This window comes from Leucopleurus acutus, assembly GCF_964270905.1.
Source record: "Leucopleurus acutus genome assembly, chromosome: 7".
Lineage (NCBI taxonomy): Eukaryota > Metazoa > Chordata > Mammalia > Artiodactyla > Delphinidae > Leucopleurus > Leucopleurus acutus.
Genome location: NC_139150.1, coordinates 47,225,473 through 47,513,332, shown reverse-complemented (window position 1 = coordinate 47,513,332; position 287,860 = coordinate 47,225,473). Strand labels below are relative to the sequence as shown.

Below are 287,860 nucleotides of genomic sequence, written 5' to 3'. Positions count from 1 at the left end.
TGAAATTGATCCGTGTTGTTGCAAGAGCTCTAATTTGTTAAGATTACATTTTTATTCTACATTTTTTATTCTGTTTTGTTCTATTGTATTTACATACCAAAATTTATTTTTCCTCTCTAATACTGAGGGACATTTGAGTTATTTCAGAATTTTCCTATAACAAACAATACTAAGTGTTTCTTGGTATAAGTGTCTTATTTCTTGGTACATTTTCTGTTAGGTATGTAATAGAAGAAGATTGAAATGTTTCCTGGTGTACTTGTCTTGTTTCTTGCTACAGTTTCTGTTAGGTGTGTCTAGCAGTGGTAGAGGGCATCAGGTATATATGCATCTTCACTATTACTATGCACTATGTAATGCTGTCTTTCCAGAAGGATTGTTATCTCCCTTCCCCATAGCAATGTATTAGAGCTCCTGTGCTCTGCATCCTTTCCAACACTTGGTATCATACTTTTAAATTTCTGTCAGATATGTGTGCAACATATGTCTTTGTCTTATTAATTTGTATTTCTCTAATTACTAATGAGCCTGAGCCCCCTTTAATGTTTATTGACCATTGGTTTTTGGGTAATAGATGATATTAAGGAATCATTTTGCTTAGGTGTAATAATGTTATTTGAGAGATACATATTGAAATATTAAAGGGTGTATAGTCAATTTACTTTAAAATATTTTAAGCATAAAAAAGTAGAGGTACAGGGCTTCCCTGGTGGCGCAGTGGTTGAGAGTCCACCTGCCGATGCAGGGGACGTGGGTTCGTGCCCCGGTCCGGGAAGATCCCACATGCCGCGGAGCAGCTAGGCCCGTGAGCCATGGCCCCTGAGCCTGTGCGTCCGGAGCCTGTGCTCCGCAACGGGAGAGGCCACAACAGTGAGAGGCCCGCATACCGCAATAAATAAATAAATAAATATAAATAAATAAATAGAGAGAAATATCATGTTTATTATATAGAAACCTCTAAGTTTACAGTCTACAGAAAGCTTTTCTACCATAAATTCGTGTGGCTTACCTTTTTGTTTGTAAATTTGTTTTCTGAACTATGTAACTTTTGTGGTTAATGAGCCAGCTTAATTATTATTAGGCCTAGCATAAATTCTTCCCCATCTGAGTGAGTTATAATTCCTCAGATTACCTTACTAGGAGAGAAGTTTAATGAAGAGCATCACCTAGTGACATGTACTAATATCTGCATTTCATTCTTTAGTGCTAAGAGAGATTTTGTTTTGTTTTTTCAACAGACTGAAATTTAATTGTTACATTTAGCTCATTTACATATCTTTAGGTCTTATCCTTTCTAATCTAAAAATTATTTTTATTGGAATTCAGCATGGATCTAAGTCCTGGCTCTGCCAGTTACTAGCTGTGTGACTTGGTACAAATTAATATTTCTGTGCCAACTATGAGTGCACTAAATAACTGATATTATTATTGCTACTGTGATTTTGTGTGTATATATATATTAGTAATGAGTTAGTAATTATTAACTGGAAATGAAATAATTAGTAATTATTAGTAATGAAGATGTCAATTTGGTTGTTTGCCTATGTTCTTCAGAAGAACATATATATGTGTTTATATATGGAATGCAGAATGTTAGAAGGTGAAAAGTTCTGTGGGAAAAAAAATAAGGCATGGTAGGGTGATTGGGAGTCTAAGGGTGTGGATGGGGTGGGAATGAGTGTGCAAGGGGATGGGAAGTGGTCTTTTTAAATAAGGTGCCTAGAGAGACATGTTGGGGAAGAATGTTCCAGGCAGAGGAAACAGCCACTACAAGGCCTCTAAAGCAAGATTGTGCCAGGTGTGTTCAAGGGACAGCAAGGAAGGGAGTGATTAAGTTGGAGAGTTGAAAGAGATAAGATCAGGAAGGTAATGGAAGGTCAGATGATGTGAAACCTGCTTTTAAGATGTTTTTTTTTCTCTTTGGTTTTCAGCCATTTGACTGATTTCTAAGGTATGAATTTCTTATTTATGCTCCTTAAGGTTTTCTGAGTTTCTCATATCTGTTGGTCAATGTCCTTGAACAGACTTGGAAAGTCGTTAGCCATTATTTCTTCAAATATGCTTTTTCCTATTCTTTCCTCTCCTAGCACTCCCATTCTGTATGCATAGGAATGTGTCCCACGTCTTTCTCATGCTCTGCTTTCTTTTTTCTATTTGTTTTTGTGTTTGTTTGTTTGTATGTTTTCTTTTGGCCTTTCTTTGCATTCATAATTCTGTCTTCTATATAAACAGGAGTAATGTGTTCAGTATGCTTTTATTTTTTAAATTTTATTGAAGTGTAGTTGATTTACACTGTTAATTTATGCTGTACAGCAAAGTGACTCAGTTATACATATATATATTATTTTTCATATTCTTCTCCATTATAGCTTACTACAGGATATTGAGTATAATTCCCTGTGAAAAGGGCGTGTATTTATTTATGTATTTATATTTATTTGTTTATTTTGGCCATGAGGCTCACGGGATCCCAGTTCCCCAACCAGTGATCAAACCTGTGCCCCCTGCTGTGGAAGCACGGAGTCTCAACCACTGGACCACCAGCCAGGCAATTCCTACTAGTATGCTTTTAAACCCGTCTAATACATTCTTAATTTCAGATACTGAATTTTGCAGTTCTAAAATGTTCATTGATTCTTTTTTTTAAATAGATTTATCTCTGTTGAAATATTCTGTGCTACCTATCTTGTACATTTTTTCTCTACGTTTTTAATGTATTAATTACAGTTATTTTGAAGTTCTTGTTCACTTTTGTTTGCTTTTACTAATTATTTTATCTCTTGATTGTTGGTCACTACCCCCGGCTTTGCATATCTAATAACTTTTATTGTATGCTAGAAATTGTGGATGATACATTATAGAGACTTCCTCTGAAAAATAAATTACTGCAGATCACCTTGATCCTGTCAAAACTTGGGTTTAGGCTTGGGGTGGTCTATTTCAGTTTCACACTTATTCCTGGCTCTTACTCCTTGAGTATTGTTTTTATTCCTAAGCATGTATTTTCTGAGGTCTTAATGCCACTGGTGTTCACCAAGGAATCTCCCCTCTGGGTAAGCCCAGACTGCAACACTGGGTGACCTCTGAAGTCTCTGCCTACCTCTCAGCCTCACAGCAGCTGTTCTCTGCTAGGACTCCTGGAGTTGTGCCCTGCACGTGTGCAGTTTAGGAGACTAAGGAGTGACCAGAGAAGTAGGAGAACCAAGAAAGGGTGTCCTGAAAGGCAACAGGCACACATATTGAGTGCTTACTGTATTCTGACAGTGCTCTAAACTAAGCCCTTTACATGATAAACTCCTTGAATGTATATCATGGTCCTGCATAGTGATAACTATTGTTATCCACATTTACAGATGAGAAACTGAGATTAAATAAATTGACATACATCCACAAAGTGTTTAGGTCCAGGTTTTGAACCTACATGATCATCTGATCCCAAACCCCATTCTGCCTATTAGGGTTAGTATGCTTAAGAAAAATACGTGAGTTGCTGACTGGATAACTCCACTATTTTTCATACTACTATTCCAGGGCTCTGTTGACAGTCATTTCCACTGCTACACTTTCATATTCCTTTATTTGAGAAAATTTAGAGCTTTTCTCTCTTTTTTTCTGAAGAACTGTCCCAGGCATCACTGTAGAGAGCTTAAGTTTTTAGCCACTGCTGATATACCTGAATTCAAGTCACGTTTTTTGTACTCTCCTCCATGATTATTGATTTCCATATATGAATCATAATACCTGTGATCTTCCTAATTAGTGATGTCCTGTTATTGTGAGACCTACTTGCATAATGGAAGGAATATAGGTGTTTGCAAACAATTCTGGATATATCTAGTAGCTGTATTGGGAAGGTAAGTTGTGATTATCTCCTAATATGGTAATAATTATTAGGAGAGTAAAAAGTTGTTATATGTACTTGGTGCTTATATATATTTTTTCATTGTAAAAGATAAACAGCAATATTCTTAGTGTTCTCCATTCTTCAGGTGACTTACCTAAGGCTCGAGGTTAAGTAACTTGCCAAAGTCAAAAAGATAATAAGTAATAAACCTGAGGTTCAAACCAAGTCTATGTGGCTCCAAAGCCTATATTATTTCAACCACATTTGTGCAAAATTACAAATATTCCATGTTCCTAAACGCTTTTCTTCTTAAGTGAAATGTGTAACAACATTAACCTGAACACACCTCTGTCCTTTCCTTCTAGGTCTTCTCCCTCTCTCGTAACATTAGTCCTGTACTGAATGATTGCCCTGTTTAAAAGCTACATTTTTTAAAAAATAAAAAGATTATAGATATCCTCCATATAACTTGTGGCATAGAATTTTTGTCACTCATTATTTTCAAATTTGTCAGTAATGTTAAATGTTGCAAGATCGTTTTGCACAATTTTTACTGGCAAACTTATGGAGTCAGGGGAGTACGTTGGGATTACTTAGCTCTATGCTAATGAGCTGCACAATTTCATCAACAACTGTGGAAAAAATTGTGCATCCCCAAATCTCTTAAATAAGACTAATTTTTAAGGAATTAAAATATCAGGCTTTCAAAAGATATCATTACATAAAACTACACATAAGTTTACATCAGTTACTTCTATATAATCTTAAAAGTAAAAAAAAATTTATAATCTTAAAAATGTTTCCTTTCAAATCAAATAGTTTGCATTATAAAATGTATAGTTGGTACTTGATGCTAATATGGAGGGTTTTAAAAAATATATTGGATATAAAATTACAAACAGTACCTTAGTGTTCAAAAGTTGACTAAGTGATACAATATTCCATCAAAATTTGGTTTAGAAGTTTTTGTAACCTCCAGAAATATTAATTTGTAGTATATAAATTAAATACAAATATTCAATATTTAAATTATATTATTTAAATAATATTTAAAAATAACTTTTTTCTATTTTCTAAGGCAAATCAAATGTCTTTGAATTGAACATAAACATTAATTTGTAATTAACATTTTAAAATTATACATTATCCGTGGATGGACCTCACAGATAATGATGAACAAAAGAATCCAAACACGAGATTATATATTTTATGATTCCATTTGTATGAAGTTCAGAAATAATCAAAACTGGGAATTCCCTGGTGGTCCGGCAGTTAGGACTCAGAGCTTTCACTGCCAGGGTGCAGGTTCAATCCCTGGTTGGCGAATTAAGATGACACAGGCCATCCGGCGTGGCCAAAAATAAAAAAAACCCAAATAACAAACAAAACCAAACAGAACAAAAATAGTCAAAACTAATGATGATAGACATCAGAATAGTGGCTACCTTTGAGAGTGTGGTATTGACTAGGAAGGGACACAATGGAAACTTCTGGGGTGCTGGAATTGCCCTTATCCTGATCTAAGGATAGTTACAGAAGTATCTAAAAATATAAAGTTTTAACAGTTAGGATTTGTTCACTTTATTGTATCTAAATTTTATCTGAATTCAAAAGTAATTATAGTACTTAATTTAAAAAAATTAATAGATACCATTAGCAAATCCATTCCTTGAAATAAAGCAATGTGGATTTTGGTGTCAGGAAGAGTAGCAGGCAGAGAGACCTGGAGGCAGAAAGATCTGTTTGAACCCTAACCCTGCTCCTTCACTAGCTTTGTGACCCTTGGCCAATTTCCTTGTGAAGTTACCTTCTGTGCACTTTACCTAGTTGTAAAATGAAGACTGATTTCTACAGTATAAGATTGCTATTAGTTTAAATACAGTATCTAGAAAGCTCCTGGCCCATAGGTGCTCTATTCATAGAGCTTATAAATATTATTTTTTAAATTTTGGCTTAGACATTTTCTTTCAAATTATCCCAAGATGCTTTGTGTGGGTGAGACATAGGTAAACTGAAAATTCTTTGGTGGGGGAGAGAAAAGAAACCTTGATACAGAATTCCTGCATGCTGAAAGTAAGAGGCAAACCCTTCCATTTGTAATAAGACATGTCAGGCTTGCTATCGGCTATTTTTAGTATTTGTGAGGGATAGGCCCTTCAATAACAACATCCAGGGACTTCACTGGTGGCACAGTGGTTAAGAGGCCACCTGCCAATGCAGGAGACACGGGTTCAAGCCCTGGTCTGGGAAGATCCCACATGCCTCGGAGCAACTAAGCCCGCGAGCCACAACTACTGAGCCCGCGTGCCTGGAGCCCGAGCTCCGCAACAAGAGAAGCCACCGCAATGAGAAGCCCGTGCACTGCAACGAAACGTAACCCCTGCTCGCTGCAACTAGACAAAGCCCGCTTGCAGCTACAAAGACCCAACGCAGCCGTAAATAAATAAATAAATTTATTTAAAAACAAATAACATCCATAAATTTGTGAGTACAATACTGAGCTTTAGAAAAAATATTTCTGACAGTAACAACTTTATAAACTGCCCTTCATTTCTTTGTTAAAACTAAGTAATACCATATTGCCAACCGTAATTAATATCACACAGACACTGGAACTGAGAAACTTTAGTAAATCAAATGATCAAAAAATTTATATTTTTAAAATTAGCTAATGAATTAAAAATACAAAATAAATTAGAAAAGCATATTCCGTTACACTGAACTTTTATTTAAATTATAAGCTTGCATATTTAAATTACAAACAACATTATTTGTGTAGTTGTTTGTAATTGTTATTGTTTATTCTACTTTTTATTTTCACTTATTTAATCTAGTCACAATTTATTTGTGGGGTATATTTTCTTTAATCTGTAAAAGTTATTTTTTTCTCTTAGTGTTATGAAGAAAAATCACAGTAACGTGGAGAACAATGACCTAAATGGCTGATACAGGAAATGAATTGGCCCTGGGGAAATTGCCAGGACCAGCTGAGGTTAGGAAAGATGATCTTCTACGGGACAAAACTGACGTCCCTTAGAAGAGGATATTACAGCATGTCCACGAAATTTGGAAACATAAACTGACTTAAATTATGTTATTTACACTTTCAAATAGTATACTCAGTACGTTTCCTGATGAAGTGCTCTGAATTTAAAGCAATAGGTCCAATTGTTATTCTAGAAAAATATATGATCGATACACTACAGAGTGTCCAGAACATCTGGAAACACAGGGAGAATAGTGTATTTATTATACTTCATCCAAGAGCATACTGAACATACTATTTGGAAGTACAACTGAATAGTTACACACTGTTTTAAAAAATAAGTTTCTCCGATGTTTCTCGCCTTTGCAACATTTGTGACTACCAGCTGAACAAGGCAGGTGCAGCAAGAGCGGCTGCTAGTGGACAGTGACAAAAACAAGACTTGCTGAAACAAACAAGTGTTTCTTATAAATAATTTGGAAACAATTTTGGAATCCATTTCTTGGCAATGAAAATAGTACATTTCAGATCCTATTAAGTGATTGATTTATATGTGGGAAGCCCTCAACTGGTAGTTCTGGAAATATTTAATGACGTTATGCCACTGTCTGTAAAGTTGAGAGGATATCCTACAGAAAATGAAAATCCCAGAGGAAGGAAGACATGTGGGAGTATGCTGTCTCTGCATGGTCATGATCACCTAATACAAGGTTTGTGCTGGAGAACTGTAGTGACACGACTGGTTACAACTGAACTGGGCCCTGGGGATGGACTGGAGACAAAACAGGAATCCACAAAACAGTTCCATTGCAAGTTTGAACAAGCATCCAACCAGCCAAACTTTCTGTATTTTTCCAGTCATACGACTTCTCTTTTTCCATGATCCACTTAAGTACATTTTGCCCCCATGTGGGACTACAGAGATGACTAAAACACCATGGAACTGAACTTAAAGTAGTAAATTTGCTTTTTTTTGGTTCAGTGCTGCATTAGGAGATGAAAAAATTTCGAAGAAGTTTCAAGTCAGGGGCTACTGACCCCACCAGTATTCAAGAAGCCTATGAACCCACATGTGCACTCAGCATTGACAGTAGACTGAATAAATAATACATCTTACATATGTATCTACTATTTTTATGTGTAGATGTGATTAGTTAAATGCAAATTCAATTAAAATTATTACTGAGTTCACAGTATTCTTGAAATTATGTTTCCTCAATTTATACCAGATGTTCAATTCATATATATATAAATATGCAGGGCTGTCACTATTTTTGCTGTTAAAAAAGGATTCTAGTCCTGGAAATGGTTGAGAATCACTGCTAAAAGTATCAGTCTTCACTGTGCTATAAATTCTGTAAAATTCTATAAAAGCTTTTCATACAACATAGTGATAATTCCATCTCTATACTTTTTAAATACTTTATTGAGGTATAATTTATATGCCATAAAATTTACTTAAGTGTTTAATTTTATGATTTGGTAAGTTTACAGTGTTGTACAATTATCACCACAATCTAGTTTTAGTCCATTCCCATCACCTCAGAAGGGTCCATCATGCCCAGTGTTTAGTCACTCCCCATTCCTATTCCCAGCCCCAGGCAACTAATCTCCTTTCTGTGTCTATAAAATTGCTTTTTATGAACCTTTCAGATAAGTGAAATCACAAAATATGTAGTCGGTAAGTCTGGGTTTTTTCATCGAACATAACATTTTCGAGATAGATTCATGTTGTAACATGTATCAGTAGTTCATCATTCTCTTTTTCCTTTTTGCTAAATAATTTCCCATTGTATGGCCATACTAATTTTGTTTACCCATTCCAATCTTTATTGGTTCCACTTTATGGCTATTATGAGTAATGCTATTGTGAACATCTGCATTGTGTTTGTGTGGACATATGTTTTCATTTTTCTTGAGTGTATGTATACCTAGGAGTGAGATTGATGGATCCTATGGTAAATTTACATTTAATTTTTAAGAAGCTACCAAGTTTTTTCTGTTTTTCAGGGTGGCTGCACCATTTATAATCCTGCCATCGGTGTTGAGGGGTTCTCATTGAGGAGGTTCCACATCCTCACCAATACTTGTAATTGTTGATCCATTTTGATGATCACCATTCTAGTGGGTGTGAAGTTTATTATGGTTTTAATTTGTATATTCCTAATGAATAATGATGTTGACTTAGCATCTCTTCATGTGCTTATCAGCCAATGGTATATCTTCTTAGGTAATATGTCTATTCAGATATTTTGCCTACTTTTATTTATTTATTTATTTATTTTTGCGGTACGTGGGCCTCTCACTGCTGTGGCCTCTCCTGTTGCGGAGCACAGGCTCCGGACGCGCAGGCTCAGTGGCCATGGCTCATGGGCCCAGCCGCTCCGCAGCATGTGGGATCTTTCCGGACCGGGGCATGAACCCGTGTCCCCTGCATGGGCAGGCGGACTCTCAACCACTGCGCCACCAAGGAAGCCCCTGCCTATTTTTAAAATGGGGTTGTTTTCTTACAAATCCTTTATCTGATATAACTTGGAAATATTTTTCTGCCAGTCTGTGGCAGATATATAAATGTAACTCAATTTAAAAATAGTATCCTTCACATTAAGAAATTACCAGTGTAGAGATATAATAACCCCTCTGGTAGCTATGGATGTTTGCGGTCCTGAAGACTGGCTAACTGTCCACTGCCCCTCCCAGCTACATGCTACATCATTTATGAAAATTTTAGAGTAACCATTGCACATGCAGTCTTGTTTGTTTGGGTAGATTTCTAGAATTGGAAGACAGAGAGCATGTAGTCCAGCACATTGCCCCAGTAAGTTAGTATGAAATTTCCTGTTAGGAATTTTTGTTCTCTTCTGTGGTGGGTATACTGTGGGCATGTCCAGTATGACTAGGGAGTGGGGGCGGGGGGGAGCGGCATCTCTTGAGAATGTGAAGAAATGGCTTTCATTATCTTTAAGTCAAAGTAGTATTTCTGTATTTCAGTATGTGTATAAAGGTATGTGTGTGTGTATGTCTCTGTGTGTAAATAAACAAACATGGTTGGAGGAGGTGGTTCAATCAGGTACTGCAGGAAGGACACAAAAGAATAACTGGATCTACCTTCAATAATGAAAACTGTGTATACAACAAACCATAAAAGCCAAATGTAAATTCTCATATTAGCCTCTGGTTCTTCCTAAGAAAATGGTGTATAACCATTGTAGTAGCAGGAATCATTTTGGTCCATCTAGAGCCTCTTTTTTATTTTGTAGTTTTATTTTCAAGGTTGCTCTTGTCCACCACTGGACCGGCAGCCTTTTGCTCCACATCAGAGAGTCATTAAGTCTTTACTTATGTTCTCATTCAAAAATGAGTCTGGGGCTTCCCTAGTGCTGCAGTGGTTAAGAATCCACCTGCCAATGCAGGGGACACAGGTTTGAGCCCTGGTCCGGGAAGATCCCACATGCTGAGGAGCAACTAAGTCCATGGACCACAGCTGCTGAGCCTGCGCTCTAGAGCCCGTGTGCCACAACTAGTGAAGCCCGTGTACCTAGAGCCCGTGCTCCGCAACAAGAGAAGCCACCACCATGAGAAGCCCGTGCACTGCAAGGAAGAGTAGCCCCCGCTCGCCGCAACTAGAGAAAGCCCGTGCGCAGCAACGAAGACCCAATGCGGCCAAAAATAAATAAATTAAAAAATAAAATGAGTCTGCATCAGTTTTCTATAAGAAAACATTTTAAAATATCTTATATAAAAATGCCCTGTGGGACTTCCCTGGCAGTCCGGTGGTTAAGACTCCGAGCATCCACTGCATGTGGCTTGGGTTTGATCCCTGGTCAGGGAACTAAGATCCTGCACGCCGCGCAGCATGGCCAAATTAAAAAAAAAAAAAAAAGCCCCTCACTTGCAGTCTCTGCCTGAGGCAGTTTCTTTTCTCTTCTCTCTTCCCATTTGGTGGAACGAGTTTGTTCCTGTTTGAAACTGAAAATATTTTCTCCACTGCCCAAAAGGGTGGACACTAAGATCACTGTACAGTGCCATTAACCCCCTCAAAAAACGCCCAGCAACTGAGATATCATATTGGGCAGTGGTCCCCAGACCTGGGTGTACATCAAAATCACCTGTGATGTGCATTTAAACTACTGATCCTCCGGCCCTTTAGGCAAAGCTCTTCTGCAAAGTTGATACCAGCTAGTATGGGGAGCCAGTAGGGAAAGCTGAAATGGCTCAGCAGGCCAAGGTCCAAGCTGTCGATGCATTGTGTCATTACAGTATATTTAGCACAGCTAGAAGGATGGACTCACTCTGCTGGACAGCCTGGTACTACAGACCCTCAGGCACAGGGCTGTCTAAACCTTAGGTGTGGGCCATAACTGATGGGGACAAGCTGGCCATATTTGGAAAAATTCTATTGTAAGGGGCAAATGTGGGTGAGATTTAGGAGCCATCGGGAAATAGAGCAGGACAGATTAAATCTTGTGCTATGCGAGAGATGTGGGAGAAACTAACTATTGGCAGAGGAAATATAATCCCTGGTATAAGGCAGCATTGTGATTATTCAGATTATCACTGTGTGGGCATGAGATGAAGTACAGGAAGAGGATAAGGCATTGGGAAATCAAGTAGCTGTGGCATTCAGTCATTATGCTGATAATAAATGATTATATAGATCATGGAGCCACCTGGCTTCTTTTGACAGCCTTAGAGGGTGTATGAAAGATAAAGGAGAAATGAAACAGTGAGTTTCCAACTGTAAGTGGATAATCCGAAAGCCTTTTGAAGCTTCTGAAGGTTGTCAGATTTTGAAAGATGAGAGCATCTCCTGTAGTTATGGAGCAGATGTCATTGTGGTTACTATTATAGAAAGGGTAAAGTGAAAACGCTGGAGCTACACAGCTCTCCCCATCAAGATAGTAAGCCAAAAGCGATGCTCTGTTTCCAGAGAAATGGCAGAGGTTGGTGCCACCATCAAACACTTGAGAGATGCAGTGGTGTGGTTCTATCATATCCCCTTTCGAGTTGCTTGTTTGGCTAGTATAAAAGTCAGATGGTTTATGGAGATGTTACTGAGAACTTAAACAGATGGTAATGACAGTCATAACCATGGCCTGACTGGAGTACCATTACTAGAACAAATCAGCATAGTCCTACATATCTGTTTACCTGACAATTTACCTACATAGCTGTTGACCTGACAAATGCTTTTTTCCATTCTCATCATTAATAAAAATCAGAAGCATCTTGAAGTAGTTTGCTTTTCAAGGCAGGGCAATGTATACCTTTCCTGATTTGTCTCTAGGCCGTGTGAACCCTCTTGCTCTGTTATAAAACAGTCCAAAGGGAATTTGATCATCTTGATAGTCTACATAGCATCAGGGTAATCCACTACAATAATGACACAATGCTAATAGGAACTGGGGGACAGGAAGTAGCATGTATCCTAGATGCCTTAGTAAGTCGCATTCATCCTAGAAGGTGGGACAAAAGTCTATGAAACTTCAAGGGCCTTCCACATGTGTGATGTTTTGATGTGTGTAACAGGCTGAGGCATGTCTCTCTAAAGTGGGAGGCAAGTTGCTGCACCTTGCATTGACTACCACAAAGAAGCACAAAGTATGTTGGGTTTCTTTGGATTTTGGAGGCAGCATATGCCACATTTGAGCATAATGTTCCAACCCACTTACCTAGTAAGCTGTGAAGCTGACAGTTTTTTTTTTTTTTTTTTTTTTGCGGTACGCGGGCCTCTCACTGTTGTGGCCTCTCCCGTTGCGGAGCACAGGCTCCGGACGCGCAAGCTCAGCGGCCATGGCTCACGGGCCTAGCCACTCCGCGGCATGTGGGATCTTCCCGGACCGGGGCACGAACCCGTGTCCCCTGCAACGGCAGGCGGACTCTCAACCACTGCGCCACCACGGAAGCCCAAGCTGACAGTTTTGAGTGAGCTCCAGCGCAAGAAAGCATTCTGAAACAGGTGCAGGCTGAGGTGCAAGCTGCCCTGCCACTTGAGCCTTACGACCCAGTAGACCCAATCATACCCCAAATATCTGTGACCGACAGAATGTCTTATGAAACCTCTGGCAATCCCCAGTAGGAGATTGTTCATGGCAACTTTAGAGCCCAAAGCTGGGAGAAAAAATCTAAATGTTCATCAACTGGTGAATGGATAAATAAATTGTGATATTTCAATAGAATACTACTCAGCCAAAAAAGGAACAAATTATTGATATGTGCAACGATAAAGATGAATCTCAAATAATTATGCTAAATGAAAGAAGTGATATAAAAAAGCATAGTTGCTGTGTGATTTCATTTATATACAGTTTTAGAAGAGGCCAACTAATCTATAGTGACAGAAAGTAGATCAGTGATTGCCTAGGGCAGGAGGGGAATTGGGAGGGTTGACAGGAGGGACCACAAACTTTTGGTGATGACAAGTATGTCTATTATCTCAATTGAGGTGATGGCTTCATGGGTTTAGAGATGTATATTTAAACCCAAGAAATTGTACATTTTAAAAAATGCAAGTTATGGTATGTCTATTATACCTAGTAAAGCTGTTTCTTTATATTTCTTTATATTTATAACCCAATCCCGGAAGAAATTGCCTGGGTTTAATTAAATATGTAGTATAGGAGTTTCAACAGAGAAATAGATCATGGAAATCCCACACAGTTAGGAAGATGAGAGGAAAAGGGAAAGGAAGAAAGGATGCTTGTGTGGTCAGTACCTTACTAGGGTTTTTGGGTTTTAGTTTGTACTTCATCTCATGTAATCTTCATGACAATCCTAAGAGAGGGTAATATATTGATTGTAGAAATAAGGAAACTCTTAACTCAGAGAGGAAAAGAAACCTAAATCCATCTAAATCTACTTCATATTCTTCTGCTTATACCGTGCTGTCTTTCTTTCTCACACCAGAAATTGAAATGGGCCTCCTATAACAGATATAAGTGAAAGTAAAGATTTGGGGAAATAGATTCCAAAAGGTTAGAGGCAACTCTACCAATGGCAGCAGGAACAACTGTGTTTGAAAAACAGTGGGCAGGCTAGTTTGAGAGAGGAAAAGTATCCTTTGGGGAAAGCAAAGGCAGAAACACTTATAATGGTGAGCAATAGTCAGATTTTTGAAGGCTCTGAATTTCTGTATAGAAAGTTGGAACTTTGTCCCACAGCCTGTGGAACTTAGTGAACAACAGGATTCACTTACCCCTTAAGCAGTAGGCACAGTGCCTAGGACTCATGATATTTTCAGGAACCCACAACAGTGTTTGAATTTTAATTTATCTCAAAATGAGAAAAAAAAGAATATATAAAATGAATCCAGTCTGGATTGCATCCATCTTTATAACCATACAGTTATAAAATTTTATTATATATATACATATATATGTAGGAGGATGATTCAGGAACATCTTTTTAAAAAAATTTGTTGAAGTATAGTTGATTTACAATGTTGTGTTAATTTCTGCTGTACAGCAAAGTGATTCAGCTATACATTGTATATATATTCTTTTTCATATTCTTTTCCATTATGGTTTATCAGAGGATATTGAATATATTTCCCTGTGCTATACAGTAGGACCTTGTTGTTTATCCATCCTATATATAATAGTTTGTATCTGCTAACCCCAAACTCCCAATACTCCCCTCCCCACTCCCTTGGCAACCACAAGTCTGTTCTCTATGTCTGTGAGTCTGTTTCTGGCTCATAGATATGTTCATTTGTGTAGTATTTTAGATTCCGCATATAAGTGATTTCATATCGTATTTGTCCTTTTGTTTCTGACTTACTTCACTTAGTAAGATAATCTCTAGGTCCATCCATGTTGCTACAAATGGCATTGTTTCATTCTTTTTTTTTTTTTAACATCTTTATTGGGTATAATTTGTTTCATTCTTTTTAATGGCTCTAATATTCCACTGTATGTGTACATATATGTACCACATCTTCTTTATCCATTCATCTGTTGATGGACATTTAGGTTGTTTCCGTGTCTTGGCTATTGTAAATAGTGCTGCAATGGACATAGGGATGCATGTATCTTTTTGAATTATATTTTTTTCTGGGTATATGCCCAGGAGTGAGATTGCTGGATTATATGACAACTCTATTTTTATTTTTTTGAGGAACCTCCATACTGTTTTCCATAGTGGCTGCACCAATTTACAAGGAATGACTTTAAAGTTTAGAAACTGAAAAGGTTAAACAGAAAGGCTAAATGTGTCATGGCCTGAGATGGCAAAATCAGGAAAAGCTGGTTTTTGGGAAATACTGATGCTCTGCTGAGTTGGAGGCTGATGCTGAAATTCTGGTATGAAGTGATAAGGGTTTTGATCCGGTGGTGGCTTTGAGAAGAGGACAGTGTCTTTGAATTGGTGTCTAATTGGATTGGGAAGAGAGGGTTCAGTATGGGAAACCACCCCTGGAATTTCCCACCTCTCTATCTGCTAGATGACCCCAGGCTTTCCTCTTACTGACATAACAGGAAGACAGAGGTTGAGAGATTCCTCTCACCAAAGGCTGTACTGGGTCACAGCCTCCCATGCCATTAACTCTAACCTCTTTCATGTCTCCTGCACCCCACCTTGTTCTCTGTGGTCTTATATACTTATGTAGATTATTGTATCATTTACATTTGAAATTAACTATAATGTGAAGAGCACAACGTCATTGTAATATCAGCAATCACAATTTTTATTTGTAGAATACCTTACAGGTGCAAAAGTGTTTTCTAGGAAGTGCCTTATAGCATACGACACCCCCAAGAGAGAGAAAGGGCAGATTTCCTAGTCCTACAAATAAAAGCTTGTCTGGGGTCTCAGTCTTCGACAGAGCTGGGATTAAAAATCATATCCTTTGACTCTAATTCTCTTTCAACTTCACCATCAACAATCAGCCTAGATTTAGTTGAAAAAGTCAAAGTCTCACCACTTTGCAGGTTTCAATTCGATTTTAAAATACCAAAAACATCTTTATGGAAAACCTCAGTCTCCTTGTCCACTCGTCTTGGAGGTGCCTTCTAGTCCCCAATAAAAGCCCTTAGTCCTAGGGTATACTTAGCCTTGATTTATTTCATCTTTCTCCTTGGAGCCATTATTCTCTTGCTATTCTCCCTTCTTTATTCTTTCTGTTCTAACCCTCCCTGTCTTTGCCCCTGTACTCTCTATTCCCTCTCTTCTCTCTCCCTCTCTTCCTCTATCCACTTTCCCTCACTCCCCCTCCTTTTTCCTCTTTATTTTTCCTTTTTATGTTCATATCTTGGTACTATCTCCCCAATATTTGTCTTAGTGACATCATCATTCTGTCTCCTGAAACTAATTTAATTATCCATATCATCATATAGCCTTGTTATATTTCCTTCATGCTTACAAAATAAACTTGCATTTATAAAGTAAATCCATAAACTTTTTACAAGTGTGTGTTCAAACAATATAATTAGAAAATGAGCAAAGGGCATGAAGAGACATTTCACTGAAGAGGATATATGCATGGCAAATAAAGACATGAAAAGACATTCAACGTCATTAGCCATTAGGGGGATGCAAATGAAAACCACACTGAGCTATCACTACACACCTATTATAACAGCTAAAATTAAAAATAGTGGCAATACCAAATGCTGGCAAGGATAAGGATCTCTCATACATTGCTGGTGGGAAGGTCAAATGATACAGCCACTCTGGAAAATACTTTGGCAGTTTCTTAAAGTACTAAACACACACTTAGCATATGACTTATAATCACACTCCTGGGCATTTATCCCATAGAAATGAAAATTCATGTTCACACAATCTGTACATGAATGAAAATTCAAATGAAAATGAAATGAAATGAAAATGAAAATGAAAATGAAAATTCAAATGAAAATTCATGTTCACAAAATCTGTACATGAATGTTCATAGAAATTTTACTTGTAATAGCCTCAAACTGAAAACAATCAAAATGCCCCTTTATAGAGGAATGATGAAACAAACTTTTCTCTTTTATATACACAAGGTTATGTGTTATCTGTTCTGCAACATGATTCTCTCCTCCCCCAATCATAATTTATCTAACCAGTCCCCTATCATTGATGGTCCAATCTTTTGCTGTCATAATAATATTGTACAATGAATAACTTTATATATATGTCACTTTAAAGGTATGAACTTATGGATACAGGTTAAATTCCCAGAAATGGAATTGCTGGATTAAAAGAATCTGCAATAGTATCTTTAATAACTTTAACAAGTGACTGGGGTTGTCCATTTAAATTCCTACTAGCAATCAGAGTGAAGTGTCGGTCTTCCTTGCTAAAAGAATGTGCTTTTACTTTCTCGAATTTTAGCCAATCTAGTAGAGGAGGAAAATGATATCTCAGGATAGTCTTCATTTGCATTCTTTCATTATGAGTGAGGTTAAGCAACTCTTCATGTATCTACAGTCATTTGTACTTCTTTTTCTGCGAATGGTCTTTGCCCATTTTTCTACTGGTTTTTTGGTTTTTCTCTTTTTGATTTCTAGGAGCTCTTTAAGTATTAGGGAGAGTGGCTCTTTTTCTGTGATATTATTTGTAAAGATTTTCCACTATGAATCTAACTTCAAAGGCACCATTTTCTTATGTTATTGCCTTTGAACATAACGCAAATGCTTTTTATTTTATGTTTTTAGTATTATGAAGTATATGTTTCTCAACAAGTAAGGCATTCTCTTGCAGCTTAACACAATGTCCTTTCTCTTTTGTTGCCGAATATTCCGTAAGTATTGCAGTGTTGTCGTCTGTGTACTGTTCCTTGAAAAATGAGGTCTTTCTGGACTTCCCTGGTGGAGCAGTGGTTAAGAATCCACCTGCCAATGCAGGGGATACGGGTTCGAGCACTAGGCCGGGAAGATCCCACATGCCACGGAGCAACAAAGCCCGTGAGCCACAACTACTGAGCCCACGTGCCACATCTACTGAAGCCCCGGCACTCTAGAGCCCATGCTCCATAACAAGAGAAGCCACCACAATGAGAAGCCTGCACACCGCCATGAAGAGTAGCCCCCCATTCACCGCAACTAGATAAAGTCCGTGCGCAGCAATGAAGACCCAATGCAGTCAAAAAAAAAAAAAAAAAAATTAGGGCTTCCCTGGTGGCGCAGTGGTTGAGCGTCCGCCTGCCGATGCAGGGGACACGGGTTCGTGCCCCAGTCCGAGAAGATCCCGCATGCCGTGGAGTGGCTGGGCCTGTAAGCCATGGCCGCTGAGCCTGTGCGTCCGGAGCCCGTGCTCCGCAATGGGAGACGCCACAACAGTGAGAGGCCCGCGTACCGCAAAAAAAAAAATTAAAAAAAAAAAAAAAAGAGATCTTCCCAACCCTGAAATTTGCTTTCTTGCTTTGTTTTGATCAGAAGTGGTACCTGAAAAACCACAATGCCTAGAGAGCAACACTTGCTTTCAGAGCCCTCCTGAGCTCACGGCCAGCATCAGCATCACTGCTCATGCTGCATTTCTAGGGTTTGAAGACTCAGAATGGATAGAGAGAAAGTAATAATCACTTTAGGGGTGTGGCAGTGGCTCTAACTGCCTCAGAAGAGGTCCTACAGTTTTGGAGTGACCTCTTGGTTTGTCCGTGGTGGATAGGAGAGTGGGAATAGAGGAAGTGGGTCTGACGTTCACCTCCTTCCTGCTCAAACACTGTACACGTAGCTTCAGGGGTTCACAGCTGGCCTCTCTGCTGACTGATCCATGACCATGTGCTACCTGTTGTTAAGTATTTTCACTATCCATCCTCCACCCTCCACCCTCCATCCCCAGTGGAAGCTTTGTTCTCCTTTCTTTCTTTTGGCTACGAAGTTTACAAAGTTTAGTTTCAGGGGTCATGATTTGAACCAGTCGGTGATGGTTTCTCAATCACATTATATTTACTGAACATTAGGATCTGCGTTCCTGATGATGGATATTTTCATTTTGAAGTCCTGTTGGGACTTTCTATTCTTTTGTACAGTGTCTCTTTTTATTTTTTTCGTAAATCCCATTAAGCCAGGGGGATGATTCAGCCAAGTGTTCTATAGCTGCCCTCTTAACCAGGAAGGACTGAAAAACAGCTTTCCGAACCAAACCCTGAAAGTTGTATCCATTTTTTTGTTTGACTTTTCTAGATTTTGGTGTGCTAATAACACTCACTACTTTTCCATATTGTAAGTAATGTAACAATTTATTGGATTGTTTATATTTTGAGTTAACACTGACCCCAGGTGAACCAAATACTGGAATGTCTCCCTGAGCGTGTGATCTAGAGTGATGGGTTGTAACTGGGGATGCATCAGGATCACCTATGATGCTTGTTAAAGGCCCTGATGCCTCGCTTTTATAGGTCCAAGCCTGGCCCTCCTGGTAGGTGTGTACTTGAAAAAATGGGGATTGATGTTTGACAAGGGACACGGGAAGACCCGTCTGCTTAGCACACTTACTTGGGTTTTCATTATTCTTAGAGTAGGATCCAGATTCATTTCCAAGGCATTCAGACCTGTGTGATCTGTGGCCTGCCCACCCTGAACCTCATCTGATAGAGTTCTTCTCTTTTCTTGTGTTTCAGTCACACCGGCTTTTGCTGTCTCCCAAGAACACTAAGCTCATTCCCACTTTAGGAACTTTGTATTAACTGCTCCCGTGTCAGACTGCTGTTCCCCAGCTCTCTTCTACCCAGCCCCCTCTTATTCTTCAGGTTTCAGGTCAAATATCCCTTCTTCAGAGAGGTCTTCCCTGACCTCCTTATCCAAAGTATCCTTCCCCAGAAACTCTACATTTCAACATCCTGTTTTTTTTCTTTTCCTAGCATTTTTCAAAATCTGTAATTTTTTCAGTTACTGACATTCTCATTGACCAACCTCTCCCACTAGACACTAGGCTTCATGTGGGAGCCTAAGTCTGTATATGGTGGGCCCCAAGTCTGTATATGGTGGGCCCTCAATAAATATAAACTGAAAAGAATGGATGAACTCAAAAACATACCACAATCCTTTTGGAAATTAAATGGCAAGAATTATGAGGAAGATACGGCATACAATTCATGTTTTAACATACAACATCTTTAGAGAGATTACTGTGGTAATCCCAGGGTCTGTGGCAGGAAACAATTTCCCTCAGGCCATTAGGGGAAATGGATACCTAAACCACTGAGTCTTATTAAACTGTGGACAAGAATAACTCATCATGAACTTTTACCTATCAGTGTCTTGTCTCACCAGGGCTCCGTTTTTATATGTGCTACTGTTGCTTTGCTTTTCATTACCTCGAAATAGATTTAACTGAATTGCTAATACTTTCCTGCCTTAAAAAAGCAAAAAGAGATAATCCAATTTATTCACTTATTTATGGTTAGAAGTGGAAGGTTCTGGAGCTTGCAGGCCCTAGGCAGAGGTACTAGTGAAACATTTTCAAGAATCTTAGAGTTTGAAAAAAACTAAAAATATTTTTTAAAATTAATAAAGAGTTTTTGAACTGGATGCATTCTTAGAGATCATTTGGTTTAAAGCTATTTTCCTGGAAGACTAAACAGTAAAGTGGAAAGAGATGCTTGGTGTGTAGACTGACACTTAAGAGCCTGTATGACCTTCGGCAGATCATTTAATCTCATGGAGCTCCACTTGCCTCAGCTTTAAAGAGGAGGGGGAGAAAGAGAAGGGGCAGTCTGGCCCAGTTATTCGTGATGATTGCTGCAGGTGGACTTAATTAAGTCAGCCTGTCAGCAATTGCTTTTGGAGAGTTTTCCAGGTGTTAGCAACTGAGATGTGCTTTCAAGTCATGACTGTGAGCTTCCAGTCTCTCCCAGAGGACTGCTCTTTTCTTTGTCCTGCTGTGGGTTTGGGGATATGATTTCCCTGCTCTTACTACTCTATGTAAGAACCTGCACTGTTTTAGTCTGATGGTTTGTGTCCCCTTTTTGCTGTTGCTTCTGAAGCTATTAGGAATTCATTCTTTTAAAAATATTTTTTTCTGCCATTACAATGGGATTTGAACAAATGGTGAGTAAGTACATGTTCTCATTACATCATCTTTGAAAAAATATTATGAAATATAGAAGACTAATGTAATAAACACCAGAGCCATTTAATACATAAAATGTTTCCAGGACACTTGTTATTCCCGTGTTTCTCTCCCCTGAGAAGGATCCACTATTCTGAATTCATGTTCTGTAATTCCCATGTACTTCTTTATAATTTTCCCATGTCTATGTATCCCTAAACTATACACATGTGCACACACATGTATTTGCATATTATATATACACACACACACGCACACACGCACATGTGTGTGCATATATTTTCTGCCTGGTTTTATACTTTATAGAAATGGTATAATATTGCACACATCTTTCTATAACTTACTGTTTTTACTCTGGTTCATTCCTTTTCACTGCTCTTAAGAGTATTCCATTTTACAAGAATACTACAATTTAGTACCTGAAACTTTTACCAACCTAGGGAACTTCTTTAACCTAATAATATCTTTTGCCTTAAATTCTATTTTGTATTAGTACTATAGCTACAAAAGCTTTTATTTTGGTTAGTACTATCTATATTTCCGTTGTTTTATTATCAGTTTTTCTATGTTCTTATGTTTTAGGTCTTTCTCTTGTATATAGGATATGACTAGAGTTTTTATTTTCCAGTCTGACAATCTCAGTCATTTAACAGGTAAATTGAGTTCATTTTTTTTTTGTGATTCCTGATGTGCCCAAATTTATTTCTAAGTTATCTTTTGCTTTCTCATCCTGCTGTTTCCTATATTCCCTCTTTTTTTCTACCACTGCTTTTGTTACTGACCCTTTCGGGTTGGTACCCTAAAAGGGTCTTCCTGCCCAGTGTCGTTGTAGCCAAGAGAATGAGATCAAGTTTGGTTCAGAAGCAAAGGAAAGTTCTATTCTTCGATCCAAGAATGGAGAGGTGCGAGCTAGCACTCTGGAGTACTTGTTCTCTCCACCGGCTGTGGGCAGGTGTGTTTCATAGGGATCTTGTCAGTGGGGAGGGGAGGGAGCAGAGCTCTTGCATGTTGGACGCAGCTGCGCTGCTTAGGCTCCAGATCCCAGCGCCAGGCCCAGCGTCTCTGCACACAGCCCGCCGCTGCCATCTTGAACGGAGGCGTCCTGCGCAGCGCTTCTGCGCAGCGCTTCTGCGCACGCGTCCTCCGAGTGCAAGTGTCAGCACAGCCATTTCTCACTAGGAGCTCCGTCTGAGGTGCTGCGTGCAGTGCTTCCGAGTGCGGCGTCCTACAAGCAAGTGAAAGACTAAGCACAAAGGGAAAGGAAAAAAAAGGTTAGACTTTATTTTATTACCCAGAATGGGCTTTGCTGGTGACACTTTCTTCTGAATTTATTTTCAGTTTGACTTTGGTTTCTTCTGTTTTGGATTTTATGCACTCATTTCTTTTTCTTTAGTGAATAGCCTTAATTAACAATCCGAAATGCATAGAAAATATTATAATATCTTGCTACTGAAAATGTGGTTCATGAAGCAATAACATCGGTACCACTTGAGCGCCTCTCACAAATGTAGAATCCGAGGCCCCGCAGAACTGCTAAGTCTGAATCTGCATTTGAACAAGGTCCCAGTTGATTCATGTGCACTTTAAAGTGTGAGAAGCACTAGTTTAATGAAAAAAAAATCTCCTATATTTAACAAATATTAGCATTTTGCCATAATTACTTCATATATTTATTTTTTCTTTACGTATTTAAAAGTAAATTGCAGAAAGGAAAAACTTGTATTTTAAATAGTTTAATACAGGTCTCTTAAAAATAAGAATATTTCTACATATTTGCAATATCGTCATCAAACTTAACAACATCAACTATAATTCCCTAATATCACTGAGTACTCAGTATTCAGATTTCTCCAACTATTTCCAAAATAGCTTTTGCAGTTACTTAGTGTGTACTAGGATCCAATCTTGGTCTGTATATATCTTTTGGTCATAATGTTTTATGTCTCTTAAGCTTCCTTGAATCTAGAATACTCCTCTCCTCCCTCACACACACGCCCTTTTCATGACATTGTCGAGTTAACTGTAGAATGACCTCAGTTCTGGTTTTGTTTGACTGCTTCCTTGTAGTCCTGTTTAACTTGTTCTTCTAGTCCCTGTATTTCCTGTAAACTACAAATGAGAGCTAAAGGCTTGATTAGGTTCAGGCTAAGCATTTTTGGCAAGAATACATCATAGGCAATGTTGTTTACTTCCCATTGCATCACATCAAGTTGCACATAATGTCTCATTCCATTTAATAGTGATGAAAATATCCATCACTGGGTTCAGATGCGGTAAGCCTAATGCCTTCAACATGATGTTTGGTTTTTCCCCTTGTGACTCACAAGTAACCTGTGAAATATTTGCTTTGCAAATATTTCATTCTCCATCAAATTTTTACCTTTGGTTTTACTGTTCATTTGTAATCCTTGCTGGACCGATTTTTTTTTTTTGTTTTTTTTGTTAGGGGCTACAAAATGGTGACTTCCTAATTTTTAATTTCTTTTACATGTATTAGCTGAAATTCTATGGTAAGGAAGAGCTTTCTTTCTAGCTAGGGCTGTTGGGTTACTCTTAATTGCAGTTCTTACTTCAAAGATGGTATAAAGGTTTAATTATTTCCTGTTACCCCTTACAATCTTAATGTGTGTTCTTAACAAAATCTAAGTTAATCCGTTTCCCCCCGAATTCAAGAACCTTGGCATTTGTCTTACACATTATTTTTGTCAAGGTTTTAATTCTATCTTCTTTTGTTTCCCCCCTAATTAGACTTCATTATTACTGACTTATATAGTCAATCTCTATGTGTTTATATTTACCAGGATCTTAGCCTATTTCTTTATCCCCTCCTTCCTATTTCCTTCAGTCACCTGTGATCATTTTCCATCTTCAGGTATGTTTTTTTTTAACATTTCTCTAGTGAGAGTCTTTTGGTGGTAAGCAATTTTAGTTTTTGTTTTTCTAAAAAGGAAAAGAGTTTTACTGAGAATGTGGTTCTAGGTTGACCATTGTTGTCCTTGGTCCCCTTGGTCCATTCTGAATTGCTGGTCACCGCTCTGCCTCTCAATTCTGTGACTTCCTTTTGTAGGGTCCCTGTTTTCTGTATGCCATGCTGTCTCCTTTGTTGTTGTTAAAACTCCTTTACCTTGCTGAAGCACATTCTACAGTGGCTTCTTAAGAAAGGACACATGAGCTAAATTTTTGGAGCCCTTGCATGTATGTAAGTGTCTTTATCTTCACACTTAATTTGTAATTTGATACAGAATTTGGCAGGCACTGTTGCTTAAACATTTTGAAGTAATTGTCTTCACACCTTTTGGTGTTGGTGTTGCTCTTCAGAATCAAATATCCTTTTTTTTTTTTTTTTGCAAAATTTCCTTTAATAATGACTGAGTCTGATGCAAATGAATAACAAGAAAGGTTTCTAAGACAGCCAAGCCATATCTAGTTTTCAAAACATATTTGTTGTGAATTAAGGGTGCACTTCACTTAATGAAGTTATTTTTTCTTTTTTCTCTTGGCAATATGTATATATATATTTTTAGTCCTTTAATATTTAATCAAATATCCTTTTGATTCCCCATCCTTTGTGACTTGTTTTTCCTGTCTGAAAGTGGTATGAATCTTTAGTTTTTTCCTCCAAAAATTTTTTTGTGATATGCTGAGGTGTGAGTCTTTTTTTGTTTGTTTAAATCAGGCAGTTGGTGAGCTCTTTCCAACTGGAGACTTATGTTCCTCTATTCCGGATGGTTTTGTTTTGGGTATTAGTTCTTTGATAATATTCCTTCCATTTTATCTATTTCCTTTTTCTCTTACTGCTGTTTGTCACTTGGTAGATATCTTTGATTTCCTCTTTAAGTTTCTTGTCTTTTTTCTCTTATTTCCATTTCTTTGTCTTTTATGTAAGACATTTTGGGAGATTTACTTAATTTTTATCATCTAACTCCTCTATTGAATTTGTAAGTTGTTTGGTCATACTCTGAGTTTTCAAAGAACTTTTTTTATTCTTGATTCTTTTTCCATAGCACACTGTTTAGTTTCTATGGATGAAATATCTCCTCTTGTCTCAATGAAAATAATGATGGTTTTTAAAAAATATTTTATGCTACTTCCTACATTATACCTGTTTCCTCTGGGTTCCCTTTTTTGTGTTTGGTTTGGGCCTCTATTTTTCCTGTTGAAGCTTTCAACAATGTCTGACTATCCTTGATTCATAGCAAACAATATATTCTTTGAGAGACTGAGAGGAAATTAAAGGATAAAGAGGATTTGCTTTGGCTGCCATTGTTTTTGAACTAGACATCTAGTTCTTGATTATTGTCCTTTCAACTTCATACATTATTGTCTTGGGAGGAAAAAAATTCAAGCAATCTTGACTTTTTTTTTTGGTACGCGGGCCTCTCACTGTTGTGGCCTCTCCCATTGCGGAGCACAGGCTCCGGACGCGCAGGCTCAGCGGCCATGGCTCACGGGCCCAGCCGCTCCACGGCATGCAGGATCTTCCCGGACTGGGGCATGAACCCGTGTCCCCTGCATCGGCAGGCAGACTCTCAACCACTGCGCCACCAGGGAAGCCCCAATCTTGACTTTTTAATAAGACGATTATGCTTTCTATGGACGAATGTAAGTATAAGCATACTTTTGTGGGAGGTTTTTAATAGTACTGACTGTAAGGAGATACATTTCTTTGTCTTAAGTTTGGGGAGGGCCAACATTTTGCCTGTACATACTTTCACAAGCATTAGACTATGAGTTAGGAGGCCTGGGTTTTAGTTCTTGGTCCCTGCTGTGTGATCATAGGTGTATCACTTACCTTCTCTGAACTTCAGTTGCCTTATGTATAAAATGAAATTCTTTTTTCTCACTGGGCCATTATGGGGATCAAATGTGATATACCAATTGTCTTCACCCATAAATCATCAGTCAGAAATTTCTTAACTCCCTCCATTCCCCAGAGATCTGCAAGCATGACACTTGCTCTTCAAGACATCCTTTCATAAAAGATTACCTTTTGGCTGAGGGTTGGCAAACAGCTGCCACATTTTAACTTCTTGTGATTTCTTTGTTTACGTTTCTCTAACCTGGTCTAGGAATGAAGGAATTGTTTCAATTGTTTGAATCTGGATGAGAATCCCGAGGCCACATTCTATTTTATTGAGGCTTTGAATGGTCTTAAAAGAAAAAAAAAAAACAACCTGGCTGCATGAAGTTGATGTCAGAAAAATGACTTTAGTCCATTAATCACCTTGGGTGGACAAAACAGGCGGCCACTGCAGGTATAAAGGAAATACTAATCTAAGAGTGACTAAGGCTGAGATTAATCCTGTTCAGAACTAAGTTAAGCAGTTTATTTAGGGCTTGGGTGGTGAATCAGTCTGTGGAAGCTTGGACTTCCAGGTTGAGGGACTTGCAGGGTGTTTTGGAGGAGTGTGTGTGTGTAGCTAGGTCGGAAGAGTGATTCATCCTTCTAGAAGAGTCTCTGCATCTCTATCTCCTCCTCTCTCCATCTTGTCACTCATTTTCTCTACTTTCACACTCTAAGATTCTCTTTTGCTCCTTGTCTTAGACCTGCTTTGACTCCAGTTTCTTTCTGGCATGTCCTTTTAAGGTCTAGAGCAAAGGTTTTGCCTGAGACTTAGGGCTAGGGAGTGAAGAGGACTGGTACACCCATGACTGCCACAGGTGGAGCTTGATCTGCACCCCTTCTAGTACTCTTCTGTCCATTACTTGTTCTTTATTTGGAACTCAGTGATATCCACAGAGAAACGTTACTGTGCCTCTAGATGCTATGGTCATCTCTTGTCAGTCCTCATGTCCTCCTACTCCTGCTTTAGTCTATGTTTTGAAGACCAATAGGCTTTTGGAAATACTTGTGTGCAAGAAAACAGGGTCCTCTATATGTAAGGGGCACACAACCACACACACACAAAAAAAGGATAAGAAGGGAAACATAGTGGGAAGTTTAATTTTCATTCTCAAGAGGATCATAGATGGCATTAAAGAGTAATTACTTATTGTTGAGCTTTAAGGGAGAAATTTTTATGCATATTTTTGTTCAAAAACAGCCCACAGTCATGGCAAGCCATGACAACTGAAATAAATACAAGGCTAGTAATTAAGCACAGGTTTCCAAGATAATGATCCAGAAAGACAGTACAGAGAGAAGGAAGGATAAAGGTGTGGTTTATTGAACCTGTGTGCTATCTAGAAAGCTACAGCAACTTTAAAAATAATAGATGATCCCAGGCACTATGGATAAATACAGTTGGATAAGAACAAATGGGTAACATCAGTAAAGTATATTGTGCTTCTGTGGGTGAAGAGATGTTGTAAGCCATAACTCAGTTCACTTCTGATATTTATTAGGCACACTCCAGGGACAAAGCCCTGCCCTAGGAACTGGAGGGAGCTGCAAAATACATAAGACACTGTTAAGGAAATAAAGACTTCCTGCTATATTATATGTATCACATTTGCTCAGATTATGCAATTCTTGTGTTGTATTATGTTCTCATTGGTTTTGTTCCTGCTAAGGCTGTGGGGTGAAACATCTTACTATCTCTATGTGGCATGTGCATATGCTCTGAAGAAAGGGGCTGGGGAAGAGAGGCTGGATCTGTCAGGAAGCTGGGACTCAGAGGGCTCTCGGAACTCAAAGCCATAAAATATAAACCATATTATCTGGTTGGGTCTAGCTCTGGGTGTTTGTGGGTTTTTTGGTTTGGTGTTGGGTTGTTTTCCTCCTGAGCCTTTTAGTATGGTCTCTTTTCAAATGTCTGGCCTTGTTTCCCCTCTGCTTCTGAAGACACAAAGGAGGATCTTAGATCCTTGGAAGCAGTGGTTTTCAAAGTGTGGTCTGTGGACCAGTAGTATCAGCATCTATCTGGGAACTTATTAGTAATGCACATTCATGGGTCCCACTCAGACCAATTGGATCAGGAACGCTGGGGGTTCCTGATGCGATGTGTCTTAAGCCTTCCAGGGGATTCTGAGGCTGGCTCCCTGAGAACAGCTGCTCTCTTGGCTGTGGCTCTAGCAGTGAGTGGCCACAGCCAGTGCAATACATCCTCTAGGACACCAGCATTCGTACCCCTTTGTGGAGCATGTCCGCATCCATTTATACACAAATATTTAAGGAGCATCTCCCATAGGCCAGGTGCTGTCTAGACACTGTGGGGAGAGCTGTCAACCAAACAGACATGGCCCTTGTCTTCAGAGAAAATTGTTAAATAAGTGAACAGGGGCTTCCCTGGCGGTCCAGTGGTTAAGACTTTGCCTTCCAATGCAGAGCGTGCGAGTTCGATCCCTGGTTGGGGAACTAAGATCCCAAATGCCTTGCAGCCAAAAAACCAAAACATAAAACAGAAGCAATATTAAATAAGTGAACAAAATAATTTCAGACGTTGATAAGTGCAATGAGGGAAATGAAAGAGGATGATGTGATAGGGAGCAGCTGGGACAGCACCACTTAGACTCGGCAGGTGGGGAAAGCCTCCCACGGGAGGACACTTGGCGAGAAATCTGAAGAAGGCCCCAAACAAACAGATAGACCCCCCAAACCCTTGTGAACAGATCTGGAGAAGGACATTACAGACGGGGGAAAACACGAGGGCAAAGCTGCTGAGCTATGAGTAAACTTGGTGTGTTTGATGTATTTATAGTGGAGAGAGGGGAAGCGAAGTAGTGGGGTGCGTCTGACAGGCAAAGGCCATGGTGAGGAGTTTAAATGTTCTGAGGACAAAGGAGAGCCATTGAGCAGGTGAGTGACCCAATATTATTTACATATATATAAATTATATTACTTATTTAATCCTTTCAACAGATAATGAGGAAATTAGTGCTTAAGACAAAGAAAGATACTGAAAAGTTATGTGATAGATCCAGAGGTCACCCAGCAAAGGCTGAGCGGAGTCTGAAACCTGGCTCTTCAAACTCCAAGTCCAGTGTTGTCCTCTGGGCACCAGCTGAGTGCCAAGTAAGATGAATGGCAAGGACAAGAGTGTGGATGTGGTATTTTATTTGCACACATACTAAGTACATGATAAAGGGATTGGGGAATGGAGGTGTCCTGGAGAGATATATTTCTTAGTGAACTTACATGCAGCAGTTCAGCTAGCTTTTGAAGATTTCTAGAAGACAGAGGAACTGGTTCTGGAAGAGCCTGACCTCAGGATTTTCAGTTCTATAGGGTTACGGGATAATAGTGATACTGTAATAGCTCAATTTTTTTTTTTCCTCCTTATTATCAATAGTTCATTCATATGGAACACTAGCTGTGTGCCAGGCACTGTTCTAAATGTTTTATAAACACACACACACACACACACACACACACACACACACACACACACAAACCAGTCTTTGAATGAACATTACAGTCAGGGAAAAAGGCACAAAGTTTTTGAGATACTAATAAGCTTATGTTGGATGAATAGAAAGAGGTCAGTGTACAAAGAGCAGAAATACTTTTTCTCTTCACATCAAGCCAGTGAGGAAGGTATTGTCATTATTCCAATGTTGCAGACATGGGAACTGAGGCATGGAGAGGTTAATAATTTGCCCAAGATCAAACAGTGACTACGTGGCAAGAGCCCTAGAGCCCACACTTTTCAACCCCATATCACACTGCTATTTACTGAGTGGAAAATAGGACAGGAGCTCTATACAAATTATTCTTGACCCAGCCCTGAAATATGGCCATCATTAGTTTCCTCATGTAGTAGATAATAGAAATTCAGAGAATATAAATAATTTCTCCAAGTCATCCAGTGAGCTCAGATTCAAATCCAGGTGTGCCCAATGCCTAAATTCATACCCTTCACTTTACATTCCGCTGCCTCTTAGGCTCCCCAAGGAGGACCACTCTCTTAAACTGGACCGAATAGCAGGCCTCCATCAATCAGAAGCACGATACTCAAACCTGGGGTCAACAGTATTTCAGGTGTTCTTGACATTAGTCCACTGAGATGCTTGGATTGAAAAAAAGTAGCTCTGGAGTCTTGCTGAGAGGAAGGTGTAGGATTTAAAGAGGCAGGACCCTCCCAGAAGTCATGACCAAGAATGTGGCTTAAAGCCTAAAGCCACAACTTCTCCCACAAGGAAGAGCTGGATAAAGTGACAGCCACTAGGAAACTAGGACGGTGTGTGGAAGAACCCCAGCCTATATATACCCCATTGCAACAGACCCACTGACCAGTCATTTTTTTCATGTTTTCTCAATGACTGTCTGACCCATTCAATACTTATTACCTTTCATATCTCCCAAGAGGCAGACATATGGCGACTTTGTTTTTTGGCTAAGAGAATTCCATAGTCATGTATGTATATAAATTCTTCAGCTCTTATTTCTCTATTTTTTCATATTCCTCATTAGTCTTAAATATTTCTTATGATTGTTTTCTAACAGTCAAGTCTTTATAAATATGAAATGTAATTGTGTATGTATGTGTTTGATGTTGAAGGGACTATTTATAGTGACTGTTGTGTGCTCATGTTGGATTTTTTACCACATTTAATAACCATGAAATTTGTACAGGAACAACTTTATGAAATCTGAAGTTTAGTGCCAAGATAATTAACATTTTAGACAATGAGGTTAAGATATAATAGACCTATGGAAATCTTAGTTAAATTGGTATCTATATTTGATCTTGCTAAAAATTCACCTCAAGTTACCACTGCCTACTTTTCTATGGCTTTCTAGTCTTATGTAAAGAACGGACATGGAGCTTTAAAATGGTCGGTTTCATTGAATCTATATAGTCAACAGGTAATGTTTCCATGAGTAAATTGTATCAAAACCCCCAAACTTGATGAATATTATCTATAAGCCTATGATTATGAGGGTCTTTTGGGTTAAAGAAAGAACTTATGTCCATAAGACTCAGAATTCATGAGGTTATACTTTTCTGTAAATTATTACTTTAATTAATATTCAAAGATGAGGCCCCCCCCCCGAGCAACCTGGAAGTGAGGGGAGTTAATGGCCCCAGGAGCAGTCCTCAGCCAATGGCGGATGAGAGCCAGTGAATAAATGCTACAGCTTTCCATCCTTAAGATGGAAAATTCTACTTTTCAGAAGGTACCAGAAGAATCAAGATAGGACCAACCTTGACAATGCACACTAATACTGACTTTTCTTTCTTTCTTGATTCACTTTCCCCTCTTCTTCACTCTTGTTTCCTGGGCTCATCTTACGAATAAACAACCTGCACTCAAGTCCTAGTCTCAAGTTCTGCTTTAGGGTGAATCTGAACTAAGATATTTGGACCAGAACTAGCCCTAGAAAACAAGCTATTAAAATGGTCTCTGGAAATGTCTTACTGGTGGTTGGCTAGTGGTAAGTGGGTGATGTTATCCTTTGCCTGCGGTAGCATCACAGTTGCTAAGGCTCTCAGTGTGGTGGGTTGTGTGAGGTATAAGTGAAAGGGGAAGCCCTGAGTTGTTCAGAAGCTCAGCACATGAGTGGTATGGGCAGTGGCTATTATAAAGATGATGGAGTTGGCTGGATGTCTACCTCGGAATCTTTGAAGGAAAAGAGCACATCCTGGTCAGCCAACTATTAACTCAAGGGAAGCTGTAAGAGCCAGAAGGCTTGCTTGGCAGCATATAAAAAGAGTCTTATCTCTTGTAGCTATAGGACAGTCTGCGCTCAAAATCAGGCCCAAGATGTAAATAGGGTGGCTGGGCTGCAAAGAACACTATTCAAGTGCACAGCCTCCACCAGTCTCCCGTGCTAAAGTCAGGGCCTCAGGATGAAGACATTTTCAAGGATGTGTCTAAGAACCTTGAACCCCTCCCTGTATTCCTGTGAACCCACGGGGCTGGCAGAAGCAACAGTCTCCTCTTGCTTGGAGAACATTCAAAGACCACCCATGAGGTGGCTGTGTTACAAGATGATGTTTGTTCTCAAGATCTGACACTCCCATCCCCAGCCTCCAGCTCATTGCCTGGAGGCAATAACCAGGGTTAGGTCTCAGGATAACCCAGGAGGGGAGGTTTAAAACTTACTGTGGTAGGGCTTCCCTGGTGGCGCAGTGGTTGAGAGTCCGCCTGCCGATGCAGGAGACGTGGGTTCGTGCCCCGGTCCGGAAAGATCCCATGTGCCGCGGAGCCTGTGCATCCGGAGCTTGTGCTCCACAACGGGAGAGGCCACAACAGTGAGAGGCCCGCGTACCGCAAAAAAAAAAAAAAAAACTTACTGTGGGAGAAATAGGTATTCACCCAAATAATTGCAGGACGTGGCTAGTATGTATTGTGTAGAACCAGGGGAGCATGTGCAGGAATGGATTTTGAGACTATTGGGATGGGCAGGGTGGTGGAGGAGCAGAATATAAAGCCGGATGGGGGAGAGTGAAATGACGCTGGATCATCTCCCGTAACCTGGGATTAAACATGCAGCTGGTCCCCATATGCCACTGGGATGGGAAGCTTGAACATGATGATGACCTTCAGCAAATGACGTGGAGATGCCAGAACTGATGTGGAGGCATATGGAGGAAGGAGTCGGTATGATCAAAGAGGTGGGCGTGAAGAATGGATTTATTAATAAGACCAGCGAAGCCACCTGCTGGCTGGATTCTCAAAGAAGACCCAGCACATACTGCTTGTATAAAAGTGACAACGAATGTACTCGTGAGGGGCACCAAAATCACTGAAAGCTCAGTGGTGGCTGTCCTTATAGGCGGGGATTATCAATCATAGGTGCTTTTGCAAAATTAATCTTCCTAGTGTCAATGGGAAGAGTAACAGAGCCCAGTGACAGCACGTAAACATCAGATGCAAAGTATGCATAATTATCATAATTAACAGCGAGGGTGGAATATCAGGCAGAGCACCTTGACCTGCAGGGATCAATAGTGATGGCTAATAGACTGTGGTGTTTTTGGGGATGAGAAAAATGGGTTGCCAACTGGGGAGATGCTTGACTTGTATCACCAGAAAAAAAATAAGAATTGGTGAGCAAAAGACTGATGTCACTTTTCCACTATAAATAATCTTTCTCCCAGTTTTCATATTTGAGTGGTTCTAAGACCCAAAGCCCATCACTTGAAGGGGAGGAAGGGTCCCTGGAGCTAGGCTTCTGCAACTCTCCAGCAAGCATATACAATATATATTCCTTCAGTTCTTCCCCAAATAGACGTATATACTGAGACAGTTTCTATCTGAGCACTGTCCACACAGATATAGGGACTGAGCTCAAAATCTTAAAGGCTCTCCATTGTATTCCTGTTCAATTCAGCTGCATGACCCCTGCAAAAACCAGGTGGATTGTTGTAGTAAAGATGGACTATATAGACTTAAACAAAGGTACCCCCAATTATAGCTGCTGTACTGTATGTGGCATCTTTATTGTTGCAGATTGGACATTTGATATATGGCTGTTGGTCTGGGGAATGCATTTTCTTTCAGTTCTTTCAGTGAAGATGATCAAAAGAGTTCACAATGTGGAAGAGACAGTGAGGCGCATTCACTGATTTTGACCAAAGTTATATCAACTGTCCTGATCTCTGGCACAAAATAATCTTCATAAACCTTGATCATCTTGATACTCTGCAGCATAACACACTGGTCCACTATATCACTGATACAATGTTAATTGGAGCTGGTGAACAGAAAGTAGCAAATATTATGGATGATTTAGTTAGACATATGTGGCCCAAAGGATGAAAGACAAATTGAAAAAATTCCGGGTCCTGCCGTGTTGGTGAAGTTATTAGGGGTTCAGTTGTCTGGAGTATGCTGGGACATCCCTTTAAGGAGAAAACCAACTTATAGCACCTTATACCTTCAATCACTAAGAAAGAGGCTCAGTGCTTGTTGGGCCTCTTTATATTTTGGACACAGCCAGTTTTGAGTGGAGACCAGAGCAAGAAAGGACTTTATCACAGGTTAGGGTTGCATTACAGTCTGCCCGGATGGTTGTGCTTAAACGATTCAACAGACCAAATGGTGCTAGATGTACCCATGGTGGAAAGGATACTGTTTAGTGTCTGACAAGCTCTGATAGGAGAACCACAGCACAGACCTGAAGGGTTCTGGACATCACCATGCCTTCTGTAGCAGAGAACAACTCACCATAGTGAGAAAAAAAAAAGCTCCATGAGGGCTACTGCGACATTGTAGAGATGGATATCAAGTGACTATGATATCACCATGGGCTAGGCGACATCGTAACCACTGAATCATAACGAGCTGCCACAATCCACTGCATGATGAAAAATGGTTCATGCAGATCACGCCCAAGCAGGTTTAGAGGGTGTGTCACCTTGGTGGCATAGCACCTCTTCCTCAACTTATGCACTTGATCTCACAGCAGCTTCCAGATGATCCAATGGTCGAAGAGGAAACTTCTTGTGTCTGGTTCATAGGTGGGTTGGGTCAGTATATTGGGAGAAGGAAATGAACAGTTGTCACATAATAGTCATTCAATATTGATCTTCAAGGACAGAGTGAGGGGAATCCTCCCAGTGGACAGAGCTGTGGCTGGGATACTTGGTTGTTTGATTTGTATGGGAGGAGAGATGGCCAGCGATATGGATATATATATATAGGCTTCTGGGTAGGGAGCAAATAGTTTGGTTAGTTGGTCAGGGGCATGAAACTAGCAAGATTGGAAGATTGGAGATATGTAGGTGGACCGATAAGAGTGGATACAAGGGCATCCACCCTAGCGGAGATGCTCAATAACCAGGTGGACAGGATGACTCAGCCAATATCTCTCCCTGGCCACCAAATGCTTGAGCAATGGGCCCGTAAATAGAGTGACTGTACTAATATGAATTGAGGCTCTGTATTTTTCTAACAGAATGGAGCTGCCTCTCACCAAGGCTGACCTACTGGTTACTGGCTACCGCCAAGGCTGAATTTCCAGGATGTTAGTACCAAGGAATGACTCTGAACCCTCAGGGGGGTACAATACCTGGAGGAGATCAGCCAGCTGCCCAGTGGCAGGTTGATAACACTAGACCTCTTCCACCTTGGCGGTGGCAATTCAGACCATATTATGCCAATCCATATCTGGGACTTCATTCTGTTTAAGGGGAGATACAATTTATTTTGAGATTAAAAGCATAAAGAGGATCCATAAATGTCTTTGAGTTATTTCTGGTTTAAGCATAATTGCTAACAAGCCATTTGGCCTCATTTCCTCTGGTTCTTCCTTAAGTGCAGCAGTCCCCAACCTTTTGGGCACCAGGGACCGGTTTTGCGGAAGACAGTTTTTCCACGGACGGGGCGTGGGAATGTTCAGGCGGTAATGTGAGTGATGGCGAGCCATGGGGAGCAATGCAGAGTGGCAGGTGAAGCTTTGCTTGCTGGCCGCTTACCTCCTGCTGTGCGGCCCAGTTCCTAACAGGCTGCGGGTGGGGATTGGGGACCCCCGCTTTAGTGGACATGAGGTGGGACAGTGAACTGTTACCATTTTCCATGGGAAAGCCTTTTTAGAAAAAGATTTTAAATGGCTTCTTCGTAAATAAGAAATCCCGGTCCCAGATTCTCCCTCAGGTTCTCCTGCATATCTAAACCCCCTCTAAATTTTTAGCATCTACCCCCCTTCTAAATTTATAGCACTTATTACATGGGTGTAATAAGAGTTTGTCTAGTCTTAACAGAAAGGATTCTAACATTTTGAACCATCTCTGTAAAAGCAGCCAATGACTGGGCACTTCCTGCTTGCTAGCCACTTGACTAGGTGTTTTTCTTAAAGTATTCTATTGTCTTTCATCTACTGGAGAACGGACTTGAGGATATGGGGAGGGGGAAGGGTGAGCTGTGACAGGGCGAGAGAGAGGCATGGACATATATACACTAACAAACGTAAGGTAGATAGCTAGTGGGAAGCAGCCGCATAGCACAGGGAGATCAGCTGGGTGCTTTGTGACCGCCTGGAGGGGTGGGATAGGGAGGGTGGGAGGGAGGGAGACGCAAGAGGGAAGAGATATGGGAACATATGTATATGTATAACTGATTCACTTTGTTATAAAGCAGAAACTAACATACCATTGTAAAGCAATTATACCCCAATAAAGATGTTAAAAAATATTCTATTGTCTTTGAGAACAATTATACAGAGCAAATATTATAATCATGACGTTGTTGATGATGACACCACAGATCAGAGAAATCAAGTAACTTGCCCACAGCTGGTCAGTTATACAGCTAGGACAGAATCCAGTTGTCGTCCTCAATGATGCAATATAGGATTCCCACCTGATTTTATTTTTTTAAAACATTTATTTTGTTTTTGGCTGCATTGGGTCTTCATTGCTGTGCATGGGCTTTCTCTAGTTGTGGCAAGCAGGGGCTACTCTTCGATGCAGTGCATGGGCTTCTCATTGTGGTGCCTGGGCTTCTCATTGCAGTGGCTTCTCTTGTCGTGGAGCATGGGCTCTAGGCGTGCAGGCTTCAGTAGTTGCGGCGCGTGGGTACAGTAGTTGTGGCCCGTGGGCTTAGTTGCCCCGCGGCATGTGGGATCTTCCTGGACCAGGGATCAAGCCCATGTCCCCTGCATTGGCAGGTGGATTATTAACCACTGTGCCATCAGGGAAGTCCCTCCCACTTGATTTTTGAACTTCAGAGCTATATAATCCAGTGGGTCAGTTGAACTCACTACACCCCAAGAATTACCTTCCCTCCTTTCTTTTTCCTATATTTTTTACCTTTTCCCCCTCTGTCAGACTTCAAACCACATCCACAGGCACTGTTACAGGTTGTGATTAGTTAACTTGCCACAAATACCACTTAGCATATGTTTTGATAACTCAAGGATTTTGCCTTGCATAACTTGGTGCAGTATACTGGGACCTAAAACATATAATAAGTAGAGCATCCTGGCTTGATGGATAAAGGAAAGAGCAGTGCAGGGAGTCACTATGATGGACCGCAGGGTGCAGTTACCACTGTTGGCCACCAGATGGCAGAGACACTCAGGGAAACGTGGCACGGAGGCTACAGGTGCGCTGAGGGCCTGGCTGAGGTGAGGCTCCCCACAGGCCTGAGAGCCAAAAGCAGAAGGGTTTGTTGACAGCGTTCTAAGCAGGAAGGGCCAGTTGTTTAGGCAAATATAATTCAGAAAGGTTGAAAATAGAGTTCACTGGTGAGTTTCAAACAGGCTCACTTTGGTTCTGACAGGATTTATGCCAGAAAAATGAAATGCAGAAGAGTGCATGCCTGTGTGTGTGTGTGTGTGTGTGTGTGTGTGTGTGTGTGTGTTTTGGAGATGTGGTTCATTGAAAGGCATAGTTTCAAAGAAACCACATCAAAACACAAGATGAACAGTTGAACTAGAGAACAGGCTGGATATGATCACCAGGCAGGATTCAGTCCAGGTGATTAGCATTTTAGGGTGAGTTATGTAATGTGGACTTCTGTTGCAATGAGGTTCTAGAAGGGGGGGGGGTTCTTAATTTTTTTTTTTTTAATGCCATGGGCTCATTTGACAGGCTGGTGAAATTTATAAATCCTGTGGTAGATAATATTTTTAAAAAATGGCCTCAACCATATTTCAGATCTCATCTTTTTCCAGCAGCTTAGTTCTTCTCCATCAAGAGGCGGAGTCTGTATGCTCCCCATAAACCTGGATGGGCCTTCATGACTGCCTCACTAATAGGGTACAGTAGAAGTGACGTGTGACTTTTAAAGTTAAGTAATAAAGGGTGGTACAGCTTCCCTCTGGCTGTCTCTGTCTTGGGTTACTGAGTTGCCCTGTGAGGAATCAGGCTACCTTGAAGCTGCCGCGTTACAGAGACCACATGGAAAGACACAGTGTTTTGTCTTGGGAATGGCAAATTATGCTGAGACTGATATTCTCTTTGCCAGTAGTTTATTTAACACATGTTCACTGCAGGAATTTCACAAGCCACTGGTATACAGGGTCATGTCTCTTAATAAGACAATAAAGAAATAATATACTCTAAACCAATGATAGGTTAATCACACTCTTGTTCTGGGCAAGGGGAGATGACAGAAGTAAAGTCCAAATTAAGTCAAGGTGTACCTTTATGCAAGTTCGGTCTAGGGAAAGAAGGCTTAAGCAAATGGGAGCTGACTTTCAGCTGCCAGTACAAAAGAAAAGTCCCTTGCTGCTGGAGCTCGTTGCTAGGGAACCACAGCACCTGTGGGGCAGGGTAGGCTCCTCCCAGGGTTATCCTTCCAGGGACCGTTGCCCACCTTACACCACTGCGAACGAGGAGTGCTCAAGACAGGAAAAAGATGTCCCTTCTCTTCTTTAGACTGCTGTACAGTTGAACACCACTGCCGACCAAGAGCAGCCTGGCCACGGCAGGAGCAAGTGGAGAGCTAGATCATCAACTCAAAGTCCGTAGCTTTTGCCCAGACCGAAACTCTCGGATATTCCTCACAGACTCTAGGTGCTCACAGTCTAAATGTCCCCTTGCCTTTAGTCCCCTTGCTTCTCCACGTGCTCTTATCGATAGGCCCCCAGCGGGGCCCCTCAGCAGCCGTGCATGTCAAGGACAACTGATGTGACGATGACACAGCTTTACTTCTAAAAACAACATCTTTTTTGGTCTTTGTCATAAATAAGTGTGTTTGAAATCATATCAAACCAATACACAACACAGGTAGAGAGATGCTGAGTGAGCCCACCCGTTCTTGTCCCCAGTGGTTTAGGTCTTCCCAGCCTAGGAGCTAGACTCGTAAATGGATGGTTCCAGCTCCAGACACTGCCCGACTGTAATTCCATGAGAAACCCTAAGGGAGACTGGCCTCGTGGAGGTCGGTCAGCCCCAGAACCATGAGAGAGAAAAATAAAATGATTGTTGTTTTAAGCCACAAAGTTTTGTGATGAATTGTTATACAGCAATAGATAACACAAACAGACCCCATTTTAGAATAATGTTTCCAAGTGCTAAAAGAGCATATATAGGATTACAAAGGCACACTGAGAGATTAAAAACCCAGTATATGACAATACGTGTGCTTTTCATCAGTGTATTAAATAAGATCTAGTGTTGTGTATAATGACTACTATAATTTCAAAGTGTTGATTGTTTGGAGCTGTACACACAGCAGACATTTTTTGTCTGTGATATAAATAACATGATATAAAGATATTTGCTACTTTTTGATAAAGTCACAGGTAGTTCTAATACTACGGCCACATGCTGCTTTTATTCATTATGGAAGGAAAAGCTAAATTACAGTTACCAGTGAGTGAAAAGAAAGGAATAAATGTGTAATTTTTTTCCCATCCAAGTTCATGGACTGCTTTCCTCCACACCCCACACCCAACTGAGAACCACAGGAAGTTGCTGCTCGCAAGAATCTCAGGAATTATAAACCAATCCTGTCTTTTCCATATGTGGGAAGCGAAGGGTGTGACATTAAGTCTGACGATAAATTGCGATGATAATGGAGTCATCATAGCTCAGGCATACAAAAATGGAGTCAGGTGGCCATTGAGTATCTGGTCTCAGGCATGTCCCTGCACCACTGAGAACCAGAGCTTCCTGTGAACTATGCCTACGCCAAGGACTCCAGCCATTTTAAAACAACATCTGGTAATTGCAACCTTGAGTCTCAGGGTTGTTTCCCCTTGTAACTAATTATGCAACCATTTTGGACCCCAACCAATCCTTACTTCATAAGCACCCTTACTTCTTGCTGGCTCCAATTATGATTCTTGATAAACCACTCATGTAACTAACCGGAACCTTGCAGTTTTTGCCTTTACAGACCTCCCCCATTTTGTAGTTTGGTGGAACACAGTTCAAGTGCTTCTTGAATCTGCGGTCCCCTGGGCTTCTTGAATCTGTGTCTCCTGGGCTGCAGTCCTAACAAACCCCAAATAAACACCTTTTTATTTCAATCAGGTCTCCATTTCTCAAATTTTGGTTAACAAGTCTTTGCTCAACGTGAGTGGCTCTTTGGCAGCAGTGTATTTTCCCAAGCCACTCCTCTGTTCCCCTTCTCTAGAGTTATCTGTCTTGTACTCTCCCTTTCATGGATTTGTCTGCATCTCTTTTTCCATGGCCTTTTCTTCTTCTGTGACTCCTTCTAGTCATGAAATTAAATGCAGAGCTTTAAAATCAGAGCTGTGTGTATACTCACTTCTTTCTCAATCTTGCCCACGATTCAAGAATTCATTTACCGGATACTCAGTTTTCTTCTTTACATGCTGCAATTTGTCACGTGAACCCTCTACTTAGAAGAAACAGTTCATGAAACCAGGTACATCCCTGTGCCCCACCCCCAGAATGCTCTGTCCACTCCTCCACTTACCTAAATTAGTGTCTCCTTAGTATGTGGTCTGCGCTCTGCTTGTAGCAGAATCACTTGACTCCCCCTCTAACCTAAAGTCCGCCAGGGGGCAGGTCTTAAGAACCTGATTTTTAACAAGCTGCCCGGGGTGGTTTAATGGCCCTGATAGTTTGAGAACCCCCCACCCTGGTGGACAAATGTCCATACAATTTCCACCTCTTCTGCCCACCAGGGCCTCACCCGCCTCTGACATTCCCATTTTCAGAATTGCTATTTATCTTATCCTGCCCTGCCTTCTTGATGGAAACTTTAGAGCAGTGAGGAAGAAAGGAGAGGATCAGGTGGTGAGCACTTGTCATGTGCCAGACATTCTATGAGATCCAGTGAAGTAAATGTTATTGACCTTGTTTTACAAAGAAGAAAATTAAAGTTCAAAAAGTTGAATGACTGGTTCTGGGACACACAGTTACTAAATGGTGGAAATAAACTTACATCTTTAATCCTTTTTTTTTAAGCTCCAAAGCCTCTGTTCTTCTCCTGACACAGACCTTATTCAGCTGAGCGTCAGGGTTGAAGCCTAGCCACTTTCCATATGCTAAGTCCCAGTGTACGTTCCTTTTTCCCAATAACCTGAACTTAATAACCTGAGCTTTCCCTTGAGCCTTTACAGATTTTTCTCATTTTATGCCCTGCCCTCCCCATTCAACATATGTCTTTCTAAAAGTTCTTCTCTGGTCTCTTCTCTTTTCTCACTCTTCATACTGACCTCAGTTTTTGACCTATATGCTGGATGCTCAAATCTGTCTCCAGCCCAGACTTCTTTCTTGAGCTTCAAACCCAGATGCCGGATGCCATAGGTACTAAAGTTCAACAAGCTGGACTCTATTTCTTGACCCTATTCCCATCTACAAACCATCTCAGTCATTGTGGCAGATTCTGAGGAAGTGCTCTTTTAATGTCTCTTCCAGCCTCTACCTAGTGGATATCCCCAGTGCAGAAGCCAGAACGTGCCTTCTCTTCAGCTCTACCTCTAAATTTTCCAGAGCCCAGAGCTCAGTCCTACACTTATACCTTAGGTGTTCTTTCAGTTCAAAGGCATTCAATAGCATATTTTTGCTGATGAATCCTGAATTTCTCTACTAGACCTCTCCCTTGAGGTTCAGACTTATATATTTGACCTCATAAGGGCAGTCTCCATGTGGGCATCTAATCAGCATCTCAATATGTCCAGAGGAGAACACTGAGATCTCTGCTGCCTGCAATGCTCACCTTCCACACTGTAGATGACTTACTCTCCTTCAGATCTCTGCTTGGAGATGCCTTGCTCTACTCATCCTATCTGAAATAGAGCATGCACTGTCTCTTTAGCCCACCTAATTTTATTCCCATTGTATTTGCTTAAGAGGAATTAGGTTATTGTTGTCTCATTCCTCCACTGTAATGTAAGATTTCTAAGAGCAAGAACTTGTTCACTGCTATATCTACGGTACCTAGAAGGGTTCCTGCACATAGAAGTGCAAGAAGTATTTCTTATTCTTAGATGCCCACTGCCACTTTCCCAATATAGGACACCATTACCTCTCACCTGGCTTGCTGCAAAAGTCTAAGTGTTCTGTTTGTCTCCAATTCCAATGATTTTCCAAACAGAAGCCACTGTGACCTTCCTAAAATGCAAAGCTGTTCATCCGCTGCCCTTCTCAGACTTTTTGGGAGGATCTGTGTTAGTCTGGACCCTGGATCTCGAGCATCAGAAACCCAGCTTGCTCAGGCAAAAAGAAATTTTAGGGTACAAGAATCTAAGAAACTGTTGAGTCACGAAAGTGTGGGATGAGCTGGGATGCAGTGGGATTTCAAGAACAAAGGGGATGGGGGATTCAAATGCTCCCTCTTCCCCATCTCTCAGTGATGTTTCTGTTATCAACTTTATCCTCTCTCCTTGCACACTGGCATTTTTCACAAACAGAAAACACAGTTGCTCACAAGTTACAGGTTTTCCATCCCATTGTACAGACAGTGACTCTCCCTTTCTTTAGTTCAAGTTTAGCTGAAAAATTCCAAGTCAGAACTCCACTTGGCCTGTTTTGGGTCATATACCTAGTCAAGAAACAGTAACAGTGTTCAGGGGGTAGAGTAAGACACAGGCATTTTCTGTGGAAGCCCTTTGGCTGGAGTGTGGGGATGAGGTCCAGTTCCCAGAAAAGGGTGGAGAGGTGCTAGATGGACAACACACAGTAGGCTGTCACAGTCCCTCATTGCTAGAGGAAAGGCAATCTCCTGGCGTGCTCCAAGACCCTGCCACATCTAACTCCACCTACTTTTCCAGCTCAGCATGGGTCTTTCCCCTCCCCAGCTTTACCGAGATACTATTGACTTAGAATATATGTAAGTTTAAGGTGGACAGTGTGATGATTAGATACATGTATATAATGCAAATGTTTACCACAATAAGGTTTGTTAACATCTCCCTCCCTTCACGTAATTACAAGTTTTTGTGTGTGTATGTGGTGATAAGCGTTTAAGATCTACTCTCTTAAAAACATTCAAGTATGTAATACAGTATTTAAAAAAATTAATTAATTTATGGCTGCTTTGGGTCTTAGTTGTGGCACGTGGGCTCTTCGTTGCCACACACGGGCTTCTCGCTAGCTGTGGTGCGTGGGCTCAGTAGTTGCAGCGCGCGGGCTTAGTTGCCCTGTGGCATGTGCGATCTTAGTTCCCCGACCAGGGATCGAACCTGCGTCCTCTGCACTGGGAGACGGATTCTTAACCACTGGACCGCCAGAGAAGTCCCTATGATACAGTATTGATAATTACAGTCATCATCCTGTGCATTTGATCCCCTGATCTTATTTATCTCGTAGCTGGGAATCAGCACGGGTCTTGATCTCTTAGTCTGGGCACCAGGCATCCTGAGCTCTACTTGTGCCTCAAAGCAGAATGTTGACCCCTCTATTTGGAATCTGTATCAGTGAGATTCTCCAGGAAAAGAGAACCAATAGGATGTATATGTGTATATAGAGAGATTTATTTTAAGGAGTTGGTTCATGCAATTATGGGGATGGGCAAGTACAAACTCTAGCAGTTTGGAGACCCAAGGGAGAGTTACAATTCAAGTTCAAGGCCGTCTTCTGGCAGAATTCCTTCTTCCTTGGGGGAGGTCCATCTTTTTTTCTATTAAGGCCTTCAGCTATTTAGATGACGCCCTCCCGCATTATGGAATCTAATCTGTTTTATGCAAAGCCTACTGGTTTAAATATTAGTTCCACCTGAAAAATACCTTCACAGAAACACCTAGAATAATACTTGACCAGATCTGGATACTGTGGACTAGACAAGATGACACATAAAATTAAGCATCAGAGAATGTTTTCCCTCCAACCTCCCAGCTCTTCTGGCTTATTCCTATCTTTCAGACTTTAGCTTAGTCATATCTCCTTTGAGAGCCTTTTGTGACCAACATTGGAGTAGGTACCTCTGTTTTGAAACCCATATATCAGCCTGTATTTATTAATATGACAGACTTATTACATTATATTACAAATGCCAATTTTTGTGGTTTCTTCCCTTGGACAAGAAGTAACTGCGTGAACATCAAAATTATTCACTATTGGATCTTTATGACTTTCATTGTAGCTGACATGTAGGAATTGCTCAATAAATATTTATTGAAGTAATGAATTCTACGTGCTTCAGATTTCTACACTTACTGACTACATCTTCTTTCTCTCTCTTCCTTCTCCATAACCAGCGCTGTAGCTTGACCTGCCACTACATTTTTGCCCCAGGGTTCTGAATTTTACCTACGGTGCCATATTTTAAATAATTGTGAAATTAATTCAACAACACATGCATGTAGTATCACTAAGTTTAACACCTAGTTAGAAAGAATCATTAGTTAAGACAGGAAACTACCAGATGGTAAGTATTAGCAATAACACCCCTATGTGAGCCAAGACATGAATTGCAAAGTTAATTTGAGGGAATGTTTTATGCTTGCCCTGGCACCAAAATTGATAGTTACAGTGATGCTGGAAGTTCCGTTCTACACAATAATTTCCGATGGCGGGTCTATTAACTTTATTCAGTATGTGTGGGGATGAGAAGGCATAAAATATACTCACACCAGGAAGTGATGGGAAGGATAGATTATGGACCTGCCTTTCTGTATTCGTCCTGTTATTTGGAGCATTAGGATTTGAGGTTCGGCCAAAAAAGACTACAGGATTACTTACTGGTGGTAATCTGTGAAGATCAAGGAAATATGCAGATAGGAGATACGTATCCACCAGCAGGTAGAGCCACCTCTAGTGCCTTCACTTGTAGGATTTGCAGCCACATGGGTCGGCCACTGGGAGAGAGAGTGTGAACTACTCTGGACAGTCGGTGCTGTAATGACCCCAGGTCTACCCAAAGATGTGGGTGTTTTACCATGTCTCCGACATTGAACATCAGCCTGGAGTTTTAGCCATAAAGGTATTAGCACATGAAGTTCTTCACTGCAGAAAATCAAAATTTAAAAGAGGGCTCCCTGTTTATGTAGCTTGTAATATTCAGCGCTTCAGACTTTTCTCCATCATTATATAACTGAGTATTTTTTGTCTGTCCAAAGTCCTAGTCAGACTCAGAGTTGCTTATGAAGCTCAGAGTTCAATCATCAACCATTCCATTGACTTCTATTTCTTTGCTCCTGTGCTTCCTTCAAAGACCCTAAGTTGCATTTCTCAGAGACTTTACGCATATGCTAAGGAGTCAGGGTCGTACCATCCCAGCGGCTCAATTTCTTGCTCACCCATGTGCTTCTCCCAGGGGCTGGCATTTGTGGAGGAGTGAAGGTCATATGGACATCACTGGAAGATCCCTCTCTGCCACCTGTCAGCTCTGGGAGTCTGAGACTCCTCACCAGTATGGCAATGGCCATATTGATGATAAAAGTTGTGCTTTCAATAATAAGTAATGCTTTCTATAATAAGTAAGTAAATAAACTAGAATAAAATAAAATAATAAAATGTGTGCTCTCTGGAACTTCAGAAAACCTTGTAACTGAGTGCCAGCACGTAAAATGTTAACATCCCTCCTTTGCTAGTATAATCATTTTCACTCTCTTCTCTGCCACATCTTCCAGATGCCCCCAATTTATCTACTGCAAAGAGTTTTCCTTTAAATGAATTCAGAGGCATTAACCACTGAGGTTTCTATTTCAGTTGCAGAAAGAAAATGTAATCAACAAGGAAGCCAACCTGGTATTCAGAGGATCAAGGGAGGTCCTTAGATTTATTAGCACTTCAGTCTGATGTCTTATAAATAGATTAAAATCAGGCTAATCTGGTATCATTTTGTCTTTATGTGTGAGGGCTAGGAAAAAAGTAAATTTGTTAGCTGAAGAGATCTTGAATGGGGCCTGAGTGGAGGTGTAAAATGAAAAGATGCAATTGCATGTCTCTAGACCATCTGTGTGTTTTGAGGGAAATTATGACTGAGAAATCATTAGGATGAAAGGAAGACAATATGACAGATGCCACTCTTGAAATAAGATCCCATGTAAACCAAGTAATGGGTGTGTCAACCTTGGGGGAAGGGAAATGCCACACCACCCCTTGCATGATCAAGTGTGGTTGTTTCCCATAGCTGCTGTAACAAGAATGCAAATTAATTATCTTACCATTTTGGAGGTTACAGTCTAAAATGTGTCCACAGGACTGCATTTCTTCTGGAGGCTCTAGAGAAGATAGTGTGTCCTTGACTTTTCCAGCTTCTAGAGGTTGCCCACATCCCTTGGCTTGTAACCCCTCTCCTCCATCTTCAAAGCCAGCAGCAGGGCATCTTCAAATCTCTCTCTGAACTCTGCTTCCACTGTTACATCTTCTCTGACTCTGACCTTCCTGCTTCCTTCTTAAATAAAGACCCTTGTGATTACTACATTGGACCCACCTGGGTAATCCAAGATAATCTCCTAATCTCAAAATCTTTAATTTAAGCACATCTGCAAAATCATTTTTGTCCCGTAAAGTAACATATTCATATTTTCCAGGGATTAGAACATGGACTTCTTTGGGAGGTCATTACTCAGTGTACCAATTAAAGGATGTGAAAGTTATTTTTGTTTCCATGGTGAGTTTGGGGTCAAATTGACATTCAGCTAAACTGCTTCAGCAGTGGCCACTGCTGTCATGGTTTGCATTTCTCCTACAATTTCAGGGATAATACAGATCTAAGTGAGCATTGATCATGTAACCAGAGCCTATCTCATGAGCTGTATTTAGCATGTGTTATTTTATTTTATTTTTTTTTAAATTTATTTATCTTTTTTTTTTTGGCTGTGTTGGGTCTTCGTTGCGCACAGACTTCCTCTAGTTGTGGTGAGCAGGGGCTACTCTTCCTTGCAGTGCGCGGGCTTCTCATTGTGGTGGCTTCTCTTGTTGCGGAGCACGGGCTCTAGGCACACAGGCGTCAGTTGTTGTGACGGGCTCAGTAGTTGTGGTTCGCAGGCTCTAGAGCACAGGCTCAGTAGTTGTGGCACATGGGCTTAGTTGCTCCGTGGCATGTGGTATCTTCCCGGACCAGGGTTCGAACCCGTGTCTCCTGCATTGGCAGGCAGATTCTTAACCACTGTGCCACCAGGGAAGTCCAGCATGTGTTATTTTTAATGTAAGAAAGCAATAGCAGAGAGGTGTTAATGTTTAGTCATGTATAAGCATACCTTGTTTTATTGTGCTTTGCTTTATTTTGCTTCACAGCTTTGTGTTTTGTACAAGTTGAAGGTTTGTGACAACCCTGTGTTGAGCGTCTGTCAGTGCCATTTATCCAACAGCATTTGCTCACTTCGTGTCTCTGTGCCATATTTTGGTAATTCTTGCAATATTTCAAACTTTTGCATTATTATTATATTTGTTATGGTGATCTGTGATCAGTAATCTTTGATGTTACTATTATAATTGTTCTGGATGCCACAAACCGCATCCATTTAAGACGGGTGAACTTAACTGACAGGTGTTGTGTGTATTCCGACTGCTCCACTGACCAGCTATTCCCTCATCTCTCTCCCACTCCTTGGGCCTCCCTATTCCCTGAGACACAAAAATCTTGAAATTAGGCCAATTAGTAACCCTACACTGGCCTCTAAGTGTTCAAGTGAAAGGAGAAGTTGCATGTCTCTCACTTTAAATCAAAAACTAGAAATGATTAGCTTAGTGAGGAAGGCATGTCAAAAGTCGAGAGGCTGAAAGCTAGGTCTCTTGCATCAAACAGACAAGTTGTGAAGGCAAAGGAAAAGTTCTTGAAGCAAATTAAAAGTGCTCCTCCAGTGAACACACGAATGATAAGAAAGTGAAACAGCCTTACTGCTGATACGGAGAAAGTTTTAGTGTCCTGAATAGAAGAGGAAACCAGCCATAACATTCCCTTAAGCCAAAGTCTAATCCAGAGCAAGCCCCTAACTCTCTTCAGTTCTATGAAGGCTGAGAGAGGTGAGGAAGCTTCAGAACAGTTTGGAGCTGGCAGAGGCTTGTTCATGAGGTTTAAGGAAAGAAGCTACCTCCATAACATAAAAGTGCAAGATGAAGCAGCAAGAGCATGTAGAAGCTGCAGCAAGTTATCCAGAAGATCTAACTAAGATAATTAATGAAGGTGGCTACACAAAACAACAGATTTTCAATGTAGATGATACAGCCTTCTATTGGAAGAAGATGCCATCTAGGACTTTCATAGCTAGAGAGGAGAAGTCAATGCCTGGCTTCAAAGCTTCAAAGGACAGGCTGACTCTCTTGTTAGGGGATAATGCAGCTGGTGATTTGAGGCTGAAGCCAATGCTTATTTACCATTTTGAAAATCCTAGGGCCCTTAAGAATTATGCTCAATCTAGTATGCCTGTGCCCTGTGACTGGAACAACAAAGCCTGACAGCACATCTGTTTACAACATGGGTAACTTAATATTTTAAGCCCACTGTGGACCTACTGCTCAATAAAAGATTCCTTTCAAAATAGTATATTACTGTTCACTGTTCATTGACAATGTACCTTGTCACCCAAGAATTCTGATAGAGAGGTACAGTGAGATTAATGTTGTTTTCATGCCTGTTAACACAACATCAATTCTGTAGCCCATGGGTCAAGGAGTAATTTCAAGTTTCAAGTATTATTATTTAAGAAATATATAATGTTTCATAAGGCTATAGCTGCCATAGATAGTGATTCCTTTAATCGATCTGGGAAAAGTCAATTGAAAATCTTCTGGAAAGGATTCACCATTCTAGATGCCATTAAGAACATTTATGATTCATGGAAAGAGGTCAAAATATTGACATCAGTAGAAGTTTGGAAGAAGTTGATCCCAACCTCATGGATGACTTGGAGGGGCTCAAGACTTAAGTAGAGGAAGTAACGGCAGATGTAGTGAAAGTAGCAAGAGAATTAGATTTAGAAGTGGAGCCTGAAGATGACTGAATTGCTGCAATCTCATGATAAAACTTTAATGAATGAGGAGTTGCTTCTTGGATGGGCAAAGAAAGTGGTTTCTTGGGATGGAAACTACTCCTGGTGAAGATTGTTGAAATGACAACAAAGTATTTAGAATATTACATAAACTTAATTGATAAAGCAGTGGCAGAGTTTGAGAGGATTGACTCCAATTTTGAAAGAAGTTCCACTGTGGGTAAAATGCTATCAAACAGCATTGCATGCTGCAGAGAAATCATTTGTGAAAGGAAGAGTCAATTCATGCAAAAACTTCATTGTTGTCTTATTTTAGAAATTGCCTCAGCCCACCCCAGCCTTCAGCAGCCACCACCGCGATCAGTCAGCAGCCGTCAGCATGGAGGCAAGTTCCTCTACCAGCAAAAAGATTATGACTTGCTGAAGGCTCAGATGATGGTTAGCATTTTTTGGCAATAAAGTATTTTTTAATTAAGGTGCGTACATTTTTTTTAGACATAATGTTATTGTACACTTAATAGACCACAGTATAGTGTAAACATAACTTTTATACGCACTGGGAAACCAAAAAATTTATGTGACTCTCTAAATTGCAATATTTGCATTAGTGGCAGTCTGGAACCGAATCCACAATATCTCTGAGGTATGCCTTTCATGTTAGAACTTGAAGGGATCTGAGAGATCATGTGATCCAATCTTCTTCATCTTACCCATGAGGAGAATGAGGTGCAGGGAGACCAAATTGACTTGCCAAGGTTACCAGCTAATTAGTGACACAAAATACCAGCACCCCGCTTCCTAGTTCTTTTTTTAGGCAGAATACTCTTTGACATAAATTGCAGCAATATCTTTTTGGATCTACCTCCTAGAGTAATGAAAATAAAAACAAAAATAAACAAATGGGACCTAATTAAACTTAAAAGCTTTTGCACAGCAAAGGAAACCATAAACAAAATGAAAAGACAAACCACAGAATGGGAGAAAATATTTGTAAACGACGCGACTGATAGAGATTAATCTCCAAAATATACAAACAGCTCATGCAGCTCAATATCAAAAAAGCAAACAACGTAGTTCTCTTCTCACTACATCACTTGGATTGTGAGTTAAGCTTGCAAAGCTCCCTGGAGTTAGTCACTGATGATCTGATCTTGTCATTTGTTTCCTCCAATATATTGGGTAATAACATTAGTTACATTTAAAAAACAAGAAAAATAGAAGTAAAATCTCAATGAAGTTCACTGATTTAGGATAACCACTGTTTACCAATGTAGCTGATGCATAGAGTGATAGAATAGTAGCAAATGTATTTAAATCTCAGGATGAAGAAACTTTTTTTTTTGTAGTTTCGGAAATGTGGTCTAAGGAACATGGGTAAAATGAGTGTGGAGGAAAATGTCTAGTCTCCTTGGGCTTTTTTAAAATGCTTGTTTTACTTCAAAGTTTATAGAAAAGCATTTGCTGAAAGTCCACTGTGTGTAGGATGTTGTCCTAGGTTCTGTGAAAAAAATAATAAAAAAGTTTTTATTGAGATTTATTACTTACCATTTGAATTTCTCAAACTCCTAGAAATACAGAGAAAAACAACTTTAAATTTTAAAACACAACAATCTTGAAGTTGCAAAAGTAAGGCATTGAATGAGAATAATTGAATATGTGGCACATTAAAAAATGTGAAATGTAGTTCAGAGTATATTCATAACTCTTTAAAATTCCTTGTGGATGGAAATCCATTTCCCTGCTTCCGTTGAAATGCTTGATCTGCCAAAACTAGATTAGCCAAAGCACGAAGGCGTGGTTAAAGTATGGAAATCCAGTATTTTGCCAAATCCTAACACAGATGGGAAAAATAAGTACCAACCCTCACACCTTCTCGAGCCCTTTGCCGTTTGGGTTCGTAGTTCTTACAGGCCTGGTTTGCTAATTCCTGGCTTATTTTTCCTGCAGTGTTTGTTAAATCAGTTTCTCCAGTACAATAAATTGCCCTGAAAGAGCAAGGCAGTTTGCTTTGGAAACCAAATGAACCCTTTCAGGTCACTTGGTATCTTGTGATACAATTAATTTGAAACTGTATTTTGCAATATGGAAATATTTAGGAAAATTAGTGAACTAGAGATGATATGTATAATTTGACTCAGAGAGTCACTCACGTTTTTACTTCTTTGTAGCTCTGAAATCATTGAAAGGGGAAATAAAAAAGAGAAGAGAAAGATTGTGCTGGAAAGGATGTTTCTGAGATGAGTTAGGACTGGTGGCTGAGAAACTGGGCATCTTGAAAGCCCAAACTGGTTTCAGACAATAACTCCTACAACCTGCAGGTCTGAGACTTTTGCAGAAAGCTGACTGATGGTAGCTGCTGTCTTGGGATGACGAGTTCAGGCTCTGAGATTGACTGATCAGTCAAGCAATTTGGATATGGGCCCCTGGATCAGAAATTGCACAAAGGACGATGACAGCAGTGAGTAGAGTGAATTTCATAAGTTGTCACGATTCTCTTGAAGCACTCGTCTTGGCTCTCTGTGCAGCCTTGAACTGAATACCATTGAATTCCATCTGGGGGAAACAAGAGGTCATGGTAGATGAATCCCTTGGCAGGTACAACCTACCCGGCCTCAGTTGCTTCAGGTAATTAACAGGTTAAAAAAACAAAGACAAAGGAAAACAAAGCAAAAACTCTAGGTCTACCAGGATACAATCATCTTGCCTTTTAAGAACTCCCACCTAAAGTTATTCTAGTTGTGTGCATTGCAATACAAAAGCTTTGAAATTGTAAAGCAAAATAGCTTTCAAACTCAGTTCATAAAGCTATGCAATTGCCAGTTTCTGTGTAGAAATTTTTGAAATGTTAGCTTTTTAGAAACTCCCTAATAATCATCCCCCAGTTTTACCAGGTCATGAGGTATTCAAAGGGCTGAATCCACAGAAGGGTCATTTAGATGTGTAAGTGCTTTTTAGGAATGGAGGTGTGTTGTAGATCTCATTTAATTTTCCCCCAATTACAAGTAGTAATGCATGTTCACTGTGGAAAATGTGGATAATACGCAAAAGTGCAAAATAAGTGACAACAATGTCCTGTAATCTTAGCATTCCCAGTTTCAATTGTATGGGGGAGAACACAAATGAGCAATTCTCGAAAGGCAGCAAAACATAGTTGGAAACTTGAGAAAACAGTAGCCTTTCAACTGTGGGCGATTTTGCTCCCCAACCCCAGGACATTAGATAATGCCCATAAACATTTTTGTTGCTGCAACTTGGAAGATATTACTGGGATGTAGTGGGTATAGGCCAGCAGTGTGCTAAATATCCTACAATACACAAAATATCCCTGTATAACAAAGAATTATCCTGCCAAAATGTCAATAGTGTTGACAAACTATTGGTAAAACCATCAAGCCTAAGTTCCAGTGATATTTGTTTTGCATCAACATGCAGTGGCAGACTTGTCATGTTAGGAAACTGCTCTTCCCACAACATTGTAGTTATTCCAGGTCCTTGAGCCAACCAAGAGCTATTGTCAAGATTTTGCTGTATAAGCTTCCAAGCTCTTTCTTATGTGCAGAGTTTTTATGGTAAGTTGACTAGTTGGCTATCTGTCCACCTTCAGGAAGAGAAATCACTGAGAGCTAACATTTCATGGCTCCAGGGGGGCTTAGCCCCTTGCCTCTTCAATAAGGAAAGGGTTCTTGACTGGTATGGGTGAGAGTCAGAGGGAACTTGGGGCTCAGAGAGCGGACATAGGTTGAACAAAGCTCAAGTAACCCTCTTAAAACCAAAACCCCAGCAGACATGACCCCAAATTTTCTTCCTCTCTCCCAACTGACTTTGATTTCCTCTAATTTTTTTTCTCTGCTTCCATTTCCATAGAGAAATTTAGAGTTTTGCTTTGTGGATTTTTATACATAAGTGGCATACTATACGTACTGTTTTGCAACTGACTTTTTTTCTGCTCAACAACGTTTTAAAGATTTTTTTCATGTTAACAAAAGGATCTGGTTCATTCTAAGTATTACATAGCAATCCATGGTCTGAATATATCATAGTTTAACACCTATAGACAAACATTTAGATCATTTCCATTACTTTACTATTAAACATAATGCTGCAGTGATAACCTTGATACATGCCTTTTTGTGTTACATGTAAGTATTTCTCTGAAGTAGATGCCAGGAAATAAATTGCTTTGTAGACAACTGTGCTCATTTAAAATTTTAACTGAAATTCACAAATTGTCTTTAAAAAAGTCAAACCAATCTAAACTGTCATTAGAAAATGTATGAGAGTTCCCATTTTCCCATATTGTCACAACCCTTGATATTATAAAACTCATAATTTTTAGCAATCTGATGGGTTAAAAATATTATTTCTGTAGTTTGCATTTCTTTGATATTTACTGATGGGTTGAGCTGCTTTTTATGTTTTTAGGTTAAGTCATTTATATCTCCTCTTCTGAAAATTGCCTTTCTATGTCTTTAACAAGTGTGTTTGTTTGTTTTTGGTTGTTGGCCTTTTAAAAAATGAGTTTTTTAGAAGTTCTTTATTCTGGGTAGATATTAATATTTTCTTGTTATTTCCCAATTATTTTTGCCCAGTTTTTTCCTTATCTTTTATAGTTTTGGGGTTATCATTCATTTCATAAATTTTAAAATACTGATATATTCAAATTTATCATTTCCTTTATGATTTTTGTCTTTTGGATGTTAAGGAGGCCTCCTCTCTTTCAAGCTTAAAATATGTTCTTCAATATTTTCTTCTAATGTTTTCTTCATTTGGATTTTTATGTTTCTCTCTTTAATCCATGTGGACAAGGCCAGCTTCCTGGGCATTAAACCTGTGTGATTACACAGAGCCCTGCACTTCGAGGGAAATTATGTATTAGTTTTTTGTGAGGATGTGAATGGTGTGAATGAGGCAGTATATAGATTTCTTTAGAAATGTGTGCTCTGAAGTACTCACATTTGAATTAGACTACAACACTCCTTAACTGTGTAACATCATGCAAATTTCTTAATCTTTCTATGCCTCAGATTTCTTATCTTTGGGAATAGCGACAAGATCCAGCTCATATCATTGATTTATTGGTGTGATGTAATCTAGGTAAAGCCCTTAGTATAGCATGTAGTAAATGCTCAGTGAATGTTTGCTCTTACATAAGGAGTTTTCCTGTGCTTATTTTAGTTAAATGTTTTTAAAGTGTTATGACTTACCTTTAATATGGACCTCTTTTATACAATACTGTCCAGGTTTTGTTCTGCAGGTTCCAAAGTCCAAAAGACATCCATGGAAGGGGATTGAGAGGTTGCATGATCTACAAATCACACCTCCAACACCTCCAAATACAGGACAGAAAAAATAAGGGAAAACTAGAGATGGACACCAGAGCCAGAAAAAAAGACAGAGAGAAAAGAGAAATCCAAAAATAAAGCAATGATTTTCAACTTTAAAAAGTATGCAATATTTTATAAATTGATTCTAAAAAGTCACATAAATTTAAAATATTTTTATTTGGAGAATTTAATAGGGGAAATTTCATAACATATGCTACATTAAAGAACTGGAAGCACTCTGAACTGATACTAATAAAAAAATGAAGCCAGGTGGGCTAAACAAGTTAGTTGGTTAAAATGTATTCAGTTTCTCAGAGCCTAATTAAATCAAACCAAAGTTATTTAGCCAGAATATTTAATTTCAGCCATATATCCACTGTTAGGTCTTCATTTCCATGTCTAAGGAAGAACATTATATATAGTAGGTTCTCTGTATTTATGGTTTTTTGATTAATATTTACGTATTGGTAATCTTCAATACGCAAACTCAGTGGCTTAAAAGTGTTATTTATTTTGGTTATGTAGAAATAGCCCAGAGATTTTTGACCTTGGTCAACGTAGATAAGATTGGAAGACATTAACTGGAAGATCACTTTCCAAATCTGACTATGCATCAGATTCACTTAAGCAGTTAAAATGAACACAGATTTCCACAGCCTCCACAGAACCTGAGTTAGAATCAATAAGAGGTGGGGCCCAGGAATCCGTACTTTAGATATCCAGAAACAGTGGAGGGCGTGTGATCTGAATGTAGATGTCTGGACCAGTTTTTGAGAACCACTGGTTCTGGTGAATCTCCTTTATAGTCTCCTTTATAATAACCCCTGTAGGCAGCCTTGGCTAGTGATGGAGAGCTCATCATGATTAAACCAGTGCAGACTGTTAAAGAATTCTTCTGAAATTGAGCTGAAATTTGTCTTAAAGTTCATAGTTCCAATCTTCTAATATATGAAAACCATTGCTGTTCCACTCCTATTCACTAGTTAACTCTAAAGAAGAGTTTACTAAACATTTTGTGCAATGTATTTTATATCTCTGACATATTGGGGATTAGAAGAGATCACTTTTAATAGAAAATAGTCTGGCTGATGAGGCTAATTAACCTCTGTTGACTATTCTCCCCAGCTTCAAACTCATCTAAAGATATTTTGGAAATATCACATTGGTTTTCTCATTGAGCATGACAGAATTTCAATCCATAATCAATGATCAACCAGCAAATATTTTTTAAAGAACTAAGCTTATGCCAAGGATTCTGCTAAACAATTTACATTTCCCACAATAAATCTTTCAGGCAGGTATCATAGTTGCCCACATTTCACGTAAAAGAAAACTGAGGCCTTAAGATTTTAAGTAGCTCACTCCAGTGATGGAGACAGGAGTTGAAAGAGGTCTGTTGAAATCCAAACCCCTTGCTTTTAGCAAGCACACCATGTCACTGAAGTTGCCTACCTCTGTGTATCCCAAACCCTCTGATGTCACTTTCTTGTTGCTGGGGATTTTGACTCTTCCAAGATTCAGGGTCAGTCTCCTGCCCAGAATGCTAGGGCTGCTTGCTTCTTCAAGTCATGCCTCAGGGAGTTTTCCTCCTGGACTCGTGATTTCTCAATTCATAACTTGTCCTTAGTGATCCACTACATAGCTCAGACCTTGGTGCCAGTGCCCCCCCCACCCCAGTGGAAAGCTTATGTGATGCCAGATCTTTCTCTGCCATGCCTAAGGCCCCTGGACTGTGTTCCTAGATGAGATCTGCTCTAGTTTCTTTCTCTCCCTCTCAGATGGTCCTTCTTCCTTCTGATTCCACACCCAATATCCACAGCCTTCTTCCTAAAATCTTGGCCCTGACATTCTTTACTACAGCTGAAAGCGATGCCTTAACTTTTAGGTTTTTCCGCTGACTGTATTTGTCCCATTGCATGAATACTTATAAATACATTCACAGATCCATTTCCTTTCTTCCAGTCTCTTTTTGTCTGAAAATTTATTGTTGGTTTTATTACTATAACTAACATATGGTACATTCCAATTTGACAACGAAATTTAAAGTTTCAGGTTTTATGTTAAATTAATAGTTTCCTCACATGATTAATTCTGAAGTATCCTATTCTACTTCATGATCTTATTGTGGGGAAAATCTAACAGACTGTATTTAATTACTCAAATGCATATTATAAATATATATGTAATTATTTAAACATTATAAATCATGATGATGGTGATCTTTTTAAAATGACCATCCCTTACTTCATGGACACTCCTTACTTCAAAATTTCTCTTTATGCTGAATTTTCTTCTTTTACCCTCACATCTTCCCTGTGTATTCAACAAAATTAACGCAATCTCCTGCCTGAGTCATTTTTTTCATGATATCCAAGACAGGGAAGATGTTCTCTTGAAATTTTGCATCTATTCCTATGTTCCCTTCCACATTTTTTACAGAAGAGAAGTGTAAAGACTTAAAATGCAGCAGAGACCCAAGCAGTTTGAGTTTGCTCCTGCCCTTTCTGCAAGGGGTAATGAAAACTCTATTGCGCATTGTATATAGTATTGAGGGTAGTGTGGGAAGCAGAGACTACAAACAAGTGGTCCAGGGGCTACACCTGGTCGGTTTAACTTGCATACTGCTTTCAAAATGTTAACATTTAAAAGTTGGGAGAGTTTTCCTGCAAACCTGAATATCTGGCTTCTCCTGAAGAATCAGATTTGGCGTTGTTCGGCTCTCCTTTCTCCATGTCAGCTGGGTACTGGCTGACCTCCTCTGGTTTTGTTACTGGGTGATCCGCGCCCCCCCCCCCGCCCCATTTATATTATCTGACCAAACACTTGAGGCATTTGAGATGGTGATCCCAGTATTAGGTACCAAAAGTCTCTAAGTCTCAGTATTAGAATTTTATTTACCTCTGGGATACCTTTTGGATTTTTCCTACTGACATGTGGTCTCCAGACCAACAGCATCGGCATCACTTGGAAGCTTGTTGGAAATGCAGACTCTCAGGCCCTACACCTGACCTGCTGAATCAGATTGTACATTTTAACAAGATCCCCAGGTGACTCATATGTACATTAAATCTTCTGACTCTAAGAAACCCTGCCCTGTTAACCCCTGGGTTCAGCATAGAGCAGCCATCTTCATTAACCATATTACCATTTCATTGGGAAGGAGAATTCCCATGTGCTTAAACATGCCTGTTTGGAGATATTACCTTCATGAACATCTACCTAATTTGAAGGGCCTTAGGAATTCTGTAAAAGGGATTGAAAGCTCTCTGTTATGTGGTTCTTTTATAAATGAAGGAATATTATAGTTGGTGGTGATGAGCACATAGAAAAAGTGTTGGGAGAGCCTTGTCTATGCTTATTTGGTCTAATTTATTTTTTGGGTCATATTTATAAGGGCTTCCTGCCTAGATTGATTAGTTCCAGCTTAATGATAATAATAGCAACATGTGGGCCACCATCTACCAGCTCAGTTTACTCATGTATCAAATGGGAAATAATAGCACTTAACTCATAGGATTGTCATGTGGATTCAGTGCATTAATACAAATAAAATATTTAGACCAGTACCTGGCATATAGTAAATGCTGAATAAATGTTAGCTCATTGTTATTTAAGGGTTTACTCAGGCTTTGTTTTAAGGACCTTTGGTACTTTATTTAAGGCCACCCTCCACTTATATTGTAATTCTGCAATTTCTTGAGTAATTTTTCCTCTTTTTTGATTTATGTTTTCTTAATGACTTACCACCTAAGAGGCAGAATAAGATAAAAGCACCACCGAAGACAATCCTTCTCATTCTAAGATTTCTAGCCAAAAAAGATGGATGGAAAGACATGTACCACCATTAAATCTTTCCTAGGGAAGTAATGAAGTTGTACATTTGTTAGCTGTTATAAAAAGGGAAATCACTAAATAAGTTTATTTCTTTCATTAAGAAACTATAAAGAAATTCATTTTGTGAAGGAGGAAAAACAATGTACCTGTCTATGTCAAAAATTCACGATAAAACTTTTCTTAGTTCCAGAACATTTTAAGTTTAGCTGTCTTCTTATTATCAAATACCATTCCCTCCCTTAATAATTTCCCTGAATTGAAAAATAGGAAATAATATAGATAACGTTTCTAGAATAATATCGTGTTAAAAATACTTTTAACTATTAGCCAAAAAATTTTTATTTATGCTTCCTCATAAACTACTGCTTTCATTGCAAATGATCATATTTGTAAGGAAAGTATTTATATCATAGTTAACAATAGTTAACACTTATTAAAATGAAGAGAAAGAAATTGTCAGATTGGCTAAACTATGACATTTCAGTTATTCATAACTTACCTGCCTTCTTCATAAATGTATTGTGGGAATTTTCTAGGTCTGAACTTCTTTAAAAGATAACAAGTAAAATTTCTGATGTAATAAAGTTCGTTATAACTGAAACCAAGTCTCTGATCCTCTAGATTCCAAACAGTTTTAACAGTAAAATTTGCCCAAGTAAACAGGAAAAATTTTCACCAGAACACTCTGATCTATATGGAACTTAATTGCTTTATTTATGAAATTAACATAATAAGACTAAGTCAGGCAGTTGTTAAACTAATTAACTGTAAATATGGCTAAAGATTTCTGTGTTCACTATGCTACAGATTAATTAGTTCACATACACATAGCCATGTGGGCATTCTATCGGTTCATTATATAAAGTACTTGATCTTAATATTTTTAAAAATGCCATGTAATCTTTATAATAGAACTTGGTGCATTCAGAAAGCAATTTGATTTTTTTTTTTACATCTTTACTGGAGTATTATTACTTTACAATGGTGTGTTAGTTTCTGATTTATAACAAAGGGAATCAGCTATGCATATACATATATCCCCATATCTTGTCCCTCTTGTGTCTCCCTCCTCCCCTCCCGATCCCACCTCTCTAGGTGGTCACAAAGCACCGAGCTGATCTCCCTGTGCTATGCAGCTGCTTCCCACTAGCTATCTATTTTACATTTGGTAGTGTATATATGTCCATGCCACTCTCTTAGTTCATCGCAGCTTACCCATCCCCCTCCCCGTGTCCTCAAGTCCATTCTCTACATCTGTGTCTTTATTCCTGTTCAACCCCTAGGTTCTTCAGAACGATTTTCTTTTTTTTTTTTTAGATTCCATATATATGTGTTAGCATACGGTATTTGTTTTCTTAATTGTTTTAATATCCTTACTGCAGTATAATTTCTTTACAATCATGTGTTAGTTTCTGCTTTATAACAAAGTGAATCAGCTATACATATATCCCCATATCTCCTCCCTCTTGCGTCTCCCTCTCACCCTCCCTGTCCTACCCCTCCAGGTGGTAACAAAGCACGGAGCTTATCTCCCTGTGCTATGTGGCTACTTCGCACTAGCTATCTATTTTACATTTGGTAGTGTATATATGTCCATGCCGCTCTCTCACTTCGTTCCAGCTTACCCTTCCCACTCCCAGTGTCCTCAAGTCCATTCTCTACATCTGCGTCTTTATTCCTGTCCTGCCCCTAGGTTCTTCAGAACCATTTTTTTTAAATTCCATATATGTGTTTTAGCATATGGTATTTGTTTTTCTCTTTCTGACTTACTTCACTCTGTATGACAGACTCTAGGTCCATCCACCTCACTAAAAATAACTCAATTTCGTTTCTTTCTATGGCTGAGTAATGTTCCATTGTATATATGTGCCACCTCTTCTTTATCCATCCATCTGTTGATGGACACTTAGGTCGCTTCCATGTCCTGACTATTGTAAATATAGCTGCAGTGAACATTGTGGTACATGACTCTTTGAATTATGGTTTTCTCAGGGTATATGCCCAGTAGTGGGATTGCTGGGTCATATGGTAGTTCTATTTTTAGTTTTTTAAGGAACCTCCATACTGTTCTCCATAGTGGCTGTATCAATTTACATTCCCACCAGTAGTGCAAGAGGGTTCCCTTTTCTCCACACCCTCTCCAGCATTTACTGTTTGTAGATTTTTTGATGATGGCCATTCTGACTGGTGTGAGGTGATACCTCATTGTAGTTTTGATTTGCATTTCTCTAATGATTAGTGATGTGGAGCATCCTTTCATGTGTTTGTTGGAAATCGGTATATCTTCTTTGGAGAAATGTCTGTTTAGGTCTTCTGCCCATTTTTGGATTGGGTTGTTTGTTTTTTGATATTGAGCTGCATGAGCTGCTTGTATATTTTAGAGATTAATCCCTTGTCCGTTGCTTTGTTTGTAAATATTATCTCCCATTCTGAGGGTTGTCTTTTCGTCTTGTTTATGTTTTCCTTTGCTGTGCAAAGGCTTTTAAATTTCATTAGGTCCCATTTGTTTATTTTTGTTTTTATTTACATTTCTCTAGGAGTTGGGTCAAAAAGGATCTTGCTGTGATTTATGTCATAGAGTGTTCTGCCTACATTTTCCTCTAAGAGTATTATAGTGTCTGGCCTTACATTTAGGTCTTATATCCGTTTTGAGTTTATTTTTGTGTATGGTGTTAGGGAGTGTTCTAATTTCCTTCTTTTACATGTAGCTGTCCAGTTTTCCCAGCACCACTTATTGAAGAGGCTGTCTTTTCTCCATTGTATATTCTTGCCTCCTTTATCAAAAATAAGGTGGCCATATGTGTGTGGGTTTATCTCTGAGCTTTCCATCCTGTTCCATTGATCTATATTTCTGTTTTTGTGCCAGTACCATATTGTCTTGATTACTGTAGCTTTGTAGTGTAGTCTGAAGTCTGGAAGCCTGATTCCTCCAGCTCTGTTTTTCTTTCTCAAGATTGCTTGGGCTATTTGGAGTCTTTTATGTTTCCATACAAATAGTGAAATTTTTTGTTCTAGTTCTGTGAAAAATGCCATTCATAGTTCGATAGGGATTGCACTGAATCTGTAGATTGCTTTGGGTAGTATAGTCATTTTCACAATAATGATTCTTCCAATCCAAGAACATGGTATATCTCTCCATCTATTTGTATCATCTTTAATTTCTTTCATCAGTGTCTTATAATTTTCTGCATACAGGTCTTTTGTCTCCTTAGGTAGGCTTATTCCTAGGTATTTTATTATTTTTGTTGCAGTGGTAAATGGAGTGTTTCCTTAATTTCTCTTTCCGATTTTTCATCATTAGTGTATAGGAATGCAAGAGATTTCTGTGCATTAATTTTGTATCCTGTTACTTTACCAAATTCATTGATTAGCTCTAGTAGTTTTCTGGTAGCATCTTTAGGATTCTCTGTGTATAATATGTCATCTGCAAACAGTGACAGCTTTACTTCTTCTTTTCTGATTTGGATTCCTTTTATTTCTTTTTCTTCTCTGGTTGCTGTGGCTAAAACTTCTAAAACTATGTTGAATAATAGTGGTGAGATTGGACAGCCTTGTCTTGTTCCTGATCTTAGAGGAAGTAGTTGCAGTTTTTCACCATTGAGAATGATGTTGGCTGTGGGTTTGTCATATATGGTCTTTATTATGTTGAGGTAAGTTCCCTCTATGCCTCCTTTCTGGAGGGTTTTTATCATAAATTGGTGTTGAATTTTTTTGAAAGCTTTCTCTGCATCTATTGAGATGATCATATGGTTTTTTTCCTTCAATTTGTTAATATGGTTTATCACATTGATTGATTTGCATATATTGAAGAATCCTTGCATTCCTGGGGTAAACCCCACTTGATGATGGTGTATGATCCTTTTAATGTGTTGTTGGTTTCTGTTTGCTAGATTTTCATTGAGAATTTTTGCATCTATGTTCATCAGTGATATTGGTCTGTAGTTTTCTTTCTTTGTGACATCTTTGTCTGGTTTTGGTATCAGGGTGATGGTAGCCTCGTAGAATGAGTTTGGGAGAGTTCCTCCCTCTGCTGTATTTTGGAAGAGTTTGAGAAGGATAGGTGTTAGCTCTTCTCTAAATGTTTGATAGAATTTGCCTGTGAAGGAAGCCATCTGGTCCTGGGCTTTTGTTTGTTGGAAGATTTAAAATCACAGTCTCAATTTCAGTGCTTGTGATTGGTCTGTTTATATTTTGTATTTCTTCTTGGTTCAGTCTTAGAAGGTTGTGGTATTCTAAGAATTTGTCCATTTCTTCCACGTTGTCCATTTTATTGGCATATAGTTGCTTGTAGTGATCTCTCATGATCATTTGTATTTCTGCAGTGTCAGTTGTTACCTCTCCTTTTTCATTTGTAATTGGATTGATTTGAGTCTTCTCTCTTTTTTACTTGATGAGTCTGGCTAGTGGTTTATCGATTTTCTTTATCTTCTCAAAGAACAAGCTTTTAGTTTTATTGAGCTTTGCTATTGTTTGCTTCTTTTCTTTTTCATTTATATCTGATCTGATCTTTATGATCTCTTTCCTTCTGCTAACTTTGGGGTTTTTTTGTTCTTCTTTCTCTAATTGCTTTAGGTGTAAGGTGAGGTTGTTTATTTGAGATGCTTCTTGTTTCTTGGTAGGATTGTATTGCTGTAAACTTCCTACTTAGAACTGCTTTTGCTGCATCCCATAGGTTTTGGGTCGTCGTGTTTTCATTGTCATTTGTTTCTAGGTGTTTTTTGATTTCCTCTTTGATTTCCTCAGTGATCTCTTGGTTATTTAGTAGTGTATTGTTTAGCCCCCATGTGTTTGTATTTTTTACAGATTTTTTCCTGTAATTGGTATCTAATCTCATAACGTTATGAGGTTGGAAAAGATACCTGTTACTATTTCAATTTTCTTAAACTTACCAAGGTTTGATTTGTGACCCAAGATATGATCTCTCCTGGAGAATGTTCCATAAGCACTTGAGAAGAAAGTGTATTCTGTTGTTTTTGGATGGAATGTCCTATAAATATCAATTAAGTCCATCTTGTTTAATGTATCATTTAAAGCTTATGTTTCCTTATTTATTTTCATTTTGGATGATCTGTCCATTGGTGAAAGTGGGGTGTTAAAGTCCCCTACTATGATTGTGTTACTGTCCATTTCCCCTTTTATGGCTCTTAGCATTTGCCTTATATATTTAGGTGCCCCTGTATTGGGTGCATAAATATTTACAATTGTTATATCTTCTTCTTGGAATGGTCCCTTGATCATTATATAGTGTCCTTCTTTGTCTCTTGTAATAGTCTTTATTTTAAAGTCTATTTTCTCTGATATGAGAATTGCTACTTCAGCTTTCTTTTGATTTCCATCTACATGGAATATCTTTTTCTATCCCCTCACTTTCAGTGTGTATGTGTCGTAGGTCTGAATTGGGTCTCTGTAGACAGCATATTTGCGTGTCTTGTTTTTGTATCCATTCAGCCAGTCTGTGTCTTCTGGTGGGAGCATTTAATCCATTTACATTTAAAGTAATTATTGATATGTATGTTCCTATTACCATTTTCTTAATTGTTTTGGGTTTGTTATTGTAGGTCTTTTCCTTCTCTTGTGTTTTCTGCCTAGAGAAGTTCCTTTAGCATTTGTTGTAAAGCTGGTTTGGTGGTATTGAATTCTCTTAGCTTTTGCTTGTCTGTAAAGGTTTTAATTTTTCTGTTGAATCTGAATGAGATCCTTGCTGTGTAGAGTAAAATTGGTTGTAGGTTTTTCCCTTTCATCGCTTTAAATATGTCCTGCCACTCTCTGCTGGCTTGCAGAGTTTTGTTGAAAGGTCAGCTGTTAACTTTATGGGGATTCCCTTGTGTGTTATTTGTTGTTTTTCCCTTGCTGCTTTTAATATTTGTTCTTTGTATTTAATTTTTGATAGTTTGATTAATATGTGTCTTGGCGTGTTTCTCCTCGGATTTATCCTGTATGGGACTCTCTGTGCTTCCTGGACTTGGTTGACTATTTCCCTTCCCATATTAGGGAAGTTTTCAACTATAATCTCTTCAAATATTTTCTCAATCCCTTTCTTTTTCTCTTCTTCTTCTGGGACCCGTATGATTCGAATTTTGTTGCATTTATTGTTGTCCCAGAGGTCTCTGATACTGTCCTCAATTCTTTTCATTCTTTTCTCTTTGTTCTGCTCTGTGGTAGTTATTCCCACTATTTTATCTTCCAGGTTACCTATCTGTTCTCCTGCTTGTTATTCTGCCATTGATTCCTTCTAGAGCATTTTTAATTTCATTTATTGTGTTGTTCATCATTGTTTGTTGCTCTTTAGTTCTTCTAGGTCTTTTAAAAATGTTTCTTGTATTTTCTCCATTTTATTTCCAAGATTTTGGATCATCTTTACTATCATTACTCTGAATTCTTTTTTAGGTGGACTGCCTATTTCCTCTTCATTTGTTTGGTCTGGTGGGTTTTTACCTTGCTCCTTCATCTGCTGTGTGTTTCTCTGACTTCTCATTTTGCTTAACTTACTGTGTTTGGGGTCTCCTTTTTGTAGGCTGCAGGTTTTTAGTCCCATTGTTTTTGGTGTCTGCCTGCAGTGGCTAAGGTTGGTTCAGTGGGTTGTGTAGGCTTCCTGGTGGAGGGGACTGGTGCTTGTGTTCTGGTGGATGAGGCTGGATCTTGTCTTTCTGTTGGGCAGGACCACGTCCCGTGGTGTGTTTTGGGGTGTCTGTGACCTTATATATATATATATATAATTTTTTAGACATCCTCTCTGCTAATAGATGGGGTTCTGTTTCTGTCTTGCTAATTGTTTGGGATAGGGTGTCCAGCACTGTAGCTTGCTGGTCGTTGAGTGGAGCTGGGTCTTAGCATTGAGATTGAGATCTCTGGGAGAGCTTTCACCATTTGATATTACATGGAGCCATGAGGTCTCAGGTGGACCAGTGTCCTGAACTCGGCTCTCCCACCTCAGAGGCACAGGCCTCACATCCGGCCGGAGCACCAAGACCCTGCTCTGTTTTCTTCCATTGGCCGCTGATGCCACTGCCGTGCTTGCCGCGCTGGAAGTTCTCAGGCTGTTGTGGATCATGTGCTGTGCGTTCAGACGCGGTGATTTTGGGAACAGTGAGAAGCTTCTTTGTTTGCACTCTACCTGCTGTGGACCTCATATCTTCCAGGAGGGCTTTGAGCAGTAGCTCTGACAGAGAGATCCAGAAACCTGCTTACATTTCTCTCCCTCCTGAATCACTTCTTCTGTGGGAAACCAAATGCCATGAAACAAGGCTGTTCAAGCAGGCTGTGGAGGAGTCTGTGTGTCAAGGAATGCAGGTCTCTGACCAATAGCCAGTGAAGAATGGAGGCGTATGCACAATGTGCGGCTCCGTAGGCGCGAGAAGCTGGGCCCACTGAAGGTAGCACCTATCGCTCTCTATGGGGTGGCTGGAGCTGTGCAATTTGATTTTTAAAAATGTTTATTTCTAAATTAATATGTAATTACAAATTAATATATTCTTTCTGAAACAGATTAAAATATGAAGACTGTCGAAATCTCTCTTGACCGTGTTCCCACCAAACTGAGTGTCTGTCCGAAATGTAATCGTATTAAATATGTTGGGTGTCCTTTTTATTCTGTGCATTTTCATAGTACACTTGTAATTTGGGAATATGTGTAATATTGCTTTTTGTTTCATTTTTGTAAACATAGTATCATATGCTACATATTATTTTTCCCTTTGTATTTCACTCAAAAATATGTTTAAAATTTTTCTAGGTCAGTCTTTAAAACTACTTCATTGTTTTTCATTGCTATATAATATTTTTGGTATGGATATACCATGTTCATTTAGCCTTTCCCTGGTTGATGAGCACATAGGCTCTTCTTGTTTTGTTTTGTTTTAATGACAAACAATGTTACAATGTGTATATATGTCCTTGGGCACATATGCAAGTAGTTTTTAGAAGACAGATTCTGAAAAGTGGAATTGCTTGTCACAGGGTATATTTGTGTTATATTTTAATAGATCCTATATAATTGCCCTTGAAAGTAGCTATCAATCTTCCTACCACCAGCAGAGTATGAGTACTTTTTCCCCTCATACCCTCATTAATACTGAATCAAAGATTTGCAATATAATGTTTATTATTATCTAAAAATCTAAATTAAAAAAACATTATATTTTAGCCTATCAAATTGACAAAGGTGAAAAAGTTATTCTTGACAAAAGGTATTCTGAAATATGTACTTTAGTCACAGTGTCAGGAAATGTAAATTAATGTGTGTATGTACAGGTACGTAGGTGTTTTAGTACATACATACTATTAGTACATTTACTCATATATACATTAGTGTATTAGTACGTGTGTGTATTAGTACATATGCACTATTATTACATTTACTCATACATACATACATACACACACAAGAAATACTTTGTATTACACCATATATATAAATACTTCATATTACACCGTATATATTACAGATTTGTAGCTTGTTTTAAAAAAAAACTTGATGTTTTGAGTATTTATTACATTATTAAATATTCCTTAAGAATATATTTTAAAGATTCTGTAATATCCAGCATAGTAAGTCAATGGACTTACTGTAGCTTATTTAATAATTCCCACATGTTTGTGTATCTCTCATATTTTAGTTGTATCTGAATATATTTTTAGGATAAATTTGTAGAAATGGAATTACAGGAACAAAGATATAAACCTTTTATAAGGGTTTTGATACACATTAGTAAATTGTTTTCTGGAAAAGTAACACCAATATAGAGCTATAGTGTGGCATATTCATTAAAATTTTTTTTTAATTGAAATATAGTTGATTTAAAATGTTGCGTTAATTTCTGCTGTACAGCAAAGTGATTCAGTTATACATATATATATACAGTCTTTTAAAAATTCTTTTCCAATATGGTTCCATTCTATATGTAATAATTTGCACCTGCTAACCCCAAACTCCCAATCCATCTCTCCTCTACCCTTTCTCCCCCTTGGCAACCACAAGTCTGTTCTCTATGTCTGAGAGTCTGTTTCTGTTTGTAGATAGGTTCATTTGTGTCATATTTTAGATTCCACATATAAGTGATATCATATGGTATTTGTCTTTCTCTTTCTGACTTACTTCATTTAGTATGGTAATCTCTAAGTCCATCCATGTTGCCGCAAGTGGCATTAGTTCATTCTTTTTTATGGCTGAGTAGTATTCCATTGTATATATGTACCACATCTTCTTTATCCATTCATATGTCGATGGACATTTAGGTTGTTTCCATGTCTTGGCTACAGTGCTGCTATGAACATAGGGGTGCATGTATCTTTTTGAATTATAGTTTTGTCTGGGTATGTGCCCAGGTGTCGGATTGCAGGATCATATGGCAACTGGGAACTCGCCATACTGTTTTCCATAATGGCTACAGCAACTTACATTCCCACCTTGGCATATTCATTTTTCAATTCCCAGTGCTTAGCTTGCACTGTGCCTAGGCTATAATAAGCTCTCAGTTAATGCCAATTTTCTTCAGTCCCCTCTGGACGTTTTCCTTTTGCTCACATACCTTCCTTGTAAGTTTGTATTTGGCCCTGATGAGTACCACTAGTGAGTCACATTTAAGGTGCTCTCCTCTGTTTTATGGTAGATTTTGTGATGAAGAGAAATGTGAAGGTGCATAATTTTACATTATGCCCAGGAGGGTAAAATCAGGGTTAAAAAGTGCTCTAATACTTGTGAAGATGATTTACGTGTGGAGCCATTGTCATCCTAATCTCTGCTAAGGCCTAATGCTGAATTATATTACTTTGAAGCTAGAAAACATTACCAACAACCTGCTTAGGGACAGAAACATTTTTATTCCCATTTGGGGAAATTCAGAGAGATTACAAGATTTCCTTAACATGACACATTGAGTAAATGAAGATCTGGGACAAAAAAACAACCAAGCGTCCTCATGCTTCATGAGGTTGCTTCCTAAAATACAAATAGAGTCTGAACTTCCTGTATGGGTGACAGAGATGTTACAGTAGTAAATGAATGTTATAATTTATATGCAATAATAAGTAGAATTTATAGCAGTTTAAGATTCTAAACCAAACTTTAGATATTGCCATTTATTCCTTTATTCAGTAATTACTTATTGATCTCCTACTGTGCATCAGATACTGAATAGTTAAAGCAAAAGAAAAAAAAGATAAACAGTAGCTTGCCCTCATGCAGCTTGTATTCTGTTGAGAGAGAGAGAAAATCAGAAAGTAAATGTACATACATATAAACAAATTAAATAATATCAAATAATGATAAATACTATAAGAAAATAAAATAGGGAAATGTGATAGAGAATGATGACAGATAAGAAATATCTATCAGAGTCCCATCAAGTGTTATGGGTTGAATTGTTTTCTTCCAAAATTTCTATGAAATCCTACCCCTGTACCTCAGAATGTGACCTTATTTGGAAATAGGGTCATTGTAGATGTAATTAGTTAAATCACATCATTAGAGTAATTCCTAATTCAATACGACATGAAGGAGAAATTTGGACACAGAGACACACAGGGAGAACATCATGTGAAGATGAAGGCAAGATTGGGATGATGATTTTATAAGCCAAGGAATGCCAACGATTGCCAGCAAACCATCATTAGCTAGGGGAGAGGCATAGGACAGATTCTCCCTCACAGCTCTCAGAAGGAGCCAACCCCGTCCAAACCTTGGTCTTGGACATCTAGCTTCCAGAACTGTGATATAACAGTTTATGAATAATAACTTTCTGTTGTGTAAGCCACCCAGTTTGTGGTACTTTGTTATGGCAACCCTATCTGACTATTACATCAGGAAATGGATGGCACACTCAAGGTAAAAGGGATTTTAATGAAGGAAAACCAGCAATGGATGATGAAACACCCCAGACCCCCAAATAGGAAGTGACTATAACTCCTGAGCCTGAAGGGATGAAGGGAAGGAGCCATTAGTGGAAACTCATGGGAGGTGATAGCTATAGAACTTTGCTAAAAAAAATGGCCACCACCAACCAACAACTCAGCATTGGGAGAATCAGGGAAATACCCAGATCTTTCTTTCCTTCTGCCCTTCTGTTTCCCGCCATTGCTTCCCATTGCAAAACCCAATAGAAAGAGAGAGCAAAGAGGCCTGGTTGATGTATTCTATGAAGGTCAGCTTTCTGAGGGACAGGTGAGAATGGAGAAGAGTAGACAGGATATCTGGAGAAACAAATGAGGACTATTTAGGAGGGGTTAGAGAAGGTCTTTTTTGAGGATATGGCATTTGAGCTGAAAACTCAATGAAGCAGTGATCATAGGGAAGTATGTTTCTGCAGAGTGAACAGTAGGTGTAAAGACCCTGAGGTGGGAATGAACTAAGTAATTTGAGAAACAAAGAGGAGATCCAGAGTGCTCTTAGTGTGGTGAATGCAGGGGAGCATGTACTTGGTGAGCTGAGAGCTGGGCAATTGTTGGAACTTTTAGGACCTCATAAGGTGTCAAGAAGAAGGTTAGACCTGTATTATAATTGTAATGGGAAATAAACAGAGAATTTTAAATTATTGAGATGTGATGTGATTTGCATTTTGAAAGGATCACTTTAACTGTTTTGTGGAGCCTGGTTTTAGGAGGGTGAGTGTAGAAGCAGGGTGCTTGCTTAGGAGGTGATAGCAGTACCCAAATGAGACATCATGGTGGCTTGGACAGAGGTGGTAGAAAAGAAGGTGGAGCAAAGGAGACAGATTGAGGGTCTATGTTGAAAATAGGGAAGGCAGGGCTTGTACTTCAATTTATGTGGGAAGAAAGGAAAAATGAGGAATTAAAGTTGATGTCTCGGTATTTTGGCTTGAGCAATTCAGTGTTTCATATTTACCGAGATAAGGAAATAAGGGGAAGAGCAGATTTGAGAGGAAAACTATGAGTTCTGATTGGGATACATTAAGTTTTAAATATCCTATAAACTTCCAAGTAAAGATTTAAAGTAGCAGCTGGCAATGAATCTCAAGCTCAGGAGAGAAGTTAGGGCTGGAAATATAAATTAGATGTGTTATTTGAAGCATATATATGAAATTGGCTAGAACTGCCTACTGCAAGATTATACATAGAGAAGAGAGGTCTTTTTCTGGCAATGTGGAAAGCTAGAGATTCTGAAACTCATGCCTGCTGCGTGACATCTAAAAATACTCAACAACAATAAAAAAAAAACTCTTTTGAAATAATCAAATGAGCCCTTTAAGAAACTAATGAAAATTCTCCAAGGTTAGGAATAAAGAAGAACAGGAGAACCTGGAGGTAAATGTTGTGGACTGAATATTTGTGTCCTCCCAAAATTCATATTGAATTTGAAGGCTTAGCTCCCAATGTGGGTATATTTGGAGGTGAGGCCTTTGAGGAAGTAATTAAGGTTAAATGAGGTCATAAGCATGCTACCCTGATCTGAGAGGATTAGTGTCTTTGTAAAAAGTCACTGGAGACCTCCAGCTTCCACCCCCTTCCTCAGTGTGAAGACACAGGGAGAAGGTGGCCGTCTGCAATCCAGGAAGAGGGTCCTCAGCAGAAATCAAATCTGCTAGAACATTGATCTTGGACTTTTAGCCTCTAGAACTGTGAGAAAATAAATTGTTGTTTAAGCCACTCAATCTATAATGTTTTGTTATGGCAGCCTGTGCAGACTAAGACAATAAATGAACCTTGAATCCTTTGCATATATTGAAGCCATTGGATATGGGTGGCCTAGAGCCTTGGAACACAAGGGATATTGGAGACAAAGCCTTGGGTCAGTGCAGGACATAGATTTGATTGGAAACCACCTTACATAAATCCAGGACATAGAAAGAGCTATGCCCTTAGGTAAAGGGTGAACTAGAAAAGGAAAGCTCCTGTCTCAGAAGCAGACAGCAATATTGGGCATGGTACTGAATGGAGATTAAAGAAAAGAACTGTCTCCTCCTAACAATCTCTTTCATATTTGGCTGAATTTATATTATTTTCATGGTCCTAAGAACTACAGGCTAAAGATTGTAGTTTAAAGTAGATACTGGTGTCCTCAGGCACAGAGCAAAATCAGCACAAATTCTTAGAGGACTTTTTCTTTGTTTTAGGCCTCAGAGAATTCCCACAAAGTTCAAGCAAATTTAAAACACATGAGAAAACAAGCTACTTTGAACAAAGGTAGCAGAAACAATAAGCAGAATTAGAATTGTAAGATATTCAAATCTGGAATTACTGGATGCAGAATACCGAAAAGTATGTTATTGCTTAACAAAATAAAAGGAAATAAAATCTGACAAAGAAATAAAAGACTACCAAATTGAGCAAATAGATTGGAAAAAAAAGCAAATTGAATTTCCAGGAATAAAACATACACTCTTTAATTAAATATTTAGTGCCATGTAAGAGACACTAGTGGTAGGGTTTACTGACATGAACAAAATAAACAAAAATATTTGACCTCATACAGCTTACCCTCTAGGTGAGGAAATATATAAAATTTAAAACATAGTGGAAGGGTTCAAGAGCAGACAATTCAAGCTTAAGAAAGAATTAGTGAAATGGAAAATAAATCTAAAGAAGTAACATAGAATTCTGCCTAGAAATACAAAGGTATGAAAAATGTGACAGAGAGATTAAGTGATAGAGAGAGTAAGTAAGAAGCCATAAAAGACAGTAAAGTTACAAAAGGAGATAACAGAATATGTGAAAACCAATTTTCAAAAGTTAATGGTTGATAATTTGTTAAAGGTCATGATTTTTCAGGTTCATATTACAAAAGTAAGATGTTAAAAGTGGCCTGAGACAAGAATATACAGTGGAGAAAAGACAGCCTCTTCAATAAGTGGTGCTGGGAAAACTGGACAGCTACATGTAACAGAATGAAATTAGAACACTCCCTAACACCATACACAAAAATAAACTCAAAATGGATTAAAGACTTAAATGTAAGGCCAGACACTATAAAACTCTTAGAGCAAAACATAGGCAGAACACTCTATGACATAAATCACAGCAAGATCCTTTTTGACCCACCTCCTAGAGAAATGGAAATAAAAACAAAAATAAACAAATGGGACCTAATAAAACTTAAAAGCTTTTGCACAGCAAAGGAAAACATAAACAAGACAAATAGACAACCCTCAGAATGGGAGAAAATATTTGCAAATGAAGCAACTGACAAAGGATTAATCTCCAAAATTTACAAGCAGCTCAGTATCAAGAAAACAAACAACCTAATTCAAAATTGGGCAGAAGACCTAAATAGACATATCTCAAAGAAGATATAGAGATTGCCAACAAACACATGAAAGGATGCTCCACATCACTAATCATTAGAGAAATGCAAATCAAAACTACAGTGAGGTATCACCTCACACCAGTCAGAATGGCCATCATCAAAAAATCTACAAACAATAAATGCTGGAGAGGGTGTGGATAAAAGGGAACCCTCTTGCATTGTTGGTGGGAATGTAAGCTGATACAGCCACTATGGAGAACAGTATGGAGGTTCCTTAAAAAACTAAAAATAGAACTACCATACGACCCAGCAATCCCACTACTGGTCATATACCCTGAGAAAGACATAATTCAAAAAAAGTCATGTACCACAATGTTCATTGCAGCTCTATTTACAATAGTCAGGACATAGAAGCAACCTAAGTGTCCATCGACAGATGAATGGATAAAGATGTGGCACATATATACAGTGGAATATTACTCAGCCATAAAATGAAATGAAATTGAGTTATTTGTAGTGAGGTGGATGGACCTAGAGTCTGTCATACAGAGTGAAGTAGTCCAGCCACATCAGTCAGAATGGCCATCATCAAAAAGTCTACAAATAACAAATGCTGGAGAGGGTGTGGAGAAAAGGAAACCCTCCTACACTGTTGGTGGGAATGTAAATTGGTGCAGCCAGTATGGAGAACAGTACAGTATGGAGGTTCCTTAAAAAACTAAAAATGGAGTTTTTTAGTTTAGTTGTATGATCCTGCAATCCCACTCCTGGGCATATATCTGGAGAAAACTCTAATTCAAAAAGATACACGCCTCCTAATGTTCATAGCAGCATTATTTACAATAGCCAAGACATGGAAGCAATCTAAATGTCCATCAACAGATGAATGGGTAAAGAAGATGTGGTATACTGTACATATACAATGGAATATTATTCAGCCATAAAATATAATGAAATAATGCCATTTCCAGCAACATGGATGGACCTAGAGGTTATCATACTAAGTGAAGTAAGTCAGACAAAGACAAATATCATATGATATCACTTATGTGTGGAATCTAAAATATGACACAAATGAACCTATCTACAAACAGAAACAGACTCACATAGAGAACAAACTTATGGTTGCCAAAGGAGAAATGGAGGAGCGATAAATTAGGAAGTTGGGATTAATAGATACACACTACTATATATCAAATAGGTACAATATATCAAATAGGACCTATATGTAAAATAAATAAACAACAAGCATCTCTATGGCACAGGGAACTATATTCAATATTTTGTAATAACCTGTAATGGAAAAGAATCTGAAAGAATACACCTGAAACATAGTAAATCAACTATACTTCAATTTAAAAAGCTCTTGAACAACTAAAAGTACTAATAAAACTGACAAACTCCTAATAAAATTATTCAAGAAAAAATAGAATGCAAAAATTAAACAAACAATAGAATGCAAAAATTAAACAATTATTCGACTGACTGTGGATTTCTTATCAGAAAAACACAAAAGGCCAGAAGATAGTGGAACAATATAATTAAAGTACTAAGAAAAGAATTGTCAACCCTGAATTCTACATCCAGCAAAAGGAAATGTCTTTTAGGAATGTAGGCAAAATGAAGATGTTCTCAGGTGAAGAAAAAGCAAGAGAATTGTCACCAGGATACTTATTCTAGAAGAAATTCTGAAATTCTGAGTTCTTCAGACTGGAGGGAAATGATACCTGGGAGAAACTTAGAACATCAAGATTAAAGGAAGAACAACAGAAAGAGCGAATATCTGGGTAAACAGTATAGACTATTTTTCTTTCCTTAAGTTCTTTTTAAAAGTTTTTTTATTTTTTATACAGCAGGTTCTTACTAGTTATCTATTTTGTACATATTGTTGTATATATGTCAATCCCAATCTCCCAGTTCATCCCACTACCACCCCTTTCCCCACTTTCCCCCCTTAAGTTCTTTTTTTTTTTTTTTTTGCGGTACGCGGGCCTCTCACTGTTGTGGCCTCTCCCGTCGTGGAGCACAGGCTCCAGATGCGCAGGCTCAGCGGCCATGGCTCACGGGCGCAGCCGCTCCGTGGCATGTGGGATCTTCCTGGACCGGGGAACGAACCCGTGTCCCCTGCATCGGCAGGCGGACTCTCAACCACTGTGCCACCAGGGAAGCCCCCCCCCGCTTAAGTTCTTTAAATACATGCGACGGTTGAGCAAAAAGTATTTAACGTTGTCTGGTAGAGTTTTCAACATAGTACAAATGGTGACTATAATACAAAGGAGGAAGAGTGAAGGGTTCCATAAGGTTGGAAGGCTTTTACATTTTATTTGAGGTGGTGAAATATTAGCTCTAAGTAGATCAAGAAAGGTTTGTATATTATAATCATGACAGCAACTACTAAAACAATAACACCAAGAGGTATAGCCTCCTGGTAATCCTAGAACAAATAGAAAATCAGCAAGGATATAGACCTGGATTTCTTTCAGTGCACATGGAACATTGCTTTTTTTTAAGAGGTGAAATCATTTGCTGGTTGTTTATTTTTTGGTACAACCAGAAAATAGTGGGATATTGAATATGGGAGGCTTTGATTGTCTTGGGTGTTAGCTTAACATTCCACAGATGGAGGGTAGCTTTTATATCCTATAATACAAAGCACACTAAATGGCAGTTTGGAGTCAGTTGTGCATTTAATGTCTTAAACACTTTAAATTACTTCTCTTCCCATGTTGTTTTTGGTAGAATAGTTTCCTATAGCAAACCACGCACCCCTTGATCTTAGCTCTCCTGGGCAGAATTTTGTGCACTCTGTAACATCTTTGGTTGTGGTAGTCCAGTTCTTCTAGTAACTGTTAATGTGCTGTGAACGATTGACAATTTGAGTATGTAGTGTATGTGATATTAAATTGTGAATTAGTGGGACTTACGATGTAACAGCATATCAATATTTGAAGATATTGGTACTTGATATCCTGTGAAGGAAAATTTGCCCCCACATTTTAAGCTGGAAAGTCACTGGAATAACTGTTCAGAAAAGAATCACACCTACATGATTTTTTAGGTTTTTGGTACGTATGTGGAGAATTGTGTATAAATTGAAATGTCTGTGTACTGATCCTCAAAACAACCAATAAAATCTCAGTTATGAAAGAAAAAAATCATAATTAGATACCAGTATATACTATAGAATGGCTAAAATAAAAAGAAACCCAACAATGCCAAGTAATGGCTAGGATACAGATCACCTGGAATTCTCATTCTTTGTGGGAATACAAATTGGCAGTGTCTTGGAAAAACAGTTTGGCAGTTTTTTATAATAATAAACATACACTTAGCATATGACCTAGCAATCTCACTCCTACATATTTACCCAAGAGAATGAAAATGTATGTTCACACAAAAACCTGTACATGAATGTTTATGACAGTTTTACTCATAGTTCCCTCACAATGAAGCAATCCAGGTGTCCTTCAATTGGTGAATGGGTAAACAAACTGCAGTACCTCCATGCAATGGAATACTACTCAACAATAAAAAGTAATGAACTACTGATATACAAACAACATAAATAGATCTCGGTTGCATTATTCTGAATGAAAGAAATCATACCTATAAGGCTGCATATTCTTTGATACCATTTAAGTGGCATCTGGAAAAGGCAAGACTATAGTGGTTGCCAGGGATTGAGTTGGAGGGGAGGGACTGACTACAGAAAGATAGCAAGAAGAAATTTTGGGGGGTGATCAAACTGTTCTGTACTTGTTTGTGGTTGTAGTTACAAGACTATGCATTTTTGAATTTTAGTGGATATAAATTTTAAAATTAATGGGAAAAAAATCCCTGAGTGTTGGCAGGGAGAGATACTGGGAGTTACAAGAAACAATAAAGGGGGGGTATTCTAATTTATTATTTATACTGGGGGATCAGGGAAGACTCTGAGGAAGTGGTTTAAGCTGAGCTGTGAAGGATGTGGAGAGGAGTTGGCTAGGAGAGAGGTAAGGGAAGAGAAGGTTACAGGCAGAGGAAATAGCTTATAGAAATGCTTGGCAAGGCAAGAGAGGACTCTGGTTCTTAAAAGCTGAGAGAAAGCCAGTGTGGTTGTAGCCCAGAGCACTAGGGCAAGAGTGATGAGAGGTGGGATTTAAGAGAGAAGGCCTTATGGGCCATTTAAGGATTTTGGCTTCTATCTGAAAACAATGGGATTTTGCTAGCAATTAGGAATAGCTTGATTAGATTAAGAATTGTGCTTTAAAAATAGGGCTGCATGTTGGAGAACAAATTGGAGAGGAGAGAAAGTAGCAGTTGGAAGATCTGCTTGGTGAAGTGACAGTTCTAGCATAGAAGAAAAAATGGTCTGGGACATAATCCTTTCATAGACTGTATGTAATTCACACCCTCCTTCTGGGAAAAATTAGCACATCTAATAAATAGTTATGACAGTTTCTAATGAATTTTGATGAAATGAAGAGTTGTTCTGGTTAACTATTGACCCATACAGTTGACTATCAGCTGACTCTCAGTCAGGGATCTACTGACTTACAACCAGACTTATTCTTCCTTTCTGTATCTAATCCATTCTCTTTTGCTAGAAAATTTCCCTGCTAGAAATAGATATTTTAATTGACCTAAAAAGAGCATTTTTTTCTTGCATGCATGCAAGATTTTAATAAAATGTTGACACATGTTTATTTTAAAAAAAGATTTTAGCAGAGCTTCTGGGTATAAGATCAATGTTCCAATATTAACTTCTTTACTGAATATCATCAATAAACCACTAACAAACATAAATTCTAAATAAAAGATGCCATTTCCAATAGCAGTTGGAGGAATTTGGGAATAAATACAACAAAAGTACATGTATACAATGGAATATTACTCAGCCATAAAAAAGAACAAAATAATGCCATTTGTAGCAACATGGATGGACCTAGAGGTTGTCATATTGAGTGAAGTAAGTCAGACAGAAAGACAAATGTCTGATATCGTTTATATGTGGAATCTAAATAAAAGGGTACAAATAAACTTATTTACAAAACAGAAGTAGAGTCAAGGATGTAGGAAACAAACTTAGGGTTACCAGGGGATAATGTGGGGGAAGGGATAAGCTGGGAGATTAGAACTGACATGTACTCATTACTATATATAAAATAGATAACTAATAAGGACCTGCTGTAAAGTATAGGGAACTCTACTCAATACTCTGTAATGGCCTATATGGGAAAAGAATCTAAAAAAAACCAGAGTGGATATATGTATAGGTATAACTGATTCACTTTGCTGTACACCTGAAACTAACACAGCATTGTAAATCAACCATACTCCAATAAAAATTAAAAAAGAAAAAAGAGAACAAACTACTATACATAAAATAAATAAGCTACAAGAATATATTATATAGCACAGGGAAATATAGCCATTATTTTATAATAACTTTAAATGAAGTATAATCTATAAAAATATTGAATCACTATGTTATATATCTGAAACTAATATATTATAAACTATAATTCAATTAAAAAAAGATGCAAGGTCATTCTGAAGAAATTATAAAACTTTATTGAAAGTATGTGGCTGTACTAGGACAACCGTATCAAATTACCACAAATTGGTAGATTAAAACAACAGAAATTTATTCTCTCACAGTTCTTTATGACAAAAATCCAAAATCAAGATGTTGGCAGGGCTGCAGTCCTTTTGAAAGCTTTAGGGGAGAATCCTTCCTTGCCTTTTCCAGCTTTTGGTAGCTCCAGGTGTTCCTTGGCTTGTGGCTGCATAAATCTTATTTCTGCCTCTACCTTCACAAGGCCTGTCTTCTGTGTCTTGTCTTCTCTTCTGTATCTTATGACACTTGCTATTAGAGTTAAGGTCCACTTGGATGGTAGCATCTTGAGATCTTTATATCTGCAAAGACCCTTTTTTTTTTTTTTTCAAATAAGGTCACATTCACAGGTTCAAGGGGTTAATACATGGACATATCTTTGGGGGACCATCATTCAAAAATAAAGAACCAAATAAATGGAGGGACGTACCATGTTCAAAATAATGAGGACGACTATTATAATGATGTCAGTTTTTGCCAAATTGATCTTGCCAAGTTGATTCAATGTTACTGTATCTCCAAAGGTTTTTTCAATGGAACTTAACTAATTGATTCTAAAAAGGACAAATAGCCAGGATACTTTTTAAAAAAACTGGGCTAAGAGATGTGATCAACTAGAGATAAAGATTTATTTGAAAACTGTACTAAAAAAGATCACATAGCATTGACACAAAGATAAACAAACTGACCAATGAAACAAATTAACCTATATATATATAACCTACAAATATATTGAAACCTGATAGATGTGGCAGTGCGATCTGTGGGGAAGGAATGATTTTTTAGGAGATGTTCCTGGAGCAATAGGTTATCCACACTGAAAAAACTGAAATCAGATCCCTACCTCACACGATATCCAAACATGAATTCCAGATGTATTAAAGCCCTACATGTAAAAGCCAAAACTTTAACAGTATTTGAAGAAAATACAGAAAATTATGACAGTCGAGCAGGAAATGACTTATTAAGCAAGAAACAAAAGTACTAACAATAAAAGATAAAAATGATAAATTTTACTACATTAAAATTAAGATTTTTTTGTAACTGAAAAGATATCATAAAGAGAGTAAAAAGATATGCTGATTGTCCTTTATATGCCCCCATAACTTGCTGTATATTACACTACTATATACCCCCATCCTCACCTCCTTTACCTTCCACTTTCAGGGGGCTTCTTGTCAATATCTCCTGTCCAAGGAGAGTTCCATCTCCTCAAAAAATGTCCTGCTGGTCATTCTTAATCACTTCCTTTTGGAGTTCTTAGATTGTTTCCATACCTTTTGCTATTTGTAAAAATGCTGTGAAGAAAAAAAGTAAAAAAGATATGCTGAAAACTTAGAGAAGACATTGGATACATACAACAAAAGATAGATATCCAGAATATGTAAAGAATTTCTGAAAAATCTAGAAGACCAACAAAATATTCATATATATTCTATCTACATGTATTACTATATCTATTAAATTATATTCTAATATAAAATTGGGCAAAATGCATAAGCAGGCATTCTAAAGAGGAAATGTGAACGAAAAAACTTGCTCAATCTCATTATTAATTATGGAAATACAAATGAAAACATTAATGAAGTACCACATTACACCCACTAGATTAGCAAAAATTTATAAGTTTTAAAACATTGTATTCTGCTAGGCCTGAGAAGCAACAGAAACTGTTGTTGGTGGTAGTGGATATTGGTACAAGCATTTTGGATCGCAATATGGCATTACCTAGTAAATTCCAACTTGTGCACACCATATGACTCAGAGATTCTCTTCCCAGGAGTAGATTCTGGGGCTTAGAGAACCTCTCAGCCTGTAGACAGCAGGCATGTATAAGAATGTTCACAGAAGCAAGGTTTGTAATGACAAGTAACTGGAATCAACCCACACATCCATCAGTAGGAAAATGGATGAATAAAGATGTAGTCATAGGGTAGAACACCAGAGAACCACGAGGAAGGGTGAACTACAGCTGCTCATCTAAGCACGAAGGACTGTATGAGACTTAATATTAAATGAAGAAAAAAGAATGACTTAGAGGAATATATTAATGTTTTATTTAAAAAACTGTGGTCAGTATTTTCTTCTGTTTTTCACCTGTCGTAATTGGCCTCAGCACTGTGTGAGGAAAGAAGTTTTTGAGGCCTGCTTTGGACAGCAGAAAGGGCCAAACTAGAAGAAAGGAAAATAGACATAGGATCTTGGATGATTTAAGACAATGGGTGAGAAAATACTGATTACAAGATCTACACAATGAAGACACAGAAGCAGAAGGGGAGAAGGTATTCAGCATCTGGAGGTTGGTTCCTCACGGGCATGGCTGTGGACCATGTTACTTCTGGTTGGTCTTCTGCTGGGATGGGCCTGGAATGACCATTGAAGTGTGTGTCTCTGGCACCTTGGTTGCCAGGCTGAGTAGCCAATATCTCGTAATAACTATAAATGGAGTATAACCTTTAAAAATTGTGAATCACTATGTCATACACCTGAAACTTATGTTGCACATCACCTATACCTTAATAAAATACTTTTTTTAATATTTTAAAATAAATAAATATCAAATTTATGGTAAATTTTGTATGTGAATTTTGCAAATCTGGTAATTTTGTGTATTTTGCCTTTTAAAAATATTTTCTTGTTCAGTCTTTCTAGTAGTTTGTCTATATATATATGATTGGTCTTTTTACAATCTAGCCTCTAGGTTAATTTATCAAATATTTTCAAATTCTCCAGTATATGAATGTTTCATATTTATCTCTTTTAAATTCATTCTTTTGGTTTGATTATATATATATTGGATCTCTTGGATTTATACTCCACAGCTCTTATCTTTTGTTTATCTCTTTTCTTGCTTTTTCATTTTTTCCCCAAGTTCTGGGAGGATCGCTTGGGGCTTAGATTCCAATTCACTGATTTGCTTGAAACTTGACAAACCAGGTTTTCTATTTTCTCAGTCTTTTCTGATTTCATATTTTTTCCTTTTTAATTACTGCTTATTCTGATGTTCAATATGCAAAATCCCCTTCAACCAATCAGAGAATTTCCAAATTTTCATACAGAAATATTTAATCTCATTATTCAGATTTCACCCAGATTAATACATTTTTTGACTTGTGCTACCTTTTCCTCTTTTCAGTTATTTACTGAATTAAAGAGGGAGGTCAGAGTTTGTCCAGTATTGTTGGTCTAAGTGCTTTTAGAGCTTATGTGGGTTTGAAGTTCCAGACCAACTAAGCCTAAGATTAGCTGGGGCAGCAACCCCATTCTTTCTCTGGCAGAATTGCCTTTATTTGGAGAGATTATAGCAGCCTTTTAATTTTTTTCCGAGCATGGCAGTCCATTTGCAGTGTAAGATATTTGAAAGGACCCCAAGATCTCTGCTCCTTGTGGCTATGGCATGTAGTACACTCCCCAGAGCTACAGGCTGATTCACATTTGCCCCTTACAAGGTCACTGATGACTATTGTTGACTACAGCCCTTGCTACTACAATGAAGGACATAGTCAGATTTTGTCAGAATTAATTTTCATTTAATTTCCAGACTTCAAAGAAACCTGGGGTGATAGGTCTTGTCTTTGTGGTATTTAGCAAAGATTCCTTCATTTCTTAATTACCAGCATTGCTGTGTTTCCTATTTATGATAGCTATAGGTTATTTCAGTAGAAAACTTGGATGGAATATAAGGCAGTTAAATGTATCCTCAAGTCACCATTTTTAGCTGAAAGCCATCTCTGCCTTTCTGAAATCTGGGACAGCTACCAAATCAACACCCCCACGTACTAGTAATGGCTGGCAGAGTAGGGAATTGGGGGCAGAAGATTTATGCCCTATATTTATTACATTTCTCAGTCATCACCTACAAGCAGATGTCTTCTACAAGAACATCAATTCGGTGGCCAAGAGTATCTTGGAAAGAGGAAGCCAAGATATTTTCCATAATGCTTCATCTTCCAGTGTTTTTGATATCTCAAAGTCACCAGATCAATTAAATGTTCAGTAATGGCCATCTGCTTTCTGCATTCTGCAGTCCCATCTGTTGCTGCTGTCAGGGTCCTTCAGGATCACAGGTGGATATCTTTCTAACATCTCTGTTTTACCCCTTACAAACCATTTCTTGTTAATAAGATTTACCTTAAGGTGGATGGAAATTTAAATAATTCGTTCCACATGTAAATTTTCTTCTTTTAAATTTAGATTGTCAGCATCCCATTGCACACGCCCACCAACTAGACAGGAATTTTGACAAACATGCCCAGGTTTTAATAGTGACATCAAGTTTCCTTTTAAAATTCTAGACACACATACTTGGCTTATCATTTTATATTTAGGTTTTATTTCCCATATAATTTTGTTCCTCAGGTACCGGCCAGATTTCCTCTTATTTTCAACTAATTACTGTGTAGTAGGCAGTGCTCAAATTCAGTGAGTTAGGAGCAAAACTTTTGGAAGCTTAGCATTTGGCCAAAGCCTTGAAACTTCAGCAAGAAGAATGCCAAGACTTCAGTTATTTCTGGGAAGTACATGTGAGATAGGACACTTGAGCAGAGAAGCCTGTTAAGGGCTGAGGTTTGATACAAGCGCTACTTTGGGGACTTAGCAGGAAAGCCTAGATGGAGTGACACTTAATGTGAGTGAACCCAGTCTTATTCATAAGAAGATTGCCAGGGGCTATTTTTTTTTAACATGTTTATTGGAGTATAATTGCTTTACAATGGTGTGTTAGTTTCTGCTTTATAACAAGGTGAATCAGTTATATATATACATATGTTCCCATATCTCTTCCCTCTTGCATCTCCCTCCCTCCCACCCTCCCTATCCCACCCATCTAGGTGGTCACAAAGCACCGAGCTGATCTCCCTGTGCTCTGTGGCTACTTCCCACTAGCTATCTATTTTATGTTTGGTAGTGTATATATGTCCATGCCACTCTCTCGCTTTGTCACAGCTTACCCTTCCCGCCAGGGGCTATTTTACTGCTAACAATTATGAACAAAATCGGAAGCCTTCTAAATCTGTAGGTGACTAAACAAATTTGACAAGAGTAATAGAGTGCTACTGGCTACAGTACAAGTTGTTATTACCATTCAATAAACATTTATTGAGTGACTACTGTATTCCAGTCACTGTGCCAAAAGCAAAGTCTACCAAGATGCTTAAGACCTACCCATCAAAAACCTGATCATTTGGGGATAAGATTATATTAAAAAGAGGAGCCTATAGAATTCTGTGATTCAACCAGTTGTGTTTCATCTAACTCCTTATTGATGTTTTCAAATGTTTGATTTTAGAAAATTTGAAACATATACAAAAGGAGAGAAAACAGTGTAATGAACCTGGTGTATTCATTGCTCAGCTTCAAAAATTATTAATACACAGTCAAGCTTTTTTTATCTAGATTCCCTCAACTCTTTCCTCATTGAGATTATTTTGAAATATATCCTGAACATCATATAATTTACTCTGTAAATATTTCAGTCTGTATCTCTAGAAAATAAGGACTCTTTTAACATACCCACAATACCATTATCATCACATGTAAACAAATTTATAATAATTTATTAATATCATCACATAAAAAGTTCCCATTGAACTGATTGCTTGCCCTATTTTAAAAAACTTTTTTTTTGTTTTTTTTATAATAACTTGCTTTTTAATTGGGGTATAGTTGCTTTACAGTGTTGCATTAGTTTCTGCTGTACAATGAAGTGAATCAGCTGTATGTATACATATATCCCCTCCCTCTTGGACCTCCCTCCCTCCCCCCCTCCATCCCACCCATCTAGGTCACCACATAGCAGCGAGCTGAGCTCCTTGTGCTACACAGCAGGTTCCCACTAGCTATCTCTTTTACACATGGTAGTGTATATATGTCAATCCCAATCTCTCAATTCATTCCACCCCTCCCCCCTCCCCCCATTTCCACCTGTCTGTTCTCTACATCTGTATCTCTATTCCGGCCCTGCAAATAGGTTCATCTCTATCATTTTTCTAGGTTCCACGTGTATGCGTTAATATACGACATTTGTTTTTCTCTTTCTGACTTATTTCACTCTATATGACAGACTCTAGGTCCATCCATGTCTCTACAAATGACCCGACTTTGTTCTTTTTTATGGCTGAGTAATATTCCATTATATATATATATATATATATACCACATCTTCTTAATCCATTCATCTGTCGATGGACATTTAGGTTGCTTCCATGTCCTGGCTATTGTAAAAGTGCTGCAATGAACATTGGGGTCCATGTATCTTTTTGAATTATGGTTTTCTCAGGGTATATGACCAGTAGTGGGATTGCTGGGTCATATGGTAGTTCTATTTTTAGTTTTTTAAGGAACCTCTATACTGTTCTCCATAGTTGCTGTATCAGTTTACCTTCCCACCAACAGTGCAAGAGGGTTCCCTTTTCTCCACACCCTCTCCAGCATTTATTGTTTGTAGATTTTCTGATGATGCCCATTCTAACTGGTGTGAGGTGATACCTCATTGTAGTTTTGATTTGCATTTCTCTAATAATTAGTGATGTTGAGCAGCTTTTCATACGCTTCTTGGCCATCTGTATGTCTTCTTTGGAGAAATGTCTATTTAGGTCTTCCACCCATTTTTTGATTGGGTTGTTTATTTTTTTGATATTGAGCTGCATGTGCTGTTTGTATATTTTTGAGATTAATCCCTTGTCAGTTGTTTTGTTTGCAAATATTTTCGCCCATTCTGAGGGTTGTCTTTTCGTCTTATCATTTTCTTTGTTGTGCAAAAGCTTTTGAGTTTCATTAGGTCCCATTTGTTTGTTTTTGTTTTTATTTCCATTACTCTAGGAGGTGGGTCAAAAAAGATCTTGCTGTGATTTATGTCAAAGAGTGTTCTTCCTATGCTTTCCTCTAAGAGTTTTGGAGTGTCCAGTCTTACATTTAGGTCCCTAATCCATTTTGAGTTTATTTTTGTGTATGGAGGTAGGGAGTGTTCTAATTTCATTCTGTTACATGTAGCTGTCCAGTTTTCCCAGCACCACTTATTGAAGAGACTATCTTTTCTCCACTGTATGTTCTTGCCTCCTTTGTCATAGATTAGGTGACCATAGGTGCATGGATCTATCTCTGGGCTTTGTATCCTGCTCCATTGATCTGTATTTCTGTTTTTGTGCCAGGACCATACTCTCTTGATTACTGTGGCTTTGTAGTATAGTCTGAAGTTAAGGAGCCTGATTCCTCCAGCTCTGTTTTTCTTTCTCAAGATTGCTTTGGCTATATGGGGTCTTTTATGTTTCCATATAAACTGTAAATTTTTTTGTTCTAATTCTGTGAAAAATGCCATTGGTAATTTGATAGGGATTGCATTGAATCTGTAGGTTGCTTTAGGTAGTATAGTCATTTTCACAATATTGATTCTTCTAGTCTAAGAAAATGATATATTTCTCCATCTGTATCATTTTTGATTTCTTTCATCAGTGTTTTATAGTTTTCTGCATACAGGTCTTTTGTCTTCTTAGGTAGGTTTGTTCCTAGGTATTTTATTCTTTTTGTTGCAGTGATAAATGGGATTGCTTCCTTAATTTCTCTTTCTGATCTTTCGTTGTTAGTGTATAGGAATGCAAGAGATTTCTGTGCATTAATTTTGTATCCTGCTACTTTACCAAATTCATTGATTAGCTGTAATAGTTTTCTGGTGGCATCTTTAGGATTCTCTATGTATAGTATCATGTCATCTGCACATAGTGACAGTTTTACTTCATTTTTTCCAGTTTGGATTCCTTTTATTTCTTTTTCTTGTCTCATTGCCATGTCTAGGACTTCTAAAACTGTGTTGAATTACAGTGGTGAGAGTGGACATCCTTGTCTTGTTCCTGATCTTAGAGGAAATGCTCTCAGTTTTTCACCTTTGAGAATGATGTTTGCTGTGGGTTTGTCATATGTGGCCTTTATTATGTTGAGGTACATTCCCTCTATGCCCACTTTCTGGAGAGTTTTTATCATAAGTGAGTGTTGAATTTTGCCAAAAGCTTTTTCTGCATCTATTGAGATGATCATATGGTAAAAAACTTTTTTTTTTTTTGAATCACAATCCAAATAAGGTCCATAGTTCGCCAATGATTGATTGTATTGAAGTTTCTTTTAATCTGTGGTGTCTTCCTACATCTCTCTTTTTTTCTTGATTTTTTTTTTATCTTACAGTTTCCCACAGTCTGCATTTTATTAATTGCATTCCCATGGTATTTTAAAGTATTTCTTTATATGCTGCATTTTATATAAATTGGCAGTTAGATTAAGAAGAGGCTTGATATATTTCAGGTTAGAGTTCTTTATTTTTTTTTTTTAACTTTTTTTTTTTTTAAGAAGATGTTGGGGGTAGGAGTTTATTAATTAATTAATTTATTTTTGCTGTGTTGGGTCTTCGTTTCTGTGCGAGGGCTTTCTCTAGTTGCGGCGAGCGGGGGCCACTCTTCATCGCAGTGTGCGGGCCTCTCACTATCGCGGCCTCTCTTGTTGCAGAGCACAGGCTCCAGACGCGCAGGCTCAGTAGTTGTGGCACACGGGCCTAGTTGCTCTGCAGCATGTGGGATCTTCCCAGACCAGGGCTCGAACCCATGTCCCCTGCATTGGCAGGCAGATTCTCAACCACTGCGCCACCAGGGAAGCCCTAGAGTTCTTTTTTTTTTTTTTTTTTTGACACTACTTCATTCATGGTGTGTTTTCCTTCATGAGGAAAACAATGTCCTAGTGTCTTTCTTTTTGTGACTTTCATTAGAGGTTACAGAATGGTGATACAACAATTCTATCATTCCTTTTTCATTTACTTTTTGAAATACTTCTATAAACAGAAACTTCCCCTCATCAACTATTTGGTTATCCTGTAATACAGACTTGATAGGAAGGGCAGGAAAGGCTTGATTCTGTCCCTTTATTTATCAGATTTCAAAACAATGAGACATTCCCCTGGCATCTTCCAAAGGATACCAAGTAGTTTGGGTTTAGTATAATTATAAACTCACAGTTTTAAACATATATAAAGTATTTCAATCCATTGAAGTTATTATGCTTATTGACGCTCAAATAACCTATTTTAGCCCAGCAGACTTGAGTCCTGAGTCCTTTTGACACCACCCTGGTGGTCTTCAGTAGCTTCCTTGCTTGTTAGAAGAACAAGATTTCCTAGCATATATTTTACACTTCCTGTCCTAGACCCAAAGAGCCCTGGTTGTTTAAGAGGGAAATGATATTTAGAGATTATAATCTGGACACTAGGGGTGCTCATTGCTACTGAGTTGGTCATTGGTTCTTTGCCTTTACAGTGATTAGAGTTAGGGAATATGTTTGTTTGTTTGTTTTGTTTAGGTAAAAGACATCATGAATTCATACTTATCCTTTCAAGGCCAAGTTATGACTTGGTTTTTACTTAACCTTATCAATTATACATCTGTATCTCCTGGCAGTTCTCTATGATACTAGCCTAATTAGATGTTTTATTTTTCCCATACAGTACACACAGCAATCTCAGAGAGCAATTCTAACACTACCACCTCCAATATGATTACTGAAAATGGTTGAAAAAAATTTTTTGCAGCTGTTTTTGTCCTTAAAATACATCACTAATGTATCCCTTAGGAATATACATTTCTTGTGTTTTAAAATCCTTTGTTATAATTTCTCTCTTTGAGATTATTCTCCCAACTACGAATTGTTAAAGAGGAAACCACAGGCTCAAGATGACATCACTTGTACTAAAAAGCCTGTTATACCAGACCTAGATTTAATACCTCACATATTGCTGTTTGGACCTTCACCAGAAATGTAATCTTAATCAGCCAGTCTGGAATTTTCTGGTCAGCACCAGTGAGGTAATCTGTCATATGGGCCCTCTCCATCCCTTAAAAGAAGAAGTAATTTGCATGGTAGACTTCCTCCTTCCCCCGCAAAATGTAACTTGGCCTGAAACAATATTTTCTTTTCTTTTGCTAACAGCTTCCTTGCCCCATCCTCCTCCTGCCTACAAAATCTTCTATTTTGTACAACCCCTTGGGGTGCCTTTTTATTTATTAGGTGGGATGCTACCCAATTCATGAATCCTTGAATAAAGCCAATTAGATGTTCAAATTTACTCAGTTGTTTTTAAACTATATATAGCCAGATGCATTTTTTCATATTACTTTCAAATTCAGAGCTTGTTTTTATTATTTAATTTTGTTTGCATTTTAAGTAAAATATCTACATGGTTCTAAAGCCAAACCTACAAAACAAGGCATATTTAGAGAAGTCTTCTATTCTTGTCCCCTCTACCATGTTCCCTTCCTCCTCCTATAAAAAGCCATTTAAAAAAATGGTTTATCTTTTCATTATTTTAAAATATATAATTAAATAAATACATCTATAATAATTATTCATTTGGACCTTTGAACCCAGCCCAGCTACAAATGAATACCGTTGACTCAAAAACCCACATGAAGCAAAAGAACTGCCTGTGGGGCCCTACCCAAATCTCTGTCCCAAAGAATTATGAGAAATGATAAATTATTGTTTTAAGTAAATATGTTTTGGATGGTTTGTTATACGGCAATAAATAGATGATACTACAGTATATCCTATAGTTCATGCTATAATAGTGTATAGAATATTAATATTTATCTTTTAATGTGTATCAGAAAATAGGTTTTTTTTTCCTTTGAGAGTGTGAAAGGAAAATCAAAATGGAGTTAGTACTGCTAAGAGAGCTCTTTAAAATGGAGGCAGGAGGCCATTGTGATTTATGCACATCTCAGCCCAGCTGGGATCTAAATCTTGACCACTTATTGTCTTAATGCAGACATCCAGAACATCTGCACAATATTCCAAAAACTGAAGATACTTATTGGACCCATATCGTAAAATAACTAGTGACAGCCTATCCCCGCAGGACAAATATTTCTTTCAATTTTACCGAAGTGGCAATTCTTAAAACCCCACATAAAACTTTTTGTTTTTTGCACCCTAAATACTGATTATTGTTTGACAGGAGTAACAGGTAGGCTGAAAAATCATCGTTAATTAGGGCTTCCCTAGTGGCGCAGTGGTTGAGAGTCCACCTGCCGATGCAGGGGATGCGGGTTCCTGCCCCGGTCCGGGAAGATCCCACATGCCGCGGAGTGGCTGGGCCCGTGAGCCATGGCCGCTGAGCCTGCGCGTCCGGAGCCCGTGCTCCGCAACGGGAGAGGCCACAACAGTGAGAGGCCCGCGTACCGCAAAAAAAAAAAAAAAAAAAAAAAAATCGTTAATTAATATTAATACCATCATTAGGCTGACATTGGAGGCATTTGCCCGACAATCAACTTGATTACAAAGATACTCTCAATGGAGAAATGGCATGAAAATACACCATTTCGTGGTGTTAGGGAGGAAAATAAATTTCCCTCTACCGTTCTGAGTCTTTGGCTGAGACCCCCTGTAATAAAAGACAGATTAAAAAGAGAAAAACAAGCAGAAGTTTAATAACACGTGTACTTCCTGTATACACGGGAGAAACCCAGGAAAACTGATTAACTCCTCGAAATGGCCCAAGCCTCCACCTTAAATACCATCTTCAGCTAGTGACAAAAGAAAGAGTTTTGGAGTGAAGGGGAACCAGTAATCGGAGGATACCAGAAAAAGCAGGGTAAATAAGGGTAAGGTTTGTTATGCAGACTTAAATCTTATGATTTAGGGATCCTTCCATTCTTGGTACAGAGAGGGAGACACACAAATGGAGGTTCCCTTTATAAATTGTAAATTTTCCTTACAGAAGGGTAAATTCTACTCTGTTTTCAGAGCTTCTCTTGGATCTGCTGTGTCTCAAAGTAATCAGCTCAAAACAATCATTATGCCAAAGAGATTTTGGGGTGGTACCTTCTACTACCCCTTACTGAATTTGTTTGATGGACTAATAGAGATGCTGCAAGAGTCTTTGGTTTATGGGTGAATTTGTATATATGGCCTGAGGAGCAAGATTAGACTGCCTTCAAGGTGCCATAACGCATTAATGTTCTCACCATTCATTCATTCAGACTGTTTTGTATATCCCTTTAGGAAGAGCTAGGAGTCCTGTGACTCTGTTTTATTGCTGAACTATTGTTTAAGCTATCATTACTTTTCTTGCTTGACTGCTTTTCCTTTCTTTCTGCATTCCCTCACTTCTCTAATTAGTAACTGTTTGAGTCTGCTCTTTGGAACTTGGGGAAGACCTGGAAGACTAAAGCCTTTTTCTATAAACAAGGAACGGAGGACACAGAGGCGCTCTTGTACTTGGGAAGCCCTGCAGTGTCCTGCTCAGTTTCAGTCCCCCTTTTTCTTTGATATTCCTCAATCTTGATAGGAACAGGAGCAAGACAAGAAAGGGAGTAAATTTTTGGATAGAGAGGTTAATCATAGACTTGGCAGGGGAACTCTGTTTTAGGGGGACTTGGTTTCAACCCCATGTGACTAGGAAGCCATGACACTATTTGAATTGATGGAGATTCCTCTTTTTCTGTTGTCTGCATTCCACCACCTCTCTTTAGTTTGAATAAGCATTCTTAGACAATATGGGTAGAGGAAGGCCCAATGGGCATACTGGACTGACAATAATGCAGTGATTAATTGAAAAAGAAAAAGAAGCAAAATAAGGAAATGATGTGAGGACAGTGTTCCTGAGTTTGTGGAAAAGGCAGTACTAGTGATTTCTAGAGTGTACTAGCCTATAGCCACCGAGACCAGTAGTGCACCTCCACGTGCCTGACAGGCATTTAGCACTGTTGGATTTGCTTTGATGCTGGTGATTCTGTAGTTCTACCCATCATAAACTTCTCTCTGATTTCCAGTGCTTTGGTTTCTTTGGAACAAGCTTGCTGGTTAAGCGCTTCTGGGAAAGTGGAGACATGGTTACACAAAATACATAAATAGGTGTAGGGGAAGAAAAATAATTTTTCCCCTACCCCTCTAGGTTCTTGGCTGAGAAACCCCTGTAATAAAAGATTAACAGGAGAAAAACAAACAGAAGTTTAATAACTTTTTAACCTCCTGTACACATGGGAGATACCCAAGAAACTATAAATCCCAGAAATGGCACAAGCCACCACCTTAAATAACATTTCCAGCTAAAGACAAAATAAGATTTTAGGAGAGTGGGGTGGGCAGTTATGGGAAGTTATCAAGCAAAGCTTGGAAAACAAGGGTCTGGTTGTTATATAGATTTAAATGCCTTTCCCATTGATGAGTTTCTTACAATTTAGTTATCCTTCCCTTCCTGGTACAGAGAGGGAGACACTCTTAAAAATGGAGATTTCCCTTATAAATGTAAATTTCCCTTACAAAAGGGTAACCTACTCATTTTTGGAGCTTTTCCTGTGTCTGCTGTTTCTTAAAAATGACCATCTCAAGATAATCCTATGACAAAGAGACATATTTTGGAGTGGCCTATTCTGCTCCCCTTCATAGGCCAACTGGCTTACAGAAGTATCTGCCTCTTCAGGATCATTTCTTGATTTATTTAATTCTAACTGGTTTGGTTCATGGGGACCATGCCTCAGAAAACTCAGGAATACTTTTAATAATAATAATTATCTCCCTGGTACAGTTGCATTCTCTCAAGGGTTTTAAATGCTTGTACACAGCCAGGGGCCAGCCAACATATGGTCTCCTTCAGACTGGAATGACAAAAGAGACCCAAGGAACAAAGACAACGTCAGGATTATGAACGTGACATCATTTCCTGCAAAATATATACCACAGAGGCAATTATAACTTAGAATAACTTGCAACATTGTCTTTGATCACATCTCTTGCTTGGCCAGAGGTTGATCAAAAGGTAGAATTGTCAAACGGATCTCACATTAACCTTCCTTGGTAGATCAAGTGCCACTTATCTTGGGAAACCACATCAGCAAAATGAAACTTAACTTTTAGGTTTCATATTCTTGTTTATGTTCTATCAGCCCAGAACTCAGACCATCTGGCTAACCAGTTCATGATCGCCAAGTAACACAGGTGATCTCCTGCTCCTATGTAACCCCAGCCAATCAGATATTTTTATTCCTTATTTTCCTTGTCCCCTATTTTTCATCCAATAAAAGCTTCCTTCCTTCTGCCCCACCTTGCAGTTCTCCAAACTCTTTGAGAGTGGAGATGTCCCACTCCATGAAGTGTTAAAAATTTGTTTCTATTGCCTAAATTGTCTTTTAAAATCATCTTAACAGCACATATCGGGCGTTTAAAAATATTGAATTGATTTATGCTAGGTCTTTCTAAATGCAGAACAAGGATTGAGCTCTCATAATCACCAGAGCAATTTTCAAAAAATATATAGCTTTATGTTTAAACAGATCTACTGAATCAGAATTGTTGGGATATGGAATCTGAGAATTTGTATTAAATAAAAGTCCCTCAGGATGATGTTAATGTTCAGCTAGGATTGGGGACCAGAAGTATATAACAAGAAATATGAAAAGAATTTATTTTAGCCCACAGATACGTCAAAGGCATCCTGTTCCTCGCATTTACTTTCTTTCCTTTGACTCTCCTAAAACGATATCCATAAATAAATATTGAAAGCAAAGAGATTATTGACATCGTTGCTATGTGTCATGCCTTCCGTTTGAGAATGTTTCTGAGTTCTCGTTGATGTTTGGCAGTCTTGCCAGCACATCCTAAATTAAATCAGATAGCTGCTTCTCCCAGCAGGGCATTGGAATGACTCCAGCTAAGAATCGATCCAGTAACAAACAACTTAATTTATGATGGTATAAAAAGCCCAGCCTCAGAATATCTGTAATTAGGAAGAGTCCAACTGAGATTGAGCTGTGCTAAAATGAATATTCTCGTCTCCTTCCTTTGCACACTGTGTACACACACACACACACACACACACACACACACACACACACACACAAACACGCACACTTCTTATTTTCATAGATTCTCATAGCCAGAATACTGTGAAAAATCATTTGTTCTATCATGTGGGCTTTTAGGCTTTTTGGATGAATAGAATATCCTGAAACTGTGATAATCCTAAGGGATGAACTTGCCCTAACAGCCTTTGGAAGGTTAGAGGAGCTCAAGATAAAAGAAAATAGAGTCCTTTATAAAGATGTTCATGGTACTGTCAATACTCTGGCATGTTCTTAAACTGAAATGGACTCATTAATAGAGGTCTACCCCCCACCCCTGCTTCCTGAGTCACCTAGCATCCCCTCCTGAATCAGCTAGGGTTAGCTTTAGGTATGAATGATACAAACCCCCATGTATTAATGATCTAAGATAGAAATTTATTTCTTTCCCATGAAAACAGAGTTCTGAGGTAAGCATTCCAAGGCTGGTGTGATGAGAGCACCATTAACAGGGACACTGACTCTTTCCTGTTGCTTTGCTATTGTCAAAAAGGGGCTTTTCTCTCATGCTCCAAGTATAGGAAGGCTGAGTTCCAGGAAGCAGGTCCATGATCTTGCCGGCAGGAAGAAGTGGGAGAGAAGAGAGCACAACTCCTTTTTAAAGGACACAGCGTTGGCCAGCCAGAGCCACACCTGTTTGCAAAGAGAGCTGGGATATGTCATCTTTATTCAAGTCAGCCATGAGGTTAGCTAAAAGCTGGTGTTCTATTACTAAGGAATAACTGGAGAATAGATAGTGGGGGACAAATCAGTGATTTGATCCCATCTCTTTATAGGCAACCTTTGTTATCAATTTTTTGTGTAGCCTCAAAAGATAGTCTATATAAATAGTTAAGCATACATGTGTACATATCCACACCCCTGCTTCCTTTCTTAAAACAACTAGAAGCCTACAAATTACACTTCACTGTTTCTTGTTTGTTTTCTGTGTAAAGTATATTCAGGAGGTCAATTCCTATCTGTCAATATATAGATTTATCCTTTTTAAATGGGTGTGGAATTCCCCATTAAGGTGATGCACCATAACTAAAATACCACTAATGGCATTTAACTGTGTTTTGGTCTTTTTCTACTAGTATAAATAGTCAACAATGGCTATAATTCTAAGTTTGCTCACATGTATAAACAAATCTACAGGATATATATATATATAGGAGAGGAAACACTGGGTCTAAATTTTGATAGCCGTTATCAAATTGCCTCCAAAGAGTTTGCTCCAGTAGTTTTTTGGGAAAGCGTTCCTAAGAGAGAAAATATTCTGAGATCTCACAATATTCTACCTGTACACTTGATGTACATTTATATTTTGCCTGGATATGGATTTCTAGGTGGAAAATAATTTTCTTTCAGAAGTTTGAATGCTTTGTTCCATTGCCCTAGTTCAGTGTCATTCTGATTCCTAGACCGTTTTATTTGATACATAATATGTTTCTTTCTGAAAGTGTCAAAGACATGTTCATTCCTGGCATTGTGAAATTTCACAATGATGTGCTGTAGTTCTCATTTTCACTATTGGACCACCCACTTGCTGGGTCTTCCAACCTGGATACATAAGACTTCTAGTTGTAGGAAATGTTCTAGTACCCTTTCTTTTACGCTTTGCTCTATTTTCTCTGTTCTCTCTTTATGAAACTCCTATTAATCAGATGTTGAAGCTCCTAAAATGATCATCTAATTTTCATATACTTCATATCCTATTGTCACCTCTCTGACTTTTTAAATTCTACATTTTGGTGTGATTCAATAGCTTTGTCTTCCAAAGGGAGACATATTGAAGTCTGAAAGACTTGAGTATATGCAGGATATAAGTCAACAAAAGAGGAGAGATTCAAGATACGGGAAAGACAGAAGGAAACTGATAGAATAGATTCCTGAAGGAGTTAAGAAGGAATGGGATCCTCAAATGGGTTCACTAGTTTTGCTTAAGATGAGGCGAAAAACACCATTGTCAGATATGCTAAGATTCTGCACCCAAGTTTCAACATGTGGTTTCTTTCTTTCCCCCCAAAACACCAAGCAATTCTTGGACACGAGCTGGGTGTCTTGCAGTTCAACTCAATTCTGACACTATATCCAAGAGATAGTGTCAGATCCCACAGATTAACGTTTCAGCCCTACAAGACTACCAACTCCCAATCACACTTCAAATGCCAGTCGCAAGTCCAGGTTATCACCTGTGCCTCTGACCAACTGACTATAAATGAGAGGTTCCAAAGATTCCCTCCCTGGGTTCAGTTGATGTGTTAGAGTGCCTCACAGAACTCAGAGAAACATTTTACTTACTAGATTACTGGTTCATTATAAAAGGATGTAACTCAGGAACAGTCAGATGGAAGAGATGCATAGGGCAGAGTATGGGGAAAGGATGAGGAGCTTCCATGCCATCTCAGAGAACATTACTCTCCCCAAATCCCCATATGTTCACCAACCCAGAAGGTCTCTGAACCCTGTCCTTTTGGGTTTGTATGGAGGTGTTGACCTAAAACAAATAGACTGCCAGCTATTTCTCCAGCAAAAATGGGTTTATTCAGGATCAGCAGAGAATTGCAATTTGGGGTCTGCAACCGTGGTGAGCCATGTGCAAGTCCCCCACAGCAAGGGAAAGAGAACTCTTTTTTAGAGGGGAAAAGGAAGTTGGGAGGGCATTAGTAAACAGAGTCCATGGTTATTTATTAGTTAAGTCCTTGCCAGGAAAGGAGAGGAGTCTTTCTTCTTCCTGTTGGGCTCTGCTATCATCACAGGGAGAGAGCACTCCCCTTTCTGGTCTCCTGATTCTATTTAGTTGAGGTTTCTGTTTATTAATTTTTTGCAGAGGCATGAATGATTCATCATATAAGTATGATTAAAATTATTGGCTGTCGCTGTTTGATTCAACCTCCAGCCCTTCTCTCCTCCCCAAAGGTCAGGGGGTAGGACTAAAAATTCCAACCCTTTAATCACATGGTTGGTTCTTCTGGCAACCAGCCATCATCCTTAGGTGAATCCAAAAGTCACCCATTAACATAACAAAAGGCATCTTTATTGCTCTCATCACTTAGGAAATTCGAAGAGCTTTAGGAGCTCTATGCTAGGAAAAATGGAGGAAGACCAAATACATATTTCTTATTATAAATCCCAATATCATAGATGCAGTAAGCAAAGCTATGCATAAGCACTAAAAATGGCATTGTGTAGTTTTAAATGTGGGCTCAGAGTCAGAGATCTGTGTTTAAGTTCTGACTCTCCTAGTTACTAGCTCTGTAACCATGACCTTGATGGTGGACCTCTCTAAGGTATGTGTGTATAGATGTAGATATAGATATAGATATGTATGTGTGTATATATATATATATATATATATATCCATAAGGAGAAAGCAATAATAATATAATACTAGTTCATAGGGTTGTTGATATTATAAGGATTATAGGACAAAACGTATATAGAAAGGATTTAAGGGAGGAAGTAGAGATTGAGTGTATGGGCTCTTACACTTGGACTAATCCCTTTACTTTCTGTCACCATAACTACAAACATCTGTACTTGGGTTCATCATTCTATAGCCAACATTTATTGAGTGCTTAGTAGATTAGAGTTACTATGATACATAATCGTAATAAATGCTCATATGTTAGCAATCATATTATGTAGCACAGTACCTGGCATCTAGTAAGCATGTTGTGAATTTTAGCTCTCCAAAGATATGGTCAGATATAGATTATTTTAAATAAGGAAAAAGAAAATGATTTAACACCTAATAATCTCCATCTTCTTTGTGAAATATAGATCAAAGAAATCTATAAAAGTGTGGGTGTGAGTGTTTGGGAGAGTGATTGGGAGTGAGAAATAAGCTTGGATAAATGCAGTATAGCATTGTTAAATAGCGGTGAGGGTCTGTTGAGATTAGACCCCACAATTAGCTGCTGAGATTAGCAGTTCCATTGTCATATCATTAAGAAAACTAAGTCATTTTCTCCAGCAGTTCTCATCAGCATGGAGGCAAATATTTGGACTAATCCAGGTTAGAAATTAGAGGATGACTGCCATGTTGAGATAAGGGGATAAAAAATGATGCCGCAGTAATTGTTGAAGCAAAGTCCCAGGGAGTCTAGACTAAATGGGGAAAGAAGTGAAGCCAGGGGGCTTCTCATATGTTTGGAGAGAAAGTGTCATCAAGATGGACAAGAGGAAAGAGTGTAGACTTGGTGGAAGTATGGAAGTGAGGACACGGATACCTCAGATTTAATGTGAGTTTGGGCAGAGTCCTCAGGGATCCAGTCTTGAGGACAAAGTCATCTCAGATCCAGATCTCAGATAAAGATTTAAGAAATTAATCTTTAAAACTCTACTACTTGCTGTAGAGGTACAAAGCTGTAAGAATGATCAATCTGTGGTTCATTTAGTTTTGGAGGAGTCATTTATATATGTTCCACAAGAATAGAATAATTCTGTGACTCTGTGACTTCTTATTTATAACCTTAAACACTCAAAAAGACAAAAGTGATGCAGGCACAAAAGTTTAAAAGGTAAATCTCTCCCCTTCTCCAATCCAGTTTCCAGAGGTAATCACCCTTAGAGATGAGTGTTGTCCTAGTTTGGGATCCCGCAGAAACAGAGCCTGAGACAAGGGCTTGCAGGACTATGGTGCAGGTACTCCATGTGGAAGGTCACGGGGAGCAGGAGAAAGAGGCAAGAAAGAAGGGGCGGCCAATATATGGCACATTATCAGGATCCTGAGTGTAAATTCCACCAGAATCTAGAAATATACAGTTTGACAGGTCCTCAAAAATTTAAACTTGTAGTTATCTTATGACTAGCATTTTCACTCATGGGTATATATATCCAAAAGAATTGAAACAAGGACTCAGATACTTGTATACCCATGTTCATAGCAGCATTATTCACAATAGCCAAAAGGTGGAAACAGCAGAAATGTCTCTCAACAGATGAATGGATAAATGAAATGCAGTTTATACATGTAATAGAATATTATACTTCAAAGTTGGTAAGAGACAAGATCTTAAATGTTCTCACTACAGAAAAGAAATGACAATTATGTGAAGTGATGGAGATGTTAGCTAACACTTTGGTGGTAATCATATTGCAACATATAAATGTATGAAATCAACACACCATATGCCTTAAACTTACACAATGTTATATGTCAATTATATCTCAATTTTTTTTAAAATAAAAATTATTCAGATTTAAATTAAAAAAAATGCAATTCTGTTAGATGCTACGATATGGATGAGCCTTGAAAACATTATGCTAAGTGATATAAGCCAGACACAAAAGGATAAATATTAAATGATTCTACTGATACAAGGTACCTACAGTAGACCAATTCACAGACAGAAAAAATAGAGGTTCCCACGGTCTGTGAGGAGGGGAGAATGGGGAGTTATTGGATTTTGAGTACAGAGTTTATGTTGGGGATGATGAAATGGAAATGAATAGTGGTGATGGTTGCACAACAATTTGAATGTACTTCATGCCACTGAATTGTGTACTTGAAAATTGTCAAAATGGCCAATTTATGTTATATATATTTTACCACAATAAAAAAAATAGAAGTATGCAGAATGACTCCCAGACCTGTCCATTCAAAGTTGCAGTTGATGGTCTGGGGCATTTATCCATTAGCTTTTATTCCCCATTAGTTGAGTGTTTCTCATGGAGGTGTTCACTCACTTGTCCTTCTGGGTGGCTCTTTTTGCAAGTCTCAGTGGGCTCCCTTGAGAATCCCCAAGGCAGAGTTTGGAAAGGCCACAGGCATTCTCTTTTGGTGGGACATCATCAGCTTGAGTCTGAGCTTGTGTGGAATCATCTGCCACAACTGTGGCTGATATCAGAGATGGACAAAGGAAATGTGACACGGGGCCTCAAAAACTCTCCGGCACAAGTATGTGTTCTTTCAGACAATTCTCTCATGCATTTAAAAATACACAAATAAGGCTGTCTATCTATATCTATACCTACACACATTTCTACACACTGATTTTTTTTCCATTGCAAATATGAAATCATGCTATTCGTGTTATTTGCCGACTTGCTCTTCTTATAGACGTAGAAACTTAGAGCTATAGATGCACCTCAATCTTTTAAACCACTGCAGAGCAGTCCATTGTACGGAGGTGCTATACTTTTTTAACCCACTGCATTTGTGCTCCTACATTTATCAATAACAAAATGACTCTTGCCAAGGTCACTAATAACCTTCATATCTTTAAATCCAATGAGTCCATTTTTAGTTCTTCTCTTATGTGGCCCTCCCTTGCTGTCATCATCTTTGTTGTGTTTTTCTTTGATGTTTGTATTATGGCGGGTATATTCTTTGCTTCAAGTCACACCTATTTCAGACATGATTTTAAAAGAAGTAGCAAATGTGATGATACATTCAAAGTCAAATCGTGATAAAATATAGAATAGGGTTTGTTTTTCTTGCCCTTTTTTTTTTAAAGAAAGTATGTTTTTCCAAGCTATTTGCTCCTGAATTTTCTGTAAGCAAGAAAAAATTCTCAAAAATGTTTGACTTGATGTTTGAAGAAGATATCTGCTAATTATAGTTTTCGGGCATGTGCAACAAAATAACACACATGTGGATTACAGCATTCCATATTCTTTGCTGACACTGAGTGAAATAGGCTATTATTAGTTGAGAATTATGTGGGCAGAATACAGATGGGGGGAATTTTAACAATTAAGTGAAAAGACATCTTTTTCTCCTTTCAGTGTCAGTACATTTTATTGTATTTCAAGAGCCAGTCTTATTTAATTGAAATCATTTCAGGAGACTTAGGAGTATTAATTTTGAGCTTCCATTAACTTTCAGAATTTGGGTTTGGCGCTTGGGACTAAGAGTACAAAGTATAACATTTATATTAGTTGGAATGCAAAGAGCATAGGGGTGAAAAGCACAGGCTCAGCCATCCTGGGTGTTTTAATCAGCTTGGGCTGCTATAACAAAATACCATAGACTGTGTGGCTTACACAACAGACTTTTATTTCTCACAGTTCTGGAGGCTGGAAAGTCTGAGATCAGCATGTTCTGGGTTTGGTACGGGCCATCTTCCTGGCTTGCAGTCATCAACCTTGTTGTATTCTCACATAGCAGAGAGAGGAAGCTCTGGTGTCTCTTCCCTTTCTTATAAGGGCACTAATCCCATCATGGGGGCTCTACCTTCATGACTTTATCTAAGCTTAACCACCTCTCACAGGTCCTATCTCCTAATACTAACACACTGGGAGTTAGAACTTCAATATATGAATTTGGGGGTGGGGGAACACAAACATTCAGTCCATAATACTGGGATGTGTGTTCTGGCACCTATTACCTGTATGACTTTGGTTATGTCACCTAACCTTAGTTTTCTCATCTGTGAAGTGATAGTCACATGTCATAATCTCATACAGCTCCTGTGAGGATGAAATGGGATGACGTTTTGGAAGTTCTTGATGAAGTACCTTTTGTTTATGTAGCTATTATTAGGACTCTTCTATGACTACAAAGTGTCAATGACTCTTCAGAACCATTCAGTATGGTGGTGATCAGTTGTGTTGAAAGAGGAGGCTCTCAGACACAATGGAACCTGAAACTATTAACTGTGCCAACAAGGACACCTACTTGGAGAGGTGACCATCTACACTTGCTGCATTCTGACAAGGTTTTAGGATGCACTGAGGATTCACAGAATGCTAACTGACAGGCAGGTAGGCCAAATTCATCACGCTCTAACCCCCACAGGGAACTACAGAAGTGCAAGAAGCCAGAGACCTGATGCAAGTGCTTTTAACTTAGGATCCCACCAGGATTGGAGGGAATGGACAAGCTTCAGATGTACCCATGCAAATGGGTTTTATCTGCAGAGAAGCCCAGAGTGTCCTCAGATTCTCAAACGGGTCTCCAGTTCAACAAACTTTAAGAGTCTCTGACCATAAAGAAACTTACAGTGTTTTCCAGAGCATCCCCCTTAACTAAATTTCCTACACCCCATACTTCTGAAAGAAAAACTCGTGTTTTTCTTCCCTAGGAAAAGATTAAATTCTATTTTGATTCTCAAGATCTAAAATTTGATAATACGTTTTTTGGAGGGAGTTTTTAATTAAGTAACAGAAAAGAACTATCTGTAAATTAGAAAATAATGAAGGAAAAAGAAGCTGCAGTCATTTTCTTTAATTTTAATATTGCAATGTAAACTGAATGTCCCCAGCTCACCAACCAGTGGGTATAAATGAGATCACTGGAACATTAATAAGGCCTGCATTTAGCTTCCTCACAGACCATATGTCAGGACCTCTGTTCATCTCCAATTTTTTGGCAATTTCATGGGTATCTCACTTGAGCTCAGGAATAAGTCTGCACATGTTCTAATTTTGTGTCACTACTGATGTCCATTGCTATTAGCCATTGTATTGTAGTTCTGTGGCTAGAATCCTCAGTGGGAATGCTGCTTCCTGGCATTCCTGCTCCACAGCTGCCTTGAGATTCCTGCCAAATGTCACCCTGTGCTGTGCAGAGATTGCAGACATGCTCTTCTCTCTAAGTAGCAGTTTGGCACATAGTGCTATTGTGTATGCAGTATGTCTTATAGGTTTCTCATCAAAATGCTTTATCTTTCAGTTACAACTTCTCCATTCTTGCCTACAGGGAGTCCCTGACAGGTGGGGTGGATAGCAGACACTCTTTAATCTTTCTTTTCCACATCACTCTTTTCTCTGTTCCAGATGACCATGAAAAAGGTCCCTGCCTTCTTTTGTGTGTGTGTGTGTGTGTGTGTGTGTGTGTGTGTGTGTGTGTGTGTTTGGGGGTGGGGGAGGGGACAAGTCTTACATACATACTGAGTGACACAGGCAAATAAATCTCGAGTTAAGGATTTGAGGATGTTACCAACATCTGCTTATGCTCAGCTTAGATACCTATTTAACTTTTTAATAAAAGTAATAATAAACCTTTTATATCAATTAGAATGCTTTGGGCTGCAAGTAACAAAATATTAAATTTACAGTGTCTTAAACAATAATGACACTAATATCTTCTACAATGTGCTCTGGATAAATGTCTAATGTAAGATTGTCTATTTTATTTACCAGTGTATCCCTAAAGCCTAGGACACCTGGCAAGAGTAAGTGCCCAGTAAATATTTTTTGAATGAACAAATGAATGTCCACACAGTTCTTCTGGCTTTCTTTCACAAGCTAAATATCATGTTGTAACCAAAACAAAAATAAAACATGCTGGAGGATAAAAGACTCTATCCATATGTACCTATTCTAGCAGGTCTTTCCAAGAAGACCTCAGCTGACTTCCTATTCTTCAATGTCTATAAATAGATTACAAGCCGACTGCAGACCAATCACAGTAAGAGCAATATGGGATTGTCATAATTGACTTAAGTCAGTCTTGATTCGTCTGATGAGGCTGAGCACTTTGTAACCTAAACAAAATTGGTAGCTTGAACGGAGAGAATGTCTGTTGGGTTGCTAATCAACAGTGTCTGCCATACCCTTTCCAGTATTTCTAAACCCAGTTTTAGTATTTGTTCCATTTCCTCACTTGCAAACATATGTTGGTGATTGGAATAAAATAATCGACCATGTCCTCATTTTTAAAAGTCTTCCATTGGATAGAAATGGGCAGAGTATCTGGTCTGTGTATTTTCTAAATGAAGAAAAAAAGCCCAGCGGTCCAGATCTTCATTATCCTTGGAAACTAGACTATAGCAAGGGCCTCCAAGTTGGCCTACCTGCCTCCAGCCTCTTTCTGCTCTAATCCATCTGCCTCACAGCCAACAGAGTAATTTTTCAAATTCCAGACATGATAGGTTAATTTTTCTGCTTAAAAATTTCTGATAGCTCTCATCACCTCTCATTCATTAGTATCACAAACAATGCCCTTCACAATCTTGACTCATTCTCTCTCTTCAGTGTCATCTTCAACTCCCTTTCTTACCCTCTTCAGCTTCATTTTGCCATGAAAGGCATTCTCACATATCTGTGCCTACTACAGTGGCATTCCCTCTTTCTGGAACGTCTTTCTCATTTTGTCTGCCTGGTCATCTTCATTTTATGAGCTTTCCTTGACAGCTCTGAGAGTCACAGATGCAAATATCTGTAGTTATCAGGTGGATGAGTGAGGAGAGGTAGGTATAAGGAAAAAACATGCTTCTGATCATTGAACTTAGTGTCTTAGAGACAATAGGGAGTTGTGGAGACTGTGACCAACTGGAGAACATATGCTAAAGGGGGCGTTCATTACTCAGCTTCAGCAGGTTGTTGCCATGATGGAACGTGGACCTTCACTTCCAAATATTCTGACTACTCCAGAGAAGCCAGAAATGAATATTTTATGTGAAATCTCCTAATTTTATACATGTAGAATTTTAATTTTTCAAAATATTGTAGACCAAAACCAAGCCAGATAGAGTGGGCCATCTGTTTTTCATCACAGCCTTGGTTACACCCTCCTCTGAGCACCCATAGTATAGGAAATTGCTGAGTGGCAGTTATGTAAGTTTCAACTTGATACTTTGATCCTGCTATCAGTGTAGCATATAATACAGTGGAGAATGGTTATTTGAGAATGGCTTGAGCTCTTCCATAAACCTTGGGTACAGGATGTCAGACTTCTTAATTCCTTCCCAGAGTCTGCCCCAACTGGCATTGGTATGACATGCAATTATTTATTGTTTAGGGCCTTCATCCTCATCTCTTCCCTGTGGAGAATACCCCTAACTTGAAAAAACTACAGTGTGGGACAAGGCCATGGTGGGGTTTCCTGTCATGCTTCTAGTTCCATTCAGAGGCCGGCAGTTCCTTTGCTCTAGGCGCATACTCTGTCTGTCCCACTCAGACCTTGGGACTCGGCTGTGGCTTCCAAGGACACGGTACTCAGTAAGAAGGCATCCATCTTTGGGGTGCTGTGTGAGAGCAGAAAGCAGGTCCTCACCACTTGTGGAACCACACCTCTCTCCTTATAGTCTGGGGGAATCCAGTTCTTCCCAGAGTTGGGCTGTTCCTCTCCTTCAAACTTGGAGCATTTTCCTTTTCAGACAGTCTAGATTTTTGCATCCCTGGGCTTGGATTTTGAAAAGCAGAGACCTCTTAAGAAGGAAGAGAAGGCTTAGCCCTTAAAATTAGAAACTCGGGTCCAACTTTTGAGCCTTTAAAGAAAACATTGCACAGGTTAAATGTGCCTATTAACTTATAACACTAGAATATCAATAAATCATGATGCTACATTTGTTCACACAAAAACCTCCCTTACATTGTGTAGCTCACACACTTAGCAAGGCACCTGGTACTTAGTAGGTTCCCAACAGTTGATCAATGAATTGACCTCAGTATACCAGGTTTATACTGAGAAAGAAAGGGTTGGAAAATGAGAGGGAAAGAGAAAGAGAGTGAAGAGGGGGCTGGAGGAAGAGGACAGGCAGGAGGGAGAGGAATGAACAATTATTGAGTACTGATCATATTTTGGTTCTTTATAGTTATTGCATTTAATCCCAAGAGAAATAATCATATAGGCATTTTCATTCATATTTTACGGGAGAGGATACGAAGGCTGAGTGAAAGGTTAAGTAATGTACCAAGATCACTGAGCTTCTTAGCTGAGCTGGGATTTAGACTGATATGCCTTTCACTCCAAAGTCCTGCTAATTATTACACCTGCCTGTCCAAATAATCCCAACTAATCTGGAGATACTTGAGAATCTGGTGGAAGCTGCCTGCATGTGTTGAATTGAAGATAATAGAAAACTCGCCTATTATTTGGCCTGGGGTCACCATGCAGTGAAATGCAAGAAGCTGAATGGATGAATTGGGATATTGGGATTGACATGTATACACTAATATGTATAAAATAGATAACTAATAAGCACCTGCTATATAAAAAAACTAATTTAATTTAATTTAAAAAAAGAGAAAAAGCTGGAACCTGAGAGATGGTTTCCGTAGAGGCCAAATGTGACTGTAGCATAGCATGGCTTCTACCGTGCCTCTGCAAGGAGAAGTCCAAATGCCCTCAGTTAACCAGTTCTGTGCATTCTAATGGCTCTGAACTCAGTTTTCTATTTTTTTGACTTTATTTTTATACTTTTTTAACATCTTTATTGGAGTATAATTGCTTTACAATGGTGTGTTCTGCTTTACAACAAAGTGAATCAGTTATACATATACATATGTTCCCATATCTCTTCCCTCTTGCATCTCCCTCCTTCCCACCCTCCCTATCCCACCCCTCTAGGTGGTCACAAACCACCGAGCTGATCTCCCTGTGCTATGTGGCTGCTTCCCACTAGCTATCTATTTTATGTTTGGTAGTGTATATATGTCCAGGCCACTCTCTCACTTTGTCCCAGCTTACCCTTCCCCCTCCCCATATTCTCAAGTCCATTCTCTAGTAGGTCTGTGTCTTTATTCCTGTCTTACCCCTGGGTTCTTCATGACATGTTTTTTTTCTTAGATTCCATATATATGTGTTAGCATACGGTATTTGTCTTTCTCTTTCTGACTTACTTCACTCTGTATGACAGACTCTAGGTCCATCCACCTCACTACAAATACCTCAGTTTCGTTTCTTTTTATGGCTGAGTAATATTCCATTGTATATATGTGCCACATCTTCTTTATCCATTCATCTGTTGATGGACACTTAGGTTGCTTCCATCTCCTGGCTATTGTAAATAGAGCTGCAATGAACATTTTGGTACATGACTCTTTTTGAATTATGGTTTTCTCAGGGTATATGCCCAGCAGTGGGATTGATGGGTCATATGGTAGTTCTATTTGTAGTTTTTTTTTTTTTGCGGTACGCGGGCCTGTTACTGTTGTGGCCTCTCCTGTTGCAGAGCACAGGCTCCAGACGCACAGGCACAGAGGCCATGGCTCACGGGCCCAGCCACTCCGCGGCATGTGGGATCTTCCTGGACCGGGGCACGAACCCGTGTCCCCTGCATTGGCAGGCGGACTCTCAAGAACTGCGCCACCAGGGAAGCCCTATTTGTAGTTTTTTAAGGAACCTCCATACTGTTCTTCATGGTGGCTGTACCAATTCACATTCCCACCAGCAGTGCAAAAGGGTTCCCTTTTCTCCACACCCTCTCCAGCATTTATTGTTTGTAGATTTTTTGATGATGGCCTTTCTGACCTGTGTAAATGATATCTCATTGTAGTTTTGATTTGCATTTCTCTAATGATTAATGATGTTGAGCATTCTTTCATGTGTTTGTTGGCAATCTGTATATCTTCTCTGCAGAAATGTCTGTTTAGGTCTTCTGCCCATTTTTGGATTGGGTTGTTTGTTTTTTTGATATTGAGCTTCATGAGCTGCTTGTAAATTTTGGAGATTAATCCTTTGTCAGTGGCTTCATTTGCAAATATTTTCTCCCATTCTGAGGGTTGTCTTTTGGTCTTGTTTATGGTTTCCTTTGCTGTGCAAAAGCTTTTTAAGTTTCATTAGGTCCCATTTGTTTATTTTTTTTTATTTCCATTTCTCTAGGAGGTGGGTCAAAAAGGATCTTGCTGTGATTTATGTCATAGAGTGTTCTGCCTATGTTTTCCTCTAAGAGTTTGATAGTTTCTGGCCTTACATTTAGGTCTTTAATCCATTTTGAGCTTATTTTTGTGTATGGTGTTAGGGAGTGTTCTAATCTTATACTTTTAAATGTACCTGTCCAGTTTTCCCAGCACCACTTACTGAAGAGGCTGTCCTTTCTCCACTGTACATTCCTGCCTCCTTTATCAAAGATAAGGTGACCATATGTGCATGGGTTTATCTCTGGGCTTTCTATCCTGTTCCATTGATCTATATTTCTGTTTTTGTGCCAGTACCATACTGTCTTGATTACTGTAGCTTTGTAGTATAGTCTGAAGTCAGGGAACCTGATTCCTCCAGCTCTGTTTTTCGTTCTCAAGATTGCTTTGACTATTCAGGGCCTTTTGTGTTTCCATACAACTTGTGAAATTTTTTGTTCTAGTTCTGTGAAAAATGCCATTGGTAGTTTGATAGGGATTGCATTGAATCTGTAGATTGCTTTGGGTAGTAGATTCATTTTCACAATGTTGATTCTTCCAATCCAAGAACATAGTATATCTCTCTGTCTATTTGTATCATCTTTAATTTCTTTCATCAGTGTCTTATAATTTTCTGCATATAGGTCTTTTGTCTCCTTAGGTAGGTTTATTCCTAGATATTTTATTCTTTTTGTTGCAGTGGTAAATGGGAGTGTTTTCTTAATTTCACTTTCAGATTTTTCATTATTAGTGTATAGGAATGCCAGAGATTTCTGTGCATTAATTTTGTATCTTGCTACTTTACTAAATTCTTTGATTAGCTCTAGTAGTTTTCTGGTAGCATCTTTAGGATTCTCTACGTATAGTATCATGTCATCTGCAAACAGTGACAGCTTTACTTCTTCTTTTCCATTTTGGATTCCTTTTATTTCCTTTTCTTCTCTGATTGCTATGGCTAAAAGTTCCAAAACTATGTTGAGTAAGAGTGGGCAGCCTTGTCTTGTTTTTGATCTTAGTGGAAATGGTTTCAGTTTTTCACCATTGAGGACGATGTTGGCTATGGGTTTGTCATATATGGCCTTTATTATGTTGAGGAAAGTTCCCTCTATGCCTACTTTCTGGAGGGTTTTTATCATTAAAAAAAAAACGATCAGCTTGCTGGTCGTTGAGTGGAGCTGGGTGTTGGTGTTGAGATGGAGATCTCTGGGAGATTTTTGCCGTTTGATATTTCATGGAGCTGGGAGGTCTCTTGTGGACCAGTGTCCTGAAGTTGGCTCTCCCACGTCAGAGGCACAGCATTGACTCCTGGCTGTAGCACTAAGAGCCTTTCATCCACACGGCCGCCCCGCCGTCTCCACAACTATTGCTGCTTCGGCCGCTGGGGCCCCTCCAGACCTGGCAGCCTCAGTGAGGCCGCCCTCCCCTTGGGCTCCGGGGCAGTTCCGTGACGGCGGAGGGAAGAGACTCCGAGCCGAGAGTTCCAGCTTTGCGCAAACATGGGCTCCGTTCTGGGCGCAGGGGGTGGGACCGCTCTCTGAACTCAGTTTTCTAAAGGAAAGTGCTCCCCTGCTGTACTCTGTGCTCTACACTGTGAGCTCTTAAGAGGACTAAGCATTGGGGCTCTCACGTTGTCCCTACAAAATTGTACAGGATTATTCCTCTAGTTGAGAAAGAGTACCTTCTGTCCCCAGAATGTTCCAGACAGACAAGATCTTCTGGGGTCCTCACCACTGTAGGGGACAGCTTATTATTTTCTTTTACACCTTCTTTCTTTTCTATGCCTCCTTGATGTCTCTGTGTCTACAGAAACTCCTTTAAATTATTGCCTGTTGTAGCCAAGACAGCTCTGTGTCTAAAAGTCTGGTTAGTTTCACTCCAGTGTCACTTGGATTTCTTTTCTGTGGTGCACAGTTTACAATGTGAACCCAGATTAAGAGGGAATGAGTTGATCCATTACTGGTATATTAGTAGAATGTCAATTTAACAGAACCTACTCAAGCATCCCACAAAACAAAGGATTTTTTGAACGAAGCCTTCTGAATTTGCATGATTTATAAACTTGGGCTAGTTATGAGGGAGGTCAGCCAGAATTAAGAAAAACTCTGAATTATAGTTTAATATACTAGAAAGAACATTTGTTATTCTTATTATTTTCCTCTAAGAAATAGAATTAATTCAGTCTAAAGTATTTCCAAATCAAGGTTACCTAAGCCTGCTTTTACATGTAGAAGCTTTGCATTTTTGGTTGTTAGGATCACTAATTTATAATTAAATTAATACTACAAAGTTGTAAAATACAGGCAATTCTCTTAAGTAAGTCATTGACCTTCAACATGTTATGAATTATTAAAAAATCAGAAACATATACAAATGTAAATCACAACTGAACTGCTTGAAAATGAGGGAGAAGGTACACAAGCAGATCTTCAGATGACAGTAATAGCTACTATTTATTGTGTTCCAGTACTGTACCAAAAGGATAATCCTAAGAGGTGATAATTAGTATCCTAACTTTTCAGTTAAGTTACATCTTTTGAGGAGGCTAAACAGCCGGCCCAAAGCCACACAGCTAGTCAATAACAGAACCCCGGCTCAAGCTGAGTGAGCTTGTCACAGACCTTTGTTGCTAATGCCCACTTTACACTGTTTTCATTTTAGTGCTAAAGGAGATTTTAGAGTTGATCTAGTCCAGTGTTTCTCAAACTGAATGATGAACATATCCCTTATATATATATATATATATATATATATAAAAAAGGGGCTTCCCTGGTGGCGCAGTGGTTGAGAGTCTGCCTACCAGTGCAGGGGACACGGGTTCGTGCCCTGGTCTGGGAAGATCCCACATGCCGCGGAGCGGCTGGGTCCGTGAGCCATGGCCGCTCAGCCTGCACATCCGGAGCCTGTGCTCCGCAGCGGGAGAGGCCACAATGGTGAGAGGCCCGCGTACCGCAAAAAACAAACAAACAAACAAAAAACACTCATGTGGATTCACAGTGTTGCCATAAATTATTTTTATTATAAGAAGCTTAAATGTGTATAAACTATGTTCCTTTTATGCCCATATTTCTTATATAAGCCTAAAGTCAAACCACATTACAAATTAAATATCAAGAAAATTATAAAACCAGTAAAATTGAATAGCATTAACATGACAGAAAATGCTTTTCTGCTGAAACTAAATTGCCTAGATTAGCTTTAAAAATATCAAAAGATATCTACTAATCACTAGGGTAGAAAATCGGAGTCTGTAGCAATGGGGTGTTCATATAAATGTAATGTTCAGAATGTTATTAATAATTTCAAGGCAGTGAGAGATGTTCAGATGCCAATTTTAATGGAGTCTTTTATAACTCTGTAAATTATCTTATTTACTTGAAGGTAAGGTTAGCATTCTGCCTTTTGGGAAATCTACATTAAAGAATATCTGATTGAATTATCACTGGACTGTGAAACTAAAATGTACTCACTATGTGTTAACTGCCTTACAAAACTGTTCTTGAACTATTGCAAACTGGTACGGAGGGTACCAGAAAGTGGATTCTCTTAGGTTCAGCAACTCTAAACTACTGCTATGCTGCATGATGGTTCAATGCTCTGTCTACTTGTCTCTTTTCAAAGTTTTGTGTACTAATTTAGGATAGTGTTAGCAGTTACAATAGGTAACTGAATTTTCAGTAATTGAACCCAGTAAAATTTTGCTTCTCACTCCACAGTCTGGTCAGGCAGCCTTCCATGTTACCCTCTCAGGGACTGGTTTCCTTCCATTTTGTGGCTCCACTTGCCTTTGGTCCTCAGTGGCCTTTCTGTTCAGCTGACAGATGGGGAAAGAGAGCAAAGGCTCTGTGTGCTGTGGGGAGGAGAGTGGGTGCTTATTTGGGCCCAACGTGGAAACGGCACACATAACTTTTGCCAGTCACACAGCCACGCCCAAATACAAGAGAGGCTAGTAAATGTAGTCCAGCTGTGTGCTGAAAAAGGAAACAGTAAATATACAGCAGAATATTTTCTCATTATAAAAAAAAAAGTTTTTTTTAGTGAACCAGAATTTCTTAGATGAGCCAGATTATAAACACAAGTATGAAAATGGGTCCCGTAATGATGTAGTAGTGACTAGATTAAGTGGCTATCCTGACCTACATATGCTTACACTAATATTTTAGATTATCCCTGAAGTGAAAACATTAAGTGTAAAAATTGTCTCTGAAAACTCAAAGGCCTCTAAGAACATACATAGAATCCTCAAGGTCCATACATCCTAATTTTAGGGACGATCACCCTAAATGAAATCTCCATTCTACTCTGGCTAGAGGGTTCCTTGACACCTGTTCATTCACCATAATTATTCCTAGCCTTAGGCTTTTGTTTATGCAGTTTACCTGCCTAGAATGCTCTACCCATTTCTTTTCAGAAATTTACCGAATTCCTACTGACCACTTGGCTAATGGTCCCACACCTCTAGGAAGGTTACCCAGCCTTCCTGTCATCCAGGATCTCTGATTTTGCAGAACTCTTACCTTACACAGAACTAAAAAGTTATTCATATCATTATTTAGTTTATGCATATATGTCTTGTTTCATGACTTGTTTCATCAAGTGATTTCCCAACCAGAGCCTGGAGGAGTTTTTCACTCCACAAAGAAATGAAGAAAGTAAGGATAGAATGCTGGGTTTTTGAAAAGGTTTAATTAATTCAACCTCCAAAATTTTTTTCTTGAGAGTACATATTTTCTATTTTTTAAATGTTAAAATGACTTTGCTTTTATAAAATGATGATTTGAAATACAGAGAGCAATCTCTGTCTTTCTCTCTGTTTCTCTGTCTCTCTCTCTCCCAGTGAAGAGACTGAACTCAGAGAGGTGAAGGTTACATTGCAAGGTCAAACCGAAGTGTTTCAGTCAGGATATTGTGGACAATGAATGACAGGAAAATCAAACGAAACCCAAGTGTCTTAAGCAGTAAAGAAACATATGAAGAAGTCCTGAGGAAAGGCTTCTATGCGGGGTTGATTTATTCAGTGGCTCCATGATGTCATCAAAGGTCCAGATTCTTTCTGTATTTTTTTTAATTTAATTAATTTATTTGTATACAGCAGGTTCTTATTAGTTATCTATTTTATACATATTAGTGTATAGATGTCAATCCCAATCTCCTAGTTCATCCCCCCCCCACCCCCCCCACCCCCGACTTTCCCCCCTTGGTGTCCATCCTTTTGTTCTCTACATCTGTGTCTCTGTTTCTGCCCTGCAAGCCAGTTCATCTGTAACATTTTTCTAGATTCCACATATATGCGTTAATATACAATATTTGTTTTTCTCTTTCTGACTTACTTCACTCTGTATGACAGTCTCTAGGTCCATCCACGTCTCTAGAGACAACCCAGTTTCCTTCCTTTTTATGGCTGAATAATATTCCATTGTACATAGGTACCACTTCTTCTTTATCCATTTGTCTGTTAATGGGCATTTAGGGTGCTTCCATGACCTGGATATTGTAAATAGTGCTGCAATGTATATTGGGGTGCATGTGTGTTTTTGAATTATGGTTTTCTCAGGGTATATGCCCAGTAGTGGGATTGCTGGGTCATATGGTAATTCTATTTTTAGTTTTTTAAGGAACCTCCGTACTGTTCTCCATAGTGGCTGTATCAATTTACATTGTCACCAACAGTGCAAGACGGTTCCCTTTTCTCCACACCCTCTCCAGCATTTATTGTTTGTAGATTTTCTGATGATGCCCATTCTAACTGGTGTGAGGTGATACCTTATTGTAGTTTTGATTTGTATGTCTCTAATAATTAGTGATGTTGAGCAGCTTTTGATGTGCCTCTTGGCCATCTGTATGTCTTCTTTGGAGAAATGTCTATTTAGGTCTTCTACCCATTTTTTGACTGGGTTGTTTGTTTTTTTAGTATTGAGTGACATGAGCTGTTTATATATTTTGAAGATTAATCCTTTGTCCGTTGATTTGTTTGCAAATATTTTCTCCCATTCTGAGGGTTGTCTTTTCATCTTGTTTATGTTTTCCTTTGCTGTGCAAAAGATTTTAAGTTTCACTAAGTCCCATTTTTGTTTTTATTTCCATTACTCTAGGAGGTGGGTCAAAAAAGATCTTCCTGTGATTTATGTCATAGAGTGTTCTGCCTATGTTTTTCTCTAACAGTTTTATAGTGTCCGGTCTTACATTTAGGTCTTTAATCCATTTTGAGTTTATTTTTCTGTATGGTGTTAGGGAGTGTTCTAATTTAATTCTTTTACATGTAGCTGTCCAATTTTTCCAACACCACTTATTGAAGAGGCTGTCTTTTCTCCATTGTATACCCTTGCCTCCTTTATCAAATATAAGGTGACCATAGGTGCATGGGTTTATCTCTGGGCTTTGTATCCTGCTCCATTGATCTGTATTTCGGTTTCTGTTCCAGTACCATATTGTCTTGATTACTGTAGCTTTGTAGTATAGTCTGAAGTCAGGGAGTCTGATTCCTCCAGCTCTGTTTTTTCCCCTCAAGATTGCTTTGGCTATTCAGGGTCTTTTATGTCTCCATACAAATTTTAAGATTTTTGTTCTAGTTCTGTAAAATATGCCATTGGTAATTTGATAGGGATTGCATTGAATCTGTAGATTGCTTTGGGTAGTATAGTCATTTTCACAATATTGATTCTTCCAATCCAAGAACATGGTGTATCTCTCTATCTGTGTCATTTTTGATTTCTATCATCAGTGTCTTATAGCTTTCTGCACACAGGTCTTTGGTCTCCTTGGGTAGGTTTATTCCTAGTTATTTTATTCTTTTTGTTGCAGTGGTAAATGGGAGTGTTTCTTTATTTTCTCTTTCTGGTCTTTCGTTGTTAGTGTATAGGAATGCAAGAGATTTCTGTGCATTAATTTTGTATCCTGCTACTTTACCAAATTCATTGATTAGCTCTAGTAGTTTTCTGGTGGCATCTTTAGAATTCTCTATGTATAGTATCATGTCATCTGCAAATAGTGACAGTTTTACTTCATTTTTTTCCCATTTGGATTCCTTTTATTTCTTTTTCTTGTCTCATTGCCATGTCTAGGACTTCCAAAACTATGTTGAATGAGAGTGGCGAGAGTGGATATCCTTGTCTTGTTCCTGATCTTAGAGGAAATGCTTTCAGTTTTTCACCTTTGAGAATGATGTTTGCTGTGGGTTTGTCGTATGTGGCCTTTATTATGTTGAGGTACATTCCCTCTATGCCCACTTTCTGGAGAGTTTTTGTCATAAGTGGGTGTTGAATTTTGTTGAAAGCTTTTTCTGCATCTATTGAGATGGTCATATGGTTTTTCTCCTTCAATTTGTTAATATGGTTTTTCACATTGATTGATTTGCATATATTGAAGAATCCCTGCAATCCTGGGATAAACCCCACTTGATCATGGTGTATGATCCTTTTAATGTGCTGCTGGATTCTGTTTGCTAGTATTTTGTTGAGGATTTTTGCATCTCTGTTCATCAGTGATACTGGCCTGTAGTTTTCTTTCTTTGTGACATCTTTGACTGGTTTTGGTATCAGGGTGATGGTGGCCTTGTAGAATGTGTTTGGGAGTGTTGTTTCCTCTGCAATTTTTTGGAAGAGTTTGAGAAGGATGGGTGCTAGCTCTTCTCTAAATGTTTGATAGAATTCACCTGTGAAGCCGTCTGATCCTGGACTTTTGTTTGTTGGAAGACTTTAAATCACAGTTTCAATTTCATTACTTTTGATTGGTCTGTTTATATTTTCTATTTCTTCCTGTTTCAGTCTTGGAAGGTTATACCTTTCTACGAATTTGCCCATTTCTTCCAGGTTGTCCATTTTATTGGCATAGAGTTGCTTGTAGTAGTCTCTTATGATGTTTTCTATGTCTGCGGTGTCCATTGTAACTTCTCCTTTTTCATTTCTAATTTCATTGAGTTGAGTCTTCTCCCTCTTGATGAATCTGGCTAAAGGTTTATCAGTTTTGTTTATCTTCTCAAAGAACCAGCTTTTAGGTTTTTTGATCTTTGCTATTGTTTTCTTTGTTTCTATTTCATTTTTTTCTCCTCTGATCTTTGATTTCTCTCCCTCTCCTAACTTTGGGGTTTTTTTTGTTCTTCTTTCTCTAGTTCCTTTAGGTGTAAGGTTAGGTTGTTTATTTGAGATTTTTCTTGTTTTCTTGATGTTGGCTTGTATAGCTATAATCTTCCCTCTTAGAACTTTTTGCTGCATCCCATATGTTTTGGATTGTTGGGTTTTCATTGTCATTTATCTCTAGGTATTTTTTGATGCCTTCTTTGATTTCTTCAGTGATCTCTTGGTTATTGAGTAATGTATTGTTTAGCCTCCATGTGTTTCTGTTTTTTATGTTTTTTTCCCTGTAATTGATTTCTAATCTCATAGTGTTGTGGTCAGAAAAGGTGCTTGATATGATTTCAATTTTCTTAAATTTACGGAGGCTTGATTTGTGACCCAAGTTGTGATCTATCCTGGAGAATGTTCCGTGCGCACTTGAGAAGAAAGTGTAATCTGCTGGTTTTGGATGGAATGTCCTATAAATATCAATTAAATCTATCTGGTCTATTGTGTCATTTAAAGCTTCTGTTTCCTTATTTATTTTCATTTTGGATGATCCGTCCATTGGTGTAAGTGAGGTGTTAAAGTCCCCCACTATTATTGTGTTATTGTTGATTTCCTCTTTTAGAGCTGTTAGCAGTTGCCTTATGTATTGAGGTGCTCCTATGTTGGGTGCATATATATTTATAATTGTTATATATTCTTCTTGGATTGATCCCTTGATCATTATGTAGTGTCCTTCCTTGTCTCTTGTAGCATTCTTTATTTTAAAGTCTATTTTATCTGATATGAGTATTGCTACTCCAGCTTTCTTTTGATTTCCATTTGCATGGAATATCTTTTTCCATCCCCTCACTTTCAGTCTGTATGTGTCCCTAGGTCTGAAGTGGATCTCTTGAGATAGCATATATATGGGTCTTGTTTTTGTATCCATCAGCGAGCCTATCTCTTTTGGCTGGAGCATTTAATCCATTCACATTTAAGGTACTTATCGATATGTATGTTCCTATTACCATTTTCCTAATTGTTTTAGGGTTTTTTTTTTTAGGTCATTTTCTTCTCTTGTGTTTCCCACTTAGAAAATTTCCTTTAGCATTTGTTGTAGAGCTGGTTTGGTAGTGCTGAATTCTCTTAGCTTTTGCTTGTCTGTAAAGCTATTGATTTCTCCATTGAATCTGAATGAGATCCTTGCCAGGTAGAGTAGTTGGTTGTAGTTCCTTCCGTTTCATCACTTTAAATATATCGTGCCACTCCCTTCTGACTTGTAGAGTTTCTGGTGAGAAATCAGCTCTTAACCTTATGGAAGTTCCCTTGTTGCTTTTAATAATTTTTCTTTGTCTTTAATTCTTGTCAGTTTGATTACTATGTGTCTTGGTGTGTTTCTCCTTGGGTTTATCCTGCCTGGGAATCTCTGTGCTTCCTGGACTTGGGTGGATATTTCCTTTCCCACGTTAGGGAAGTTTTTGACTATAATCTCTTCTAATATTTTCTCGGGTCCTTTCTCTCTCTCTTCTCCTTCTGGTACCCCTGTAATGCAAATGTTGTTGCATTTAATGTTGTCTCAGAGGTCTCTTAGGCTGTCTTCATTTCTTTACATTCTTTTTCCTTTATTCTGTTCCGCGGCAGTGAATTCCACCATTCTGTCTTCCAGGTCACTTATCTGTTTTCTGCCTCAGTTATTCTGCTATTGATTCCTTCAGTGTATTTGTCACTTCAGTTATTGTATTGTTCATCTCTGTTCATTTGTTCTTTAATTCTTCTAGATGTTTGTTCTTTAATTCTTCTAGTTCTTTGTTCAACATTTTTGGCCTCTTCTCTGTCTTTGCCTCCATTCTTTTACTGAGGTCCTGGATCATCTTCACTATCATTCTGAATTCTTTTTCTGGAAGGTTGCATATCTTCACTTCATTTAGTTGTTTTTCTGGGAATTTATCTTTTTCCTTCATCTGGTACATAGTCCTCTGCCTTTTTATTTTGTCTATTTTTCTGTGAATGTGGTTTTCCTTCCACAGGCTCTAGAATTGTAGTTCTTCTTGCTTCTGCTGCCTGTCCTCTGGTGGATGAGGCTATTTAAGAGGCTTGTGCAAGCTTCCTGATGTGAGGGACTGGTGGTGGGTAGAGGTGGGTGTTGCTGTGGTGGGCAGAGCTCAGTAAAACTTTAATCTGCTTGTCTGCTGATGAGTGGGGCTGGGTTCCCTCCCTTTTGGTTGTTTGGCCTGAGGCGACCCAGCACTGGAGCCTACCTGGCTCTTTGGTGGGGCTAATGGCAGACTCTGGGAGGGCTCATGCCAAGAAGTACTTCCCAGAACTTCTTCTGTCAGTGTCCTTGTCCTCACGGTGAGCCACAGCCACCCTCTGCCTCTGCAGTACACCCTCCAACACCAGCAGGTAAGTCTGGTTCTCCTATGGGGTCACTCCTTCTTCCCCTTGGGTTCTGATGTGTGCACTACTTTGTGTGTGCCCTCCAAGAGTGGAGTCTCTGTTTCTCCCAGACCTGTTGAAGTCCTGCAATCAAATCCCTCTAGACTTCAAAGTCTTATTCTCTGGGAATTTCTCCTCCTGTTGCCGGACCCCCAGGTTGGGAAGCCTGATGTGGGGCTTAGAACCTTCACTCCAGTGGGTGGACTTTTATGGTATAATTGTTTTCCAGTTTGTGAGTCACCCAACCAGTGGTTATGTGATTTGATTTTATTGTGATTGTGCCTCTCCTACTGTCTCATTGCGGCTTCTCCTTTGTCTTTGGAGGTGGGGTATCTTTTTTGGTGAGTTCCAGTGTTTTCCTGTCAATGATTGTTCAGTAGTTAGTTGTGATTCTGGTGCTCTCACAAGAGAGGGTGAGCACACGTCCTTCTACTCCGCCATCTTGAACCAATCTCTCCCTTTCTGTATTTCCTTCTCAGCCATCTGGAACTGGGTGGCTTTGGTTTCAAGGTGGTACTCACGGTTCTAGATGTCATAAGCAGACATGCTGCCAGTGTTTGGCAACGTGAAAAGAGGTGGTTTTTCTTTCTGTGTTTTTCTTTTGTAAAAGTGAGGAAACCTTTGACAAAGGTTACCAGACTTCTCCCTGAACTCACTGGCTGAAATGTGTCACATGCTGAGACCCAAACCAATGACTGTGGAAAAAGGAATGGGGTGAACATGATTGGTCAGGATGTACCACTGAGTTGGTTTAGGGTCACCTTCCCTGAGGAGTAGAAAAAAAACAAAATTGGGTTTTGTGAACACAAAAGAAGGGGGAGAAATGGCTGTCAATAAACAATCATTAAGGCTCACTATGCCAGACTGATTCTAGGGGTCTTCCTACCTCACAAAATACTGGTTGAATGAATAGAGTGAAGTCAAAATATACATGTAGGAGAAAGATATTTAGAATATCAATTAAGACATTGAGAGAAGGAAAACTGATTTCTCATTCTTTTCTTTAGAACCATCAAATACTTTTATAATTTATGATAATGCACATTTGTATGAACCATATAGAAGTTCCTCCTTCAGGCTTTCTTATGTTGCTATAAAGATAAATGAGCTCTATGAAGTCATACACCATAAATATAAGTTTTTATCACAATACTGATTATTACAACTCTATTTCTAAAGAGCTGTAGAAATTTCATGAAAAGAAAAATGAAACTCTAGGAGATGCATATAAAAGCCAAACAATTGCACAGATTTTTAAAGCAGCATTTTCCAAAAATATGTCAGTGCAATATAAATAAATATATAAATATTTAAATATAAATAAATAAATATATAAATGTTCAGCTTCACTAGTAATCAAAGGAATGCAAATTAGCATGAGAAACATTTTCACTCATCAAACTGGCAATTTTTTTCCTAAGCTTGGTGTTAAAGGTTGGTGAGTGTGTAAGAAAATAGGCATTCTTATATACTGATGGTGGGATTGTAACTTGCTGCATCATTTCTGGTTGTCATTTTAACAATGTGTGACAAAGGATTGTTTATTTTCCATCTTCACTAGACCTTAGGGTCACTGATTGCAGGGACTATATTTGTTCTGTTGAATATTCCTGGTGTCTAGACCATTGCCTAATAATTAAATAAATACATATCTAATAGTTATTGAGTGGCCACTAAATATTTGCTGAATTAATAAACAGATATTTTAAAAAGTAAGCATAGCCTTTAACCTGGCATTAAAGTTTCTAGGAATATATATGAGAAAAATAAGGATTATAAACCAAGAATCATTTATAAAGATATTTATCCCATTGCAATTTACAGTTTCAACAAGATAAAAATGTCAGTAGGAGAATAATGTTTAGCATAAGGGATTAGTATTCTAAATGTTAGCACATCCAGATGATAAGAGCTAATAAAAAACATTGCGGAAGGTTATTTAATAACATTGAAGATGTTCATAAATGTGTATTATCAAATCAAGAAAGTTTTAACAATAGCATGACCTCTTTTGTTAAATACATGGATATGTGAAAATGCTTAGAAAAAGTGCTGTATATATATACAACAAAATGTGCACAATGATTATTTAACTATGATGGGAATATAGCTGATTCTTTTTCATTTTTTTAAATACTTAACATGTATTGTTTTGTAATAAGGAAAAGAAGAATAAATGTTCTTTTGTTCGAGTGATTTGGAAAAAAAAACCCTCTCCATTTGATTACTCCTAATCAAATGTCATTTTATTTTGGTAATGATGGCTTGATAAAGATATATACTATATCAACCAAACTAAGCATAAAGAATCAATCTGTGGTACTTTTGTGGCAGATTGTAGGATGTTTTCCCACTGTGACTCCTGCAGCAGGTTTTAAAATGATATTTTAAAGATTACCGAAAAGAGTCACAAATTTCTGTGTAAACTGTGGAAAAAAATCTATTGTATTTGAAGTTAAGCTTCAACCTTGTATATCTTATACTCGAGAGCAGCAACTTAATGTTTTAAAAAGCTGCTTGCCTACTTCTCTCTCTTTGACAGTGCTATTTAAAGTGCGGTTAAGCACACTTATCAATAGGATGTATGAGTCATATCAATAATTATGAGCAACAGCAATAGTTTTCTCAAAGATGTGCAGCGTTTTTTTAAAACATTAAGCAAAATGGCATCTTTATGCAGTTGAATGGTGTTAGGGGCTGTTTAGAAGCAATGGAGTCTTTTGTTGTTTCCAGTCAATCTGTATCGTTGTAGATGAGAAACAAATCAAGTCATCCATTAACATAAAACATTTTTTACCATGACGTAGTTGATGCACATATTATTGGGCGTAAATAAACTCATTGTCCCTAAGACATGATTCACGTTCCCTAACATGTTTTATATGGTCTAACTTTGTTTATCAGCAGCCTCCAGGTAGCTCCCGGGTTTCTCCATGGTAGATATTTGAATTTTTTCCTGCTCTTATCAAGCCTATGCTTTCACCAACCTGTCCCTTAATACATGACTTCAACACTTGCATCATTCAGAAAATAGAAGGCACCAGAAGGAAAATGACTATACTTTGCTTCACTGAAACTACAGATTTACCTACCTTAGCACCCACCAATCCACTTTCCTTCCTACAGTGAATTCCTCTATCTGTGCTTTGGATCTCATCTTCCCCTGCCTTCTCAGGACTATACTCCACAAATTAGCCCCCTTTTCTTATCTCCAACTCTGACTTCAACCATAGGCATCTCAATATCCTCACAAGTAGCACATGGATAGCATTAATAAAATGGCAATTCCACATTTACTAAGCATTTCGTCTGTACTGGGCACAGAGCTTTGAATCTATCAGCTTATTTCTTTCAACCTCTTTGTATGGTGGGTGTTGTTTTCCATATTATGCAGATGAGGGAATTGAAGCTCAGAAAGGTTAAGCACCAGCTAAGATTATGCAACACACATGTGGCAGAGTTGGGATGCAAATCAAACTCTGATTACAAGATTATATCTTAACTGTTGTGTTATTTTGCTCTTGTTTGTCTCTGAAAAACCCTCTCTTGGACTCAATCTCTATCTCATCATAGACAAAGTTCCTGGAAGACCTGTATTCACCTACTCTCTCTACTTCACTCCTTACACCTCAACCCACTGCAACTTGGCCTGTGCAACATCGTCAGTTACCTTCTCATTTCTAAAGCCAGAAGGTCTTCTGAATCCTCTTCACAACTTGATTTGTCGGAGACTTTGACTCTGTTGACAGCTCTCTCCTTGAAACATTTTCTTCTGTGGACTTTCATAAAATACCCACTTTGCTAGTTTTTTTCCCTACTTAATCTTTGGGGTTGCAAATTACTTCTTTTTTTTCCTCTATCTTTGTGTTAAAATTCCTCAGATCTGTCTTTTGTTTGTTACAAATACAAATGTTTTCATTACAAATACTGTCCTAGGGATCTCATGCACTCCCATGGCTTTATGTCTATTTGCTGATAAATCCCTCGTTTCTGTCTGCAGCCCAGGTCTTTGTTCTGACCTTCAGACCTGAATATCTGCTGCCTGTTTCACATCTGACTTTACCTGTCCCTCAGGCACAGAGGTGGAGTAGTGAAGTATTGGGAGCATCCTATCTAGACTCACGCTGGGGCTTGAATCCTGGTACCACCACCTAGGACCATGTGCCTCTGGGCATTCAACCCTCTGGGCCTACATTTCCTCACCTTATTTGCACTTACTGAGTACACACACATAACATTTTTCTCTTTTTTAAGAAAAACAGGTCTTACGCAAATAAAGATACTACTATACCATTGAAGGTTATTTTTCAAATTATTGTGCAGGTCACTTGCCACTGCATCAAGTGAGAAAATAATGGTATGTTCTTTATTTTAATAGTCCAGTATCCTATTTTTTATGGGTCAAAAACTGCAAAGGAGAGAGAAAGAGAGATAAAGGAGGGAGGAGGAGAGGGAGGAAGAATAATTGAAAGTTTTTTTTTTTTAAAAAAAGAAAACCTGAATTTTCATAAAAATTTACACAAATTACTATTAATTAATGGTATCATTCAAGGTAATTGGTGTCAGTTATTCACTAAGAGGGACTTGTGGCATTCAAGCAGATTGGTACTCAGTAAACAATAATCAAGAATAGTGTTTCTCGGGCTTCGCTGGTGGCGCAGTGGTTGAGAGTCCGCCTGCCGATGCAGGGGACGCGGGTTCGTGTCCCGGTCCGGGAAGATCCCACATGCTGCAGAGTGGCTGGGCCCGTGAGCCATGGCCGCTGAGCCTGTGCGTCTGGAGCCTGTACTCCGCAACGGGAAAGGCCACAACAGTGAGAGGCCCGCGTACCGTGCAAAAAAAAAAAAAAAGAATAGTGTTTCTCAAATATGGTGATCATCAGAATCACTGCAGAAAATTTAAAATATACCTATGTGAATTCCTCCCCAGATTTACTGAATCAGAATCTCTGGGGATGGGAGCCAGGAATATGTATATTTTAAAGCCCTCAGCAGATTCTAATGATCTGTCTTATTTGGAAATCACTGTTGAGCAGGGTTTTAACCTCCAATATAATAAAATAGTCATACCTTCTTTAGAACAAATGAAAACTATTTTTAGTGCTCTATGATATTTTATGTTTGAATCCTGGATACTTTGAGAGACGACTCAAAGGACTCATCACTAATGGCATTGACCTAGGTAAAGACTACATTTAGGAGCTTCAAGATGACAGAAGAGTAAGATGCCGAGATCACCTTCCTCCCCACAAATACATCAGAAATACATCTACATGTGGAACAGCTCCTACAGAACACCTACTGAACACTGGCAGAAGACCTCAGACCTCCCAAAAGGCAGGAAACTCCCCACGTACCTGGGTAGGGCAAAAGAAAAAGAAGAAACAGAGACAAAAGAATAGGGACGGGACCTGCACCAGTGGGAGGGAGCTATGATGGAGGAAAGGTTTCCACCCACTAGGAAGCCCCTTCGTGGGCGGAGACTGTGTGTGGCGGAGTGGGGGAGCTTTGGAGCCACGGAGGAGAGCGCAGCAACAGGGGTGCGGAGGGCAAAGCGGGGAGATTCCCGCACAGAGGATCGGTGCCGACCGGCACTGACCAGGCTGAGAGGCTTGTCTGCTGACCCGCCGGGGCGGGCGGGGCTGGAAGCCGAGGCTTGGGCTTCGTTGGTTGGAGCGCAAGGAGAGGGCTGGCGGCGTGAACACAGACCGAAGGGGGCTAGTGCGCCACGGCTAGCCAGGAGGGAGTCCGGGAAAAAGCCTGGAGATGCCGAAGAGGCAAGAGACTTTTTCTTGCCTCTGTTTCCTGGTGCGCGAGGAGAGGGGATTCAGAGCGCTGCTTAAAGGAGTTCCAGAGACGGGCGTGATCCACGGCTATCAGCGCGGACCCCAGAGACAGACATGAGACGCTAAGGCTGCTGCTGCCGCCACCAAGAAGCCTGTGTGTGAGCACAGGTCACTATCCACACCTCCCTTCCAGGGAGCCTGTGCAGCCCGCCACTGCCAGCGTCCCGAGATCCAGGGACAACTTCCCCGGGAGAACGCACGGTGCGTCTCAGGCTGGTGCAAAGTCACGACGCCTCTGCCGCCACAGGCCCGCCCCGCACTCCGTGCCCCTCCCTCCCCCCGGCCTGAGTGAGCCAGAGCCCCTGAATCAGCGGCTCCTTTAACCCCGTCCTGTCTGAGCGAAGAACAGACGCCCTCAGGCGACGACACGCAGAGGCAGGTACAAATCCAAAGCTGGACCCCAGGAGCTGTGTGAACAAAGAAGAGGAAGGGAAATCTCTCCCAGCAGCCTCAGGAGCAGCGGATTAAATCTCCACAATCAACTTGATGTGCCCTGCATCTGTGGAATACCTGAATAGACAACAAATCATCCCAAATTGAGGAGATGGACTTTGGGAGCAACGATATATATATATATTTTTTTCCCTTTTTCTCTTTTTTTGAGTGTGTATATGTATGCTTCTTTGTGTGATTTTGTCTGTATAGCTTTGTTTTTACCATTTGTCCTAGTGTTGTCAGTTTTTAAAAATTTTTTTCTTAATAATTATTTTTTATTTTAATAACTTTATTTTATTATATTTTATCTTCCTCTTTCTTTCTGTTTTTTCTCCCTTTTATTCTGAGCTGTGTGGAGGACAGGCTCTTGGTGCTTCAGCCAGGCGTCAGGGCTGTGCCACAGAGGTGGGAGAGCCAAGTTCAGGACACTGGCCCACAAGAGACCTCCCAGCTCCACGTAATATCAAATGGCGAAAATCTCCCAGAGATCTCCATCTCAATGCCAAGACCTAGCTCCACTCAATGACCAGCAAGCTACAGTGCTGGACAACCTATGCCAAACAACTAGCAAGACAGGAACACAACCCCATCCATTAGCAGAGAGGCTGGCCCAAATCATAATAAGGCCACAGACACCCCAAAACACACCACCAGACGTGGGCCTACCCAACAGAAAGACAAGATCCAGCCTCATCCACCAGAACACAGGCACTAGTCCCCTCCACCAGGAAGCTTACACAACCCACTGAACCAACCTTAGCCACTGGGGGCAGACACCAAAAACAACAGGAAATATGAACCTGCAGCCTGCAAAAAGGAGACCCCAAACACAGTAAGATAAGCAAAATGAAAAGACAGAAAAACACACAGCAGATGAAGGAGCAAGATAAAACCGCACCAGACCTAACAAATGAAGAGGAAATAGGCAGTCTACCTGAAAAAGAATTCAGAATAATGATAGTAAAGATGATCCAAAATCTTGGAAATAGAATGGAGAAAATACAAGAAACGTTTAACAAGGACCTAGAAGAACTAAAAAGCAAACAAACAGTGATGAACAACACAATAAATGAAATTAAAAATTGTCTAGAAGGGATCAATAGCAGAATAACTGAGGCAGAAGAACAGATAAGTGACCTGGAAGATAAAAGAGTGGAAACAACTACTGCAGAGCTGAATAAGAAAAAAGAATGAAAAGAATTGAGGACAGTCTCAGAGACCTCTGGGACAACATGAAACACACCAATATTTGAATTATAGGGATCTCAGAAGAAGAAGAGAAAAAGAAAGGGACTGAGAAAATATTTGAAGAGATTATAGTTGAAAACTTCCCTAATATGGGAAAGGAAATAGTCAAGTCCAGGAAGCCCAAGAGTGCCATACAGGATAAATCCGAGGAGAAACATGCCAACACACATATTAATCAAGCTATGAAAAATTAAATACAAAGAACAGATATTAAAAGCAGCAAGGGAAAAACAATAAATAACACATAAGGGAATCCCCATAAGGTTCATAGCTGATCTTTCAGCAGAAACTCTGCAAGCCAGAAGGGAGTGGCAGGGCATATTTAAAGTGATGAAGGAGAAAAACCTACAACCAAGATTACTCTACCCAACAAAGATCTCATTCAGATTTGACGGAGAAATTAAAACCTTTGCAGACAAGCAAAAGCTAAGAGAATTCAGCACCACCAAACCAGCGTTACAACAAATGCTAAAGGAACTTCTCTCGGCAGGAAACACAAGAGAAGGAAAAGACCTACAATAATAAACCCAAAACAATTAAGAAAATGGTAATAGGAACATACATATCGATAATTACCTTAAATGTAAATGGATTAAATGCTCCAACCAAAAGACATAAACTGGCTGAATGGATATAAAAACAAGACCCATATATATGCTGTCTACAAGAGACCCACTTCAGACCTAGAGACACATACAGACTGAAAGTAAGGGGATGGAAAAAGGTATTTCGTGCAAATGGAAACCAAAAGAAAGCTGGAGTAGCAATTCTCATATCAGACAAAATAGACTTTAAAATAAAGACTATTAGAAGAGACATAGAAGGACACTACATAATGATCAAGGGATGGATCCAAGAAGAAGATATAACAATTGTAAATATTTATGCACCCAACATAGGAGCACCTCAGTACATAAGGCAAATACTAACAGCCATAAAAGGGGAAATTGACAGTAACACAATAATAGTAGGGGACTTTAACACCCCACTTTCACCAATGGACAGCTCATCCAAAATGAAAATACATAAATAAACACAAGCTTTAAATGATACATTAAACAAGATGGACTTAACTGATATTTATAGGACATTCCATCCAAAAACAACAGAATACACTTTCTTCTCAATTGCTCATAGAACATTCTGCAGGATAGATCATATTTTGGGTCACAAATCAAGCTTTGGTAAATTTAAGAAAATTGAAATCGTATCAAGTATCTTTTCTGACCACAACACTATGAGATTAGAAACCAATTACAGGAAAAAAACTGTATAAAACACAAACACATGGAGGCTAAAAAATACACTAATAAATAACCAAGAGATCACTGAAGAAATCAGAGAGGAAATCAAAAAATACCTAGAGACAAATGACAACAAAAACACAACAACCCAAAACCTATGGGATGAAGCAAGAGCAGTTCTAAGAGGGAACTTTATAGCAATAAAATGAGCCATAAGATATAGCAATAAAATGAAAAAATCATGTTGCCAACAAACACACGAAAGGATGCTCAACATCACTAATAATTAGAGAAATGCAAATCAAAACTACAATGAGGTATCACCTCACACCAGTCAGAATGGCCATCATCAAAAAATCTGCAAACAATAAATGCTGGAGAGGGTGTGGCGAAAAGGGAACCCTCTTGCACTGTTGGTGGGAATGTAAATTGATACAACCACTATGGAGAACAGTATGGAGGTTCCTTAAAAAGCTAGAAATAGAACTACCATACGACCCAGCAATCCCACCACTGGGCATATACCCTGAGAAAACCATAATTCAAAAAGAGTCGTGTACCACAATGTTCATTGCAGCTCTATTTGCAATAGCTAGGATGTGGAAGCAACCAAAGTGTCCATCAACAGATGAATGGATAAAGAAGATGTGGCACATATATACAGTGGAATATTACTCAGCCATAAAAGGAACGAAACTGAGTTATTTGTTGTGAGGTGGATGGACCTAGAGACTGTCCTACAGAGTGAAGTAAGTCAGAAAGAGAAAAACAAATACCGTATACTAACACATAGATATGGAAACCAAAAAAAAAAATGGTCATGAAGGACCTAGGCACAAGATGGGAATAAAGATGCAGACCTACTAGAGAATGAACTTGAGTATATGGGGAGGGGGAAGGGTAAGCTGGGACGAAGTGAGAGAGTGGCATGGACATATTTACACTACGAAACGTAAAATAGATAGCTAGTGGAAACAGCCGCATAGCACAGGGTGATCAGCTGGTGCTTTGTGACCACCTAGAGGGGTGGGAGGGAGGGAGATGAAAGAGAGAAGAGATATGGGGACATATGTATATGTAAAACTGATTCACTTTGTTATAATGCAGAAACACACCATTGTAAAGCAATTATTTTCCAATAAAGATGTTAAAAAAAAAAGACTGCATTTATTAGTCTCCATTGCAGCAAGGGGTTACCATGTGACTAATTTCTGCCAATTGCATGAGAGTGGAAATGTGGCATGCAATTTGGGGTTTGGCCTTTCCAGCAGTGGATTTTATTGGGTTTTGTTCCATAGGCCCTTTTGACAGCCTGGAATAGACTAAAGGCTCCTTTTAAAAATAATATTTGTATATGCATCAAGTAAATAGGATTATGAGGAGACCAATTATATGACATACTGATATCAAAATATTAAAAGAATAAATTTGTGATACAGTGATATAGATGTTTATCAACACATTGAACAAGATTTAGCAGCAGGTTTATGGCAGAATTATGAACATTAGGGTTGCTTGGGGTGAAGGTGGGAGAGACAGATATTTCAGGGTAGGGTAATGCTTTGATTCAAAGCACTTAGGTTTCTCTGGGTTCTAAGAGTAAATGGACTCTATTCTCATGTTTTCTAGACTCTAGAAACTTCTAATTTTGTCCCAATCCTACCCAAAGTCCTAATTCTCAAGCATCACTTAAAGGAAAATTATAGATGCATAATGGACATGGCTTTTCTGTGAATTAGGAAGGTAAAGAGCAGGTTCAGGAATGTTTTTAAGTAAGACGGGGACCTTTTAAAGTATTCTCATTCTGGTTTACTTGATTTTGTAAACCCAGCTAAAAGAAGTGGTATTTCCTTTATTGGGCTCCTCAGTACTTAATTCATTTATCCATCCATCCATCCATCCATCCATCCATCCATCCATCCATCCATCTATCCATCTATCCATCTATCCATCTATCCATCCGTCCATTCATCCATCCATCCATCTATCCATCTATCCATCCGTCCATTCATCCAACAAATATTTTTTGAGAAAAATGAATCTGCCATAGTCCAGACACTATACTGGGTTATCTAAAAAATGTTGACGACTCATAAACTTGCCAGATGTTGTGTAGTGGGTGTGACCTGTAGTGACAGGCCAGTGGCACCTCAACCTTAAGTCTGATCACATCTGCCGGTCCAGTTAGAACAAGATAGGAATTAGGTTTACAAAGCACTCTAAAGGGATAGTGAGGAACTAGTTAGTTTTTGGTTCCCTGTTTTAAGTTTGTCATATAATTGCCTGATCTTTTCTGAGAGTATCTGGGTCTCTCTTTGAGCAAACTTCTGGCTTGTAATAGGTCAGTTCAAGGAGAGCATATGGTCATTCCTAGGAAATTTCCATAATAAAAAATTCTCTGTGACCCTAATGATTCAAACTGGCCATCTACCTTGCTCAAAATCACTGGGAAATATGTTGCATCCTAAATTTCCATTTATTTGTGTCTGACTTAGCCTGATCTTTTAAAAACTACATGTCACTTGCTCTATTGAGCATTGCTATATTTAATGCTCATCTTGGAGTAAAGTAGAAATTACATCCTTTTTTTAAAAAAAAATGTAAACATTTGAACCAGGTTGAATCAAAATCAGTTTTTTAATTTAAATTGGTTGATGGGAAAATAAATCTGAAGTGAGCACAAAAAAATATATGAAAGTAAATCTTTCCTGGGAGAATCTACAATATGTCTGTAGGTTTAGTTGTTCTTTCCTTTCAGGCTCATCCTTGGACATTTTCTCAGGTTACCTGCCTATATTAGATCAAATGAAATGATGTGTGAGACTGGCCTTGTAAGCACCACTGTTCCATGCAAAAAGAAGGCATTGCCACTGTCAACTAATGGCCTAAGAAGGCATTTCCTCCAAAAGAAGTTAGGTGGTTTTCCCCGTTATGTATCTGTTTATCTTTTACTTTTGTCTTGTTTATTATTTTTTGTATCTATGTGTAACTGTAAACCATTTATTAGAGAGCACTTTGAATCCTGTCTCTCAATTCTATCAAGTATTTTTCTTGGTGGATTCACTTGAGCCAAAGACTTCTAGATTTTCTGTTTAGTGGTTTACTGGATTTTTGTTACTTGTTACCCACATTCCCACAGAGAAGGGACTTCTGATAAATGGAAAATAATTTCATATCGGAAGGATATAAATGTAACTGGCATAGAAATGAATAGGTAAGATAAATGAGAGTTGTATGGCTGCTTCTGGACCTGCCTATTACCACCATATTATCCTTGATGTATTTAAAAGCTATCTCTATAACTAAGTAAATGGAAAATGGAAAATGGTTTATTTACCATTCTATGTTCTCTTAAATAAGGGGTTCAAATATTGGAGTGGTAAAATGTGGTAGGGTGGGAGTGTGTTGGATGGCTTTCTTGACATTCTTTTGAAAAATTTGCTTTACATTGGCAGTCTCTTTGCTAATCGTAATAGTAATAATGATAATTAAAAACTACTATCATTTTGGAGCACTTACTATGTGCTAGGCATTTTATATACATTATCTTCACAACAAAAAGGGAAAATAGATGCTATTATTTGCTTGCCAATGCCTATATATGTGTGTGTATATATTTTTATATATAGATATATAAAGTAGTAAGCATATAATATTGATATAATTAGAGTGGATTAGTTATTTGCATTAGGATTTTGACAACTTGTAGGAGTTCTTTACCAGATTTCAAGCCAGCTCTAAACCCTCATAAAAGTCTTGTGAGACAGGCTGGCAGCCAACATCTTTATATAGGCAGGGCTTGAGCCTGATTCAGTTTTTTGCCTAGCACCTAACTTATTTTTAGAATGCAATACATAGTAATAAAAATAAAATAGTGAACAACAATATAATCAAAGTAATACAGATTTACTTCTCAGATTAGATGTGCTCTCACTAGAATTTCTTTTAGGGCGTCTGAGGTATTCCTTGTCTGGCAATAGAGATGGAATAAAATTACACCAATTTTAGATAAAAATTATTCAAGCTTTCAACAGAATAGGCCAGCAGCCTCTCCCTGTGAGTAAGCTAGGCAGAGTTGGAGTCTCCACTGACTGCTTCACTCCTCCTGGCACATTTGCCTTGCCACAGTGAGCTTGTGTGTGCCCTCCACACCTGTGGGCATCCTCCGGCTGTGTCCACAATCCTTGGGTAACATTAATCACCACCCCTCTGCTTCCAGACCAAGTTAGGACTTCTTGTCACGTGGGATGTAGTCAGGGTGTCACTGAAGAAAAATTACTTTTTGGGACCCACACAGGGCTCGTGGCATCTGCTGCAGTATATTCTTCACATTCCCATATTCTGGCCTTCAGTCTTACAGCTCCACTGATGTGACATTGCTAGGAGCCTGGAATTCCTCGGATACAGGGAGACAGATTACTGCTTTATCTAGCTCACAACAGACTCCATGTAAAAACACAATGTTAGGGTATTTAACTGACAATGAGAAATGTAACTGCCAAAAAGAATTTCTCTTAGTGAACTCTGTATGAGAAGCTAAATCTTAATCAGAGGGTTGCTTGGTTAGCATTAAAGCAGGGCAGGGGAGTTAGCATAATGAGTTGAATATTTAAAGACCCCAGGGTCATGTTAGTCTGGGACCAGGAATCTTGTGGCCACCAAGATGGGAAACGGTAAATTCTTAAGCCAGAGCATTTCTGCCCCTGGAAGTTCCCTGCCCTGGAGATAACTAGTGCCTGCTGGAGGCTGTTGGATGATGCTGGAAATATTTCCCCTGGCCACTGGCACCTCCCCAGTGCACTGCACTGAGTAGGCACTAAGAGAAAGAGAGTTAAACAACAAGCCCCTATAGCCTATAGACGTAAATGCCTTTATTCTAATCCTACATTCACATTGGGAAGTGATCATATTTCTGAATTAAGATGCCAAGTAGTTTAAAAAAAAATTCATCTAGCTAGAGAATAAATGTGGTAGATTAAAATAAGCCAAGAAAAAAGGGGGTGGGGTGCAAATCCCATATAGATGTTTCAATTTCATTTAGTGGCTTATTTATGTAGATAAGAGCATTTTAAAAAACAGACACTTCCAGGAGGTTTAAATCTACCTAATATTCATAACTTAGTACACTTAAATGAATAATTTTTGGTGACATATAATACTTGATTTACAGAAAATGACAAGATACAGAGAATAAACTAGTGATTACCAGTGGGGAGAGAGAAGTGGGGAGGGGCAAGATAGGACAGAGGGTTAAGAGGTACAAACTACTCTGTATAAAATACATAAGCTACAAGAATATATTGTACAGCACAGGGAATATAGCCAATATTTTATAATAACTTTAAATGGAGTATAATCTATAAAAATATTGAATCATTATGTTGTACACCTGAAATTAATATCATATTGTAAATCAACTATACTGCAGTTTTAAAAAATGACAATCAAGAACTTTACACAAGAAGAAGCTGAGACCCACAGAGTTGAAGACATACAAATGGTTAGAGGTAGAAGCAAAATATACACTTGCTTAACTTTCAGTCCATAGTTGTTTGCATAATTAAGTACAGCTTATTTTTCTTCTATCACCCAGTTGATATGCACCAAATAAGGAATGGAATTTGGGTTTGAGAGAGAGGGAGAGGGGTAAGGGGTAATTTTTTTGAGAATGACACAATGTTAGGGGCCATGGAACCCAAGTAGAGCCCCAGTGGAAGGTCATAGGGTGCAGAGAGGACCATAATGGACATCTTCAATTCTGCAGTTTTTTTAGAACTGGTCAGCAGCTCTCATGCCAGATTTTGGATAGCTTTATGTTCTATTACTTCAACTACATTAGTTTTGTAATATACAAAACACTCATCATCAAGTACATGAGGGGAAAACAGAGCTGTGGGAAGATGATGACACTAAGACCTGGAGATCCTGGTTAATGGATAACTTATGAGAATGTAGCAAACTCATTTTTTTTTTCATTCTATATTTATTGAGTACCTCTGCCCAGATATGCCCTGGGCATAACCCAGAGGACACAAAGATTAATAGCACATGGTCCCAGCCCTCAAGAAGCCACAGTCCAGTGAAGTCTTTCACTTAATCAATTACAGTTACTGCATAATATACCCAATGATCCAAAGCTATATAAGACATGGTGATAATATAGAGGTAGGAGAACATAATTCTATTGGGAGTGGTCAAAGAAGGCTTTCCAGAAAAGGTGACCTATGAACTGGGTTTTGAGTAATGAATAGCCTTAACCATGGCCTTAAGCTGTTACCTCATCCCACCACACCCCTGCTTCATGAACCCTGTGCTACCTAGTTTGCCACTCTTAACTGCACCATGGAGTTTTCCTTCATTGCAATGCCTTTTCTCTATTACTTAAAAAATAAAAAAGCTTACTTGTCTTTCAAGGCCTATCTCTAGCACCCTCTAAACCAGAGATCAGAAAACTATGGCTTGTGAGTCAAATTAGGTCCACTATTTGTTTTGTAAATAAAGTTTTATTGGAACACGGCCATATTCATTGAAGTATCACCTTATGTGTTTGGTGTTACAATAGCAGAATTAAGCAGTTGTTTCAGAGATGGCATGGCCTCCAAAACTATGTATCCTTGAGATAATAGTTATTTAACTTTCATGTTTCAATTTCCTTATGAGTCACATGGCAGTAATTATTAAAGCTGCAGCATGTTTTTATAATGATTAAATGAGCTGTTGTGTATTTGATGGATGCTGTGATGTGGCACCCTCATCCCTCTTCTGAATGAGGATCTATTTCCTCAGTTGTCAAAACATAGCACTTAGCTGTCAACCTTCTGCTGTGTTGGAAGAAAACTTCACTTCAGGTCATGACTCTTTTCTGGGGCAGTGCCCATCTAATGACTAATTACTCTGGCAAGTATGGACTTAACCCCCTGCCCCCGCAACTCAGATCTGTACCAGCACCAGAGGTCCCCATGGATCATAGAAATTCAGGCTTTTCCTGTGCTGGATCCTGCTACCTTCCTCACTGTTCCATAGGTGTTGATCTCAAGAGCATCCCCTAAACTCCTTCTCAGGGTCTACACCTAATGATCCCCGCCTGTGATAGTAGGTACCAGGATTGGTCTCCAAGCATAGACACCAAGATGGCATTTTGGAGCTGATCACCATCTCCTGGCTGCAATGTGAGTGCTGTTACTGGTAGGTAGAACATGCATAGCCCAGGCAGCTGTGCAGTTGTTTCACCAGTCATGACCTACGAGTGGAAGGGGATGTGCTGGCTGATGCTGTGTGTCAGGCATTTGAGAAGTGAGAAGGAAATAGTAATCTTTTTTTTTCACTGTTATGGCCTCTCCCGTTGCGGAGCACAGGCTCCGGACGCGCAGGCTCAGCGGCCATGGCTCACGGGCCCAGCTGCTCTGCGGCATGTGGGATCCTCCCGGACCGGGGCACGAACCCATGTCCCCTGCATTGGCAGGCGGACTCTCAACCACTGCGCCACCAGGGAAGCCTGGAAATAGTAATCTTAAGGGCAGTGAATTGGCTGGCTGTGGTCAAGTTCCACTGATGCCCTGGAAAAGGGTAGCAAAAGAGCTGAGATGGATTAATCAGCAATTAAATCCTAATTGTGAAGACCAGATGGCCTCCCTCGAAACATAAAAAAAAAAAGGCTCTTATATCAGAAATTGAGGATAAGGGGTTCAAATACGAGGACCAAGGCCAGGATTTAATGGTAAGAGTAGCTGAGGCAGGTTTGTTATGCCAAGGTTGGGAAAAATGGGCCCCAGACACAAGGGATGGGTGTATCTGTGTGGATCCCCCCCCCCCAAGAATCTTTAATTTCCAGATTACCCTGAACCCTCTGAGCCTGCACAAGTGGCCCACTCTTCCTCTCTGTTAAGGGCTAGATACACACACACACACACACACACTCTCTCTCTCTCTCTCTCTCTCTCTCTCTCTGTCTCTCTCTCTCTGTCTCTCTCTCTCTGTCTCTCTGTCTCTCTCTCTGTCTCTCTCTCCGTGCTTGAAGTTAATCCTCTGTACTCATTCAGGATCTCCGCCATCCCCCCTCCCAATCACCAGGTCAATAACTAGGATTAAATCACAATATACCTCTGCCAAGGACCTACTGGAACTGCTAAGGGAGGAAAAGGACCATTCCCCTATAGTCTAACTTCAAGACTAGCCAACTGGGGAAGTATGCATGGGACTGGGTTCTGAGTGTGCCCGGCCAAGGTGGGTGGACGATAAATTTAGATATGAGAGTTTGCCAATATGAGAGCATTTGCCCACAGTACAGGATGTAATAATATCCTGGCAAGGATCCAAGAGAAAGGATGTGAATGTGTTGCAGGCTGGCTCCCAGAGCATGGAAAAAGCAATGCCCCATACTCAGTGAGGTAGAAATGATGGAGTTGATGTGCCAGACAGATGGAGAAAAGAAAGAACATGTTTACATGTTCTTTACACAATGGAGAAAGGAAAGAACGTGTTCAACGGCTCTTCTCCCTTGCCCAAGTTGACAGTAAATGACATGTGCAGCAGTCTCAGCCTAGTTTTATTATTGCTGTATCATTCTGAAGATGTCCAGATCAGTCAAGAGGATGCAGATTTGTGCCAAGAAGAGTACTCCAAGAATGTCCCATAGGGACACAGTAGTCCAGACACACTGGGAGATACACAGACCATTGAGGGTTCTGCTGGATCCAAACAGTTATAGTTTCTGCAATCCTCTTACCTCCCAACACCACATCCTCAACCAGATATCCCTGTATCTGTCCTAGGTGTGCCGTTTTGTGGCTCTGGCTTATGGGACCCCATTATGCAGGGACACCTTGTATAGTTGTGTCTGGCTATGAGATGGGGCCCATCATTTCCAAGGACAAAGTGTAACAGAGGAAGAAAAGGAGGCAGCTGGGTGCCCTTTGTGTGATTATCAATTTCGGGAGAACTGTTCTTCTCTAATAACAAGAAGTAATTTTTGCTTAGGAAGCAATCTCTGAGCTTTCTCTTTTCTGGTCTCCATCTATATTATTTATTGATTTGCAGGTTCCAGCATGTCAGCTATTTTACACGAATTCTTTTCTATTTTAAAAATCAGTAATGTATATAGATACTATTTGGACATCCCTTGTGTATTGTTCTTTGGGAACGTTGAGCTGAGAATGCTTGCTTGTAGATTAGCCAAGTGACCTTAGCACACAAAGAAATTATTACCCATCATTTTTTTTTAAACATCTTTATTGGAGTATAATTGCTTTACAATGTTGTGTTAGTTTCTGCTGTATAATAAAGTGAATCAGCTATACCTATACCTATATCCTCATATCCCCTCCCTCTTGCGTCTCCCTCCCACCCTCCCTAACCCACCCCTCTCGGTGGTCACAAAGCACCAAGCTGATCTCCCCGTGCTATGCGGCTGCTTCCCATTCATCCATAAAAAGAAACAAAATTAGGTTATTTGTAGTGAGGTGGATGGACCTAGAGTCTGTCAAAAAGAGTGAAGTAAGTCAGAAGGAGAAAAGCAAATACCGTATGCTAACACATATATATGGAATCTAAAAAAAAAAAATGGTTCTGAAGAACCATCATTTGTTTTTAAACTCCATGGCCTTACATCGGCCTGATTTTCCATGGGTAGAATACATATTCACATATTCACGCTGGTTGCAGTTTAAGGAGAGTTAAGAAAGCTCCCTTATTTTCTCTTAGACTGACTTCCTAGAAATATTCTCCCCCAAAGTGTTTTAAATTCCACTATAATCAACACTGTTGTACAATAATGCTATGAATGGGTCCAAAGTAGTCACTCTGCATAATGCAGTGCTGCTTTAATGCAAGGTTCAAGACATAAGCCCAGGGAGCCTGCTGGAAGGACTGAAGCCAATGCCGAATCCCATTACATTGGAATCTGAGCTATCACAGGACTGTGTTATCATTGTTTCATTCCATGTTTAGCAAACTGGTCTCTGGTTACTTGTTGAACTCTCCCTGTGTTTCTCATTTACTGCAGAAGAACCAATCGGATTCTCTCTTTACTCTTTGTCTGAAGAGTGGAAATCATTGATATAATGGGGAGCAGGAAGACCATGAAAAAGAGAACAATAGGAGAACAAAGGGAAGGGATTCAGCAAATAGGTATAAACACCAGTTTGGGGCTGAAACAGTTTGCTCAAATAAAAGACCAAATAGGGTGATGGAAAGAATTTGGAGTTAATTGCCAGAGTTCTGAGGCTCTTAGAGAACCAGTGTTGCAGTCTTGGACATAGCAGTTAATGTTTGTTTATCTCAGTTACTTCGTCTGTAAAATGCAAAGTACTATGCTTGCCTTGCCCATCTCCCTGGCTGGTTGTGAAACCCAAGTTTATATTTCTGATGACTCTCTGTGAAACATACTGTGCTCTAGGAAGGCACTTGGTTTTTGTTATGGGTTTCTGAGTGTGTATAAATCATGCCTCAAAATCTATTGGGAAAGTAGTTGGGTATAAAAGAGTACATAGAACTGAATTAATATTTATGTGACATATCAAGAATAGAGGAGCGTCTACTTGACAATTTTGCCTGGTTGCAATCCTGGTGCTGCTATTATAGAGCTGAGGATGTCCCAGTTGACCAGCCTCCACTGGGGGAACTGTGGTTTTGGCGAAGAAGGTGGCTGGTCCAGATCACATCCAACTATGATATCCAGTAACTTGGGTTTATTGTTGGTTACCTCTCAGTCGAATGATATTTCTCTGGAAGCACAAGCTTCTACAGTTTAGGGAAGACAGTGTCAGCTAAAAAAGAATTCCTGCTCCATTTGCTTTGTTTTGTTTTTCTGTATCAGTATCCATAGTTAGCTATTCACTGGCAAGACTGACCCATTTTTACATCCACTTTTGAATAAATAAATTTTTACCCAAGAAAGAATTAAGGTATGGTCCTGGACATCATGGCCTTTTTTTTTCTTTGAGTTTTCAAATTTCAGTCAGCAAAAGAAATCACCTCATCAAATAATAAAAATAAATAATATTGAGTACCTTCTATATTCTAACTGCTGTGCTAAGAATTATATGTATACTATTTCACCAATTCTAATAGTGAAACTGAGAGTAGGTATTTGTGTTTCTGTTTGGAGAAAGCAAGATTTAAGATGAAGCCACACACACGAGATTGCATAGTCATAAGGGGTAGAGCCAGGATTCAGATCCATCTTTCACTTATTTTGAATCCCAGATCCTTAATCACTTTGTTCTCCTATCTTCACCAAAGGGCATCTGCTCTGAGGAAGGTGTGCTGTGTACTGGGGATGGAAGGATGAATAAAGTAGTAATTCTGTCCTCATCAAGTTCCATTTGATGTCTGAACGAGCATTATAAAAGCTATTATTGAGAGGCCCACAAGACTGAAATGATTACCATAACAGTGTTTCATAGAAATAATAAATTTTTACAATTTGAGGGGAAAATATTCCATTTTTAAGCAGTAAAAATGATAGCAGAATGTATGTTATATCTTGACTTCAGCAAGGCGCCAGACAGTATTTCATAACCTTTTTGAGGGAGAATTGTAGAACTATCATGTAAATGACAGTGTAATATGGAGAATTCAGAGCTAATTAAACCCATACATCAAAATGTATTGACTAATACAGTCAAGATCAAGCTGGAGTGAGGTTCTGGAGGTGAGCCATTGGGCTCTGTCTTTACTCATGACCTACTCATCTCTTTTAACAGTGCCTTAGGTCATTGATTTGTTTAGCACATAACAAATCTGTGGATGGCATAAGACTTTGAGAAATAATTGACACATTGAATTAAACAAGGTCATTATCATTAAGGATAATGTAAAGCCTTTGATTTAGGTTCAGAAAGTCAACTACATTTGTATAGAATGATACTAATAATGGGCTAGAAAGATTTAAACGTGTAGTATGTCTAAATAACAAAATATGTATGCTAATGGAGCAGGTGTTATCTTAGACTGAAATAATAAAGTCTTATGTCCAGATCAATGAAGATAAGTTTCAGTGTATTTATTTCTGTACTTTAAAAAAATATTCTGAGAGTTCCAGGTGTCTTCCTTGAAATGAGATATTGACCAGATAAAGGCAACAGAGACATTTATTGAGGACCTACTATGTGAGGACCAGATTATGTGCTAGGTGTCATCCAAATCTCACAACATCTCTGTGAAACACTTTTAAAGAAGATGTAACAACTGAATCTCAGAGAGGTTAATAAGTTGTTTGCAGTGAAGCTGAGATTTGATGTCAGATTGATGTAACTCCAAAACTCATAGCCACACCACCACATCAGGCTCCCAGAGGGCTCTAAGCTCTGAAGGGAGCAACCTGGGGGTGGGAATGAACGGAGGTAGCTAAGAGTAGAGGAGAAGTGAATTAACATTTATTAGGCATCTACTATTTGCTAAACATTTTACATGCATAGTCTCAATTAATATAGTAACTCAACAAAATAGATATTATCACATACCCATTTTAATATGAGAAAACTGAGGTTCAAATGGCTAAATACGACCTAGGCATTTTGAATGTATAGAAATATTGAACCACTATGTTGTATAACAGGAACCAACATAGTGTTGTAGGTCAGTTATATCAATATTTCAGAAACAAGCAAACATGTAAACACATAGAAAAAGAGATTAGATTTGTTATTAACAGGCAGGGGATAAGGGTGGGAATTGGATGAAGGCAGTCAAAATGTACAAATTTCCAGTTTAAAATAAGTACTAGGGATATAATGTACATGATAAATTAACACTGCTGAGTGTTATCCATGAAAATTGTTGAGCATAAATGCTAAGAATTCTCACAGCAATGACAAAATACTTTTTTCTATTTCTTTAATTTTGTATCTATATGAAATAATGGATGTTCACTAAACTTATTGTGGTAATCATTTCATGATGTATGTAAGTCAAATTATGTTGTATACCTTAAACTTATACAGTGTTGTATGTCAGTTATATCAAAATAAAACTGGAAGAAAAAAATAACTTACCTAAGGTCACCTAATCAATAAGTGGTAGAGTCAAGATCAGGCTACTCATCTGTTCTATGACCATGGTTTGCCATCCCCACTTTCAGATATAACACATGGCACCCATATTGATTTTGCCCAGTCTGTAAATCTGTGTTGTAATTAACTTTTTAGAAAAAAAAATCTCAATTTTTAAAACTTAACTATTTTAAAAAATATTTATTTATTTTTGGCTGCGTTGGGTCTTCGTTGTTGCATGCGGGCTTTCTCTAGTTGTGGCGAGTGGGGGCTACTCTTCATTGCAGTGCGCGGGCTTCTCATTGCGGTGGCTTCTCGTTGCGGAGCACGGGCTCTAGGTGCGTGGGCTTCAGTAGTTGTGGCACACGGGCTTCAGTAGTTGTGGCGCACTGGCTTAGTTGCTCCACAGCATGTGGGATCTTCCCAGACCAGGGCTCAAACCCGTATCCCCTGCATTGGCAGGCAGATTCTTAACCACTGTGCCACCAGCGAAGTCCCTAAACTCAACTATTTAACTGGAAAATTGTATACAGAACCATAAATGAGAAGCCAAATCTATGTATGCCAAATCTATAAAAGAGAAACTGTATGCCAAATCTATAAAAGAGAAACTAACACCCCTTTGCTATAAACAAGAAGAGACCATAAACATAAGAATGTTATAAACAAAAGGATGTTGGATACTAGCTAGATATTGTTGCCTGCAGAAGGTTCTAACTCTGAGGTCCCCTTTCTCTTTGTTAGAAAGCGAAATTAGCCTGGTTACTAAGCCGTTTAGATCCCTGACCTGTAAAGAACTGAAGAATTCAAACAGAAGTAATTTTCTCACAATAATTATATGTAATTCAATGCTGTTTAATGCAGTGTCTGTGAGATAGCTGAAATCATCTCCTGAACCATCTGAAGACATCTCAGCTTTCACCAGTTGCTCACATCCGATATTTTTGAATATACTCTTTACCATTCCTCTTAATTGCCTTGAAGAATAGTAGGATGATGCATCTGGTAGGGGGAAAAAAAGGCTTAGGACAGTCACCACCATTTCAAATTCTGGAGGGCTGACATGTGGGAGATAGTACTTATTTCTTATTTTATCCTCAAGAAAGTCAAACAAGGACAAATTGTGTGACACTTTGAAATACAACTTTCAGTTCAATGTAATATACAATATGAACATTAAAACTAACAAAATAAATGGCTGTTGCTCAAAGAACTGAGTTCTTTGCTCATGAAAATTGATAGTGGACCATCTTCCAAGATTGATATAAAAGAAATGATTCTATTGTTTGGGGGATTGAAGTCAAATTAAAGATCATTTAGAACTTTAAGATCATTTTCCACTCCATCATTCTCTATGATTCCATGATGCTGCTAGTAGCTCAAAGATCACTGGACATTTAAGATCCTATAGCTGATCTTACCTAGACAAAGATTTTTCAACCTCAGCACTACTGACATTTTTTGACTAGAAAATTCTTTGTCCTCTGACTTGTAGGATGTTTATCAGCATTTCTGGCCTCTACCCACTAGATACTAGTAACACGTCCCCAGTTGTGACAACCAAAAATGTCTCCAGGCATTACCAAATTTCCCCTAGGGGGCAGACCACTCTTGGTTGAGGATCACTGTTTGAGACCCACTTCTCTCTGTGCATATTTGCTCTTCTGAGATAGTAATCAGTAAGAAGTTTCTTAAATATTTATATCTTACATATACCTTTACCATTGCACTTAATGCATTTAACAAACATCTACAACATGCCAGATGCTGTGTAGCCACAGTGGTAAAGGAGACAGAGCCAGTCCACACAGAGCTCTGTGGTGGGTGGATGGGATTGCAGGGGTCGAGGGGCAAAGAGACAGACCTGTATATGGTTTATCATAGTTAACCTGTGTTCCTGTCTGTTTCCACCATTATCTTGGGAGCTTCCTAAGGGTGAGAACCACGTCTTTGAAATCTTTGGGTTCCCAGGGCCTAGCTGAATGCCTGGAATATAGTAGGTGCTCGACAAAACATTTGCTGACTAAATGAATGAGAGGGTAGAAGATTGGGTAAGGGCAGGAAATGGTAACCTACCCAGCACACCACCACCACAACAAAATCAACCATGTTTAGTTGATTGGGGAAGGAGGAAAATTTATATAGTTTTTGTTAGGTCTTGTGGAAGATTAATATCATTGCATCTTTCCATAGTTTCATTTTTTTTAAATCATAGAGTTTTACTAAAAGCCAGGAATAGAGAAATCTCAGAATGAGGGAAGTGTACTTATAGGGGTATGGGTAGTGGGGAGGGAGGGGAACTTTGGCTCAGAGGATTTCCATACTTTCATTGTATGTTGTTTTTATGAGCATTGTCCCTTATCCTAACACATCTAGGAATATAAAAAAAAGATGAACCAGGCATGACCGGCCACCCCCTCTTTCTAGCACTTTACCTTAAGGTTGACAAGTAAAAATTTGACCCAGAGAAATGATCAAAGCAGTGCTTTATGTTGTGGTTCATTTGAATTAGGCATTTTGGTGTATTTGGTACAAATTTACTGAATTTCATTACCAATTTCAAGACGGCATGAGGGATAAGTAAGGATTGGGAAGATTAATGATCAAATTGACATTGCAATGCTATATGTTTTAAGTCATTAAACTATCTCTCCATTGAAATAACCACATCAATATGTCCCATATCTGGAAATGACATAATTTACATAAAGTAAGTACATGGCAAATAGAGAAATTCCTTATGGCACCAAAAATGTTAAATATCTTTCTTCTAAGTCATAATGGCTGAATCTCTGACCCAGATCTATGTATTTATGTCCTTCTAAGGGAAGAGCAGTCTGTAAATAAAAATTAAAAGAGTAGTTCACTCTGCACTTTATTTTTTAAAAGGTCCCTTACACTTGTGATTCTTAGTGTGAGGACAGGAACTATTTCACACTTATTTTTATATCCCACACAACACACAGCACATTGTCTTACTCATAGGAGGCACAAAACAAAGTTTATTGAAGGAAAAAAGAAAGCATGTCGCAATATAATTATTTCATGTACATCATGGATTCTGTCATACTTCACCAATATTTATACCTGTTATATAGTTGACCCTTGAACAATATGGGTTTGAACTGCTCAGGTCCACTTACTGTATATGTATTTTTTTTCAATAAATATATTGGAAAATTTTAATGGAGATTTGAGACAATTTGATAAACTCTCAGATGAATCATGTAGCCTAGAAATATCAAAGAAATTAAGAAAAAGTTAAGTATGTGAAGAATGCATAAAATATATGTAGATATTAGTTGATCCTTACATAGGCATAAGGTGAGTGATATTTAATATAAAACTAATAATGTATTAGTTTTCTTACTGTTTCATAACTTTGCTTTCAGAGAATTACATTACTGTTCACTATGCCTCCCTCTTTCATAATTGATGAAACTGCACATCAGTCTATCATCACAGGTAGGTGATTTTTTTAAAAATGAAGTTTCCAATACTGTATTATGAATATGATTGTAATACTGTATGCCGTAAAAATTTTATAATGATTCATTCATTAGTGTATAGGGTAGGCTATACAATCGATATGTGAAGCAATTGTATTGATTACACTAGGCTACCATATTGCTGCTGCTTTATTATCAATGCATGAATCGTTACACCTGTAAATAAATATGAATTTCCTTTTCACGTTATATTTTCATTTTTGATGTCTAGTGTTAATAATAACCTCTACAGTATTTTATATCATATAAGACAATTTTGATATAGGTACTGACAGATGATTCATCTTGTAAACAGATGATTCAAACTTACTGTAACGATAAATACAATACCGTACTGTAAATGTATTTTTGCTTACTTATGGTTTGCTTAATAACATTTTCTTTTCTCTAGCTTACTTTATTGTAAGAATACAGTATATAATACATATAACATACCAACTATGTGTTAACTGTTTATGTTATCAGTAAGGCTTCTGGTCAACAGTAGGCTATTAGTAGTTAACTTTTGGGGGAGTCAGAAGTCAAACACAGATTTTTAACTGCTTGGGGGTCTGCACCCCTAACCCCCAAGTTGTTCAGGGCATCACATCTCACATTGCCCTCTATGGTGATTGTTGTGGGACCGGACATTGGTCCAATCGGGGTAGATAAGGCAAAGAGCTGTCTGTTGTTGTTTTCCTGGAAATTTGGAGGAAGGTTGTTTGGTGCTTCCCTCAGTTGAATTTGAGAGAGTATGAAGTCTAGAGCTGTTGCTGCCATGTTGTAGCCATAAGGAGAGATATGCTAGAGAATTAAGTCTGTGTGAAGGAGGATGGAGGATGGGGGAGGGAGGGAGAGAGAGAGAGAGGGAGAGAGGAGAGGAACAACCGGGTGCTGTAGACATTGATGGAACCTGCAACCAAGCTGTGCCAGAAGCCAGTGAGATTATGTTTTTGGTTTTGTGAGACAGTATATTCTCTCCTTTGGCTTAAAAAGTTTGAACTGATTTTCTGCCACTTTCAACTCATAGTCTTTACTTACACATGCCCTAAACTCAAATTACATTTTCTTCATTTCACAGCATATTATAGTATTATACACACTATGGCAATTTTAATGCTGCAGTGGGGGGAGATGAGGGAGTCTGAGTCGGGGGTTTAGGGTATATAATGTAACATTAATTCATCTAATATTTACTGTGTCTCTATTATATTCCATTGCACAAAGAATTCTGAAAAGGAAACCAAACTTATAAAAGCAATTAGAAAAACTGCTTTTCTCAGATGTTTTTATTCTCCGATTAGGGCTAGATTTTTGTTATAAATACAATCAATGGTTTTGCATTTCATAAGGAAGAGTCTTCTGTAAATGGTAGGTTCCTTCATTTATACGTCATATTAAAAATGATCCCTTTAGAAAATTGCAGAGAGGAATTTTTGACATTTATAGTTTCCCAAATAATTTTATACATTCAAATAATACTATAAGAATTCCTCAGAACTCTTCTTTTTTCCTTTAAAAACATCATTATTTTATCATTTAATTTGAGTTTCAGTTAGCCTTTAATTTCCATATCCGAAGGGGCTCTAATTGTGTAACTTTTCTAAGGATGGTAATATTTGGCTTTCTGCTGGGGTAGAGTCCAACCTTGACGTGGCTTCTAGAAGCATGGACTCTATAGGCATGCAGTAGCTGTTATAGTATATTGACTATCATGTCATTAGCTGGCGCCAGCATTTTCCCAACTTTGGAACCATGATTGCTCAAGCCACTTGAGTTGTGCATTGATATCCTTGAGGAAAACCAACCTTTCTCTGTGATCTCAAAAATTAACACCGGACTTCCGGGAAGATGGCGGAAGAGTAAGACGCGGAGATCACCTTCCTCTCCACAGATACACCAGAAATACATCTACGTGTGGAACAACTCCTACGGAGCACCTACTGAATGCTGGCAGAAGACCTCAGACCTCCCAAAAGGCAAGGAACCCCCGACGTACCTGGTTAGGGCAAAAGAAAAAACTAAACAGAGACAAAAGGATAGGGACGGGTCCTGCACCAGCGGGAGAGAGCTGTGAAGGAGGAAAAGTGTCCACACACTAGGAAGCCCCTTCGCAGGTGGAGACTTCGGGAGGCGGAGTGGGGGAGCTTGGGAGCCGCGGAGGAGAGCACAGCAACAGGGGTGCGGAGGGCAAAGCGGACAGATTCCAGCGCAGAGGATCGGGCCGACCGGCACTCACCAGCCGAGAGGCTTGTCTGCTCGCCCGCCGGGGCGGGCGGGACTGGGAGCTGAGGCTCCAGCTTTTGTCGGAACGCCGGGAGAGGGCTGAGGTTGGCGGCGTGAACACAGCCTGCAGGGCGTTGGTGTGCCGCGGCTGGCCGGGAGAGAGTCCGGGGAGGGGTCTGGACCTGCCGAAGAGGCAAGAGACTTTTACGTCCCTCTTTGTTTCCTGGTGCGCGAGGAGAGGGGATTGAGAACGCTGCTTGAGAGAGCTCCGGGGACGGGCGCGAGCCGCGGCTAAGAGTGCGGAGCCCAGGGACGGACATGGGACGCTAGGGCCGCTGCTGCCGCCGCCAGGAGGCCTGTGTGCGAGCACAGGTCACTAGCCACGCGCCCTTCCGGGGAGCCTGTGCGGCCCGCCACTGCCAGGGTCCCGGGATCCAGGGACGGCTCCCCCGGGAGAGCGCACGGCGCGCCTCAGGCTGCAGCGTCACGCCGGCCTCTGCCGCTGCAGGCCCGCCCCACGCTCCGTGACCCGCCCTACCCCCCGGCCTGGGTGACCCAGAGCCTCCGAATCAGCGGCTCCTTTAACCCTGTCCTGTCTGAGCAAAGAACAGACGCCCTCCAGTGACCTACACGCACAGGCGGGGCCAAATCCAAAGCTGAGCCCCTGGGAACTGTGAGAACAAAGAAGAGAAAGGGAAATCTCTCCCAGCAGCCTCAGAAGCAGCGGATTAAAGCTCCACAATCAACTTGATATACCCTGCATCTGTGGAATACCTGAATAGACAAGGAATCATCCCAAATTAAGGAGCCCTGTGGATGAAAGGCTCTTGGTGCTGCAGCCAGGAGTCAGTGCTGTGCCTCTGAGGTGGGAGAGCCAACTTCAGGACACTGGTCCACAAGAGGCCTCCCAGCTGCACATAATATCAAACAGCAAAAATCTCCGAGAGATCTCCATCTCAACGCCAGCACCCAGCTTCACTCAACACCAGCAAGCTACAGTGCTGGACATCCTATGCCAAACAACTAGCAAGACAGGAACACAACCCCACCCATTAGCAGAGAGGCTGCCCAAAATCATAAGTCTACAGACGCCCCAAAACACACCACCAGACGTGGACCTGCCCACCAGAAAGACAAGATCCAGCCTCATCCACCAGAACACAGGCACTAGTACCCTCCACCAGGAAGCCTACACAACCCACTGAACCAACCTTAGCCACTGGGGACAGACACAAAAAACAACAGGAACTACAAACCTTCAGCCTGCAAAAAAGGAGACCCCAAACACAGTAAGATAAGCAAAATGAAAAGACAGAAAAACACACAGCAGATGAAGGAGCAAGATAAAAACCCAGCAGACCTAACAAATGAAGAGGAAATAGGCAGTCTACCTGAAAAAGAATTCAGAATAATGATAGTAAGGTTGATCCGAAATCTTGGCGATAGAATGGACAATAGAATGGACAAATTGCAAGAATCAGTTAACAAGGACCTAGAAGAACTAAAGATGAAACAAGCAACGATGAACAACACAATAAATGAAATTAAAAGTACTCTAGATGGGATCAATAGCAGAATAACTGAGGCAGAAGAACGGATAAGTGACCTGGAAGATAAAATAGTGGAAATAACTACTGCAGAGCAGAATAAAGAAAAAAGAATGAAAAGAACTGAGGACAGTCTCAGAGACCTCTGGGACAACATTAAACGCACCAACATTCGAATTATAGGGGTTCCAGAAGAAGAAGAGAAAAAGAAAGGGACTGAGAAAATATTTGAAGAGATTATAGTTGAAAACTTCCCTAATATGGGAAAGGAAATAGTTAATCAAGTCCAGGAAGCACAGAGAATCCCATACAGGATAAATCCAAGGAGAAATACGCCAAGACACATATTAATCAAACTGTCAAAAATTAAATACAAAGAAAACATATTAAAAGCAGCAAGGGAAAAACAACAAATAACACACAAGGGAATCCCTATAAGGTTAACAGCTGATCTTTCAGCAGAAACTCTGCAAGCCAGAAGGGAGTGGCAGGACATCTTGAAAGTGTTGAAGGAGAAAAACCTGCAACCAAGATTACTCTACCCAGCAAGGATCTCATTCAGATTTGATGGAGAAACTAAAATCTTTACAGACAAGCAAAAGCTGAGAGAGTTCAGCACCACCAAACCAGCTCTACAACAACTGCTAAAGGAACTTCTCTAGGCAAGAAACACAAAAGAAGGAAAGGACCTACAATAACAAACCCAAGACAATTAAGAAAATGGGAATAGGAACACACATATCGATAATTACCTTAAATGTAAATGGACTAAATGCTCCCACCAAAAGACACAGATTGGCTGAATGGATACAAAAACAAGACCCATATATTTGCTGTCTACAAGAGACCCACTTCAGACCTAGAGACACATACAGACTGAAAGTAAGGGGATGGAAAAAGGTATTTCATGCAAATGGAAACCAAAAGAAAGCTGGAGTAGCAATTCTCATATCAGACAAAATAGACTTTAAAACAAAGACTATTAGAAGAGACAAAGAAGGACACTACATAATGATCAAGGGATCGATCCAAGAGGAAGATATAACAATTGTAAATATTTATGCACCCAACATAGGTGCACCTCAATACATAAGGCAAATACTGACAACCATAAAAGGGGAAATCGACAGTAACACATTCATAGTAGGGGACTTTAACACCCCACTTTCACCAATGGACAGATCATCCAAAATGAAAATAAATAAGGAAACACAAGCTTTAAATGATACATTAAACAAGATGGACTTAATTGATATTTATAGGACATTCCATCCAAAAACAACAGAATACACATTTTTCTCAAGTGCTCATGGAACATTCTGCAGGATAGATCATATCTTGGGTCACAAATCAAGCCTTGGTAAATTTAAGAAAATTGAAATTGTATCAAGTATCTTTTCTGACCACAACGCCATGAGACTAGATATCAATTACAGGAAAAGATCTGTAAAAAATACAAACACATGGAGGCTAAACAATACACTACTTAATAATGAAGTGATCACTGAAGAAATCAAAGAGGAAATCAAAAAATACCTAGAAACAAATGACAATGGAGACACAACGACCCAAAACCTGTGGGATGCAGCAAAAGCAGTTCTAAGGGGGAAGTTTATAGCAATACAAGCCCACCTTAAGAAGCAGGAAACATCTCGAATAAACAACCTAACCTTGCACCTCAAGCAATTAGAGAAAGAGGAACAAAAAAACCCCAAAGCTAGCAGAAGGAAAGAAATCATAAAAATCAGATCAGAAATAAATGAAAAAGAAATGAAGGAAACAATAGCAAAGATCAATAAAACTAAAAGCTGGTTCTTTGAGAAGATAAACAAAATAGATAAACCACTAGCCAGACTCATCAAGAAAAAAAGGGAGAAGACTCAAATCAATAGAATTAGAAATGAAAAAGGAGAGGTAACAACTGACACTGCAGAAATAAAAGAGATCATGAGAGATTACTACAAGCAACTCTATGCCAATAAAATGGACAATCTGGAAGAAATGGACAAATTCTTAGAAATGCACAACCTGCCAAGACTGAATCAGGAAGAAATAGAAAATATGAACAGACCAATCACAAGCACTGAAATTGAAACTGTGATTAAAAATCTTCCAACAAAGAAAAGCCCAGGACCAGATGGCTTCACAGTCGAATTCTATCAAACATTTAGAGAAGAGCTAACACCTATCCTTCTCAAACTCTTCCAAAATATAGCAGAGGGAGGAACACTCCCAAACTCCTTCTACGAGGCCACCATCACCTTGATACCAAAACCAGACAAGGATGTCACAAAGAAAGAAAACTACAGGCCAATATCACTGATGAACATAGATGCAAAAATCCTCAACAAAATACTAGCAAACAGAATCCAGCAGCACATTAAAAGGATCATACGCCATGATCAAGTGGGGTTTATTCCAGGAATGCAAGGATTCTTCAATATACGCAAATCTATCAATGTGATAAACCATATTAACAAACTGAAGGAGAAAAACCATATGATCATCTCAATAGATGCAGAGAAAGCTTTTGACAAAATTCAACACCCATTTATGATAAAAACCCTGCAGAAAGTAGGCATAGAGGGAACTTTCCTCAACATAATAAAGGCCATATATGACAAGCCCACAGCAAACATCATCCTCAATGGTGAAAAACTGAAAGCATTTCCACTAAGATCAGGAACAAGACAAGGTTGCCCACTCTCACCACTCTTATTCAACATAGTTTTGGAAGTTTTAGCCACAGCAATCAGAGAAGAAAAGGAAATAAAAGGAATCCAAATCGGAAAAGAAGAAGTAAAGCTGTCACTGTTTGCAGATGACATGATCCTATACATAGAGAACCCTAAAGATGCTACCAGAAAACTACTAGAGCTAATCCATGAATTTGGTAAAGTGGCAGGATACAAAATTAATGCACAGAAATCTCTGGCATTCCTGTATACTAATGATGAAAAATCTGAAAGTGAAATCAAGAAAACACTCCCATTTACCATTGCAACAAAAAGAATAAAATATCTAGGAATAAACCTACCTAAGGAGACAAAAGATCTGTATGCAGAAAATTATAAGACACTGATGAAAGAAATTAAAGATGATACAAATAGATGGAGAGATATACCATGTTCTTGGATTGGAAGAATCAACATTGTGAAAATGACCCTACTACCCAAAGCAATCTATAGATTCAATGCAATCCCTATCAAACTACCACTGGCATTTTTCACAGAACTAGAACAAAAAATTTTGCAATTTGTGTGGAAACACAAAGACCCCGAATAGCCAAAGCAATCTTGAGAACGAAAGAAGGAACTGGAGGAATCAGGCTCCCTGACTTCAGACTATACTACAAAGCTACAGTTATCAAGATGGTATGGTACTGGCACAAAAACAGAAAGATAGATCAATGGAACAGGATAGAAAGCCCAGAGATAAACCCATGCACATATGGTCACCTTATCTTTGACAAAGGAGGCAGAAATGTACAGTGGAGAAAGGACAGCCTATTCAATAAGTGGTGCTGGGAAAACTGGACAGCTACATGTAAAAGTATGAGATTAGATCACTCCCTAACACCATACACAAAAATAAGCTCAAAATGGATTAAAGACCTAAATGTAAGGCCAGAAACTATCAAACTCTTAGAGGAAAACATAGGCAGAACACTCTATGACATAAATCACAGCAAGGTCCTTTTTGACCCACCTCCTAGAGAAATGGAAATAAAAACAAAAGTAAACAAATGGGACCTAATGAAACTTAAAAGCTTTTGCGCCGCAAAGGAAACCATAAAGAAGACCAAAAGACAACCCTCAGAATGGGAGAAAATATTTGCAAATGAAGCAACTGACAAAAGATTAATCTCCAAAATTTACAAGCAGCTCATGCAGCTTAATAACAAATAAACAAACAACCCAATCCAAAAATGGGCAGAAGACCTAAATAGACATTTTTCCAAAGAAGATATACAGAGTGCCAACAAACACATGAAAGAATGCTCAACATCACTAATCATTAGAGAAATGCAAATCAAAACTACAATGAGATATCATCTCACACCAGTCAGAATGGCCACCATCAAAAAATCTAGAAACAATAAATGCTGGAGAGAGTGTGGAGAAAAGGGAACCCTCTTACACTGTTGGTGGGAATGCAAATTGATACAGCCACTGTGGAGAACAGTATGGAGATTCCTTAAAAAGCTACAAATAGAACTACCATATGACCCAGCAATCCCACTACTGGGCATATACCCTGAGAAAACCATAATTCAAAAAGAGTCATGTACCAAAATGTTCATTGCAGCTCTATTTACAATAGCCCAGAGATGGAAACAACCTAAGTGTCCATCATCGGATGAATGAATAAAGAAGATGTGGCACATATATACAATGGAATATTACTCAGCCATAAAAAGAGACAAAATTGACCTATTTGTAATGAGGTGGATAGACCTAGAGTCTGTCATACAGAGTGAAGTAAGTCAGAAAGAGAGAGACAAATACCGTATGCTAACACATATATATGGAATTAAAAAAAAAATGACATGAAAAACCTAGGGGTGAAACAGGAATAAAGACACAGACTTACTAGAGAATGGACTTGAGGCTATGGGGAGGGGGAAGGGTAAACGGTGACAAAGCGATAAAGAGGCATGGACATATATACAGTACCAAACGTAAGGTAGATAGCTAGTGGGAAGCAGCTGCATAGCACAGGGAGATCAGCTCGGTGCTTTGTGACCGCCTGGAGGGGTGGGATAGGGAGGGTGGGAGGGAGGGAGACGCAAGCGAGAAGAGATATGGGAATATATGTATATATATAACTGATTCATTTTGTTGTGAAGCTGAAACTAACATACCATTGTAAAGCAATTATACTCCAATAAAGATGTTAAAAAAAAAAAAAAAGAATTAACACCTAAGTAGTATTCACTTAATCCTCTAGGTCTCAGGCATTGATGTGGCATGATGGATATGTGTAAAATACACTCTTTTAGTTCAAGGCAGAAAATTAACAGCTAATTCCCCAAAATGTGTGCAATCAGGTCAATGATTCCCTACCCTAGTTCGGTTTTTATCAACCTAGAGTCCCAGGATACTAAGGAGGATTATTCAACAAATTAAAAAACATATTTCTTAAGCTATTTCTGACATTTCACAAAGGCTAACAGAATTTGTCCAACTTGAGATAGATTGCATGGGCTGCATGAAATGTTAGATCTGCTTTTGTTTAGAATTATGTTCACTCAACATACTGATACTAGACAGTTCATGTTGATCAGCAAAATTTCATTGGTAGTTAATCTGGTCTTTAATGAAAAATAGGGAAATAATTTATTCAACAAAAATTTATGTCAAGCATCGATCTTATCTTCTTGATGGATAAAATGTTTTAAAACTTAAGATCTTAGCAGTCCTTGAGAGTAAAGAAGTATGGAGCCAGTGATAGTACGTGACCTTCCATCTTATAGATGGAGAAACCAAGCCAAAGAGGTGGAATGCCTTTCCCAAGGCACCACTGGCTAGTGGCTAAGCTGGAGCAGGAGTCTATAGATATTGATTCTATCTGGTGCTTATCCTTTGATATTAAACATAGGAAAATATCTGTGTTAGGGCAGAAATGTAGACAGAGTAACATCAGGTCGATAGTATTTGCTTTGAGCTTGCTGTCATGACATGGAAAGTGGCATAAGGTTATCTCTGCTCAGGCGCTATGTGATTCTAAAGGTCAGCAGTATGAACGGGTGGAGACAGCTACTTACATGGTACTGAAAGCTTTCCAGCCAGGAAAAATATCTTCCTGCACCAGCCTGGCATAAAACCTAATTCAAGTTGAAGCACAATCCTCTCGTTTTGAAGTTTTCCTTTCTTCATTAAAATTCAAGTGAAATATATGCCTTTTCCCAAATTTATCCAAATTTAATTGCTGTTCTACAAAGTAGAGGTAGCTTCTCCCTAGCTTAGTTTTCCTTTCTACAAACTTCTAGGCTGTCTATTTTTTGTCTTTTCTATACTTGAACTTTTCTAAGAAAATATCAAGGGTGTTAATGGCGATGATATATCTGGGTAGTGAGATATGAGTATTTTTTTAAAATAGTCAAATCTTGAAAAATGAACATATATCAGTTTTACAAAAGTAATAAAGTAACTACTTAAAAATACAGACTTCTTTAAAACAAATAATGTTAAAGAAATCACATAACCTCTGCATTGTTATCAACATGTGTCACTTCAGCCTTAGTCTTAAGTGCATTTTATTATATATATTATATATAATTTACAATTTGATATGTAGTATATATGATAATATGCTATTTGCCAGCCATGCTAGGGAAATGTTATAATAACACTATGAAAACTAATCCTACTCCTAGAGGTGATGGAGAGAAAGAAGATTAGTATAAATTGCATATGGACAAGATAATATCTGTTTCATACACTGTTACATCCACAGAGCCTGGCAGAGTGCCTGTCATAATATAGATTTCCAATAAATATTGGCTGAATGAACAAACAGAAGAAAATGTATAGGGACTAGTACCATATTCTCATAAAAATCGGCTCAGTGAGGTTTGAGCCATTTCTCTTTGCCAGTAAATGCAGAAGTGATATTCACAGACATAACTACTGCTACACAGATAATTTTCGGGAGCCAAGGGTGCTCCTTTGGTGGGTATGCAATCCTGTGTTCCCACTTAAGAAGTGGAAAAATCAAGATCGTTATGATTTGCCATCTATCAAGGCTTCCTACTCAGGAGCAAACAGTTTTAAAAGAAATCCATTTATCCCATCTCAGATTTTTGGTGTGTGTGTTTTTTTCCCTAAAGCATAACGAGCTTGTCAGAGTTTCCATGGTGAATGTGGGGCACCATGGAAACTGATAGATTTAGCTACACGAAAAGAATAAATAAAATAGGCAGGCATTTATTTCACTATGCAATGACAACTTCTCTGCCAGATAGGAGAGGAAAGTGGCTTCTCATTTAACCCGCCTGACCTTCACTCTCCATGTCTCTTGAAAGTGTGAGTTATTCTCACTGGATCGTTTTACTGACTTATGTTGATTGGATTGTTCTTCTCCTTGAGGTCCATTGGTCTTACTTTGGTTTTTCTTCAGGGTAGATCTGTATGTCACTGTTGAAAAACCATGTACAATGTGAAAGTTGTAGATGACAACCCACAATGCGGTGACCAAATGAGTCATGGCAAAATTGAATGGAAATTCTTCACAGTCTACTGTGATGAGACAACGAGTGAGAATAACTGGAATTAAAACCCAGGTCTATCCTGTACTAATTGGATAGGCAAGCCAACTGCCCTGAACCTCAGTTTCCCCATCTCTGAAATGGTTAAAATACATCCTCTTCCTACTTTATAGGGTTGTTGTGAGGTTCAAAATGAGATAGATAGTAAAAGAGAAAGTTTTTTAAACAGGTTCTGTCTAGCAGGAGAGATTGACCAGCTGCAGGTATAGTTACACTGATAAGGTGATCAAAATGTCAAAACTGGTCATGCTATGGTCCTGTTCCTTGCTTCACACAATTAGAGGTTCAGTTTCTACTGGTCCCATCCAGTTGTTGTTGAGTTTGAGATCACGTGGCTCCATCTGAAGAAGGGAAAAGTGTGATCCTAAGAAATGAAGCTTTTCAACTTTTCTGCATGTTTGAAAATTTTCACAATAAAATGTTAGAAAACTAAATAAATGAAATAAAACTCTTCCTTAAATTCTAGTCCCAGTGAATTGCTCACCATTAGCACACACCCGCTATTCTCTTCTTTTTCATCACTAAAATATAGACAATAGAGTCATCTCTTGAAATCCAGCATTTATGTGTTTATTGAGCAGCTCCTACTGGTCACACGCTGTGTTAAGGGCGTACAGAGAAAGAAGGGAAGGAAGAAAACATGGTCCTTAAGGAAACAGCAATCTTCTCAGGGAGACAGACTGATAAGGAATACTTATAGCAACCCCACAAACTCAGGAGGAGCACTTAACACCTGAGAGAGAGAGGAGGTGTAAAGATTTCCTGGAGGTGGGCGGGAGTGCACAATTAAGATGAGGGATTTAGCCAGGGGAGAGTGGGCAGTAAAATGAGGCAGGCGCAGTATAAAGTGGTATAAGGGCGCTGCAGGCAGAGAGATCGTGAGCAAAGCAGATGCATGGTATGTGGGATACTGGAAGAAGAGCCTGAAGAAGCAGCCAGGGCTTCAGGAAGCGTCCATGACAAGGAGAGTCTCTTTTCTTCGGTAGGAAGTGATACATAGGGGTAGGGCACTGAAAACTGCATACCACCGTTGGATTTCCTTTAGAGAAACTGAGTTGGTGAGGGTTGAAAGGAGCCATTATTGGCAGGGAACAGTGATTCTAGAAAATAGCAGTGAAATGCACATTGAATAATAATCTCTACGGCTCTTTCAGTTCTAATATTGCATGAATTTAAGATGGGCTACAGAAAGAGCTGATGAATACGAACAGGTATTTCCTTGAGACTTTGGAGGCACGATAAGCACCACTTGTCACATACTTTGCCCTGGTCAGAATAATTACACTAAACCAGAGGCTGGCTTGCGGTGTGCTTGAGCTGTGTTTCAAAGGTAAATATAAAAGCTCTGCACTCCTTTCTTCCTCCAGACCTCAGTAGCCTCCAGAACGTTTCCCTAGAGATAACAGGGTGGGAGTCCAAATTGCAGGAGGACTGGGAATTTAAAGGAGTCTCCACCCCTGAGGGTGGAGGACAGGTGAGAATAGTTGGGAAGCCAAGATTTCTTGACGTGTGGCTGAGCTGAGGGTACTGGATCCTGAGCAAGGCGCCTACACCTTGGCTGGGAGTGGAAGTGAAATTGTGCCCTGCTTGGAAGAGCTAACACTTACCTGAGAAGTGCTAATGCCATGTCACCTGGAGGCCCATGGCCATATCTCCTGTTTAAGAAGATCAGCTTTATTCAAAGCTACACAATGACTAGTCATTCCATAAGGCCGCATGAAACAATGTCAATAAATATCAAAACACAATTCCCCAGCAATTCCACTACCTCAACAGAATGACTGCCATTGTTTGGTACACTTCTTTTTTTTTTTTTGCGTTACACGGGCCTCTCACTGTTGTGGTCTCTCCCGCTGCGGAGCACAGGCTCCGGACACGCAGGCTCAGCAGCCATGGCTCACGGGCCTAGCTGCTCCGCGGCATGTGGGATCCTCCCGGACTGGGGCACGAACCCGTGTCCCCTGCATCGGCAGGCAGACTCTCAACCACTGCGCCACCAGGGAAGCCCTGGTATACTTTTTAAATTCTAGCCATTATGCCCTAGGCTTTTCCTGATTTTAACCATAGCATAAATGCCATTAAAGAAAAACAAAAAAAACTTGACATTTTATTATACGTAATTCCTACAAGGTTACATATATCCCGTATTGTTTTCAATAACTGCATAATATTCTACTAAGTAAATAGATGCTAATTCACTAAACTAGACTCAATTGTTGGACATTTAGGTGGCTTTCATTAAAAAATATATTAGCTGTATTTATGTTAGGAAACCAATATATGTTTTAGAAATACTTAATTGATTCCTCTTTTACAGTGACAGCCAGACATTTTCTTCACTTTTCTTTCTGAGGTTTGTGTATATACAAGCCTAGATCAAGAGGATGTTTTTAGTGTTCTGTCTCTTGCGACTGCAAGCAGGGAGTGTGGTCTGCATAATCAGAAGTAAGCAACAGGGAGAAAGGGCTGATGTCTCCCAGAGGCAAGTGCAAAGCTCTCAGCTTCCTAATCTCAGGGCTTCCTAATCTCAGGGCTTCCTAATCTGAGTTCTTGGCAGGTGATCAACGAGCTTGGTGTGCCTGGGACTGAGGAGTTTCCTGCATTGTGAGACTTTCAGTGTTACAGCAAGGAAAGTCCCCATGAGTTGGTCACCCTACACCTTGGTAAGGGGGAGGTGAAGGTACTGAGAAGGGAATGAATCATTTATATAAGCTACCCCTGTGTCATAAAAGCAGCAATTCAGAGAAAGCTTGCTCATGTACGGCAGTGTGAAACCCTTATCCTTTATGTAGGAGCCAAAATCGATATTTATCTCAGGTTACTGCTCTGCTCCCAGAAGAACCATTCATTCATTCATTCATTCAATATGTATGAAACACCAGGCACTGTTCTAGGTATAAGACTCCTGTCCTTGTGGTGCTTCTGTTACTCTGTGTGTGTGTATACGGGGGGAAGGGAAGCAGAAATAAATGAAAAAGCATAAAATAAATGAGAATGGATATGATAAATGCAATAGCAGAAACAAAATAGTCTAATGCGATAGAAACTGTCAGGGATGGGGACGTGCTATTAGCTTGGTGTTGGAGGGAGGTTACTCCGAAGAGCTGACACTTGAGGCAAACCAGTGATCGGAAGAGCCAGTCATGTGAGTATCCACAGGAGGCATTAGGGGCAGAAGGAGCAGCACGCACAAAGGCCCTGAGTGGAAACCAGTTATTCTTCCTGGAGGAACTTAGTAAAGTACTTTGTGCACATACTGTAGGGAAGGAATGCTGACCTAGAATCAATCTTAGCAACCACCCAGTCCCAGTTCCATTTTCACAAACAAGGATAAGGATGCTGAGTCCCACCTGCATTGACCATAGTCTCTTGATTCCTAATCCAGGACTCTTTCCACCAAGCCATGCCACACTGCCATTTTTAGCTACTTGGCTTGAGTACTTAATTTTCTCCCCCTGTACAACTGGAAGTAAATCAAAGAGATTCATTTATTTTAGGTATGAGAAAAACTGGAATTGGAGTTGTTTGTGGGTGGACACAAGGCCCAAAACATTGGCCTCAGGTGAAGAGAGGAACTTTGGGGTCGAGATTAGCCTTCACTGGTGGGGCCCCCATAATTCTGTAAGACATGCTTTCAGAACATGAGGTTAGGACAAATTCTTCAGCCCGCAGAAAATGAAAATGAAACTGGTTGGTAAAGTAGGCAGCCCTAACAGACCTGTCATCCTGGCACTGAACTCGTGCCCGTTCAGACCTTGTGGTTACTACAGGTTGAAAAGTTCCAGGGTTTGGCCACAATTAGCCCTAAGAGTTTAAAGGGCAGGGAAAGCAGATAGATGCAACTCTGGGCGTGACAACTAAAGGAAGGTGGAGGAAGTTGGGGCCCGCGGCAAAAGCGAATTTAATGACCACTTAAAGGTACAGGGATGGAATCCTGAATCCTCCAGCTCTTTCCTTCATCTCCCGCCCCCTGGGTGGGTGACAACAACCAACGGTTAAAAGAACCGCAGCGTGAACGGTGATTTTGGAAACTCAAAGAGTTAACGTATCAAAAACTAAAGCAGGGGAGGAGAGACTGGAGCCAACTCACGGGAGAAAAAATCCTATTGGCATCGAGGAGGCAGGGAGCCAGCCCCTGGGCGCGGTCTGCAGGGGGCAGGCGATCGCGCGGGGAAGCGGGGGCAGGACGAGGCCGGCGCTGGTGCCGGCTCGGCAGCTGCCCGCAGCCGCAGGGAATCCTCGCCGCGCCTCCGCCCGGTGCGCCCTCCTTGGGCCGCGGACTCCGCACTGCGCTCCACCGCTGACATGTGTGCCGCCCGGATGCCGCCCCTGGCGCACATCTTCCGAGGGACGTTCGTCCACTCCACCTGGACCTGCCCCATGGAGGTGCTGCGGGATCACCTCCTTGGTGTGAGCGACAGCGGCAAAGTAAGCGGGTGCGGGGTCTGGCGCACCCTGACGGGCGGGCGGACAGGTGGAAGGAAGCTCGCCGCGTCAGCCGCGGAGCCCGGAGTTAGCTCCGTGTGGAGCGGGCGCCGCGGCGCTGGAGTTGAACTTGAGCGTTTTGGCTTTGGGAGAACGCCGGGAGAGCCCTGGCACTGGGTTCGTGGGCTGGACTGGGAGTAAAGTGTTCCCAGGTGCTGGGAGCCATGGAGTACGCACACCCACGATTGGTTCGACAGCCGTGCAGGCTGTGGTGGCAGGGAGCGAGGCTGTGCCCTGCCAAATCTTAAGAGATCATTAATAAAGTAGCACCGCGCTTCATTCATTTTTGTATCTCAGGAGCCTGACACAGTGCCTGGCACCACCTAGGCGCTCCGTAAATTTGATTGAATTTATTGTGAAAGAAATAACAGAAGGGTCATTTGATCAGTGTGGTTGAGCCCTTTCAGTGCATTGGAATAAGTAAAGAACTGATTTCATTCACCTGATCATTCAGCAAACAATACATGAATGATTCAGACTAGACAACCTGTAATACTAGAAAGAATAGTCTGAGTTAAATTATCCACCCAACCCCATCCCCCAGCCATTTGCATCAAAGCAAGCAGTTCCATTTTAAGGTTCAAAATGTCTTCTATGAGAGTATCTTTCACACTTACATTTCCAAAATCAGGATTTCTGCAAACGACATAGGTAACTTGACTGTTCCATACACACCAGTGGTAGCTGTATTGGCAGTGGCCTGGCCAGTTTCAGTGAAAGCCATTCCATTTTTAGGAGAAAATTAAAGATAGAGATGGGTTATTTTTGAGCTTTTCCCCAACTACTGGTTTGGTTAACATAAGTACACATATTTGGAACTTGTCAGCTTGAAGATACTATTCCTGACTAAAGATGCTTCCGAGTCAGTGACAGTTTTGAATCGTGACTCTTACATTTGGGGATAACTAAACCCTGTTTTCTTTTGGTGCTTAAAAATCTATACTCCCTGTGTATATTCGGGGAGCCTGCTGTTGTGTTTCCAAGGTGATGAAACTCTCAGAGCTCTCCCAAATGGGGAGACTCCAGTAAACCCTGAGACTGATGAATTGTTGCCTTGGGTACTTGACCCTCAAGTTTCAGGGATGCCTTAGGCTTGGGACAAGTCCCAAGAAGCAAAGGAAGAGAGACTGCTAGACCAGGGCAAGATTAGAGGTATTTGCTTAATCACAAGGAATTGTTCAACAATTAGGTTTCTTTTTACAATTTAAATTTTCATTTCTAAAATTTGAATTGGTAGGATGGCAGGTGAGAGAATTGACTAGGGGACTGTCTTTAACCAGTGGAGAGGAGGAAGAAAAGGAAGTAATTTATCTAAAAATTTACCTTTTCTGGGGGTTGTACAGAAGAAGAATAAAAGAGTGTCCTGAACATGAAATCAGTAGTTGAGTCAGGGAGTCTGTTCATAACTAAGGAGCATATTGAAGTTATAAATTTAGAAAAATGCCATTCCCCCACAAGACAAAATGAACTAGGAATCGGATACAAAGGTGAGTTAATCAACTGGATTAGATTTACAGTATACAGTGTCCTAATCAGTGAAATGGTAACTGTTTTATTGCTCTCCTCCTAAGTGCAAGGCAGTTGATCCCTGACTGTGTGTAAAGGGTGGACATGTCATATATATTTTAAGACTTGATTTCTTTCATTTTGAAAATGGGACTGCCTCACCTTTAGAGTTACTGGGATAAATATATTATTCATTTAAAAATTTTCAAGGTTCTTACAGAAAATTATATTCCCATGAAGTAAATAAATATGCAGTTGATCTTTATCTTTTTACTGAGCTCCCAAAGCTGTTCTCAAACCTTGGGATGAATCAGAAACATCTGGGGTGTTTGTTAAAATGCCAGTTCCTGGGTGTCATCTTCAGAGAATCTGAATCTGTAGGCCTGGAGTAGGTCCTAGGAAGTGGCATTCCAACAAAGGTCCCAGGAGATTCGGACACAGGTAGTGGATGGATTACATTTTGGGTAACCTCAGTATATAGGCTGTGTGATGCAACCAGTTATGTGGGGTCTTGGGTGCTCAGTTCTCCGTTTCAAGCCCTGGGCTGGGGTAGCATCTCAGAGAGACAGGACATGATTTCCTCTGTCCTCCCTCTCCCTTCTAGACCTAATCTTTCATTTCAGGTAGGCCCAGAGAATGGTAATGATTAACTGCTTTTAGTTCATTAATTAAAACTCATTCAAAATTAGGTTAATTTAAAAAAAAATTCTCTAGTCAATATTGGGCATTTTGAATTCAGAGTTAGTTTTTCTACTCAAGTGGCATGTAGCTTTTTGAAAGAAAAACTCCAGCATGTGTAATTCATTTGCAGATAGGTAATTAATTGTGAGACACTGTGTGCTCAAATATTACTAAATTATCTGATTCTTCCAGCAGGGTCAAGTTGACTTTAAAGATAGGTAAAGATGTCTTGGGTCTTTTAAGCACACTTAGCTGAAAGCAACAGCAAGGAAGAGAATCATTTTGGAAGTAGTGCCCTGGGGTAGCAGGAGCAAGTCCTATGGAGACCTAAGTTCAAGTCAGGTCTCCACCACCTACATGTTCAAAGTCCATGGGTGAGACCTTAACCTCTCTGAGCCTCAGTTTCCTCACTTGTAGAATCAGATACTTTTGCTAAGTATTAAATGAGATAATGTATGAAAATGCCTGTCACTTAGTGGATATGCAACACATACCATGTTCATTTTGTCCCCTTCCTTCCCTCTGTGCCTAGCAAATCCTTAACCTCTTGCTCACTGTAGCATTTTTGCATATTTCCGCATGGTGGCACCCATGCAGGCCAACAGGTAGAGAAGGAAGCCGTGGCCTGGGATGAAATATGTGTGAGGTGGGGGAGGTCACTGGGCCTCTGGTGTGCAGCCTCACTGCTCATGCCATCGACCCTCTGGGACACAAAGATGCATCTAGGAAGAAAGATCTAAACAGCATTTGCTGCCGGTTCACTAGCACATCATTTTCAGTGTCTCTTTTAGTCTTCAGTGTGATTATTTCGTCTTAAAGTTAGGAAAGTTGAGACTTGAAAAATCATGCATCCAGAGATGGATTTTGAATTAACATGGCCAAAGCCCATATTCTCCCTCTCTCTCTCTCTCTCTCTTTAATTGGGTATAGTTGCTTTGCAATGCTATGTCATATTCTGCTGTGGTCACCGCAGAGGATAGAGCTGAGCTCCCTGTGCTATACAGCAAGTTCCCACTAGCTATCTCCTTTACACATGGTAGTGTATATATGTCAATCCTAATCTCCCAATTCATCCCACCCCCTTCCCCACCGGTGTCCACACGTCCGTTTTCTACGTCTGCATCTCTGTTCCTGCCCCGCAAATTGGTTCATCTGTACCATTTTTCTGGAGTCCACATATATGCGTTAATATAAGATATTTGTTTTCCTCTTTCTGACTTACTTTACTCTGTGTGACAGACTGTAGGTCCATCCACATCTCTACAGATGACCCAATTTTGTTCCTTTTTCAGAATGGCCGTCATCAAAAAATCTACAAACAATAAATGCTGGAGAGGGTGTGGAGAAAAGGGAACCCTCTCACACTGTTGGTGGGAATGTAAATTGATACAGCCACTATGGAGAAGAGTGCGGCGGTTCCTTAAAAAACTAAAAATAGAGTTACCATATGACCCAGCAATCCCACTACTGAGCATATACCCTGAGAAAACCATAATTCAAAAAGACACATGCACCCCAATGTTCACTGCAGCTCTGTTTACAATAGGTGGGACATGGAAGCCCATATTCTCTTTACTAGAGTAGCCCACCTCCCTGAGGCACAGTCCCTGACCTCAGTGAACTTGCACTTTTAGCAAGGGAGCTTAGAATTGTACCTGTAATAAAAGTGGATTGATTCCTGAACCAAAGACTGGGCTCATTGCTGGAGATACGCTGATGAGTGAAATATGCAAACTCTGCCCTGCTCTAGTGAGGTTGATCATCTCGTGATTAACAGAATCTGCTATGACCTATAAGAACTTGAACTAATCTGGGAGGTAGGGAAGAGCCTTCTAGGTAGAGGGAATAGCCTGTGCAAAGGCCCTGGGGTAGGAAGGAATGAAAACATCAAGGTGGTTAGAATCCAAAGTTCTAGAAGAGGATAACACAATGTAAGTCTAGAGAGGTAGGCAGGGCATAGGGAGTTGGGGGAGGGATTGTGCCATGACCAAATTTTGCATTTTTTTTTAAAAGATCATTTTAGCTTCAGGATGTAAAGAATGCATTGGAGAGGAGTTAAGTGCAGGCAAGGAGATCAGATAGGATCCTGTTGCAGTAGTTTAGGTGAAATGGGATGTGGCTTAGAAGAGAGAGGCGGTGTAATGTATCAATTAAGAAATGAACTCTCAAGAGTACTTCTATCACTTATTACCTATGTGAATTTGAATAAGTTACTTAACAATTCTATTTCCAAGTTTCCTCAAGTATAAAATGATTACTATAATCTACCTCACTGGGCTATTGAAAAGACTAAATGAATTAATAATTGTAAAGTGCATAGAATAATGCCTTGCAGCGTAGCACATGCCCAGTAAACATCAGCAGTTATTATCAGCAATGGAGATAGAAAGAGGTGGACAGAATTGGTAACTATTTAGGTCAAATTAATTGGATTTGATGATAGGATTAGAAAGATGTTTGTGAATGTATTAAATAGTATGGTGGGATACAAATTGGTTGGTGGTAGGAAAAACTTGATGAAGGAAGCCAAAATTGAACTGGACATTAAAGAACACATAGGACTTGAACATGCAGAAGAGGGTTAAATAGCCCTGGTTAAGGGAAATGAATCAATGTTCTGTAATTTCTAAAACTTCTAGGAGGAGCAAGAGTTGTGTTTCACCTGTGACTGCATCATCATCTTGCTTTACCAGGAGTTCTCATAGTCTGAATCACAAAACTTAGTGGTTGTGTGTCATCTTTTCCTTCTGCTTGGCCAGGTGAAGACCCATCTTCCTATAAGCTCAAGACCTCAGAATATCTTATCATTTTGAAGAGGGAATTTGGGATAAGCTACCCCTTCTGAGGCTGCTGCATCAGGGCTTCACTTTCATCAGAAACGTTTTCATGCCCAAGGATCACATTATCATCCTGTAAATTCCCATTTTCTGGAAGGCAGATTGCTTTGTTCAAAATGCTCATGGCAGACCCTGTTGGTTACCCACTCACTAGCCATAACCACTTCTTTCTTATTAACACTTTCTGAGCTTGATAGCCTGCAGTATACTTGGCTCACGGATAGATCATGGTGTAAGCCAGTCATAGTAATCATAATCCTGTTTGCTGGATACTTATTTTTCCAGTTTCCTGGTAGCTAAGGGTGGCCAGTGATGACATTCCAGCATTCAGGAAGTCATCTCAGAGGCTTCTGGGAAATATTTTTTTCCCTAATAAATAGACACAGATGTGGGAAGAGAAGTCCTTCCTTTTTTGGATACTTTCATGCGAGGAGTGGAGCTGCTGCCACCACTGTTTGAGACTATGAGGAAAAAGTTAAGAGGTTTTCAGAGGCACCAGCCTAGTCCCTCTTTGAACATCATTGAATGCATACGTGAATTACATCATTGAGTAGTTAATGGTCCCTGGAGCTGCCTACTACCGTTGAATTCTTTTGCGAGATAATGAAATATCTTTATTATCTACCCTTCTGTCAATTGCAGCTCAACAATTATACCACTAACAATTATATCTCTAACAATTATACCACTTTTTCAAAGAATCATATTATTTTTCAAAGGACTGCTAGCTGCCTTCTCCTTTTTCCATTTCTATCTTCTCCTTATTTGCCAAAAATGTCAGTGTCTTTCCAGGCACCCATATCAGTATTCAGGTCCCCGCAGTTATCCCCTGGGGTATCTTTGTGCACACCCTTTTCCATTGTCATTGGCCCTGTCCAGCCTTCCGTTGTCTCTTGCCTGAAGTATTACAGGAACCTCCTAACTGTTTTCTCTTCCCCCATTCTAATATCTCTTTCACATTACTGACAGTTACTTTCCTGGAGCATGGGTAGTGTCATATATCTTCTCTTTTGTAACTACCTATGGCTCTCTATTGCCTCTAAGATCCAAATGGCCCAGGAAGATATTTTAGACATGACATTTGGCCCTAACCTGCTTTCCTAATACTTCCTCCTGTTCCATCCTTCTCTCTTGCAAGTAGGAGTAGGATTACCATGAGGTATCCACAAGCTGAGGGATATCTATCCATGTCAACTTCTCACTGTTTCCCAGCACATCATATCTTTTTGCACCTCCACTTTGTTGGTGACAATCCCTCAGCCTGGAATAGTCCTCCTTTATATAATCCCTTTTCCATTCCACCTCTGTCAAAATGAAATCTTGCTGTTCCTCCAAGGCCCAGTTCTGATGTCCCCTTCTTCCCAAAAGCTTCTCTGGCAACTATCCCCCAGTTGAAATAAATTACCTTTTGTTTTTCCATAAAATTTGCATATATATTCAAACCAGTGTTTTCCTGGTGGTTAAGAGCATGGCTTCTGGAGTCAGATTATGTGGATTCAAATCCCAGCTCTGCCACTTACTTGGAAACATTTCCTAACATATTTGAGCCTTGGTACCCTCACTTATAAAATGTGGACAACAGCACCCTGAAGAAGAGGTAAGGCAGATGAGGTAGTGTGTGTAAAGCACTAGGCACATAGTAATTGCTCAATAAATACTGGCCATTGTTATTATTTTTCTCTCACTAAAGTGATTATTTCACTTTTGCCTTTGATTATACTTAGGTTTATAGAATGTTCTCACTCACTGAACTGATTTAAAGTTCTTTGACAAGTGGGAGGTGAACTGGAGAGAAGGTAACATTTATTAAGTCATAATTTGTGTCAGACACTCTGCCAGATTCTTTATACGTCAACAGTTCTGAGATGAGACCACATCATCATAATCATCTTCTTCTTCGTTATCCCTACTCTACAAATGAGGAAATGGAGGGTCAGCTAGTTAGTTGACTTGACTGCAGTCATGGTGAGTAAGTGGCAAAGCCAAGAATCACACCCAAGTCTGCCTAATTTCCAAGGTTTGTGCTCTTTCCAGGAGTTCCGGCTGCCTCCTGTCATGAGGAGTGCTGACACTCTGTTGTCTTTAAGGCTCCTCAACATTGTCTTGCTGTTTTAACACAAAGTAGGTGATCAGAAAAGTGTTTTGAAAGTGATGTGTAGTACAAAGACATTTGTGTGTGATGATTAAAAAAAAAGACATTTCTAATTCCAGAGTTTTTTTTTTTTTTTTTTTTTAAAGCACTATTTGACTTATTCTTCGAGGCCTTGCAGCAACACTGCTGGGCATGACTGGAGTTTGCCACCCTTCTGGTTGTGTAAAGTTGTTTGTGAATTCCTGGAATTTCTTGGCAGTCTGGTTGATTCAGTGCTGTGGCTGTGAGGCAGCAGAGGTGTTGGTGTATCTGACACGTGGCTGACTGTCTGGGAGCTTCTGACAGGTGCAGAGGTGGTGGGCAGGATCTCCTGCAGGCCTATGGCATGCCCATTCACTTAATGGGCATTGATCTAACTAGTTAGGGATAAAGGCCAGGTGGACTTCCCTCACCTGCAAGAAGAGAATCCAATCGGTCATGTGTTTACAACCCCCTTTTTGTAGAAAAGATTTAAGGCAGCTCTAGAGGGCACAGGCAAGTGGTGATGCTTTTATACATTTAAGGGAGAAGAGTCAGTTGTTGACATAAAACAAAGCTAGGAATTAGATTTAAAATGCATCGCGAAATGACCTACACTGTTATTGGCCTCTAACTTTCCTAGGTGCCAGCCATTAAAAGGACACATGTTACCTAGTTGGCAATATCTGTACTAAAAGCAATTGCTCAAGAGAAATGCCCCTGTTCTTGATGCTGAGTTCGGATGGGAATTTCTCCTAGATGGACACTGTCTCTTATAATTATGCTTAACAACTTTCCAGTGCAAGGTAGCATTTCATAGGATTGCCTCTCTTGAGCTGAAGATGTGACAGGAAGAAGGGGGTCCATAAAACTATTCTGTAGGGCTGAAGCTCTGGGGAGGGGACAGTGGGAGGTGGTCCAGGTACCCAGGTCTTGGCTGATCTGAAATGTCCTAGAGATAGACTTCAGGATGTCAGAGGGGTGGCAGGACCCCATGTCTTCCAGGTACTCCTAAGAGTGGTCCTTCTGATGGGGTTATGATGAACAGCAAGAGGGAGGAGCCTCGTAGTTATTTGGCATAAGCCTGGAGTGCAGTTTGTTTCGTGTTGCCAGTAAAATGCAGATCCACCTACCTTTACTGCTAATCCAGCTTTGTGGACGTTGAGGAGCCTCACAAGAGGCTATTCAACAATTTCAAACCCATTTACATCGGTTAGAAATCCATTTCCATGGTGGCCGTGGCTGCCCTTTGTGACCACACGATGCTACACTTGGGTGCTAATCCCGGCCATCTGTCTGCCATTACTATGTTGTTCTGTCCAGGCTGGAAAGGGCTTTCCTCTAGGCCAGCTCAGTGGCAACTCCACACCCCTGTGCTCTGTTTGTTCTAGAACAAATCATACAGACTGCTGTGGTCACACTGGTCTTAATATTTAGCTTCCCCCTCTAGGGAGGAGAACAATGTGTTATTCTTTCCTGGTGCATCCAAGGCACTAAGAAAACAAAATACAAGAGAAATTCTCAGTGGGTCACTCAGCTACTCAACAGTAAGTTTTAAAAATGACGTTCCATGGTATATTTAAGTTATGATTTTAAAAGTTTGATCAATAAAAATATAAGTAGCACATTTGTTATATTAAGCAGATGTGCATTAAAATACTATAACATGAATAAAAAGGAAATAAATTTTGTGTGTAAGTCATCTTCTTACATTGCATTGGGTTTCTAGCCCATGACACTGGGTTATAAGCTCGTAGACAGGAGGTACATGGATGGCGCTATTGCTCATGTTAACAACTACGATAATATTGAACATTTATTAGACACTTGTTATGTGCTAGGTTCTGTACTCAGTGCTTTGCAAAGCATAATTCTCCTGACTACTTTATGAGGTGAAACTCTTACCGATTCCTGATTAGGTTCTTTCCCTACCTGGTTATTGTTCACATCAACAAGGTGAAATTACTTTTTTAGCAGCAAACAGAAACTTTATTCATTGGCCAAAGAATGGAGAAGGAGGAGCTCATGCTCTAAAATCACCTTTTCCTCATTACAGGCAAGGCGAAATTCCTATAGAAAAAGGTGAAGGAGGCTAGGGGGCACGGGTATCTTTTATTTTCCTGACTTGTGGAAAGGGGTGGTGACTTTCCAGAATGCAGCTCATGCCTATTTTCAGCCCTTGTATGGTCCTTCAGTGTCTGGGTCAGAAGTGGGTTTAACCAGTATGGCGCAGGTGGGAAGAGATCTTATTACAATGAGATGGTAATGAGCTTGTAGAGAGACCTTTGTCCCAATTTTTAATTCGGCTAGCTTATGCCAGTTTCTTGTGGTTAAGCCCTCTTGTTCTAATTATGTAAAAACAGCTAGAAGATACAGTCAGTTTTTGGTTTTCTGCAAGTTTGCCTGGAGTAGAGAGTTTACCAGAAGTGGGGCACTTCTTTGCCTCCTTGCCTAAGACAGGTGCACTTGTGCTTTACAGAGACAGTTTAGGTACAGATGAAGGACCCTTGACTTGATCCCCTGGGTGACAAAACTTTTCCTTATTTTATTGACAAGGAAACTGAGACTCAGAGTGTTAATCCTAACTCTGAAATAAACATCTGATTACTATACATTGGATGACTTCTCTCTCCTAAAGCCACTGTGTAGCTCTTTGTTTTCAGATAGTCAAATGGCAAAGTTATAATAGCGTTCTGTACTTAAATTGTAAATACCAATTTAATCCTTAAGATTAAAGGTGAAGACAGATTCATCTCTTCAGATACATTTTTTTTTTTTTTTTTTTTGCGGTGCGTAGGCCTCTCACTGCTGTGGCCTCTCCCGTTGCAGAGCACAGGCTCCGGACGCGCAGGCACAGTGGCCATGGCTCACAGTTCTAGCCGCTCCGCGGCATGTGGGATCTTTCTGGACCGGGGCACGAACCCATGTCCCCTGCATCGACAGGCGGACTCTCAACCAGTGCGCCACCAGGGAAGCCCATGATACATTTTTTAAGACTCAGCAATAGGGAATTTACTGGCAGTCCGGTGGCTAGCACTCTGCACTCTCACTGCCGAGGGCCCAGGTTCAATCCCTGGTTGGGGATCTAAGATCTCACAGCCACAAGGCGTGGACAAAAAAAGAAAAAAAGATTGAGCAATAAATGTTGATCATCTCCCCCCAAATCTTACTTTGACGTTATTTCCCACCTTCGAAAAAGCCTCACCCTTTTCCTTTATGAAAGCATTTTTTCATTGACGTTATTACACTAACTTATTGACTCTAAAGGATAAATTACATTAACTTTATTTTTTCTTTTTTAAAGTATCTCATATATTTTAAGCATCAAACAATATACTACATGCTGTGTTAGATATTTTATCTATTATCACATTAATAGTCTACAATCATATGAGGTAGATTTTTTTCTCTTATATTGGAGTAGAGTTGATTAACATTAACTTCTAATTGAGATCTGTTTTTCAAAATCTTTTGACTGTTGAAGTTGGTGCCTTTGCTTGTGAAATGGTGATTTGTTTTTCATGAATTAGTTATTCATGCACTGTTACCTGAAACCGTTTCATAATAAATACCCTTCATGCCTTCTCTTCTCATCATGGTTCTGCTCAGGTTGGCATCACCATGAGACCTGCTTCTATAGTCACAATGCTTTTTCTCTTCTCAGCCTGTTACTGGGTTTTAAAAAATTATTTTGACAGAATGAACTTTCCTCAGTAACCTCCACCTGAAAACCCAGCTGTGTTGACCTCAATTTATCAACCAGCTATTGATTCGTGAGTTAAAAAAACTTTGAAGGCTAAACAATTATAAGATAATTCTAATTTAAAGTGAGTTTTTCTAGACTTACATATACTGATATAGGAATTTTAAGAACCCAAAGATTTCCCGGTAGTTTAAATGGACAAAAAAGTGTATGACCATACAACACTCTCCATTCACCCACACACTTATATACACACATTATAAAACATATTTCTGGAAGACAGTATTAAAATTAAAAACCTAAATAAGGGTTTCCCTGGTGGCGCAGTGGTTGAGAGTCCGCCTGCTGATGCAGGGGACACGGGTTCGTGCCCCGGTCCGGGAAGATCCCACATGCCGCGGAGCAGCTGGGCCCGTGAGCCATGGCTGCTGAGCCTGCGCATCCGGATCCTGTGCTCCGCAACGGGAGAGGCCACAACAGTGAGAGGCCCGCATACCGCAAAAACAAAAACAAAAAACACCCAAATAACAGTTTTGTAGAGTAGGAGTGGAGAAGTGGGGATGTGGAGAAGAATTTTCATGTTCCACTTTATAACTTTCTGCATTATTAGTTTTTGTTTTATAATTTTCCATAAAATTCACCATTTTAAAGTGTACAATTCAGTGTCATTTATCACATTCACAATGTTGTACAACCATCACCACTAACTAGTTCCAGAATATGTTCATCACCCCCAAAGGGAAACCCATTAACCATGAAGCAGTCACTCCCTATCCCTCCCCTCCTTCCCCTGAGCAACCACTAATTTGCTTTCTGTTTCTATAAATTTGCCTATTCTGGATATTTTATATAGATGGATAAATATAATGTGTAACCTTTGTGTCTGGCTTTTTTCACTTAATGTTTTCAAGGTTCACTCATGTTGTGGCATGTGTCAGAACTCCTTTCCTTTTTATGGCTGATTAATAATCCATTGTATAGATATACAACATTGTGTTTATGTGTCCATCAGTTGATGGACATTTGAATTGTTTCCACCTTTTGCCTGTTGTCAACAGTGCTACTCTGAACATTCATGTGCAAGTTTTTAAAACCAGTTTATTGTTTAAAGTTGTTTTATGGTTCCACATTGCTTGACTGTAGGATAATTCCTGGCCTAGCCTTGCTAACTGATTGCCCCACCTTTCATATTGTTTATGCCCTTGTGTCTTTGTTTATGCTCCTCCTTCACCTTCCTTCTGCTGCTTTAATGTACCTTAGAAACTAGTTTAGAAACTAGTTTAAACGTTACTTCCTCAGTGAGGTCATTGCTGACATTGCTCCCTGCCTTCTGTTTGCAGGCAGAGCTGAACCTGGCTCCTTTGTGCCTCAGTTTCTGCTTGGCACCTCTTTGTGGCTCTTTATTTTGTGAGTCTCTCCTATAACCCAACCTTGAAGGCAGGGGCCATGACTTGATGACTTTTGTATTCACGACTCCTAGCACGTGGTAGGTAGGCACTCAGATGAATATTTGTTAGATAAACGGTGCTTAGATTTTTTTTTTACTGCAGGATAACCAGGTTGGAAAAGTTCACTTTAGGATCACCAAAATGTACAGCCAACTAAAAATATCTTCCAAATAATTGTTTGAATAAGAACTCTGGCTTTTTCTAATCTGGGTGTTTGATACAATGTACTTGGCCACTGGGAGCTATAATTAGTTTCATGTCCTAGTGAGTAATTAAGAACCCTGGAAGAGTAGATTCTAATTAGAACTCTGAGACCACATAAAGTTTTCAAATGCCTTTAACTTGGACTGTGTTAAGGATCTGGAATAATGTAGATTATATAGGCCTGCTTACTCCCTTTGGTTTTATATTATGGTTTAAGTGTTCACTTCTTCATAAAATTGTAATTTACTTGAAATGTTGCTTGTAAACTGCCACTTACAATTTACAGTCCTGGAACATGGTAGACCCTCCAAAAACAATAGCTCTTATTATCCATCTCCTGCCCCTCACAGTACTTGGTGCTTTAGCACAAAATCAGCATTCAATAAATGCTTCTGAGTAAAAGAATGAACAGAATGGGCTGCTATACTCTGAGAGTACACTATTCCTTTTGACCCTCAGATAGTCCTGGCTGTGTACGCAGGCAGTAGTTAATCAACATGCTCATCCGGTTGTAGCCAATATCTGTGAAGGTGCAACAGAAGAAGTAATATTGTTAATGCCTTCCAAGAGTGGGACAGATTTTTTTCTTTGTGCCCTTTAACATGGAAGTTGTTTCCCTCCTGCCATGTGGAGGGTGGTCTTATGTAAGCCCTAACTATTTTCTGAAGTGCAAAACACAGGGAGAAGCCGTTCCGGCTCCCTGGGACATGAACCTTCAGCTCCAAGCATGTGGACTCACTAGCCTGTGGAGTTAGTGCCCTTGGAGCTCATAACAACTGATAATGGCTGATGAAGAGCAAAGACTTAAAGGGGTTCAGGATAAAATTGTGAGCAAAAGGAATGCAGATACTGCCTTATTTGTACTCAGAGTCAATAATCAAATGAGCATGAATAAGTATATGATCTCTACAAAGGAAAAATGCAGAGTGCTATGGAGGTATGAAGCCAGAGGACCTGGCTTATTTTGAGGAGGTGTTTCAAGATGCATCCCTAAAGAAGTGACATTTGGTTGAGTCTGAAGTCTAAATGGAAGTTAACTAGGCAAAGGAAAGGAGGGGAAAGGCCATGCAAAGACCCAGTGGGGTGGAGGAATTAGGAACCTGTGATGGAGGATGGGGGTGGAAATAGATGAAGCCAGAGAGATAAGCAGTAGCCATGGCAGTGTCTTTGTAGGCCTTTCCCTTTATTGCAAGGCCAATGGGAAGGCAATGAAGACTGTTAGAATGAAGAAGATAGATCAGATTTGCATTTTAAAAATATATAAACAGTCACACCTGTCAGAATGGCTATCATAAAAAACCCACAAATAACAAATGTTGGCAAGGATGTGGAGAAAAGGGAAACCTAGTACACTGTTGGTGGGAATGTAAACTGGTGCAGCCACTATGGAAAACAGTATGGAGGTTCCTCAAAAAACTAGAAATAGAACTACCAGCAATTCCACCCTTAGGTATATATCTGAAGAAAACGAAAACAGTAGTTCGAAAAAAGGCATGCACCCCAATGTTCATGGCATCATTGTTTATAATAGGCAAGATATGGAAGCAACCTAAGTGTCCATCAACAGATAAATGGATAAAGAAGATATATATATAAATGAAAACAAACAAACCTACATGTATATATATATATGAATTGCAGGGTGGAGGACAGACTAGAGCAGAGCAAGAGTGGTTGCTGTAGGAGATGTGTTAGAAGGAATTGCAGTGAACCACGAAAGAGAGGTAGGTGGTGGTAGACTTGGAGAGAAGTAGGTCCATCTGTGAGACAGTAAGGATGCAAAAAACTCAATGGGATTGGGTGACAGGTTGGATATGGGGTGGGGACAAGCTTCCCCTAGATTTCAGGCTTATACAACTGGATGGATGTGGTGGACATCATTGAGTTAGGGAACAGAGAGAGGTCAGACCCTGAGGTCTGTTTTGGTCATGCTTAGTGGAGGTGCCCTTGAGATATCTGAGTAGGAGATAGTGGAGTAAGGATTGAGCACCAGAAGGTAATGTCATAGAAGGCAAAAGATGGGGATACTTCAGGATGGAGGGAGTAGAGCAAATGTCACATGTTACTGAGAAGTAGAGGAGGAATAATACTGGAAAAATGTCCAATGGATTTAGCAACATGAGATTATTGTTGAACTTACGAAGACTTATTTTGGTGGAGAGAGAGGGTGCCAGTCATCTTGGTTTGGGTTTGAAATGGGTGAAAGATAAGGAAATACAGATAGTGATCATAGACAACTCTTCTGAGATAACTGTGTAATGTTTTTATTTATCATAAAGTGCCTCCAATAGTGATAAAATACAAATAAGTTACGTATGTTTTATTCCCCCAGTTAAGTTATTTGAGGGCTTTTCTACAAGTGTTTGTGCTTGTAAAAGTTACATAAGCACTAATATTGCCCATTTACAAATATTTGAGTGGACGCTAAAGCCTTGGCAAATGTATATGTACCAGAGTTTAGAATTAGTTACAGCCTTCTTAATACTCATTTTACTATCTTATCTCAGAAATGTAATTTAGCACCTCAGAGTCACTGGAAATCTTGATATTCAGTCAGTATTTTTGTTTCAAAGTGTGGGATGCTACTAGTGAAGCTATTTTCATTTTATTAAGACCAAACAGGGAAGGCATAATTTTTCTATACATTTAAGGTTGTTTTGAAATTAAAACAAACAAAATCAGGTAAGACAATCGAAACAGATGTTTCCTGTATTTTAAATGCGCTTTGATCCTGGGGAAGCATTTTTGGACTCCTGCCTTCTCTAAGGGAATTAAGAAAACCTCACCTCCTCCCTCTCTCCCAGGTGGGTGACTGTGCAAGAAAGATTTAATCCAGTTGGAAAAAAACCACATATAAATGACTCACATTAGGAAGGAAAACTGCAACCCTTATCTGTATGAATGGAGGCCTGAACAATCATTCTTTTTTTCTTTCTCTGTCCAGACAATCAAGTAGGAAGGAGAAAAACAAGACTTATGCTAGATTTGTGACAATTGAAATTAGAATAAGGAAAACTATCCGTGTAATCTAGACAGGATTGGATTCTGCAAAAATGCCAAATCATTGGGTATGTAGAGTGAGAAGACAGTTAAGAGGAAAATATGTGGAAAAGGAATGATGTGACAATTATGACAATATAAATACACATCAGTTTACATTTTTTTCATGTCTTTGGGCTTCCCCATCTTTGTGTCTTATCCTGAATGCCCTAACCCCTCACTCTTCCCTACTTATAACTTATCCATCACCTCCTCCAAAACACAGAAAAAAAGAAAAGAAGATTTCTCCTTTCTATGAGTTTTCACAGCTCAGTTCATAATGCCAATTTGGCTCTTAGAAACATGCCACTGTGCACTGTTCTCAGTTTCCTATCTGCACATAAATTTTATTTCCTCTGCCAGAAAATAAACTTTCAAAAGGCAAGAATTATTTCTTATACATTTATCTGAATCCTTAACAGTTTCATGGGCGTATGCTGTACATTTAAACAATATGTGTTGCCTTGAATCATTACCAGGTAAAATGCGTTACTGAACATGACAAAAGGTAGGCCAAGGAGTATATTTTATACAACTTCCAGCCAAATCTTGGCATTTTTCCTCCTAGCCTCTGTACCTAATGATTTGTTTGCCATGCACCCTGTAACAGGCCCTTGGTGAGCACAGGTGTGACTTTCTCAGATGAATTTGCAAGGTGTTTGTAATTTAGTGGAGGTGCATGTCTGAATCCCTAAAGCTGCATGGTGGTGTACTGGTCAGTATCACTTAACCAGCCATTGAGCCCATCTTGTCCTCCAGCGTCAGCACCTCAGTATCGTTTCTTGTCCTTTTTGTATATGCAGTAACTCTCACGAAGAAGGTGAAGAGCAACCCACACTTAGCATATTTATAAAATGTTTTACGTTCTTGAAAAATTGAGGACCCCAGTGTTTGTAACAGTATTATATACCATAGCCAAGATATGGAAGCAACCTAAGTGCCCATCGGAAGATGAATGGATAAAGAAGATGTGGTAAAAATATATACAGTGGACTATTACTTAGCTATAAAAAGAGTAAAATCTTGTCATTTGTGACAACTTGGATGGACCTGGAAGGTATTACGCCTAGTGAAATAAGTCAAACAGAGAAAGACAAATACTGTATGTTTTCATTTATATGTGAAATCTAAAAAAAGCAAAACAAAGAAATATAACAAAACAGAAACAGACTCACAGACATGAGAACAAGCTAGTAGTTGCCAGAAGAAGGGAAGTGGAGAGAGGGGGGTGAAATAGGTGAAGGGGATTAAGAGATATAAACTACCAGTTATCATATAAATAAGTCACAGGGATATGATCAATATGTTATAGTCAATATGTTACAGTAACTTTGTATGGTGCATAATCTATAAAAATATCGAATCACTACTTGTATACTGCAAACTAATATAATATTGCAAGTCATCTATACTTCAATTATTAAAAAAATGAGCAAGTGAAGATGTACTGCTATCAAAGCAGTTTCCTTTTACTAGCATTGCTGCTGCTGTAGATTATTAATTCCTTGAGGGCAAGGGTTTATGTCTTACTCCTATCACATTCTCCAGGCTGGGCACATCATCTGGTAGATAGAATGTGCTCAGCAAATATTTGCTGAATGAATAAGTAAGCAAATGATTAATTTCTAAAAAAGGTAAAAGATTGTATAACATTTATCGTGTACCAGGCACTAGTCTGAGTCTTTTACATATATTAACTCATTTAATCATTACAACAACTCTGTGAATTAAGTACCATTATATCTCCATTTTGCAGATGAGGAAACTGAGTCACCAACAGTTTGAGTGCCTTGTTCAAGCTCACATAGCTGGAAACTGATGGAGTTAGGGTTTAAATATACATGGTCTGGTTCTAAAATCTGTACTTTTAGCAGCTCGGATTTGGGAGAAATTAAACGCTGTACTGGTAATCAGATATTTGGGGATATATGAAAACCTTAGGATATAGTTACCAGTCTCTGTTATAAAATTTTTGTTTGCCTTTGGCTTTTTGTCTTACCAGAGAAAACTCATAAGGCATTTTGGCAGTTTGTCAGTAAACTTTCTAAAGCAATTATGTGTCCTTTCCAAGATCACTAATTTGCTAATTCTTACTCAGGTTTTCAGGGACGCTGTTATGTCGTTACAGGTCAGAGCTTTGGAACCGGGGGCTTAGACACTGGCCTTGGGAGTGGGGAAAAGTAAACTAGTGTCAGTGCTTGGCTCTGGCATCCTCATACAGGAGAGGGATTTGCAAGGCCAGTAGCGGGGCTTGTTCTGAATTTCTTTTATTAGCTTCAAGAGTTGAGTTTGTTGAGCCAATAAGCAGGCAGTTCAGTGAAACTCACAATATGTTGGCTGTGTGAAACCTAATGTCACGTCTATCTAGAGCCACCACAAAGAAAAGAGAGACAAACAAGAGGGAGTATCAATCACGTGGAATATTTCTGATTGGACTCAGATTTTATTTATTTTTTATTTTTATTTTTTTTCACACACACACACACACACACACACACTGTATTTTATTTTTACAACAGATAAATAAACTGACAGCAAGCATTGTAAATGGATGACCACAGCAAAAGCAACAATGATTGAAATCACCAAACACGAAACACACTCATACTATGTCATAATATTGACATTCAGTCCAGGAATCCTCCGCTGTAACAGCTCCTTTACTTTGCAGTGAAAATTGATTTGTGTATTTTTTGCCTCTGAGCCCTTGTGGGATTTTTTTTTAAAATTCAAACAGAAAGTCACAAAAATTATAATCATCCTCATCAGTTCACTCAGTTCCATGTAATTAATTTTTTTTATCTTGATCTTTTGTTAGCACTTTTATGAATTCATCAGTTTTCCATTAGAGTTCTGAAAATGCTTATTCATTCAGTTCAGCAGTATAGTCAGTTACCAGAAACATGTACTTGTCAGAGTCTTTTCCATGAATTCCTTGAAGATGAAACCCTTTTATAGGAACATATTTGCAAAAGCATCAGAGTACACCCAGAACTGTCTGTAAATGACAAAAGACTTAAAAATGACCATGGTTAAAGATTTGATGAAAGTTCAGAATAATGCAGTCGACAAGGAAAGATTTTATTTTATTTAATTAATTTATTTTTAATACATTTATTTAATTTATTTATTTTTGGCTGCGTTGGGTCTTCGTTGCTGCACACGGCATTTCTCTAGTTGTGGCGAGAGGGGGCTACTCTTTGTTGTGGTGCGCGGGCTCCTCATTACGGTGGCTTCTCTGTTGTGGAGCACGGGCTCTAGGCACGTGGGCTCAGTAGTTGTGGCACACAGGCTCAGTAGTTGTGGCACACAGGCTCAGTAGTTGTGGCGCACGGGCTCTAGAGCACAGGCTCAGTAGTTGTGGAGCAAGGGCCCAGTTGCTCCGTGGCATGTGAGATCTTCCTGGACCAAGGCTCGAACCCGTGTCCCCTGCATTGGCAGGCGGATTCTTAACCACTGCGCCACCAGGGAAGTCCCAAGATTTCATTTTTTAAATCTACTCTTTTGGACATAGAGCCACAATTTGACAAACCTTGGCTGCTCTGCATGCATATTCTCTAGATGGCCACCATGATTTCCATACATGTTCATACCGACTTTTAAGTAGGCTTTGTAAATCAAACCTTGGACTAATTGTCCTGATGTAACTTATTTAAAGAGCTACTCCCAGTCGTAGGTACAAAGTCTTGGGAGTTCTGTTCGGCAGAAACAAACGGAACCAAAATTTTGCTTTTCTACTTTCATCCTACTCCCTATATAGTCAATCTGATTAAAACAAACTAAACACTCCAAAAACAAAGCTGGCTACTGAGCTCACACTGGAATTGGAAATTGTGAAACATTTGGTTTTCCAGGGGCACTGGGAAGGTCTTTGTAATTAATGTGATAGAAACAAAGAGGTTTTCAATTTCACCACATATGATAGAAAAAAACAGTAATTTAAAAAATGTATCTTCCAGCTCTGAGAGCAAGTAAAGGTACCCTGAACCTCCAGTAGGAGGTGCTCTTGCTAATTCATACAGCTGTGTCCCAATGACCAAATGGGATGTAGAGAGATGAACTGTAAATTAAGCAAACAGAATGAAGCATATATTAGGGAATATGACATCAAATAGCATTCTCTGGTTGCCATAAAAATACAACAGGAAAATTGGATTAGAACCACAGTTTTGACTAATGAATCCTGTGCTCATGAAAACACATAATTATCCCTGAGCTCTTGATGTGAACCAATTGCAGTAGCTTGGGTGAGGGGGCATTTGCACATATTAATTTTAAAGATAGAATACTGGTTGGCAAAAATGACTCTCCTAGCACTATATTAAAGGATACAGCAAGAAGCAGGGAATATACATAAAGACTGAAAGAAAAATAAAGCTCATTGCTGTTTTCATTGAGTACAGATTTCTTAGAACTTAATAACTGGCTTTTTGTGGAACTGTATTTAAAAGAAATTTTATAGATTAAATATCGTGAAAAAATGTATTAGGCCATAAGTTGGGATACCTGAACTAGAGAAGGGATTCTACTACTCATAGGATTGTGTGATCATGGGCTACTCTGGATCCTTTGTGTGTCTTCCTTCCTCATCTGTGAAGTGGGTTTGGGGATACGGTCCTCCAGAAAGGATTTTTATTTTCTTCTGTTGGGAGCTTGGGACCATTGGGGTCACCGGGCATTTTGTCTGAGCTTACTGTTCATTGTTCCTCTTTCACCCTAGAGCCTCTTTTTAGTCTCTCTCTCTTTTTTTTTTTTTTTAAACCTTGATACTTCCCCTGTGTCCTGCAAGCATTACCTAAAAAGTCTTATGCAGCATAGAGTTATTTGTACCTTTAGAGTATCTCACCCCCTTATTTATGGAAGCAGAAATTGCTGGTGTTATTGAATACTTACTCTATGCCAGGCATTCTTTTGAGCATTTTACTTGTGCCATCTCATTTAATGCCAACAACAACTTTATGAGGAAGGTAGTATTTTTATTCTCATTTTATGAGTGAGGAGACAGAGGTCTAGTGAGATTAAGTAATGATTTGCCAATGTTACACAGCTGATAAATGCTGGAACTGGGATTTTAAAAAATACACCAAAAAAAAAAAAAAAGAAAATCCATGCACATGATAGGAAATTCCAAGTTTACAAAAAGATATATGTAGTGGCTAGCAGGTCCTGTTTCTGTTCCTGTCTCCTAGACATGACTGTGCCCTTCCCAAAAGACAACCACTATTACCAGTTTCTTATATATTTTTCTAGAGATAATGTACAACATATAGAAGCTAATATATATATTTTACGTATTCAAATACTTATATATTTTTATATATTCATTTTTTTCCCACAAATGGTGGTCCACTAAATGTTTAATGCTTTGCTATATACTGTCAGCCCTCCATAGGTCCAGGTTCTGCATCTGGGGGTACAAAAGGTCAACTCTGGGACTTAAGCATCCCTGGAGTTTGGTACCCTCACAAGTCCTGGAACCAATACCCCATGGATACTGAGGGATGACTCTTTGACACCCTTGCATAACAGTAGATAAAGATTTGCCTCATTTTCTCACTTTTCCACAATTTTCCATTGCAGTGATGGGCTAGAATTTATTTCACCATTCCCTATTGATGAGTATGTAAATTATTTCATCTGTTTTGTTATTACAAACAGCGTGGTGCTGGGATGTGAACTCAGATAATCTGACTCCTGATCCCTACTTCTTTGCCAACCTTTTCATTTGCTTTCTGCTAAGGAGTTTCCTCTGTACTCTGAAAATGATGATGAGAAACATTGTAAAATAGGGGAGTGACATGTCACCAGTGCTCTGTTGTTGAAAGAGAACTCTGGTGGCTGCAGGGAGGAGAATCTAGATAGAGAGGAGTTTGGAAGCAAGGGTATTCTTTTTTCAGTAATTAACACCACTTTCCCCTTCACCATGTGGACAGTGTGATCTCATATTCTTCCATCTCCAGGGACCTCCATCCTCCTTCCACTCCAGCCACCGGCATGGCCTCATGTGGAATCTTCGCAGCTCTGACCACGACCTGTCCCTTGCCTCGTTCCCAGCCCTCAGTTTTCATGGGAGTGGGCCTTACCCTGTTCTCCTCTGTCTGGATTTGATAGAAAAATAGAAATAACAAAACTAGAAAGTAACATTTCTTGAATTGTTACTCCATCCCTGGCATTTCTCATTCATGACCTCTTTTAATCTGAAGAATTATTAGTTTTATTTTAAAGGTGAGAAATTGAGCCTTAGGAAATTTAAGTAACTTGTCCAAGGATTTTCAGATAGTAAGAAGCAGAGCTTAGATGCAAACCCAGGTATTCATGGTTCCTGAACTTGCACTCTCAGCCCTCAGATGATGCTACCTATGGTTTTTTCAGAGGGATGGATGCCCTTAGCCTCCCTGTACTGGGTTAGGCTGAGGGTTAGAGTTAAGGTTGGAGCTAGGGTTCACCTTAGGATTGCCCCTCTATCTCTGATGCCCAGCCTGGATGTGGCCTGCCCCAGGCTGTTTTGGGATTGCTGGCTCCTGGGGGACATGGGGGCTGGCACGAAGCTCAGCCCTGCCCAGTTTCTCTACATTCATATTGTCAGTTTCATGTTTAAGGATAAGCCTTTATCGGCCACTCTCTCTATTTTGAAACTCCCTCCCTCTTTTTTTCTTCTTGTTCTGATTCTTTTCTTTCAACCTTTCTATATTTGAGTTCCTTTGTGTGTCTAGCACTTTGGTGCGAGAAATACCAAGGACCACGAGCATCACTGTCTTTTGAGGAGGTTATCCTTTAGTGGGGAGACAAATAGATGAACTCTAGATTATACTGCAGTGAGTTTAGTGCTTGTATCAACATTAGCTTCCTATGGTGTTACCACAGACTTGGTGGCTTATAACAACACACATTGATTCTCTTACATTTCTGGAGGTCCAAAGTCTGAAATCCATTCCCTTGGGCAAAAATCAAGGTGTCAATAGGGCCCTGCTCCCTCTGCAAGTTCTAAGGGAGAATCTGTTTCCTTGCATTTTCCAGTTTCTAGAGCTACATTTCCTGCATCCTTGATTCCTGGGCCTTCCCTCCATCTTCAAAAACAGCACCTCGCTCCAGCGGGCACATTGCCTCCTGCTTCTGTGTCAAATCTCCCTCTCCCTCTCTCCACTAAGGACACTTATGATTGCATTTAGGGTCCACCCCGCTAGTCCAGAATAATCTCTCCATATCAAGATACTTAATTTAGCCACATCTGCAAAATGCCACATAAGGTAACATTCGCAGGTTCCAGGGATTAGGAACGGGATATTTTTGGTGGCCATAATTCAGCCTACCACATTGCTGATGGCAGGTGCACGCAGACATTGCCAAAGAGCAATTTCTTTAGCTTGAGGGGTCAGGTCAAAAAGGGCACCTGAGGAAGTGGTTGACCCTTCAGCGGAATTCTTAACTAGATAGGAGTGAGCTTCCATTCATTCCACTCATTACTCCCCAGGCCTGTCTCCCTGACTTTACCTTTTCCAATTCCTTTCCTGGCTCCTCTCACCCTTCTAGACTTTAAAAATCAGCCACAAAACCCCAGGCTTCTCCTGTCAGCACTTCTCACTCCATCTTCTCTTCCCCAGAAATGTCAGCCTCTTGCATGGGGTTCACGTTCACCTCTGCACAGATGACTCCAATATCCATCTCCAGACCTGTGAGTTTCAGTCCTCTGCCCACACCTGCTGTTGGACAGCTCTGTCTGCAAGTCCTGCTCCCCTGCGTCATCTCCCCTCTACACCTCCAACTCACATCTCCTTTGGTTGTCATAGTTCTGTCGTTTCATCCTCATTCTCTCATTCAGAGACTTAGTATTTATATATATCCTCACTGTTTCTTCTGGATCCAGTGCACTACCAAGTTGTGTGGGTCCTTCCTTAACATTCTGCTCCCATGTTACTTCTTCTCTCTCTGCTCCTCTCTACACTGGCCATTGCCTCTACCCAGATGAACCATTCAAATGGTTGGCTAAGGGTTCTTCCTGTCTCTAAACTCTCCTCCTAACTTACCTTACGATCATTGCTCCGTTAATTTTCATCTGCGACCCTTGTTTAAAAACTTCTAGAGAAAAAACTCTAAACTCCTTTGTGTGACACTTCAAGGTTCTTCAGAAGCCAGCCCTACATCACATTCATTTATTCATTCATCAAATGTTTAGTAGGCATTCATCAAATGTTTAGTAGGCATCTCTCATGTGTTCCCCTCATGCCGGGAAGTGGAGGTATGATAATAAGTAAAAATAGACATCTCCACCTTTGTGGCATTTGTCATCTAATGGTAAAGACAGATATGAATAAAACAATAATTATGAATATGTGTGAAATTGCAGCTGTCGTAAAACAGTAGTTCAGACTTATGTAATGTCTGTGATGTGTCTGTCACCAATCTAAGCATTTTACCTATGTTTCATTTAATCTTCACAACATGTTCATAACTATTATTCCCACATTACAGATGAGAACACAGGCATAGAGAGTTTAAGTAACTTGCCCAAATTTATACCACCGGAAAAGACTGAAGTCAGGTATCCTGCTTCTAGGTTTGTGTATTGAATAACGACGATGTTGTATTTTCATCAAGAATAGGTGCCTGGTGCTTAGAGAATTGTTAATTCGGGGTGGGATATGAATGAGGGGTGTTATGAGGAATTTGAGCTCATCAGGAAAGGCTTCCTAAGGAAGGGCAGCTAAACTGAAATAGGAAAAATCAGTTGGGATTGATTGGGCAAGAGAAAAGAAAGGTGTTCCATGCAGAGGGAGGGGAAAAAAGGCCCGATGGTGGGGAGAGCAGGCTGCTTACAGAGTCTGAAATGGGACCAGTGTGGTGGAGCAGAGAGAGGGGGGGAGGGAGGAACAAAGAGTGGGATTTGGCTGAGGTGGGATTAGGCTGGGAGGCAGGTAGATGCCAAACCACCCAGCACCCTACAGACCATGCTATGAACGTTTTTCTTGACCCTAAACACAGTGGGAAGCCATTGAGGTTTTAAGCAGGGGGTAAGAGAGATGTGACAAAGGCCTCTGGATTGTGCCCTGAAATGATGTGGTCTCATTTTCTAGAACAGAAACTCTGGAAAGGGACTCAGTTCAGGAATAAGATCATGGACTTTGTTTGGACATGTTGACTTTGAAGTGCTTTGTGAGAAATACTAATGAGACATCAAGGACAATGTCAGATACAGGAATCTGGAGTCCATATAGAAGTCTGGGCTGGACCTTTAAGTTTGGGTGAGCAGACGGTGCCACACTGAAGGAAATGGTTCCTTCATTATATGAAGCATGGAAGGGCTAAGCCTTGTTTCTTTGACCATTTGTGACAGAGAGATGAACTTACTGAAGGAATTCTCTCCTGCTGAAGAGCACATTAAGACCTATTTGTGAGGTCTGTGTTAATCTTTTGCAGCAGATTTGAATGTGGGTTGATAATCAGCCAGAGTGGGAGGAATTAATTTTTAGATTCCTTCTCTACTTTCTGCTTTTTACAACAGAATACTATTGGTAATCATTTATCTTCAATGATCGGAACTAGTTTTTGGAAATTGTGGTTTCAGTGTATTAAAAGGAGACTGGCAGGAAAAAAGAAAGAAAGAATTAAAAAGCTCTGTGAGCAGGCTTCTTAAGATTACAATGTACCCTCAGTGTTCACATCAAAATGGATTGTATTTGTTAGCTATTGCTGCATAACAAATTACCCCAAAACTTAGGGGCTTAAAACAACAATTTATTATCCTTACAGATTCTTTGGGTCAGGGATTCAGGATCAGTTTAGCTCAGGATGTCTCATGAGGTCTCAGTCAAGATGGTGGCCAGGGCTGAAGTCATCTGAAGGCTTGACTGGGGCTGAGGGATCCACTTCCAAGGTTCAAGTTCATTCACATGACAGTAAGCTGGTGCTTACAGTTGTGGACATCAATCCTTGATTTCCCCCCATGAGAGCTTCTCCTAGGGCTTTTTAAGTATCCTCATGGCAAAACTGGAGGCTTCCCCCCATAATAATAATCCAAGAGTGAAAGAGCCAGGTGGAAGCTGTCCTTTTTATCAGCTATCCCGAGAAGTCACATAGCATCATGAGTGCTTTATTCCAAGCACATTATGAAGTTTGGTACACCTCAAGGCACCTTTTGAAGAGAGGAGTGTCGAAGAATTTGTGGACATATTTTAAAGGTACCACATGGATGTTTAGAATCTGAGCTGGGGATGGAGCCTCCACTCTCATCCTGTGTAGGAACTAAATTCTGCTACAACATCCCTGACAGATGGTCACTCAGCCTCTGCTTAACACTTCCAACCACGAGGAGTTCACTACGTTGTGAGTCAGTGAGTTCCATTTATATCCAGTTTTAATTGTTAGAAGCTTCTTCTGTTCATGAACTTGAAAACACTATTGCTGACTATTTCATTATTGAAGCTAGTTTTGCTGCTCTAGAATGGCACTTTTATGTCATGACTTTTCCATTATTTGCAATGATGGTAATCTTCTTGACTTCTCTCTGCTTCAGACAAAATACTGTCAGTTTCATTCAGAGTTTACTCTCATGTTTTGATTTCAGGGTCTTTCCACATTCTGGTCACTTTCCTATAAAAACATTTCAATTCAGTTCATCCCTCCACAACTGAAGATCAATTAGTCCTGTACCCCAAGCTAAGTGTAAAAGAACACCACAAGGTAGTCTTCACTTTGCATAATAATGAAGGACGAGAAAAAGGACACTGAAAGCTGAAATCATGCAAGTAATTTTAAGAATCAATGGGAAAAATTACGATTACTCTGAGACCTTTTAAAACTGTTAAAACATTAAAAACGTTCAGATCTAAATGCATGGGGAAATGAAATAAACAGTGAAACTAGTGTTCATTTAGTATACTGTAATTTAAAACATTAGAAACATAGATAAAGTGTTTCATTTCTTTGTTTTAAAAAAACTTAGCAAGAGTAGTTTGAACAGTGCTTGCCTTTTTCTTCTTATCATAAAACTGGTAATACAGAGTAAGCATCTTTTGTTTGCCTTGCAAATTGTCATCCTGCTTTATAAATTTGGATCAGCTTCCAATATTTTATCTTTTGAGCTCTGAATGTCATGTGAATATCTCTGAGACACATCTCAATGAATGAAGCTTTTTGCTGCTGTTGTTTCTTTTGAGACATCTTCAATCACTATCCTCCTTTGTGTCAATAAGTTCACCTCCACTAAGTTCCTGGGGCCATAGATCTAGAGTATCTTGAATGGGGGCAGTGCCAACATTCCTAACGATAAGCTGTTTTTTCCATAACTCCATTTATGTTAGATTCAAGTTTCACTGTTTGTGCTATCATTTTTCATTTCTTTGCTGCACTTTCATCTTTGTTGAGCAGTTTGCTCTTTCAATTATTCATTTTGTAGAATGCTGTGTGAGTTTATTGCTGGAAGACAAGGAGGCAACACAACTACATGCTTTGTTGTCTGTGTATTGAACTGATGCACAGTGATGCACAGTGACCAGTCACCACAAACTTTGGAAGAAGTGATGTGATTGGCTACTGATCATGATACACATCTGTTATGTATATAATGATTTGTGGAATGGAGAGTGAGGAGCCACGTTTGCACTTCATTCAGTCACTCTCAGTTAACATACCATGGTAACTGATATTTGAACCATGTTGTTGGGGGCTGGTTTTATTTAACTGTCTCAGTACCTGAGATTTATGTATATGAGAATCATGCAAAGCGAGGACTGCCTATATTTATACAAATTTGACCTTAGAATCCGTTTCTATAGGCAACTGTTCCATACTGCTAATTTTGAACTCATCATTCTTGCTCTTATCAGGTCTCATAATCTTTACCTCGTGCATTTGATTTTCCTTAAATATAAATGTTGGATTTTTACTTGTATTCCTGTTCAGCTTCGTCTTATTCGTCTTAGCCCGTGGCTATCTTTTAAAAACTTGATTGTGATACCTAGGGAACAAACGGTCCCTTCCAAATTGTTATCCTTTTCACATTTAAGCCATTGATAAGAACAGGGCTGGGGCAGAGCTCGGCGATATGTCTCTAGAGCTCTCCAGCCACGCTTCCCTCATCCTATTAACCCTTTGAGTAGGAGTAGACAACCAGATATGAATTTCTCCAAATCTGCCTATTTTGAGCTTGTTCAACAAAGTTAACTTTCTGATGCCATCAGGTGCCTTTCTGAAATCAGAGCACACTGTGTCAGCAGTTGCCTCCCGAAATAACCCCTCCGGTTACCACGTCAAAAATCAACATTACTCATAATACCTTACGTTTATGGAGAACTTTTACAGTTCATGGAGTGTTTTACATATCTCCATTAAAAAATATTTTGTCTTGATAGCATTGAAAGGAGATGTGGCAGATATTCTTACCATATTTTCAAACATGGTAAGTCAGAAAGGTTAAGGGATTTGCTTTGTTCACAGAGCTAGTAAATCTTGATTCTACCTAGATTTACTAGGTAGAATCTTGATTCTTTAGTTAAGTCTAGTGTATTTTTTGCCACCTCAGACTTCTCAGATGAAGTGCCTACGGTAAACACAAAAAGGGAGTTTCTGTAATGTTTTTCCTTTGTTGATTTATTAGACTAGTCTTATAATCCCCTCTCCCATAGAGTCTTGTATTGGTTTGCTAGGGTCGCCATAACAAAGCACCACAAGCTGGGTGGCTTAAACAACAGAAATTGATGGTCTTCCAGTTATGGAGGATAGAAGTCCAAGATCATAGTGTTGGCAGGGCTGGTTCTTTTTGGAAGCCGTGAGGGAAGGATCTTTTCCAGGTCTCTTTTCCTTGGCTTGTTGATGGCCATTTTTCTCCAGGTGTCTCTTCACATCATCTTCTCTCTATTCACGTCTCTGTGTTGACATTTCCCCTTTTTGTATGGACACCGGTTATACTAAATTAGGGCGCACCCTAATGACTTCACTTTAACTTGATTACTTCTGTAAAAACCTCATCTCTAAATATTCTGAGGTACTGAGCATTTAGGACTTCAACGTATGACTTTTGGGGAGACAATTCAACTTATAGCAGGTCTCTAAGGCAGATTTTGTGTTTGAAAATAATGATCAGGGCTTCCCTGGTGGCGCAGTGGTTGAGAGTCCGCCTGCCGATGCAGGGGACACGGGTTCGTGCCCCGGTCTGGGAGGATCCCACATGCCGCGGAGCGGCTGGGCCCGTGAGCCATGGCCGCTGGGCCTGCGCGTCCGGAGCCTGTGCTCCGCAATGGGAGAGGCCGCGGCAGCGAGAGGCCCGCATACCGCAGAGAAAAAAAAAAAAAAAAAGAAAATAATGATCAAAGGAGCAGGCTTGTGTAGCCAGTGTAGGTAGTACATGCCTGTATTTTCTTATCCATTTCTATGCAGTCTGATGAGATAAACTTTACCATCAGTTGATATCCCCTTTCAGTTTTCAAAAGAGAGAGTGGGTGTTTTTCCTAAAGTCATTCTCAGTTGTCCACCTGATGAATTTAGTCTCTGAAGATGTCTTTTGTAAGGCAGCTGCTGAAATTATTAGCTTGTTTAATGACTTCAGGATTCAGATGTGTCATTTAACCTTGGCTCTGAGATTTGTGGTGAATTCGGCTCAGTGCTTAGTTATGATTATACTCCCATCTAAGTAGCTTCCTTATTCCACAAATTGGTTAAGGCGTCAAGGGATTCTTAATTTAGGGGGCAAATAAATTAGAGAGTAACAATTTGTACCCCCAAAACATTCACAACTATCAGGTGCCTGTAAAGATTGTTTAGCACGTCACTGACCTTTTAAAAGAAGAAGGGACAAATATCATATCCTTTTAGATTACTAGCATCAGCATCAGAATACTATAAATGTTTCACCCATGTCACTCTGTTTTCTTATTGCCTCTACCCTCCTGTAGTTTTACTTCTTGGTCATTTGGGCGTTCCACAGAGCATTAATGCTCATACCAATGTGAGCATTTCATATGGCATAGATTTTGCTGTTTAAAAAAAATTACATTTAGTGTGAGTGGAGAATTTTTCTGCTCATATATTTGCTCATATAAAAAAACAGTTATAATATTTCTATAAGGTGTAATGAATGAAGACATGGTGAACCCTTCTGTTATCTTTGAAGCCTCCTATATCCCATTTTCTTCCCTTCTACTCTGGCAAACTCATTATCCTAAATTTTATGTTTATCATGTCCTTAACTGTTCCTTATACTTTAAGTATTTGAATTTCTAAACAAATATACTGTTTAAGTTTTGTAGTTAAAAATTTTAACTCCCCATCCCATTTTCTTCCCTTCTACTCTGGAAAACTCATTATCCTAAATTTTATGTTTATCATGTTCTTAACTTTTCCTTATACTTTAAGTATTTGTGTTTCTAAACAAATACACTGTTTAAGTTTTGTAGTTAAAAATTTTAAGCTTTTTAAGTCATTGAGAAATTATTTAAATAGTTACAAGAGTAATATAAATAAGTCTCATATAGCCTTCACCCATGTTTCCCAGTGTTAACGTTTTACCATGTTTGATTCACAGTTCTTCCCTACTCTCTCCAGATATATGTAGGTATACATATGCCAGTACATACACACATATTTTTTCTGAGTAAGTTACAGATATCCTGTTCCAGTTTAAATACTTCAGTGTGTATTTCCTAAACATAAGGATGCTGTCTTACGTAGTCATATGCAAAAATCTAGATCAGGAAATTAACATAGATATAATTCTACCACGTAATCCACAGATCCATTCAAACCTCACCCATTGGTCCTATAATATCCTTGGTACCTTTTTTCCCCCTTCTGGTTCAGGATCCTCTCCAGAGTCACAACTGCATTTAATTGTCATGTTTCTTTAGTTGCCTTCCATCTGGAACAGGGCTTCAGTCTTCTTTCTCTTTAATGTCCTGGATAACTTTCAAGAATACAGAATAGTTTTTTTTTAGGAGTATCTCTCAATTTGGGTTCAACTGATGTTTCCTCATATTATGCCTTTTTTGGCAGAAATGATGCTATATTCTTCTCAGTGCATTATATCAAGAGGCACATGACCTTGATTTATCCCATTATTCTTTTTTTTTAACATCTTTATTGGAGTATAATTGGAGTATATACTCCAATTTATTGGAGTATAAAAGGCTTGTTGCTATGGAACAGAGTAAACTGCTCTTCGGGCCATTGTGAAATACCTTGGCCATCTAACAAAATAAGGTAATATATATTGCAACACAAAATCCACTCAGGCACAGTAATGAGAGATAAAATCAGATAAAAATGTGAGGTCTCAATGATTTCTGAAGCTTTTGGACAGAGATAGAAATTGCCATATTAGCTCAATTCATATCAAACAGATTAATGGAAAAGATGAAGTGAGACTGCTTTTTAAAGTAAACTGTCAGCCTATAAAAGTAGAATCGAGTGAATTCATGTTATGAAGGCATCAAAGGGTAGCATGAAGCACTTAGATCTTCAGGTCCAATATTCTCATTTCACAGATGAGGAAACAGACCAGGATATGTGACTTGTCCAGGGTCACCAGGCGAGGCAGGAGTATCTGCTGGACTTGACCCATCTTCCCTGAGATTCTTCCAGACCTCTGTGACTGCTTCTCTAACAGTATAAACCAAGAGTCAGCACACTTTCTTTCTTCTTTTTTTTTTTAACGTCTTTATTGGAGTATAATTGCTTCACAATGGTGTGTTAGTTTCTGCTTTATAACAAAGTGAACCAGTTATACATATACATATATCCCCATATCTCTTCCCTCTTGCGTCTCCCTCCTACCCTCCCTAACCCACCCCTCTAGGTGGTCACAAAGCACTGAGCTGATCTCCCTGTGCTGTGCGGCTTCTTCCCCCTAGCTAGCTATTTTACATTTGGTAGTGTATATATGTCCATGCCACTCTCTCACTTTGTCCCAGCTTACCCTTCCCCCTCAGCATATCCTCAGGTCCATTCTCTACTAGGTCTGTGTCTTTATTCCCGTCTTGCCCCTAGGTTCTTCATGACTTTTGTTTTGTCTTAGATTCCATATATATGTGTTAGCATACAGTATTTGTTTTTCTCTTTCTGACTTACTTCACTCTGTATGACAGTCTCTAGGTCCATCCACCTCACTACAAATAACACAATTTCGTTTCTTTTTATGGCTGAGTAATATTCCATTGTATATATGTGCCACATCTTCTTTATCCATCCATCTGTTGATGGACACTTAGGTTGCTTCCGTGTCCTGGCTACTGTAAGTAAAGCTGCAATGAACATTGTGGTAAATGACTCTTTTTTTTTTTTTTTTTGCGGTACGCGGGCCTCTCACTGTTGTGGCCTCTCCCGCTGTGGAGCACAGGCTCCGTACGCGCAGGCCCAGTGGCCACGGCTGATGGGCCCAGCCGCTCCGTGGCATGTGGGATCCGCCCGGACCGGGGCACGATCCCGCGTCCCCTGCATCGGCAGGCGGACTCCCAACCACTGCGCCACCAGGGAAACCCCATGACTGTTTTTTGAATTATGGTTTTCTCAGGGTATATGCCCAGTAGTGGGATTACTGGGTCATATGGTAGTTCTATTTTTAGTTTTTTAAGGAACCTCCATACTGTTCTCCATAGTGGCTGTATCAATTTACATTCCCACCAACAGTGCAAGAAGGTTCCCTTTTTTCCACACACTCTCCAGCATTTATTGTTTGTAGATTTTTTGATGATGGCCATTCTGACTGGTGTGAGGTGATACCTCATTGTAGTTTTTAATTGCATTTCTCTAATGATTAGTGATGTTGAGCATCCTTTCATGTGTTTGTTGGTAATCCGTGTATCTTCTTTGGAGAAATGTCTGTTTAGGTTCTGCCCATTTTTGGATTGGGTTGTTTTTTTTTTTGTTATTGAGCTGCATGAGCTGCTTGTAAATTTTGGAGATTAATCCCTTGTCAGTTGCTTCGTTTGCAAATATTTTCTCCCATTCTGAGGGTTGTCTTTTGGTCTTGTTTGGGGTTTCCTTTGCTGTGCAAAAGCTTTTAAGTTTCATTAGGTCCCATTTGTTTATTGTTGCTTTTATTTTCATTTCTCTAGGAGGTGGGTCAACACAGAGCTTGCTGTGATTTCTGTCATAGAATGTTCTGCCTATGTTTTCCTCTAAGAGATTTATAGTGTCTGGCCTTACATTTAGGTCTTTAATCCATTTTGAGTTTACTTTTGTGTATGGTGTTATCCAGTGTTCTAATTTCATTCTTTTACATGTAGCTGTCCAGTTTTCCGAGCACCATTTATTGAAGAGGCTGTCTTTTCTCCATTGTATATTCTTGCCTACTTTATCAAAGATAAGGTGACCATATGTGTGTGGGCTTATCACTGGGCTTTCTATCCTGTTCCATTGGTATATATTTCTGTTTTTGTGCTAGTACCATGTTGTCTTGATTACTGTAGCTTTGTAGTATAGTCTGAAGTCAGGGAGCCTGATTCCTCCAGCTCCATTTTCCTTTCTCAAGATTGCTTTGGCTATTCAAGGTCTTTTGTGTTCCCATACAAATTGTGAAGTTTTTTGTTCTAGTTCTGTGAAAAATGCCATTGGTAGTTTGATAGGGATTGTGCTGAATCTGTAGATTGCTTTGGGTAGTAGAGTCATTTTCACAATGTTGATTCTTCCAATCCAAGAACATGGCATATCTCTCCATCTGTTTGTATCATCTTTATTTTCTTTCATCAGTGTCTTATAGTTTTCTGCATACAGGTCTTTTGTCTCCTTAGGTAGGTTTATTCCTAGGTTTTTTATTCTTTTTGTTGCAGTGGTAAATGGGAGTGTTTCATTAATTTCTCTTTCAGATTTTTCATCATTAATGTATAGTAATGCAAGAGTTTTCTGTGCATTAATTTTGTATCCTGTTACTTTACCAAATTCATTGATTAGCTCTAGTAGGTTTCTGGTAGCATCTTTAAGAGTCTCTACGTATAGAGAATATACATATTCTCTATGTATATATCATCTGCAAACAGTGACAGTTTTACTTCTTCTTTTCCAATTTGGTTTCCTTTTATTTCTTCTTCTCTGATAGCTCTGGCTAAAACTTCCAAAACCATGTTGAATAATAATGGTGAGAGTGGCCAACCTTTTCTTGTTCCTGATCTTAGTGGTTTCAGTTTTTCACCATTGAGAACGATGTTGGCTGTGGGTTTGTCATATATGGCCTTTTTTATGTTGAGGTAAGTTCCTTCTAAGCCTACACTCTGGAGGGTTTTTATCATAAATAGGTCTTAAATTTTGTTGAAAGCTTTTTCTGCATCTGTTGACATTATCATATTGTTTTTATCCTTCAATTTGTTAATATGGTTTATCACATCAATAGATTTGCATATATTGAAGAATTCTTGCATTCCTGGGATAAACCCCACTTGATCATGGTGTATGACCCTTTAAATGTGCTGTTGGATTCTGTTTGCTAGTATTTTGTTGAGGATTTTTGCATCTATGTTCATCAGTGATATTGGCCTGTAGTTTTCTTTCTTTGTGACATCTTTGTCTGGTTTCGGTATCAGGGTGATGTGGCCTCGTAGAAGGAGTTTGGGGGTGTTCCTCCCTCTGCTGTATTTTGGCAGAGTTTGAGAAGGATGGGTGTTAGATATTCTCTAAACGTTTTATAGAATTCACCTGTGAAGCCATCTTGTCCTGGGCTTTTGTTTGTTGGAAGATTTTTAATCACAGTTTCAATTTCATTGCTTGTGATTGGTCTGTTCATATTTTCTATTTCTTCCTGGTTCAGCCTTGGAAGGTTGTGCTTTTCTAAGAATTTGTCCATTTCTTCCAGGTTGTCCATTTTATTGGCATATAGTTGCTTGTAGTAATCTCACATGATCCTTTGTATTTCTCCAGTTTCAGTGGTTATTTCTGCTTTTTCATTTGTAATTCGATTGATTTGAGTCTTCTCCCTTTTTTCCTTGATGAGTCTGGCTAATGGTTTATCAATTTTGTTTATCTTCTCAAAGAACCAGCTTTTAGTTTTATTGATCTTTGCTATCATTTCCTTCATTTCTTTTTCATTTTTTTCTGATCTGATCTTATGAGTTCCCTCCTTCTGCTGACTTTGGGGATTTTTTGTTCTTCTTTCTCTAATTGCTTTAGGTGTAAGTTTGGGTTTTTTATTTGAGATTTTTCTTGTTTCTTGAGGTAGGATTGTATTTCTACAAACTTCCCTCTTAGAACTGCTTTTGCTGCATCCCATAGGTTTCGGGTTGTCATGTTTCTAGGTATTTTTTGATTTCCTCTTTGATTTCTTCAGTGATCTCTTGGTTATTTAGGAGTGTATTGTTTAGCCTCCATGCGTTTGTATTTTTTACAGATTTTCCTGTAATTGATATCTAGTCTCATAGCGTTGTGGTCGGAAAAGATACCTGATACAATTTCAATTTTCTTAAATTTACCAAGGCTTGATTTGTGACCTAAGACATGATCTATCCTGGAGAATGTTACGTGGGCCGTTGAGAAGAAATTCTGTTGTTTTTGGATGGAATGTCCTATAAATATCAATTAAGTCCATCTTGTTTAATGTATCATTAAAAGCTTGTGTTTCCTTATTTATTTTCACTTTGGATTATCTGTCCATTGGTGAAAGTGAGGTGTTAAAGTCCCCTACTGTGATTGTGTTACTGTTGATTTCCCCTTTTATGGCTGTTAGCATTTGCCTTATATATTGAGGTGCTTCTATGTTGGGTGCATAAATATTTACAATTTTTATATCTTCTTCTTGGATCAATCCCTTATTCAGTAGTGTCCTTCTTTGTCTCTTGTAGTAGGCTTTATTTTTAACTCTCTTTTGTCCGATATGAGAATTGCTACTCCAACTTTCCTTTGATTTCTATTTGCATGGAATATCTTTTTCCATCCCCTCACTTTCAGTCTGTATGTGTCCTAGGTCTGAAGTGGGTCTCTTGTAGACAGCATATATACGGGTCTTGTTTTTGAATCCATTTAGCCAGTCTATGTCTTTTGGTTGGCACATTTAATCCATTTACTTTTAAGGTAATTATTGACATGTATGTTCCTATTACCATTTTCTTAATTGTTTTGGATTTGTTATCGTAGGTCTTTTCCTTCTCTTGTGTTTTCTGCCTAGAGAAATTCCTTTAGCATTTCTTGTAAAGCTGGTTTGGTGGTGCTGAATTCTCTTAGCTTTTGCTTGTCTGTAAAGGTTTTAATTTCTCCATTGAATCTGAATGAGATCCTTGCTGGGTAGAGTAATCTTGGTTGTAGGTTTTTCCCTTTCATCACTTTAAATATGTCCTGCAACACCGTACTGGCTTGCAGAGTTTCTGCTGAGAAATCAGGTGTTAACCTTATGGGGATTCCCTTGTATGTTATGTATTGCTTTCCCCTTGCTGCTTTTAATATTTTTTCTTTGTATTTAGTTTTTGATAGTTTGATTAATATGTGTCTTGTCATGTTTCTCCTTGGATTTATCCTTTATGGGACTCTCTGCACTTCCTGGACTTGATTGACTCTTTCCTTTCCCATATTAGGGAAGTTTCCAACTATAATCTCTTCAAATATTTTCTCAGTCCCTTTCTTTTTTTCTTCTTCTTCTGGGACCCCTGTAATTCGAATGTTGGTGCGTTTAATGTTGTTCCAGACTTCTCTGAGACTGTCCTCAATTCTTTTCATTCTTTTTTCTTTATTCTTCTCTGCAGTAGTTATTTCCACTATTTTATCTTCCAGGTCACTTATCCGTTCTTCTTCCTCAGTTATTCTGCTGTTGATTCCTTCTAAAGAATTTTAAAATTTCATTTACTGTGTTGTTCATCATTGTTTGTTTGTTCTTTAGTTCTTCTAGGTCTTTGTTAAACGTTTCTTGTATTTTCTACATTCTATTTCCAAGATTTTGGATCATCTTTACTATCATTACTCTGAATTCTTTTTCAGGTAGACTGCCTGTTTCCTCTTCATTTGTTTGGTCTGGTGGGTTTTTACCTTGCTCCTTCATCTGCTGTGTATTTCTCTGCCTTCTCATTTTGCTTAACTAACTGTGTTTGGGGTCTCCATTTCTCAGGCTGCAGGTTCGTAGTTCCTGTTGTTTTTGGTGTCTGCCCTCAGTGAGCAAGGTTGTTTCAGTGGGTTGTGGCTGGTCGCCTTCCTGGTGGAGGGGACTGGTACCTGTGTTCTGGTGGATGAGGCTGGATCTTGTCTTTCTGTTGGGCAGGACCACGTCTGGTGGTATATTTTGGGGTGTCTGTGAACTTATTATGATTTTAGGCAGCCTCTCTGCTAACGGGTGGGGTTGTGTTCCTGTCTTGCTAGTTGTTTGTTATGGGGTGTCAAGCACTGTAGCTTGCTGGTCGTTGGGTGGAGCTGGGTCCTAGCATTGAGATGGAGATCTCTGTGAGAGCTTTTGCCATTTGATATTACATGGGGCTGGGAAATCTCTGGTGGTCCAATGTCCTGAACTTGGCTCTCCCACCTCAGAGGCTCAGGCCTGACACCCAGTTACAGCACCAAGACCATGTCAGCCACATGGCTCAGAAGAAAAGGGAGAAAAAAAAAGAAAGAAAAATCAATAAATAAAATTATTGAAATAATTAATATTATTAAAGGGCTTCCCTGGTGGCTCAGTGGTTGAGAGTCCTCCTGTCGATTCAGGGGACATGGGTTCGTGGCCCGGACTGCGAAGATCCCACATGCCGCGGAGTGGCTAGGCTCATGAGCCATGGCCATGAGTCTGCGTGTCTGGAGCCTGTGCTCTGCAATGGCAGAGGCCACAACAGTGAGAGGCCCGCGTACTGGAAAAAAAAAAAATAATAAAAAATAAATAAATAAAAGTAATTTAAAAAAAGAAAGAAGAGAGCAACCAAACCAATAAACAAATCTACCAATGATAACAAGTGCTAAAACCTATACCAAAAACACCCAAAATGCACAGACAGAGCCCTAGGACAAATGGTAAAAGCAAAGCTATATAGACAAAATCACACAAAGAAGCATACACATACACACTTACAAAAAGAGAAAAAGGAAAAAAATATATATACACACAAAACAAAGAGAGCAACCAACTCAATAAACAAATCTGCCAATGATAATAAGTTGTAAATACTAAACTAAGATAAACATAAAACCAGAAACAAGTTAGATGCAGAAGCAAACCCCAAGTCTACAGTTGCTCCCAAAGTCCCCTGCCTCAATTTTGGGATGATTCGTTGGCTATTCAGGTATTCCACAGATGCAGTGTACATCAAGTTGATTGTGGAGATTTAATCCGCTGCTCCTGAGGCTGCTGGGAGGAATTTCCCTTTCTGTTGTTTGTTCGCACAGCTCCTGGGGTTCAGCTTTATATTTGGCCCTGCCTCTGCATGTGGGTTGTCTGAGGGCATCTGTTCTTCACTCAGACAGGACGGGGTTAAAGTAGCAGCTGATTCGGGGGCTCTGGCTCACTCAGGCCGGGGGGAGGGAGGGGTATGGAATGTGGGGCGAGCCTGTGGCAGCAGATGCCGGTGTGACGTTGCACCAGCCTGAGGCGCACCGTGTGTTCTCCCGGGGAAGTTGTCCCTTGATCACGAGACCCTGGCAGTGGTGGGCTGCACAGGCTCCTGGGAGGAGAGGTGTGGATAGTGACCTGTGCTTGCACACAGGCTTCTTGGTGGCTGCAGCAACAGCCTTAGCATTTCATGCCCGTCTCTGGTGTCTGCGCTGATAGCCACAGCTCGCGCCCATCTCTGGAGCTTCTTTAGGTGGTGCTATGAATCCCCTCTCCTTGTGCACCAGGGAACAATGGTCTCTTGCCTCTTAGGTCCATACTTTTTCCGGACTCCCTCCCATCCATCTAGCTGTGGCGCACTAGCCCCCTTCAGGCTGCGTTCACGCAGCCAACCCCAGTCCCCTCCCTGGGATCTGACCTCCAAAGCCTGAGCCTCAGCTCCCAGCCCCCGCCCGCCCCGGCGGGTGAGCAGATAAGCCTCTCAGGCTGGTGAGTGCTGGTCAGCACTGATCCTCTGTGCGGGAATCTCTCCGCTTTGCCCTCTGCACCCCTCTTGCTGCGCTCTCCTCCGTGGCTCTGAAGCTCCCACCCTGCCACCCCCAGTCTCTGCCAGTTAAGGGGCTTCCTAGTGTGTGGAAACCTTTCCTCCTTCACAGCTCCCTCCCAGAGGTGCAGGTCCTGTCCTTATTCTTTTGTCTCTGTTTTTTCTCTTTTCTTTTGCCCTACCCAAGGACGTGGGGAGTTTCTTGCCTTTTGGGAAGATTGAGGTCTTCTGCCAGCGTTCAGTAGGTGTTCTGTAGGGGCTGTTCCACATGTAGATGTATTTTTGATGTACTTGTGGGGAGGAAGGTGATCTCCACATCTTACTCCTCTGCCATCTTGAAGGTCCCCTGTCCCATTATTCTTGATGTTAACTTTGTTCACTTGGTTAAGGTGGTATTTACTAGGTTTCTCCAACATAAAGTTACTGTTTTTCTCTGTAAGCTAAATTTTGTGGGAGATATTTTGAAATTATGTAAATATCCTGTTCCTTAACAAATTTTCACCCACTAGGTTTAACATTCATTGATGATTTTTTGCATGAATCATTTATTACAATGATGGTTGCCAAATGCTCATTTTCTAATTTTGTCATTCCTTCCACATGTATTAAGTGGTATTCTACTGTAGGGAAGAACACTCTGTTATTTGTTCATTCATTTATTTAGACTCAAGAATTCCTATTTTATTTACTGGGGTTTAATTCATTATTATTATTATTTATTTTGATGCTCAAATTGGCCTATATTTGGCTAGCAGGAGCTTCTTCAAGAGGGTTCCTAGGTGTTTTTTTTTTTTTACCACTTTCCAATCGCATCTTTAGCATTTCCTCACTTTTGACACTTCTATTCCAGACTTACGTTGTACTTTCTGTGCTCCACCTGTAGTGTCATTCTGGTTCTTTCTAGTGGAGAATGATATGTAGAAACCAAGATCTGAGCATTAGGGGTGCTGATTAATACAGGGTGTTTCTAGGCCCTTTTAACAAATAGAGCTAGGAAGGACAGACATAGACACACACACAGTTTTCTTCTTGGTCATTTGGGTGTTCCACAGATTACCAGTGTGAGCATTTCATATAATATGGATTTTGATGTTTTTTAAAAAATAACATTTACCATAAGCAGAGCCCATGTGTGTGTGCACATGCATACACCTGTGCACATATATGTATGTGTATATCCTTCTTAGCTCTATCTGCATATGTGTGTGCATGCATGCACTTACTGATCTACCTAAGTTAAAAACCATGAGTTGACACAAATACTTCCAATTCAAATCCAGTATGACAGAGTTTGTTTTAGCTTTTCCCCTTTCCATTTTTGAAACTCCTTTCTGAGAAGCCTGGCTCTCATTATTCACAATATATTTACATACTTGCCTGTTACCCTCATGTGTAATCACCATGGTGGCTGTCTCCTTAGCCACATTTAACTTGCCTCTTTGACTCTGTACTTCTCTGTACTTCTCTGTACTTCTCCAGTCCCAGTTCCCTTGGCACTATTGGCCTTCTCAGTCTTGACCATCCCCTTCCCCCAACTGTCTCCATATTCCTGGCCCTAGCAGGCCCACCAACCTGAGCTGTATTAAGGGAAGGGAAGGAAGAGGAAAGACACTAAGAAATATATTATAAAGAAAAATAAACAAAAGAGGAGAGCTGTTTTATTTCTGTGTGAAATGCTGTTTTAAAAATTATTATAATAGTGTTTAGTAGCCCTTACTTCGAGGCTGACTGTGGTTCAAATTCTAAATTTACCACCTACCAGGTGTGTAATCTTGGGCAAGGTACTTAACATCTCTGTGCCTCAGTTTTCTCACATGTAAAATGGGGCTAGTAATAATACCTGTCTCATAGGATTCTGGTGAGGTTTAAGTGAGTTAATATGTATAAAGTGTACAGGACAGTGTCTTGCACACAGTATTTTTATTATTATCAGACAACCTATCATTGTGAAATATGTTGTTTTTTTCTAATAAAAAATTACTAAATACCAATGAATCATTAGTGATGTCTGCAGTAGAGATAAGAAAAATTACTATGGTTACTTTTTCATCTATCAAAAAGTATATGTTCTCTACAGGAAAATAAGGCAGCCACAATTGGTACTTTTCCAAGAGTTTTTTTTTTTTTTAACCAGGCTGTGAAGTTAAAGGAAAAATCATTAAAAGTTATTGCCAATTAGAGATATTAGTTTAAGCCACTGGGATGGTTTTCAAAGTATACAGTTTTAATTTGCATGCATCTTTTTAGGAGTCTGCATCAGAAGTTGGCAGTCTGTGGCCCATAGGTCAAGTCTAGCCCACTGCCTGGTTTTTATATGCCCAGTGAGCTAAGTGTGGTTTTTACATTTTTAAAAAACTTATTTATTTTTATTGAAGTACTGTTGATTTACAGTGATGTATCAGTTTCTGGTGTACAGCAAAGTGGTTCAGTTTCATATATATATATATTCTTTTCCACTATGGTTTATTATATGATATTGAATATTTCCTATGCTATATAGTAGGACCTTGTTTTTTTAATCTGTTTTATATGTAGTAGTTTGTATCTGATAATCCCAAACACCTAACTTTTCCCTCCACCACCCCCTTTCCCCTTTAGTAACCATAAGTTTGTGTTCTGTGTCTGTGAATCTGTTTCACAATAAGTTCATTTGTGTCATATTTTAGATTCTACATATAAGTGATATCATATGATATTTGTCTTTCTCTTTCTGACTTACTTCACTTAGTATGGTAACCTCTAGGTCCATTCATGTTGCCGCAAATGGCATTATTTCATTCTTTTTTTATGGCTGAGTAATAGTCCATTGTATATATGTACTACATCTTCTTTATCCATTCATCTGTCAGTGGACATTTAAGTTGCTTACATGTCTTGGCTATTGTAAATAGTGCTGCAGTGAACATTGGGATGCATGTATCTTTTCTAATTATAGTTTTGTCTGGCTATATGCCTAGGAGTGAAATTGCTGGATCATATGGCAACTCTGTTTTTAGTTTTTTAAGGAGGCTCTGCACTGTTTTCTACAGCGGCTGCACCAATTTACATTCCCAACAGTGTAGGAGGGTTCCCTTTTCTCCACACCCTCTCCAGCATTTGTTATTTGTAGACTTTTTAATGATGGCCATTCTGACTGGTGTGAGGTGGTACTTCACTGCAGTTTTTTTTTTTTTTTTTTTTTTGCGGTACATGGGCCTCTCACTGTTGTGGCCTCTTCTGTTGTGGAGCAGTCACCGGACGTGCAGGCTCAGCAGCCATGGCTCACGGGCCCAGCCACTCCGCGGCATGTGGGATCCTCCCAGACCAGGGCACGAACCTGCGTCCCCTGCATTGGCAGGCGGACTCTCAACCACTGCGCCACCAGGGAAACCCCTTCACTGTAGTTTTGATTTGTATTTCTCTAATAATTAGCAATGTTGAGCATCTTTTCATGTGCCTATTAGTCATCTGTGTGTCTTCTTTGGAGAAATGTCTATTTAGGTCTTCTGCCCATTTTTACATTTTTAAATGGTTTTAAAAAGTAAGAATATTTTATGACAAGTGAAAATTATGTAAAATGCAAATTTCATTTTCTATAAGTAAAGTTTCATTGGAGCATAGCCACACCTATTTGTGTATATCTTATCTATGGCTGATCTTGCTCTACAGTGACAGGGTTGAATAGTTACAACAGAGACAATACGGTCCACAAAGTCTAAAATACTTAATGTATGGCCCACTCTCACCACTATTATTCAACATAGTTTTGGAAGTTTTAGCCACAGCATTCAGAGAATAACAAGAAATAAAAGGAATCCAAATCAGAAAAGAAGTAAAGCTGTCACTGTTTGCAGATGACATGTTACTATACATAGAGAATCCTAAAGATGCTACCAGAAAACTACTAGAGCTAATCAATGAATTTGGGAAAGTAGCAGGATACAAAATTAATGCACAGAAATCTCTTGCATTCCTATACACTAATGATGAAAAATCTGAAAGTGAAATTAAGAAAACACTCCCATTTACCATTGCAACAAAAAGAATAAAATATCTAGGGAAAAAACTACCTAAGGAGACAAAAGACCTGTATGCAGAAAATTATAAGACACTGATGAAAGAAATTAAAGATGATACAAATAGATGGAGAGATACACCATGTTCTTGGATTGGAAGAATTAACATTGTGAAAATGATTTTACTACCCAAAACAATCTACAGATTCAGTGCAATCCCTATCAAATTACCAGTGGCATTTTTTATGGAACTAGAGCAAAAAATCTTAAAATTTGTATGGAGACACAAAAGACCCCGAATAGCCAAAGCAGTCTTGAGGGAAAAAAACAGAGCTGGAGGAATCAGACTCCTTGACTTCAGACTATACTACAAAGCTACAGTAATCAAGACAATATGGTACTGGCACAAAAACAGAAACATAGATCAATGGAACAGGATAGAAAGCCCAGAGATAAACCCACGCACCTTTGGTCAACTAATCTATGACAAAGGAGGCAAGGGTATACAATGGAGAAAAGACAGTCTCTTCAATAAGTGGTGCTGGGAAAACTGGACAGCTACATGTAAAAGAAGGAAATTAGAACACTCCCTAACATCTTACACAAAAATAAGCTCAAAATGGATTAAAGACCTAAATGTAAGGCCAGATACTCTTAAACTCTTAGAGGAAAACATAGGCAGAACACTCCATGACATAAATCACAGCAAGATCCTTTTGACCCACCTCCTAGAGAAATGGAAGTAAAACCAAAAATAAACAAATGGGACCTAATGAAACTTAAAAGCTTTTGCACAGCAAAGGAAACCATAAACAAGATGAAAAGACAACCCTCAGAATGGGAGAAAATATTTGCAAATGAAGCAACTGACAAAGGATTAATCTCCAAAATTTACAAGCAGCTCATGCAGCTCAATATCAAAAAAACAAACCATCCAATCCAAAAGTGGGCAGAAGACCTAAATAGACATTCCTCAAAAGAAGATATACTGATTGCCAACAAACACATGAAAGAATGTTCAACATCATTAATCATTAGAGAAATGCAAATCAAAACTGCAATGAGATATCATCTCACACCAGTCAGAATGGCCATCATCAAAAAATCTACAAACAATAAATGCTGGAAAGGGTGTGGAGAAAAGGGAATCCTTTTGCACTGTTGGTGGGAATGTAAATTGATACAGCCACTATGGAGAACAGTATGGAGGTTCCTTAAAAAACTAAAAATAGAACTACCATACGACCCAGTAATCCCAGTACTGGGCATATACCCTGAGAAAACCATAATTCAATAAGAGTCATGTACCACAATGTTCATTGCAGCTGTATTTACAGTAGCCAGGACACGGAAGCAACCTAAGTGTCCATCAACGGATGGATAAAGAAGATGTGGCACATATATATGATGGAATATTACTCAGCCATGAAAAGAAACGAAATTGAGTTATTTGTAATGAGGTGGATGGACCTAGACTCTGCCATACAGAGTGAAGTAAGTCGGAAAGAGAAAGACAAATACCGTATGCTCACACATATATATGGAATCTAAGAAAAAAGAAAAAGCTCATGAAAAACCTAGGGGCAAGATGGGAATAAAGACGCAGACCTACTAGAGAATGGACTTGAGGATATGCGGAGGGGGAAGGGTAAGCTGGGACAAAGTGAGAGAGTGGCATGGACATATATACACTACCAAATGTAAAATAGCTAGCTGTGGGAAGCAGCCACACAGCACAGGGAGATCAGCTCAGTGCTTTGTGACCACCTAGAAGGGTGGGATAGGGAGTGTGGGAGGGAGACGCAAGAGGGCAGAAACTAACACACCATTGTAAAGCAATTATACTCCACTAAAGATGGTAAAAAAAAAAAAAAAGAAAGTGTGCTGACTCTTGGTTTATACTGTTAGAGAAGCAGTCACAGAGGTCTGGAAGAATCTCAGGGAAGATGGGTCAAGTCCAGCAGATACTCCTGCCTCGCCTGGTGACCCTGGACAAGTCACATAACCTGGTCTGTTTCCTCATCTGTGAAATGAGAATATTGGACCTGAAGATCTAAGTGCTTCATGCTACCCTTTGGTGCCTTCGTAACATGAATTCACTTGATTCTACTTTTATAGGCTGACAGTTTATTTAAAAAGCAGTCTCACTTCATCTTTTCCATTAATCTGTTTGATATGAATTGAGCTAATATGGCAATTTTCATCTCTGTCTAAAAGCTTCAGAAATCATTAAGACCTCACATTTTTATCTGATTTTACCTCCCATTACTGTGCCTGAGTGGATTTTGTGTTGCAATATATATTACCTTATTTTGTTAGATGGCCAAGGTATTTCACAATGGCCCAAAGAGCAGTTTATTCTGTTCCATAGCAACAAGCCTTTTGCCCACATTTGCCATATGGTGTTTGAAGCCTGTATCTTGTGGAGAGTTTTTTCATTAGCTGACAGTCATTACTCATCTGCTTTTGGCTTTAGTATATCTGACATTCTCATTATTGCTCATCCTAAATAGTCTCTGTTTTAAGTAAGAGAGCACTTGGAGTTGTTTGCTTAATAGAAGGGATTCAGTTTCCTCATCTGGAAAACAAGGGTGTTGGATGAGAAGGTTCCTGCCAGTTGACACCATCTATGATTTTATGAAACTTGGGTTTTAATGACTTATGTATGTGATTGACAGCCCACCTAGACTGTGGTCTGTGAAGAGGAAGGCCATGCCATAATAGGCTCTCTTGGTGATGAATAACTGAGTAAGTAAATGAATGGCCACATAAGCCCAGGTAATATCAGGATGAGAGAGCCATTGTCCCATAAAGGCAATACCAACAGTATTTTGTAATTTTCCACATTCATTTTCCATAGTATTTTTAGAGGTTTCCTAAAAATAAATCTCAAGGCCGTGACCTACAAAGCCCCTTGCTACCTCCTCCATCTGATTTTTACTACTCTTTCTTCTGGTCTTTATACTATATCCCCACTGGTCATCCTGGTATTTCAAAACATGCCAAGCATCTAATTTAAGTTTAATTTAAATATACATATCAGGGTCCTTGTACTGGCTGTTCCCTCTGCCTGGAATGCTCTTCCAAGAATATGCAAGTGGTTTATTCCCTTCATGCAAATCTGTGCTCAAACATCATCTCTCAGAGAGACTATCACATCCCACATCTTATTTTATCCATTTACTTTGCTTTATTTTTCATCATAGCACTCACTAATATATGCAATGTGTCTTATATGCATCTATCAATTTATTGTTCCTAGCCCCTGGAATAGTGCTTTGCACACAGGAGTCACTCAAGCAGTAATTGTTGAGTGAATACATGAATGAGAACAAGAAAAAAATATCTATTAAGTACCTGATTTGTGACTTACGGTTCTCTCCAACTCCACTGTTAAACTACACACCTGTCTATAACACAACTTGTAGTTTTTTTGCCTCTATGCCTCTGCACCTATCATTATTTACCCCTTCTATCCCTTTCCCTCTAATTCTGGATAATTATAAGTCCCAAATCCTACCCATCATTGTCTGAGTTCTATCTTTTCTTTGAAACCTTCACTGACCAGGCCCACTATCTCTCCATCTGAACTGGTGGGGCCAATGGCACTCTGTCATCATGCCCTCTCCCATCTGATTCATTATCTATCTCTCCGTGTCTTAACTCCCCAACCATAGGCTCTATGAGTAGAGATTATTTTTATGTATTTCTATTTTGTTTTACTTTACATTTTCATGTATATTTTAAATGGAATTGACTTTTTTGTTTTAGATAGAATAAAACATTTACTGTTAACAATTTTGAATCTGCAAAGATATAAAGATGAAAGCAAAAATTACCCCCAAATTCTACTGTAAAGAGAAAATAACCACTGTGAACATTTAGACACACCAACCCAACACACACACACACACACACACACACACACACACCATATTCTTATAAAAAATTGGATACCATATGTTATCTAGTACCTTAAATATTTTTTTGCATTGTTTTAAAAAAATTTAAGATTATATCGAGGATAATTCAGTAAATATGTCTTCACTGATACTTTTAATTGCTGCAGTTTCATCATATTTAACCAATCCCTTATTTGACTGACTTTGAAATTATTTGCAATTTTTAGCTATTGCAAATGTTTGATGTATATTTTTGGGGTAAGCGGGATGAGAGATTTGAAGAGAGGGTAGACTTGAAATCATCATGGTGGAGGGATGGAACATGAATTGACTAGAGAAATACTCTTCACATTTTTTTTTTTACTAATGTGCCCCCTAAAAGAATTTTGAAAAATTCTATTTGCTTTTGCATTTGTAAAAGTTGATATGTATAGTTTTTATTAAATTTAAAAATGTTTAAAGCTTATAATTTCTGGCAAATTGTAAATATATACATGTTAAAATTAAGCTATGCTATTACTTTTTAAAAGATGTCTGATGGAATCAAAATATAGTGGTTTGATATCTACCTTAATCTATTTTTCAAAAAATCATGAACTAGCTCCTTATTAATGATCTGAAATGGTACACAGTCCCTTTTTCTTCTAGAATTACCAGTTCTATTCTCCTTTTCTTACAGAGTTTGTGCTAATACAGTATAGTTTTACACTTCAAAGCCTTTTACTGGTCAACCATTGCAATGAAATTTGTGTGCATAAATTTAAATATTTAAAATTTCCTGGGACCACAAGGAAATTTTTAAATGTGTATTACACATTTTGAAAAGTAATTTGTTAAATGTATTAATAAAATAAAAAAGCTGTTTTTTTTTTCCAACTAGGTAATGTATCTATGGATGAGTGTTACTTGTTGGTAGAATTAAATAGGAGCAGTATCAATTTTTTTCTTATTTTTCATTTTTATAAGTAAGTGCTGAGAAACATTTTCACATTAATCAAGAAGATGGGAATGGGCAGAGTTTTGTTATAGCAGTTTTCCTCAATCCTTTGAACTCCTTTTGAGTCATTTGATTAAAAAACTTGTGTATAGGGCTTCCCTGGTGGTGCAGTGGTTGAGAGTCCGCCTGCCGATGCAGGGGACACGGGTTCGTGTCCCGGTCCGGGAAGATCCCACATGCCTTGGAGTGGCTGGGCCTGTGAGCCATGGCCGCTGAGCCTGCACGTGTGGAGCCTGTGCTCCGCAACGGGAGAGGCCACAACAGTGAGAGGCCTGCGTACTGCAAAAAAAAAAAAAAAGGTGTATAAATTTATTACCAAAACATACTTCTAATGATCTGTCAGTGGATAAGCAACTAGGCCTCCTGTCAGTTTTATTGACAGTAAAGACAGGGCTGGAGAAATGTCTTAGGGGGCCAGGCACAGACATTGGCTGGAGCACCTTTGAACTTGATGACTATGGATATTCTGTCTACTGTGTGGTGTGCTTGCCCCAGTGCTGCCTGGCTCCTCAGGTGCAGCCCAGAGAGGCAGGGCTGGGTTTCATCAGGGTTGAAAATTCAGCACATGTGTGTTAACTAAAAGATATAAGAAATATGAAAAAATAGCTAGTGGAATCCAGGCTGGACAAGGAAAGTGGTGAAAGATGGACTGGGGGAAAGTAGAGAGGAGAAAGTAAAGGGAGGGCTCTTTAAGGTGGATGATTGTTTGGAATAGCTGAAGTGGCAAACAGGAAAAAGAGGAAATGGTGGTCAGTTGTGTGATTCCATAGTTTTAGAGGTAGAGCAATTATGGGTCATGAACATGCCCAAGGTGTGGCCATGACGTAAAGTTCATAAACTTCATTTGTTCATAAACAGATCACATGAAGATGAGTTCATGGAAATAGGTGCTGTGATCTCAAAAGGGTTGTCCATGTTGATAGGATAAGGAGTGAAGGCAGGGCTTGCAGTGGAGAGATAGAGTGTAGGGCAGGCGTCAATAGATTTGGACAATGAGAGAAGGTTGGTAAAGCAGAACAACAAAGAAAGAGGAAGCAGGCCTTGAAAGCTGAAAGGAGTGGGTCTTAAGGGAGCTTTGCATGTTTACAAGAAGCTGCAGGAAAAATGGTTTAGAAATGGCCATGGTGGGTATGGAAACTCATTGCCTGACCCTGATGTAGGAATACCTGTCATTTGAGAAGTGTTGGGGAGGCCATGTCCTCAGGGAAGAGCCCCAGTTATGAGGAGGGAGAAACTCAGAGCAGATATTGAAGACACAGGGAAATTTGCTGTCGATGGATGGGCGGTAACAAGAAGTCACAGTGAAGTGGAGAGTGGTAGGAGCAGGTCAGGAACAAGAAAGTAGCATAGAGCTTTTTGAAGAGAATGTTACAGATCAAGATCCCTGCTGTGTATTTGAGGAGCAGGTGAATTCTAGTTTTCATGTTGACTGAAGAAAACTGAAAAGAGGGCAGGTGGATTTAGTCCAGTGGTCTCTGAGGAGTAGGGCCTTTGCCCAACTACTCAATTTCAGCTTTAATTTCACTGAAGATATGTCTTGCTTGGTTGAAATAATTGAGGCTTACATGCTGCAGACATGCTGAATTATTATTTTAACGTATTTTTGCTTCTTATTGCCATTGGGATTATTTTTGCACCTGTATTTATTATTAATTATTTATTTAATAACTACATTACAAAAGGCATTGGCTTATATTATAATTTTTATTCTCTGCATATCTGTGTTTATGTATATTGTGTATTTTGTCAGGTTTTGGTATGAGGATTTGGTAGCTTTTAGAAACAGAGAGGTGTCCATTGTTTTCTGTGCTCTGGAACTCTTAGCACAGACATTATCTGTTCTTTGTAAGCTAGAAAGAAGTTTTCTATAAAATTCTCTGAATGTGTGCTATCTAATATGGCATAATAAGCACCTGAAATGTGGCTAATATGACTGAGGAACTGAATTTTCAAATTTATTATTTTAAATTTATTTTCTCATTTAAAAATTGATACTCATCTCAGTGTTTCAGTGTTTTGGGGACAAACTGGTTATGTGAGTCTATGTTTTGTAGATTATGTGAAGTCTAAATATATAGATGACGTATTTCTAATGAAAATTTACCAACCAGACTGAAATGTACTTTAAATGCAAAATATACCCTGGATTTTAAAGACTAAGAAAAAGTAAAACTAATAACTCTTAACATTGATTTTATGTTGACATGATAATTTTTTGTCATGGCCACCTATGTTGTTAAATAAAATATGTTATTAAAATTAATTTTACTATTCCTTTTTATCCTTTTAGTGTGGCCGTTAAGAAAATTTAAAATTATAAATGTGGCTTGCATTTGTGACAGGCATTATATTTCTATTAGACAGCATGGTTCTGAACCATGAGCTTTTCTAAAAGGTAGTAAAACTTCCTCAGTTTCCTTTTTTTTATATTTTCATATCTGCTTTTATTTATTTTTAATTAATTTTTATTGGAGTACAGTTGATTTACAATGTTGTGTTAGTTTCTACTGTACAGCAAATTGAATCAGTTATACATATACATATATCTACTCTTTTCTAGATTCTTTTTCCATTTAGGTCATTACAGAGTATTGAGTAGGGTTCCCTGTGCTATGCAGCAGTTCCTTATTAGTTATCTATTTTATATATCGTAGTGTGTATTTGTCAATCCCAATCTCCCAATTTATCCCTCTCCTCATTTTCTTATAGAGTTACTGGTTCATTCAGTTTTCCTATCTCTCCAGAATAAACTTTGATCATTTATATCTTCCTCAAAAGTATTTATTTCAAATGTATGAATATAGTACTTTAAAATATTTCCTTTCTTCCTCCCTCCCTCCCTCCCTCCCTTCCTTTCAGTAATGGTAAATGATAAATCAGCTCTAAGATACATTGATAAAATTCTCTTTTTGTGATTTTCAATTAATTTTATATCTGCTTTGACATTTATTGATTCAAATATATTTTTAGAATCATCCAATTACTTTTCCTTATTTGTAGGAATTACATTTTTGTTTTCTGATAAAAATCACTGTTTTTTTAAAAAAGGATATCATCAATGAATAGAGAAGTCAATAATTATTTTATTTTCTGTTCCACAAACTATTTTTCCTGCAGTATACTGCCTTCTAATTGTTTAGATAAATTTTATATAAAAGTTTTCTTTCAATATTTCATGTTCCATGAAACATTTATTTTTACAATATTGCATTTAAAAATGAAACAGGATATGTCCTGCACATATATTTCATTTTTCTTTGTCCTTTCTTGCTTTGCAATCCACTTTTACAGAGAAAGCAATCACGCTGTACTTAAAAAGAATCAACAATAGATGCAATGTATCTACCATTTAAATGTTCCAGGGATGTGCTAATTTCTTAATTGAAATTACCATATTTAGCCTTCACAGTAGTTCTGTGAAGTATGTACTGATGGTATCCTCAGTTTGCAGGTGGGGAAACCAGACCAAGAGGGATTGGAACCCATCCAGGGTTTCTCACCTATTGCCCATGGACTCACACGCTCCATGGGAGAGATCATTCTGTTAGTTTCTCATGCACAATACTAGAAAAATATAGCAGACCTCTTTATAGCAGATGTCTAGCATCAGAACATCAACATATTTCATGCTAAGATTCCATTGTCAGGCAATTATTACATGCAGTTATGTTCAGTGTTCATAAATTGTCCCATGGTATACTACTACTGTGTTCTGGACTTGGGTTTCCTATAACAGCCTAACAAAAATCTTTCATTCATCTGCAGTGAGGTACACTTTCTATAAACAATTGTTTCCTTTAATCATTTGGGGTGTGGGGAGAAATAGATACCAATTAGCCATTTTTAATACTGTGTATCTTCAAATTAGAATTTTTGAAGTCTTACTTATACCTATAGAATGGCAGAAAAGGAGAAACTTCACACAGTTTACTTCTTTGGGCAAGCAAAGGCAAATCCCTGTCTTTTTACCTCTGAACTCTATCCCATTTGCTGTCAAATACCTTTTAAAATTAATTTAGCTATGGTATAGTCTCTTTTAAGATTTAGATATTTAATAACAGCAAATGACTATGGTTCATTAATTTGTGATTCTTTTCTTTCTTTTTTTTAAAGATAGTGTTTTTGGAAGAAGCGTCCCAACAAGAAAAGCTGGCCAAAGAATGGTGCTTCAAGCCATGTGAAATAAGAGAACTGAGCCACCAGTAAGTCAGAGCCAACATTTTTCCCTTTTACTTGATGCTGTTAACTAGTCTCAGATGATAAGAACCTGTCTTGAGAGACAGAGAGGCTTTTTTTTTTTTTTTTAAAGGATGAGGTGGGAAAGAGAAGGTAAATAGAGAACATGGAGCTGAAAGACAGAAACTTTGAAAACTAGAGGCTGCCATCATTCATTTACTTCTTCAGCAAATATTTGTTGAGCTTATCATGTGTAAGAATAGGATCTGGAGGTGAAAATGATCTACAGAGCCTTGGTCCTCACTGGGTTTACGGCCCATGGGGGACAGGCGGAATAAACAAGTGCACAGATACGTAAGTTACTGCCTTCTATAAAGGAAGTAACGAGGGAGCATGATAGAGATAAACTAGGGCTGTGGAGGGGAGTTTGGGGAGGAATAACTCTGACAGTGTGCTTAGGGAAGACCTATCTCCAAAAGTGCATTTGAGCTATGATTTTATGTTCCAGCTACTTTAGTGGTTAATATTTGTGCCAAATGTGTTTCCTGTTGATAGGTCTACTCTCTTCATAGCCTGGGTGATTTGTCTTATAGAAATGGGAATACTTTTTTTAAACTCAAAGATTTTGTCTGGTTTCAGGCCAAGTATGTTTCCAAAGTCAATGAAAGTTCCAAAGTCAACCAAAATCGTTTACATTCTACAAACACTTTTATAACTTGGGAAGTTGCTTTAGAGTAATGTAGTGAGAACACTGAATTAGGAATTAGAACACCTGCCACGAATCCTCACCCTACAGCTCTGCAGCTGTTAGACGGAAAGCAAGCCACTTCCCCTCTTTGAGCTCGTCTCCTGGGCTGTTGGCAAAGGATTGTCCTAGATTGTGGTAGACACCTTGTCCACTGCAGGAGGACTGTGAGTGGGGTTCCCCCTTAGGCTTTGAGGCAGAGGAGCTGGCCACAGTCCAGAGAGATGGGGTGACTGACCCTAAAGTTTTGTTGCACTTATACTCACGTCTCCTCCTCCTTCCCTCTCTGTGCTGCCTCTCTGTTGGCTTAGAAGCATGTGGCCAGTGGGCATGCAGATGAGTCCAATGGACATGGAGTTCATTTTAGGCACCTCTGCTGTTGCCATCTGTTTCCTCTGCTAGATTTTCTTGAGAATATATGTTGAGGAATAACTGACATTTATAAGTCACCTTCTTGCATTGCTTTGTCGTGAAAGATTAGAAGGTGGCTTGGGAGTGGATGAGATGGAGGTTGGGAGAGGGTGGGAGGATGGTGGAGTGGCTGGAGGATGGGCAGTGAGGTGAACACATCTGTGGGTCTTCATATCCTTTTGTCCCTCTTTATGAGGTTGCTTTTGGAGTTAAATCCATCTGACAAATGTATATGCCAGGAGACCTGTAAGCACTAAACACAGAAAAGTGAGAAGGTAAGAAAAATTGTGAACTTTGGTGGAAGACTAAAATCTTTGAAGACAAATTATATTTAAAATGCAAAGTGATTTTTATATCAAACCTATAAGACAGGTACCGTTGAATTTCTTCAAGTCAGGATTAAAATACATGATGTCTCTGACAGTCTGTTTAATAGAGTCAGTGTACCTACAGGTATCTCAGCACCGTGTGGATTTTTTTTAAATGAAAATTACTGCTGGAGCACTCTGAGCCGTGCTTTGATAGGAGTGGATCAGACTATGACCATGGACCTGAGAGAGGTTGACAGGGCCAGGATTAGAGTGAGGCAAGTGAGGCATTCACCTTGAGCACAGAATTTAAGGATTTTGGGGAGGGCAAAAAACTTACTAATCAAGATAAATAATACTTTAATGCAGTTTAATGCAGTATTTTTAAAAATCAAAATTAATGCAAAATACCAAACAAAATACCAAAATTATTAATAAGGACAAGATGTTGTTGTTTGCTTCACACCCCTGCATTTTTGTGCAATGAAAGAGTGGTTTTCAAACAGCCCAGGATTCCCAGGCCCTTGGGACCATCGCACCCCCAGCAGTGCATGTTGATGAGTGTTGCCAATAGTGTGCAAGCAGACTGAGTAACTTAAGCTATTATATAGAAGTTCATGTGTTTTGATTGTAGGGCTTTTTCTAGCATTTTCCACTTGGTTAAAAGACAGGTGGATGTTCTGACAAGGGGCACATATTGTTCTTTCTCCTCAGGTTCTGGTACAGCCTAGGCAGCACTGCAAGTTTGGGATGTGAAGTTGATGGTTTTTATCTGGGGAAAGCTGAGATTTTCTGGGGAAGTTAGGATAGTGATTAAGTAAAGTGAAAAGAGCAAAGTGGAAAAGCAGGAGAAAGGAGAGCTTTCTCACCTTCTCCTGCTTCAGCCTTCAAGACCCCCTGCTTTGCCTGCAGTTTGACTTTTGATGGCAACCATTTAGCTGCAAGTGATATCTTGAGTGGCGTTCTAAGCCTGGCTGGGCCACTAATCATCCTTAAGCTTCCTTTGTTCTTTCCGTAGAATGAGTAGCTGGGCTCAGTGAGCGCTAATCTCACGTGCAGCTCTGACAGTCCACACACTCCTGCATGTACTGCTATCTGTAATAATCCTGGAATATAACTTTGATTATGTGAATGTTTCTATTAATAAGCATTTCATAATACTTCCTGTTTCCTAAAAAGGATTACTAGCCTTTCTGGATGAAAGTTAAACTTCTGATGCAGTAAATCCTTGCTCCCTGTCGCCTCTGAAGACTTTGTATCCTGTGTTATCTCCTTTAGTTCTTTCATCTCTGGTACCTTCAGGATATGCTCAGGTTTCTCCTACATGGAAAACAAAAGGTGACTTTCACTCTTCCCCTACATTACCATTCTAACTTTCACTACCGAATAGTTTTTGCCCAGTACTTTCTCTACACCTGTCTTTCCTGTTCATGGCTCTCTCCTCAGTACCTAGGACAGTAACTAAAACATACTAGGACTGGGTAAGTACTTAGATAATAAAGGACTGCATCCATGTGAAATCAGGTGTCATTGTATGGAAATGAGAGCTCGCAGAGTCTGGACTCTTGCAGTTTTTAACACTGGTCACTGTCCTGCACTCCTTCCCTAAATTGCTGTCCTCAACACCTCTCTATCATAGGTGTCTGTCTCCCTGACAATGATTCTGTCTAGATTGAGCACGATCTTCTCTTCCTCAATCCTACTCTTTAAGTGGAGGCTAACTGCTCAAGGTTTAGTTTCATTCTTTCTTCCACAGAAATCTCCGGCACCACCAACTTCTAGGGTTACCTAATCAGGGGAGACTGTCGAATCTGAATGCCATCTTTAACTCTGTGACCTCTTATCGCATGTGTTCAATTGCTTTTTGGAGACTTGCAGGTCATACTTTGACTGTAGGCTTAGTATGACATTGTCCCTCCCTCAAAATGGACTTTCCTTTTAAATTCTCTGTACTTGATGTCATGTATTCAGCATCACACGCTCAGAAACTTACTCTGACTCTTTCCTCTGCTAACTAGAGCTAATAAAAATCAAGTTCTTTCTCTCATATTTATCCTTTTCCTTTATTCAGAAATGCTCTCATGCTTGAGAGATTGAAAGAGTGTCCCCACACGTGCCTGCCACCACCAGATTCAACTTCCTAAACCTGGGGTTCAATATGTCACAGTTCTGCCAAAGAAGATAAAAAACAAAGGATCAAATATTCTCATGATCCCCTCCCTCCTGGCTACAGAATAACAAATACATGTTAATTCACTAAATTGAGTATTCAAGACCCTTTCTTAAAAAAACTTTTTTGTAGTTGTTTTTTAGGAAACATTTTTTATATAGTAAAGTGCATAGATCTTATATAATTTGATAAATTTTGGCAAATATATATTTTTCAAACATACCAATCAAGATATAAAACATTCCTTCATCCTAGAAAGTTCCCCGTGCTGCTTCCAGTCACTGTCCAGCCCCTTATCAGCAGCTACTGTTTGATTTCTATCACTTAGATTAATTTTGCCTGTTTCTGAACATCACATAAATGTAATAACTCAATATGTACTCTTCTGGGCTTCCCTGGTGACGCAGTGGTTGAGAGTCCACCTGCCGATGCAGGGGACATGGGTTCGTGCCCCGGTCCGGGAAGATCCCACATGCTGTGGAGCAGTTGGGCCCGTGAGCCATGGCCGCTGAGCCTGCGCATCCGGAGGCTGTGCTCCGCAACGGGAGAGGCCACAACAGTGAGAGGCCCGCGTACTGCAAAAACCAAAACCAAAACCAAAACCAAAACCAAACCCAAAATATGTACTCTTCTGTGTCTGGATTCTTCCATTCAAAATAATGTTTTTGAGATTCACTCATATTATTATGTACACTAGTAGTTCAGTCTTTTTCATTGCAAACAGTGTTTCATTGTATCAACAGACCACAGTTTGTTTATCTATGTTCCTGTGGTATTTGGATTGTTCCCCCCCCACCCTTTTGTTATTGGAGTATAATTGCTTTACAATGTTGTGTTAGCTTCTGCTGTACAATGAAGTGAATCGGCTGTATGTGTACATCTGTCCTCTCCCTCTTGGGCCTCCCTCCCACCCCACCCACCATCCCACCCGTCTAGGTCATCACAGAGCACTGAGCTGAGCTTCCTGTGCTTTACAGCAGGTTCCCACTAGCTATCTATTTTACACACGGTAGTGTACCTAATCTCCCTAATCTCCCAATCTCAATCCTAATTTCCCAATTTGTCCCACCGTCCCCTTCCCCCCATGTCCACATGTCCATTCTCTACATTTACGTCTCTATTCCTGCCCTGGAAGTGGGTTCATCTGTACCATTTTTCTGGATTCCACATATATGCATTAGTATACAATATTTTTTTTTCTCTTTCTGACTTACTTCACTCTGTATGACAGACTCTAGGTCCATCCACATCTCTACAAATGACCCAATTTCATTCCTTTGCATGGCTGAGTAATATCCCATTGTATACAGGTCCCACATCTTCCTTATCCATTCATCTGTCATTGGACATTTAGGTTGTTTCCATGTCCTGGCTATTGTAAATTTGAGGCTAGTATGAATAAATCCCCCATAAAGTCTTATATGATCCTTTTTGTAAACATATGTTTTATTTCACTTGGGTAAATGACTAGGAGTGAAATTGCTCCTTCTGTCTCTCTGTGTTTGTCTCTCTCTCTTACACACACACACACACACACAGACGTCCTCTCTCGCCCCTGATGTCCTCAACTAGATTATAATCTCTTTGAGGACAAGAAGGTGTCTTATTTTTCTTTGGACTCAAGGTGTAGCAGAGTTTCTTAAACATAGTAGATACTTGGGAAATATTATTTGATTGAACAATTCAACTACATGAAGAAGTCACATTGCCATTCCATGTTACGATGGTGGGGACAGTAAAAGCCCCAAGGACTGAAGTGTTCTGGAGAGGGCAGTGACTGACACCGAAGAGGAATCTGTATTTCCTTCTCCCTCTCTGCATGCCCCCACGTTGTAGGCCCACTTACTGCAGCCTTCTTGAAGTACTTGTAGGTTGTCACTGCTTTTCATTTCCAGAGTGAATGAAAAATTCAGAGGGTAGTGACCAAGAATACTGAGGCTACTGCCTGGGTTTGAGTCTAGGCTCTAGAGCTGAAGCTGAATGATTACTTTTTTCAAGCTATTTAAATTTCCTGAGCTTGAGTTTACTCTTGTGAAGATGGGGATTACAATACTACTTCTTAAGTTTGTTGTGAGCATTACATCATCATCACAACTAATTTTTTTGGTGCTTTCCATTATCTAGGCACTGTTTTTGCAAATATTAACTCAATCCTCACAACAGCCCTACGGTGAAACTACTATCTCCATTTTATGTAAGGGGAAACTGAGTCACAGAGCAGTTAAAGAATATCCCACTGCTGGTTTATGGTGGGGCATAAATTCAAAATCAGGCAGTATCGGTCAAGAATGTGTATACTCAAACCTTATAATAAACTGCCTTCCACAAATAAGATGATGTACGTAGAATGCTGTGCCCAGTGCCCAGTACATGTCCGACTTCAGTAAACATTGCCTGCTGTCACCATCATCATTAGCATCATCACCACCATTCCTAATTCTCATTTTTATTTTATTTTTATTTATTTATTTTTTGCTGTACGCGGGCCTCTCACTGTTGTGGCCTCTCCCGTTGCGGAGCACAGGCTCCGGATGTGCAGGCTCAGTGGCCATGGCTCACGGGCCCAGCCGCTCCGCGGCATGTGGGATCTTCCCAGACCGGGGCACAAACCCGTGTCCCCTGCATCGGCAGGCGGACTCTCAACCGCTGCGCCACCAGGGAATCCCCCTAGTTCTCATTTTTTTAAAAAAAGCATTTATAGATACCCGTGGCTTTATTTGTCTTCCATTTAAGTGGTATACATTTGTATTGGTACTATATGGGATTCTTTATTATGTCCAATTCTGAGTTCCAGTTCCTTATGCATATAAAAATGTAACTAATATTTCCTTGCGGTGATGGTGGTGGTGGTGGTGCATACTGTATTTTAACAAATATCTGCTTGGATGCAATTAGACACTTAATAGACACCAGTGAGCCAGATGATTTCTTTAGAAAAGCTTTAAGTATCTATTAGCATTGGGCTGCCTCAGTTCTGTGGGCAGTGCCGCTGAAAACTCTAGAAAACATCGTTCTAGGACTTGCTGTTATAAGAGTTAATAGAAATAGGAAAATTGATGGGTGGAACAGTTTAGTGATCAGAAACATCTGGAGAATGGTTGTCATAGCATTGCATCTCTCTCTTCACTTAACTGTTTATACCACTCACCCACTGACACTCTCATCTTCTCAGATTGCCCTTCCCTAACCAGCCTCAGTTTGCTCTTGTTGCTTCTGTTTCAGAACTCAGACGCTCCATCACATGGGACAGGACTAGATTTCTTGCAGTCAGCCAAGGTCAAGATGTCCATTGGGACTAAAATTGTGGCCATTCTGTTTCTCATCCTCAGTCATCCGTAGTGACTTGTGTGTAATTCCTCATCGTGGCTCTAGAAGTTTGACCTCCTCTCTCATCTTTGCCCTCTGTCCTACAACCCCCAACTGTGAGAACAAAGTCATACGATTAAACTGTAGCTTCACACATTTCTTGTGCAACGACTGCTTTGCTTCTGCTCAGTGCTGTGCTTTTCCCTCCTTTCATGATCTCTGGTAAACTTTACACCAAGACATTCCAATTTAGGACTGTTATCTCTCCTAGTAGAGTTTCATTTTTATTTTCTGATCTCTAAACAATAGAATAATTTACATTCATCTGATTGCATTGGCTCTAAACCTGGGTGGGGTAAACAATTAAATCACTGTATAGAGAAAATGTGATTTAAAGATATGGAAAATGACTAAAGATGTTATTAAATTCTTTTCTCCCTATCTTAATTTCCAGTGAGTTCTTCATGCCTGGGCTGGTTGATACACACATCCATGCCCCTCAGTACTCTTTTGCCGGGAGTAACGTAGACTTCCCACTTTTGGAGTGGCTGACCAAGTACACATTTCCTACAGAACACAAATTCCAGAGCATCGACTTTGCTGAAGAAGTATATACCAGAGTTGTTGTAAGTATCCTGCTTATGAGTATTGGTGCATTGTGTTCAGTCATCTATAGAAACATCCACTTCTTCGGGGCAGATTTAAGTTATTAAAAATAGGCCATTGGGCTTCCCTGGTGGCGCGGTGGTTGCGAGTCCACCTGCCGATGCAGGGGACATGGGTTCGTGCCGCGGTCTGGGAAGATCCCACGTGCCGGGGAGTGGCTGGGCCCGTGAGCCATGGCCGCTGGGCCTGCACGTCCGGAGCCTGTGCTCCGCAGCGGGAGAGGCCCGCGTACCGCAAGAAAAAAAAAAAAAATTAAAAAAAAAAAAAATAGGCCGTTAAGGCTATACTACACTGTACAGACCTATTCAGTTCTTTCACAGCTCAGTGAGTTTGTGACCACTTCACCTACATAGCTAGCCACTAGCAAAGAGACAGCTTGAATCTAAATCCTCACATTCCCTGGGTTCTCATTACTCTCACTTACTTCTCATTTTACTTTACTAAATTTGGGTTTAATGCATATGTTTGTTCCTTTACTCTTGCCAATCCACAGTGCCGTTCTAGGTACCATATGGAATAGCTGTGTAACCTTTGGAAAGTTCTGTGACTCATTTTCCCCATTTGTAAAAAAAACAGAGATAATGATAGTACCTACTTCTTAGGATTGTTATGATAATTAAGCAAGTTAATATTTGTTAAGCTCTTAAAATGGTGCCTGACATAGGTATTTGCTTTACAGAATACCCAAGGAAATCTAAAATTAAACTTTCAAGTTACAGTGAGAAGGGTATCACATTATTTTGGTAGCTTCGAAAGGAAGGAAAATAGGATGGTCCCCTGTTGCAGGGCGTGTGGGAATGTGATGAGCATTAACCCAGTAGAGAGAACTATGGAGCTAGTTCAGTCAGAGAACAGTGGCTGTGGTGTGTGCCAACTAAAGGCCCTGAAATGTCCTTCCTTCCACTCTATCAGGAAAATCAGTTCCCTTTATTCTACTCCAACCCTATGCCCAGTCCACTCAGCAGCCAGAAATAACTTCTGCAGCTGAGAATTAAAGCTGCCAATATCCTATCTGACCACTAACTCTTGTCATCTAGCATACTTAGTCTGAACATTCCTGCATTTTTATTGGACCCATTGATGTTTTTTCTCTTAAAGTAATGGTGTGAGTGTGATAATATTATAAGCCTTATACAGTGACCTAGCCACCCTGCCAGTTTCCCAGATCTTACATCATCCAAGCCTTAAAGAGTAAAAGCAAGTGCTATCATTTATATACTTGCCTTGCTTAGTTATAAATTCAGTGTAATTGTGGACTTTACATATTTAGCACGGATCCACGTGACACCAGGAAAACTGAGAAGGACTAAGGCTGTGTTGGAAGTTGCTGGTGCATTGTGTTAATGAATTGTGTTAGCCACATCAAATCTTTTTATTCTCAAAATTTATTTATACCTTGCATTGTTCTGAAAAGCGTTAGAGATATCTTAAAATTGCATTGTATACAAGAGAAGAAAATGAGTCATGAAATCACAGCAAAGGGAAAAAAAGGAGGAGGAAAAATAAAATAAAGCCAAGAGGTAAATGTGTACCATGGGGGTCCATGCACTTGTTAGGATTTGTCACACATTTGGCTTTAACTGACCCAGAGAGGGAATTCATAGTATTTCATGTCAGTGAGTACAAAATAGGTGAAATAGGTGTTATTCTCTACAAGTATTTTCGGTGTACACATCCTCTGTTTCTGATTATGAGCAGGCCCATAGACTTTAAGAGTTGGATGAGCTGAGAGTATAATTGACATTTGTTTAAGAAAGTTGAGATTTGTTAACTAGAGCCTGTCCCTAAGGCTGAAGACTGCCTGTGGCAATGCAAAGGGGGTGCTAAGGCAGTACCCATGAACCAAGACATTTTTTGTTTTGTTTTTTATTTTCTGCCTCAGAAAACAGTCCTGGATCTATTCTTCAAGAAATGGGCAATCCAGACCCCAGAGTTTTGCACCACAGATTTTGACAGTGATAATTTAATCTGAAAGTAATTTGAAGTATATATTAGCAAACATCTCCTAAGATTGTTAAGAAAAAAATCCCAGTCAGTCAGTCCTGGAATATCTCCCTTTAAACATTGCAAACTGGGTGAGAGATTGAAGTTTCAAATTGGACTTTGGACTGGAATGAACCAAAAAGACTCGAAAGGTCAGGAATCTGTATATTATATAAATTATAGTCAAGGGACCGGAGAGTGAGATTCTTGGTAAATATGCCAAGACAAACTGGTTGCAAATATTCTCCTGGATAATAGAATGAATATGCTTACTCTATGGGGTTGTCAAATTCAGCAGATAAATTCAACTAATTCCAAAGAGGTGTCAAGTCATTAAAGTACAGGTGAAAAGACAAGGAGTCAGGCCACTCTTTTCCCCTATTTTAGCTCATGGAAATTGTATAACCTGTTAAGGGGCCTGTTGATACTGGCGTTGAAGCTTAGTAGTTGGCAATCTATTTTGAGCTCAAAAGTCTTGGTCTCAAGAATTGACAATTCTTATCAAGAGTTGAAAGCAGGGGAAAGGTTGGGAAGCACAGCCAATATTTTGATGTTATTCCTGACAGATTTCTGTATAAATTGGAAAGTCATCATTAATGGAAAAGCCCTCTCAAAAGCTTATGAGAAACTAGGGTGGAACAGATGCCCAGAAACCCAAACATATAACATGCGAAGAAGAAAAGTAGCTGCATTTTAGACGGCTTACCTAGTAAGATTTTTCAGCCCAATTCTTTCCTTACTTTTTTAACTACATAAGTCACACACATGTGGCTGAACGCAGTGGGAACCAACAGGAGTAGCTTTGGGGGTTCTTTCTTCTCTCCCTCCTTCCCTCTCTTCCTTCCTTTTTTTCCCCTCCTCTATGGGCTCTCCCTGTCCTGTCCCTTAAATGTAATTTGGGCCGATTCTTGAACTTTCTAGTCTTTCTAGTTTGTTCCAGTCCAATTTGAAACTGCAGTTTCTCATCTAGAAGCTTTTCTGTATGAGAAGCGTTTTCCCCCCTGACTCAGAGGAAGAACTTGCTGTTGGTGAATGGGTAGTACTTCCATTGTCATTGTTGCTAATTAGCTGAAATTTTCCATTTTCATCTATTCTTCAAGCCCATTTTAGAAAGGTGTTTAAAGTGTTGAGAATTTAGAAAATGTCAGATTATACTTCTGTTTTAATTTTGAGTTTCATTTTATTTTGCTTAGTAAATGTAACGTGTGTAGTTATTTTTCTTGGGAATTAGTTCACTGTTATTTTATGACCCAATAAAAGGTCAATTTTTATGATTATTCTACACATTTTTAAAAAGACTGTGTTTTCTCTGTCAATATGACTTTTTAAAATATCTGTTAGATTAGGTTGTTAAAAGTGTTACACAAGTCTTGTATCGTTTTCCTCTATAGTCTCCCACATAATAAGACAAAAAACTTAAATAGTCTTCCCTTAAAGATGCAGCCCCCTCACCATGTCCTGTGTTACATCACGTGAGATTTTAGTTCCTGGTTTTTTTTCTTTGCCATCTACATACATTTAATTTAAAATGTTTTTTTTTAAGTTAATTTTTTTATACAGCAGGTTCTTTTTTTTTTTTCCACAGCTTTATTGGAGTATAATTGCTTTAAAATGGTGTGTTAGTTTCTGCTTTATAACAAAGTGAATCAGTTATACATATACATATGTTCCCATATCTCTTCCCTCTTGCATCTCCCTCCCTCCCACCCTCCCTATCCCACCCCTCTAGGTGGTCACAAAGCACCGAGCTGATCTCCCTGTGCTATGCGGCTGCTTCCCACTAGCTATCTGCTTTACGTTTGGTAGTGTATATATGTCCATGCCACTCTCTCACTTTGTCACAGCTTACCCTTCCCCCTCCCCATATCCTCAAGTCCAGTAGGTCTGTGTCTTTATTCCTGTCTTACTCCTAGGTTCTTCATGACATTTTTTTGGTCTTAGATTCCATATATATGTGTTAGCATACAGTATTTGTTTTTCTCTTTCTGACTTACTTCACTCCGTATGACAGACTCTAGGTCCATCCACCTCACTACAAATAACTCAATTTCGTTCTTTTTATGGCTGAGTAATATTCCATTGTATATATGTGCCACATCTTCTTTATCCACTCATCCGATGATGGACACTTAGGTTGTTTCCATATCCTGGCTACTGTAAATAGGGCTGCAGTAAACATTTTGGTACATGACTCTATGTGAATTATGGTTTTCTCAGGGTATATGCCCAGTAGTGGGATTGCTGGGTCATATGGTAGTTCTATTTGTAGTTTTTTAGAGAACCTCCATACTGTTCTCCATAGTGGCTGTACCAATTAACATTCCCACCAGCAGTGCAAGAAGGTTCCCTTTTCTCCACACCCTCTCCAGCATTTATTGTTTGTAGATTTTTTGATGATGGCCATTCTGACTAGTGTAAGATGATATCTCATTGTAGTTTTGATTTGCATTTCTCTAATGATTAATGATGTTGAGCATTCTTTCATGTGTTTGTTGGAAGTCTGTATATCTTCTTTGGAGAAATGTCTGTTTATGTCTTCTGCCCATTTTTGGATTGGGTTCTTTGTTTTTTTGTTATTGAGCTGCATGAGCTGCTTATAAATTTTGGAGATTAATCTTTTGTCAGTTGCTTCATTTGCAAATATATTCTCCCATTCTGAGGGTTGTCTTTTGGTCTTGTTTATGGTTTCCTTTGCTGGCAAAAGCTTTTAAGTTTCATTAGGTCCCATCTGTTTATTTTTGCTTTTATTTCCATTTCTCTAGGAGGTGGGTCAAAAAGGATCTTGCTGTGGTTTATGTCATAGAGTGTTCTACCTATGTTTTCCTCTAAGAGTTTGAGAGTTTCTGGCCTTACATTTAGGTCTTTAATCCATTTTGAGCTTATTTCTGTGTATGATGTTAGGGAGTGTGCTAATCTCATACTTTTACATGTACCTGTCCAGTTTTCCCAGCACTACTTACTGAAGAGGCTGTCCTTTCTCCACTGTACATTCCTGCCTCCTTTATCAAAGATAAGGTGACCATATGTGCGTGGGTTTATCTCTGAGCTTTCTATCCTGTTCCATCGATCTATATTTCTGTTTTTGTGCCAGTACCATACTGTCTTGATTACTGTAGCTTTGTAGTATAGTCTGAAGTCAGGGAGCCTGATTCATCCAGCTCCGTTTGGCTATTCGGGGTTTTGTGTCTCCATACAAATTGTGACATTTTTTGTTCTAGTTCTGTGAAAAATGCCAGTGGTAGTTTGATAGGGATTGCATTCAACCTGTAGATTGCTTCGGGTAGTAGAGTCATTTTCACAATGTTGATTCTTCCAGTCCAAGAACATAGTATATCTCTCCATCTATTTGTATCATCTTTAATTTCTTTCATCAGTGTCTTATAATTTTCTGCATACAGGTCTTTTGTCTCCTTAGGTACGTTTATTCCTAGATATTTTATTCTTTTTGTTGCAATGGTAAATGGGAGTGTTTTCTTAATTTCACTTTGAGATTTTTCATCATTAGTATATAGGAATGCAAGAGATTTCTGTGCATTAATATTGTTTCCTGCTACTTTACTGGATTCATTGATTAGCTCTAGTAGTTTTCTGGTAGCATCTTTAGGATTCTCTATGTATAGTATCATGTCATCTGCAAACAGTGACAGCTTTACTTCTTCTTTTCCGATTTGGACTCCTTTTATTTCCTTTTCTTCTCTGATTGCTGTGCCTAAAACTTCCAAAACTATGTTGAATAAAAGTGGTGAGAGTGGGAAACCTTGTCTTGTTCCTGACCTTAGAGGAAATGCTGTCAGTTTTTCACCATTGAGCATGATGTTGGCTGTGGGTTTGTCATATATGGTCTTTATTATGTTGAGGAAAGTTGCCTCTATGCCTACTTTCTTGAGGATTTTTGTCATAAATGGGTATTGAATTTTTTTGAAAGCTTTCTCTGCATCTATTGAGATGACCATATGGTTTTTCTCCTTCAATTTGTTAATATTGTGTATCACATTGATTGATTTGTATATATTGAAGAATCCTTGCATTCCTGGAATAAACCTCACTTGATCATGGTGTATGATCCTTTTAATGTGCTCTTTGATTCTGTTTGCTAGTATTTTGTTGAGGATTTTTGCACCTATGTTCATCAGTGATATTGGCCTGTAGTTTTCTTTCTTTGTGGCATCCTTGTATGGTTTCGGTATCAGGGTGATGGTGGCCTCGTAGAATGAGTTTGGGAGTGTTCCTCCCTCTGCTATATTTTGGAAGAATTTGAGAAGGATAGGTCTTAGCTCTTCTCTAAATGTTTGATAGAATTCGCCTGTGAAGTCATCTGGTCCTCGGCTTTTGTTTGTTGGAAGATTTTTTTTTTTTTTAATTTCTTTTTATTTTTTGGTACGTGGGCCTCTCACTGTTGTGGCCTCTCCCGTTGCGGAGCACAGGCTCCAGACGCGCAGGCCCAGTGGCCATGGCTCACGGGCCCAGCCGCTCCACAGCATGTGGGATCTTCCCGGACCGGGGCACGAACCCGTGTCCCCTGCATTGGCAGGCGGACTCTCAACCACTGCGCCACCAGGGAAGCCCTGTTGGAAGATTTTTAATCACAGTTTCAATTTCACTGCTTGTGATTGGTCTGTTCATATTTTATATTTCTTCCTGGTTCAGTCTTGGAAGGTTATACCTTTCTAAGAATTTGTCCATTTCTTCCAGGTTGTCCATTTTATTGGCATAGAGTTGCTTGTAGTAGTCTCTTAAGATGCTCTGCATTTCTGCAGTGTCTTTTGTAACTTCTCCTTTTTCATTTCTAATTTTATTGATTTGAATCCTCTCCCTCTTTTGCTTGATGAGTCTGGCTAACGGTTTATCAATTTTGTTTATCTTCTCAAAGAACCAGCTTTTAGTTTTATTGATCTTTGCTATTGTTTTCTTTGTTTCTATTTCATTTATTTCTGCTCTGATCTTTATGATTTCTTTCCTTCTGCTAACTTTGGGTTTTGCTGGTTCTCCTTTCTCTAGTTCCTTCAGGTGTAAGTTTACATTGTTTATTTGAAATTTTTCTTGTTTCTTGAGGTAGGCTTGTATAGCTATAATCTTCCCTCTTAGAACTGCTTTTGCTGCATCGCATAGGTTTTGGATCGTCGTGTTTTCACTGTCATTTGTCTCTAGGTAATTTTTGATTTCCTCTTTGATTTCTTCAGTGATCTCTTCGTTATTTAGTAACGTATTGTTTAGCCTCCATATGTTTGTGTTTTTTATGGTTTTTTCGTCGTAATTCATTTCTAATCTCATAGCGTTGTGGTCAGAAAAGATGCTTGATATGATTTCAATTTTCTTAAATTTACTGAGGCTTGATTTGTGACCTAAGATGTGATCTATCCTGGAGAATGTTCCATGCTCATTTGAGAAGAAAGTGTAATCTGCTGTTTTTGGATGGAATGTCCTATAAATATTAATTTAATCTATTTGGTCTATTGTGTCATTTAAAGCTTCTGTTTCCTTATTTATTTTCATTTTGGATGATCTGTGCATTGGGGTAAGTGAGGTGTTAAAGTCCCCCACTATTATTGTTTTACTGTCAATTTCCCCTTTTATGGCTGTTAGCAGTTGCCTTATATATTGAGGTGCTCCTATGTTGGGTACATAAATATTTATAATTGTTATATCTTCTTGGATTGATCCCTTGATCATTATGTAGTGTCCTTCCTTGTCTCTTGTAACACTTTTATTTTAAAGTCTATTTTATCTGATATGAGTACTGCTACTCCAGCTTTGATTTCCATTTGCATGGAATATCTTTTTCCATCCCCTCACTTTCAGTCTGTATGTGTGTCTAGGTCTAAAGTGGGTCTCTTGTAGAAAGCATATATATGGATCTTGTTTTTGTATCCATTCAGCAAGCCTGTGTCTTTTAGTTGGAGCATTTAATCCATTCACATTTAAGGTAATTATTGATATGTATGTTCCTATGACCATTTTCTTAATTGTTTTGGGTTTGTTTTTGTAGGTCATTTTTTTCTCTTGTGTTTCCCACTTAGAGAAGTTCCTTTAGCATTTGTTGTAGAGCTGGTTTGGTGGTGCTGAATTCTCTTAGCTTTTGCTTCTCTGTAAAGCTATTGATTTCTCCTTCGAATCTGAATGAGATCCTTGCTGCGTAGAGTAATCTTGGTTGTAGGTTCTTCCCTTTCATCACTTTATCATGCCACTGCCTTCTGGCTTGTAGAGTTTGTGGTGAGAAATCAGCTGTTAACGTTATGGGAGTTCCCTTGTATGTTATTTGTCATTTTTCCCTTGCTGCTTTCAATAATTTTTCTTTGTCTTTAATTTTTGCCAATTTGATTACTGTGTGTCTTGGCGTGTTTCTCCTTGGGTGTATCCTGTGTGGGACTCTCTGCACGTCCTGGACTTGGGTGGCTATTTTCTTTCCCATGTTAGGGAAGTTTTCGACTATAATCTCTTCAGATAGTTTCTCGGGTCCTTTCTCTCTGTCTTCTCCTTCTGGGACCGCTATAATACGAATGGTGTTGTGTTTAATGTTTTCCCAGCGGTGTCTTAGGCTGTCTTCATTTCTTTTCATTCTTTTTTCTTTATTCTGTTCCACAGCAGTGAATTCCACCATTCTGTCTTCCAGGTCACTTATCCGTTCTTCTGCCTCAGTTATTCTGCTATTGATTCCTTCTACTGTAGTTTTCATTTCAGTTATTGTATTGTTCATCTCTGTTTGTTTGTTCTTTAATTCTTCTAGGTCTTTGTTAAACATTTCTTGCATCTTCTCGATCTTTGCCTCCATTCTTTTTCCGAGGTCCTGGATCATCTTCACTATCATTATTCTGAATTCTTTTTCTGGAAGGTTGCCTATCTCCACTTCATTTAGTTGTTTGTCTGGGGTTGTATCTTGTTTCTTCACCTGGTACATAGCCCTCTGCCTTTTCATCCTGTCTATCTTTCTGTGGATGTGGTTTTTGTTCCACAGGCTGCAGGATTGTAGTTCTTCTTGCTTCTGCTGTCTGCCCTCTGGTGGATGTCTAAAATGTTTTAAATTTGGATCCTCTGTCTTTGTTTTGGATGTATATTCTTAGACGATGATAATGTTTTCCAATAAGGTGGGTGACAAACAATCCAAATCCTTGAACTACCAAAAATGGTGTTACTTTCTTCTGACTCTTGAATGATGCACTTCAGCTACAGAGAGAATTCTCTTTAAAATGCTTTTCCCACCAGCATCCAGTGTGCTGATGTCAATCTGATTGTCATTCCCTTCTAGCTAATTTGCTGGCCTTCAGGATTTTCTTCATTCTTGAGGTTCTGAAATTTCACTTATAGATATGTTTTTGTTTTTGGTTTTTTCAGTCCATTTTCTTTAATATAGTATTACTTCTGTTCTGGGAAATGAATTTCCTTCTCTCTCTTTCTTGTGCATGCACGTTCATTTATTTTCTTTGCCACCCCCCCCAGCCCATTTCCCTTGCTCTTAGTATATTCTTCCCTCCAATCTGTTCTTTCTTTCAGCAACTCTTCTTAGAAAAATAGTGAAGCTTCTGTGTATACTTTTGCGCTACATTCTCAGAGAATGCCAGTGGCCCAAATTGGCAAGTTATTAAATTCACTCTCACTGTTACAGTAGCCTGTTCCTCTGTCAAGGATACAATGTCCTATTCTATGCACATAACAATGCTTATTTTAGATCATTTTTTGCCTCTTGTTGATTTAGTAAGTCTGATTCCTCATGAGTTCATTCAACAATATTTACTAGGCACACACGAAGATCCAGGCACTTCTCTGGTTGCTGGAGATTGAATTTGATGCCTCTGTCATGGTGTTAACTTTTCTCTTGGGTGTGTGATTATGGTAGCAAGCTAGCGCATCCTTTTCTATAGGTGACAGGCTATATAAACATCCTTTACTTGCAGCCAGAAATATTTTTTTATGTGCCTTAAAGTCTGAAAAGATTGACATTAAAATCCAGTTTTCCTAATTCTCTTGCCCTTCATTACTAACTGACATCACTGGTCTCTCTTTTTTGTTGTTGTTCTTTTAACAGTTGGCTGAAGCTGAATAGAGGCTGCTAGGATAAGGCATGTTCTTCCCTATTACTTTAAGTCCAAAGTATTTTCCTCCTGCAGACGTTTACGTTTCTAATCCAACCCCATTCTAGTCAAGAGTCCTCTTATTTCACAAATGAGGAAACTGATGTTGAGAATGTAAAGCAACTTTCTCAAGGTCACGCAGGTCATAATATGCAAGAAGCAAGAACTCCAGTGCCGTTTTTCCTCTGCACTTTAAACAGCTTCTGCTATGTGTGCGGGCTGGGGGCATATGGGAAATCTCTGTACCTTCCTCTCAATTTTGCTGTGAACCTAAAACTGCTCTTAAAAAATGTCTTAAAATTTTAAAAAAGAAGAAGAAGGAAAAGCTTCTGCTTAAGACAGACCCTGCTCAGGTCAATCAGTACTTTTCCAAGTGCTGAGACAAGTCAGTCAATATCAGTTCTGATTTCTTTCTCAAACTCTTCCCACTGCCTTCTGTTCCTTTGTTTCACTCTGGTCGGGATTGTCTCTGGCACTGCTGTAATCTGGGCATTCCCTTTGGTTCTCCTCTGTGTTTAATTCCCATTTTCTGGACCTAAGAAGTTCTTTTACTTTGCATTACTCTCACATTTTTTAAAAACACATCTTCTAGGAGCTTTCTAAGCTCTTAAAGGAGAAAAACATTCAAGATTTTGTGTATCTAATCATATATCTCTATCCTATTTTCACACTTGACTGATAATTTACAAGGGTATAAAATTCTACTTTAAAATAACTTCCCTCCTTAAATCAACTATACTTCAATAAAATAAATTTTTTAAAAATTAAAAAAAACTTTCCTCCAGAATTTTAAAGCCATTGTTCTGTTTTCAGCATCACTGGTGTTTCCTGCCATTTGTCTATGACTGGTTTTCTTTCTCTGGAACCTTTCAGAATCTTCACTTTACTTGTAGACTTAATATCTCACAATTATATGCCTTACTTGGCTTCTGTTTTTCATGCACTGAACTGAGCATTCTATGAGGGTTTTCAGTTTGGAGAGACTAGTATTATTTCTCAGACAATTTCACCCCCTTCATTTCCTTTAAAAAAAAAAATTTTTTTTTTAGAACTTTTATTCTAAATGTTAGATCTCTTAGATTGAGCATTTTTTTTTTTATCTTTTCATCCTTGACTTTCATATTTCTTCTCTGAGAAATTCTCTTCTCATTTAACCTTCTGTTGACTCCCATATTTCATTTTTAACATTTTTACTTTTGGAGAGCTCTTTTATTTATTTTTTTTGGCGATACGTGGGCCCCTCACTGTTGTGGCCTCTCCCGTTGCAGAGCACAGGCTCCGGACGCGCAGGCTCAGCGGCCATGGCTCACAGGCCTAGCCACTCCGCGGCATGTGGGATCTTTCTGGACCGGGGCACGAACCCGTGTCCCCTGCATCGGCAGGCAGACTCTCAACCACTGCGCCACCAGGGAAGCCCTCCTCCAGTGTCCGTTGAACCTTAAATGCACATTCATATTTAAGTGTGATGCTCCAAGATGCTGATTGGAAGATCTGGGTGGGGTAGCATTTGTTGACTGGTAAACTTCATTATATGATGAACAGTGAAGGTAGTAAACAGCCCTTTAAATTGTGGGTCCCAAAAGTCGTGAGGACATTTTCCTTCTAGAGCCATTCATCTTCTCTAGGAAGAAGTCCTTCAGTCCTGCCAGGACTGGTGGAAACAGTACATGTGGCATTTTGGGGAAGATGATCAAGGGTCCCAGAGGTCAGCCAGATGTCCACTTAAACCTCTTCTTTTCAGCCGATGCCTCACCTTGTCCTTTTGGGCTTGGAACCCTCTAAATACTATCCAATTTCTACAAAGGGTAAATCTCTTCTGCAAGGAGCAGGTTAGGGGTGGTTGGCTGATTTCAGCAGGGAAGAGAGTCCTGCCAAGGTTTAATTATCTGTATACAGACTTTCAGCCAATTCCCTGTTAACAACCACATGCTCCTTTCTCTTTCCAAGTTGCCTCCAGGTTCTTATACTTGTTTTTTCTTCCGAGAAGATGTTGAAATATTTCCGCTGCTCATGTCTCCTGTCTGCTTATGGTTTAATAAATGTTATACTCCTTTACTGGTATTTTAGTAGAGATTTGCTGAGGAAGAGAGATGGATACATTTATCATTCTGCTAGGATGAACTAAAAATCTGGCTGAATAACTGTATCCTGTAATTGCTAGAAAAATCTCATTTATTCACTCCCAGATGCAATAAAGTTTGCATATTCTTAAACAGTCCTAAAAAAATAAGGAATTAATTAGTATCACATTTTATAAATTCTGCAACACAGAACTGTGTGAATCCAGGAAATCGAAAGCATCAACTTCTCCTCTAGCTAACACTTTTAAAATATAAATACTTTTACCATTTGCCTTAACTACATTTCATATTGAGATGGCATGCCTTTAAATAAAAGCATCTTAAAATTGAAAACTAAAATTCCATTTTCATCTGTATATACCATGTGACTCTTCTGGGCACAGGCGATTCATGGTTTTTGTGATTTATTTTTAGAGGAGAACACTAAAGAATGGAACCACCACAGCTTGTTACTTTGCAACAATTCACACTGACTCATCGCTGCTCCTTGCGGAAATTACAGGTGAGGAGATGAAAGGCTGATTTACGGGCACATGAAGCATGTCTAGACCATGCCGGCAGTGACTTACACTTGTGAGCAGTCCTGCCTTTTAATTGCTAGAATTTAAGCACTGCATTTCTTGCAAGTAATTAGGTATTTGTGTATCACTGTGGCCCTTGAACTCTTTCTATTGTTTAAGTAATTTATTTACTTTTAGTTTTTGGCTGCAGAAAGATGTAAATGGGTCTGAATTTTGTGTATTAATTTAGGGCTTTTTGGAGCAGGTTTACTAATTCTAGCAATAGCAACAGTTTATCTATCAGCAGATAGATCTTAGCTGTTGGCTAGACTCAGGGCACTACGCTAGATGCAGGGAACACAGTAAAATGGAAAATAGTCTCTGCCCTTGAGGAACCAGACAGGATTAACTGATTAATAGGTACATGCATTGATTAATGACTTTAGTAATGGCTGTAGTGCTTTTACTAGATGCCTGGTACTGTGCAAAGAACTCTACGTGGATTAGTTCAGCTCAGTTGCAAACAGCCTTCTGGAGCAGTTATTCAGCTCCTTGTGTTACAGATGGATAAACTGATGCTCAGAGAGGTTATGTAACATGCCTGAGTCACACAGCTAGTAAGCAGAGCTGAGACTGGATTTACACTGATGATTCCAAAACTTGTACCCAGTACAGTGCCTAGCACATAGCAGGTGCTCAGTAAATACTGTTGACTGATGTGCTGACACTACTGCTTGCTGGCCAAGGTAGTTTATACCAAAGACCTCAAGGGTGACACTGAAAGTAAATATTGCAAATTTTGGAGGAGACAGAATGAACCCAGAATTGGATCACCTGGGAAGATTTCATTGAAGGGATCTTTAAATTGGCCTTTGAAGGGAAGATAAAATGAGGAGAGAGGAAAATGCCTTTCAGACAGGAAAGATGACATGGGGGTATGGGTATGGGGACAGGAACGTTCATAGTGGATATACAGGAGGCAGGGAACAGAGTAGCTGAACTAAAGGGAAGGATTCATGGCATGGTGGGATGGGAGAGGTTGGGCAGAGGGGATGGTTCAGTCTCTGGAGAGATTCAAATATGCATCAGACTCAAAAAAGTTTTCAGCGAGATGAGGTATGTGATGAAGGTGGTGTTTTAAGGAAGAGTAATCTAATGGCCAGGTATTACAGTGAATTACAGGGGAAAGAGAGAGATAAGAAAGACTTCTGAAAGACTCAAGACAGAGGTGGAGACATTGTTGAAAAAATGAACATTGCCTCATGTAGCATCAACTTTCTAGCTGAAACAGAATTCCTCTAGCACCTTTGATAAGCATGAGGTTCTTCAGTGCTGAGAACTGCTGGTAGGAGTAAGTAAAATCCCCCACAGATAATGATATTGGCACTGCTACACTTAAGAATAGCGACAGTATCTTTTCTAAGCCCACGTGCCAGCCACTTTACATACATTATTGGGTATAGTCCTCATAACCCTGCACATAGAGGAGGACACTGGGCACATCTGGGTTTAGACCTTAAGCAAATAATATCCTTCATTCTGGGAGTAATCAGAGGAGTAAGGTGCTAATGGGAGAACCTTTACTACTTACAGAATTGATCGAGGTCTTGTTGTTACTGTTCTTAAATGGTGTGATGATCGTTTACGTTCTCACTTACGTTTTTATAACGATTTTAATTTAAGATGTTTTAAAGAGGCTTAGGAAAGGTACAGTTTGGGAAAGAAACATGACTTTAGATTCTTTTTGTGTGTGTCTCACAGATAAATTCGGGCAGCGGGCATTTGTGGGCAAAGTCTGCATGGATTTGAATGACACTGTTCCAGAATACAAGGAAACCACTGAGGAATCAATCAAGGAAACAGAGAGGTATGTTTGTCTTGATTTGTCTTACGGATGGAGTTGGAGATGGGAAAAAGAAACCTCTTTAACCCAGGCAGAATGTGCACATGTATCACTGCCTGGGTTTGCCTAACTTCATGAAATTGATCTGATCCTAAGGCAAATGTTGCATGTCAGTACTATTTTTGTATATCAAATCATATTTTAAAGCCTCTGGGAACTTGTTATAGGAGTCCTAGGGCAAATCCCTTTATAAAATGAAGGATTTTTTAAAAAGTAAATGATTTACCCACTCCCTGTCATTCGTTGTAGATTGGGGCTTCTCCTGTAGATTAAACTTGCACCTAAGTGTCTGTGGCCTGCTCATTAAATTACTTTTGGTTGTGGGTCATCCTGTTGCTTGGGATCATGTGCTTTTGTTACGTTCTTTTTATTTTACACAGGGATATGCTAGTGATACCATAGGTACTTTTTCTATATTTCTTTAATGGCTTTTCCATTGTGCCTTGAGGATTTGACAAGGAATTGTGTTGTATGACATTCAACATCCAAGAGATATAGAAGAAAATTCTTTAGCTTTAAATCTTGCCTAAGACCAAACATATCCTGATGCAAGTTTGAGAAGTCCAGCTTTTCTCCATTCCCCAGGCCTCCTTCACCTTAAGTGTGTCCTCTGTAAAGGGTGGCTTAGGTGCTGCTATGTTCCCAGAAAGAGAAGGAAGCACACACTTTCCCTTTAGCATTTGGCCATATGCTCAACTTTTCTATGAAGCTGTGTTTGTGGGAACAGTGAACCCTGATTCACATTTTATTCTTAAACAAAGGATTACCAGAAAGCAGGAAGCTATAGCTCATAAATATTTCCAGCCAGGGCAGAAACAGTCATTTCATAGGCCCTATGGATACCACCATCCCTGCAGATACAATTGGTAAGATCACCATCCCTGTCACTACCCATTTCACAACCATGTCTGGCCTGTTCCTTCTGCTTTACTCCAACATCCATGCCCAGTAGGACTCAGCCTTTGAAAATAAATGATGCTATTGTGATTCTGTGAGCAAGCAGCTTCCACTTTAGGGAAACTGGGAGTAGAGAGCCCCATGGCTTCTAAACACCTCCAGATACGTAGGACTCCATGACTCTGATATCCATGGAACATAACATACTGCAGTATTCCCCCAAACAGAGCTTAAGCTAGTAGAATGGCTTGAGCGCTGTGGGAATACTTGTGAACAGCCCGGCTGATGTTGGATGATAAAATTGCATTTCCCTGTGATTTTGCACTCCATCGCTCTGGCTGCAAATGAGAAAGCAGGGTAATTACTGCTTGCTAATCCTTAATTAGTGGTGGTGAAACATGTGCAGCATTAGAAATGTTTACATGGAAATTAGGACATGTAAGGCTCATGTTTTCGTGCTTTTAAAACATTAATTTCAAAAATGCCTGAATGTTCTAACTTCCCGTTTGTTGCTTTATTTCAGATTTGTGTCAGAAATGCTCCAAAGGAATGTAAGTAAACTTGTTCCCAGCTCGCTTTTAAATTGCCTTCCTGTTAGTTGTAGGATTTGTTCTTAAGCTGTTTGGTAGAGGTTAGCCTGTGTACATTTGGCCTATTCCATGCATGCAGAAGTATTTTCCTAAAGCCTTAAATTGTTTTCATGGTGGATGCATCAGCTCAGCTCAGGAAGGTCAGGCATTTTTTACTTTCTCAGTGGTTTTCCCTCCCTCTCCTCTGGGACCTTCTAATTTCATAGGACAGGCCGGTGGGGAGGCGGGAGAGGGCTTCATGCATGTAGACAGATTGGTGGCAACTGGATGCTGTGGCATGGTTTGTTGGCTACATCACCATTGGCTGTGGCCTCTTGTACCCCCTGATCTGGTCTGAAACACAGGTGGTGTCCAGCCCTGATGCCCCAGCCAGACTGCCTTGGTCCACAGATGCGTGCATGTCGTGTGGCCTGCAGGCACTCAGCCAGGCACCCCCGTTCCACAGTGCCCTGGTGTTGGTGATCCTGTGAAGACAGTGCTGTTTTCTGTCCCACCCCCAGCAGGCTTGTCTATGGCTCTGCTGTGCCGTCTCTTAGATTTGCAAACCAGACTCTTCCCTCACCATTTTTTAAGGTCTGACTGGAAGCCATAGGAAAGCTCAGTATTTCTTTCAGTCTAATCTTGGGAGACCTAGGTGCAGCTTTGTGGATCCTTATCCTTGCTGCTCTTCTATGAGTCCTTCTCTACTGCTCAGCCACAAAGGTGACATCAGAGCCATGCCTGCAACTAAGGAAAAGTCCTCAGGGAGGCCATGGCCAGCATACCACCCCAAGATGTAGAAAGGGGAACAGGCTACCACTTCATTCTTAGTCTTCCCAGCACTCTCCTTTAAAACGTCTCCTCTGCCTCCTAATTCTCTTCATAAAAGCCACCCAGTCTAGGCCTGGTCTGAGCCTTCACGTGCCTTGCGTTTGAGATGGGATCTTCTTCCATTGAACTTGGTGCTACAGAATATACCCTTCCTTGTTCTCGTCCGTGAGCCATTTCCATGAAATCCAGCACTTCTACCCACTCCTGGAATGAAGGACTGTCCCTAGAGATGAAGACATAAAATCATTTTGTGGTATGATATGCATTTCCTTACCAAGTGTTTTTGATTATTTCCAGTATTCTAGAGTGCAGCCCATAGTGACACCACGTTTTTCCCTTTCCTGCTCTGAGACTTTGTTGGGTGAACTTGGAAACATCGCGAAGACCCATGATTTGCACATTCAGGTGGGCGTTTTTCTCCTATTTGCCTCTGTCTAGACCTGCAAGACTTCTCTGTACCCTAAATTCTGGCAGTAATCTCCAATTCTTTTACTGAGATGATGGAGGAGGTGGGTCTCCCCTTTTCTCTTTTAGTTCTTTTGGTTAGCAATTAACGTGACATAAAGCAGATTAACAGGAGAAAATCAAATTTATTATGTGCATACAGAAAATCCACATAAAGTATGAAGAATTCCAAAGACAGCAAGGCAAGGTGGGGTATATATATATTCTGGACTAAGTAGAAGGAAACAGGGGTCTGAGGTTTCAAGGGGAAATAAGGTAATTCACTGGAAGATAAAAAGAGTTAATATTTGGTAAACAAAAGTTTGCTGAACCATTCAAAGACAATGGGACACAGACAAGTTTGATTAAATGGGCTTGCTAGGTTCCTCTTGTCTACCATGCCTAATACCTTACTACAGTTATCTATGGTAATAGCTCCTTCCTGGGACAGCCCTCCTATCTTAAATTCTTTTAGGTGGTAAGGAGGGAGTTCAAAGGTTCTTCCTGAGTCTTTCGGGCATTGATTGGTTTTTAACTCAAAATAATCTACATGGGCTTCCCTGGTGGCGCAGTGGTTGGGAGTCCGCCTGCCGATGCAGGGGGCGCGGGTTCATGGGGGCGGCCTACCTTTAGCCCCATAAGATCTCAAGATACAGCATCATAGGACGTAAGGTCCCTTACAGATATCACCTAAATCTAGTTCTTTAATTTTTTAGTTAAAAAAAGTTAAGAAACCTGAAGTTCCTTTTCCTTCAATCTTCTCTGATCTGGCTCCTAAAGGTGAGAACATCTTAAGTAACCAAGCAAGATCAATGGCAAACTGGTTACCTGTTCTCTGTAGGATACATTTAATGCATTTCTTTCCTGCTCTCTTTTATTTGATACTTTCTCAGTGTTCTAGTCCTTCCTTTTTGGAGGAACCGTCTATTATTTGAAAAGCAAAAAGAACCTAATTTCCACCTTACCAAAATGGATTTAAAAGCCCTTTTGTTCCAAGTTTCTTAATTTAAAATCAGGAACAAAACAGTGTATCTTACTTTGTCATTAAGCGGTTGCAATTTAGGAATAAAACAGTTTCTAAATCTTCCAGCTGGGTTAAAATTGGGAGCTCCCCTTCCCCCATCCAAACTTCATTACATACTGCACTAAAATTCTCCCTCTTAAGAGCTATCTTAAAGGGCATGTCAGGGAAAGGCAACACATAGATCCTTTATCATTTTTTAGGGTGGAAGTTTTTTGGGTTTTTTTTTAAGATTTGTTAGGACTCATTAACTATTTTCATTTTTTCCCTTTTTTTTGATGGGCTGTGATATTCAGTCCCACACGATTGCAGGGGAAGAAAAAGTTATCCTTGACCTATTTAGGGTCCCTGGCTGGGCCTGAAAACTAAACTGACAAAGCTAAACAAGAGAAAAGCATACAAATTTATTTCATATAAGGTTTACATGGCACAGGAGCCTTTATAAGGAAACAAAGACACAAAGAAACAGACCTGAGTATTTTTATGTTAGGTGTGGTGACAAGTGTACAGTTCTCGAGGAACATAAGTTAAGGAGTACGAGGTAAGTGTATTAGCAAGGCCTGTTTCTTCTTGGTTCCCTTTGTCTTCAGAGATAAGGATGCTCCTTTCCTCTATGTATAGGGCGGGCACCTCTCATTTACGAGAGCCTGTGCTCCGGTCACAGGGGAAAAGGGTGGGGGCAAAATCAGAGTGACCTTCCTGCTTCTACCATTTTCTCAAACCCCTTCAGCATAAAGTATTCAGTATCCCAAGGTGGCATATTTTGGGTTTGTGTGTCCTGAATCCCAGAAACACACAACAAAATCAAGTATATACTTACTGGCGTTGTATATATGTGTATAACTGCATATACTCAAATCTATCAAAATAACACAAATCTCTTCTGATGCCCATGCCCATTTCTTCAGTGGTCTGGAGTTCCTCAAGGCCAAGGATAGAACTCATTCTGCAGGTAGAACATTCTGTTTTTAGTCCAATGCTGTTGTTTTCTTTCATTTATTTGGTTATGCATACTCTACCTCAAGGAGAAAGGGAAATGGCATTGCTGTTCTTGGAAGTGGTAACTTGCTCATGAGTTATTTCCCATAATATATGGTCATCACCAGTTGGTCAGAAATGATTTTTGTTTTAGGTGAGGGGTTGGGATGGTGACACTTACGTTGTGTCTGCAGTCTCATGTTTGTGGTGCCCTGGAGAAAGGACAGTGCGGGGGCCAGGACTCACTTGTTTTGCTTGCGTGTGGATTCTTATAGGCTCTTTCTTGACGACCGCAGGACTGCCTAGCTCTGTTATTTTCCAGCTGTTCCCTGCAGAAGAACTCATCCTGGAAGCTGACAAAGGGGATAGAATGGGGATAGGGTCCCAGAGTCCTAACCCTGCTTCATCCTGCGTAGCAACTTGTTTATGCTGTTTACATATTGAATTTCTATGATTTTTTAGAGAAGAATAACACATCTAAAGCTGAAAGAATTTGGAAAATCACTCATCTATCCCAACGCTTTGAGAGATGAGAACATGGAGGCCCAAAGAGAAAACAATGGACTCAACCCTAAGACACATAACTAGGGTCAGAACTTGGGCTAAAATTCAGCTTTTTATTTCAAATTTCAGCTTTCTATGAGTGAACCATGCTCTGTCCTTTTGATGGCCAATGAACTCTTCTTAAACAGCCAACACCAGAAGTAGTAGGTGATCGACCATGAATAGCTAGGCTCTTGACTCTCTACAAGGAGTACTTTTTATTTTTACTTATTCTTGCTATAGTTTGGAATTTGAAAAGACTTTGTCAGAAAAACATCACATGGGTTAGGGTTAGGATATTACATGTTCATATAATTACATTTTCATAGTTTCTTTGTCATATATATCTTATATAATAAGAATTGTTTCAAATAAAATACACAAGAATCTTCATTTTTTTTTACATAGGCAAGTAGAAACCATCCATATCATTTGGGGGTAGGAAGTATAATTTCTAATGGTATTTTACATTAAAAAATTGAAAATATTTCTTTTCTTTTAGAGCCATGTAAGTGAAAATCGTGATGAAGTTAAAGCTGTGAAAAACTTATACCCTGGTTACAAAAACTACACAGATGTGTATGATAAAAACAACCTTTTGACAAATAAGGTAAGTTGTACATCATGATATAATCTATATGAAGTACAGCATATTTATCTAAATTTTAAAATCTCAGTAGAAATCTTCTATAACACACATGCATTTCCCAAACTCAAGTACAGAGTGTGCATATTCATGTGTGCATAGAATTAAAAATGGGCCTGAAGTTTCATCCCTAATGAATAAATCATTACATTTATCGGTAAATAAATCTAAAAGCTTCTTTGAGGTGGGAATGTCATGTGGTCCAAGGACATTTTGTCAGTATCCATTAGAATGTAAATGTGCATTCCTTTGAGTTAGAAAATGTATTTCTGAAGATCCATTCTGTAAGGACTATGAATAGGGATGTTAATTACATATGAAAGTTAAAAAATGGCTATCAGTGGGAAATTGTTTAAATTATAGAACATACATAATTAGAATTTTATCCAACATTCACAAAGAATGAAGTATACAGACTTACAAGGAAGAGTGTTTGTACAGTATTGTTTGATATGTGTGTATACGTGCGGGTGCGTGCTCACTTACCAAACACTGGAAGACATACATTGAACGTTAAAAGTGATCCTTCCTGAGGGAGAAAGCAGAGAACTTTTTACTTTTTATTTTTAAACACTCTAAGATTGCTTTGTAAAAGAAATGAGTATTACTACATTTATAATTAAACAATTTTAAGTTAATTAAAATTAATATGAGTGAGGAGAGACCTCATTACAACAATATACCCCCTGGCCTTGGCATTTAATGAAATGTATGAACTGCATGGAGAGTTTAACTATTACAGCAAATAAATTCTTAGGGACTTTGTGCTCAGAGATCTGAATGTGACTGATTTGAAAGGTTAATACTCTGCACAGATCTTGTTTATGCTACATCATAATTTTCATCCTCCTCTACATATATTTCTATATAATTAATAAATTAGCCTTCAATTTGCATGTTAATTTTACTTGCATAGAGGTCAGCTGGACCAACCCTCATTTATTTTATAGATTAAAAAAGAGAGAAAAAGATCCACAAATGTGTGGGACTTTCGTAATCCAATGTTTTCACAGGCCTTTTCTGAGGTGTAACTTGGGCACAGTGATTTTATACATACAGGTAATCATCAATGTTCTTGTGAAGATGATAACAGATAAGTCACAGCTTTTATGTGCACCTATAGTATCTTGCTGTGAGTGAGGACTGACTTAAGCATTTTTGAGTGGTAGACTCCACATAGGATGCTCTTCTCTCCAGACAGTGATGGCACATGGCTGCTACCTTTCTGAAGAAGAACTGGATGTATTCAGGGAACGAGGAGCATCCATCTCGCATTGTCCCAATTCTAACTTATCGTAAGTAGGCAATTATTGATTAGTAGATTATAAACGTTTGGGTTGCAAAGTAGCAGCCAAATACCTTTGTTTTCTCAGTCATTCCTCCGGTATCTCTCTTCCGTAGTTATGTTCAATTGGGATATGAACTAGATAGAAGGACACCTACCTATACTGTACTGGGGAGACAGCACTTAAAAGAGGCTATTTTTTGCAGAGTATGCATTTGAAGAGCACTACATCTCTTAAAATTTCTGAGTTTGCACAAAACAGAACAATAGGAAATAGAGTTCAAAACCAATAGCACTGAGAACTTAGAGCTAAGGACCGAAAGAGTGGGTGTGCCAACCAGGTGTTCCAGAGAGAGTGTACTGACCTCTTAATACTTTGTGTTGTACAAACTACTAGAAATGTGCACATTACCAGAAATGGTGCAATGCTACTAGAAGCCAGCACCCTTCAGTAAATGTCATGCTGCTATATCTGACGAGATGCACTTAGGAGGGGACTTGTCCTGCTGTAATTCGCGCAAACAAAATTTTTATTTAAACCTGGTTCTTAACCTTTGAAAGGTTATAGATGCATAAGGGAATCAGATGAAACTTGTGGTCTGGATCATCAGAAAAAAACCCCCATACAGGGCTTCCCTGGTGGCGCAGTGGTTGAGAGCCCGCCTGCCGGTGCAGGGGACATGGGTTCGTGCCCCGGTCTGGGAAGATCCCACATGCCGCGGAGCGGCTGGGCCCGTGAACCATGGCCGCTGAGTTTGTGCTCCGCAGCGGGAGAGGCCACAGCAGTGAGAGGCCCGCGTAATGCAAAAAAAAAAAAAAAAAAAAAGCCCATAGACATAAAAATGCTGCATCTAATTTCAGGGAATTCATAGATTCCATAATGCCAATCCTTGGACGGTAGGCTAAGAATTCATGCTCCACAATTAGATACAGAAAGGATTTCTCATTTCTTGTGTTAGCTGGCTCAGAACAGAGCTAGAGGCAGGTTGGGGTGGATCATTCATATATTCATTCAATAAATTTATTAGCTTCTGCTAGATTTTTTTTAACGTCTTTATTGGAGTAGAATTGCTTTACAATGGTGTGTTTATGCTTTATAACAAAGTGAATCAGTTATACGTATACATATGTTCCCATATCTCCTCCCTCTTGCGTCTCCCTCCCTCCCTATCCCACACATCCAGGTGGTCACAAAAGCACCGAGCTGATCTCCCTGTGCTATGTGGCTGCTTCCCACTAGCTATCTATTTTACGTTTGGTAGTGTATATATGTCCATGCCACTCTCTCACTTTGTCACAGCTTACCCTTCCCCCTCCCCATGTCCTCAAGTCCATTCTCTAGTAGGTCTGTGTCTTTATTCCCATCTTACCCCTAGGTTCTTCATGACCTTTTTTTTCCCCCTTAGATTCCATATATATGTGTTAGCATACAGTATTTGTCTTTCTCTTTCTGACTTACTTCACTCTGTATGACAGACTCTAGGTCCATCCACCTCACTACAAATAAGTCAATTTGGTTTCTTTTTATGGCTGAGTATTCCATTGTATATATGTGCCACATCTTCTTTATCAATTCATCTGTTGATGGACACTTAGGTTGCTTCCATGTCCTGGCTATTGTAAAGAGAGCTGCAATGAACATTGTGGTACGTGACTCTTTTTGAATTATGGTTTTCTCAGGGTATATGCCCAGTAGTGGGATTGCTGGGTCATATAGTAGTTCTATTTTTAGTTTCTTAAGGAACTTCCATACTGTTCTCCATAGTGGCTGTATCAATTTACATTTCCACCAACAGTGCAAGAGGGTTCCCTTTTCTCCACACCCTCTCCAGCATTTATTGTTTCTAGATTTTTTGATGATGGCCATTCTGACTGGTGTGAGATGATACCTCACTGTAGTTTTGATTTGCATTTCTCTAATGATTAATGATGTTGAGCATTCTTTCAAATGTTTCTTGGCAATCTGTATATCTTCTTTGGACAAATGTCTGTTTAGGTCTTCTGCCCATTTTTGGATTGGGTTGTTTGTTTTTTTGATATTGAGCTGCATGAGCTGCTAGTAAATTTTGGAGATTAATCTTTTGTCAGTTGCTTCATTTGCAAATATTTTCTCCCATTCTGAGGGTTGTCTTTTAGTCTTGTTTATGGTTTCCTCTGCTGTGCAAAAGCTTTTAAGTTTCACTAGGTCCTATTTGTTTATTTTTGTTTTTATTTCCATTTCGCTAGGGTCAAAAAGGATCTTCCTGTGATTTATGTCATGGAGTGTTCTGTCTATGTTTTGCTCTAAGAGTTTAATAGTGTCTGGCTTTACATTTAGGTCTTCAATCCATTTTGAGTTTATTTTTGTGTATGGTGTTAGAGAGTGTTCTAATTTCATTGTTTTACATGTAGCTATCCAGTTTTCCCAGCACCACTTATCGAAGAGCCTGTCTTTTCTCCACTGTATATTCTTGTCTCCTTTATCAAAGATAAGGTGACCATATGTGCGTGGGTTTATCTCTGGGCTTTCTATCCTGTTCCATTGATCTATATTTCTGTAGTCTTGATTACTGTAGCTTTGTAGTATAGTCTGAAGTCAGGGAGCCTGATACCTCCAGCTCCATTTTTCTTTCTCAAGATGGCTTTGGCTATTCAGGGTCTTTTGTGTTTCCATACAAACTGTGAGATTTTTTTATTCTAGTTCTGTGAAAAATGGCAGTGGTAGTTTGATAGGGATTGGATTGAATCTGTAGATTGCTTTGGGTAGTAGATTCATTTTCACAGTGTTGATTCTTCCAATCCAAGAACATGGCATATCTCTCCATCTATTTGTATCATCTTTAATTTCTTTCATCAGTGTCTTATAATTTTCTGCATACAGGTCTTTTGTCTCCTTAGGTAGGTTTATTCCTAGATATTTTATTCTTTTTGTTGCAGTGGTAAATGGGAGTGTTTTCTTGATTTCACTTTCAGATTTTTCATCATTAGTGTATAGGAATGCAAGAGATTTCTGTGCATTAATTTTGTATCCTGCTACTTTACCAAATTCATTGATTAACTCTAGTAGTTTTCTGGTAGCATCTTTAGGATTCTCTATGTATAGTATCATGTCACCTGCAAAGAGTGACAGCTTTACTTCTTTTCCAGTTTGGATTCCTTTTATTTCTTTTTCTTCTCTGATTGCTGTGGCTAAAAGTTCCAAAACTATGTTGAATAACAGTGGTGAGAGTGGACAACCTTGTCTTGTTCCTGATTTTAGAGGAAATGGTTTCAGTTTTTCACTGTTGAGAATGATGTTGGCTGTGGGTTTGTCATATATGGCCTTTATTATGTTGAGGAAAGTTCCCTCTATGCCTACTTTCTGGAGGGTTTTTATCATAAATGGGTATTTAATTTTGTCAAAAGCTTTCTCTGCATCTATTGAGATGATCATATGGTTTTTCTCCTTCAATTTGTTAATATGGTGTATCACATTGATTGTGTATATTGAAGAATCGTTGCATTCCTGGGATAAACCTCACTTGATCATGGTGTATGATCCTTTTAATGTGCTGTTGGATTCTGTTTGCCAGTATTTTGTTAAGGAGTTTTGCATCTATGTTCATCAGTGATATTGGCCTGTAGTTTTACTTCATATCCTTACTTGTTTTAGAGTTCTTGCAGAAGCAGAACATGACGTGAGGATTTATGTACAAGTAATTTATTTGGGAGGTGATCTCAGGAAGCACCTTTATGGGGTGAGACAGAGAAGGGAAGGAAGACAGTAAAGAGCACGTCACCAAGCTAGTTACCACCATGGGTTCCTGGAATTTAATCCTTCTGGAAAACTCAGCAAGCCAGTGTACAAAGCAGACCTCAAAGACAACCTGCCCAAGGGGTGGGGGAGCTGGAGTAATTATACCTAAACTTACTAGTTATTGGTGGAGGGCTGCTGGGTGGGTTCGAAGGAGCATGAAGTCCCTGCAACTTCGGACCTTCCCCAATCAAGGGCAGAGCGGGCTCTAGCGGAGTGAAAGGGCCTCCAGGCAAAGAGTAGGAGGTGCCAGCAGTCAAAAGTCTAGGAACTTTGCAAATGAAAAAGTTCTACATCAGTGGCAGTATGGGAAAGGCACGAGAGCCACAGCAATGTGTTTCTGGAGTGTTTTGAGAGGTTCCAGAGGCTTTTAGTTTTCAGACATAAAGTGGCCGTACATAACAGGGAATCTTGCCTAGGTACAGCTTAGTGACCATAATTATGGTCTAGTGACCAGTTAGGGGAAGGGTTTAACATCCTGTGGGTTTAGTTACACAACATCTAAATTAAAACATGACCCAGTTTTGCAAACTGAGGTTTGAAGTTAAATTTCTTTATGGCTAATATTTTGGTTTGAATGGTCACTGTTACTCTTTCTCCAACCACTTTGAGAGATTTATTGCATGTGCACTGGCAGTTTGAAAATGATAATTATGTGGATTTTCAAGCAGACTACTTTGATCTTTGCATCTTCTCAGACTTTTAAGGATGCTTTAGTTTTTCTTTGTCTCTTTAGAAAGGCGGCACATCTACTGAGTCAGGGTCACGAGCTCCGGAATTCAGTCCAGGAACCATCTCTCCTAGTTGCTGCTGTCCTCAGAAGTAGCATTTGAACCACCAGGCCCTGACTTACAACCTGCACCCCCTCTTCCAGCTATACCCCTCTTTCTTTGATCTTGCAAGTCGCTACTCATTCAAGGCAACAAATGATCCCAGGAAGAGAGGAAAGGCAACGCTTTATAATTTCTACTTTCTAGCATAGAAGGATGGGTTGGTTAAAAAAAAAATTAAAGACCTATAGTTGATAACACCATATTGTATAACTGAAATTTGCTAAGAGAGTAGAACTTGTATGTTCTCACAAATAAAAAAGGTAAATAGTGCTTCCCTGGTGGCGCAGTGGTTGAGAGTCCGCCTGCTGATGCAGGGGACACGGGTTCATGCCCTGGTATGGGAAGATCCCACATGCCGCAGAGCAGCTGGGCCCGTAAGCCATGGCAGCTGAGCCTGTGCTCCATGAGCGGGAGAGGCCACAGCAGTGAGAGGCCCGCGTACCGCAAAAAAAAAAAAAAAAAAGGTAAATATGTGAGGTGATAGATGTGTTGGTCGACTCAGCGGGGGGAAATCCTCTCGCAATGTATACATATATCAGATCATCATGTTGTACACTTTAAATATCTTAGAATTTTGTCATTTGTATCTTAAGCTGAAAAAATATTAAAAATTACAAAAATTTTTGAACTAGTTGCAAGATTTAATTTCTTCATTTATTTTTCCTTACAAATGATCCCCTGCTCTCCCTTCTAATTCTTGCTGCTTTGTGCCCTTCTGATATTAACCTCTGCTCAATGGTTCAAACTCCTTCATGATCCTTTTTTACTCCAGGACTCGGATGGTCTGATTTTTTTGTGTTTGTGTGGTGCGCGGGCCTCTCACTTTTGTGGCCTCTTCCATTGCGGAGCATAGGCTCTGGATGCGCAGGCTCAGCAGCCATGGCTCACGGGCCCAGCCACTCCACGGCACGTGGGATCTTCCTGGACTGGGGCACGAACCCGTGTCCCCTGCATCGGCAGGCGGACTCTCAACCACTGCGCCACCAGGGAAGCCCCTGGATGGTCTGATTTGACTAATGTGTTTATGTCAGCATTAGAGCTGAGATGGGAATCATAATTTTCAGTGATATCACCATCATTTTTGTTAGTGCCTTTCTCTTGTTGGACCCACGTGGGTCTCCTTGTTCTGACTGTCTCTTCTCTCTACAGGCTCAGCAGCGGCCTTCTCAATGTGCCAGAGGTCCTGAAACATGGAGTGAAGATAGGGCTGGGTACAGGTTAGTAGTTTCCCATGAAGAACCATGGCAAAGTGGTTAAGTGCGTAACTTTCAAATGTGACTAATTTTCAAGTAAGAGTTCTGTGTTTTAAAAGACTTAGTTTTATTTTCTGGTAGTCATATCTAGAGCTAATAAAATAATGAGGTTGGAAGCAGTAAGAAAGTATATGCGAAGGGAAAAGTTTTGATGACATTAGCCTCTTGAAAGCCATTAACCATGTTTACTATTCAGACACGGGGCTATAAAGGATAAGTCCTTCTCAAGTGTTTTAGAGATTCTTTTTGAAAAGTCCTTGTTTTTTGTTTGTTTGTTTTGTCCTTCCTGCTAAATTTCAATGGTTTGGATTTGTATGTTTTTGGTTTTCAATAGCTGTGTCATCACAAATACTATCTCAAAAGAAAATTATTCAACTTTGCCAGTAGTGAGCACAAATTCAGTCTATGCCATAACGGAGAACTCTAAGATATGTTACAAAGCATGCTTTGCTTTTAAGCAGTTTTTAACAAAATGAGATTCTAATTCCCACAGGCAGTCTGATGTTTGCTAGGCTGAAGGACAGTCTAGGTGGCTGATGAATTAGTGATGTCTCCTTTTTTTCCACAGTACATTTGAATTGTTTTTCTTGAGTGTGTACTGTGCTGCTCACTTTAGAAGTGTCAGTCAGGCCCAAATGTTTAGGCATCCACTGTGAACCTTTTTTTTTAATCACTGTGTGTGAATGAACTAAAAAAAATTTTTTTTAAATGGCTGTGGGGCACGAGGTCTTATTTTTCATTCTTGATGCGTCTGTCTTCCTGATATGTAAGAGCACCAGAATGTTTGCATATTGACAGTAATGGTTTTTATCATTTTCTGCAATGACTCAAGTCTCAGTTAATTTTTATACCAAGCAATATTGGTAAGACATACAATAATACAAAATGATTTATCTATAATTTTAAAGAGGTGTGCTAGATTAGAAGTTTTTCTAAATTTTACATGAATCAGAGCAATTAAAATTCTTAAAATTTTGAATTTAAGCGTTGAATCATTGAGATTGTGTAGTACCTGGATATAGTCTCAGGTATTAAGGCAGGAAACCAGTTATTTTTAACTTCACAGAAAAGCTTTAAATGAATAAAAAAAAAGTGGCCAAGAGTTTTTGTCAATCAATTGAGAATTTGGTAGAAATGCAAAAATCATATGTACTGCTTTCAAATTTTCTAGGATTTTGGTCTCCATGATTTAAGTTCATCACATGATTTCCAGTTCTTGATTTTGGGTTGTATAGTGATTGTCTAAAATGATTAGGTAAAGCTATGTCACTTATTAGCTGTAAGACCCTGAGCAAATTACCTTAATTTTCTAAGGCTTTGTTTCCTAATTTCTATAACAATAATTATAATAATGTCTATGTTACAACCTTGTTTTGAGGCTTAAATGAAAAAAAATGTGTGTGAGGTGGTTAGCACATATCTGGCATGTTGCAGTGGTTAATGAAGATTGGCTTAAAAGGGAAAAAGTAACGTTGGTTTCCGATTAAAGGTTTGATTAAGTATGATATATTATCATATTAACTTGGAGAATGTTGTTGCATTTTACATAGTCTCTGTTGTAACAGCCATCCTATGCACCAGTATTACCTAAACATGACCTTTATGTATAAACCTGTCCTTCTGCTTTGGACTTCAGTAGATTATTTAACTTTAACTTATACTGTGGACAGAGAGCAGGTCCAAGAATGGATCATTCACCATGTCTATAAGAAACAGAGGCAGATCTGGACTTTCTCAAATATTAAATAGGAGAAACCCTGATGAAGCTTCACAAAAATATTGCAAAACAAGAGAAAGCAGTATCAAAAAGAAGAAGATGAACATAGCTCTGAAAAGCATCTACTTCAGGATCCAGAATAAGAGTTCAGAAAATTGCTAGCATCCTTAGAGTACAAGAAGACATGGCAGTATGGAAAGACCATGAGTTTTGATGGAAAAGGAAAATTTGAAAATGAAAGAAGAAAACTGAAAAAGAAAAGAAAAAAAGAATAAGAAGCATGTAGATAGACCCTCATACACTACTGCAGGGAGATTAAATGGTACAACCAACATAGAGAACTGTTCGGCAGTTTCTTACAAAGTTAAATATACATCAGTAATTCCATTTTGGGTATTTACCCTAGAGAAATGGACACACATATTTGCACAAATAGTTGTACAAGAATATTTATAATATCTTTATTCATAATAGCCCCAAACCGGAAATAGTCCAAACAGCTTCCAAGAGGAGGACAGATAGGCAAATGTGGCATATTTATACAATTAAATATTATTCAGCATTCTAAAAACAGAACAAAACGTTGATATATGCAGAATATGGATAAATCTCAAAAATATTTTGTTAAAAATGCTGGAGAGGGTGTGAAGAAGAGGGAATGCTCCTACACTATTGGTGGGAATGTAAATTAGTGCAGCCACTATGGAAAACTGGAGCTTCGTCAACTGAAAACAGAGTTGCCATATAATCCAGCAATCCTACTCCTAGGCATATATTTGGACAAAACTATAATTCAAAAAGATACATGCACCCCTATGTTCACAGCAGCATTATTTACAATAGCCAAGACATGGAAGCAACCTAAATGTCCATCAACAGAGGAATTGAAAAAAAAGATGTGGTATAGAAGATCTAGATGCCTAGAGGAGACAAGATGGCAGAATGGAAAGACTAGAGCTCACCTCCTCTCACGAAAACACCACAATCACAACTGATTGCTGAACAACCATCGACAAAAAAGGCTTGAACCTACAAAAAAAGGTATTCTAAAGACAAAGAAGGAGCCACAACGAGATGGCAGGACGGGTGCTTTCACCATATAATAAAATCTCATACTTGCCAGGTAGGTGACCCACAAACTGGAAAATAATTATTTCACAGAGGTTCTCCCACAGGAGTGAGAGTTCTGAGCCCCATGTCATGCTCCCCAGCCTGGGGGTCTGGCATCAGGAGGAGGAGCCCCCAGAACATTTGGCTTTGAAGGCCAGTGGGGCTTGAATGCAGGAGCTCCACAGGACAGTGGGAAACAGACACTCCACTCTTGAGGAAGCACACAAGGTTTCACAGGAACTGGAACCCAGAGCAAAGCAGTGACTCCATAAGAGGGTGGGCCAGACCTATCTTCAAGTCTTGGAGGGTCTTCTGGGGAGGTAGGGATTGGCTGTGGCTCACTCTAGGGGCAAGGACATTGGTGGCGGATGCCCCAGGGAATACTCATAGGCATTAACTCTCCTGGAGATAGCTATTTTGGCACTGAGAACTGGCCTCACTCAACAGGCTGCAGGCTTCAGTGCTGGGATGCCTCAGGCCAAACAACAAACAGGGTGGGAACACAGCTCACCCACCAGCAGACAGGCTGCCTAAAGTCATCCTGAGCCAAAAGCTGCCTATAAACACACCCCTTGACATAGCCCTGCCCACCAGAGGGACAAGACCCAGCTCCACCCACCAGTGAGCAGGCACCAGTTCCTCCCACCAGGAAGCCAGCACAAGCCCCCAGATCAATCTCACCCACCACGGGGCACATACCAGAACCAAGAAGAATTACAATCCTGCAGCCTGGGGAATGGAGATGGCAAACACAGAAAGTTAGACAAAATGAGACAGCAGAAAAATATGAAGGAACAAGATAAAACCCCAAAAGAACAACTAAGTGAAGTTGAGATAGGCAATCTACATGAAAAAGAATTCATAGTAATGATAGTAAATACGATTCAAGATCCTGGAAAAAGAATAGAGGCACAGACTGAGAGGATACAAGAAATGTTTAAGAATCTTTAGAACAAACAGAGATGAACAATAAAATCACTGAAATGAAAAACATACTAGAAGGAATCAATAGCAGAATAAATTAGAAAAATGAATAAGTGAGCTGGAAGACAGATTGGTGGAAACCACTGCTGCAGAACAACGAAAGAAGAATGAAAAGAAATGAGGACAGTCTAAGAGACCTCTGGGACAACATTAAACACAACAACATTTGCATTATAGGGGTCCCAGAAGGAGAAGAGAGAGAGAAAGGGCCTGAGGAAATACGTGAAGAGATAGTAGTTGAAAACGTCCCTAACATGGGAAGGAAACACTCAAGTACAGGAAGCACAGAGTCCCATAGAGGATAAACCCAAGGAGGAACACACCAAGCCACATATTAATCAAACTGACAAAAATTAAAGACAAGGAGAAAACATTAAAAGCAACAAGGGAAAAGCAATAAGTAACCTTATGGGAGTTCCCTTGTATGTTGTCAGCTGATTTTTCAGCAGAAACTATGCAGGCCAGAAGGGAGTGACATGATATATTTAAAGTCATGAAAGGGAAAAACCTATAACCAAGAATACTCTACCTAGCATGGCTCTCATTCAAATTTGACAGAGAAATCAAAAGCTTCACAGACAAGCAAAAGCTAACAGAATTCAGGACCACCAAACCAGCTTTACCGCAAATGCTAAAGGAACTTTTCTAGGCAGAAAAGGCCACAACTAGAAACAAGAAAATTATGAAATGGGAAAGCTCACTGGTAAAGGCAAACATACAGTAAACATAGGAAATCATCCACACACAAATATATCAAAACCAGCAAACATGAGGAAAGTACAAATGCAGGATATTGGAAATGGATTTGAAATTAAGAGACCAACGGCTTAAAACAAACTTGCATATGTATATAGACTAATCCATCAAAACCTCATGGTAACTGCAAACCAAAAATCTACAATAGATACACACACACAAAAGAAAAGAGAATTCAAACACAACATTAAAGTTAGACATCAAATCACAAAACAAAAGAGGAAGGGAAGAAAAAAGACCTGCAAAAACAAACCCAAAACAATTAACAAAATGGCAATAAGAACATACATATCGATAATTACCTTAAATGTAAACGGATTAAATGCTCCAACCAAAAGACGTAGACTGGCAGAATAGATACAAAAATAAGACCCATATATATGCTATCTACAAGCAACCCACATCAGATCTAGGGACACATACAGATTGAAAATGAGGGGATGGAAAAAGATATCCCATGCAAATGGAAATCAAAAGAAAGCTGGAATATCAATACTCATATCAGACAAAATAGACTTTAAAATAAACACTGTTACAAGAGACAAAGAAGGACACTAAATAATGATAAAGGGATCAATCCAAGAAGATGTAACAATTGTGAATATATATGCACCCAACATAGGAGCACCTCAATAATATTAAGGTAAATGCTAACAGCCATAAAAGGAGAAATTGACAGTAACAGGGTAATAATGGGGGCCTTTAACACCCAACTTTCATCAATGGATAGATCATCCAGAAATAAAATCAATAAGGAAATAAAGGCCTTAAATGACACATGAGAGCAGATGGACTTAACTGATATTTATAAAGCATTCCATCCAAGGGCAGCAGAAAAAACACATTCTTCTGAAGTGCACATGCAACATTCTCCAGGATAGAACACATGCTGGGCCACAGTGCAAACCTCAGTAAACTTAAGAAAACTGAAATCATATCAAGCATTTTCTCCAACCACAACACTATGAGATTAGAAATCAACTACAAGAAAAAAAATGGAAAAAACACAAACACGTGGAGGCTAAACTATATGTTACTAAACAACCAATGGATCACTGAAGAAATCAAAGAGGAAATTAAAAAATACCTAGAGACAAATGAAAATGAAAACACAACACTCCAAAACCTATGGGACACAGCAAAAGCAGTTCTAAGAGCAAAGTTTATAGCTATAAAATCTTATCTCAGGAAACAAGAAAAATCTCAATCTAAACTTATACCTAAAGAACCAAGAGAAAGAAGAACAAACAAAATCCAAAGTTAGTAGAAGGAAAGAAGTCATAAAGATCAGAGCAGAAATAAATGAAAGAGAAATGAAAAAAAGAAAAGATCAATGAACCTAAAAGCTGGTTCTCTGGGGAAAATAAACAAAAGTGATAAACCTTTAGCCAGACTCATCAAGAAAAAAAGGGAGAGGGCTCAAATCAATAAAATTAGAAATGAAAAAGGTGAAGTTACAATTGACACTACAGAAATACAAAGGATCATAAGAGACTACTACAAGCAACTATATGCCAGTGAAATGGAAAACCAGAAGAAATGAACTAATTCTTAGAAAGGTACAATCTTCCAAGACTGAACCAGAAAGAAATAGAAAACATAAAGAGACCAATCACAAGTACTGAAATTGAAACGGTGATGAAAAAGCTTCCAACAAACAAAAGTCCAGGACTAGATTACTTCCAGGCGAATTCTATCAAACATTTAGAGAAGAGTTAATAACTATCCTTTTGCAGAGGAAGGAACACTCCCAAATTCATTCTAGGAAGCCACCATCACCCTGATACGAAAACCAGCCAACGATACCACGAGAAAAGTGAATTACAGGCCAATATCACTGATGAACATAGACTCAAAAATCCTCAACCAAATACTAGCAAACCAAATCCAACAATACATTAAAAGGATGACACACCATGATCAACTAGGATTTATCCCAGGGGTGCAAGGATTTTTCAGTATCTGCAAATCAGTCACTGTGATACACTACAATAACAATGAAGAATAAAAACCATATGATCATCTCAATAGATGCGGAAAAAGCTTTTGACCAAATTCAACACCCATTTATGATAAAAACTCTCCAGAAAGTGGGCATAGAGGGAACCTACCTCAACATAATAAAGGCCATATATGACAAACCCACAGCTAACATCATACTCAACGGGGAAAAGCTGAAACCATTTCCTCTATGATCAGGAACAAGACAAGGATGTCTGCAGTCACCCCCCCTTTTTTTTTTTTGTGGTACGCAGGCCTGTTGCGGAGCACAGGCTCCGGACGTTCAGGCCCAGTGGCCATGGCTCACTGGCGTAGCCGCTCCGCGGCATGTGGGATCTTCCCGGCCCAGGGCACGAACCCGTGTCCCCTGCATCGGCAGGTGGACTGTCAACCACTGCGCCACCAGGGAAGCCCTGAGCAATCACCACTTTTATTCAACATCGTTTTAGAAGTCCTAGCCACGGCAATCAGAGAAGAAGAAGAAGAAAAGGAATCCAAATTGGAAAAGAAATAAAACAGTCATTGTTTGCATATGACATGATACTATACATAGAAAGCCCTAAAGATGCTACAGAAAAGTACTAGAGCTCATCAATGAATTCAGTAAGGCTGCAGGATACAAAACTAATACACAGAAATCTGTTGCATTTCTATACACTAACAACGAAAGATCAGAAAGAGAAATTATGGAAACAATCCCATTTACCATCGCATAAAAAAGAATAAAATACCTAGGAATAAACGTACCTAAGGAGGTTAGATACCTGTATTCTGAAAGTTATAAGATGCTGATGAAAGAAATAAAAGATAACACAAACAGATAGAAAGATATTCCATGTTCTTGTATTGGAAGAATCAATTATGTCAAAATGACTGTACTACCCAAGGCAATCTACAGATTCAATGCAATCCCTATTAAATTACCAATGACATTTTTCAGAGAAATAGAACAAACATTTTCAAAATTTGTGTGGAAAGACAACAGAGCCAAAGCAAACCTGAGAAAGAAAAACCGAGCTGGAGGAATCAGGCTCCCTGACTTCAGACTATACTACAAAGCTACAGTAATCAAAACAGTATGGTACTGAAACAAAAACAGAAATATAGATCAATGGAACAGGATAGAAAGCCCAGAAATAAACCCATGCACCTATGGTCAATTAGTCTACTACAAAGGAGGCAAGAATATAGAATGGAGAAAAGACAGTCTCCTCAGTACGTGTTGCTGGGAAAACTGGACAGCTACACATAAAAGAATCAAATTAGAACATTCTCTAACTCCATTCACAAAAATAAACTCAAAATGGATTAAAGACCTCAATGTAAGACCAGATACTATAAAATTCTTAGAGGAAAAACACAGGCAGAACACTGTTTGACATAAATTGCAGTAAGATCTTTTTGGATCCACCTCCTACAGTAATGAAAATAAAATAAAAATAAACAAATGGGACCTAATGAAATGCACAGCAAACCATAAACAAAATGAAAAGACAACCCATAGAATGGGAGAAAAATATTTGCAAAGCAATCTCCAAAATAAACAGCTCATGCAGCTCAATATCAAAAAAAACCACAACCCAATCAAAAAATGAGCAAAAGATCTAAATAGACATTTCTCCAAAGAAGACATAAAGAGGGAATTCCCTGGCAGTCCAGTGGTTAGGACTGAGCGCTTTCACTGTCATGGCCCAGGTTCAATCCCCGGTCAGGGAACCTGCAAGCTGCATGGTACAGCTACAAAAAAAAAAAAAAAAAAAAAAAAAAAGACATACAGAAGACCAAGAAGCACATGAAAAGATGCTCAACATCACTAGTTATTAGGGAAATTCAAATCAAAACTACAATGAGGTATCACTTTACATCAGTCAGAATGGCCATCATCAAAAAGTCTACAAACAATAAATGCTGGAGAGGGTATGGAGAAAAGGGAACCCTCTTATACTGTTGGTGGGAATATAAACTAGTACAACCATTGTGGAGAAGAGTATGGAGGATCCTTAAAAAACTAAAAATAGAACTACCATATGATCCAGGGATCCTACTCCTGGGCATGTATCCACAGAATAACATACTTTGAAAAGATACGTGCACCCCAATGTTCATTGTAGCACTATATACAATAGCAAAGACTTGGAAGCAACCTAAATGTCCACTGACAGAGGAATGGATAAAGAAGATATGGCATATATATATATATATATATACACACACATACAAGGGAATATTATTCAGCCATTGAAACGAGTGAAATACTGCCATTGGCAGCAACATGGATGGACCTAGAGATTATCACACTAAGTGAAGTAAGTCAGACAGAGAAAAACAAATATATGATATCACTTAAATGTGGAATCTGAAAAATGATACAAAAGAACTTATTTACAAAACAGAAATAGACCCACAGACATAGAAACCAAACTTATGGTTACCAAAGGGGATGGGGGAGGAAGAAATTAGGAATTTGGGATTAACAGATACACATTACTATATATAAAATAAAGAAACAAGGATCTACTGTATAGCACAGGGAACTATATTCAACATCTTGTAATAATATATTCAGTATCTTCTAATACCCTACAATGGAAAAGAATTTTATATATATATATAACTTTTTAATAGAGTTTTATATATATAACTGAATCACTTTGCTTTATACCTGAAACATGTAAATCAAATATACTTCAATTAAAAAAAAAATCCTTAAGCATTCCCTCCCATTACCAACAGTGTCAAGTCTAAATTCCTTAGGGAAGTACAGATATCAGGCACCACCTGGTCCCTCTTGTCCTTCCCACTCATCTCTTCCTGTATCTACGGAACAGAAACAGACTCACAGACAGGGAGAACAGACTTATGGTTGCCAAGGGGGAGGAAGTTTGGGGGAGGGATGGATTGGGAGTTTGGGGTTAGCAGATGCAAACTATTATATATAGGATGAATAAACAACAAGGTCCTACTGTATAGCACAGGAGACTATGTTCAATATCCTGTGATAAACCATAATGTAAAAGAATATGAAAAAGAATATATATATAATATAGTTTATATATATATATACATATATATATAAAACTAAATTACTTTGCTCTACAGCAGAAACTAACACAACAATGTAAATCAACTATACTTCAATAAAATAAATTTTAAAAAGGGGTCCAATCAAGATGGCAGAGCAGAAGGACGTGGAGCTCACCTCCTCCCACAAACACAGCAAACAATGCTCACAGAATACCTACTGAACGCTGGCAGAAGACTCAGATAACAGAAAACTATCTGAGAAATTTCTCCACCTTAACTGGGTAGGATGAAAGAAGAAGGAAAAAAAGGAAGCAGGCTGGGACCTGTGCCCTTGGGAGGGAGCTGAAAAAAAGGAAAGGTTCCTGCACCCCAGGAAGCCCTCTCCCTGGTGGGGGACAAAAAGCAAGCTTCAGAGGCTTGGAGGAAAGCACAGCATTCGGTTTGTGGCTAGCAGAACAGAAAGAGAGCTTCCCAGAAGGTCTGTGCCACTGCCCTGCACTCCCCAGCCTGAAACATGTGTCTTCTGTTGCAGGTGGGGGGCTGGGTGCTGAAACTTGAGCTTTAGAGGACAGACCTAGGGAGAGACCTGGGGTTGGCTGTGGGGACACAGCCTGAAGGGGCTGGAGTGTGGTACGGCTGCAACCTGGGATGTACATAGAAGCCTTGGCCCACCACAGAAGTGGAGCACCATTAAGGGGCATGTGAAGGGAGTGGCAGGGCCCACCATAGCAGCCATTTTCTCCGTGCTCATTCAGGCGGCACAGCACGGCCTCTGTGAGCTCTGGGAGCACGCAAGCCAGTGGGTTGCCCACACACAGTGGTGGGGCTGAAATCAGAGCTGAGCCCCAGGGGTTGCACAACTTAGGAAGCAGGACTGAAATCTCTCCCTGTGGCTGCACAATACACGGATTTACACCACTGCCACTGGCTTTGTAAACTCAGTGCCTGTGGGTCATCAGAGTGGATGGCGGGTTCTCCCGTGGCTGGGACAGGTCTGGCCTTAGCAGCTGTGGGCTTTGGGGGTGTGTTCATGTGGAGGCTGGGCCAGGCCAGGGTCTGAGCTGTCTCCATAGCTTCCATGGTGAGCCCAGGTGTGAGACTGCTGCAGTCCTGGTATCTGACTTCAGTGGATCTGCGTCTACAGATCTCTGCTGGTGGCTTTGTGATAACAACACCTGAGGGACACCAGGGCCAATTGCTGGCATTCCCACAGTGGAGGCAGAGCCAAGGGCAGTGCTAACCTCAGTGTACTTTGTGAGCCTGTACAACGGGTGACGGGTGACACATCAAAGTGCACTCCCAGGTGGACAGCTTTGGAAGGAATACTCCGTGGCTCCTCTCCCAATGGGAGTGCTCCAACCCTGCTTACCTCACACCGCAGCTCAGAAATGGATAAGAGGCTTCTACTCCAACAACTAGGGAGCAGACCCTGCCCCCACAAGCTGTGACAAGCACAGAGGCCCCACTCAACATCCAGTACTGGCTCTGATCACCACAACACCAGTCACAACCCCCCATCAAGAGGATAATGGCCAGCACACACTGAGGAAAGAGGCAGCAGGCATCCATATTAAAAATAGCACTTGTACCAAATATATTAAACCTACACAGGCTAATTAGGGATGCTCCCACATAAAAATAGCCCTCCAAGACCACAGTAGATAATTGTTTCTCCTAAACTTATAGAGTAAGATAAACGTAAGAAAAATGAAGAAGCAGAGGAACCACTCCCAGTTAAAAGATCAAGAGAATTCCCCTGAAAGAACAATTAACCACACCTCTCCAGCCTAACAGACACTGAATTCAAAAAGGAGAAAATCAAAATCCAGAAGGAATTTAAAAAGGCTATCAATAGAAAGGCAGATTACTGTAAAAGGGAAGTAGAAACTATAAAGAGGAGCCAAGAAAAATAAGAAAACTCATTTGTTGAGATGAAAGCTGAGCCAAAGGCAGTGAATACCAGATTGAATAATGCAGAAGAAGGAATAAGTGACCTGGAAGGCAGAATAATGGAAATCACTCAAACAGAACAGCAGACAGAAAGCCAAATGAAACAAAAGTGAAAGCAATATAAGAGACCTATGGAATAATACGAAGCGTGTAAATCTATGCATAATAGGGATTTCAGAAGAAGAAGAAAGAGAAAAGGGGCTCGAAAGTGTATTTGAATAAATTATGGCTGGAAACTTCCAAACCTAAAGAAGGAAACAGATATGCAGGTACAAGAAGCACAGGGCATCCCCAACAAGATGAACTCAAACAGACTACACCAAGACATATTACAATTAAAATGGCAAAAGTTAAAGAGGGGGATTCTAAAGGCAGCAAGAGAAAAACAGAGTTAATTATAAAGAAACCCCCATAAGGCTATCAGCTGATTTCTCAACAGAAATGTTGCAGGCCAGAAGGTAGTGGCAAGATATATTCAAAGTCCTAAAAGGGAAAAATCTGCAAACTGGGTTACTCTACCCAGCAAGATTATCATTTAGAATAGAAGGAGAGACAAAGAATTTCTCAAGACAAGCAAAAGCTAAAAAAAACCCCACAGCAATACTAAACCTATCCTAAAAGAAATATTGAAAGGTCTTCTCTAAATAGAAAAGAAGCAAGAATCTATAGGAAAGAGAAAATCACAACTGGAAATAAGTCACTTAAATAAGCCAGTATACAGATTTAAAAAAAATCAAAAAATGTTTGTGAAAGTGATGATAACCACAATGAACAGTAAAAAGATAAACATGGGGCTTCCCTGGTGGTGCAGTGGTTGAGAATCTACCTGCCAATGCAGGGGACACGGGTTCGAGCCCTGGTCTGGGAAGATCCCACATACCACAGAGCAATTGGGCCTGTGAGCCACAACTACTGAGCCTGTGCGTCTGGAGCCTGTGCTCCACAACAAGAGAGGCCACGATAGTGAGAGGCCCACGCACTGCGAGGAAGAGTGGCCCCCACTCGCTGCAACTAGAGAAAGCCCTCGCGCAGAAATGAAGACCCAACACAGCCAAAAATAAACATGAAGATGTAAAAGAGGACATCAAAATCATAAAATGTGGAGTAGGAGAGTAAGAACATGTAGATTCTTTTTTTTTTTTAGAATGTGTTTGATCCTATATGACTATCAGTCTAAAGCAAGTATATATAGGAAGGGGTTAACATACTTGAACAACGTTGTAACAACAAATAAAAAACATACAATAGATTCACAAAAACCAAAAAAACCAGAACACAAGTGTAATATAAAAGGAAATCATCAAACCATAAAAGGAAAAACAAAAAAGGGACAAAGAAGATATACAAAATCAACTGGAAAACAAGGCTTAAAATAGCAATGAATATCTATCAATAATTATGTTAAATGTCAATGGATTAAATGCTCCAATCAAAAGACACAGAGTGGCAGATTAGTTAAAAAAAACAAGTGCCTACAATATGTTGCTTACAAGAGACCCACTTTAGGGCAAAGAACACACATAGATAGAAAGTGAGGGGATGGAAAAAGATATTTCATCTTTTGGGGACTTCAATACTAATATCATACAAAATAGACTTTAAAACAAAGGCCATAAAGAAAAAGAAGGACACTATATAATGAAGGATCAATACAAGAAGAGGATATTACACTTATCAACATATACGCACCCCACATAGGAGCACCCAACTACATAAAACAAATAGTAACAGACATAAAGGGAAAAACTGATGGGAATCCAATAATAGTATGAGACTTTAACACTCTACTCACATCAATGGACAGATCTTCTGGACAGAAAATCAATAAGGCACATTGAGATCCTAAATGATACAACAGAATAGACTTAATTGATATCTTCAGGACATTACATCCAAAAAAACCCACAACAATACATATTCTTTTCAAGTGCACATGGAACATTCTCTAGGATTTACCACATACTAGGACACAAAACAAGCCTCAATAAATTTAAGTGTGTAGAAATTATTTCAAGCATCTTTTCTGACCACAATGACATGAAACTAGGAATCAACCAGAGGAAAGAAATGAGAATAAAATAATTACATGGAGACTAAACAACATGCTACTAAAAAACCAGTGGGTCAACAATGAATACAAGAGGAAATTAAAAAATACCTTGAGGCAAATGACAATGAAAACATAACCATATAAAATCTATGGGATGCTGCAAAAACAGTTTATTAGAGGGTAGTTCATATCAATACAGACCTTCCTCAGAAAACAAGAAAAATCTCAAACAACCTAACCTACCACCTAAAAGAACTAGAAAAAGAACAAAAGCTAAAGTCAACAGAAGGAAGGAAATAATAAAGATCAGAGAGGAAATAAATAAAATAGAGATTAAAAATTAGAAAAAAAAGATCAATAAAACCAAGAGCTGGTTCTTCAAAAAGGTAAATAAAATTGACAAACCTCTGGCCAGGCTCACCAGGAAGAAAAGGGAACCCATATAAACAAAATAAGAAATGAAAAAGGAGAAGTAATATCCAATACCACAGAAATACAAAAAACCGTAAGAGAATACTATGAATAATTATATGCCAACAAATTCAACAACCTGGAAGAATGGACTTGTTTCTAGAAACACAGAGCCCACCAAAACTGAATAAAGAAGAAATAGATAATTTGAACAGACTGATCACTAGAAGTGAAATAGAATCTGTAATTTTAAAAAACTCCCTATAATACAAAAGTCCAGGACCAGATGGCTTCACAGGCGAAATCTACCAAACATACAAAGAACTTATACCAATCCTTCTCAAACTCTTCCAAAGGATTGAAGAGGAGGGAACACTCTCAAAGACATTCTGTGAAGCCACCTGAGAGCAAAACCAAAGACACCACCAAAATAGAAAATTACAGGCCAATATCTTTGATGAATATAGATGCAAAAATTTTCAGCAAAATATTAGCAAACCAAATCTAACAACACATAAAAGAGATCATACACCACGACCAAGTTGTATTTATCCCAGGATCACAAGGATGGTTCAACATACGCAAATCAGTCAAAGTGATACACCACATCTACAAAAGTAAAGACAAAAATCACATGATGATCTCAAAAGATGCAGAAAAAGCATTTGATAAAATTCAACATCCATTCATGATAAAAACTCTTACCAAAGTGGGTAGAGAGGGAACATATCTCAACATAATAAAAGCTATTTATGACAAACCCACAGCCAATATAATACTCAATGGTGAAATGCTGAAAGCTTTCCCACTAAAATCTGGAACAAGACAGGATGCCCACTCTCACCACTTCTATTCAACACAGTATTCGAAGTCCTAGCCACAGCAATCAGACAAGAAAAAGAAGTAAAAGGTATAAAAATTGTAAGGGAAGAGGTAAAATTGTCATTACATGCAGATGACAAGATATTATATATAGAAAACCCTAAAGATTCCACACAAAAACTAATAGAACTGATAAATTCAGCAAGGTAGAAGGATACAAGATCAACTTAAAGAAATCAGTTGCATTTGTTCATACTCAAAATAAGAGAAAGGGGATGTAAAAAAACAATCCCTTTTAAAATTCCATCAAAAAAATAAAATACTTAGGAATAAACCTGACCAAGAAGGTGAAAGACTTACATGCTGAGAATGATAAAACATTAATAAAGGAAATTGAAGATGATTCAAAGAAATGGAAAGATATCCCATGCTCTTGGATTGGAAGAATTAATATTGTTAAAATGGCCATACTACCTAACGCAATCTACAGATTTAATGTGATCCCTATCAAATTACCCATGACATTTTTCACATAACTAAAACAAATAATCCTAAAATTTATATGGAACCATAAAAGACCCAGAACTGCCAAACAATCCTGAGGAAGAAGAACAAAAGAGGAGGCATAACCCTCCCAGACTCCAGACAATACTACAAAGTTACAGTAATCAAAACAGCATGGTATTGGCACAAAAACAGACATATGTATCAATGGAACAGAAAAGAAAGCACAGAAATAAACCCACACACCTGCAGTCAATTAATCTTTGACAGAGGGGGCAAGAATATACAATGGAAAAAATACAGTCTCTTCACCAAGTAGTATTGGGAAAGTTGGACAGCCACATGTAACCCAATGAAGTTAGAATACACCCTTACACCATACACAAAAACTCAAAATGGCTTAAAGACTTAAATATAAAACATGACACCATAAAACTTCTAGAAGAGAACATAGGCAAAACATTCTCTGACATAAGTTGCACCAATGTTTTCTTAGGTCAGTCAATAGAAATAGAAAGCAAATATTAATAGAAATAAAAACAAGGCCAATAAAAATAAAAGCAAGGCAATAGGAATAAAATAAAAATAAAAGTAAAAATAAACAAATGGAACCGAATCAAACTTACAAGCTTTTGTACAGCAATCAAAACCATCAACACAATGAAAAGACAACATATGGCCTGGGAGAAAACATTTGCAAATGATGCTACCAACAAGGGCTTAATTTCCAAAATATATAAACAGCTCATACAACTCAACAACACACACACAAAAACAAACAACCCAATCAAAATATGGGCAGAAGACCTTAATAGACATTTCTCCAAAGAAGACATAAAGATGACCAACAGGCACATGAAAAGATACTCAACATCACTAATTATTAGAGAAATGCAAATCAAAACTACAATGAGGTAGCACCTCACACCAGTTAGAATGGGCGTCATCAGAAAATATACAAACAGCAAATGCTGGAGAGGGTGTGGAGAAAAGGCAACCTTCCTTCACTATTGGTAGGGATGTAAAGTGCAGCCACTATGGAGAACAGTATGGAGGTTTCTCAAAAAACTAAAAATAGAGTTGCCATATGATCCAGCAGTCCCACTCCTGGGCATATATCCAGGTAAAACTATAATTCGAAAAGATACATGCACCCCTATGTTCATAGCAGCGCTGTTTACAATAGCCAAGACATGGAAGCAACCTAAAAGTCTATCGACAGATGAATGGATAAAGAAGATGTGGTACATATATACAATGGAATACAATTCAGCCATAAAAAAGACTGAAATAATGCCATTTGGTATTATCTAGAGATTATCATACCAAGTGAAGTAAGTCAGAAGGAGAAAGACAAATACCATATGATATCACTTATGTGTGGAATCTAAAATATGATACAAATGAACCTATCTACAAAACAGAAACAGACTCACAGACATACAGAACAGACCTGTGGTTGCTGAGGAGGGTGGGAGGGAGAGGGATGGACTGGGAGTTTGGGGTTAGTAGATGCAAACTATTACATTTAGAATGGATAAACAACAAGGTTGTAGTGTATAGCACAGGGAACTCTATTCAATATCCTGTGATAAACCGTAATAGGAAAGAATATGAAAAACATATATATATATGTAAACTGAATTACTTTGCTGTATAGCAGAAATTAACACATTGTAAATCAACTATACTTCAATAAAATACTTTTTTAAATTAATTAATTTAAAATTAATTTTGTTAAGTGAAAAAAGCCAGGCACAAAAGAGCACACAACTGTATGGTTTGTTCTCTTCGTATGAAGTCCAGGGATCAACAGAGCTAACCTACAATGACAGAAATCAGAAAGTGGTTGCCAAGGCTTGGGTGTGGGTGTGGGGAGGGGAATTGACTGGAAAGGGCCATAAGGGACCTTGCTGGAGTGATGGAAATGTTTAATATCTTGTTTTCTTGAAAGGTAGTTAAATGCCTATATACAATTGTTAACATGCATCAAACTGAACACAAGTTCTGTGCATTTTATGATATCTTAATTATCCTTCAGTTAAAAAACAAGAAACAAGCCATATAGAAAGCTATGAGATGTAGAATTATTGTTGCAGAAAATTAAATCAGTGGTGTGGAAAACAAAGTTGACCAAAGATCAAAGGGGGTGTTTGAGCATGATCCACATGGAGGGCAGAGAGCACAGCACCAGCACATGGGATTTTCCTGACCAAGGTTCCAGAACTAATGGAACAGAAGCAATAATAAGAGCTCTGAAGGATAAATCTTTTCTGAGGTTAAGAAAGAACCAAGAGTCATATTGCAGGAACTTACCGTGTTCTAGGCTAAACCATAATTGAACTCATTATGGCAAAATATTTGAATTATAAAGAAAAAGAAAAAAAGTTCTAAAACATTGAGGCGGGGGAAAAATCAGTTATCAATAAAACAAAAACCAATTTGGTTGCAGTTGTTTTTGTTGGCCCACAAAATATCAAGAACAGGAGTTTGGAGACAAAGTAGTTGTTATTCAAGAATATTATACTGGACCACATTCTCCCTCATGTTTGAAGGCAACAAAATTCTCAGATGTACAAAGGTTTGGAAAATATTCTCCCCATGAACCCTTTGAAGAAATTAGTTGAAAATCTTTATCATTCAATGAGTGATGAGGCAAAATGAAGGGTCATGGTATAGAGGAGTAATGGTACAACAGGATGTCAGGGAAGGCTAAAATCATTTAAAACAGGAACAAGAAAAAACTGTAAAGGAGTTTAAAAAATGATAGTAAAACTCAATGTATTTCAAGAGAGAATACACACAATGTTAAAAGTAATATCCTTTTTAAAAAACTATCAGACTATGAGTCTTAAACTGCTCTAAAAACAAAGTCTTAATAACAACAACAAAACATTTAAATAAATCAAAATGGCAACATAAATCAAGAAGGTGCTTCCCTCTGTTTGGGCAGAGGTTCCTGGGACCTGAATATGTGATGCTCTTTTAAAAAAAATTTTTATTGGAGTATAGTTGATTTACAATGTTGTGCTTGTTTCAGGTGTACAGCAAAGTGAATCAGTTATACATATACATATATCCACTTTTTCAGATTCTTTTCCCATATAGGCTATTAGAGCATTGAGTAGAGTTCCCTTTGCTATACAGTAGGTCCTTATTAGTTATCTATTTTATATATAGTAGTGTGTATGTATGATGCTATTTTTGAAACTGCATGTCAGGTCCTTCTGTTTTGGTATTTTCCCTACCTCATTTGAACGTCTTCAATATTTTATCATAAAATTTTAAAATAATATACAGGCTGCAAGAAGAACTTTCCAAGTACTAAAAATTATTCTACTTTCTGATTTTCTTAACAGAAACTGAGAAGTTGTGGTTTATGTGTAAGGTTGAGAGGATGAAGATATATTTGGCAAGTGGGAGCAAAATTATAAGTGTATAAAATTTTGTCTCAGAAAAAAAGGACATAACAAATTACCAAAAAAACAGTAACCTGAAAAAAAAATGGAACAACTTTATATCAACAAACCTACAAATTCATCAAAACAACATATATGGAGCCAGGGTTCCACTTTCTAGGGACAAATTCCTATCCTTCTAACTTACTTCAATTAATCCCAAAGCAGCATTCTTTTTTTTTTTTTTTTTTAACATCTTTATTGGAGTATAATTGCTTTACAATGGTATGTTAGTTTCAGCTTCACAACAAAATGAATCAGTTATATATATACATATATTCCCATATCTCTTCCCGCTTGCGTCTCCCTCCCTCCCACCCTCCCTATCCCACCCCTCCAGGCGGTCCAAAGCAGCATTCTTTGATGAACTTGTAGATTCCAATCCAATGTTTGCATGCTTTTTCACAATCCATTATTCCCTTCCTGATTTAAGTATCTTAGATGCCAGAGTACTCGCTATAATCATTCCCTTGGAACTTCCTCATTTCTCATGTCCCTCTTGTTTTCTTTGTATTCACTTTCGAAAAGCCCAACCCCCTTAGTTGTCTCAACTATTCCCCTTCTCAGTGTTTACAGCTGAGTAGCTGGATGTTGCTGGAAAAAAATTTTCTCGTGGTTTCATTTTAAATGTTGCTCTCAAATCCTAAGTGGCCCTTGGCTCTACCCAAATAGACAATTATGTTCCTCTAATATGTCCCCATATTCCAAGACAGACTTATCTCATTTCTTCCTAAACTCTTAATCCCAAATCATACCCTCCTCACTTCCAGCTAATGGCCTTATCTCATAAGTCTTTGAGAAAATAGAAACAATCAGAAGCCCTACCTACATGTTCCCCACCACCAAATTTACATACCTTCCTCCATCTGCTTCCATTTTTCTCTTCTTTTCCTTGCTATAGCTGAAAAAAATTTCTCTTCAAATCTAAGGCAAAAACTAAAATACTCTGAGGTGTGTTCTGTACTTTCTCCTCTCCCATGATCTCAATAAATTAATTCCATCCACTGGTCACTAACTCTCCTGCATCATTCTTATCTCCTCCCTACTGGATCATTCCTTCAGGATACAAACATTCTCTAGTATCTCCTGATCTTTTAAGCAAAGACATGAAGAAAACCTCTCTCTTAATTAGACATCCTTTTCTGGCTCCTGCCCCACCTCTCTGTTCCCCTTCACAGCAAAACCTCTTCGATGAGTGGGTACCCACACTGCTACCACTTCCTAGGCACTCTTTCATTCCTCCACCCACTTCAGCCTGGCTTCTTACCACCCTCCATAGTAACGAACCTTGTCCTTTCTCCCCTGAGCTGTTACCACTGTGATCTCTTTTGCTGCCAACTCCAAAGGACACCAGTCTGTCCTTAACACACTGGACTTCTCCTTGTCCCAACAATCTTACCTTCGATTCAGTGAAACCACACTGTTTTAGGTTCTCTTCTTCCTCTCTTGCCTGCCCTTCTTCATCTTTGCTAAAGGCCCCTTCTCTTCCTGGCTATTCAAAAGCTTTCCTCAAGGCTCAGTCCTAGGCTCTCTCCTTTTTTCACTTTCTTCTTAGGAGTTATCATCTGCAATCATGGCTTTACATGATTACATATATGCAGATGACTCAGATTTTTATATCCAGCCCAGACTCCTCTTTGAATTCCAAACCTGTATTTTCAATTGCTTACTTTCTCCTTTATCTTTGACCCCTCCTCATAGAATCCCGAAACTTCATTATACCCTCAAACACATTTAAGCCTGGTTCTCTTAAATGCCTCTCCTTCTCAGAGAATTCAATTTCTCAAAGTAAAACCTTGGGCATTGTTTTGGGGACCTTCTCCCTCACCTCTTCCCCATGTTTAAGCCAGTACAATATCCAGCCTCATGACTTCTTAATATCTCCTGAATCCATCCTCTTTTCCCACATCAGCTACCACCACCTGATGCAAGTGGCCATTACTCCCTGAACTCCTGCATTAGCTTCCTAATCAGTCTCATATTCATCCTGGGGCCTTCTAATCCAGTCTCCTCTCTTCAAAAGTATCGCAATGAGGGCTTCCCTGGTGGTGCAGTGGTTGAGAGTCCGCCTGCCGATGCAGGGGACACGGGTTCGTGCCCCGGTCTGGGAGGATCCCACATGCCGTGGAGCGGCTGGGCCCGTGAGCCATGGCTGCTGAGCCTGCACGTCCGGAGGCTGTGTTCCGCAACGGGAGAGGCCACAACAGTGAGAGGCCCGCGTACAGCAAAAAAAAAAAAAAAAAAAAAAAAAAAAGTATCGCAATGAAAATATGACCATTTCACTCCCTCCTGATTACCACCTTCAGTGGGATTTTGAATATGCAAACCTCTTTACAAGGCCACAAAGTTCTGCATGCTGTGACACCTCTCCATCTCCCAGCCTCACCTCGCACTACTATCTCCTCCCTACAGTGCTATCTTTTAATCCCCTCTATGAATCACACTCCCTTCTGTCAAAAGACCTTTGTGCCTTCTGTTCCTCAGCCTGGAATACCCTTTACGTCTCTCTAAACATGGCTGAGTTCTCATTTTTGTCCAGGTTTAAATGTCATTGACTTAAGGTTTTCTCTGACCATCCTGTCTAAATGGGCTTTCTGGAGGACCTTCAAGATGGTGGAGGAGTAAGACGTGGAGATCACTTTCCTCCCCACAGTTACATCAAAAATACACCTACATGTGGAACAACTCCTACAGAGCACCTGCTAAATGCTGGCAGAAGACCTCAGACTTCCCAAAAGGCAAGAAACTCCCCACGTACCTGGGTAGGGCAAAAAAAAAAAAGAAAAACCAGAGACAAAAGAATAGGGACAGGACCTGCACCTCTGGGAGGGAGCTATGAAGGAGGAAGAGCTTCCACACACTAGGAAGCCCCTTCACTGGAGGAGATGGGGGGTGGGCGGGCAGGGGGAAGCTTTGGAGCCACGGAGGAGAGCGCAGCAACAGGGGTGCAGAGGGCAAAGCGGAGAGATTCCCGCACAGAGGATCCATGCCGTCCGGCACTCACCAGTGTCTGCTCACCCGCCGGGGCTGGTGGGGCTTGGGCTTTGGAGGTCAGACCCCAGGGAGAGGACTGGGGTTGGCTGTGTGAACACAGCCTGAGAGTGCTAGTGTGACACAGCAAGCCGGGAGGGTGTCGGGGAAAATGTCTGGACCTGCCTAAGAGGCAAGAGACCATTGTTTTGGGGTGTGTGAGGAGAGGGGATTCCTTCCCTGTCTGCCCACAGAAGGCAGAGCACCCTGTAAATGAGCTCCAGAGATGGGTGCAAGCTGCGGCTATCAGCATGGACACCAGTGATGGACATGAAATGCTAAGGCTGCTGCTGCAGACACCAGGAAGCCTGTGTGCAAGCACAGGTCACTGTCCACACCTCCCCTCCTGGGAGGCGGTGCAGCCTGCCACTGCCAGGTTCCTGTGATCCAGGGACAACTTCCCCGGGAGAACGCACGGCGGGCCTCAGGCTGCTGCAATGTCCCGCTGGCCTCTGCCACCACAGGCTTGCCCCACATTCCATACCCCTCCCTCCCCCCGGCCTGAGTGAGCCAGAGCCCCCCAGTGAGCCGCTCCTTTAACCCCCTCCTGTCTGGGTGAAGAACAGATGCCAGAGGGTGACGTACATGCAGACGTGGGGCCAAATCCAAACCTGAACCTCAGGAGCTGTGCAAACAAACAAGAGAAAGGGAGATCTCTCCCAGAAGCCTCAGGAGCAGCAGATTAAATCTCCACCATCAACTTGATGTACCCTGCACCTGAGCAATGCCAGAATAGACAACAAATCATCCCAAAACTGAGGCGGTGGACTTTGGGAGCAACTGGAGACTTGGGGTTTGCTGTATGAGTCAGACTAATTTCTGATTTTTATGTTTATCTTAGTATAATTTTTAGTGCTTGTTATCATTGGTGGATTTGTTTATTGGTTTTGTTGCTCTTTTTTATTATGTTAAAACTTTTTAAATTTTAATATATTTTTATTTTAATAACTTTCTTTTCTTCTCCTCTTCTTCTCTCTCTCTCTCTCTCTCTCCCCCTCCCTCCCTCCCTCTCTCTCTCTCTCTCTCTTCCCCCCCTCCCCCTCCCTCTCCCTCTCCCTCTCCCTCTCCCTCTCCCTCCCTCCCTCCCCTCACTTTTCTTCTGAGCCGTGTGCCTAACAGGGTCATGGTGCTCCAGCCAGGTATCAGGCCTGGGCCTCTGAGGTGGGAGAGCTGAGTTCAGCACACTGGACCACCAGAGGCCTCACAGCTCCATGTAATATCAATTGACGAGAGCTCTCCCAGAGCTCTGTCTCAATGTTAAGACCCAGCTCCACTCAACAACTAGCAAGCTTCAGTGCTGGACACTCTATGCAAAACAACTAGTAAGAACACAACGCCACCCATTAGCATAGAGGTTGCCTAAAATCATAATAAGGTCACAGACACCCCAAAACACACGACCGGACGCAGTCCTGCCCACTAGAAAGACAAGAGCGAACCTCATCGACTGGAACACAGGCACCAGTCCCCTCCACCAGGAAGCATACACAACCAACAGAACCAACCTTACCAACTGTGGGCAGACACCAAAAAATCAGGAACTGCTAACCTGCAGCCAGCAAAAAGGAGACCCCAAACTCAGTTAAGCAAAATGAGAAGACAGAGGAATACGCAGAAGATGAAGAAGCAAAGCAGAAACCCACCAGACCAAACAAATGAAGAGGAAACAGGCAGTATACCTGAAAAAGAATTCAGAGTAATGGTAGTAAAGATGATCCAAAATCTTGCAAACAGAATGGAGAAAATACAAGAAACGTTAAAAAACCTAGACGAACTAAAGAACAAACAAACACTGTGTTGTGATGAACAACACAATAAATGAAATTAAAAATTCTCTAGAAGGAATCAATAGCAGAATAACTGAGGAAGAGAAACGGAAAAGTGACCTGGAAGGTAAAAGAGTGGAAATAACTACCACAGGGCAGAATAAAGAAAAAAGAATGAAAAGAATTGTGGACAGTCTCAGAGACGTCTGGGACAACACTAAATGCACCAACATTTGAATTCTACGGGTCCCAGAAAAAGAGGAGAAAAAGAAAGGGACTGAGAAAATATATGAAAAGATTATAGTTGAAAACTTCCCTAATATGGGAAAAGAAATAGTCAACTCCAGGAAGTGCAGAGAGTCCCATACAATATAAATCCAAGGAGAAACATGCCAAGACACATATTAATCAAACTATCAAAAATTAAATACAAAGAAAAAATATTAAAAGCAGCAAGGGAAAAGCAAAAAATAATATACAAGGGAATCCCATAAGCCTAACAGCTGATTTTTCAGCAGAAACTCTGCAAGCCAGAAGGGAGTGGTAGGACATATTTAAAGTGATGAAAGGGGAAAACCTAGAACCAATATTCCCCAGAAAGGATCTCATTCAGATTTGATGGAGAAATTAAAAGCTTTACAGACAAGCAAAAGCTAAGAGAATTCAGCACCACCAAACCAGTTTTACAACAAATGCTAAAGGAACTTTTCTAGGCAGGAAACACAAGAGAAGGAAAAGACCTACAAAAACAAACCCAAGGGCTTCCCTGGTGGCGCAGTGGCTGAGAGTCTGCCTGCCAGTGCAGGGGACACGGGTTTGTGCCCCGGTCCGGGAAGATCCCACATGCTGTGGAGCGGCTGGGCCCGTGAGCCATGGCCGCTGAGCCTGCGCATCGGAGCCTGTGATCCGCAACGGGAGAGGCCACAACAGTGAGAGGCCCGCATACCGCAAAAAAAAAACAAAACAAACAAAAAACAAAAACAATTAAGAAAGTGGTAATAGGAACATACATATTGATAATTACCATAAATGTAAATGGATTAAATGCTCCAACCAAAAGGCACAGACTAGCTGAATGGATACCAAAACAAGACCCATATATATGCTGTCTAAAAGAGACCCACTTCAGACCTAGGGACACATACACACTGTAAATGAGGGGATGGAAAAAGATATTCCATGCAAATGGAAATCAAAAGAAAACTGAAGTAGCAATTCTCTTATCAGACAAAAAAGACTTCAAAATAAAGACTATTAAAAGAGAAAAAGAAAAACACTATATAATGATCAAAAGATCAATCCAAGAAGATGTAACAATTGTAAATATTTATGCATCCAACATAGGAGCACCTCAATACTTAAGGCAAATGCTAACAGACATAAAAGGGGAAATCGACAGTAACACAAACATAGTTGGGGACTTTAACACCCCACGTTCACCAATGAACAGATCATCCAAGATGAAAATAAATAAGGAAACACAAGCTTTTATTGATACATTAAATAAGATGGACTTAATTGATATTTATAGGACATTCCATCCAACAGAATACACTTTCTTCTCAAGTGCTCATGGAACATTCTCCAGGATAGATCATATCCTGGGTCACAAATCTAGCCTTGGTAAATTTAAGAAAATTGAAATCGTATCAAGTATCTTTTCTGACCACAATGCTATGAGACTAGATATCAATTACAGGAAAAAAAATCTGTTAAAAATACAAATACTGGAGGCTAAACATTACACTAGGAAATAACCAAGTGATCACTGAATAAACCAAAGAGGAAATAAAAAAAAAAACTAGAAACAAATGACAGTGAAAACACGATGACCCGAAACCTGTGGGATGCAGCAAAAGCAGTTCTAAGAGGGAAGTTTTTAGCAATATATCCCTACCTTAAGAGACAAGAAATATCTCAGACAACCTAACCTTACACCTAAAGCAATTAGAAAAGAAGAACAAAAGAAAACCCAAAGTTAGCAGAAGGAAAAAAATCATAAAGATCATATCAGAAACAAATGAAAAAGAAGGAAACAATAGCGAAGATCAATAAAACTAAAAGCTGGTTCTTGGAGAAGATAAACAAAATTGATAAGCCATTAGTCATATTCACCAAGAAAAAAAGGGAGAAGACTCAAATCAACAAACTAGAAATAAAAAAGCAGAAGTAACACCTGACACTGCAGAAATACAAAGGATCATGAGAGATTACTACAAGGAACTATATGCCAATAAAATGGACAACCTGGAGGAAATGGATAATTTCTTAGAAAAGCACAACTTTCAGAGACTGAACCAGGAAGAAATAGAAAATATAAACAGACCAATCGCAAGCACTAAAATTGAAACTGTGATTAAAAATCTTCCAACAAACAAAAGCCCAGGACCAGATGGCTTCACAGCAGATTCTATCAAACATTTAGAGAAGAGCCAACACCTATCCTTCTCAAACTCTTCCAAAATATACCAGAAGGAGGAACACTCCCAAACTCATTCTACAAGACCACCATCACCCTGATACCAATACCAGACAAAGATGTCACAAAGAAAGAAAACTACAGGCCAATATCACTGATGAACATAGATGCAAAAATCCTCAACAAAATATTAGCAAACAGAATCCAGCAGCACATTAAAAGGATCATACACCATGATCAAGTGGGGTTTATCCCAGAATTGCAAGGTTTCTTCAATATACGCAAATCAATCAACGTGATACACCATATTAACAAATTTAAGGAGAAAAACCATATGATCATCTCAATAGATGCAGAGAAAGCTTTCAACAAAATTCAACACCCATTTATGATAAAAACCCTCCAGAAAGTAGACAGAGAGGGAACTTTCCTCAACATAATAAAGGCCATATATGACAAACCCACAGCAAACATCGTCCTCAATGGTGAAAAACTGAAACCATTTCCACTAAGATCAGAAACAAGACAAGGTTGCTCACTCTCACCACTATTATTCAATATAGTTGTGGAAGTTTTAGACACAGCAATCAGAGAAGAAAAAGAAATAAAAGGAATCCAAATCAGAAAAGGAGTAAAGCTGTCACTGTTTGCAGATGACATGATACTATACATAGAGAATCCTAAAGAAGCTACCAGAAAACTACTAGAGCTAATCAATGAATTTGGTAAAGTAGCAGGATACAAAATTAATGCACAGAAATCTCTTGCATTCCTATACACTAATGATGAAAACTCTGAAAAGGAAATTAAGAATACACTCCCATTTACTATTGCAACAAAAAGAATAAAATACCTTGGAATAAACCTACCTAGGCAGACAAAAGACCTGTATACAGAAAACTATAAGACACTGATGAAAGAAATTAAAGATGATTCAAACAGATGGAGAGATATACCAAGTTCTTGGATTGCAGAATCAATATTGTGAAAATGACTCTACTACCCAAAGCAATCTACAGATTCAGTGCAATCCCTATCAAATTACCAATGGCATTTTTCACAGAACTAGAATAAAAAATTTCACAATTTGTATGGAAACACAAAATACCCAAATAGCCAAAGCAATCTTGAGAAACAAATCAGAGCTGGAGGAATCAGGCTCCCCATCTTCAGACTATAGTAGAAAGCTACAGTAATCAAGACAGTATGGTACTGGCACAAAAACAGAAATATAGATCAATGGAACATGATAGAAAGATAAATCCACACACATGTGGTCACCTTATCTTTGATATGGAAGGCAGGAATATACAATAGAGAAAAGACGGTCTCTTCAATAAGTGGTGCTGGGAATAGTGGACAGCTATATGTAAAAGAAAGAAATTAGAATACTTCCTAACACTATACAGAAAAATAAACTCAAAATGGATGAAAGACCTAAATGTAAGGCCAGAAAGTATAAAACTCTTAGAGGAAAACACAGGCAGAACACGCTATGACATAAATCAAAGCAAGATCCTTTTTGACCCACTTCCTAGAGTAATGGAAATAAAAACAAAAACAAACAAATGGGACCTAATGAAACTTACGAGCTTTTGTACAGCAAATGAAACCATAAACAAGATGAAAAGGCAACCCTGAGAATGGGAGAAAATTTTTGCAAACGAAGCAACTGACAAGGGATTAATCTCCAAAATATACAAGCAGCTCATGCAGCTCAATATAAAAAAAAAAAAAAACCCAAACAACTCAATCCAAAAACGGGCACAAGACCTAAATAGACATTTCTCCAAAGAAGATATACAGATTGCCAACAAACACATGAAAGGATGCTCAACATCACTAATCATTAAAGAAATGCAAATCAAAACCACAATGATGTATCACCTCACACCAGTCAGAATGGTCATCATCAAAAAATCTACAAACAGTAAATGCTGGAGAGGGTGTGGAGAAAAGGGAACCCTCTTGCACTGTTGGTGGGAATGTAAATTGATACAGCCACTATGGAGAAAAGTATGAGGGGGTCCTTAAAATATTAAAAATAGATCTACCGTATGACCCAGCAATCCCACTATTGGGCATATACCCTGAGAAAACCATAATTCAAAAAGAGTCATGTACCACAATGTTCATTGCAGCACTATTTACAATAGCCAGGACATGGAAGCAACCCTAGTGTCTGTTGACAGATGAATGGATAAAGAAGATGTGGCACATATATACAATGGAATATTACTCAGCCATAAAAAGAAACGAAATTGAGTTATTTGTAGTGAGGTGGATGGACCTAGCGTCTGTCATACAGTGTGAAGTCAGAAAGTGAAAAACAAATACCGTATGCTAACACATATATATGGAATCTAAAAAAAAAAAAATGGTTCTGAAGAACCTAGGGTAGGGGCAGGACAGGAATAAAGACGCAGATGTAGAGAATGGACTTGAGGACATGTGGGGGGGAAGGGTAAGCTGGGACAGAGTGAGAGAGTAGCATTGTTATATATACACTACCAAGTGTAAAATAGATAGCTAGTGGGAAGCAACTGCATAGCACAGGGAGATCAGCTCGGTGCTTTGTGACCACCTAGAGGGGTGGGATAAGGAGGGTTGGAGGGAGGCTTAAGAGGGAGGGGATATGGGGATATGTGTGTGCATATAGCTGATTTACTTTGTTGTACAGCAGAAACTAATATAACATTGTATAGCAATTATATTCCAATAAAGATGCTGAAGAAAAAAAAATTACTATAGCTAATAAAAGTTGTTTATTTACGTATTTGACAATAAGTAAATAAATGGGCTTTCTACCTCCATTTTCTTTATCACTAACTGAACACAGTTTATAGTTAACATTTGTTTGTTTATGTCTCTTTTCCTTCTCCTCCACTAGATAGTAAGCTCATGTGGAACCTGTAACTTTCATTTATGAGTGCTTAAATGAATCAGGCACAAAGAAGGTGCTTAGTAAATCTGTCAGTAAATGGATGAACGCATAAGATGAACACACACATGTAAAATTACTTCCTTTTATTTTTCTATTGCCCTCTTGCTCAAGTTTTTACTCTTATACAGTTTTCTTAGCTTCTTCTTGTAATAAATAATATCTTTATCTTGACTCTGGCAAGGAAGTGATAGTGCCACTCTTTTTCATGATAGTAGAGGTGGCATGGGGTTAGGGAACAGATTTTCTGAGAAACAGCACCCATTTTCTTCCCTCCACCATTCTCCCATGCAGTCTCTACCCTTTGGTCCTCATTCCCCAGCACTTATATTATTTAACTGGATTTTCTCAGCAACTGTTAAGATAAATGATGATATTTCTATTTTCTGAGAAAATTGAGCGTCATAAGTACTGAGTAACAATCAAAGGTCAACAAAGCAAAAACCAGTCCAAATCCACAGTTTAAAACCAGGTCGGTAAAATGTGGAAGTTCACCGTTTCTTTTTCCAGCCTATCACTCTGCCTCTTGTTACAGATAAAGTGCGGATTCTACCTACATTACATGTGCTGTGGAGGGAAGAAGAAGCCTCCCGGGCTTAGCTCACTGGGCAGGGCAGGGATCGGGAAGTTAGTATCATGCTGGAAATTCTTCGAAGAAAAGCTTGAGTCTTACACATATGGTTCTGACTAAATATCATCGTTTGTGTGGTCCAGGGTTCATTCTTTCATCTGCCCAGTATTGTTCCATGTTGGAAGCTACTTCATTAACAACATCCAGAAGAATAAAGGATGATTAAGTCATCTTATAAGTCAGCAACATAAGATGGCTCTCAAAATTTTCTCAGGAAATTACATAGCATTATTTCCTAATCTATCCTTATTCTTTGTAAATGGATAGTTCTGGTTAGATACTGAGGAAAAGACTACTTTCTGTCGTGTTTTATAAAACCTGTTTTTATAACTGCAAGTATTTAAATCTTCCATCTTCACACCATCCTAAGAGCATTGCTTTTGTTTTTCTGTTTCCTTCCACTCTTCACCCACATATTTTGAAATATATATTCAATCTTTACATATTTCCATACCATGTAGTGATAGCATTTTATTCTTTTAGACTGAACACTTTCTTTGTTCTGGTAGTAAAGAATCAGTAAACAAAGTATTTCAAAGCTTAATGTGCATTATTCCCAAATTGTATTTGTTTTCTTAGTTTGATGCTATGATAAAATGAAAGGCTAATTGATGGTTACTGTATATTAAAGTGGACTAACTAAGTCGATGAGTAAAAGTTGTCAAGGAACTGGATGATCTTCTGGCAATACTATTCTAGCTAAAGAAAAGTATTTAAAAAAAATCATACAAGTTTATCTAAAGACATGTAAGGCAGTTGAACATAAAATTAAACTGCAATCTAGGATTATTATTTAATAGGCTATTATTTTTTATCTTTGCAATATATATAGGCACTAACAATTATATATGTCTTCCTAGACATGACAGAAGGAACCCTTGAAATATAAAGTGTATTTTATAAGCTATAGATGTACTTTTCCTCTAATAAAACATGTAAACTTACTTGACATTTATACAAACTCATTAAATAACTTCTATATTCATTCTTGTCAAAGGTAGTATTTCAATTTAATTATGATTAGGGACTTATTTAAATCACTATAAAGATCTCATTCCTCATCTAATGATGCCAGGGACAAATATAAAGCTGTCTATATCAGCATTGCTCATTTATTACACCAATTTTCCAGAATATATAGGTCATTCTAAAAGCTCTCCCTGAAAAAAATATAAAGTAGCTTTTTAATTCTCAAAGTTCTCATCAGAATTAAAATAGGTCAAGTTTTTAGAGCATAGAGCTGTGAGATTATTTTTCATTATTTTTATTTATTTGAGTTTAGGGAATATTCCGAGATGTTTTTTCTCTTAGCTTTATTAAACATTTGGGCATTGTACTGGGTTGAACTGTGCTCGCCCTACCACCTCCCCAAAAAAGAGATGTCTACCAGGAACATGTAAGTGTAGCCTTATTTGGAATAAAGGTCTTTGCAGATGTAATTAAGGTAAGGATCTCAAGATGAAGTCATTCTGAATTAAGGTGAATCCAGTAACGAATGTCCTTATAAGAGACAGACAATGAGAGGTACATAAAGACACAGAGGGAAGAAGGCCATTTGAAGATGGAGGCAGACATTGGAGTTATACTGCCACAAGCCGAGGAACGCCAGGAGTTGCCAGAAACTGGACGAAACTAGAAAAGATTCTTCCCTAGAGCCTTTGTAGGGTTGGTGGCCCTGCCAACACTTTAAGACTTCTGCCCTCCAAAACTGTGTGAGAATGAATTTCTGCTGTTTTAAACTACCACATCTGTGGTAATTTGTTGCAGCAGCCCTAGAAAACTAATACAAGTATACATTTGATACTAACTGCAGGTTTTGAACTCCTTTAAATGTTAGTCTGTGTCTATTCTGTGTTTATAGATAAGATCTTTTCTTTGAAGTATATTAAAGAGTGAATATCTGTCATTAAAAACAGGAAAAATCCTATATACCTAACATTCCATTTATCTCATAAAGTTACTGTTTCGGCTTTATTTTATCTACCACAGATGTGGCTGGTGGTTATTCATCTTCCATGCTTGATGCAATCAGAAGAGCAGTGATGGTTTCCAACGTGCTTTCAGTTAATAAGATAAATGCGAAAAGCCTCACCCTCAAAGAGGTCTTCAGACTAGCTACCCTTGGAGGCAGCCAAGGTAATGAGCATTTTATTTCTCACACGATGTACATACAACCATGCCAATGTGTCCTTTGCTGCAGTGTGAAGGCTCGTGATAGTGGCATCAGCAGGCACCCCCATACTCATGATTGTTGCATCTCATATAATATAACCAAAACTTAGCAAGTAGTACATGTTCAAGCATGTGGTGGAGGCATCATTCTTTAAGCAAGTTCCCTGTTTTTGGCAGAAGAGATGTTCAGTATGCAATTATCATATTAATTGTTTTAATGGATACTTGCATTGGTCACATGCATACGAGTTCTTTAAAATAATCAGTTTTTTTCCACTGAGTCAAGTAACATGCTCTCTATTGGCTTAAGTAGTAGTAATAATAATAATGGCCAAGACTTATTGGGCCCTTACCATGTGATAGGCACTATGCACCATGCTTTATGGATGCTGTTATTGAATCCTCAGAACCACTATTAATTCCATTTTACCAACAAGGTACCTGAGTGAGGCTTACACACCTGTCAAGCTACAGTGTGCCATGATTTGAATCCAGAAAATCTGATGTGAGAGTGCAGGGTGTTACCCACCGCCTTCCACTGCAATATCTTCCTGTATAAATCCTGGCTTAGACGATGTATTTTGTTTATATACTTAAGTACACTAATTACCCAAGCCTCTTTCAAAGGAGAAAGATGGAGAAGTATAGTTGACTGATATGCAAATATTGTTCATCACCTTTTCCCAGTTCTCACATGTAACTGTATTTTTACTGAAAAAATAGAAAGTGGTAACTGTATTGCTCTCTGTCACTTTAAGTATTGTAGTATAATCTGGATGGATGATAGTGAACATATCATGAAACCTTCGGTAGTTAGTGACAAAAACATAGCTCTTAAGACAGGTATATATTTTTAATATATTTTAATATTTTTATATTTACGATATATACCCTAGATCTTATAAATGAAGTATGATGGAGGCCAGGGTATCCTGGGAAGAGAAACTTCCTGGCTCTTCTCTGAATGTTCTGGGCTATGATGAATGCCATAAAGAACATTTCAAGAAAGAAAGCAAAGGTCATGCGCTTTGCATTTCCCCCAGTCTTATGATTTCATTTTCTAAAGTTCCAAGTTTTAAAAGTTCTGTTCTTTAAACAAGTGTGACACTCCCTACCCCACCCCCGTTTTCACATCTGAGTTGTCCTACCATCTGATTTTCATGGTGTAAATGATTTGTATTTAAATAGTGCTTTTTTTATTCTAGGCCCTCTGTGAGTTGTTTCATCAGGATCCTGTATGCGACCAGGCCGGCATGGGGTGCTTACCAAATCATTTCTACCTTACCGTATAGCTTTCAAATCTATTTTCTGGGCCGCTGTTATGAAATTTCTTCTCAGCTTGTGTCTCTACAAGAGTCTGAGTGAATGAGATGAATGCATCCCTGTTTAAAGTTGGCATCTTCCCCGCTTTCCATTCACTCTCAAGATCAAGATGTGCATAAATCACCTTCACAGAGCCAACATTTGCTCCAAAGACAGTAAAACTGCATTTCCTAAAATGCATTTGAGTTGCTTACCAGCCCAGCTAGGCCTCTCTGAAATAATGTGAATTTAGATCAATTTACAATTCATTGACAGTAGTTGTGGTTTTTTTTGGTTAGTTCATACCTGAACTCCCCAGGTTCTAACAAACAGTCCAGTTAATTTATATATATATATAATACCATCAATTCCTGGCAAATGAACCTGGTTATCTGGCCTATTAAACACACAGTTTTATGTTGAATACAGTCATCAAAAACTCACGTTTGTCATGCTGTTTGTCAAGGGGAAAACGAAGTAGAGTGTAATCGATGAAGGAGGAGAAAAATTTCCAGTGATTTTCTCTTACATTCAGTTCTTCCCCCCACCATCAGTGGAAGTCACCTGACCACTTTTAACATTTCTAATTATGTTTGCACCTCTTTAAGAACTCTTTAGCTAAAAAAATCTTTTTCTTTTCTGAGAATAAAAGAGTTGCCCTTTAAATAACCATTTAAGAACAAGCAAGATTTCTAAATCTGTGCTTAGGGCATTGCCAAAAGACTTCTGGATATCCATACCTAGAAATGTAACGTAGTGGGTATTGTCTAACAGGAATATGGTGTCTAATATTTTCACATAGGACTGTATTCTGACAGTGCCAGAATACAGCAAATACATGTAAAAATTCAAGTAAGTAATGCTGCACTCCAGTTGACCTTTCTTTCATGCATGCTTCTATCTGGAACACTCTATCCAGATTCTGGCTTTAAGGAGCTTTAAATTCAATACCTTCATTGACCAGGAAAACCAACTACCCTCATCTTCTGAAACTAAACCATAAAAATGAGAGATGTTCTTCCTCGACATCCACTATTCACGGAATAGGAATTCTAGCTGGGAGATGGATCAAGTCAATAGACATTGTTGACCTATGCCCTATTTTAGAGAACCATTCTTCTCTGGCAACGAGAAAATCTTTAAGGTTACAGAGAAATTAGTCTGCTTTCAAAAGCACTGGGACTCTTGAGTTATGAAAATCTATTTACTTTCAGAAGTGAATTTTTTCTATTCAAAGGATTTAAACTAAGGAACTTAGGATGGATATGCCTGCATTGAAAAATATGCAAAAAGATAATTATTCTTTACTTACTTGAAGTTCATTTCACTGCCACAAAAATAGACCTTGTCAGCTATTTCACAGAACAACAACAAAAAAAACCAAAAAGGGCAAGGAAAGGAGTTGGAATGTTGGAAGGAGAATAGGAGAGAAAGAGAAAGATATTATGTCCATCATCATGTTTCTTAGAGAGGTGAATGGAAGTCACAGACCAGTTGGACTGTGAAGGGAACTGATAGAGCTGAAACAGAGAGACAACATCAGAATTACGATCATGGTGTTGAAGAGAACTCTTTTTATTCTCAGATTTTGCTTTCCCTGTGCTTACTCTGCCTTCTGTAAGTCGAAGTCTTGCGACCTATTGGGATGCTTCACTATTAAGATACTAATTTTTTTCTAGTGACACACTGGCAGATTCTGTCCTTGCAAATTGGGATATTTGCATGGTCCAATGGCTAAAAATACTAACTGTTTATTAATTTATTCCATCCTGTAGCCCTGGGGCTGGACAGACAGATTGGAAACTTTGAAGTGGGCAAGGAATTTGATGCCCTCCTGATCAACCCCAAAGCATCTGACTCTCCCATTGACCTGTTTTATGGGGATTTTGTTGGTGATATTTCTGAGGTACGTAAAAGGAAGTTGATCAAAAAGCATTAATTTCATGAACTAGTCAGTCATAACAGCTTCCCTATAGAAAAAACATAGACACTGAAACATTTATTGGAATGCAGGAGAATCTTATTAGGGAAGCTAGATCCTTTTTTTTTTAACATATTAATTCGAGTATCATTGCTTTACACTGATGTGTTAGCCGCTGCTGTATAACAAAGTGGATCAGCTATACGTATACATATATCCCCATATCCCCTCCCTCTTGCGTCTCCCTCCCACCCCTCTAGGTGGTCACAAAGCACAAGCTGATCTCCCTGTGCTATGTGGCTGCTTCCCACTACCTATCTATCCCATGCCTGGTAGTGTACACAAGTCACTGCCACTCTCTCACTTCGTCTCATCTTACCCCTCCCCCTCCCCGTGTCCTCAAGTCCATTCTCTACATCTGCGTCTCTGTTTCTGTCCTGCCCCTAGGTTCTTCAGAACCGTTTTTTTTTTTTTAGATTCCATATATATGTGTTAGCATATGGTATTTGTTTTTCTCTTTCTGACTTACTTCACTCTGTATGGCAGAGTCTAGGTCCATCCACCTCACTACTAATAACTCAATTTCGTTTCTTTTTATGGCTGATAATATTCCATTGTATATATGTGCCACATCTTCTTTATCCATTCATCTGTCAATGGACAAGTAGGTTGCTACCCTGTCCTGGCTGTTTTAAATAGTGCTGCAGTGAACATTGTGGTACATGACTCTTTTTGAATTATGGTTTTCTCTGGGTATATGCCCAGTAGTGGGATTGCTGGGTCATATGGTAGTTCTATTTTTAGTTTTTTAAGGAACCTCCACACTGTTCTCCATAGTGGCTGTATCAATTTACATTCCCATCAACAGTGCAAGAGGGTTCCCATTCTCCACACCCTCCCCACCATTTATTGTTTCTAGATTTTTTGATGATGCCCATTCTAGCGGGTGTGAGGTGATACCACATTGTAGTTTTGATTTGCATTTCTCTAATGATTAATGATGTGGAGTATCCTTTCAAATGTTTCTTGGCAATCTGTATATCTTTTTGGAAAAATGTCTATTTAGGTCTTCTGCCCATTTTTGGATTGGGTTTTTTTTTTGATATTGAGCTGCATGAGCTGCTTGTATATTGTGGAGATTAATCCTTTGTCAGTTGCTTTGTTTGCAAATATCTCCCACCGTAAGGGCTGTCTTTATGTCTTGGTTATGGTTTCCTTTGCTGTGCAAAAGCTTTTAAGTTTCATTAGGTCCCATTTGTTTATTCTTTTTAATCTCCATTTCTCTAGGAGGTGGGTCAAAATGGATCTTGCTGTGATTTGTCATAGAGTATTCTGCCTATGTTTTCCTCTAAGAGATTTATAGTGCCTGGCCTTATATTTAGGTCTTTAATCCATTTTGAGTTTATTTTTGTGTATGGTGTTAGGGAGTGATCTAATTTCATTCTTTTACATGTAGCTGTCCAGTTTTCCCAGCACCACTTATTGAAGAGGCTGTCTTTACTCCATTGTATATTCTTCTTCATCAGAGATAAGGTGACCATATGCGTGTTGATTTATCTCTGGGATTTCTGTTCTGTTCCATTAATCTGTATTTCTGTTTTTGTGCCACTACCATACTATCTTGATTACTGTAGCTTTGTAATATAGTCTGAAGTCAGGGAGCCTGATTCCTGCAGTTCCGTTTTTCTTTCTCAAGATTGCGTTGGCTATTCGGGGTCTCTTGTGTTTCCATACAAATTGTGAAATTTTTTGTTCTAGTGCTGTGAAAGATGCCACTGGTAGTTTGATAGGGATTGCATTGAATCTGTAGATTCCTTTGGGTAGTATAATCATTTTCACAATGTTGATTCTTCCAATCCAAGAACATGGGATATCTCTCCATCTGTTTGTATCATCTTTAATTTCTTTCATCAGTGTGTTATAGTTTTCTGCATACAGGTCTTTTGTCTCCTTAGGTAGATTTATTCGTAGATATTTTATTCCTTTTGTTGCAATGGTAAATGGGAGTGTTTCCTTAATTTCACTTTCAGATTTTTCATCATTAGTGTATAGGAATGCAAGAGATTTCTGTGCATTAATTTTGTATCCTGCTACTTTACCAAATTCATTGATTAGCTCTAGGAGTTATCTGGTGGCATCTTTAGGATTCTCTATGATAGTATCACGTCATCTGCAAACAGTGACAGTTTTACTTCTGTTCTGATTTGGATTCCTTTTATTTCTTTTTCTTTTCTGATTGCTGTGGCTAAAACTTCCAAAACTATGTTGAATAAGAGTGGTGAGAGTGGGCAACCTTGTCTTGTTCCTCATCTTAGTGGACATGGTTTCAGTTTTTCACCATTGAGAATGATGTTGGCTGTGGGTTTGTCATATATGGCCTTTATTATGTTGAGGTAAGTTCCCTCTATGTCTACTTTCTGGAGGGTTTTTATCATAAATGGGTGTTGAATTTTGTTGAAAACCTATTCTGCATCTATTATCATATGGTTTTTCTCCTTCAGTTTGTTAATATGGTGTATCACACTGATTGATTTGCATATATTGAGGAATCCTTGCATTCCTGGGATAAACCCCACTTGCTCATGGTGTGTGATCCTTTTAATATGCTGCTGGATTCTGTTTGCTAGTATTTTGTTGAGGATTTTTGCATCTGCATTCATCAGTGACATTGGCCTGTAGTTTTCTTTTTTTGTGGGATATTTGTCGGGTTTTGTATCAGGGTGTTGGTGGCCTCATAGAATGAATTTGGGAGTGTTCCTCCCTCTGCTATATTTTGGAAGAGTTTGAGAAGTAAGAGTGTTAGCTCTTCTCTAAATGTTTGATAGAATTTGCCTGTGAAGCCATCTGGTCCTGGGCTTTTGTTTGTTGGCAGATTTTTAATCACAGCTGCAATTTCAGTGCTCGTGGTTGGTCTGTTTATATTTTCTATTTATTCCTGGTTCAGCCCCGGAAAGTTGTGCTTTTCTAAGAAATTGTCCATTTCTTCCAGGTTGTCCACTTTATTGGCATATAGTTGCTTGTAGTAATCTCTCATGATCCTTTGTATTTCTGCAGTGTCAGTTGTTACTCCTGCTTTTTCATTTCTAATCCTGTTGATTTGAGTCTTCTCCCTTTTTTCTTGAGTCTGGCTAATGGTTTATCAGTTTCGTTTATCTTCTCAAAGAACCAGCTTTTAGTTTTATCTTTGCTATTTTTTGCTTCATTTCTTTTCCATTTATGTCTGATCTGATCTTTATGATTTCTTTCCTTCTGATAACTTTGGGGTTTTTTTGTTCTTCTTTCTCTAATTGCTTTAGGTGTAAGTTTAGGTTGTTAAATATTTGAGATTTTTTTTTTCCTGAGGTAGGACTGTATTGTTAAAAACTTCGCTCTCAGAACTGCTTTTGCTGCATCCCATAGGTTTTGGGTCGTCATGTTTCCATTGTCATTTGTTTCTAGGTATTTTTTGATTTCCTCTTTGATTTATTCAGTGATCTCTTGGTTATTTACTAGTGTATTGTTTAGCCTCCATGTGTTTGTATTTTTTACATTTTTTTTCCTTAATTGATATCTAGTCTTATAGCGTTGTGGTCAGAGAAAATACTTGATACTATTTCAATTTTCTTAAATTTACCAAGGCTTAATTTGCAAGCCAGGATATGATCTATCCTGGAGAATGTTCCATGAGCACTTGAGAAGAAAATGTATTCTGTTTTTTTGGATGGAATGTCATATAAATATCAATTAAGTCCATCTTGTTTATGTGTCATTTATAGCTTGTGTTTCCTTGTTTATTTTCATTTTGGATGAATTGTCCATTGGTGAAAGCGGGGTGTTACAGTCCCCTATTATTCTGTTACTGTCGATTTCCCCTTTTATGGCTGTTAGTATTTGCCTTATGTATTGAGGTGCTCCTCTGTTGGGTATATAAATATTTACAATTTTTATATCTTCTTCTTGCATTGATCCCTTGATTATTATGTAGTGTTCTTCCTTGTCTCTTGTAATAGTCTCTATTTTAAAGTCTATTTTATCTGATATGAGAATTGCTACTCCAGCTTTCTTTTGATTTCCATTTGCATGGATTATCTTTTTCTATCCCCTCACTTTCAGTGTGTATGTGTTTGTAGGTCTGAATTGGGTCTCTTGTAGACAGCATATACATGGATTTTGTTTTTGTATGCATTCAGCCAGTCTGTGTCTTTTGGTTGGAGCATTTAATCCATTTACATTTAAGGTAATTATCAATATGTATGTTCCTATTACCATTTTCTTAATTGTTTTTGGTTTGTTTTTGTAGGTCTCTTCCTTCTCTTGTGTTTCCTGCCTAGAGAAGTTCCTTTAGCATTTGTTGTGAAGCTGGTTTGGTGGTGCTGAATTCTCTTAGCTTCTGCTTGTCTGTAAAGGTTTTAATTTCTCCATTGAATCTGAATGAGATCCTTGCTGGGTAGAGTAATCTTGGTTGTAGGTTTTTCCCTTTCATCACTTTAAATATGTGCTGCCACTCACTTCTGGCTTGCAGAATTTCTGCTGAAAAATCAGCTTATGGGATTCCCTTGTATATTATTTGTTGCTTTTCCCTTGCTGTTTTTAATATTTTTTCTTTATATTTAATTTTTGATAGTTTGATTAATTTGTGTCTTGGTATGTTTCTCTTTGGATTTGTCCTGTATGGGACTGTCTGTGCTTCCTGGACTTGATTATTTCCTTTCCCATATCAGGGAAGTTTTCACCAGTAATCTCTTCAAATATTTTCTCAGTTCCTTGCTCTTTCTCTGGGACCCCTATAATTCGAATGTTGGTGCATTTAGTGTTGTCCCAGAGGTCTCTGAGACTGTCCTCGATTCTTTTCATTCTTTTTTCTTTACTCTGCGGTAGTTACTTCCACTGTTTTATCTTCCAGGTCATTTATCCGTTCTTCTGCCTCAGTTATTCTGCTATTGATTCCTTCTAGAGAATTCTTAATTTCATTTATTGTATTGTTCATCATTGTGTGTTTGCTCTTTCGTTCTTCTAGTTCCTTGTTAAATGTTTCTTGTACTTTCTCCATTCTATTTCCAAGATTTTGTATCATCTTCACTATCATTACTCTAAATTCTTCTTCAGGTAGACTGCCTATTTCCTCTTCATTTGTTTGGTCTCATGGGTTTTTACTTTGCTCCTTCATCTGCGTATTTCTCTGTCTTCTCATTTTGCTTAACTTACTGTGTTTGGGGTCCCCTTTTCTCAGGCTACAGGTTCATAGTTCTCGTTGTTTTTGATGTCTGCCCCCAGTGGGTAAGGTTTGTTCTGTGGTTTGTGTAGGCTTCCTGGTGGAGGGCACTGGTGCCTGTGTTCTGGTGGATGAGGCTGCATCTTGTCTTTCTGGTGGGCAGGACCGCGTCCAGTGGTGTGTTTTGGGTTGTTTGTGACCTTATTATGATTTTACGCAGCCTCTCTGCTGATGGGTGGGGTTGTGTTCCTTTCTTGCTAGTTGTTTGCATGGCGTGTCCAGCACTGCAGCTTGCTGGTTGTTGAATGGAGCTGGGTCTTAGCATTGAGACGGTGATCTCTGGGAGAGCTCTCACTGATTGATTATTATATGGGGCCAGGAGGTCTCTGGTGGTCCAATGTCCTGAACTTGGCTCTCCCACCTCCGAGACTCAGGCCTGACACCCGGCTGGAGCACCAGACCCTGTCAGCCACACGGCTGGAGTGCCTTCAGAGTTGGAGAAGCTGGCCTGCAGTGGCTCTCCTTCTGTGTTGCACATTAGAATCACCTGCTTCTTCCTTGTTTTGCCCCAAAGGCAGTGTTCCACAGAGAAAAACAGTCCCCTTGAAAATAGTCACAGCTTGAGATGGCTTTTTTTTTACTTTGTGCTTAGGTTTCATTTGCTCACAGTGGGTCATGTGCAGAGGCCTCGCACCCCGCTCTTCCTATTGGGGTTCCTAGTTTGGAATCTAGATCCTTTTAAGTTATTATAATTTCATGACAATAATGGTATTAAAGAAACACTTGTATTTTGAATATATTTGTATATTTGAAGGTATTTGGCTATAAGAAGCCATAATATAGCTACCACTTATTGAACACACTTGCTGTGTGCTAGATGGCATGGGATCAATGCATTATTTTTGTTTAATTATCAGAACAACTATTATGAGAGCCAGGTGCTATTAATATTACCATGTCGTTTATGGGGCAGTGAGGCTTAAGGGAGGCTAAATGGTTTACCTAAGAATTCATGGCTAGTAATTAGTAGACAGAGTTTGGATTCCATCCCAGGACTTTCTGACTTCTGGAGTCTGGGCTCTTGATCACAATGCTACATGGATTCTCTTAATTATAAGAAAATGAGTTTTTTTACTTTGTTCCTCTTATCATGTTTTTCTATGTATAAAATAAACTAGTTCTTACTTTAGTAACAATTCTTTTTTGAGACAGTTTTTCTTTAAAACTTAACTACTGCCATTTATAAATTGATCCATTTATGAGAGTAAATGTGATACTAAATGTAACATACTGAGGTTTTTTGAAGAAAGGGGCTGGATTATTTGAAGTTGATACCATTAGTTATTCACATATTACTTATTCTTTTACTTTTTTATTAGAGTGAGTTTCTGGGAATAGGGCTTAGACCCATTCATCCAGTCATTTTTCTTGTATTATACACCTCTTGAAATGTTTAAATTATTATATTAAATTCTTTTTTTTTTTTTTTTTTTTGCGGTGCGCGGGCCTCTCACTGTTGTGGCCTCTCCCGCTGCGGAGCACAGGCTCCGGACGCACAGGCTCAGCGGCCATGGCTCACGGGCCCAGCCGCTCCACAGCATGTGGGATCTTCCTGGACCGGAGCACGAACCCGTGTCCCCTGCATCAGCAGGCAGACTCTCAACCACTGCACCACCAGGGAAGCCCTAAATTAAATTCTTTAATTTTTGTTAACACTTTCCTCTGAAGATTTCAAGGTTCTATGTTAAGAACTTTCAGGCAATGGGAAACATTTGTTAATAGTCAGTACTTTTTTTTTTAGGCAAAAGACCATTTCTTTTTCATTAATAAAAGTCGATTTTGGGATGTTCAGTCGATGCCAACTTAGGTGAGACAGTGATTGTTAGCCATAGAAGCCAACTCCTATGAGTAGAGTTAGGTCTTTTGGGGCATACTTTAGCATTTTGACTTGGGATACTGGATTGTTGATGACAAATAAGTCTTCCCCTTTACCCTTTCTGCCCAACTCTGTTATTGGAATAGCCATCAGTGTATCCATTTCTGGGACCAAGTTCCAGCCAGGCTAATGTATACAACAGAGAGAAATACCTTTTAAATGGATGGATTACATGTCTTATCTCAAGACCTTTTTCAGGTTTAAATTCAAAATATTTTCACTGTAACTCTTTGATATGGAATGCAAGACTAAAGAAATTCACATGTGGAAATGCAAACAGACATTGATTAATCAAGATAGCATCTTTTATGTAAATATATAAATAAGTTTAGGCACTGAAATGTACAACTAACACATTTTTCTCCTCTGTGGGTTTAGCCATAATTTTGGTAATATATATATTTACAAAAGAAAAAAGTCTGTGCTTAGAAAAAAATAAAAACAGATTTTTGCCATTGAGAAATAAATTTATATTTCTGGATTTTGCCAACCACTGTTGGCTGTGAATTTGCTTTTCTAAATGCACGAAATATTCTTTCTCCTTCTTATTATTATTTTTCATTTTAGGCTATTATCCAGAAGTTCCTCTATCTAGGTAGGTATATATGTCTCTATGCTAAATAAAATCTTTCTTTGTCTCTTGGGTATGCTCTCTGCATTTATTGTACCATATGTTAAGCCTTATGTGTGATCATTTGCTTTGATTCATTATATTTTTTAACATTCCTTGGCATTGAGCCCATTTATGGCACAATATTTAAAGGCACTATTTGAAATGAATACGCTCCTCTAGAACATAGTCATAAATCCTAAACTGAGGAATGGCAGGCCAAGGAGAAGAGATCATCCTGTACCTTCTTCCTACACTCGTTCTGTAACCCCAAGTCTGCCCTAGCACATTGTATTTGTGATTGTGGTGGAGTCTTGCCACACATGCTTTTTAACGTACTCACATTCAATTCTATTCACTGAGAGAGAGAAATAAATAGTGCAGAAGATTCTACTCTTCCTCCCACTCCGTTGAGTGAGCTCTGAGTTCTGAGTTAATTTGGGGTGGGAGAGACACATGTGGTATTTCTTAAAAAAGCTCAGTTCTTGCAGGCCCTTCATCTCACCATGCTGCTTATGATTCTGGGGTGTAAAGATAAGTATTTCTTTTACACTTGGGGCTGGAAAAGGAAACCACTCACTTCAGCTGAAAGGACGGTGATTGGGGGTTGATTCAATTTTATGTGAATTCTGCTTTAGGCGTGTATTTCAGACTCTAATCCTCAAATTAGGTGCAGCGTCTTCTTTTGGTCATATCTACCTGTTCAGATTATAAACAATGATTCCTTGATTTTTCTTTCAGGAGATGACCGAAATATTGAAGAGGTGTATGTGGGTGGAAAGCAGGTGGTTCCCTTTTCGAGCTCAGTGTAAGACCCTCTGCATCTACGAGTTCTCCTGGGGTAACACAGTTCTGTGTTTTCTTGTGCCCAGGCGGAGTTAGGAAGTCAAAAACCAGTACCTTGTTCTTGGGATGACTATCTCCTTCTGTGTCTAGTTACAGTATTCACTTGACAAATCGTTCAAAGGAAGTTGCTCTAATTCTCAACTCTCTGGTTGGGAGGATTAAAAATTTCGCCTTTTTGAGCTGTTTAGATTTACTTTAAAGCTCAAACATAAGGGAATGTTATTACTGGTGGTGTTCTTATTATGAGATTTAAATAAAATCTATTTCACATTTGGACATGTGGAGAGAAAAGATATTCTTATAAGGTTAGATATTTTGAGCTAGTAAATGTGAAAATTAGAAAACAGAAAATGAAACAGTGAATATATTTTTGAGGGAGAAAAAATCAGACTATGAACACGCGTTGGAAAATGACTTCAGATTGTGTTTGAAAATTATATACTGAGCATACTAATTTAAAAAGAGAACTTGTTGAATTTTAAAATGTATTTCTCGATTGACCTTGTGTT

At 39.1% G+C, this 287,860-nt stretch overlaps 1 protein-coding gene across 1 annotated transcript; it reads left to right on the top strand.

The window, feature by feature from the left end:
* Window positions 1-156,837: 156,837 nt before the first annotated feature.
* On the top strand, window positions 156,838-287,317 carry GDA (guanine deaminase; the record flags this gene model as incomplete). The annotated part of the gene is made up of 14 exons (XM_082842150.1): window positions 156,838-156,960; window positions 208,526-208,614; window positions 215,983-216,154; window positions 228,739-228,826; window positions 230,586-230,691; window positions 232,148-232,175; window positions 233,322-233,429; window positions 236,513-236,620; window positions 237,854-237,951; window positions 243,696-243,763; window positions 275,363-275,509; window positions 278,623-278,753; window positions 286,463-286,490; window positions 287,247-287,317. 14 exons carry the CDS (start codon window positions 156,838-156,840, stop codon window positions 287,315-287,317), a joined length of 1,365 nt encoding a protein of 454 aa, XP_082698276.1.
* Between the last annotated feature and the right edge of the window lie 543 nt (window positions 287,318-287,860).